The sequence below is a fragment of the Odocoileus virginianus genome, chromosome 3 (assembly GCF_023699985.2).
Source record: "Odocoileus virginianus isolate 20LAN1187 ecotype Illinois chromosome 3, Ovbor_1.2, whole genome shotgun sequence".
Taxonomy (NCBI): Eukaryota; Metazoa; Chordata; class Mammalia; order Artiodactyla; family Cervidae; genus Odocoileus; species Odocoileus virginianus.
In genome coordinates this window covers 23,476,501-23,764,858 of record NC_069676.1, presented here as the reverse complement: position 1 = coordinate 23,764,858, position 288,358 = coordinate 23,476,501, and the positions used below count along the sequence as shown (strand labels likewise).

Genomic DNA, 288,358 nt, shown 5'->3' with positions numbered 1-288,358 from the left:
CCAATTTGCAGTTGGACTTTAACCTGCTTGCTTTTTAATAATGCTTGACTATAGATCCTTATTTATAGGCTTGGTATAAATATTATTAAATCTTTCCAACTATTCCCTTGAGCTTTGAATGTTCACTGACCTGTGAAGATAGACAAGTGGATAAATAAGCTTATACTTAGACCTGGCAAATCAGAGGGCTATTAGAGCTCATCTTGATTTTTTTTTAACTTTACATTACATGATACATTGATTGTTTTAAACTAAGAAGACATTTAACAAAGACACACTTAAACTGACTTCCAACTCTCTTTTAGTGAATTGAAAGTGGTAGTCATTAGTGCATATCCCAGCCTGTTTTCACATCCTCCATTTCACATTTGCTAGTAGTCATGTAAGTTACACTTGGCTTTAGTCTTGGAAGACTAAAGAGAGCCTCTGAAGGCAGAAGTTAGCAAAGGAGAGGGGCTCTAAGAGCTGTCATGCCCATTCTTGCCACATCCATCTTACTCTGTGTATTCTCTTCCCCATTCCTTCCTTGAAAAGAGTGGTCAGCTATGTTCAATGTCGTCACAAAGAATAAGAAAGATTAATGCTAAAGAGTTTTTTTTTTTTGGTTCAGGCAATTAAAAGCTACAAATGACCTTGTGAAATCAGGTCCTGTAAGAACATAATTCAGATGCCTGCTGGGTGAGTAGCGAAGGGAAGGGGAGCAGGTGGGGAATAGTGGAGGTGGGCTTATCTGTCAAGAAGCTTAGCAACCATGGCTGGAAGGTAAGCTCCTAGGGTTCTTACTAGGAAGCATCCTAGAGTTGTGCAGTGTACAATCTGAATAAACTCAAGCAGGGAATGTAGTACCTATAGTTTTTATTCTGAGCACACTTAACACAGAACATATCTGATTTGCAATGAGTGAACTTAATAATGTTTCTTGAATAGCGTCAAAGAAAAATTTACCTAAAAGAAGGAAAGGTTTTTTTAACCAGTAATCTAGTGATGAAAATGAAAAGAAAATCATGTTTCTATTTTGAAAATTATACCAAGGTTCAATTCAATTTGATTTTGAGAATTAGGTAGAGTCAGAAGGAAACAATGATAATTAATAATAGTACAGCCTTGTGTTGACATAAAGCTTGGCAGCTCATGAACTTTTCGTCATATTCATTGTCTACTTCTTTATGGAAAAGTGCAGTATAAGAAATTTAGGAAAGAACTGTAACCTAAAGAACATTAAAAGTGAGATGAAATTAGAAGGTAGGAAAAGTTCTTAAAATAGATTTCTAACAATACTAACTCAGGGTATCATGTGGTAAAAAGACTGAATTGACATTCAGGAATAACCCTGGGATCAGAGAAGCTAGAATATAAAACCTATGGAACCTATTTCACCAAATTTCATGTTAGTCTGAAATGTGAAACATCTCTGTGTAGACTTATATGTTCCTGTTTAAAGCAGGACTAGAAAGCAGAAATTTGGGGAGGAAATCAAACAACTATAAAGATTATCAAAGACAAAAGGACTGGAACCTACTAGGAAATGTTCAAAGAGAGAAACTTTTTGTAAGTCCTTCTTCACTGATGACTGTCATAATGGAACTGCAGGGGAGAAGGGCTGACACAGATCATTCCAATGATAATTATCTCATAAAAGAAATATCCAAACTTGGCCTGAAGATCTTTGTAGCCGCAGATCTTCATCAAATGTTCTTTGGCTTACCTAGTTCAGCTTCCTTTGTGGAAGAGCATTCTAACAGAAGCTTGCAGTGGTTAATGACCACAGAGGGGATAGAAGAAAAAAATGCGCTGACTCACTGAGATGAAGCAAGCAATGGAGGAGTTAGTTTAAACAGAGGTTGTCAGAGGGGGTTTTGGAATCTACTTCTCTGGAGAGTTTTAAAAATAGGCCAGGCACTCATCTCCCTGGGATGGGTTCAGGCTGCATAGTAGCTAGAGGACAACCAGAGCCCTCTCGTGTTCCCTGCCACCTCTACTGTCTGTAGATGACAACAATATCTGAGGGGCCTCTGGGCAGGGGACTGGTGGTCACCTGGCCCGTTTCTAACTAGAGTCCTTTTTTACCCCCATGGAATGATAAGTATATAAGTGAGGGCGGGGTCAGATTGTTCCCTGAACCACACTCTGTTAGCATTACCGAGCAGGGTGCTCCGTCCGCCAGCACCGTCGGCTGAAAAGCATGGATACCAGTTAGTATTGAATGACAGTGCTCTCTTGGATTTCATTTGTCCCATTGTTTTGTGTGCCTGTGTGTCTTTGTGTGTGTGTGAGAGAGAAAATATAGTAAGTTACACTAACTGGAAAGGAAATTTGGTTAAAAAGTCTGGAAAACATCTGGGGAAAATACCTTCCTGTTCTTGCGAAGCATTTGATTCTGATGTTAGCATTTGAATTTAGCATTTGAATTTCCTTGGATCTGAGGCTTATCCAGGATTGTTGTCTCTTGCTAGCAGGTGGGGGTTTTCCTCTTAGAGAATGAGCTTCATTCTAGTCCCCTAGAGCTACTGGGTCAAGGCCAGCTTCTCAGGCAAGCCGAAGAGACAGCAGAACTGACAGGCACAGGGAGAGTTAGCTTTGAATACCTTGCACCCCATTATTTGGTGGGTGGGTGTTGTTGCTAATTGTTCTTCCATTTCAACAAAGAAAGTGGTGAGTTGCCAAAAATCAAGGATGTTCCGTCTTAAGGATTAGGCTGAATGCTTTCAAGAGAAACACTTTTTTTTTTTTTTAAGATGAATTTTATCCTATATTTTCCCAATTTATTTAGGTACTCTGTCCAAGGAAAATAGTAAAAGTGTTATGCCATGTAACCAGAATCTTTAGAATTAGTACAACTTTCTCTCAGTGAAGGTCTATCTTTATTTAACAAGTGGGCTCAGATGGCCTCTGTGGGGTGGGGTAGCTGCCAAAGTCACAATTATGCACCCTGCCCAGAGGAGAGCGGACCTGGCAACCCACCCCCTAGTAAATTTACAAACAGGTGGTGAAAATAGGATTTTCTTCTTTTTTACTGGTTCCTTCCTCAATGCCTCCCATAATCGTTGCTTTTCTGAAAGGTCAACTTTGTTTTTTTTTTTTTTTTTTTTTTAGGAAAAGGAGTCTTTCCTTCATCTCCTAAATGCTAAGATGATACCCTTCCCTAGAAGTCTTTCCATTAATTAAGCTGGCCTGAAGGTCATAAACCATGATCGATATGGAGACTGGTTGCTGCAAGGTGCTAATTGACATCCCCAAAAAGGAATAGTGTCAACAATCAATAGAGAAGAACAGGACACTGGTAGATTTATGGCTTTGATTTTTGAAAAGGTATGGGAATGTCCTGTGATGTTTTCCCCCCGTACTCCTTTTGAATGTTAATGCTTTCTTGAAGATGATTTCAGACACACTGCTAGGATACTGCCTCTACTCACTGAAGCAGAATTCTCCGAAGAGTTGCTGAGGCAGAACCGAAATCATGGCTCGCCTCAGAGAAGCAGCTGTATTGGCCGCTAATGATGCCTCACACAGAAAGACGATGCTCCTTTAACTCGGGGTTTTAATGGGAAGTTTCTAAGCCTGAAACAACAGCTTTAGCTCTGGGGTGTGCCATCAGCTGCTTGCAGCTACCACTGCCTACTGCTTTCTCACAGCCTGGTCGGGAAGAATGGAAACTAAGAAGGCTTGTAACTACCTGTAACTGTTCCACCAGGAAATGGATCAAGTGTTTGTTCAGCCAGATCCAGGTATTTGACCAAAATCTGTGTCTATGGTGGGCTAATTAAATGCTTTCCTCTAACTTTAAATATATGCATGAGCCATGATCGCATGGATGCCTTTTGGATCCAAGTTCTGAATTTAGATCTAGCTGTCAGATAAAGTCTAATTAAATAGCTGCTAGGTAAAATTAATGCACAGGGGTGAAATGTAATGATGCCTGTATTTTTAAAGCATGCTTAAGTTTATAATGCTACAGATACTGGATAGGAGAATAGTAAAACAGGATTTTTTCTTTGCTAAGCTGCAGTAAATTATTCTTGAAAGCTCTTTGCCCATTACATTTTTTTTTTCTATTCGCCTAAAACATCCAACCTTCTAAAATGTAACAGGGATGTTCTAATTTGGTTACAAAGGATCATGACCCAAACAACTCATAATGATAGTGCTGACTGTCCCTGTTGTCCCTGGGCAATGTGCAGCCCTAGCCTTTTGAGGTATCAGCAAGCACTCTCTTTCACTAGGAAACACACAAGGCAAGAGAAGGAAAACAGAGTTGAATAGTAAGGTTATTGTTTGGACTTTAAAGTTCCAGTTTGCTCGTGGTGGCTTTTGATACCCCCCTTTACTGACCGGGCACTCACAGGCTATTTTTCTGATGTTCTCAGCAAGGCTGCAGTCTTGCCCTGCAGTCCCTTTAAAAGTCGTAAAGCAGATGTTAGGAGGAAGATGAAAATAGGGAGGAAGTAAAGCTGAGGTCAGGGCTCAGGCTGAAGATAAAGGTCCCCTGCTGACCAGCATGGTGAACCGGCTACAACAGGGTTCGCTCCCCAAACCAAGCAGCAGATGTGTCTGCAGGCTGACTTTGCAGAGATGGGCAGAGGAAGCCGACCTCTTGTGCAGCAGTCAGGGCTAGCAACAGTTCTGAAACTGCCTGTTGACATTTGTAGCTGACCACATTCGCTCGTCTTTAAAATTGTTGTCTATGGGCTTTCTACTAGCCTTGGGTCTAGTTTTCAAGTGTATAAAGTAATATTTACTCCTAACCATCCTGTGAATTTGCAATCATCAGGGCTATTGTATCAGAATAGGAGCGGTGTTGAAAAAGAGGAACATGGAAGTGGCCGTGTATTTATGTGAGCCAGAAAAATGGGGAGGGGGCGGTTAAAATGCCTGAAGTACTTAGAGTCAGGAAATCTCTACCTCAAGGTCTTGGCTGGCCACCAAAAGGGCCATGTAGTCTGTGAATTTATAGGAAACATTTTGCATCTTTGCGTGTATATCCTGCAATGCAAGTTGCTCCTCACTGGATTCATACACAGAATTTCTACAAGAAATGAGGTGGCTTTGGTGGTGGGCTCACAGTTGTGGGGGGAGATGTGTAAAAGGGTTGACTGGGATGTTTACATGTCGGGGGTGAGTGGAATGGACGATATACCTCCAAACACTCCAGCTATACAGACAGCAATGCAGTTGAGGCTTCCTTTAGCTCAAAAAAGTAGAGTGATTCTATTCTGCCTCAGTTTCAGGATATATTATTTCTCCCATCTTTACAAGACATGTTCACATTTCAACAGCCAAGCTTCAGAACTATTGCAGGATAATGCAGCACTTTGAGGAAGTTTGACCCTGTCAGTTGTAGAAAATTCAGTCCTGCCTACCCAGCCAACTCCCTCCCTACTTCATAGACTACGGATTGGTCTCACTAGGCTGCTAGATAAATATAAACAAGGTACACAGGATGTCTTTGTGGGACAAGGTGTCCTGTCCATCACATGTGAGTGTAAACTGGACAAGCCTGTGAGTGTTCTTACTCAATGGATGAAATGTTTTTATATCTGCTTTTGAAAACACATCAAGTCACATAACTGGGTTTGTGGCCTACAAGGTTTAAAAATTAGGTACAGCAATTATATGGTTTCGGAGTACTTAAAATACAGAGTGCGTTTTTTCACAGCACCCTGCAGGGCATTAGCAGTTGAAGGATGATGACTTTCTACTCATTCCCCTTTGAAGGGGGCTACTCTTTTGAGTTTTTTGATTTGGGGCGGTTTATTTAACAATCTCCATTCCTGCGTGAGAAATGAGCAATAAATCTCATTTTGCACAACAATGAGATAAAAAGAAAACACTCATTCCTCATCACCTATTTTTTGAACAGCTCACAATGTGCAAGGCAGGACTATACACACTGCATCTACTGCAGCTGTTAATGCTACCCATTGCAAGAGGGATGACCACAAAAGTGAGATGGTGAAATCGAATGCCTGTGTGTGGTTTCCCAGGACAAGGGGCCAAATGCAATGAATGAATTCTGTTGCTGTCACTTGAAAAATAAGAAATATATCATTACTTTAAGATAGTTCTCTCCAGACAAAATATTTTTTCTTACTGTGAAATTTTATAATGAGATGAACAGTCCAAAGGCTCCAAGCTTGAGAAGGATATGTGTTGACATTGATAGTTCCCATGTAAGACAATAGGATTCAGGATATTTTAAATGGCTACCCTTCCCCATCAAAAAGCAATCTAGGTAAGAAAGGATTGACCCTTTAAACAGAATGGAGAGTGCTTAATTCCAGCTGATTTCTATATTTCAGACCCTACCCATCAGCAGGGAGGCCAAAGAAAATTAAAAAACAAACAAACAAATAACTGCTTCTTAAATCATGAGCTCTGTGACTATTAAAATGTCATTGTGACTCAGACTATTTGTGCTTCTTTGAAAACAAGATCTATTTCAACCACAATGGTCTGACATCCCAGTTAGGGTGGATGACATGTGCTTTTTTTCACCCCTTCTCTGTACCACCCAGCACCTCCAAGCTGGAATTCAGTTCCCTGAACTCTAAGGGGCCAGAGGTTTGTTTCAACCTCTATTTAGAGAGGTAACGATCCCAGAGCAGCAAGGAATTCCTCAAGGAGCCTGTTGTTTAAAAAGGGGACAGCGATGAGCACAGTGGAGATACATCCTGTGATAGGTGCTGCTGCAGAGTGGAGGTGAAGTGTCTCCGGGGACCGAGCAGGAGGCGTCGGTGCCTTGGGTGAAGGGAGGACCGAGGCCCTGCTGAGGAGGAGGACTTTGGCGTGGACCCGAGGGCGGGAGAGAAAGCCGCAGGTGGGAAGAGGGCGAGGAGGCGAGCATCTGGCGGGCAGCATCATGACTCAAAGCTCAGAGGTGGGAAACCTGGAGGTGTTCAAGCAATACCAGGTGTGAGGTGGAGCTGCTGAACGGCCAGAGTTGGGACGCTTTCCTTAGGTGACTGCAGATCAATTACATGTAAGTTTCTTCTTGTCCACTGGTCATTTTGCTCAAAACCAAATGTGACTTGATCTTTGTTCCTTTCTGAACTTACTTTAAAAATATAGTAAGACCTCAGAAAAATTCCACTGACAGATTGCCATCTAATTTGTGGTCCAGAGAACAGGTGTATCAGGTCCACAAGAGGATTAAGAGGTTGATGAGGGTCTTGGATATTGGAGTACAAGGGTTTTCTGAGGGGAGGAATGTTAAATTTGAGCTTAGAAAGATGAATCATGACGCAGTATAGAGGAAGTATGGGGTAAGAAAGAGAGGGTTTCTCTGCAAACGAACTAGAGTGAGTGGCTGACAGTAAGAATGACTATGGGTGAGATGGACTCCTCACACGGGGCGTAGTGACTAATTCAGGGTGTTTGCACCTTGTGAACTTAGAGTCCAAGGAGCTTAGTTTGAGAAAAGGGATGTATTACATGACTTTTGAAAATGGCAGCTTTCAATTAAGGTTTCCTTGGTCCATGTTAAAATTAGATTTTATTTCCCGAGCACATACAAATGGACCCAGCAAAGGGAAGACAGGTGTGCTATGTGATAGGGAAAGCCAGTCAGGATTAAAATACTGCTGTGAGTAACTCTGGTCCTTCTTAAAATAACTGCCTTTTGTTGTTATTAATGCTGATAACGGTTGCGTCAAAATCTTTCAAAATAATTTACTTGCCCACATTCCACTATTCATCTGAAAGGAACCTTTTATTGTTTAGGCAAAAGCAATTGTGACCATTCCCTAAGAATTATTTCTACCAAAAAAGGGACACTTTACTCTCAGGCACTTACAAAATTTGGATGTTTTTGAATATTCTTGTACTGTGGTGGCCAAGTGATTACATTTTTTTCTATTTCTGCATCTTACACTGATGATTTCTGCATCTTACACTTTAGCTTAAACATGCTGTTGAGCTTTCCAAATTTGTAAATTATTGATTAGTTGATTGCAGGTTTAAAATCAAGCAGGCTTGTCTAGGGATTTCAAATAGTTCCAGGCAAAACTGGGAAATAGTTGGCATTTCTTTCTGAATCTCTGGATCTCCATCTCCCTTCATAACCATTTCCTCTTCTCATTTCTACCCACTGTCCCTCATCCTTCCCCAGGACTCTCCCTCTGGACCATCAGCTCAGAGCCCCCAAGTCTGGTTCCTGCAAGTCCCTCTAGCAGCCCCTTGCTCCCAGCAGGATCTTCCTTCAATTTCCTTCCTATCTACCTCTTTTCTCCCTCCTCCAAACAGGAACAGTACTCAAAGACAAATCCCTGCCAGAGTGTTAATGTGTCATTTTCCCTGGTAAAATACTGCACTTTAATAGAGACCTGTGATGATTTGACCAAATGAAGTTATTTTAATAGGAACTTGGGCATCATAGTATGCTGGGAGGGCAGAGGCTTACAGTCTGTAAAGATCTTTAGAGTTCTCAAAATGCTTTCATCTCTGTTGTCTCCTCAGTTTGGTATATCTAAAAGGGGTTGGTGGTGAAACGTTCAGAGAACAAAAATATATATATTTATATTTTAGCAGGCTTCTCAAAACACCTGATCAGGTTGCAAAGAGGGTTAACTAAATCCTTAGATCTGCCTTTTAATCAGCATAGCATGGTAAAATTGCAAATTAAAACTGTGTTAAGACATTCTAATAGTTGGCTTTCCTGTGAAGAAGCAAGGCCCCAGACTCATGTATACAGAGATATCACTGATGATCTGAATTGAAATGAATTGATCTGAATTGTTTACTGGGGCTTCTTGGAATGGTTGCCCATCACTGCATCCCCCAAATGAATGGTGTACCCATTCTAAAACCTGAGTTATGGGATAAGCCTAGGAATTATAGGATGCTTAGCTAAGAGAAAAGGACTTGATACTTTGCCTTGTACAAAGGACAAGCAAGGCTGGAGAAGACTGGTCCAGGGTGTCATGATGGTGCTCATCATGATAGCAAAGTGAAGACCAGGGGTGAGAAACAAGGGACTGAAAAGGTATTGCTATATTAGTCAGACAGCTCAGGGCTAGGGTGTCATTAATATAGCCTCAAAAGGTTCTATATCCACTTCTCCACTGTTTTCATTGAACTTCGCAGATCTAGCAAACTTTGTGTTGTAAATTTACACAGTTAATGGTCCTCTTTTTTCTTCTATTTCCCTTTTGTATTATACAGTGTTTTCATAAACAAAATTTTCCTAAAAAATGCAAATCTGTCTTGGCTGTGTTAAAGAACAGACAAAGAAAATGGCTCTGGCTTCACTTGGGCCAGAGGGAAAATGGATATAGTAAAATGGATTTTAGTAAGCCAGTGGGAAGGCCAGGGATCAGTCAGACATGAAAAGACAAGAGGCAACATGGTGTGTCTCAGTGGTAAAGAACGCGCCTGCCAATGCAGGAGGTGCAAGAGGTGAGGGTTCAATCCCTGGATTGGGAAAATACTCTGGAGTAGGAAATGGCAACCCACGACAGTATTCTTGCCTGAAAAATCCCATGAAGAGAGGAGCCTGGCAAGCTACAGTCTGGGGTTGCAAGAGTTAGACACAGCTGAGCTTAGCACAGCTTAGGAGAAGGCTTTCTTTTGACCCAGGTTTTGGAGAATTTTTTGTTTGGTATGATTAAGTCCAGTTTGGGTGTTTGGTGTGGGTATGGATGCCCTTCGGAGAAGGCAATGGCAACCCACTCCAGTCCTCTTGCCTGGAAAATCCCATGGGCGGAGCAGCCTGGTAGGATGCAGTTCATGGGGTCACTAAGAGTTGGACACGACTGAGCGGCTTCACTTTCACTTTTCACTTTCATGCATTGGAGAAGGAAATGGCAGCCCACTCCAGTATTCTTGCCTGGAGAATCCCAGGGATGGCGGGGCCTGGTTAGCTGCCTTCTAAGGGGTGGCACAGAGTCATACACGACTGAAGCGACTCAGCAGCAGCAGCAGCATGGATGTCCTTGGTTGGAAGCACCAGGGAGAGCTGCCTTGGCTAACTTTCCTGTCCGCTCTTCAGTTCCTCTTAAGAATTAGCACCCAAGACTGGTGGGGTGCTTAAAAACAAGCAAACCAAGCCCGATCCATGAATATCCTCTATACTCCTAAAGAGATGTTTTTAAAAAACAAATTTTATTCCAATTGTATTTTAAAATAAAAATGAATCATAAATGAATCTCCTGCAACTATTTCAACCTTTAAAAAATTCAGAGTCAAGGAGCTGCAGAATATTATTTCCCCTAAACTGGTAACGCCTTCCTCCCAGATACCAGTTGTAATTCCCTTTATAAACTGTTTTTAAACTGTGATTTTATAAACTTTGAAGTATCAACATATATACAAACTGCTGTCATGCTCACTAGTTCTATACCTCAAGACAATGATTATAAATTAACTGAAGAAATACTATGTAAATCCTTTAGGCCATAATTCTATTTTTATTTGGTTGCTTATTTTCATTGAGCATAATTTTTTTTTGAATTCATGGTAATTTCCATAGATGACTATGTAATTTTTTTACAGACAGATTCATAAATATGTCCTATGATTTACCTATATAGTAATATCTAATGTAAGTGCTTTTCTTCATCAAATTTGATTTAAATAGATTTAGTTCAATATATGAAGCTTTCACTGGCCTTGGTGTCTACTTCAATATGCCTTTAAAGGCAAACAGTAATATCCATACACCTTAGTTTCTCTACTAGCAAAATAGAAATAGTGATAATCTTTCTTTCTCTTCCTCTCACCAAATGATCTTAAACAAACAGTAGGAAGCTGCTGTAAGGCTTTTAAAAAATGCAATCAATTTCTTTTCCCGAGCTCGGTTCTCTAGGTCCTTTCCAGGATCAAGTATTGAACCAGGTTTTTGTTTTTTGATGAAAAGAGAAAAAGCAGCAGGAGTTTAATGGTTTGGGAGTCTGAGACCCCTCCCTTCTCCCTTGGCCCAGGCCAGAGAGAGCAAAGGAGAGCATGGTAGCTTCCTTAGTCCTGTCTTCAGTGAAGCGACACTTTGTTTCCCTTGCTTTTCATCTTCCTATGCTTTTCAAAGGTTTCCCCTGACATTCATCTTCATGGTAGCACCGTAAGATAGCACGCATCCATTTCTACTTCTCATCTTTCCAGCTTAGTGCCCTCTTCAAGGCCCCGCACACAGTAACAGGGAGGCTAGAGACTGGAGACCCGAACCCAATGCTCCTTGAGAGAGTTTTTATATTGAGCACCTTTTCCAGCCCGGCTCAGACAATAAAGAATCTGCCTGCAATGCAGGACACCCAGGTTTGATCCCTAGGTCGGGAAGATCCCCTGGAGAAGGAAATGGAAACCCACTCCCATATTCTTTCCTGGAGAATCCCATGGACAGAGGAGCCTGGTGGGCTGCAGTCCATGGAGCCGCAAAGAACTGGACACGACTGAGTGACTAACACTTTTCCAGCCTCAGTTTCCTCATACTCAGAGATCCCTGCTTTCATGGAGGCTCTGGTAGAGTGGCTATCTTCAGGCCTGGCACACAGCTGGTGTCCAGTCAATGGTCTCATTATAAGAATGATGTGAGAGTATTATTACTGGAGGGAATCTGGAAGAGACTTGGCAGGGAGGCTGGGTTTGGATGTCAAGTTGGCAACACACCTGAGGTCCACATTACCTTGTACATTTCTCACCTTCTGTACTCTGGTTACCCTTCCTGCCCATCCCTCCTGGCCCCAGGTGGCTGCCCTGAGAACAGTCTGGTAATTTCATGCAAGAGTAACATATTCTTCCCCATAGTTATATGGAATTAAGCATCCCTGTTGAAAAAGCTTAGCGATTGCATCTTCTCTCTGAAAAATAGAATGGTAAGCCTAGAAATAAAGTTGCCCTTTGATGTTTACGCCCTCTCCTTCCCTTCCTTTCTCTCTGAAGCCTCTCCAAGGTGCAGCCACCATGATCTCGGCAGGCTGATGATGGAAGAGAAAGAAGCCGGGAGACCCCGTGCTCCAGCATCCCTGGACGATGGATGGAGGACAGCCAGTCCCTTCTCCCCTGGTGCCCCTTGGGAACATGTCATCAGATTCTAGCATGTCTCTGGAGCAGAAAACCACATTTGTTTTTGTGATTTTGTTGTTTATTTTCTTGGGCATCCTCATTGTCAGGTGCTTCCGGATTCTTTTGGACCCGTATCGGAGCATGCCAACCTCGACCTGGGCTGACGGACTTGAAGGCCTGGAGAAAGGGCAGTTTGACCATGCCCTTGCTTAGCAGGACAGAACCAGGAGTCCATCCTGAGGAAGAAGAGTGCTTCGTGTCTCAGTGAGAGGTTTTCTTTAGTCACCGTTCTCAGCAACTCAAAGTCTTCACCCTATCTGGTTCTAGAACCACAATCCGTTTATTCAGTAAACATTTGAGGACATTGGAAATGGAGGTTTCTGTTACCAACCCAAAATAGGAAAGTTTCAATTTTGATATTTACTCAATGAATGAATATTGTTGAATGTGTGTGATGACGAAGCCAAGAGTACCAATAGTGACTTTGCCTAAAATGAAGCCCTACTGGACCCGGGGGACCTGACTAGGTCACCAGGAAAAAAGACCTGATTTGAATCTGAAGGCAGGGCCAGAACAGACTTCCTTGCTCTAATTTTGTTCCCCAGCTTGTTTTATTTTCATGGGAATCTGGGTCCTAGGCAGAGAATGAGGAAGACGCTGCTGAGTGGACCCAAAGCAGCTACTTGTTTCCTCCTAAAGCTAAGAGCAATGGGAGGCAATGGGGAATGCTTAGAAGAAGTGATTAATCCCTGGGAAATACGAGTGAGGATGATGTTATTTTACTTTTCAAATAAAACGAATTCAAAGGCTTGTGGAGGTTTGCAAACTATTTACCAGGCCAAGTGCATTCTATGTATTCATATTAATAACATGAGTAGAGGTAGCAATACATAATCTGAATTTACTTTCTTTGCACAATTGATTGAAATAATAGGTGGCTATTTCAAATTGTGCTTTTTTTTCCAATAAAAAGTTAACTGTTTGGAGGAGAAGACTTTTATAGTCTTAAGAAGAATGTATGCTTATGACTGAATAAACCAAATAAAACTTTTCAAGAAACAGAAGTGTCTCCTCTCTCTTATTTCAGCGCTCTGGAGGCAGTGTGTTATATCAAATGCTGAGGACTAATTGTTCTGAGAAAGAGAAAAAGACCAAAGACCATGAAAGGTCATCTAATTCATCCCTCTCCCATTTCAGGAAGGGCTTCCACGGATTGACACATGGGACCTATTCTAAGCACCATTTAATCTCCCAAAAAGAGAAATATGAAAACCTCTTATTCCAACTCCATACGGATAGGAAAAACTTTCATCTAAACTAAACTCCTTAAGGCTGCATTTAAAGTCTATGTCTTTTAATTTTCTCCTCAATTAGCCTTCATTTAAAAAAAAAGTTTAAAAAAGGAACTATGCCTAAAAAGGCAGCCCTTAGTAAGACGTCTCCCTTGTCTTATTCTTTCTTTTGTAACATTTTGGAGATTCTTCTGCTCAGCTTTCCCTTGTCCCCCATGTTCCCTTTTGATTTATCTTCATTTAAAAAATAATAGCTCTATTAAAATGTAATTTACATACCACAAAATTTAGACTTCTAAAGTAAACAATTCACTAGTCTTTAATATATTCACAAAATTATGTGACCATCATCCCTATCTAATTCTAGAATTCTATACCCACCACCAATCATGTCCCACCCCTCTTTCTTTCAGATCTAGTAATTTCTAATCCAACTTCAGTCTCTATGGATTTGCCAATTCTGGACATTTCATACTAATGGAGTCAAAGAACACATGGCCTTTTGTGTCTGGCTTCTTTCACATAGCATGTGTTTAAGACAGATTCATCTGTGTTGTAGCATGATCTGTATTTTATATCTTTGTATGGTCAAATAATATCCTGTTGTTTGGCTAGACTGTGTTGTGTTAGTCACTCAGTCATGTCCAACTCTTTTCAACCCCATGGACTGCAGCCCGCCAGGCCCCTCTATCCATTGAATTCTCCAGGCAAGAATACTGGAATGGGTTGCCATTCCCTTCTCCAGGGGATCTTCTTGACCCATGGGTCGAACCCGGGTCTCCCACAATGAAGGCAGATTCTTTACCATCTGAGCCGTTATTCATCTATCATGGTTATTCATTGGCCAGTCTTAAAAAATGCTGCTATGAACACATTTGTACAAGATTTTGTGTGGATATGTGTTTTCAATTCCCTTTAGTAAATTCCTGTGAGTGGATTTGCTAGCCCATATGCTAATTCTATGTTTAACTTTTTGAAGAACTGTGAGACTGTTTCCCAAAGAAGCTGTATTAGTTTGCGTTTCCACCAGCAAAGTATGTAAGTTTTGATTCTTAACTCTTCCCAACTACTCAGATTTCTTTAGCTATAGAATTCATAACTGTGTTCACTTATAAGAATGAGCCAGATTAAAACGAAACCTCTTGGTTTTGTCAAGCTACAAGTTAACTGATGCCTTCAAAGATCCTACATTTCTAGTTCCAAAAACACGACACTGATGCTGATCTGTGGTCATCCTGTGGTCTGTTAAGTCACCTAAGTATATACTTTTTTTTGTCTTACTATTGCATCTTTCTTTAACCTACTAATTGTAAAGTTTTCTTTTTTCTTCAAATGTACCATGTCATGTGTATCCTTATTTAATTTCTCTCCTATTTTATTGGGAGTCTATTCAAACCCATTTGAGTATTTATTGAGCACCTGCTTTGAGCCTGGCATTTCTAGCATTGGAGAGATAGGAAAAACATGAAACTAGTTCTTGCTCTTCAGTAGCTGCCGACCTCACTGAAGAGCTGAGAAATGAAAGAAGGCATGTGTCCACGTCATTGTTCAAACAACTGTGGGAACCTATGGTTCCTACACCATCAGAATTCTCTCAGAGCTTAACAAATATATATGCACCCCCACTAATTTTTATTACAAAAGGTGTATATGACCATGGTTAAAATGTAGAAACAATATGGAAAGATATAAAATAAACAGCCAAAGTTAAAATTCTGCCTCCTTAGTTCATTCCAGCTCCTCAGTTCCTCTGGGGGAGCTTGTTGAAAATGTAGATTCCGACAGCCTTCCCTCCCTACAGAGAAATTCTGTAAAGGTGGGTCAGCAAACAGATGCTCCAGGAGATAGAATATGGGAGAGATGGATGAGGGCCAAGATAGTCAAGGAAACGTCCCAGGAAACAGTGAGTCAGTTGAGGACAGTGCATGTTTAAGTGCATGGTATAAAACTTTATGCAATCTAAGTTGCTATTCTGAAATGAATTATGTCTTGGCCTAAGATGATAGATGTGTTTTAGATATGTTCATTGGAAGAGAAGAGGGAAAGTTGTAGAAGAGGAAAGGGAATGAGGGTGTGGGGCTTAGAGGAAGGGGAGCAGCCTGCCTGGACAATATAGTTGGAGGGAGAGTTGGAATTCGCATGGGAAGGATAAGAGTGGAGCTGAACATCCGAAAGTCAGAAAAGGCAAAATGAAGGGTGAGAGTCACTGCAGGTTCTTGAGGAAGAAAATGACATGGGGAGTGGTGGTCAAGGCCCGTGTGTGCACCCTCCCTTGGGGCCACGCTAGGATCTGCTACTAAAACAGGACAGACGCAAATAGCCATCTGCCCTCCACGAGGCCTTGGAACACGGGGTTGCCAGTAAGTGCCACAGCGCCTGCTCTTCTTTCTCTCCTCACTTTATCCCCCACTCTATTTTTGTTTTTCCTTCTCAGATTACTGCTCCTTCTTTAACCCACCCCCTCACCGGTTGGGCCAGTTTGATCCCACCCTGAATATGGGTCTCCCACGCTCCACCCTCCCTTGTCCAGAGCCAGAGACCAGAACAAGTGATGAAACGCTTTGGGGTGTTCAGAGTAAATTGATCCCTCCAGTGAGAAGTGCTAACCCTCTGTTTTAATTACTCAGGACTCCTTGGGGTGAACAGACTATTCTTGAAAGGTCACAAAAGCCCTCTCTCTCCTGGCTTTCTGGCTACCGGAGTTATAGTGCAGCATTTTGCCTACCTTACAAGATATTTATAATGAGTGCAGCTGCCCTCTATCATGTATATCTGTATCCCAGGATGACAAAAATTACTTTCCCAAGGTCACGCTAGCAGAGAGCTGACTTTTGATTCAGTAAAATGTGGCAGACTCATTCTCAGTCTGAGCTCTGTTTGTGCTCCCAAGAGACTCCAAGTTCTAGATCAACACTGCTTCTTCTAAAAGACCTCTTTTTTAAAACATCTTAAACCCTGTAAAGTAAGTCTAATATGGGTTTGAAGGAGATTAACTTGACTCCTGCTGTTAAACTAATGAACATTCCAAGTAAGATTGTTCTTTTACTATTTTTAAGGGTTAAAGCTGAAACAAAATAAAGCAACAGTTTTAGGAGGCAGGAATTAGAGTGGATGTTTTCAGGGGGAAAAAGTACCCATTCAAGTCCCATTGTTTTATTGAAACACTGAAACTTTATATTACATTGATAAATTTGGTGTGATGACAAATTTTACTTGATGACAAATTTTACCTGACTAAATCATCGAAAGCCATCTCATAGTTTCAAGAAGATGTCAACTTTCAGAACTGACATATAAACCATATGGAAACATAATTATTTTTGAAAAAAATATTTTAAGCTCCAAAGCATTGAATAAATTCTGAGATGTGATTTGTGAGATCTGAGATATATGTCTTCTGAGGCAAAGTATACAAAGAGGCGTGCTTCAATTATTGATTCACCACAAAGTTGTAGAGAGCTGTGATCTCCAGAAAATGTGTTCAGTTCCCTAAATGTGCATAGTCAGGGTGGGATCAAACTGGCCTAAGCCAGAAGAGTTTAGTTATTTGCTTGTTTGAGATGCAAAAGAAGGACAACCATTTAAGCTTTGTCTCTCCTGTTACTTAAAAGAATAAATGAATTATTTCCAGAGAGGTGTCTACCTCTTTAGAAGCAAGTCCTCCCTACCCTTACAGCTGGCTCCAGCCTGATGAGTCAGCACCCAACACTTCAGCCAGTCTGGGGCTCTTACCAAGGTCAACTTTTTAGAATAGGATTCCCTGCTGAATTTAGAAGACAGTTGAAGTTTTGCTTCCAGTTTCCTGCCATAAAGTGCACTCACATCTTATCACAAAACACCACAAGATATCCCTATATAATTCCATCCCACAGACTTCCCCAATATCCTGATTGATGTGTCTATGCTTTAGCCTAAGAGAGATTCCCTTAAACCATTTTTCAAAGGGGATTTCCATTTTCTTTTCCCTTCTAAGCTTCCCATTATTTTCTTTTAAGCCCTATTATATTCTTAGAGCTCCGAATATTAGGCAGCTTTTAAGAAGGCAGCTCTTCCTGGATTCTCTGGAGTTTGCAAAGCTGTAAAGAAACACTGCTATCACCTATTTCAACCCCCTCACTTTTCATGGAAAGAAATAGGAAGACAAAGAGATCAAATGGCATGCCCATAGTCACATCTCCACCCACTAGTTATAGTTGTGTCATCTTACATATGTGGTGTGTGTGCACATGAATTCAAACAGAATGAACAGTTAATAAATCTGCGAAGTGAAATATGTCCTTTTGCTAACTGTCATGAGAGTTACTCTTAAATAATCTCCTTTTTTTGGCAGGGGTGGGTGGTGGGGGGAAGACGTGTTGTATTTCTTAAAAACAACCCTATGGACAGTATCTTTTCCTCTGGGGTATTCCCAAGCTTCAGTTTAGGTGTCTGGACAACAAGAGGTATTTCCAGGTAAATTATAAAGGATCCCTTAGCAAAGATTCTGGTTCTCTAGACGCAGGATAATCAATCTAGGATAAGGCTTCAGAGTTTATTTCCAAGTAGATCTTTGAGCTGTTTTTCTTAGCTGAAGAGGCCCGCCAAGGGAGATTACAACATAAAGTTCAGAAAGGTTTTGGATACAGCCCTAACTCTGGCTTATCAAAGAGATGTCTGGGTCCTCTTAGGACAGAACTAGAGCTTCAGAAGTTATACAACAAAGTATTCCAAGTTTGAAAGGACCCTTTATCCTTTTCTGTCATGCATTTTTTCCTAGTTACCTCACTTATTTCTTATCCTCTATTTTCTGATAAGTGGAGTGCTGGAAGAAGCTGAAAACAACATTAAATTCAGTTCTGCTCTGGTGTATAAATATTTCTTCAACAGTCACAACAAATGGCTGCCTGAGTTCCGCCTGAACATGTCTAACTTCTCAAGGAGTCCATTCCATCTTGAGCTCGTTCTGTTTTATGGAAAATAATTTTAACCTACTGTAAACTTGTATTTTTGGCCATTTTCTCCAAGGGGACACCATTGTTTTCTTCTGAAGTGGCAGATTTCTGATATTCTTTAATAGGACCACCCTCGAGATGTAACTGTTGTTGAAAGACACTTCTTCATGGACCCCTCCGCCTTTTTGCATGTCCTTCTAGCTGAGGCACGGACAGAGTGTAATTCCTTTGGAAGTTCTTTGTTTAGAGATAGTATCTCTCTTGCCCTAGGTAGATGGTTGGGCAGATTTGCTTGCTGTTGTTCAGTTGCCCAGTCCTGTCCAACTCTGTGACCCCATGGACTGCAGCACACCAGGCCTCTCTGTCCCTCACCATCTCCTGAAATTTTCCCAAGTTCATGTCCACTGCAGGTAGCCTATTATAAAAGATTGGGGTTTCCTGAGCTCGGGATTCCTCTCTTATAATGCCACCTATTGTGTGTACAAGCATCATCTCCTCCCATTGGCATTGCCCTGTGCAAATTGGGATAAGGAGCTGACACAGGGAAATGCTGATACTCTGGGTCCTCTGATTGTTGTGAGTAATGAACTGTTCTCTGACTCTGAGTCTTATATTTTCTACCAGCATCCATGAAACTGTGTCAGGCTAACAGATAAGCTTGCAAGTGTGGTAAAATCTCAGCTTCTTCAGATTTCTTGACAGTTATTATTATTCCCCCAGGATAAAAATACTCCAGTTCCTTCCACCACCCTTTATAATGTCATACATTTTGAATCATCTCTTGTTCTTATCAAACATTCTGGATGCTCTTCAGTTTAGCCATGTCCCTGTTGCAGAGAAAGGAAAATAATAACCCTTATGTGGCTGACTAAAACGAGTGGAACCAAATTCTGATTTATTTTGTTCTGAGAAGCACATGTTACAAGATGCAGTCCAAGAGGAAATCATCTTTTTTGTGCAGCCACATTACTGTTCATAGTAAGCCATTCAAAAGTCATCACAGGCAGCTGAAACTCTTGGGTATTTTTATGTATGCCAAGGTAGAAATTTACCTATGCCATGTGATGCCAAATGTTATGTCAAACATAAAATCCCATCCTCTTCTGGTACAGTTTTAAAATATTGCACCCCAGTCTAAGAATTTAAATTTCTCTTTTTTATTTCATTGTATTCCATTGAGTTAATCAGTCTAGGCTTTTTATAACTGGATTCCCTCATTATCATATTCATTGTGCTCACCATCTTTGTGTCAGCAAGCCTTCCATATTTTTTTTCACATTAATGGCAAAACTTCAAACATATCAGAGCCAAGTAGAGAGCCCTGGGTCATGCCACAGAGATCTCAATGCATTTAAGGAATCTGTTGGCAGACATAATTGTAAGCAAATGCTCCCCACAGGAAACTTCATGCAGATAGACGCTCCATGGAGACGTTTAACCAAGAGGAAACCTAGGAAGCATGATGACTCATGCAAGTCTGCAGCAAAGTTCCAGAAGACAGGGAAACCACCAAAGTGATATTCTCACAACTTTCCAAACTCAGCTGAAATGTTATGGATCCAAATTGGCAAATGGAAGTCACACAAACGGCAAAAAGAGCCTCTATCCACTTTTGCTAGAGCTTCAAACTCATAGGTAGTGAAGACTGTTAGCTCTACCTAGCTCTGTGCCCAGCATTGTAACTCTGGTTACACATGAAAACAACCTCACACTATCTGCTGGAGAAAACTCCTACTAGTGGCAGAGATCATCAAGCATATACTAACCCACTTGAGATAGTAGATATTACATAATAGCATGGATCAGTTTTTCCAGTGGTCATGTATGGATGTGAGAGTTGGACTGTGAAGAAAGCTGAGTGCCGAAAAATTGATGCTTTTGAACTGTGGTGTTGGAGAAGACTCTTAAGAGTCCCTTGGACTGCAAGGAGATCCAACCAGTCCATCCTAAAGGAGATCAGTCCTGGGTGTTCATTGGAAGGACTGATGCTGAAGCTGAAACTCCAATACTTTGGCCACCTCATGTGAAGAGTTGACTCATTGGAAAAGACCCTGATGCTGGGAGGGATTGGGGGCAGGAGAAGGGGACGAGAGAGGATGAGATGGCTGGTTGGCATCACCGACTCACGGACATAAGTTTGAGTAAAATCCGGGAGTTGGTGATGGACAGGGAGGCCTGGCGTGCTGCGATTCATGGGGTCGCAAAGAGTCGGACACGGCTGAGCGACTGAACTGAACTGAACTGAAGGATCAGTGAAGGAGCACACACCGGGCACTCAGGCAGCTTGAATCTTTACTGGTCCTACCAGGAACCAGCTGAAAGGTTTTGTAGAAGTCCCTTAATTCCCCAGGGCCTCATTTTCTTTTCTTGTAAACTGAGATATATGGACTAGTTAATCTCTAAGTACCTCCTTTTCACTTCCTAAAAAAGCATTTATAGCTAGAAATTTGGGAACCATTTACTGAACACCAACATGAAAGAGATCTGAAAAACTTAGACAGTGTGTCTCAGATCACATGGCCAGTGTGAGGTTACATGAGAATTTGAATATAGGTGGCACAGTGGGTAAAGAGTCTGCCTGCAACGCAGGAGATCCAGGTTAGATCCCTGGGCTGGGAAGATCCCCTGGAGGAGGGCATGGAAATCCACTCCAGTACTCTTGCCTGGAGAATCCCATGGACAGAAGAGCTTGGCAAGCTACAGTCCATAGGGTCACAAACAGTCAACTCTATGATGGCCATCTCAGCACAGCATGCACCATCTACCAAATAGCACTAGGAATGGAACCAACAGCAAAAACTCTGAAAAGAAGAAAAACTCTAGAAATAGAAATAGTTTTCTAGAAATACTAAATTGAATCAACATTCTGCTGACACATTTGTTGTTGTTATTTTTAAGAAACTACCTGGAAAAGAGATTTTATGGGCTAACAAGTAGTCTTTCACAGGGCTGTGAGGTTGACTTAACATACTTAGTTTTGTTTTGTTATGGTATTCAGCTTGTTTACATTCAGGTCCAATCCTCATTCATTTTGTGACCTGGGGAAAATGACTTAACTGTTATACCTCATTTCTTAACTGAGGAATGGGCATGCTATTAATAGCATTTTCCCCACATGCCTTTTTTCAAGAACTAAATGAAACTAATATCTGACCAACAAGCTTTTGACAAACACTGACTTGATAACTATTACAATGAAGGAGGGATATTTTACATATGCGCCTCACTGAGACACCAAATTATTTAAATATGTACCCCAAACATGACTCTACTTTTAAAAATTAGGCTATTAAGGGCAAATTTTGTAAAATTGTACTTTGTGATTAGTTCGTGTTTCTAAATTCAGGATATAATGAAGAAAATATCCAGTTTTAAAGTAACGATTGATTTGAGCTCAGTACTTAAAAGCTTTATCTTTGGAACTAGTTCAGACCTCTAGGCACTGAGAGACAAGGTTTCTCTTTTTCATTCCCAGAAGTACTCTTTCATCATACAGATTTTTTTCTTTACATGAGCCAACTTTCAAAATATTTGGAAACAGAAAGGATTCACTCTTAGGTTTCTTATCATTGCTTTGCTGGTGACCTTGATAAAGTCAACTAAGTTCCTTCACGTTCTCCAGAAAATGGAAGTAATAAATGGGACTATGAGGCAAATAAATCAATGATCTTTTAAGTGTGTAAAATCTTGCCAAACTATTAAATATCAAAATATGAATATTTGAAAATAATGAATTTTTGTGTCCCCCAAAAGAAATAGATTAAGCGTAGAATTTATTGATAAAACAAGATAAATGGCAAATGTTACAAATGCTACTTCATAGCCCCCAAGTAATGTATTTAATCCTGAAATATTGGGGAATTTATTGTGGATGTTCTCTAGCAGTATAATCCCTGCCCTTTGCTAGTCTGCCACCCCCTCTAAGATAAGTAGAGACTTTTGCAGCTATTTTTAGTTTTAAATTAGTTTTAAATAAGGAAAACATTAATCTTGTGATTACCCTCCTCAAAGAGTTCCAAGACTGAGCTTTCATGGAGGTCACTCTGTTCCTCTGAGGGGTCTATAACCGAAGTTTCAAAGAATACCCAGCTAGCTAGTCCAGGAATGAAACTATGTGTTTATTTAAATATCTCACCAAGGAGGGCAAAACATGAGAATGATACGTCCTCAAACTTTTGCAAAGAAATTCTTGGCAATAAATCTCGTTGACTCTTTGGAATTGGATAGGTCTGCTTAGTACATTGGACCGTTTTCCAAAATATCAGGTTATTGGCCACAGCTTTTGGTGGTGAGGTTTCTATGGGGCAAACACCTCTGGGGAGAAATCTGTAATTGGTGCATCCTAGAGGATGCCATTGGGGGATTGAATAGAATAGCCCCTGTGGTCAGCTATGAGCCTCCCCCAGAGACTTTTCTCAAAATGTAACTTCCCCCTTGTGCCCTGGGAAGCCCCTACCTGCTTTCTTGGATTGTTCTACATTGATGAATCATTCTCTACCTTTGCTTACCCTTCTGGGTAATTTAAATCTAAGGAGTGAAAGTTTCCAAATGCTGTGAGATCACATTTTGCATTAATCAATTAATTCATTCATCCATGTACATTACTGAGTACCTAATGGCTATCAGGCACTGTACTGGGCCCTCATTAGGTTTACAGAAATATATACATATACCTACTCTTGAGGAGTAGACATGCTAGTTGGGAAGCATAGCATAAAAAAGGTTAAACTCCTATCTATTACTTAACTTTTGAAGAAGCAAACATTCTGATAAAATTTTGCCCAAGACACCCCTTAAGTTTGATTTGTTTCCATTTACCTTCTAGAAAGTCTTACTTCCCATTAGTTTTTAAATGAATGTTTTAAAATTTTTCAGAGAAATCAGTAAAATATGATAAATGAGTAAATGTTATTGAAATGTATAAATGTCTTAAATGATGTCTTCAGATCCTAGGACTACCCAATGTTTTCTTTTTGGAAATGTCTTTAAGATAGATTTAAAGAAAACATTTGGATTTAGGCCAAATGATGAACCCTAAGTTCTGGGAAACCAAATTAAATCAGTTAAATGGTGAATTGAAAGAGTTCTCCAGGTAATTAAGATCTTTTCTCCCCTACGAACCAGTGCTAAAGTCTGTAAATGAGGAGAGGGTTGATACTCTGATCAACTGACCGAAAAATAGTATCCACAGAGCCTGAAAACTCTGGTTAATCAGATGATAGTGATTATTTGTAATCATCTTTATTTCCTGCATATTTCCTAGTCAGCACGCTGCTTTAGATATAACAAATACTTAATAATTATTTGTCACATAGAAGCGAATTTAACTGAGATTAAGTGCCTGAATATCTACTTATCCTGTGGCCACTGAATACTGCCTGAGATAAACTTCCATACTCAGACTCTTAATGTCTATAACTCTAATTCTTAAGATCAAAAACATGAGAGGCCAGTTACTGTCTTTTCCTTTTTTCCCCCATTAAAAAAATTACTAGTAGGTCCTCTGTGAGGGAGTCGTGTGTGTGTGTGTGTGTGTGTGTGTGTGTGTATGTAGGAATTTTCCTTAGGACTGACTCTCATTTGGGGGATAAGTTTTACTTTCTAACCATCCTTTGAGCCCCATGTAAAGAACATACTTAAAAGTAGAAATATTTTGGTGATTTTGTCTCTTTTAAGCTAAACCCATATTATATGAAATTCCTGCTTTTTAAAAGTTACCCTGTAACCACAGTTTGAAACAGAATTTAGCATGATAAACATTTACTTAAGAGACATACCAGGATAGAAGAATTGGGTGATGGATTATCATACATTTAAATAGCCACTGGCAAAAACTAACCAACTCTTTTTCAATCTAACTTGACTGGATCTTTTTGGTTGGCAGACTTTCTGTACTCAGCTGAACTGGCACTCTTCATATTTTAAAGAGACACATGGATTTTCAAGCTTAATCTTTAAATCCCTAATAGCTTGGTTTCTGCTATAACTCACTAATTCCCTTCTGCTTGTTCTAATGAAAGGAAAGGTTAAACAAGGAGGGATAAAATTATTGTTGTTATTGTTTTTTTAAATCAATAACAAGCTTTGAAATGAATGTGGAGCCTTTTGTTAAAGGAGACCAAAAGGCATTGCATTATGGCTTATCCTTTTTTTTTTTTTTTTTAACATTTTCATGCATCCATTTTTCTTTTTATAGATTTAATAGTCAAGGTTTCAAGTTACTGTCATTTTCCTTTGCTCAATCATCTGTTTGACAAGAATACATGAAGAGTTTCCTACGTGGATGGCATTCTACTGGATATACACTGAATCAGATAGCATCATTGGCTTTGAAATATTTAAAATCCAATAAAGAAGCTAAGGGTTACAAACATACATCAGATTTCAGACTGCGTGTGGGCACAGAAGGATGTCTCTGCTGGTTGGTCATAATGAAGGAGGTGACATTTATCTTAGGTCTTAAAGAATAGATGGAATTTCTATATGCAAAATCAGGAGAATAAGAAGGATGAATGAGGGGGTGTAAAAGGTAAAAGATTGGAAAGTGGAGGATTTGGGTTCTGGAAACATCCAGAAATTCACTTCAGGTGCTCTAGGACATCAGGGTCTTCATTTGTAAAATGAACTATGTCAGGTGATTTCCACCTTCCTTTCCAGATCTATCATTCTATTGGCATGGAAAAGCATGAAATTAGCATGAACAGTCTGAAATGACCAGTAATTAAGATAAGCTGGTGCTCAGGGGTTCGCGTTGAAAGAAATAGTAGTAGGCTTTGGTCTTCAATATCAAACTGGGGAGACTACCTTCAGTATTATTAATAATAATAACAGGATCTAATGTTCAATAATACTATATTTAATGTGGAAGAACAACAATTTTTAAGTCTGCTCCACCCATCAGTTGACATTCAGAAAATGATCTTGAATGACCTGATATTTGCATGAGGTTTTGTCACTCATCCTTTGGTGCTTCCAGTTATGTCAATTAATTGCTTCAGAAAAGTTTGATTGTTTCTTCTCTTCTCAGAGACAAATCAGGCCCACTGATGGGTAAAATTTAGGTATTTGGGATCTTAAAGACACACCTAGTGTTGGCATCTCAAAGGAGGAGCCAAGCCCCTGCAGTGGCATCTGGAACTCCTCCTTCTATCTTGTTTCTATACAAATTGTTGGGTTTGGTTAATAGATTGCTTGCTTTGGGGACTCATGAAAGAAGATGTATTATTTTGGCTTGTAAAATGCTTGCAAGGGTAACTTTTTCTGAGCCAGGCTTGTTCAAGTTAGTAAACAGCCCCTACAGAAATACCACATGATCCCTCCCCCAGCCCCTCCTCAACAAACAGAGTGAGATTCTTCCAGCTAAACAGAGCTCCATCTTTTTATGCTATCATTGCTGTTCCAAGGCATCACAGCTAAAATGCAAAGAAGTAAAAAGCTGGGGGATGGGCAGCTATAACAGTTTAGACTTCATCTGATGAACAGAGAGAAGGATTTTTTTTTTTTTTTTGAGTAGAAAATGGTTTGATCTGAATCATTTGCTACGAAGAATGATTTGGAGACAGAAGACAACATGGATAAGGAACACTGGAGGAGGGAGACTGTACAGGCAGAGAAACCTGGCATGATACATTGTAAGAAGCTGGAACTAAATGGTAATATTAAGACTGAAATGGAAGAGATTCAAGAAATATTAAGGAGGAATATGAGAATGATCTAGAAAAATGCTGTCCAATAGAAATATAAAGTAATTCACATATTTAAATTTTCTGGTGGCCACATCAAAATAAAAATAGGAGAAATTAATTTCAATGATAGCATTTCATTTTGCACAATATATCCAAAATAGTGTCATTTCAACATGTAATCAATGTAAAAAAAGTATTAATGAAATATTTTACACTTCTGTTTACTGTACTAAGTGTTCAAAATATAATGTGCACTTTGCACTTAAATTTCATCTCAGTTCAAACTAGTCATATGTGATTAGTGGCTACCATATTGTTCAGTGCAGCTCCAAATGACAAATCATACGTGAATTGGCTCATGGAAGAAGAAAGGAGAGAGAAGCTTAGGATATGAATCTAATGGAAGATGAAGCGTGGTTCTTTTATTAAACCTGGAAATGTTAGAAGATGCATGTGGTTGGGAAAAGAAATGGATAAAGAGGATGAACAACTAGTGAGCTTATCACTGTGACTTAAAGGTTTCAATAAACAACTACAGGAAAATACAGAGTGGGCAATTGGAAAGGCAGGGTTAAAATTCAGCATGAAAGACGGAACTCAGAAATGAGATACAGACTCAGGAACTGGTTCTAAGAGGGAGACAAATGGGATGGTGATATTCAACGTGGTTATCAAGGGCAGGGAGAGGAAAGAGCCTTGAGAAATGCTGCAATTGAAGGGTACGAGAGTGAAGGCAATTTGGTCCATGAAAAAGGGTCACAGCCAGAAGCCTGGGAGGAGATCAGGTCTGGGAAAGCCAGAGAGAGGGGCGCACACACTGCAGTCTGTTAGGATTCAGCAGACACACTGGCCTGGAGGGAAATGGAAGCACAATGAGAAAGTTGTGGTGAGAAATGTGTGTTTTAAGTTTGCGATTCATTCTTCTTTTCACTGACCTTAGAAAAACTGTCTTTCTGAGTTTCCATTGTTTAACTGTAATAATAAAATAATAGCAAAAAGTGAAAGCCGCTCAGTTGTGTCCGACTCTTTGCGACCCCATGGACTCTACAGTCCATGGAATTCTCCAGGCCAGAATACTGGAGTGGGTAGCCTTTCCTTTCTGCAGGAGGTCTTCCCATCCCAGGGATCGAACCCAGGTCTCCTGCATTGCAGGTGGATTCTTTATCAGCTGAGCCACCCGGAAGCCCAAAATAATAGAAGGTAACACATATTACTTGTTTCCTCTTCCGCACCAAATACTGTGCTAAGAGCTTTACAAACATTACCTTATTTAGTTTTCACAAAAGACTTATGATATCAATTTTAGGGATTATGCTGTGCTAAGAGTATTATTAGATGATGATATGGCTAAGGAATTCATTTATCACTTATTCTAGACACCCATCTTTTTAATGAAGTTTCAAGAGGTAGACAGATGTATATGGGACATGGAAAATAGCAGATTCATAAGTTTATTTCATGTACATACATATACTTTTTATCCTTCCCCCAAGAAACACTGCTTATGTCAGTTTAAAAATAAATTTTCTTTGGCTATTTGTCGCATTGCCCCCCAAACACCAAGTTATATGAGGATTGATCCTGAAGTCAATTTGCTGTACTAATTTGGTCTAAAGTCTCTTTAAAGAATCTGCTGCCAATTCAGGAGACATAAGAGATGCAAGTTGGATCCCTGGGTTGGGAAGATTGCCTGGAGGAAGAAGTGGCACTCTTTTCCAGTCTTGTTACCGGGAGAATCCAATGGACAGAGGAAGATGGCAAGCTGCAGTCCATGGGTTCACAAAGAGTTGGATATGACTGAGTGTGTATGCACACACACACACTCTTTGGTCAGAGATCTAAAATGTATCTAAGACAGGAGAAAGACATTACATTTTAGACTTCTGGTACAGGTTAACCTTGATTATTCTTGCCTTGTGTTTGGCATAAACCTGTGATTTAATTCAAGATCCTGCCTTCCCTTATCTTCTTAAATAGATTATTGATCTTCAAAAAACTGGGCCTAAAAATGGTATTGGTTTTTTTTTTTTTCAAATGAATAATAGCCAAATTTTTGTGCAAGTTGCTAATTTGAAAATATAAGAAATTATTTTTATCCAGCCATAGCAAAGTAGTCAGCATATATAGAGTGCTATCTATGTACCAGGTATTCTATATGATGACTCTGAATTAATTCATGTGATTATCCCAAGACTCTGTGAGATAGATGCTGTTATCTCTATTTTATAGAGTAAGGCTAGGCAGAGGACATTTATGTTACTTGCTCAAGATCACACAATAAATAAATTGGAGAGCAGGATTCAAAGACAGTGTGGCTTTAACCCCTATTATATTTCAAATGGAGGAAATGGATATCTGGAATTCATAGAAACATTCTAAAAATTTAGGCTGCAATTTAAGAACCAATTACAATTTCTTAATCAAAATCACAAGCTAATTGGAGATTCTGTCTTTTCATTATATCAATGCTCATTTACTTAGTATCTATGATACAGCATAGCAATGGAAGACATGGTCATGCATAATTATAATAAAGAGTTCTTGCCCTTGAATTAGCTATAATCTAGTTGGGAAGACAAAACTGATGCACAGAACATTCAGAGAGCACTAAAAGGATGTAGTTGAATATTAAATCAAATGGTGTATAAAATTGTACACTAGATAGGCAAGAAGAGGGGGAATTCAGAGGACTGGTGGGCTAGGAAGGAGTCACAAAGGATCTTAAATGATAGGAAGAAGCTGGATGAGGAGCTAGAAGGCTATACTTGTCAAGAAGATCAAGGTGAAAATAAATGGAAGCTATTTAGCACTTGAAATAATATTCCACTATCTGGATGTACCACCGTTTATTTATCCACTTACCAACTATAGAACATCTTGGTTGTTTCAAGTTTTAGCATTTGCTCAGTTTTTCTGTGTACCTAAAACTGCTCTAAAAAAAATAAAATCTGTTTTAAAAAAAGATAAGTGGAAGCTCGGGAAGAGGAATAAACATTGTGCAATGGTTTCTTCTCCTCATTCCTCTCTCTCCATCTTCTTCATCTTCTCCCTCCACTCCCTCTCTCTATTACACATTCACATTCATACATCATATATCCATGCTTGTGGCACTATGCATGTGTATGTAGGTAAATATACATAGGTTTACTTCTAAGCAATATTTGTCTTCCACCAGTCTTAAAATGTGTCTGATAAACTCAGAAGCATGATAGGTTGCTGGGAGATGACAATCTGTAATTTTTAAATCTGCATTTTACACCTAACCCATAAAATCAGAGGGTATGAGAAAGAAATGAGGTATTGGCTGCCCCTGACTAAATCCGACAAAAATATCCTCTTTTCAGAAATCAGGGGCAGGTCAACACCTACATCAGGGAGATATTCTTATTAAAAGAGAACTCTTTATTCAGCAAAATTGACTGTTTTTTGATTGACACCATACTTTAGTCTTACCTGTACACATTTTTGGTTTATCATTGCTATGGGCAATAGAGAGAAAATTGCTCTGTAATATTATACCTCTGAGTTCAACAGTAAAATCTAAAGAAAAATAAAATAGTCCTCCAGTACAGTGAGTTAGGTGACAGAGATGAAAATTCAGTTTTATGGGTTGAAGTAAAGTTATGAATCATGGGTGTTATTACCAAAACAACTAGTTTTATAAGACCAGGATAAGGAATTCTTATATAAAATTCACAATATCCTCTGTTACCTTGATTGTATAAAACAAAGGGACCGACATTTCTGTCTTAATTTTGAGACATAGTAAATTGGATTGGACTGGTCACAGGAATTTTACAACTGGTAAAAATATACTACTTTGTTTTTAACTGAAAACTTCTGTGATTCACAGACTAGGACTTAAAAGCTATCTTTTCCAACATCAACTGAGTATGATATTCTTGTTGTAGTATTGTATTTTTAACAACCTCCACGAGCAGTTTCTGGAACAGTAGCCATATCTGTATTCTGCAGATGTACTCAACTGGGTCACTGCTATTTAGACACTATCATATCTGTAAGTTCACTGACACAGTATAACCAGGGGCAAAATTGATCCTCTCCTCTTTTCTTTTATAAAACCCATCATGAACTCATAGATGTGATAAAAGGCATCAGCAGTAGCATTATTTGTGATTCCATCAATAAGAGGTCTATCTGTATGTGAGATTTTGTACCCATGTATGTAACCAAGACAACAGCTTCTTGGAGTAATCAGATATATTCTAGAATTCTGGAGTCACTTTTAATATTTAAGTAAAAAGTTCACTGATTCCTCTTTTCATATATTGTTGCAAACCTAGAATATTTTTCAGTAACTACATTGATTTGATTTTTTTGTTGTTGTCGGGGTTTTGTTGGTAAGGGATATTGCTTTACATCTTCCCTGATGACTTCTGCTTTCTAGTTCTTGTTCTATTGAATTCTCAATCTCTTCTCAGCCTTTCACTGTTAGGCCACTTTCTGCACTGCTTCCTACCATCTGAATCTCTCTACTAGCATAATTCCTTTGAATATAGGCTATGTGTCTAGCAGATTTCCCTGAAAGACTTGGAGTGCTAAAGAAGAGTTATATAAAATATGCAGCATATCTGACAGGCTAACTTTCAGTGATAGTCTTGTTCTTAAACTCAATTATTCTTTTTGAGTTAATTTTTACTGGTCAACTTGACTTTGGCTGCAGTCTACTATCATATTATTGGGTTCCTCTCTCTTCTTCAACTATTTCTCTTTCTCTTCAGCTTGCTAATCCTTAATCATCAAATTCCTGTTCACTTCTTCTCTAGAATAGTTTATCTATATCATCAACTTAAAGAAGAATATTTCCAAGTATGTTTACACTAGCCTCTGCTCTGAAGCCCTAATCTTCATCATCAAAACGCTCCTTGATATTATTTCTGTGGTTAATTTGTACACTTAAAATGTTTTCCTAAAGAGCTATATATGCTGAAAATATTACAGAAGAAATGATGCATCTTGGGGTCGTTTCAAAATAATCCGGAGGAGAGGCATAGGCAGAGGTAGATATGAAACAATGGTGACTATAGGTTGTTATGTCAGTATTGCTGTGTTTTGTCAGTAATGATCATGACTGTTGAAGTTGGGTGATGGATACATGAGCTCCATTATGCTTTTCACTCTACTTTTGCATATATTTAAAATATCCTATAATAACAAGCTGATGCTTTTCTACCTGATATAGGTATATATATGTATAAGCATATATAAATATATAACATATAATTTATATATTAGTTAATATGTAGTATAATAAAGTATAGTATACACTATATGATTAATAATTTTACTATATATAAAGATATATACAATATCTATAATTAGTGTAAACAATTTAAGTGATTAGTAGACTAAAAGCTGGAGGACAAAAGCAAATATTGGATGAGAGACAAAGTTAAAGGCACACTTAGAGATTTTTTAAGAAGAAATACAATGATAGAAAATATATTAATTTGTGCTACTAAACAACCAATGAATCACTGAATAAATCAAAGAGTAAATCAAAAAATACTTCAAGACAAATTAAAACAAAAAATATGATAATCCAAAACCTATGGGACACAGCAAAAGCAGTTCTAAGAAAGAAGTTTATAGCAATACAATCTTACCTCAAGAAACAACAAAAATCTCAAATGAACAAACTAATGTTACATATAAAGCAACTAGAGAAAGAACAAGCAAAACCCACAGTTAGTAGAAGGAAAGAAATCATAAAGATGAGAGAAGAAATAAATGAAAAATAGAAAAGGCCAGTGAAACTAAGATTTGGATCTTTGAAAAATTAGGAAAATTGATAAAACTTTACCCAGACCCATTAAGAGGGAGCTCAAATAATTAAAATTAGAAATGAAAAGGAAGTTATAATTGACACCACAGAAATACAAAGAATCATAAGAGCCTATTACAATCAAGTCTATGCCAATAAAATGGATCAACTGGAAGAAATGGACAAATTCATAGAAAGGTACAGCCTTCTAAGACTGAACCAGGAAGAAAGAGCAAATATGAATGACAATCACAAGTATTGACATTGAAGTTGTGATTTTAAAACTTCCAATGGAGTAGCATTGACATGTAAACGCTACCATGTGTAAATTAGATAGCTAGTGGGAAGTTGCTTTATAACACAGGGAGCTCAGCTCAGTGCTGATGATGACCTAGAGGTATGGGGTGGGGTGGGGTGGGAGGGAGGATCCAGAGGGAAGGGATCTCTGTATACACTGACTTTGTTGTACAGAAGAAATCAACACAACATTGTAAAGCAATTATACTCCAATAATAAAAGTTAATAAATAAATAATTCCAACAAACAAAAGTCCAGACTAGATGGCTCCCCAGGTGAATTCTATGAAATATTTAGAAAAGAGGTAACATCTATCATTCTGAAACTACTTTTTTAAATTACAGAGGAAGGATCATTCCCAAACTCTCTCTGTGAGGCCACCATCACCCTGATACCAAAACCAAAGAAAAATATCACAAAAAAAGAAAATTGCAAACCAATATTATTAATGAATATAGATTCAAAAATAGTCAACAAAATACTAGCAAAATAAATTTAACAGTACATTAAAAATGGTTATACACCCAATCAAGTGGGATTTATTGAACAGATGGGAGAGTTCTTTCATATTCACAAGTTAATTGGTATGATAGACCACGTTAACAAATTAAAGATTTAAACCATGTGACTCTCTTAATAGATGTAGAAAAAGCTTTTGACACAATTCAACATCCACTTATGACAAAGTTCTTCAGAAAGTGGGCACGGAGAGAACGTATCTCAACCTAATAAACGTCTTGTATGATAAGCCCACAGTTAATATTCTCAAGGGTAAATAGCTGAAAGCATTTCCTCTAACACCAGCAATGAGAGATGGGTGCCCACTCTGATCACTTTTATTCAACATAATTTTAGAAGTCCTAGAAATGGTGACCAGAGGGAAAAAAAGAAATAAAAGGAATCCAAAGTGGAAAACAAGAAGTAGAACTGTTTGCAGATGACATGATATTATACAGAGAAAATCTTAAAGGTGCTACCAGAAAACCACTAGAGCTCATCAGTGAATTCAGCAAAGTTAAAGGATACAAAGTTAATACATCAAAGTCTGTTGCATTTCTATACACTAACAATGAAAAATCAAAAAGAGAAGTTAAGGAAACGATGCCATTTACCATCACATGAAAAAGAATAAAATACCCAGAAATAAATCTAACTAAGGAGGCAAAAGATCTGTACTTAGAAAACTATAAGATGTTGATGACAGAAATTGAAGATGACACAAACAGATGGAAAAATATAACATGTTCTTGGACTGGAAGAATCAACATTTTCAAAATGACTATTGAATCTGACAATCTACAGATTCAATGCAATCCCTATCAAATTACCAATGGCATTTTTCATATAATTAGAACACAAAAATCTTAAAATTTATATTGAAATACAAAAGACCTTAAATAGCCAAAGCAATCTTGACAAAGAAAAATAAGAGCTGGAATAATCAGGCTCCCTGACTTCAGACTATATTATAAAGCTACAGAAATCAAAACAGTATGATACTAGCACAAGAACAGAAATACAGACAAATGGAACAGGACAGAAAGCCCAGAAATAAAGCCACACACCTATGGTCAATTAATACATGAAAAAGGAGGCAAGAATATACAATGTAGAAAAGACAGTCTCTTTATCAGCTGGGAAAACTGGACACCTACACATAAAAGAATGAAATTAGAATACAACACCATACACAAAAATAAACTCAAAATGGATTAAAGACCTAAATCTAAGGCCATATAAAACTCTTAGAGGCACAACACTCCTTGACCTAAAGCACAGCACATCTTCCTGGATCTGTATCCTGAGAGTAATGAAAATAAAAACAAGAATTAAAAATGAGACCTAATTAAACTTAAAAGCTTTTGCATAGCAATGGAAACCATATTCGAAAGAAGACAACCCACAGAATAGGAGAAAATATTTGCAAATGGTGTGACTTATAAGGGCTTAATCTACAAAACATACAAACAGCTCATACAGCTGAACAGAAAAAAAATTTAAAAATGAGCAGAAGATCTAAATAGATGTTTCTCAGATGGCCACAAAGCACATGAAAAGGTGCTCAACATCACTAATTGAGAAGTGCAACTCAGAACTACAGTGAGTATCACTTCACACTGGTCAGGATGACCATCATCAAAAAGTCTTCAAACAATAAATGCTGGAGAGGGTATGGAAAAGAGAACCCTTCTGTTTTGTTGGTGGAAATGTAAATTGGTGCATGCACTGTGAAGAACAGTATGGAGGTTCCTTAAAAAATGGAAAATAGGACTACCATATGATCCAGCAATCCCTCTCCTGGGCATATATCTGAAGAAAGCCATAATTTGAAAAGATACATGTACCTCAATGTTCACAGCAACATTATATACAATAGCCAAGACATGGAGTCAACCTAAATGCCCATTGACAGAGGAATGGATAAAGAAGATGTGGTACATATATACTATGAAATATTATTCAGCCATAAAGAAGGATGAAATAATGCCATTTGCAACAACATGAATGGACATAGAGGTCATCATACTAAGTAAGTCAGACAAAGAAAAACAGATATAATATCATTTATATGTGAAATCTAAAGAAAAAAGTGATACAAATATACTTATTTACAAAACAGGAACAGACCTACAGATTTAGAAAACAAATTTATGGTTACCAGAGAGGAAAGGTGGGAAGGAGGGATAAGTTAGGAGGCTGAGATTAAAATATACACACTACTGTATATAAAATAAATAATCAACAAAGACAGTACAAATACAAGAACTCTACTCAATATTCTGCAATAACTTAGATGGGAAAAGAATCTGAAAAGAATCTGAAAAAAATAGATGCATATATACCTGGATCACTGAAACTAACACAATATTGTAAATCAATTATAAATATAAATATAAATAAATATATATATATAATTTTAAAAAATTAAAAAGGCACACTAGAGAGGTTCCCTGGTGGCTCAGTGGTAAAGAATCCAGCTGCCAATGCCAAAGACAGGGGTTCAGTCCCTGATTCGGGAAGATCCCACATGTGGTGGAACAACTAAGTCTGGGCACTGCAACTATCGAGCTTGTGCTCCACAACAAGGGAGCGAGAGAAGCCACCGCCACCTCAATCAGACAGTAGCCCTTGCTCTCCACAGCTAAAGAGAAGCCTGCACAGCAGTGGAGATCCAGCACAGCCAAAAATAAGGAAATACAATGTAAAAGGCACATGAGAAATATTTTAAGAAGAGATGTATTGATAACAACTGTATTAGTTATCTTTCAGAGCGCAAGAAATTATGACAAATTTAGTGGATGACAACAACAAATATTCATTATCCCAAAGTCCTGTGGGTCAGGAATCTGACCATGGCTTAGATGGATGTCTTTGGATCAAGGTCTCACGCAGCTGCAAGCAAGTTGATGATCAGAACTTAAGTCATTCCAAGGCTTGACTAGGTAAGTATCTGTTTCCAAGCTCATTTATGTTGCCCCAGGCAGGTCTCAGATCCTCACTGATCATTGGCCAGAGACATTAGTTCCTTGCCCATGTGTGTCTCTCCACTGGGTAGCTCCACAACACAGCACTGGTTTCTTTAGAGAGTGATTGTGTGAGTGTGTGTGTGCATGTGTGTGTGTGTGTGCGTGTGTACTCAATCATGTCTGACACTTTGTGACCCCATGGACTGTAACCTGCCAGGCTCCTCTGCCCATGGAATACTCCAGGCAAGAATACTGGAATGGGTTTGCCATTTCAGGGCATCTTCCCAACCCAAGGATCAAACCTGAATTTCTTGCATCTCCTGCATTGGCAGGCAGATTTTCTACCACTAGCGCCACCTAGGAAGTCCCGAGAGTGATAAGAGACAAATTTAAACTAGAAGCCACAGTCTTTCATCTCCTAATTTCAGATGACATGCCTTTGCTTCTGCTATATTCTGTTTGTTAGAGGCATGTCAGTAAATCTAGCCCAAAAGGGAGAGGATTACATAATGTTAGAATACCAAGAGGTGAGGATCTTTGGGGGACATGAAGGAGGCTGTCTACTACACAGTCTTTAGGCCCCAGTGATTCACATTCAAAATACACATCCCCCCCTTCTTAGGTCCTCAGGGTCCCATTCCTTTACAGTATCAGCTCAAAGTCCAGAGTTTTATCATCTAAATTAGGTCCAGATACGGATGATATTTCTCAGGTATAGTTTCTTAAATATAACTTTTTGTGCACAATTTTCCTTAGCATACAGATCTGTGATCAGCATACAGATCCAGGTGATCTGCTCCTCACACACTCTATATATAATGGTGAAATAGGCCTATAGGATAGCCATTATAAACATTCCTAATCAGAAAAAGCAAAAAATGGGAGCCACAAAGGAGAATCTGGTGAATAGGAATTCTTAAATCTAACTGGGAAAATGTTGGCAATCCCTTGATTAGTCCCAGCAATCATTCTTCATGGCTTTTGGCGATGCCCTCTGGCCTTAAATTGGTTGACTTGGTCTGCATAGCAACACCACAGGCTGGGTGGCTTAAACAACTGAAATTTATTTTCTCACAATTCTGGGGGCCAGAAGTCCCCTGTCAACAGGCCAGCACTGTTGATGTCTGGTGACATCTCTCCAGACAGCAGACAGCCACCTTCTTTCCATGTCCTCACATGGCCTTTCCGCTGCACATGTGTGATGAGAGAGAGAGAGATCTGAGGTCTCTTCCCTCAAAAAGATGTTGGTCCTGTCCAATCAGGGATCTACTCTCATGACCTCCCTTAAGCCTCAAGGCCTCCTTGAAGGCTCTATATCCAAGTATAGTCTCATTGAGGGTTAGGGTTTCAATATACAAATTTTGAGAGATTCAATTCCGTTCATAACAGGTTCTTAATTCAGCCTCCTGCCTCATCCTTCCTATTTCATGAAAGATATCACATTTGCCCATGAGTAGTTTTCCCAGCCTACTTTCTGATATCTTGGGGGATCCATTTGCCTCTTTGTACTTTTATACTGCCTCTGTCCTTTTCAACCCAAGGTGGCATGGTACATCTTTAATCTCAAAGAGCCTTTTTTATGACTGAATCATTCTCTGAGGCCCTACCTTTCATCTTGCTGAAGTCTTAATAAAAGATTTTGCTATCATACCCTCAGCTTTATCTCTAGGCCAACAGCATAATAATATGTCTTTGGTATTTTTGCCAAAAATGCACAACTGAATTTAATCATGAGGAAACATCAGACAAACCCAAACTGAGAGGCATTCTACAAAATAACTAACTGATATTCTGTAAAAGAGACAAGGTCATGAAAGATGAAGAAAGCCTAAGGAACCATCTCAGATTAAAGGAGACCAAAGGTATATGATTAAAAGAGATGAAAGGGTGTGACAACTAAATAGAGCATGGGGTCCTAGATTGGATTCCAGTCCAGAAAATGGACATTAGGGGAAACTTGGCAAAATCTGAACAAAATATGTAGATTACTCAATAGTACAGTAATTTAAGGAAGCTAGATGAAAGTGTACTGGCATAGTACAATATTATTTTAGAAACATTTTTTTGTAACTGTGATATTCAAAATAATAAGCTTTCTTAAAGCTTTAAATAATTTACCAGGGAGCAGTTATACAGAAAAGATGTGAATTTTAAGAGTGTAGGCTAGGAAGTAGTAGCAGAGGAATTGTCAGAAAAATGAGCCAACAGGCAAAACACATTACTTAGGCATTTCCAACTATTTCAGGTTTGAGGCCTCCATATTAAACTGATTATGGCCAGGAAAATTTGGTCTGTGTTGAACATTGAATATATATGTTGATTTTGCTCATTTTATTTATGTTTTATAGATAGATATGTAAAGATACAAAATAGAAATCTTTTCCATTCCATCATTTAATGTCAATTCAATAAATTACTCATTTGTAGATCATTTAACTTCATAGCTATTAAATGACAAACCAATAAGTATATAATAGTACATACTCAAATAAGCAATGATGGCATAGCAGAAAAAGTCTTATCCCTATAGGTTTGCATGCTGGAACACTGTTACGTTAGTGGAATGTTAGTATCATGGTCTTACAAGAAATAAGAGAAAGTAAAACAAAGAACGTCCATTATCTGGAGCCAGGGCCACAAATCTAAGCTTAGGACTGGTTATTCCAGGGGCCCTAGAAATGAAAATTTGTGTATCATGTGGGTGGAGACACTAAGGCATAGTTTAAGTTTGCCTCAAGAATGACACTGAGGCATAGTTTCAGTTTGTGCTGACATGCAGGGTTATATTCAGCTCCAATCTGGCAAGTTTGCAAAACCAAAGCCCTCGTTAGACAGTCCTGATTCAAAACTGAAGTCATATCATATGGGTTAGAGAAATATAGACTTGTATCCAGTTTAGCCAAGCAGGAAAGAAATGCTATATGATTAAGATAATTCCAAGAGAATAATAGTCAGTGAAAAAGGGTAGACATGGATAGTGGAGTATAGAGTGGTAATTAGCACATTTTTTTATCATCATAGTTTCTGTTGCTGCCCTTTCTCAGTGACATGAGGTTTGGAATGATAATCAGTTCTGATCTTTGGTTTCAGCATAGCACACCCTACCTCATAGGTGTTACTGTGCACATTAATTAAAGAAATGCATATGTCAAGAACATGACACAGTAAGTATTTGATCAACGGCAGCCTTCATTTATGTCCTGATGATGTTAAGCCACATCTAAGCAGACTAATGGAGAAGGCAATAGCACCCGACTCCAGTACTCTTGCCTGGAAAATCCCATGGACGGAGGAGCCTGGTAGGCTACAGTCCATGGGGTTGCTAAGAGTCGGACATGACTGAGCAAATTCACTTTCATTTTTCACTTTCATGCATTGGAGAAGGAAATGGCAGCCCACTCCAGTGTTCTTGCCTGGAGAATCCCAGGGACGGGGGAGCCTGGTGGGCTGCCATCTATGGGGTCACACAGAGTCGGACACGACTGAAGTGACTTAGCAGCAGCAGCAAGCAGGCTAATGTTTTGGGGAGAAGTGTCCAACAAAGACACTGGATAACAAAGCAGATACAAGGAAAAAAATTGAAAGAACTTTCATGACCATTTTTTCATATTCCATGAGTTAAGGCAAAAATGATAGCTAAATAAGCCTTGGAAGTTTCAGAGTTCCACTCAGATACTACGGATCTGTGACTTAATCCAGAAAGACTATTTTTGGCCTCTCTGCCCATAGGTGGAAGTGGAACTAGTGTGTTCATTTTATTGCACAGGAAATGAAGATAATTCAGATATAGCAGCATGTCTTTTTTTTTTTTTAGCAGCATGTCTTAAAGAGGCATTAATAATATCTTGGATAAGATAATTCTGAACCTGGTCCCCTGAAGAGTGGGTAGGTGGGGAGAATTCAGTAACTGGAAACTAAGGGATCCTGAAGATGAATTTATCAAGCTTACATTTCATGCACATGAACTGAAGTTCAAAAATAGAATGCTATTTTCTACAATTAAAATATATCTTCTGATTTTGAGCCTTCATTTGGGTTCATGCACACAAACATAATTTATTTTAGGTAAACTCAATGAAAATATGGTAATTTCTCAGACAATCTTAGTTTATAATGCAGAAACATTCTGGATAGAGCTTGCTTTTTGGCTTTTATCCCTGGATTTGAGTCTAAGAATGAGTGGGTTGATACAGAAATTTTGCTCCAAATCCATGCAATATTGTTGGGAAAGAAGTCATTTGCTTCTTAGTCCTGTTGTGTTCTGACCCTATGCAGATGTCCTTTGACAGGTAACTTACCTGCTTTGATTTTCAGGCACATCTCATGGCTTACCACCTGCCAAAATGCATAATTTTACAGTTAATGTTTGATTGTTAGACTCTGCCCAAGGTTTGTCTGTTTAAAAGTTTGTGATGCTGCCACAGTCTCTGGTTACCACACTGCATCTTCCCAGGCCCAAGCTCCAGTATTCTCTTGGTTTCCCTTTCCATGTCCTAATTTTTCTCCCCATCTTGAGATTCAGAGGTCAGGCATGCTCAGAGGCTCTCACTCCATTCCTGACACTGTCTCTGACTCATCTCTGCTCTGTTATCTGCAAACTCCGTTCTCATTAAGGACATTGGCTTGGTGTCTGATCCTGGAGTTCAGACTGCACCAGTGAAGTATTCTTTTCTATTGTAATGGTACCAGGAACTTTACTAGCCAGTGAGCCTCACTCAGAATGCAAGAGACGTGTCCTTTTTTGTTATCAGAAATCAAAATTTAAGGGACAATTCCACTGTTTTTTTCCTCCATCTTCAGGTGTCGGGTGAGAGATGGGGAGGGGCAGGACACAGAAATAGACAAAAGTCTTTAGTCTTGTTTCTTTTGTTTGTTTGGGTTCTTGCTTCTCTTCCAAATTTTCTCTTTTTAGCACAGTTCAAATGTTTTCTGGTCTTGGGGCAGGGGTACAAGCACGGGTGAGCTTTACCAAATTGCTTTTACTTTCAAGACTTTTTGGTCATACATTAAAGAAAGTGAAGTCGCTCAGTCGTGTCCAACTCTTTGCAACCCCATGGACTGTAGCCTACCAGGCTGCTCCCTCCATGGGATTCTCCACGCAAGAGTACTGGAGTGGGTTGCCATTTCCTTCTCCAGGGGATCTTCCCAACTCAGGGATCGAACCAGGGTCTCCCACATTCCAGGCAGATGCTTTAACCTCTGAGCCACCAGGGAAGCCCGATCCCACATTAATGCTTTTGAACCTAGGAGCCAAGAATCTAGAGTTTTTGCTCCCCAGCCCTATCAGAGAAGAGATTCTAGGTGGATGGCAGCCCCATATCTCAAGACCTATCATGGAATGAGCACAGGAGGAAAAGATGAATTGGTATCAAATGATAACCCTGACAAGTAAATAGTGTTCAGGTCTAATGTGGCTTCTCATAGAATTCCTTCTGTTAACACCTCTGCTAATAGTAGCTTGTAGAGCACACTAATAAGGCATTCTAGCATCTCATACACTCCTCTGAGAGTGCACCACCAATTCTCCTTGGAGGGGTATTCCCCTCTCTGTTATCAGGTTCCCTGTGGTCTCACAGGCTCACCCAACTTTCCCTTCATTTTCCTGGTTCTTATCCCTCAGACATAAGGTAAATTTCAATTGTCTCAAGACATCTTTCCCAAGCATATATCTTCTTTGATGAGCTAAAACTTAATTCCTTCAGTTTTCATTCATTTAGGATTTATTTCATGATTGCTACATTTTTTTCTTCTACAAGAATATGTCACTTGAATGTAATGATCATGTCACATACTCTATTTACATGCTATGAATTGTTTATCATGTTATTCGTACATGGTGGATGCTAAATACTGATTCATTGTTCTACATTGGTTTAAAAAGAAACATGAAAGTTTAAGCAATATTATAAATTGTTTTCTAAGTTTCGACAACGGTTTGGTTTGTGTTTCCTGGACACATAAAATGTTTCTGAAAAAGCAAAACTGAATAAACCTAATTTCCTAAATTTTTACCAAATGATTTACAATTAAATATTGATCATAGATATGAAAGGCTTTTAAATTTTCTGAGGAAACAGTCTGGTTTGCTTCTGTATATTTATCATTACTTTTTTTCCATCATGTTATGCTGTTTTCTGAGGCAGCTGTCCTTGCCATTTTAAAGGTCTCTTTACAAGGGATGGATAAAAAAATATGCTAATAAAGCAAAGAAAGACCAGTACACCATGAATATAAAGATTAGAGGAATGATTATATTATTAATATCATCTATAATAATAATTCTTAGAATGTCTTATAGATAAAAATAAATTAACTAAAAATTCCAATGAATAGATCAGAACTATGTTCATTTATAAAGTTAGCTTATATAATTGTATATTATTCTATTATTATTATTTTTGTCTTACTAATAAGATTTGATTTTGTCAGTATTCCATCCATCTGTTCATTCATTCAACAAATGATTATTAAGCACTACTCGCTAGGCATTGAGGTTACAGTAGTCTTCACTATCAAAATAATTTAAAATTGTAGTTTCTAATTCTATTCACTAATGTAATTTTCTATGTCAGAAAGAACTATAATTGCAATTATATTTTTTTCAAGGGGATTTACATGGTGGTCTAGTGGCTAAAACACCATGTTCCCAATGCTGGGGGCCCAGTTCAATTCCTGGTCAGGGAACGAGATCCCACATGCCACCAACAAGGAGTTTGCATGCCTCAACTAAAGGTCCTTTGCACAGCCAAATATATAAATAATAATTTTCTTAAAAAGAGGGTTTCCTTGGTGCCTTAGTGGTAAAGGATCTGCCTACCAGTGCAGGACACACATGTTCAATCCCTCGTCTAGGAAGATCCTGCATGCAGCAAAGCAATTAAGCCCATGTGCCACAACTACTGAGCCTGTGTGCTAGAGCCCAGGAGCTGCAACTACTGAGGCTCGAATGCTCTAGAGCCTGTGATTTGCAGCAAAGGAAGCCACTGCTATGGGAAGCCTGTGCACCACAACTAGAAGCACCCCAGCTCATTGCAACTGGAGGAAAGCCTGCCCAGCAACAAAGACCCAGCACAGCCAAAGACTGAGAGCAAATAAATACAAAGAAGTTTTTTCAAGCATCTTATAAACTCCCTAACCAGCATTATTTTGTAAAATACTTCATGAATATGTTTAAAAGTTAAAAGAGCAATAGAATTTTCTAAATACATGACTATTCTAAATTTTGACTTAAAATATGCATTTGCTTTTTAACTTCTGGCCAAGAAAATGTTTGTGATTTGTATTGAAAGAGGCAGCACAATGACTTATACTTTTCAAAGGTAATTGCCTTTATGGGAGATTCTATGCGAGAAGAACTTCCTTTGTGGCTTGGATGGTAAAGAATCTGCCTACAATACAGGAGACCCAGGTTCGATCCCTGGGCCAGGAAGATCCCTTGGAGAAGGGAATGGTAACCCACTCCAGTATTCTTGCCTGGAGAATTCCATGGACAGAGGAACCTGGCAGGCTGCAATCCATAGGGTTGCAAAGGGTCGGACATGACTAAGCAACTAACGTTTTCTTTAAGAGAAAAATGATGCTCAGAAAGTCAGGCTCATATTGCCTGAATTAAGAAGTTTGTTTTGTATTAGCACTTGGAAGATAAACACTAGCAGCAACCAAAGGAGGTGGCATTCACTGGATGTCATCTGACCTTGAGTGGGTGGACAGAAAGAAACAAAACTGCTGAGAAGCAGAGGCAAGTAAACCTTTGTGCCTGAAATACACACGTTTCCCATCATAACATCATCCCCACTTTTCTGCTTTGGTAGATAAATAGACATTCTATTGATTCTTCCCAGGAATATGACATTTGTAGGATATTATTTTCCTTTAGATAGTTTTCAGTAGGATGTGAGAGAGGGTCTCTGTACAGACAAACATACCAGGTATCTAATAACTCTTTGGATAATTTAATATAGCCCCACCCAACATTCGTCATGGCCAGAGACTGTCATTTGACAAAGCTACAATATTATCAGCATCTCTGTTCTTGTCACTATGCTGTATTCTGCTAATGTCTGTGGTACTTTGCTGGCCTGGGAGAGTATGCTAAATATTAGGAATAACTCAATGCTCCATATTCATTTTGACAAATGAAATACAGTCCTGGAGGGAACAATGGACCATTTTCTGTTCCATCTTCTGGGCCATTATTGAAAGCATGGTGCACAGAATCCCAATTACATTTCTTTTTCCTTTGCTAGAAATGGCATAAATTGCCAATCTCCCTTCTAAAATTCAAAACTAATCCAACAATTAAAATGTATCTCTGTTTAGAAAATATTAGAGCCTAGTTGCTCAGCTTTTTTTACTTCAAAGCTGAAACAATTTTCAAACAGCATTCTCTTTAGAGGAGATTTTTGTAAGCTTGCTTTGATTCTTTGCCTTTGATTCTTTGAAAGCTCAGTTGGTTCCTGGTAGGGTTATTTTAGTTTGTTTAGTAAAGCTCACATTAGGATTTTTTCAGTGTAGGTTAAAAAGTTCTAGTTAATTAAATCACATCAATCAATTGCATCCATCTCAATTACTTTTTGAGATGTGATATACTAATAACTGTTCCTTTTAAAAACTATATTAAATGGGTCATGAGTGAAGGCTAAACCACTTGAAACATGACCAAGTGAGGAAAATTTACCTCTGGAAGGGGTCTAAAGGATAGAGAGATTTTTCTTCATAAATACTGGTTAGGTTCTTTGGTAGAGAGTATTAAAATATAAAGTTACAGAAGCCTAATTCACATGTGGTGGGGGTGTTCTGAATTTTTCATCTGATTTGAATGGGAACACAGGTAATTTTTATCACCCAGGTCTTCACTTTTGCCAAAAGTGAAAGAAAAACCACTTTCTCACATGGGAGAAAACCACAGTGTAAGTCAGGAAAAAGAAAAAAGTAGCTGAATAATCAATTTCCATTGTGTAAGTTGTAATGAGATTCTCTGTTTTTATAATAGACACCACATAACATAAAATGAATGGAAGAGAAATTGCCAAGGATCTCAGAAAATATAAAATGAAAAAAAGCCACTTGAAAACTTGCCTAATGTATCTCCCAGGACTGAAGCAACGATAACTATTTTAGGTCTGCCCTTCTGATTCCACTTTCCTTCTAGTGAGTAAATAGAATTCAATAATCAAATGCTTCAAAGGATGGCAAAAGGTCTGATATAATTCACAAGGAAATGATTGGAGTTACTGCTAGGGGAAGGCAGAAACTTTGGGGACATCTTTATTGAGTCTAGATTTGATTCAAAACCAGAGGAAAGTCATAAAAGCATCAGGCAAAGAAGACAATTGAATGTTTGTCCTTCCTATAGAGACAGTTCAGTTCAGTTACTCAGTGGAGTCCAACTCTTTGTGACCCCATGGACCACAGCCCGCCAGGCTTCCCTGTCCATCGCCAACTCCAAAAACTTGCTCAAACTCATGTCCATTGAGTCGGTGATGCTATCCAACCATCTCATCCTCTGTTGTCCCCTTTTCCTCCTGCCTTCAATCCTTCCCAGAATCAGGATTTTCTCAAATAAGCCAGTTCTTCACATCAGGTGGCCAAAATACTGGAGTTTCAGCTTCAGCATCAGTCCTTCCAATGCAGATTCAGGACTGATTTCCTTTAGGATGGACTGGTTGGATCTCCTTGCAGTCCAAGGGACTCTCAAGAGTCTTCTCCAACACCACAGTTCAAAAGCATCAATTCTCTAGTGCTCAGCTTTCTGACCACTGGAAAAACCACAGCTTTGACTAGATGGACCTTTGTTGGCAGAGTAATATCTCTGCTTTTTAATATACCGTTTAGGTTTGTCATAACTTTTCTTCCAAGGAGCAAGCGTCTTTTAATTTCATGACTGCAATCACCATCTGCAGTGATTTTGGGGATCAAAAAAAATAAAGTCTGTCACTGTTTCCCTATGTATTTGCCATGAAGTGATGGGACCAGATGCTGTGATCTTAGTTTTCTGAATGTTGAGTTTTAAGTCAACTTCTTCCCTCTCCTCTTTCACTGTCATTAAGAGGCTCTTTAGTTCTTCTTCACTTTCTGCCATAAGATAGTGTCATCTGCATATCTGAGGTTATTGATATTTCTACTGGCAATCCTGATTCCAGCTTGTGTTTTATCCAGCCCAGCATTTTGCATGATGTTCTCTGCATATAAGTTAAATAAGCAGGGTGACAGTGTACAGCCTTGATGTACTCCTTTCCCAATTTGGAACCAGTCTGTTGCTCCAAGTCCAGTTCTAACTGTTGCTTCCTGACCTGCATACAGATTTCTCAAGAGGCAGGTAAGGTAGCCTGGTATTCCCATCTCTTTAAGAATTTTCCACAGTTTGTTGTGATACACAGTCAAAGGCTTTGCCATAGTCAATAAAGCAGAAAGATGCTTTTCTAGAACTCTCTTGCTTTTTCAATGATCAAACGGATGTTGGCAATTTTATTGCTGGTTCCTCTGCCTTTTCTTAATCCAGCTTGAACATCTGGAAGTTCATATTTCATGTACTATTGAAGCCTGGCTTAGAGAATTTTGAGCATTACTTTGTTAGTGTGTGAGATGAGTGCAATTGTGAGGTAGTTTGAATACTCTTTGGCATTGCCTTTCTTTGGGATTGGAATGAAAACTGACCTTTTTCAGTCCTGTGGCCACTGCTGAGTTTTTCAAACTCATCTGGCATATTGAGTGCAGCACTTTCACAGCATCCCCTTTTAGGATTTGAAATAGCTCAACTGGAATTCTATCACCTCCACTAGATTTGTCCATAGTGATGCTTCCTAATGCCCACTTAACTTCACATTACAGGATGTCTAGCTCAGGGTGAGTGACCACACCACCATGATTACATGGGTCAGGAAGATCTTTTTTGTATAGTTCTTCTTTGTGTATTCTTGCCACATCTTCTTAATATCTTCTGCTTCTGTTAGGTCCATACCATTTCTGCCCTTTATTGTGCCCATCTTTGCATGAAATGTTGGTATCTCTAATTTTGGTATCTCTAATTTTCTCAAAGAGATCTCTAGTCTTTCCCATTCTGTTATTTTCCTCTATTTCTTTGCATTGATCACTGAGAAAGGTTTTCTTATAACTCTGCTATCCTTTGTAGTTCTGCATTCATATGGGTATATCTTTCCTCTGCTCCTTTGCCTTCAGTTTCTCTTCTTTTCTCAGCTATTTGTAAGGCCTCCTCAGACAACAATTTTCCCTATAGAGACAACGGTAGTTCTATTAGGCTTCCACAAGTTCTCAAAGCAAGTTTCTGGATTTTATCTACCATAAATTCCCTTCCTGAGACTCCTAGAGCAACCCACATTCAAGGACAAGGTGCTGTATAAAAAGATTTAATTAGGGACCCAGGAGGTGGCAAAGATTTAGCATTATGCAATCAAATTAAATATTCTTCTGAAGCTTTCTGTTTTCTCAACAACTTAGCAAAGTTACTCAGAATATAATAAATCCAATGGAGAATAAAACCAAGTGATTAATCAATAGTGGCAAACTCTATGACCTTTTCAGAGGGTACCTGGTTTTCCATTTTTGCTTGAATCCATTCCAAGAAGAACTAACTTCAGAAATAATGTGGAAAATCATTTGATCTGGAGTCAAACATTCAGGATTTGGTTAGAAAGGATAAAATTGTGCCTTTATGTCTGAGGATTTAGGGAGTACTATTGCAGTGAGTTCTTTACCTTTAAAAGTTTTAAGTGTCCACTGTGGACTAGCTTCCCAGCTGGCTCAGTGATAAGGAATCTGCGTACCAAGCAGGAGACCTGGTTTCAATCCTTGGTTTGGAAAGATCCCCTGGAGTAGGAAATGGCAACTCACTCCAGTATTCTTGCCTGGGAAACCCCATGTACAGAGTAGCCTGGTGGGCTACAATTCCCAGGGTTGCAAAAGAGTCAGATATGACTTAGTAACTAAATATCAGACATAGTGGACTAACTGGGAAAGCACTGAGATCTCTGGTTCTAGCTTCATTCATTAATTTGTTTATTCATTCATTTACTCACTTCCATCACTCATTCTTTCCACAAATTCATGTTAGAAATTACTATGTGCTAGGCACTATGCTAGGCACTGGTGATACTCTATCAATCAAACTCAGCCTTTGTCCTTCAAAGCAAGGAGGAAACATGTTACCAAATGATGACTGTACTATAAACTTCTTTACAGGAACTTGATATTATGATGGGAGACCTCAACTATTCTGGGTACCAGTGGAAAGCCTCCTTGAGGAAACAAGGTGTAAGCCGAGATCTGAAGGATGGGTAAGATTTCACTATGTGAAGAAGAGGGAAGAGCATTCCAGGTGGAGGGGCTAACATACACAAAAGCCTTGGGCAGGAAAAAGCGTGATGCTCTGGGCAAGTTAAAGAAAGCCTAATGTGATTGCAAGCAACAACAGCCCTAAGAGTTTGATTCTTGGTTTCCAAAGACTATGTTTCAGTAACCAAAACCAGGACTCCCTGGAAAAATGGCCAGTTCCAGGATTGGAGAGGGGAAAGTACAAGATGAGCCACAAATACCTTGCTGTCAGAAAGTAGCAAAGTGCTAAAAGAATAGAGAGGACTTGTCAAAATAACACTGAAGCAAAGCCTGCTTTAAGAAGCTTAAGTACTGAAATAAATAATGACAGTAGTATGTTATAAAACAGTGAATTAAAATAGAAAATTATGAACCCATATTGATATATTTACTATACACAATAATTTAAAGTTTGGTAAGAAATGAGATATTTACATAGTCTCAAATTACCTTCCTACAAAATATTTGTTAGTTACAAAGGGAAAAAGAATACTTCACAATGGAGGATCTTGGCAGACACTATGGTCAAAATTAACTGAAGGTAGGGGGAGAAGGGGACGACAGAGAACGGGATGGCTGGATGGCATCACTGACCCAATAGACATGGATTTGAGCAAGCTCTGGGACATGGTGAAGGACAGGGAAGCCTAACGTGCCTAACGTCCTTGGGGTCACAAAGAGTCGGACACGAGTGAGTGACTTCGCTTTCACTTTTCTGTTTTTATGATTACTGTTGTTCAGTCACTCAGCCGTGTCCGACTCTTTGTGACCCCAAGGACTATAGAGTCCATGGAATTCTCTAGGCCAGAATACTGAATTGGGCAGCCTTTCCCTTCTCCAGGGGATCTTTCCAACCAGGGACTGAACCCAGGTCTCCCGCATTGCGGGCAGATTCTTTACCAGCTGAGCCACAAGGGAAGCCATAAAAGTAGAAATTGTATGTTATTTTATAGCAATCAAAAGTATCATTTCTCTGATATGCACAACCATCATGAAGAAAATCCAGACCAACCCGAATTCAATGATATTTTACAAAATAATTGGCCTGTTATCTTCAAGTTTCAAGAAGATAAAGGCAAGGCAAGGATGAAAAAATGTTCCAGGTTTAAGGAGATTAAAGAGAAGTGACAGCTAAACACAATGTGTAACTCCAAATTGGATATTTGACCCTAAAGGATATTATTTGGATACTTCATAAAAATTGAATAGGATTTGAGAGATGAATTTCATATGAAGATTTTGATGGTTGTATTGTAAGTATGTAGGTGAATGCTCTGCTTTGAAAGAGTGCATGTGATTAGGTTAGACCACCCAGATAACTTCTCTACCTTAAGATCAACCGATTAGTAACCTTAACTGTATCTGCAAAATCCCTTTTGTATAAAACCACACAATCATGGGGCGTAACGCCAGGAGCCAAACATTGTGGGGGTCATTTTAGAATTCTGCCTGTCCCAAGATGGAAGAGAGAAATGTACAATAATTGAGTCTTCTGCCAAACAATATACATAAAGAACTGAAGGAGGTGAAAATCTGCTTCTCAGATTCATGAATTGGGGGTTGGGAAATTCTGGATTATGATCTTTGATACATCTTCAGCAGTAAAATTCTTTGATTTGTCTTTATTAGGCAATCAGAGCAGCCACAGCATGTTTCTGATTTACTTAGCTTAAGGCCTGGCATACAGTAGATGCTCAGTAATGTTGAGGATATGAAGAATAAATGCCGAGTGAAGGATCAGCTATGGCAACCAAAGATTTATTTCCTCATCTGACTAATCAAAATCTTCAGTGCCGATCTCTCAGTGAGTTATTCTTCCAGAGTAATCAGGTTAAGGGGAAGTGTGATAGTTAATTTCCGGTTCCCTTTTGATTGATGATATTTGTATGTATATAGAATTCCAGAGGTGTTTTTCTTCGAAAATACAATTTGCCAAGAAGACTTAGAACATATTCATTTAGCAATAGAAGTAGCTAATATATTCAGACTGAAAGAATCTTACGATGCTATGCTGTTACAATTAACATGTGTTATGATGAAAGTTTAAAACATTATTATATAAGGATATATGAGGAAATTGTATTCACGATTATTTTGGAAATAATTTTACTACTTTTTGTCATTATACAATGTAAATATGCTCAAAGCAAAAAAAGAAAAAAGAAGAATAAAAATACAGAAGAGTATGAAAAATAAAGATTACCTGTAATCCCACAATTCAAACATAACCACTACTAATATTTTGATGATATCTTTTCAGATTTCTTTCCTCTGCAACTATGCATAAAACATATCAGCATATATAATATATATATATACACACACACACATAGTTCTATATATGGAGTTATTTTTAATAGCTGCAATATATTTTATCATGTGGTTCTAGTAACATATTTTATTTATCCAATCCTTTATGATGGCTATTTAAACCATCTATAATTTTTCTAGAATTGCACATACCACCAAAATAAATATCCTGGTGTATAAATCCTTATACTTTGGTTTAACCGTTTCTGTATAGTAAGTATCTAGAACTACTATTGATAATTTGATATGCAAATCTTGTTATTATCAGACTTCCAACAGAAATGTTTAATCCCATAAACAGATTATAAAGTACCCGCTTATCCTTACCCAAGTGAAGTGAGGTGAAGTCGCTCAGTCGTGTCTGACTCTTTGCGACCCCACAGACCGTAGCCTACCAGGATCCTCAGTCCATGGGATTTTCCAGGCAAAAGTACTGGAGTGGGTTGCCATTTCCTTCTCCAGGGGATCTTCCCGACCCAGGGATCGAACCCGGGTCTCCCTCATTGTAGGCAGACGCTTTACCGTCTGAGCTACCAGGGAAGCCTATTTTTACCCAAAATGGGTATTATTAAATATTTAATATTTTCAAATTTGGCACATGAAAAATAATATATTGTTCTAATTTGCTTTTTTTTGTTTAGCTGTATTATATTTTTTCTTCTGAGTTTTAAAAAGTATTTTAAGATGAGGTTGTTCGAATGGCTCTTAGGTGTTATTTCCTCTTACTTTTTTGTCCAGAAGTATATTTTTTACCCCTTATAAATACTGAAATCCTTATTTAAATAATTTCCAGAAGGCTGTGTTAGTATGACAGGCAGCCTCTAGGATGGCCTCCAATGGTCCCAGCCACCTGGTATTCATAATGCCCTGAAATCCCCTCGCTCATTGAGCGTGCACTGTCCCTGTGAGTCCCCTTTTTGTATTTCCAGGAGAATATAGTACAGGAGATGGGATGTCATTTCCAAGATCAGGTTATAAAACTCTGTGACTTCTACTTGTGAGCAGATTCTCCTATTGCTGTCTCAGCTGCATACTTTGAAGAAATAAGCAGCCACGCTGGAGTGCCCACCTGACAAGAAACCTTGAGAAGACTCTGGCCAAGATCCAGCAAGGAACTGACCCTCAGTCTATAAGCCCGTGAGGAGTGCATCTTTCCCCAGCTGCATCTTCAGATGAGACCCTAGGCCTGCCTGCCATCCTGATCACAGCCTTGGTTGTGGCCATTTTATTGTACTGCACTGTCTTGCAATGAGATGCCCTCTGTGGCATATTGTATCTCCAAAGTTTACAACAGAGCCTTTCAAATATACTGAATTGTGTCTTTAACATACTGTATTTTATAGTGCAGAGATCCAATGTTTATTTCGAGATTCCAGTATAAATGGGTTATCATATACTATATGGCAGTAAGCAGATTTTAAAACAGCCAAAAGGAAATTTGACCTCAGGATTATTTACATTTGACACAGAAAGTTGACAACAGCTCTAGTATTTGTGCTTGTTATTTTTGTTCAAGATCTTACTGGCTACTTACTCAACATCTTACTTTTCAATTAGCAGTAGCAGTCTTAAGAACACTCCTCTGCTTCGACTTCCCAGTAAAGATTGGAAATTCTATGCCAATTTACTTACATGTATTTATATAGATTTGAGCACCTGCTTATGTATGTCCTGACTTGTCTAGATTCTGTGAAAGATAGGTAAAATAAATATCTTATTCGTTGACCCTGGGATGCGTTTTTCCTTAGAAAATGTTTAGTGTGGAGAGCTCGGTCTTGTACAAAGGCACATTCATTCTGCTTATGGAGATCGGAGGACACCTCTGTCGCCTCCTTTAGAATAATGCTTGCCACTTAGCATTTTTGTGTTAATGTGAGTGAAAGTGTTCAAAAACTTAAGAACATTTTGCTAATGTAAGTCGCTTGTCTAAGAGTGTCTCACTTGGCTCCCTGCTTGTGAGGCATGGCCAGGGATCCACAAATCGTCATTTAGGGAATAGGGAAGGCTTCTCTTCCCTTTCCACCTTGCCTCTGCCTCCTTGCCTCCTTGACATTGCCTTTATCACCTTAAATCCCACCTCAGGAGAGTCCTCTGATAGAGACGAGGGTAACATGACTTAATTCTACTCATTGGAATGTTTATTATTAGGACAATTAGAGGGAAAATTTAATAATTCCTTATAGAGATTCTATTTATACATTCATTAAGTGAAAGATTTTCACAGAATGAGGAATTCAGCAATGTACAAAGTATGTCTATGTTCTTTTCTACCAAGTCTTTTTTTCTCACACAAACAAAGGTGACAATATCAGAGTTAGATGTAGACAAAATAGGCTGGAGAGCAAGGCCAGAACAGAGGAATGAAAGAAGGGGAAGTCTATCATCTCTCTTGTAATTTTACCCTGGTCGAGTCAGCTTTGAGTGACTACTACACATTCTGTTTTAAACAAAACTGAGTAGCTGTTTCCCCTTCTGCCCAAAGTCAGAGTTTGTTTTCTTATTATCAGCTTTTACCATCTGAATTTGATCAGTTAAGAGAAGTCAAGAAATCTATGTTAAAAGTTCAGAGAGTTCCCAACCTTGGCAGCTCACAAGAAATAAAATTCATGCCTCCCATCAAAGAATTGAGAGGCTGTTTTACTTCCAGACTTCAGTTTACAAGCACAAAGGGAAAGACTGTTGTCAATGGGAAGTTCATATACATCTCAGTAGGAGGATGAGAACTGATTCACTAGGAACAGCTCTAGTACTATTCACAGAGCACTTAAATAATAAGGCATTAATTCAATAGAGGACCTCCCAGGCGGCTCAGTTGTAAAGAATCTGCCTGCCAAGCAGGAGAGGCAGGTTCAATCCCTAGGTTAGGAAGATCCCCTGGAGAAGGAAATGGCAACCTACTCCAGTATTCTTGTCTGGTAAATCCCATGGTCAGAGGAGCTTGGCAAGCTATAGTCCATGGGGTTGCAAAAGAGTCAGACACAATTTAGGAACTAAAATGAAATTCAACCTACGAGAAACACCTTACGGCATTTTCCCCAAGGAGTGATTAGTATCTCAGGACGACACCTCCTCAGGGTTCCACCTCTACCTTCTCCATTTGGTGACTTTCAGAATGACCGAATAAGCCATACAGTGCGACAGAGAGACAGGACAGGATTTGCAATCAGAAGATTTGGAGTCCACTCAGTACTTCCAGCTATGTGAGAAATGCATCACATTTCTTTAAACCTCAGTTTCCTCATCAGCAACAATTTCATCAAGTTGTTCAGAAGTTCACTGAAATAAAAAGTGTGACATATGTTGTTCTACACATTACACTCGTGATTTTTATTGTGATAGGTGTGTATAAATTCCAGAACATTCCAAGAGAAGCAGCATGACTTATTCAAACACAGATGTTATGACAGTAACATAATTGCCACTCATAAGCAGCATGAAAGGTTCAAGTTTTCATTCTAGTCTGTTAGGATACATCCAAAGACATGCCTGGAACAAAGGACCCCTGGGAAGTTCTCTCAGTAGACATAAAAAGATACTTTTGAGGTTCATTATGTATATTTTAAAAATGAAAATAATTCAACTGAAATGATTTCTTCTGAAAGTATATATATTTTAAATTCTACCACACACATACAAAGTAAGTCTAGCCAGCCATTTATATAGATAACAACCTTTTCTGATGACAAGACTGAGAAACCAATCCTTAAATTACGTTGCCATGCCTTTTGCATTCAACAGAAAGTGGATGCAAAAAAAAAGTGAATTTGGAGATTATGCTAACTAATTTTTATTCTTGAAAAGATGTGAGGCACTGCGATGACAGGGACGGAAACTTTTTCAGTTTTCCAGTTTCCAGAAGTACCTGTAGTTGCTAGGCCTTTGATAAAATATTTAGTGGATGAATTTGAGTACTCTACTCATGACTTAAAAATATCCATGGTAACATTTTTGATCAACCTAGACAGCATATTAAAAAGCAGAGATATTACTTTGCCAGCAAAGGTCCATCTAGTCAAAGCTATGGTTTTTCCAGTAGTCACGCATGGATGTGAGAATTGGACCATATAGAAAGTTGACCACCAAAGAATTGATGCTTTTGAACTGTGGTGTTGGAGAAGACTCTTGAGAGTCCCTTGGACTGCAAGGAGATCCAACCAGTCCATTGTAGGAAATCAGTCCTGAATATTCATTGTAAGGACTGATGCTGAAGCTGAAACTCCAATACTTTGGCCACCTGATGCGAAGAACTGACTCAATTGAAAAGACCCTGATGCTGGGAAAGATTGAAGGCGGGAGGAGAAGGGGATGACAGAGGATGAGATGGTTGGATGGTATCACTGACTCGATGGACATGAGTTTGAGCAAGCTCCAGGAGTTGGTAACAGACAGGCAGGCCTGGTGTGCTGCAGTCCATGGGGTTGCAAAGAGTCAGACATGACTGAGCAACTGAACTGAACTAAAATGAACATTTTGAGTGGTGGTGGGCTGTAGAAAATACATATAAGACAGTGGTGAAAAGTATGGATTTTAGTAACCAAAGGACATATATATGAATTTCAGACTCTCTAATCCCTGGCCATGGGATCTTGGGTAAATTATTTAACTTTTCCAAGTCTTGATTTCTTTATATGGGAAACAGCAATAACAACGATCACCACCACAGTGTTAAAATGAATAATGTGAATAGAATATATGCTTAAAGATAAGTTTTAAAAGATACAAAAAGTCTTGAGGATGTATACTGTAGCTACTAGTTAACCTTTAAAATTTCATTTCTGAAGTTGTCAATTAACTGGAGACATATGTTATTTTAAGGAGAGATTGTCAGCCTAAGATAACCTGTAGTATCATCTCATTTGTGGTTTTGATTTCCTTTGCATCTGCAGCTTCAACTAAGGGAGTCTGATTGTTTATTTTTATTTCATAAGCAAAATTCATGAAACCTCAATGTGAGATTTATGTTTGCTTTTTAAAAAATCGTCATTAGGTAAATCGAGAGACAAATGAAAGTAGTTCCTGTGGTTGTAACTGAGCAATCACCTCCACTGGCAGGAGTTTTGTTTAGCTGTTGCTCTGCTCTATCTGCCATGTGTGAAACGACAGGAGGATCATTCAGGAAATTCAATCTACCCACAGAAAGCAGCCAAACATGACAGCTTATTTTGGGAACCATTCTATCATGAGGATACATTTGTTCTTGTAGCAGCCTCAGAAAGCCTCCCTTTTAGTAAACCGTGTCTTGATTAAAGGAACAGCTAACGTCTACTACCTCGAGAATGGTTTTCTCTTGACAAAGTTGCCTTATCATCAACACATATTTTATTGTTAAATATTTGTTTATTGCCTGTTTCCAGCAGCACAGATTGAAAGATGGCTCCTGGAAGGCTGAGCACAGTCATCTCAGTAATTACAAAGAGAAAATTCTTATAATAGTGCATACGACATTTTAATCTTATAAAATGTATAAAACAACATACTTCTGAAAAAGAGGACATGGGAATGGAACTGCTAGTTTTTTACTCATTTTATTTTTAAGTTTCAGACGTGGTATAGTTCACCAAAATTTGTTTAATAATTAAAATTTAGAAGCCAATTTAGAAGTTACTCTGTTTTTACCAGAGTCTTTAGGTGAAAGCAAATAATTATTTATTAACTGTAGCTAAAATTAAGAGTGACATTTGTTAAGGCACTTAATTGTGCTTTTTATTCTCTTGAATTATTTTCTTAATCTATAGTCTCTACCTATAATATAATAAACTAACTATAATCTCTACCCAATCTTGGGATTTGCAGTTCATTTAACTTCTTTTACTAATGCAACTCCACATGGCCAAAACAATCCTTTGAATGACGAATAATAAGTGTGATACCTTGAAAGTGGGAAGGTAGCTCCATTTTACCAGTTTCTAGGACTTCATACTCTTGTTTAATTTATTTCAGATTCAGTAAGCATCTCACAAACTTTTTCATAAAATAATAATAAAGGCTTATCAGGACAAATAATAATTCACTGGTTGAGGAGTGTCTGGTAGATTGTGAGCAGTTTTTCTCCCTGTGGTACAGGTCGAGTGTTCTTAAAATTTAGAACACTGACAAAATTGCTTGCCTTTTTAAGTTACTCTATTTAAACTTTTTCTCTTATTTTTGACCTGCCACACATAAACCACTTGGATCAAATTTCTTTTCTTTTCCTCGGATTGCAGTTAATAATTAACTTCTTCCCTAAAATTAAAACAATAAATAAAACATTCTCAGTGCTTTTTAGTTGTTTCAGAGTAACTGATTTTTGAATAATTTCTGTACGTTTTCTGTGAAACACAAATACTGTCCTGTGCTGAAAAAAGCAGATTCTAGGAGGAATTGTTTCTCTACCACACTGATAGCTTATGATGATGAACGCTTCTAGAATGGCAAAACAGCCCCTGCTTTGAACGAGTACAGATGGTGTCAACTGTCTTTCCTATTTATCATTTACTTTCAACTCACATTCACATCAAGTTCCAAAGTGTTGTCTTCTTGGTAAAGGATGATGATGAAGATGTGACTTCCAGGTTAAAGAGGTGACTTGTCAGTCATATTCAGATTCTCATAGTTGGGGCTGAGACTACTTTCCGGCTTCTCAGGGGCCTGTTAGACTTTCTGTAAGGGAAATGTGTGTCCTTCTCTCGTATTCTTGTTATATCCTGTCTTTATCCCAGCTCTGAATCTTCTGATCTCTCCTTCAGTGTTCCAGGCACTTCAGGGAGAGAACAGAAGCCTCTCAAATCCTTATCCATCATACAAGTTACACACACACACACACACACACACACACACACACACACACTTTCAGTGCCTGGTAGTGCCTGGTACAGACTGAGTATTCAATCCAGTGAATACATTCAATGGATGGTAGAAAAAGTGAAGGAATAAGAAGACATGAACGATGAAGGAAGACTGAAGGAAATATGAAGGAAGATGTTATGAATTTTTGACATAATCAAGATGTTTTGTTCTGTTGCTGTTTCTATGGGAGTAAAGATGAAGTTTTATCATTCTTGGAATAGAGAGATTAAAATGGATGTCTTTCTTAAGTTAAATAAACATATCATTAGACAAAAACATTTCAAAATAATTTCTAATATATAACTACAAAATGGCTGGTAGTTTTATGGATATAATAGGGTTTAGTGAGTACAGTATATTTTAAATAGAAATATTGTATTCTGAGGATAAATGATATATAAACTACTATAGGGCTACTGTTTATAGTTTTATCTAAAATAGTGATTCTCAAATTATATTTCAGATAAAAATATTAAGTGTTCTTATCCTTTAATTTTTTGTTTCTCTTGCTGGTATACACCTCAATGAGGAAGAATAAAAACACAAAAATTGAGAAATAATGACCTTAAGGATTGTGATAGTAAATTAATCTTATTGAATATTTTCTTTTCTAGATAACATGAAAAAAATATGTAAATCACTTATATGGCAACATCCTATGTTAATAAGATATCATTGTTATTTCTATCATAAAACAACCAAATAAGAAATGCATATGCAAATTATATAAAGATTATGTGCAAATATATGCCTGCCTGGATGGTTAAAGCCTCCTAAATATATTTTATCCTTCCTCATTATGTAGTAGCCATGGGATTTGAATGGCATTGATACCCCACCCTTAGTCCTAAAGGGTGGGTTCTCCCAGATCCTTTCCTGTTGCCACAATAGTTGGTTTGATGGTGGACACATATTTCAGATTTAAGTTAATCACATTTTCCAAGTCAATGTGACTCAGCTACTTAGGATCACTCAGTTAGAACAAAACATATGACTTTTGTCTAAGATTAGGGAAAACAACCCTCTTTCTCTATCTCTAGCCATGAACAAAGTCACCTGGAATCACATTTACTACTGGCAGCTATCCTATGCCCACGAGGAAAGTAAGTCATCAGAGGAAGCCAATGCTGGTGATAGAAGAAGGGCAAGATGGAAAGATACTGTGTTCTGATACCGTCTCTGGTTAACCTGGAAGTACTTTTAATCTCTGAACCTTCTACTCGCATGAGCCAGCCAACTCCCTTATCAGTTAACTGCTATAAGTTGCCTTTCCTGTAACTACTAACTGAAAGTATCCTTTACAATACAATGTCCATCAAAACATGTTCATTTATTTGGCCATGAGCCATGAAAAAAAATCCTAGCAGAGAAGATGATCTTCCTGAGAAACAACTTCTTAAGATTCTCTACTGTTACCTAGTTTGGTTTTACTTATTTGAGTCTAGAGTCTTTATTGGAAGTATAAAAAAATCATTAAAGAGATGAAATTATAACATTCAAATAAATTATATTTAATTTTACAGCTAACCTACAAGAAATTTTAACAGAGATACAACTAGAGACTCTACATAGATTCAACAGAAACTAGTGTAGCAAAGTATTTGGAAAAACAGGAAAAACATTTTTAAATATATTAACCCCAAAGAGGAACTAAAAAGCCTCTTGATGAAAGTGAAAGAAGAGAGTGAAAAAGTTGGCTTAAAGCTCAACATTCAGAAAACGAAGATCATGGCATCTGCTCCCATCACTTCATGGGAAATAGATGGGGAAACAGTGTCAGACTTTATTTTTGGGGGCTCCAAAATCACTGCAGATGGTGACTGAAGCCATGAAATTAAAAGATGCTTGCTCCTTAGAAGGAAAGTTATGACCAACCTAGATAGCATATTAAAAAGCATAGACATTACTTTGCCAACAAAGGTCTGTCTAGTCAAGGGTATGGTTTTTCCAGTGGTCATGTATGGATATGAGAGTTGGACTGTGAAGAAAGCTGAGCGCCGAAGAATTGATGCTTTTAAACTGTGGTGTTGGAGAAGACTCTTGAGAGTTCCTTGGACTGCAAGGAGATCCAACCAGTCCATCCTAAAGGAAATCAGTCCTGAATCTTCATTGGAAGGACTGATGTTGCAGCTGAAACTCCAATACTTTGGCCACTTCATGCGAAAAGTTGACTCATTGGAAAAGACCCTGATGCTGGGAGGGATGGGGAGCAGGAGGAGAAGGGGATGACAGGGGATGAGATGGCTGGATGACATCATCAACTCAATGGACATGAGTCTGAGTAAACTCCAGGGGTTGGTGATGGACAGGGAGGCCTGGCATGCTGCAATTCATGGGGTCACAAAGAGTCAGACACAACTGAGTGACTGAACTGAATTGAACCAAACCCAAAAGGGAAATTTCTTGGAACCATTACTGTTTTTACCTATGTCTAACTCCAATATCTTATACTGTGATAGGAACATAACATGATAACAAATGTTTTTAAAGGAATTAGTGATTTACTTTCAAGAAATAAATAACTATAAAAGAACAGCTTGTCAATCATAGAAGGAACACAAATACGTCCTCAACAAGACAGTATAACAGTTAAAAGAAAGCAATGAATATAAGCAAAATCATGAACGAGGACTGGGTTGTAGGTTGAACAATTGGGTTTCCCAAATAAAAATCAACAGGAATATGAAAAATAGAAGTGCATGAATTAGAGTTGGGTTCGAAGCAACAGAAACCAATCTGGGCTAAGAAAAGAGAAATGGAACTAACTGGCAGTCTCTCGGGACTCATGAAATCAGCAGAGTTTGCAGTTAGAGTTGGTTAGAATGGACAACCACCAAGGCCATTCCAGAGACTAAGAGGCAGGACTGATAACAGGCAAAGTTTAGGTCAGGATGCAGCTATGTAAGGGAGATGACAAAGTGAAGGCTGTTTGTGGCCTTAATGAAAGCCATCCCAGTGGATACTATGAATAGTTGGAGAAGACTGAAGAGAGATGGAAAAATAAACAACTTTTTGGATGAATTTTTCTGTGAAGGGGAGCACAGAAAGACATGAGGTCAGACAGGTTTTAATGCTGCTACTTAGCATGTTTCTATGACAGTGGGATAGGACTGAACCACTGGCTGGAACACCCTTCCTTTCAAAGGATGCTCCTTTCCCATCCGCTGTGTTTCAGTTCTATGCTGTCTCCTGTTCCTAGTTGTACATTCTTGTTTTATTCTTTCTATAGCACTTTTTTCTATCTGAAATTATCTTTGGTAATTTTTTTATTGACTCCTCCAACTAAAGTATGAAATTTATGAGGGTAGCAACTTTGTTTTACTTTTTATCACTGTATCACCAGCATCTAGAAAAATCCCTGTCATGTAGCAGAGCCTCAATAAGTATTTGTGGGAAAAAATAAATGAGCATATGGATAACTAGAACTTCAATTGCTTATTTTATTCTTATATCACTTGTTTGAGATTCTAAGTCCCAGGATCCAGTTGCTGAATAGCCAAGTTCAGATGCTATGAGGTCCTTTGGATAGTATTTGTCCCTCCTTGGGTTATACCGTGAGTGCTGAGTACATAAATTTATTGTCTCTCTAAAACTGAACACAAGGGACAGAGACAATTCTTACAGGGGCATTAAGAGACTATTTGGGATTCCTAATAGGACAAATGTTCACGTAATATAGAATTGTGAGGAAGAAAAAAAAATATTAACTTTCTTCCATTAAAAAAAGCCATAGATGAAAAGCTGACATTGCTGCTCATCAGCTAACAGCTTTTAATTTTATTCCTGTCTTCTGAGGAAAAGACTTTAGGACCAAGGGGTAGGCAAGCCTCTCTGCTCACCCAGGTAAACAACCCTCTTCATTAAAGCATGCTGGAAGTCTGGAGATAATTAGACCCACTGTGTCAAGCAATCAGCAACACAGGGAAGAGGTCACAAAAAACAATGACAAGAGAGCTGGCTAATTCTTGAGAGAAACACAAGGAAAGTTGCTGCAATCAACTGAAAGATGTTTGGGTTGTGAACAGTCCATGTACTTGTTTGTGAGATGTCACCGTGGTTTCTCTCCGCTTCACCCCCTCTTCTGTCCTCCCCTAGGTCAGACACACCCTGACTCCCAGCCACGGGCATTGTCACCGTGTCCATAACAATGAAAATAAAGTGAACCTCCCTGGGTTAACTCTGTGATTAGTGGTCATTAGTCTCCACAGAATTGTACCTCCACAGGAGGAATATCTATGAGGTACTTCTGCTTGTTTTTATTCATTTATTCTTTCTTTTGGTGCTTGGCATTTGTTAAGCTAGGACACACTTTGGACCATCCAACACTTTCTTCATTTACTCTTTTTCTAATAGAACATGCATGGCTATTAGAATGACAGCCTTGATAAAATGATCAGTTCCAAGGGAATGGGGACCAGTATTGATTTTATTTATGCTTCACACCATGCCTAGTGCATAATGGGTCTTCAATGTTTGGTGAATTAGTGAATTGAAAGTGAGTGGAGAGATAAAAGCCAGGGGGCTCTTTCCCTGGAAGAAACTCTCAAAACCTCCACTGCAGCTTTTGCCTTCTTTCTGCAGCCATTCTAATTCATTGTCATCTACTATCTGTTCTGTTTTGCTCTCTGCTCATTGTATGTTTCTTCTACCTTCCTTTCTGATCTTATTTCTTATCTTATTTCTTCTCTGACCTAAGTTTAACAAGAAATCTTGATAAGTATTAGGATGAGAGCACATAAATTATGTATAATCCTTAGGATTCTTCTTTGTTATATATACATATATGATTTCTGATTCTAAAATAAGATGTACTCCTGACAGACAAGTAAGTTTACAGATTATGCAGAGTGATCTTTAAGAGCCCTGATGAGCTTATGATTTTTTTTAAAATTTAAAATGCTGTTAATGGAGGAAGTGCCGATGATTTATATTTATTTCTAGAAATTTTAAAAATCCCCCCATTTCCTTTAGTCTAGAGGGAAATTTTGTAGTTTTTCCTTAAGATTTAGTCTATCTTTAAAAAATAAGTTCATTTCAATGACTTTCATTAATAAGGTTTTTCCTTCAACTTAACCACAAAAGGATAGAATCATTTATTTCATTATTTAGCCTGTTCAGTCGAAAATTCTGTAGACTAATATGTTTTCAATAAACCTGCTAGTTTCTTCACCACTTCCTTCTGAAATCCTTCCCTGTAGCATTCGTTTAAGAAGTCATAGTGGAAAGGTCACTTTGTTTTTCAAGGACTTTTTGAAAGTCTGTTTTTGTACCAGCCATAACTCCTCACCTCTTTTTGATCATGAGATGTAAGATAAGATTAATAAGCATTATAAATAATTAGTGCTTACACTGACTTTCACCAGCCATTACTAAGATGACCTTCCTTTCAAAAATTGGTATGAACCAACCACACAGTGAATATCTGCACATTCCTCTAAAAGGCAGTAAAGTATAATCCATTCTGTGGGTTTTTTAATAAGATGGGCTAAGGAAACAGAACAGAATGTTAAATCTGGAATGGTGACAGAAACAACTCAAGTTGAGTCTTTTATATTAAAAAAAAAGTCATGAAGAGGTAAGATGATTTTCTGAATTTCACACAGACCGCTAACTAGAGGCAAGGCCAATACCCCAGTTTTTATCTTTCCACATCCACCTAATTAGTGTTGATTTTTCCTCTTAGAACACCAACCGCTCATTGGTTCATAACTTCACTTGTATCTTTTACTTGTTTTTTACCAGGGATCTGGGTGACAAAGTTCTGTTGGAGAAGTAAATGCACATTATACTCTTTAGTTGATAAGCTACCACTGATTTTACATTACTTTGCCAACAAAGGTTCATCTCAAAGCTATGGTTTTTCCAGTAGTCATGTATGGATGTGAGAGTTGGACTATAAAGAAAGCTGAGCACCAAAGAATTGATGTTTTTGAACTGTGGTGTTGGAGAAGGCTCTTGAGAGTCCCTTGGACTGTAAGGAGATCCAAACAGTCCATCCTAAAGGAAATCAGTCCTGAATATTCATTGGAAGGACTGATGCTGAAGGTGAAATTCCAATACTTTGGCCACCTCATGTGAAGAGTTGACTCATTGGAAAAGACCCTGATGCTGGGAAAGATTGAAGGCGGGAGGAGAAGGGGATGACAGAGGATGAGATGGTTGGATGGCATCACCAACTCGATGGGCATGAGTTTGAGCAAGCTCCGGGAGTTGGTGAAGGACAGGGATGCCTGGCATGCTGCAGTCCATGGGGTTGCAAAGAGTCAGACATGACTGAGCGACTGAACTGAACTGAACTGATTTCACTATTCTTGCAGTTATCTGGTCTACATGCTCCATCCCTAGAAATAAACTCTGTGATTAGAAGAATTTCTCTCCTGCCAATCTATTTTGGATGCACTCTGTGATTAGGTTTGTGTGAGCCCAGGACATAAGAGTTCAAAGCCCAGGAGTGATTCTGTCTGTAGACTGCAAAGATCCTATATGTACTTCCTGCCAGAGCAGGAAGTGGAGTGAATATTAGATGTCCTGGGTCCACAAATGCATCCAGGGAAGGATGTAGCAACTGGATGGGAGAAAGTGGCTGTGTTTTTCGGACAAACAACAAGGAAAAAGGAGCAGTGGCTACAGATGATTTGTGACAGTGAGCAGATCACCAGCTAATCAGCACAATTTATCACTTCTGCAATCCTAAGTCTGGATAGAAGCCTTAATTAGGATGTGGCCACGTGCAGTTTTCTCCCTGGGCCTATGGGATTATCACAAGGGGAGGTAGTCTGTGGCAAAAACTGCTGGCAGCCTGTAAACCAATCCATTTCTGTGACTACACACACTCAGACAAACAGTGTGATTGTTTCCTTAGCACTGGCTCTGAATGTAAACATGTCATGGTTTGAGCACAAAAACCATTACTTGTGGCCCAATTTGAGTGCATTTTCCAGAAATGATGAATCCATAGCGATTTTCATCTACACTCATGCCTGGATCTGATTTGTGAGATGTTTTTAGAGGTTATTGTGGCTTTGGAATTGAAACTTTTTCTTTGGGAAGCTAACGGTCCTTTCCTCAGCCATTGTTGTTGCCTAGTAACGGGGACAGCAGAGTAGTAACAGGGATTCTAAATGTCTAAGGAATGGGGATAGTCAATGTCTGTCCCACGGACAGGGCATCTCAGGGGGCCCGATTTGAGATGGGAGAATGTTACAGCAGGACATCTGTGGTCCCAGGGTGTGACACCCCAGGGAGGAGCAGGTGAGTTCCTAACTACTCCTGTTCCAAAAGAATTCATGGGAATTTATAGATAAAGTAGCCTTCACTTGGTGCTTCAAAGAAAACCTTTCCTTCATGTCTGGGGAAAAACATCAGACAGACCTTTTCTCCTTTCCTGGAGAATGATCCCTCTCTTTGAACATGGATGCCTTCTCAGATGAAAGGGCAGGGTCTGATATGCAGAAGGTGTTCAGTAAATATTTGTTGAATGAATAAAACGTTCCTCACTCATTCTTCTCAAAAATCACATACTCTACTGGTGTGAGAAGGGGAAGTTGAGGCAGCCCTTTTTAGAACTACTGGAATGAAATGTCATCCTCACTGCTCCCTTGCCAAGAGATATACACAAAAGAAGTTAGGCCATTCCAACCATACTCAAACAGAAATCCAAACCAACTCTGGCCATAAATATGGAAGTACGGTACCTTGCTACAATCAATCTATAGTTAATCACTAGGAAATCTGCACGTTGACACAATGTTCCTTTCCCCTTAAAATGTAGATGTACCTTCCACTTAGATTTTTCTTTTAAACCTTGTATGAGAGATAACCAGAACTTTTCTGTAGAAAGAGCTATATCCTCAAAAATGATGTCCTTGTGATATGCACACATGTAACTCTAGTCCTGATTTATTAAGATTTAAAAATGTATTTTCATTACATGAAATGTGTGCTCACTTGCTCAGTTGTGTCTGAGTCTTTGCAATCCCTTGGACTGTAGCCCTCCAGTCTCATTTGCCTGTGGGTATTTTCAGGCAAGAATACTGGAGTGGGTTGCCATTTCTTTGTCCAACATGAAATATGTGAGCCTTGTTTTTATTTACTTTTAACCTATGTCTATGGTCCATAAATGAAATGAGAAATTCACAAATTCTCCTGCTTGTGAGAAACATTTCTATGTGCAGAGGATCTGTGACTCGCAAAAGATTGACAATCTTTTGGGGGAAGGAAGTTTTTTGAAGGTAGTTTCTGTTAAAGAAAATAAAAATCTAGCAAACACTTGTTTTCATTTCTTTGAACACGGCACTTTTAGAGATGACATGTCAATGTGCTGACAGTTGGAGAGCTGAATGCTATGTTACCAAATGGAGGAAAAATGGCCTGTGATAAAAACAACAGCTTTGAAAGGAACAGCCCAGGGTGCCATCAGCAGGGAAGTCAAGTGGAGAGCGGGGCTTTGCCCTCACTGTGAATCATCAGTGGGGGGTCTGTTCTCTTGGTATATGGAGCAGTCGTCTGTGCAAGCATGGAGCAGGGCTCTGATGAAGGAGACAGTGGATGACCATGAAACTCCACTTCACCTTTAGAATGGTGCAATTTAGCTCTTTCACTTCTAAGCAGGAACAAACTGGCCCCATGTATCTGCCTGCCTTAATTTCTCTCCCCTCCTCTTTCCAGGCCCTTGAGACAGACCTACTCCATAGTATGTGTAGTTTAAACCAAATGGGAACTTGCACAGTGTTGTCTAAGTCAGGGATGGTTAGGCGCTGGATGCAATTAACCCAGGGGATGAAACAAAAAGCTCTTTATCCTCTCCTAAAAGAGACGAGGTGCTCAATAGGTGTATTTCCAAATGAATTTTATTAAAATATTCATCCACTTGGACCAATTGGTGAAAAAAAGGAGGCAAAAGTTGGGAGAACAGATATAAAGATTTTTTTTTTCACTGAAAGGAATGAAATATTTATGTCCTTATTAAATACTGGAAAAAACAACTATAAGGCCTATATGTCATATTATTACTTCCTGCCAAAAGAAATTTGAAGATGTTTTTTCAGATCTTCTATGAACCCTGAAGGAAGAAATCACTGCAATAAAAACAAGCTTCATAAATATATTTGGTAATTCTAATTTGTTTTCTCTCAAGGCTAATAGGCTTTCTAAAGCTTTTGTTCCCTTAATTATGCTACAATATGACTTGTCCTGTGTATGCTGAGTTACTATGGTTACCCTGAGGCCATGACTCATGACCTTTAAATATTATTGTCAGGCAGCCAAAGCTGCCTTTTAAACCCATAGTTTTGTTTCAGGCATTACTAAAAGAAATTAGCTTCAAACAGTACTTTTTCTTGTATATCTGTGTCACATCTGAATATGCACATGTATTAGACTCATTTTTTTTTTTGGTTTGGTTTCATTCAGCGACTGAATATTCATTTCTTGATTAAACACAGTCCTTGTCTTCTGAGAGGTGTCATTGAGAAATGCAAAAATAAAGGTAGACAAATAGCTGTAAAACATCATGAAATGAAATAAAAACCATAAAAGACAGACATCCAAAATCTGCTTGTGGACACAGAGGCAAGAAATGGTTCTGATCAGTAGAACTGAAGAGGCTTGTGGGAGCACCATTTGAGTTGTGGTGTGAGGAATGGGAATGGCAACCCACTCCAGTATTCTTGCCTGGAGAATCCCCATCGACAGAGGAGCCTGGTGGGCTACAATCCATGGGGTCGCAAAGAGTCGGACACGACTGAGCGACTAACACTTTCACTTTTCATTGTCACGAAGAATGTGTAAGATGTTAACAAACAGAGATGAGAGTATGAGCAAACAATCTAAGAAAAAGACAAACACATGCCCTGGAACTACAGGGTAGTAAAAATCAAATTTGGCGAAAATATCAGTTTTTGTGAGATAGATTGATAGAAAGTAAAATTAATTAAAAGGCAAGAAGGGCCAGCTTATTAAGGTCCTTCAAATGGTTTGCTGTTTTTTCCAGCAACTGTGATGATCAAAAGCGTGTTTTCCATTTCATGATAAAGAGGTACTGTCAAGTAGAAAGCTGATTTAGGTATGATGCAAGAAAAACAATTATATCTCTCAGAACCCCAGTGTGTCCTTCACTAAGTGGGAATTTAATTAATTTTGTTCAACAGTCACTGATTACTCTGTGAACATTTTAAACGGTTTTGACTTTTTTAAAGTAAGAGACATGCACAGAAATATAGGAATAAAGTAACATACTCATTAGGGAGATAGTAGGATAGAAAATAATAAAAGTGCTCCAGTATTGTAAAATAAGGCTTGCTGGTTGGTAACAATAGAATGACTTATTAAGACTGGAGGTTTATTAACTCAAATATTCATTCATTTATTTGTTCAACAAATATTTATTGACCATCCTAGCCCTCCTGAAGATGTTAGGGATAGAGTAAGAAAATAACAGCATAAAAAAATTCCCTATCTTTAAGGAATTTATATGTTCAGTTGAGAGGAAACACAATGGATATAATAAACATGCAAGTACATAAAGTGTTAGAAGGTGGTAAACACTGCAGAGAAAAATCAAGGTAATTTGGATGGACAGAGGAGTGAGGAGCTTAATTCTAAATGACGTGCATGTGGTAGGCTTGTCTGAGAAAGGGATATTTGAGCAAAGCAAAGAAGGAAGTAGTAAAAAGTCTGGTGGACAAGTATAGATGAAAACTTCCTGGCATAAGTGATGGAAGAACAACAAGAAAGTCAGTGAGACTCAAAAGCGAGGAGTTGAGAAGAAGAATATGAGATGAATTCAGACAAATAAAAGGAGTGTTGTGTTTGGGAGGGGAGGAAGGGAATGGAATGGCATCCTACAGTAGATGGAAAGGCTGAATGGTAAAGACGTCTTTAGGAGCTTGTAGGTTGTTATATGGCCTTTGGCTTTTATTCTATGTGAAATGGAATCCTTTACTGGAGATTTTTGTTTGTTCTTAGCAGAGGAGTGAAATAATATTTTTACAGTTGATGTGTGTTGAAAACTGAAGGTAGGGGGCAAAAGTGAAAACCAGAGAGACACATTTAGGAGATGAATGCAACAGTCCAGGTAAGATCTGATGTAGCTTGAGGTTTCAACCAGGTTGTTAGCAATGAAGATGGTGAAAACTGGCCAGGTACTGGATACATTATGATGGTAGATCCCCAAATTTCCTGTTGGGTTGGATTTGGTTTCCATGACAAAAAGAAAAGTCAAGGTTTTGGCCTGAGCAACTGGAAAGATAATGCCATTGTCAACTGAGATGGAGAAGACTGCAAGTAGAGCAGATTTGGGAGTAGGAATAAGGAGTTAGGTTTTAGAAATGTTGAAATTGAGATGTCTACTAGGCATCCTGGTGGAGATGTCGAGAAGGCAATTGAATAAATGCATCTGGATTTCAAGGGAGAAGTCTGCACTGGAAATATGTATTGGGGAGTGATCAGCATATTGTGATAGTTGCTCAGTCATGTCCATGGGTTGTAGTCTGCTAGGCTTCTCTGTCCATGGAATTCTCCAGGCAAGAATACTGGAGTGGGTTGCCATTCCCTTCTCCAGGGGATCTTCCCAACCCAGGGGTTGAATCCAGGTCTCCTGCATTGCAAGCAGATTCTTTTACTGTCTGATCCACCAGGGAAGCCCCAGCATACTAATAATATTTAAATCCCTGAAGCTGGAGCAGCTCACTGAGGGAGAGAATTGAGTAGAGAAGAGAACAGGCCAATGTCGAGAGTTGAGAGAAAGAAGAAACAACCATCAAAGGAGACTGAAAAGGAGCAGGAGATGGAATGGGAAGAAAGTCTGGGACCTTAGGATGTCTTGGGAGCCAAGTGAAGAATGCATTTCAAGGAGGGAGTCTTGAATCATGTCAAAAGTTGTTAAGATGAACTGTGACACATGACCACTGGTTACAGTAATGTGGACTCACTAGTGAATTCAGTAAGTGCAATTTCTGTGGAATGATAGTTGTGAGAGTCTGAATGGAATGGCTTTAACATAAAATAGGAAGAAAGGAATTAGAGACAGTGACAATATAGTTTTGCTCTAATGGGGATCAGAGTAATCAAGCAGAAACTAAAGGGTTAACAGGGCTCAAGATGCAATAAGTAAGAGCATATTTGTAAACTATTGGAAATAATCCAGCAGACAAAGAGAAATTGATTGAGAAGCAGTGTAGGAGACAAAGAATTCTCAAAGTCTGCTGTTTCATAGGATATGTTTTTCTAGTTGAAATAAGATATTTTGCAGGTTTTCAGAACAGATTGTACTGTTCGGACTGCTTATTCTCAAGAGGACCTTTAAAGGCTATTTTATCTTCTTCAAGTAAAGTTTACATTCCCTAGTTTTGACTTCCTTTAAAAATGTTCAGAAAATGACATTGGGAGGAAATACTTTAGAAGATACATCTTCAATGTTACAGCATAAAGATCTATTAGATGCAGGGTGTGTATGTGTGTGTATGAGTGTGTGCATGTCTGAGAGAAAATTTTGGAATTCTGAATTCTTCCTTTATTTCAGCACCACGTCTGGAAATTCAGCATCAAATACACAACAAAGAAACAAAATACCGGTAAGAAAAGAGGTTTTCATGAGTTTCTCTTTTAAAAGCATTACAGTTAATGAAACTGTAACTTCTTTAATTGATGTAGAGATTTTTCTAACATAGTTTCTCTCTTTCGTATTTTACTAGTAAACATTAAAAAAAAAAATAAAACATGTACTTTAGCAAGTAGAATGTGTTAAAGTGGGCAGGATACCAATGAGGGGATGCTGCTGGGCAGGAGGGAAGTTGGTATGGGGTGGCTGTGATCACACTTTTCCTTAGGATCTCACACTGCTCTCTGGGGTCTTGCAGAAGCATAGACATCCTGGGTTACTTCAAAGTATTTGCTTGTAAATGAGGAAACTCTGGAATTTAGACATGAAACAGATTGGGTAACTCATCTTACTTGGTTTGTTTGGGCTTGGGTTTAAATCACAGTCTCTTCCCGATATTCTCAGTTCATTCCCTTCCAAGTCATTTTGGAGCAGCTGGGTCCTTTCTACCTAAGCCTCAACCAGTTCCCCTAGAGGCCTCAGGTGACATTTGGGTAGGTTGGTGTTATAGCTGTGATGAGTTCATGGAGACTCATTACACTAGCTTTCTATTTTTACGCAAGTTTGAGGATTTCCTTTAAAAAAGAAAAAGAATGAGCTATCTGTACACCCTTGACTCAGATTCAGTAAGGATCCCCTAGACTCCACCCACAAACATTTCTGGAACAACCTTTCCAGCTCTAATGTAGAGCAGTGTGCTAGAGAAGAAAGATTGCAGGACTGGGAATTAGGCTGTAATGATACCCCAAGACACTTAAGTTCTCCAAGTCTTGTTTTTCATCTGTAGAATGAGGATGATGAGACTTTAAGAGTCTATATGATATAAGATGTTTGGGATATGAAAATGGTTGGGAAGCTATCTACAAGTGTACAGCGGTATAGCTATTAGCAATAGATTCATTTCAAACAGACACTCTGTGGACCATGGGACCTTGCCCTTTGGTTTCGCTATTTCTTTCTGGATTCAGCATTCTGCTTTTCTACTCATGACCCACTCCGGCATCATCAGCTAAGAACATTTGATCTAGTGAGGTACATATTCAGAACCTTACTTCCACTTCCACACAATTATTTTTATTCAGTGTTAACATCTCTTTTCTAAGAATTCACTTATTCTGGCCCCAGACAGACTGGACATATGTCTCAAACCCACAGAAATTTTCAGGAGGTGGGTTTTTGTTGAAGAAATAGAAGTCAATGGGAAACTCACTTAGATTAGTAGAATATGATTTTAATGAAGAATTTTTCTACCTCTAGTTATCATTGAATATCCTATTACTATTTTTCAGTGAGTTTTTATCTTATGTAGTAGAGCTATTTACGGTTTTGTTGTCCAAAGGAAGAGTGTCCCTCACTGGCACTACATGAAAACATTTTTTCTCTGGTTAGTTGTAACCCTTGCGCTAGTAGTTAAATTGGAGATTTGGAAATGGGAGACTTCAGCCTACCAATCTCTGTTGACGGCCTTTTCTCTAACAATGCTAATCAGTTAACACCCTAGAGGTAACCCTCTCACTGGTTGCCTAAAACACTGAAAAGGACAAGGCGCCAATGACTACATTTAGGATTCTGCCTAGGGCTCCCAATTAGCTTCCTGGAGTTCAGAATCTATCTTCTCTCAATTTACATTTCACACAGTTGAGAGCCCTGGGGCTTGAAGTAACTGCTTTTGCCTTAGTTACTGAATTTTTACATTTCTAAAAGAATACATTTAGCTTGAGGTAGAGGTTAGGACTAGAGACTTGAAGGCCATAGGACGGTTACATTTATTGCTGCCTCCTCAATGCACAACCCCCTTCAAATCTTGGAACTCAAAGGATGATTATTTAGCAGACCAGATTCTGCTCTGTACCACAAGGAACCAAACTGTAGGTGGATCTCAGATGCCTCTTTTGAATAGTTGTGGTTAGCTTTAGTAGAGAACACACGGATGAAGGATAAAAATGTCTTTAATTCTCTGAAGGTATCTTGAGCACCAAAGCAGAATGAAACACACTCTACCTTTGCGGCACCTGGCCTCTGAACAGTACTTTAACATCTTGACTTTACTGGTAAATTGTGCATTCTTAGTCTTTATTCATCTCTGCCGCTAAGTGGCTTCAGTTGTATCTGACTCTGTGCAACCCTATGGACCATAACCCACCATCTCCTCTGTCCGAGGGATTCTCCAGGCAAGAATACTGGAGTGCGTTGCCATGCCCTCCTTCAGCCAACCAAGGGATCGAACCCTTGTCTCTTATGTTTCCTGCGGTTTCTTTACCACTAGCGCCACCTGGGAAGACCCATTCATCTCTATGTCCCTGAAAGAAAGTTTGTGATACCAAAACGGCATTCACTCAATACCATCTGAAACAGAATGACTGGACTGAGTTCCAGGCAAAGCACTAGGTAACTGACAGATGCTGTCCCTCTGAATTGTTACAGCGGCACATGGGGGTGGTTTTTTTAGAATCATCACTATTGTACTTTTCTCCTCCTCCTCCTCCTGCTCCATGAATATTATTATTACCACCTTAGGAATTAAGGAATTTAGAGTTAAGGAGGTTGAGGTAGAGTCCAGTTGTGGAGGGATGGACGAGTCATATGTTAACTGGAGAGCAAGAACATTATGGTATCATCCAGTGAGAATTTACGTAGATCCACTTGTCAGGTGCCAGGTTACCCCTGTTTATCTGGACCATATTAGAATGTTATTTAACTGTTGCCTTTGCTCCCTTTTAACATCCTCTGACAAACAACATCTAGTGCTTATAAGTCATCTCATTGGAAACTCTTTAGGAAAATAAAAGTTCTGTTGCGAGGAGGTGTGACCTGAACCACATACCTGACTCAGGGCTTCTCCCTGTGAACTATCCCTGAAAACTGTGATACACAGAAACGAACAATGTAAAAACATCACGTGACCTTTGGTTAAGTGGAGTGGCACATCCAAAAATGAGAGTGTGGCTACGAATTCAATAATGCTAGAATATGCATGAACTATTTCACTCATTTTACAAAACTAGGCTTATTATGAAACCTCATAAGCCATTTAGGGTTCAAATTGTAATTCAGTGATCACTTCATTAAAGAATTATCAAGAGCCTAAAATATTAAAGCACTTTAAAATTTTGTAATTCATAAGGTCAAGTTCATAGCACACTATGTAGGAAGTCAACTTTATAAAACAAGCTTAAATTAGCTTTTAAAATACTACATTTGACAAACTGGGAAAGACAAGAATGCCTTAAATTGTGTCAAATTGCATAAATTCTATTCTTCTAGTACTAGGTACATAGCATTAGTTTTGCAGGAAGCATATATTTGGTCACATTTCTGATATTTTTAAATTTTAGCATTCTGAAATAGCTTTCAAAAGATTCTTCCCTTTGATAAGCAAACTTTCAAATCACTAATGAATTACAGTTGTTAAATATTGCTTGTATTTTAAATGAACATTTCAAATTATTTAAAGAAGACATTCTTACTTATCTTGCAGTGAGATCAATATAGAATTGCATTTCTATGTATATTTAAATATAAAGATTTGTTGCTGTTACAAGAAATAGGTTATTTTACCACTCCAATATGTAACAAATGATATCTCAGAACAGTTTTAGATTTTGTTTCCTTTCTTTTCCTTTTATTTTTTCCTTTCTTTCTTCTTTACTCCTTTCTATTTTTTCCTTAAGCATACTTGACAAATGTAATGTGTACAAGTTGATGAGTTTTAACATATGTATACACACGTGAAACCACCATCCCAGTCAAGATAATGATCTTTCCATCACTCCCAGAACTTTCTCATGCTCTTTTGTAGTCCCTCTTACTCATTCCTTCCCACCTAATTTCCAAGGAAGCATGTTTCATGTCCTTATGTATTGTTTTGCATTTCCTTGAGCTTTATATAAATAAAGTCATACAATATGCAACTTTTTACTGACTTCTTTCACTCAGCAAAATTATCTTGAACTTCATCCACACTTTAGTGTGCATTAATAATTAATTTTTATTGCTAAATAGTATTCCACTGCTCTGAATGCACCAGTTTGCTTATGCCTTCACCCACTGACTGACATTTAGGTTATTTCCAGCTTTTGACCTTTTGCAAATAAAGCTGCTATAAATGTTCATGTACAAATCTTTGTATGGACATATGCTTTCTTTCCTCTTGGGTAAATCTCTAAGAGTGAAATGGTTGAATCACATGGTAAGCTGTATTTTTAACTTTCTTAACAACTCTCAAACTATTTTCCAAATTTGTAGCATCATGTAACATTCCCACTAGCAGTGTATGAAAGTTTTAGTTTTATTAACATTCTCTCTGATTCTGGTAAGGTCAGCCTTTTAAGTTTAGCCATTCTAATAGGTGAGGTGGTATCTCATTGTGGTTTTAATGTTCATTTCCTCAATAACTAATGGTGTTTGAGCACCTTTTCATCTATTTGCCATCCTTCTATCTCATTTGGTGACATATCTATTGAAATGTTTTGTCCAACACAAATTTTTAAGTTGTGTTGTTTGTTTCTTATCACTGGGTTTTGAAAGTTCTTTATATATTCTAGATACATGTAATTTTTCAGATGTGTGTTTTGCAGGTATTTTCTTCAGTCTATGGTTAGTGTTTTAATTCTCTTAGAAGTGTCTTTAGAAGAGCAGAAGTTATTAATTTTGATGAAGTCTAATCTATCAATTTGTACTGTCATGGATCATGCTTTTGCTATCTGATTTAAAAAATCTTTGCCCAAGGTCACAAATATTTTCTTTTTTCTACCAGAAGGTTTATAGTTTTAGGTTTCACATTTAGATCTATGATTTACTTTGAGTTAATTTTGCCTGAGATGACCAGCAGCTGAGTCTATCATCAGGAATTTTACTTGGATGAAGGCACTCCATTGCTCCAAAGTCATCCCCTTTCATGGGGCAACCGGCATCCAGTGATTGGTTGATGCAGGGCTGCAAGACCTGGGTCCCTTTTTTGGAGGGCAATCCTGAAGGGGGCCGGGCCAACTCGCTAATGGAATCAGCTCAGGCCGCTGTTGCATTTCTGCTTCTTTTCTTTGTTATAGGTGTTGCTTATAAGAGCCACCTCCAAAAAGCCCTCTGTAGCCAAATCTCTGAGTGTCTGTAACCCTGGAACTCTAGCCCCATAGAATAACACAACCAGAATAAGTCTAACTGAATGAATGAGGTTTTGTGAATGGAAATTCACAAGAAATGCAAAGCAGTCATTGTGCTGTAACTGAGGGCAAGACAAAAGACATGAATAGAAACTGTCTCTGTAACTTTGATAGTCCTTCAGACAAATCTTTCTTGATGTGAGAGATTTAATGAAAATCTGCAGACTTTAAGGAAGTAAAGCATTTTCATCTAATAAAGCATGGTAGAGCATCTCTGGTGGCTTAATGGTGAAGGATCCACCTGTCAATGCAGGACACATGGGTTTGATACCTAATCAGGGAAGCGCTCGCATGGCTCGGAGCAACTAAAGCTGGTGCGCCACAACTACTGAGCCTGTGCTCTAGAGCCCAGGAGCCTCAACTACTGAGCCCAAGTGCCCTAGAGTCTGTACTCCACAAGAAAAGCCACTGCAGTGAGAAGCCTGTGCACTGCAGCTAGAGAGCAGCCCCCCATTGCCGCAACTGGAAAAGAGCCTGCACAGCAACAAAGACCCAACCACAGGCAAAAGTAAATAAACTTTTAAAAGCATAGTCATTTTCATGGTTTCAAACTAACAACTGGCTCTTTTCCCCCATAAAAGAACATGAATAGTATAGAAATAAAAACTTTATTTCTAGGGATATATGTTAGTTTATCTAGATAGTATCTAATATTACCAACATTACTATATCTTGACGGGTAATGTTAGCTCCCCCGATGCTGGAACATGAGATGTTAGTCTGAATTTCTACACACTGTTCAACCTCTCATATAATGACTTTTATATCGATATCCTGCAAGAAATGAGGCACTGATACAGGTCAGGCTTTCTTGCTCCTATCCCACTGTTGTCCCTATATAATCATCTCAAAGTTCAGTTAGTTTAATAACCTAAATTCTACAGGCAACAACTTCAACAGAGAGTTCAGGTCAAGCAGTACATAGAGAGGTGGTAGTGATGGCATCATTGGTGAGAAATATATATATATATATATATATATTTTTTCCCCTTTGACTACTATCAAGAAATATCAAAACTTCATTAACGTTTTGGAAGGATATTAGCTGCAATTGGCTAATGGCTTATCCTAATATTATATTTATCTGAATGATTCACTTCTGCTTCACAATACCCGTCCACACTGGGAGGCAGAGGGACACTTAATCGTTGTTACTAAGGGACCTCTGGATGGGAGCCCTGCCTGGAGTGCCCTGCTGCGATCCAGGCAGGCAGCAGTGGGAGGAGGGTGTGCAGAGTGCTCAGCCCGGAAGTGACGCGCACCATGGCTCCTCCGGCTTCATTACCCAGAGAAGTCACATGGCCAGAAACAACTTCAAGGACTGGGCAAGGGAAATCATATTGTGTGCTAGAAGAATTCTCTGAAATATTCTGGTGGGCAAAAATTACAGCAATACTGGGGACTTCCCTGGTGGTCCAGTGGTTAAGAATCCGTCTTCCAATGCAGGAGTCACGAGTTCAGTCCCAGGTAGGGGAACTAAGATCTCACGTGCTGAGGGGCACGTAAACCCAGGAGCCACAACTACTGAACCCTCATACCTAGAGAAGCCTGTGCACCGAAAAGAAGAGCCCGCATGCCATCACTAAGAACCGATGCAGTCAAAAACAGACAAAAAATATTACGGCAATATAAAGCTAGACATAAATAAGAAAATAGTTAAACCTAAGAAAGGAAATGCTATAGTTAGATACAAAATAAAACGTTACCTCCAGAACTTTTCATTTTAATAATAAGTTCTATCCAGCTTAAGAGTTTAAAGAGAGTAGTTTAAAATAAGATTGGTCGAAGAACTAGAAGTGTCCTTTACAAAACGCTCCTTCATAAGCCGTTAGGCAAGACGACCTGTTTTGTTTTTAATTTTTCTAACAGAGTAAATGTATAAGAAACAAAAGGTCCTGTTTTCACATGCAAATATGTTCCTTTTAAAAAATGTCAACAGGCAAAGAAATTTAGAAAACACGTGGCACTGAAACAGATTGTTTACAGATAGACTGTTTTCCAGAATGTCCCCAAGAAGCATCAGTGGTGCAAAGGACCTCTGTAAACTGAAGTATTTGAGTGTCTGCAAATTTGTTTCATCAGATGCCCATAACATTTTTTTCTCTATTTGGCTTCTTCAAATGGCAAAAAGTTCCAAACAAGAGGCATTATTTTGGGAGAAAGCATGGTAATTTGTGCTGGCATTTTTTTTTTTTCCCTGTGAGAGTGGAAATGTTAAGAAGTATGTGTATACACACAAAAGGAAGGAAGTTTTGAAACGTAAAAAGGGGACAGAAGTTAAATATATATATATATATATATATATGACTATATAAAGGTTAAATATATTAATTGAATTTAAGGGTTACTCTGAATAAATATTCTGGATAAACTCAAGTTTCATGTATGTGGCTCAATCATGTCTGACTGTGACCCCATGGACTGTAGCCCGCCAGGCTCCTCAGTCAATGGAATTTTCCAGGCAAGAATACTGGAGTGGTTTGCAATTTCTTCCTCTAGGGGATCTTCCCCTCCCAGGGAAAGAACCCATGTCTCTTGTGTCTCCTGCAGGCAGATTCTTTACCACTGTGCCACCTAGAAAACCCAAGTTTCATGTATAATTTGCTCATTTTCTGAAACCTGAACGTTTAGATCAGAGGAAGACAGGGCAAGGGAAAAATGTACTTTGGGGACCATGGAATCAATTGGTCTGACTATGAGAGCACACTTCAACTGCTGTCATCCGAAGAAAAATACTTCCCCAAACATCTAGATTTCCTTGAGAGAGACTATCCCCTGAAGGGTTCAGGTCAGTTATTCAATCTAGGAGTCAGTCTCCCTTTGGGAAGCTGTCTTTGGGTGCCTGGAGAGAAGTTGGCAGAGAGTGGGGTGACCTGGGGATGAGAAGCACAAGGATGCAGGCTCTCAGGGATAAAGTCTGGCCTCTGGCTGCCCTCAGTCTCATCAGGCAGGTTGGATAACATCAGCTTAATTTGTTTTGATGGTTTTGTTAAACTGAAATTTGCTGCTGGGAATAATAGCTCCGGGTCATCATGTCAATAGCTGAGCTGTTTAATTTAGGTAAGGTATCAGAGTGAATCAGTTATTTCAAAATATGTCTAATAATTTGAGTCAAAGTGATGTATTATCTGTACTTAATGAGGTTCAGAGAAATGGAATGTTTCTCCAAGTTTTGATTAGATTTTGCTTCTGCAAAAACTTCACTCTTCCCTCAAAGTTATGCACTAATGCACAAAGATGAAAAGATAATTGAGTCTCCAGAAATTCTGTATCTCATAAGAAAGTGCACCACTATTCTAACCCATATAAGAAGTATTTATAAATATTCAAAATAAGTATTAGTATATATTTGTAGCATCTATTACAGTACAATATCCTTCATATATTAAGGTCTCATATAAATCAATGAGGAAAAGATTAGCCTTTAAATTGAAAATGGACAAAGGACAAAATTTCTAATTTATAAAGAAGACATACAAATACCCAATAAGAGATCCAAATAGAGGCAAAGAACTAAAAAATTCTGAACTTAGATATCATGTTTACCTGTAAGTTTGACAGACATAGAAAGTATTGAAAATATCATTATTGTCAAGGGTGTAAGAAAAGTCTGATTCTCATGTCATGGGTGGGAGGATGAAGTTGGAGGATGTAATCTTAAATATGTATAAAGTATATAATCTTTAAAATCCAGTAACCACTTTTTCCATTTATGCTATTAGAAAAACAAGATCACAAAGATGCACATATATGCTTATTACAGGTTTGACCAATAGTGGGAAAAACTGCCTGTGCACATAGTAAAATTTATTGTGACCATTGAAAGTTATGGTAGCTTTTAAAGTTAAAATTTGTGAGAAATGACATTATTATTCAAATATAGATACCTATGAAATTCTATTAACTGAAAATGATCATAATTTAACCACATACAACCATGTATAGTATGAATGTTTTATGTTATTCATCTTCAGGTACACACACACACAAGCCTAGAAGATTATATACCAAATGCGGTGTCTAAGTCTGTTCAGGCTGCCATAACGAGATACCGCAGACTGGGTGGCTTAAAACACAGACACTGATTTCTCACAATCCTAGAGGCTGGAAAGTCAGAGATGAGGGTGCTATAGCATGACTGGGTACTAGCTTGCAAACAGTTGCCTTGTTGCTATATCCTCACATGGGTGAAAGGGGGAAGGAAGGGAGAGAAGGTAACAGAGAGAGAGAGTTCTCTGATTTTGTCTTACAGGGACACTAATCCCATCATAAGGACACCACACTGATGACTTCATTGAAATCTAATGACCTCCCAGAGGCCCCATGTCCTAATACTATTAAATTGGGTGTTAGAGCTTCAAAATATGAATTTGAGGGGGCGTGAAACACAGACCTTCAGTCCATAATAACATGGGCAACCTCTGGGTGGTAAAATTCTAATGATTCTCACTTTTTTATATCTTTCATATTATCTAAATTTGGAGGACATAGTATATTGAAAATTCATGGCCCAGTGATGTTGCTCAATACATGTCTTTTTCCTTTCTCCTTTCTCATCCCTGTAATATTGGAGTTCACTTATCTGAGTATCTGTCCTCCTTTTCTCAATTTTTTTTCACATTATGAGCTCCTGGAGGGTAGAAAATTTGATGAATTCAGCTTTATCTCCAGGCTTTAGCTCTGGACCTTACCTATCAGTGGCAGTCAGTCAATACATGAATGCTTCTCATGTGTTTGTTATTGAATAGCTGGTCACATTTTTCAGTTAGGGAAGAAAATGTTCTTGAATCATATATTTAATGCAAAGGAAAATTAAATTGTAAGACATTTTAAAATTAGATGTAGTTCAGAAACATTCTTTGGGAAAAGTAAGCCCTGTTTTGCCTGCCTCAAATGCCTAAGGAAAATACTATAAATTCTAGAACAGTCTGCTTTCCCTAGGGGCTATTTCTACTTGGAATCTTTCTTAAAATAGAAATATCTATGTCCGTGGTGGTAACTATATTCTGAATCTTATTAATTTTTCTCCTTCTGAGTAAAGCTGCATTTGGCCTTTTGCCTTCAAATGTGTTCTTACATTCTTTTCTGACAATTATGTTCTGAAAATCTATAAAAAGTCTCCCATCATAACTTTGTGACTGTTTAACATGTAATGCTGAGATCTGAATGGTCCAATTTCAGAACTGCTTTGTGGTAAAAAAACAAGCAAGCAAACAGTCTAGTACCCATAAGGTAACTTTCAAATTACTCAAGTTCTTAACCCTCAGTATACTAGGAAAATAATCATCATTACTGACCATCTGGATTAAATAAACTCATCTAAATTTTTTTCATTTTTAAAATTATTTTCAAATACTTGACAGAAGAATCAAGGCATAGGTTTCAAATTTAAACATAGCAAATCTAGCTATTACCAAGTAAAACTTTTGGCACATCACTTTGATAAAATACGGCAGGATACTGTCACACATTTCCTTAACAAAGTAGGAAAGTTCAAGTTCTGTGGCAAAATTCTGTGTGATATAGCCTGTCCTGTATGAGGGTCTCCTTTTTGTCTTTAGAGGTATGTGTTTCATTTACTGATTCATGACCGAGGACATTCACCTAAGTCTCTCAGAAGTCTTGACCTAAAAAATTTAAAAGTCAAATATCTAATTTAAAATTTTCTAGTAGCCACATTAAAGGTTTTAAATAAAAAGGTAAATAAACTGTAATACTATATGTTCTCTAGGGCTTCCCCAGTGGCGTAATAGTAAAGAATCTGCCTATAAGGCAGATGTGGGAGATGAAGTTTCAATCTCTGGGTCGGGAAGATCCCTGGAGAAGGAAATGGCAATGGAATGGGTTGAAGTGGGTTGAAATGAAATGGAAATGGCAACCCACAACCCGGGTCTCCTGCATTGCAGGCAGTCTCCTGTGTTGTAGGCAGATTCTTTACTGGCTGAGCCACCAGGGAAGATGCAGCTACATGATGTCAATGCCAGATACTAAGATACTAAGAGTTACTAACAGATACGAACAGTTTCTGATCCTTATGGTCAAGAGCTCAGGCTCCTTCCTTAGCTGTAAGTTCCCAGGAGCTATACCACAGAAACATAAAATCTAGAGCTTAAAAAAGATGATTAAAAAATAAATAAGTAAGTTCCCAGGAGCTATACAACAGAAACATAAAATCTAGAGCTTAAAAAGATGATTAAAAAATAAATAAGTAAAACAAAGCAACTTCCCTCTCTGGGTCAAGCATTATGCTAAGCATTGTTCCACATGGCCATGTTGAATCACCACGGCAGCCCCCGGTGAGTTAGCATTTCCTCCATTTTTTAGAGAGGAGGAAGTGGAGCCTCAGGATAATTAAATTACTTACTTAAAGTCAAACAAACAAGTAACAATCAGTCAGATTCACATTTGAAACCAACAGAACCCATTCCAGTTAGTATTCAGGAGAAAACGGATTTCAGAGGATGCCTAGGAGAGTCAGAGAATCGGTCTCGGAGACTACACCCAACTTCCCTGTCAGATTCTGGTAGAGAACCTACTACTGCCGCCATGGGGCAAAGGCCCCACAGCCCCTCCTACTTCCTTTAAGATGTTACTTCTTTTTTTTAAGATTTTTTTTTTTTTTTCAGATGTGCACCATTTTTTAAATATCTTTATTGAACTTGTTACAATATTGTTTCTGTTTTGTTTTGGCTTTTTGGCTGTGAGGCAAGTGGGATGTTAGCTCCCCTACCTGGAATCCAATCTGCACTTCTGGAATTGGAAAGTGAAGTTCTTAACCACTGGACTGCTAGGGAAGTCCCGGAGATGTTACTGCATCTGTCTCCTGTCACTGCAGCCTCTGAAAACAGAACGACCCTGCTCACCCAGCCAGACTCCATTCTGTTTGGCACCTTTCACATCACTCTCATTTATGCTGAATCCTCAGGCTGCTGTGTCAGACGTGGGGAGCCTAAGTCACGTGCCTGCAATGGGGCATGGAGGGGCAAAGGAGGCTGGAGAGGGAGCTCCTGCCTTATTCTTTGGGGAGATGGGTTCATGACACGGGAAATACTCCAAACAGGGAAAGACAAGGCATGACAAATGGCCAGTGCAGAGTGCAAGATGAATTAGATGGAATGATCTCGTCATTTCATAAGCAGCGGGGTCCCACTGAGCAAGCTCCGCCATCTTCTCCGATATGTGGCCATGCCTCTTAGTAATATTTTGACTGGGAGACCTTAAAAGAAGTGGAAATTTACAGCAAAAGAGAGCTCTCTCATCTGTCCTCTGCTTACCTTATCACAATGGAATGTACTATGGAAATTGTGGCTACACTTTTATCTGATCCAAAAGGATGCATCACATTTCTCCTTCAGATCTTGGTAAAGAGGGGAGTTTGAGCAAATGCCAGGCTGGGTTGAAGGAGGGGGAGGCTGATCATGGAAAAGGTTTCTCATGGAACATCAAGTTCAACTAAGGATTTCCTTGCTAGGTTTTGGAAAGAGCATCATTAGAGTCTTCAAGTTTTTAACCACTGCAAGTTAACATTTTAAAATTTTTTCTAAAAGTTTACTTATGTGGAATCTAAAATTCACTAGTAGACAAAAAATTACCTTCACTTTGAACAACGTCAATCATAAGTCATTTGTTGCTGATTACATACAGAATAGCAAAAATTTATTCACAAAACTAAATTTGAAAAAATTCCATTTGGGCAATAAAATTCTATCACCTTACACATAAGCTGAGCTGAAAATCCTTCTTACAGGCATATACATTTACTGAACCACTGGGATACACTGGGAGGATGAAAACATTGTTGGTCAACATACCTAAATATTCAAAATCCAGTTGGAAATGATGTCTGAGAAAATAAATAATCCTGTCACTAAAAACTCAGTTTTATAAAGCATTATCCTTACAAACAGGGGAAGTATTTACATTATTAAATGTCCCACTAAATCAAAATTTAAAACAAATAATATTTAGTAAATGTTTTAAACTAAAGGAATCAAAATCTTTTCCTTCATGAGAGTATTTTACTATGCTTTTTCCTTTTCTTAAATTTCACAGTTTTTATTTTGTGCAACCTTTTTTACAGTTCTTTTTCACAATAATATTAATCACAATTCATACTAATTCCTTCATGCCATAACTTATCTGCTCTATACATTTGTTTTATAAGTTATTTAAAATTTTATCTGTGATAAGTATATATATAACATAAAATTGACCATTTTAAGCATTATTAATTTACAGTTCAGTAGTGTAAGGCATGTTCATGTTTTTGTGCAACTGATACGCGTAACTTTTAATTTTGCAAATCCAAAACTCTATACCTATCTATTAAATAGCAATTCCTCATTTCATCCTCTCCTTTATTTAAAACAAAATTAAAATCATTTTTTGGGAACATAATCAAACTTTTTCACAGCAAAGGAAAACACAAACAAAATGAAAAGACAACCCACAGGATGGGAGAAAATATTTATAAATGAAGCAATCAACGAGGGACTAATCTCCAAAATATACAAATAGCTTATGCAGCTTAATATCAAAATTCAATCACAAAATGGGCAGAAGATCTAAATAGACATGCCTCCAAAGAAGACATGCAGGTAGCCAAAAAGCACATGAAAAGATGCTCAACATCACTAATTACTAGAGAAATGCAAATCAAAACTATAATGAGGTTATCACCTCACATCAGTCAGAATGGCCATTATCAAAAACACAAATTACAAATGCTGGCTATGGTGTAGAGAAAAGGGAAATCTCCTTGGTGGGAATGTAAATTGGTACAGCCACTATAGAGAATAATATGGAGGTTCCTTAAAGAAGCTAAAAGAAGAGCTACTATATGATCCAGCCACCCCACTCCCGGGCATATATCCAGAGAAAACCATAATTAGAAAAGATAACGTATATCCCGATGTTCATTGCAACACTACTTACAGTAACCAGGACACGGAAGCAAACTTCAAGTCCATTAACAGAGGAATGGATAAAGAAGATGTGCTACATATATACAATGGAATATTCCTTAGCCATAAAAAAGAAAAAAAAATACCCATTTGCAACAACATGATAGACTTCGAGACTGTCATATTGAGTAATGAGAGTCAGAGAAAGAAAAATATCATATCACTTCTACGTGGAATCTGTAAAAGGGTATAAGTGAACTTATCTGCAAAGCAGAAACGGACTCACAGACTTAGAAAACAAACTTATGGTTACCAAGAAGGGAAGTTAGGGGTGGGATGAACTGGGAGACTGGTACTAACGTATATACACTACTATATATAAAATAGACAACTAATAAGGATCTACTATATAGCACAGGGAACTCTTCGCAATACTCTGTACTGACCTATATGGGAAAAGAACTTAAAAAAGAGTGGATGTATGTAAAACTAATTCATTTTACCATACACCCAAAACTTACACAATATTGTGAATAAACTATAGTAAAAGTTAATTCGTAAAAAAAGATAGTAGCAAATGTTATAAACATTGAAGCAATTTGAAAAATGGGTCAGGGTATCCACAGACAGAGGGGGAAATTATGTTTTAAAGTCTCTGAAAACATTCTACTAATGTTTTGGTAGATGACTATAGCATGGATAAAACTCAAGACCAATTGTTCATAAAACTACACAATACATAATATTTTAGTACCTACAAACATCAGAAATGCATTCAATCCTTCTCATTTGCAAGTGTTAATCAATGAGGAATAATCAAAGGTTACAGTCCTCAAGATATTTCCTATGCACCTTGACTATAAACCAAGAATCACAGAAAATACCCAGTGCTGCTTGTTTTTCTTTCAGCAACATCTAACACTAATTCAGAATTACTCTCCCTGCTCCCAGTCTTTTCAGAACAAACCCAGTCTAAATTGATTTATTGGGGAAGATCAATCGGCAGATGTTTGGCAAGCAGAAGGTTCAATGTGCACTGGCCCACCTTGCTTGTGCAGAAAAGACAAAATAAGAGAATGTACACAAAGCTGTTGACTTTAGCCCTAGGGTTTCAAAGATACCATCTCATCTGAAGACACGAACTCATTACTAATGCTTAACAGCCGGTTTCATCTCTGATGTTGAAAAAATGCTTTTTCTCTCTGACAGTAGAAGAACTGGAAAGAAAAGCCATTATAAATATAAGATAAATCACATGAAAGCTCTATAAAAACTTACTCATCCCAGAGTAAAGAAATTCACATCGATGGCAAAAAAACTGAAAACGTTCATCAGTTATGCGTGCTGTTCGTGACAGACCCTATTAGCTGCCTACCCAACCTCTCGTCACCTCTTCCTTGCTGATAAAATATTTATTTGGTTGTTTATGATGAACTTGAGTCCAATAAATAATCATGATTTATACAGAAAAAAACAAAAATCAGTTTTAACAGCAAATCACCTTGCTACATCCTTTCTCTTTTTCTATTATGAAAGAAATATTTTCTCATTATTAAAATCTTTACTTCACCATCAGCATGACAGGTTTACTAGTGTGGCTCAGTTACAAGAACCAGGCTTCCCCAGTATGTTTCTTGCTCTAGTGTCCAAAGAGAAGAGCCATTCTGATTCTTTTGAGTCTGGGACATCTCTAGGAAGAGCAAATTACTTGCTTGTTCATCTGCATGATTTACAAAAGAGGCAACAATAACCTATTCATACCCTCGTTCATTAATATTTGGTATTTTGTTTTAGAATATAAAGCAAAGGTGCTGGAATACACTATTCCCTCTAAACAAGGAATATATAAATTGGGTTACACAAATAGCATTGAGAAAAACACTTAAGCAACTTGAAAGTAAATGTGAAACTGTGTGCTTATTGCGCGCGCGCGCGTGTGTGTGTGCAAGCATGTACAAAGGCTTTTTTTTTTTCTTGTAGGAGAATTGATAGATATCATTAGTTAATCAAAGAGGTGTGTGACACCCAAAGTGTTAAGAAATCCACCCATAAAATCAAAATGCCAGAGGGCTGTCTTAAGTCACAGAACACATTCTGTAATATAACATGAACCCACATTCAGGTCTCCTGTAACCCAGAACCTGTTTTACTGCTAACTTTTATTTAAATGATGAAAGATACCAACTGTTTACTAGGTCCCTTTCTCCTCTAATACCATCCATTCACAGTCTGTGAGAACTTATCTAGGACTATTGTTTGAGATAGACCTGGGGTATCTGAAAGCAGGTTAGAACTTCTCTTACCTCCTTCTAACATCTATTAGAATCCTCATCAAGGAGAAAAGAACAGGCCCCAAAGCACAGAGTAATATATTATGAGTGAGCATAAAAATGTTCAACTAACCAAATTCTTGACATTCATTTTCACATAAAACTAAATCCAGGACTTTTGTATTGGAGAGAAATTCTAAACTGAGTATCTGGTGAGGGTATTAATCCTGAATGTCTGGTTCCAACCTATTTCCCCATTGCTTAGCACAGTACCTGGCAAATGGTGAGCCCTCAGTAAATAATTTTTGAACTTAAATGAATTGAATCATGTTCAATTGAACTAAAATTAGTTGGCCTGTTAAGAGTTTTAGGTGAGCCATTATTTAAAGTTATATTTATGAAGCTATTATATGTTATACGGCCATTTCTCTTTAACTCTCACGCCAACAATCTTTTTACACATTAAAACCTGAATCACCAATTCCTTTCATATACCTTTTTCTTTTGCACTATTGTTGATGCTCTGGAAATGGAAAAAGAGTTAACCTTTCACAGGTTGTAAAGGTCGACCTTTTATAAGGTCGACCTTTACAAATGTGGGGTTTTGTCCAGAATAACAGTATCTTGGAACTGTGCTAAAGTGACTTGATATTGAATTCAAGTCCATCTTGGACCTGGTCCAGGGGAATTCAGGGAACATAGTTCTGGAATAGCCACCTGACAAAACATTCAATGTATAATTTATCAGAGGTCACTTAGATAGAAGGCCTCTACGCTTTTAGATTTTATAAACCAGTAAGAATTTCCATCAAAAAATAATTGGTTAGTTCTTGTAGGACTGCCAATTTTTCAATTTTTTCCAAGACAAAAAGAAAACAGCAAAACACAGTAATTCCCAAGTACTATCACTGCCATTTGTTAAAAATACATCTTCTTAACACAAACATATGTAGAACGATCATAATCTCAGAATAAAGGACAGTCCTCTAAATAGAATAAACCTGGCTTCATGAAAAATTCACAAGGTCCTTTTCAGAAGTTTGCTTTCATCCTTTTCTTGCTGACTGGTGAAAATGTTATCACAAATCAACACTGATCTATGGGCTGGCATTTGGGAACCACTAACAGAATTAGACCCTTTCAGCCTGAGATTTCTTTGTTACTCTCTCCATATCCACTCTCCACCCTTCTCCCACTTGCTCTTTCCAGGGAGTTGGTCTCTCTGGACTTGCTGTTGAGGTTCTCTTGCCCTCTGGTTTCTCATTGGGTTCAGCCCAAGGAACATCTAGACAGAAGTACAACAGGGGAGAGGAGAGGAGGGTCAGGCTACTTATTCCACTGGTCCACCCACCACCACTGCCTGGACACAGGTTGGCAGCAGCTGTATTTTTCTGCCCAAGACCTCAGTTTATTGGATGGCCCTCCCTGCAAGCTCCCTTTCTAGATCCTGCGACAACACTCCCACCTTACCTCTCCCCCTACTGTTCAGGTCAAGATAAGACAAAGTATCTTCGCATCTGGGTGCGGGAAGTGGGAGGTGGAGGGGCTGTCTCTCCATCCTTGGCTGACACCCTTATCCATACTCTCGCCATTCCTTTCATCAAACTGCCCTCGATCTCTTTAACTATGTTTCCTTCTGAAACCTGACACAATGCACTTTAAGATGAAAGGAATAAAGCCTCAAGAATGGGCTTCCCTGGTGGAGACGCAGGAGTTGCATTTTCAATCCCTGAGCTGGGAAGATGCCCTGGAGAAGGAAATGGCAACCCACTCCAGTATTCGTGCCTGGAAATCCCATGGACAGAGGAGCCTGGTGGACTATAATCCATGGCATCGCAAAGAGTTGGACGTGATTTAGCAACTAAAGAAGCGAAGCTCCAGAGTCATATAGCCTGAGTCACACTGTCAGTGAGTCAGGTTAGGTCTACAACTCCAGTGTGGTCTTCCACATTCCAAGCAGAGTTCTCCTTAGTCAGTGCTCATCCGTCGTCCTCCCATGACCATTTCCTTTGAGGTCATAGAGATGAGCACTTTCTAGAAACTCTTTCCACCAGGCTTGGAGAATAGATGTAGTTGGTTCATGTTTCAAACTTAAATATTTTATTTAGTGATTAATGACACAACCTCAGCCACAGAGAAATACTGTTTTCACTATAACAGGTTGGAATCAGCAAAACTGAATTGTTAAATGGTTGCCTAAAGAGAAACAGGCAATTTAGCCTAAGAAGCTATTGCAAAAGCTAAGCCCAGAGGGCATGAGAGGGATTAGCTTTCCACTGTAAACTGAATTCTGATGACTAGAGATTGAGGGAGGAGTGGAAAAAAAATCTGCCTGGAGGTAAGAGGCTGAGTTGGGGCTCTGAGGGAAGACTTTAATCTACGTGAGACATATAAGCAGGTCCTAGAAGGGTAAGACAGTTTAGGGCATTTGTTGCTTGTCAAGCTGGGGGAAAGAGGAGTAGGGCCACAGTAATAAATAGACAAGACATCAAGCAGGAAGCTTGACTGTTGCAGGATGTGTTGAAAGCGTGTTTTATCTGGCAGGAAGCTACTGGACCACTAGGCAGGGGCTGCTACTGGAGCCCTGGACGTTAGTTGCTCCAGATTGGTAAAAACATTTAATTGTCTTAAATTGACTTACTGCAAAACGCTCTTCTGTAAAGGCAGAAGGCCATAACCACATCTTTACTTAGCAACCTTGCTTTTAAAGAAATGCACCCACATATTTAATATATTAACTTTGTTCTAATTGCCTACTTGATTGAATTTCCCACTGCCATGGTTTAATCATTTGCTGTTACAGAAGTGTCTTAATGGGAACTTTCTTTTCCTAGGGTTTAAAAATTAGTTAGCAGGTTTTTAACATCAAATGATTCTCTCTAGAGGAATTAGAATATGATCTGTAAAAAAGAATATTAATTGAGTACTTCATCTGTCCAACCAGTTACCTGATTTATGTCATTTAATCCTCACATCAACCCTGCCATCATCACCCAACCCACACCCACCGCCTCGCCCTCGGCTGTGCCGTCTGGCCCCTGACCTTGGCACGCAGACTTGATCTGGGGCTCTCAACCCAGTCAGTGTTCTAAGCTGGATACTTGGAAAGGATTGCTCAAAGGAGGCACTGTTACAGCCTCTCAGCATGAAGAACTGCTCCATCTGGTGCGGTCACCTTCTCTGACTGCGGAGCCTCCAGCCAACCAACAACTCTTTATTGAGCTCCTAGTAAATGCGCAGGGCAGTGTTGTCTGGCTGCTGCAGGCGGGTGTCTTTCTAAATGCTGCACGTGGATTCAGAGGCAGGTGAAAGATTTCAGTGAATCAGAGATCTTGAACCAGTCCTGAAGGGTGAAAGGGATCTCTATGCCTGAGGAAGAGCAAGGTCATTGCAAGACAGAAACATAATGACTCAGAAATAGGGAAGGGAACAATGAAAAGGTGCTGAGTTGGCTTAGAGATATCAAGAAAAATTAAATTAGAACAAAGAGTAGGTTTTCCTCCAAATTCTCAAATGAGGAACCTTTGTAGCTAAAAAGGAAATCTACTCTTACAGTGTTGCAGAAGGTTCGTCATCTAGTACGCTGTCCACTTTAAAACAAGAGCGTAATAATCAAGTGTCTTGACTGTAACCAAAAGTTCATGGAATTTTTAATATGCTGTAATAGTCTTTTACTTTGACCATCCTGATTATCTTAGGTACATGCATTTATATTACTGATAGATATTTAGGTAGAAATTTTTAGGACAAAGAGTGGAATTTAAAGGCTGGAATACACATTGAAGTACTGGAGTTTACCATTTGAAAATCCACAGACATAGACTCAATCCCCAATCAACTATATATATCATACATTTTTACTTTTGATTAAAGTAGTTGATGAGGGAATCATATTAATCACAATACAGTTTTGTGTTCATAAGAAACATAAATTGCTTTATATACACTGTGTCCACATGTACCTGAGGAGAATGAACTTAATGATGTAAGTCCCACCTTTCTGCTCTTATATCATTGCATCCTGCAAAACAGGGACAGTGACCAGCTACACCTAACTGTTTACACTCCCTGAAAATAGACACCTACCTCCAAAACTTCCAACAGCAGGTATTTACTTATTTCTTAGATTCCCTGTGTGCATGTTCAGTTCTGTCCAACTCTTTGTAATTTCATGGACTATAGCCCGCCAGGCTCCTCTGTCCATGGGATTCTCCAGGCAAGAATATTGGAGTGGGTTGCCATGCCCTCTTCCATGGAATCTTCCTGACCCAAGGATCAAACCCATGTCTCCTGCTTTGGTAGGTGGATTCTTTACCACTGAGCCACCTGGAAAGCCCTGTTTCTGAGATTACTCTTGGTTTAATCTGTAGTCTTTTGTTTGGTTAATGGAGGTTGTTTCCTATTAAAAAGTGCTTGACTTTGTGTAAGCCATTTTTACTCCAAAGTAGATACATTCATGGCTCTTCCCCTTAAAGGAGAGGGGGTAAGAAGGCAAGTCAGGGAATGGGGAGTGACAACCGGGATAAATGTGCAGAAGACATGCTTTGCACTCCTCACAGTCTGCTCAGAACGCTCCCTGTTCTATAGCACACGATGCTGTCTTAAATCTACCTGAACACAAAGCCCTATGCTATTTAATAACAGTCTCCAGTCAAGCCTGTTTCATTTGGCTTTGACTTGTAATGCTTTTGTTTTACTGGAAATGGTTGTCCTTTCTGGCAAGGAAAATTAGGGATGTTTGGAGAAAAAGACCTAGAGAATTAGATTAGATGATCTTGCTGGGGCTACTCACAAGGATTTTTCAAACTTCCTCTTGATGTCAAACACTAGACAAGAAGATTCTCTTGGAAATAGTGATCTAGATCAGGGACCCTTAGTTGTTTTTTGTTTTTTAATAGTTTTGACTCTCAACAATTTCCCCTTTAGGCATAAAATGTTTGGCTAGATAAACTACCTAAAAGTATAAATAGACAACAATTTTGTTTTGCGGCTCATGTTTTGAGATGTTTTAGACTGACTCTTGAAATTATTAGAATCATGTATGGGAGAGTGAAAATTATTGGTTCATCCCTGAATAGATAATCACTGTTCATCTATTAGAATATCACTGTTCTAACCAGAATTTTTACCCACCAAAGGCTGACCTGGGGGAAAGTATACAGTCTTGTGAGACTTAGGAGCCATGCTCTTTTTGAGACAGAACTTTTTTTTGCCCCTCATCCCATGGAGTTTCAGTTTTATCAGAGGTCCATGGCAAGGCTTTAAGGTTCGGAGGATGGTATGAACAATTATAGGAACTGAATGAATGCCTTATTTTTATGGCTGGTTTCATTTACCACCAGATGGCTCTATTGTATCATCAGGAAATGCACATATGTGTAAAATCGGTGGGCTCCTAGACCAAAGGGAAAATAAAGCAGCAGTTTTGTGGGGTTTTTTTAATATGTAGGAACACAGTTCTTTCTTTCCTCTGTAGTTAATTGGAAGCAGCTGCAGCAGCCTGAACATTCACAAGAAAACAGGACATACCCAAGGATATAGGAACATCAGAATCCTAACACCAATGGAGTTTTCCTTTGACATTTCCACATTGCTGTGTACCTAATTAATTGTCTCAATGGCCAAAGAGTAGTCAGGAGTGCCCTAGCATTAGTAGTGCTAGTAAGTGATAATTCCATACCAATTTTGCATATTCTTTGCTTGTACATGAGAAACAGCAACTTCAGAACAATTTTGAGAGGCAAGGACTACACATCTGGTGATTTGAGTCATATTAGCCATGTTGGAGATCCAACCAGTCCTTCCTAAAGGAGATCAGTCCTGGGTGTTTATTGGAAGGACTGATGCTGAAGCTGAAACTCCAATACTTTGGCCACCTCATGCAAAGAGTTGACTCGTTGGAAAAGATCCTGATGCTGGGAGGGATTGGGGGCAGGAGGAGAAGGGGACAACAGAGGATGAGATGGCTGGGTGGCATCACCAACTCGATGGACATGAGTTTGAGTAAACTCCAGGAGTTTGTGATGGACAGGGAGGCCTGGCATGATGCGATTCATGGGGTCGCAAAGAGTCGGACACGACTGAGCGACTGAACTGAACTGAACTGAGCCATGTTCTGGGGATGTATAATCTGATTCTAAACCATGTGGTTTCTTTGCTTTAATGGAACTTGTGACAAGAAGGTGACAATCAAAGGAAATGAAAGTTTCCCTGAGTTGAAATGACTAAGATAGGTGAATGTTAAAAAAAAAAAAAAAATGCAGGCAACACTAGGTGACCTCTCTTACTGGGAATGTGAAAATTTGGTTCTAACTCTTGAAAAATATTTATATCAGAAATAAAAGTTGCACATTAACCAAATTTCAACATGGATATTTTATTCTACCTTTGTAAAGTTGTTCATTGTTCATTAATATGCACGTTTTAACTCTGTCTTTAGACTCTAAACAGTTAAAATAACACTATTGTCTTTGTAACATTTCACTGTTTTATTGCTATGTTAAAGAAGAAAAGGAGATGATGTATGTAAGTTTATTAAGTCTATCCTTAGTCCAGAGTTGTCTGAGATGTGCTCAGGAAACTACCCATGTCAAAAAGTAATACTTGGTTATTGTTTTAAAGAAAGATTCCCTGGAAACTGAACAGATGGCGTTTACTTTGGCACAACTTGAGACCTTGGAGACTTGCCTGAAGGAAGCAGAAGAAAAGGCTAAAGTCTTATCCGAACAGGTAATACCTGTCACTGGGACTGGAAATATATGTTCCTCGGTGTGCAATAGAGTGAGGAAAATCTAAATACGTGTTTCAACCTCTGTACCTACTGATACACACACACACACACACAGCATTTCATTCAGTTCAGTTATTATAATGATCACTGTAATCTGTATGGACCTTTTGAGCCTTTAAAACTTCTCTTACATTTTTGTATTTTGTTTTCATTCACCAAAGCCCATGAGCTAGGAAAGCCACCTTTAAGCAAGTAAACTTCTGAAATAAGGTAAACATATAAGTGAAACATATTTGTATTATAAACAGAAAAAACCTATAGGAAACCCACAGGAGCAACTTTCTCCAATTATGGGGAGAAAGAGTTTTTTTCAAATACTGGCATCCCTCTTGGGTTTTGAAACTCACAGAGGCAAAACAGATAACAGGAGAAGCATAGCTTCGTCTGAGCAGTCAGGTTGCTTTCTAGGTCATCTGCACACACACCAGGTCTCCTATTTCAGAGCCACTGAGCGTGACTATCAGTAAAGCTCAGACCATTTCCCGACACCGTTACGCTTTGCAAACCGTATAGTGTATGTGGCACAAATCCTACTGTTACTGTGGCCCTTCCCCCGGGGGAGAGGGCACTTGGCCAAGAGTCTGGGTCCTCCTACAGGGCACCGGTGCTCATTGTTGGTGGCGGTCAGTGGAATAAAAAGGACAGAGACCTTGAAATGTTACATTGATTGATTTATCATGGATTGAGCCGTTTTGCTAGTAAATTTTTAGAAATTTTCAAAAAACAATTTTGAGTTTTTAATAACAAGGGTCTATATAGCAAAAGTTGAGTACCATAGAATTTTACAAGAATTTTTGCAGAGACTAGGGGAGAAATGTGCTAAATACAATTAACATGTAATGTAGAAAGTGAAGTGAAATATTAGTGGCTAAGTCATGTCCAACTCTTTTATGATTCCATGAACTGCAGCCTGCCAGGCTCCTCTGTCCATGGGATTTTCTAGGCAAGAATATTGGAGTGTGTAGTCATTCTCTTCTGCAGGGGATCTTCCACCCAGGGGCCAAACCTGGGTCTCTTGCATTGCAGGCAGATTCTTTACCTTCTGAGCTACTAGGGAACCCAGGTAATATAGGGATATGTACATAAATGGCCTCCATTTTTTTCTACATACAAAAAATGTACTCTCTTACTTTGGAATGTGTTTACTGATGGCTTCCTAAATGTGATATATGCAATGGGTTACAGGACCCACCCATCAATTAATGAAACAGTGGTGCCCCTAGGCCCAGTCCCACTGGGGAGATTCCATCTCACTCACATGCCTTAACCTGGCTTACCAACTGGTCTTCTTTTTTAAACCACCCATAAGAAGCAATGGAGAATGAAACAGCAACCCACTTCAGTATTCTTGCCTGGAGAATCCCTTGGACTGAGGAGCCTGGCAGGCTACCATCCAAGGATTCAGAAGAGTCGGACACAACTTAGCTACTAAACCATAAAAAGCAAGCTTCAAATTGTGGCAAAATTTGAATTACAAAGAATTTTTTAAAATGCTAAACATGAGGTACCATTGCAAAGTATAAAAACCAAGGATTTCAGAGCATGCAAACCTGGAAGAAACTGGTAATGGTGAACTGAGGGCACCCTTGCTGGTATTAGGTTTCACTAAGATGTATGTTTACTTTGTAATTGAATGTCTTTTAGTGCTTTTAATAATGTAAATCAGTAAAATTCAACTCACCCATGAAAGTCCTCATCCCTTTTGTTCTTTATAAAATACCTTTATCCAATGCAACTAGTCCCTAATATTTAAGATTCTTAACTAGATGATCCCTTTATGTAACATCAAACACTCAGATACTTCTTTTCAGGGTTTAGCAGATTCATTGCACAAAATGGAAACTAGATTTCACCATTTCTTTGTAACTATCATGAGTAAGATACTAGTTAGCTGTTTGGGGAAAGAAAGACATGCAAAGCTTTTCTACCCAAGTAGCTCACAATCAAAAGAATCACAGTAAGGGCTGGAGAGTGAAAATAGGTGTTTATCTGGCTCCCACATAGACTGCAAAATAGCATTAATATGCAGGATCTGTATGTGTTATTTTCCTGAAGTATTGCCCCTGGAGTTGCCAAATTTGTATACAACCAAGGGAATTTAATTGGAAGTTGGCAATGCTGTGAGGCAAAGGAGAACATTACATGTGGGGAAAAAAGCCCATTACAGGCATTTTTAATATTACATTTTTAATTAAGTTGAGTATTTTATTAGATTTGGCTGTCTCCACTGTTACTGTTGAAACAGGTTAATCAAATGCAGACACTAGTCTCAGAGGATTTACTCCTGAAACTTTTGATTTCTTCAGTGTTTCACTCTACTCATTCTTGATGAGTTAAAACTGTAACAACATTTGCTTCCCCCCTATTTTTAAATTCAGTAGATGTCTTAAAAATATGATGACAGAGGATAGGGAAAGGTAAGAGCACCTTTCTTAAAACAGAGAGGAGGATATTTTTGAATGGGACACCTGTCTCAAACAATCAAACATTTGTCCACTGGGTGCCACTGTCTTCCTTACCAGGCTAGGCCACTTGGTGGTTGCAAAAAGAGAAATTGTCTTTAGTGGTCTAGACAGTAGTATGTGTGTTTGTGTGTGTGTGTGTGTGTGTGTGTGTGTGTGTGTGTGTGTGTGTGGAGTATATTTTTCCTGTTTACGTGTATACATGCTAAGTCTTCTTTTAAATACCATTAATTTAGGATTTGTCACAAGGAAGGTGGGAATGCTAGCTAGCTTTCATTGGTAATCCAGATCATTTTGCCAGCCCTATGGTTGGACACTGGCCAGATGGGCTGGCCTGGTGGGCTAGAAACAAGCGGGGAGAGGAGAGGAAATGTTGAGGACAAAAATTTGTGCTGAAACTAAGGAGTGGAAGCTTGTGGGACTGTCAACCACTGGGTCCTGCCTCTGAGAAAAGGGTAAATGTTGATGTTATTATGGTTGAATGCTCTTAGCGATGCACATAGAACCAACCCAGACAGATGCCTCAGAACTCATCTGCACTAAGCATTTGTAGGTCCTGGGTCTCAGGTTACTTAAACTGAAGCTTCCTAGGGTCCCTTCCAGCAAGACCTCTGCTGGTTCACGATGCAAAAGAAGAAACTTAGTAATAGTAAGGAAGAAAGGAGTTTGTGGCACTTCCTGTGTGAGGTCATACAGTAAAGAGACTTCTTTGTTGGTTTCCCTTAGCTAACAATTATTCTTTATTTCTCTTTAGTCATGTCACTAGTGTCAAAAGAAATATGAGATCAGGATAACTTGCAATTAGACTTTTAATCTGGGCTGTTCACAGCTCTCAGAAATAAGTGTGCAGCAAGTCAGCGGGCCAGAGGGAGAAAGGGACATAAGAATCCATCTCTTGTCCTGGGTAATAACGGTAATTCAAAACATTGCTAAGTTTTGCTAAAGAAAACACTTAAATTTCCTGTAGGTTATGATCAGAGGGAGGAAAGGTCTGGAAATTAGGTAGTAGATAAAAGACTAGAAGGAGGAATGGGAATAAAGGAAAAGAGTTAAGGAGGAGAAAAGAAGAGTAAGAAGTTTTCAGGAAAAACTCATCAAAGAGCAGGTTTTGCTGTCTAGCGGTTTCAATCAGCTGTGCACATTGGAGGAGGGACAAAAGAAAGGGCTCAGGGGCTTCTGTTTACAACCACAGAGGAGCAAAGAAAGCCCACAGCTTCTATGCTAAGAAAGTGTCAGGAGAAGCCAGTCTCACAGTGGAGCACAGATCCAGAGATCCCAGAGCACAGAGGGACGCCACCGGCCAGCTCCTAAGCTGCTTCCTCTGGCAACAGCGCTGGGCCCGTGTCTCCCATTCATCATCAATCTCTGGTTCCAGGCTCCCAGCAGCAGACCCAGGGGAGTTCGGGGTTTGCTTCTGCTCCACTACGTGCTAGCTTTATACCCTTGGGCAGTTCTCTTAGTCTCTCTGAGTCATAGCTATCTTCTATAGAAGAGGGTAAGCACACTGGTTTCATAGGGCTGTTGTGAGCTTTGAGTAACTGTACCTGGTTCTTAGTAGGTTCTCAATAAATGTTAATTATCTCTACTCCTCATAGTGGTCATAACAGAACTGTGTGAACCTCTGAGTCATGGGTCAGGGGCTAATGTGTGTGTATGTAAGTTTGCTTTTTTACTGGTGTCTCTCAAAGTGCTTGAAAGACACACAAATCACAACACAGTGATTGCTTAAGAATATCAGAGTCTTTCAACCAGGAAAGACCCCATCCCCACCCCAGCTCCTTTTCCTACTTGGCTTTTTCACTGCCTCGCTTTCCTTTTTCCTCTTCCTCAGCTCCTCATTTGGTAAAGGAACTTCTTTATTACTTTAACCTTCATTATTTCTGCTTCATTCTGTCCATTCTCTATATGATTTATATATGATTTTCTTCTATTTAATATGTTTTTGCCCAGATGGGGAGCTGAATGGACAGTGCTGGCACCTGGACTTCCTGGGGTTTCAGGGACAGAAAACTCAGGAGTGGAGAAAATTTGTGATCATTTTCTTACCAAGGAGGTGAATCCAGTAACAATTACGTAGTCAAAATTAGCTTTAGGCATCTTTTGGACACCATGCTTAGCAAAATATTAGTTACATGTGGTGTGTGGCATAAAAACCAACTGGGAAAGAAATATCATACTTTGAAGCAAGAGCTTGGAGGTGGGAGGCTTGATGGAGAACTTGACCTTTTTTCCTATTGTTTTTCCCAGGTAGGAAAAGGATATACACAAGACACAGAAAGGGGCCTTTGATGGATCTTTTGGAGCATAAAAATAATTTTGCCCCTTTTGTTTTCATAAAGAGAGATTTATTGGTAATACTCAAAATGCAGAGAAATTTCAAAGGAGAAGAATATGGTAGTTTTATTTCTCAACTTTTGAAGTAAAGCACATGGGAGCCTGCCTTTTTTGTACTTAGTAATAGCTAACATGCCAGCTAATTTTTCCCTTACCCAATGAGAGAGACATTCATGAAAGCTCAAAATAAAATTAATAACAGCAACTTCCTATGTTCTCACTCTTTACTTGGCCAATTATGTTATATTCAATCTTCACTTTTTTCACCTTGGATCTCCCTGTCTGAGGTTATACTTGATCTTAAAGAACATCAGAAGCAACAATGGAGGCAAAGCATGAACGTGGGCACAGTTTGGGGGTGACGTCTAAGTTCACATCCTACAGGGATGCAGGCCTGGTTGGTATCAGACCTTTGCCAGGTATTACCAGTGGTAGGCAGAGAGTGGAGAAACTAACATTTACTAAGCACCTATAGTGTTTCAAGTACTGTGCTTAGATCCAGAAACAGGCTCAGTAGCTCCGCAGCCCTCAGAGGCCTGAGCTTGGCCGCCATGCATTCAGACATAGCTTCCATCCTCAGGGTCCAAGAGGCACCTGCAGACATTCAGAGTCGAGCAGCAAGAAGATGGAAAGACCAAGTGCAAAACCGAGATGGACAACTGAGCAGCCTCTTTGAAGAGCTTTTCCCTAATACTTCCCTAATGAATTCTTACTTATGCTTGACCACAGTTATTACCATGGGGACTAGGAAATATGGATTTTTAGCCAGGTACATTGTCACCCCAAGAGTATGAAGACAGTTTTACTAAGAAGGGGAGAACGGATATTAGGCTGCCAAATATGTCCTTTGCTCATCCAACCCCTGGACAATTCTGTTGCACATGGTGCTTTGTCCTGATAAGTTCAATGTTCTCTTGCATGTGAAGATCTGGTTTCCCAACTTGTTGAAGAGACAATGTTTCCCCACTGAATGGTCTCGTCAGCCTTGTCAAAAATCAGCCATTCATAAATGCATGACTCTGTGACCCTCAATTCAATTCCAATGCTCTGCAACAGTGTGACTTTCCGCAGGTACTTCTGGTTGTAAATCCCAGGTAAATTTTTGAGCTGGAATTAGATTCAGTCTTCTTGGTCCTTTACCAATACTCTTTTAGTGTAAGGACTATTGTGAACCCCTCTGACTTATGTGGTAGTTTCTGGGGATTGAATGAGACATCTAACTGACCTTTTTACCTCTAACACTGAGCAAAGTAAGCAAACCAATAGAAAGACAAAGACTCTAATAACTAAAATCTATTCATCACTGTGTATCTCAGGCTCTAAAATAAACTCCATTGTTTGCCTCTTAATGTTCAATCTGTTTACTTTACATTTAGCAATAGAAAGAACATAGATCTCCAGCAAATTTTTAGATGCCGATTATGTGTATGAGTAGCTAAAAGTGATTTGATGCATACTGAGATTGTCTCAAAAATGTTCTGGTTCTTTTTTCATTGTTTAAATGCAACAGTGGATCCCTTGATGTCAAGTTTATTTGAAATAAGTAATGTGCCCTTGGTAGGAGTATTCATTTCTGCAAATGCTCAGAAATTATGCCTGATATGCCAAGCCGAAATCATGAGTTTTTGTGAATGAGTTTTTGTTTTCCAGTCTGTTTGGAAGTCTACTTTAATGCCACAAAATCACAAACAGCTTGTTTAACTTGGAAAGTCTTTCCTTATCACTATGAAACCTAGTAATTGAGAATTTTGTTAAACGATTTCGGTCTAGTTTATTTTACTATGGAAGATTTCCCCCTTCACACACACAAACACACACACCCCCCCTTGTATCCAAGCAATCGTTAATTTTAACCCCCTTACTGAATTGTTGCGTATTGACTGGGAACCTCAGGGAATGTAAGAAAAGACTACAAGCTGGTGAAGAGATGTGTTGTTTCGAGTAGAATCAAGCATAATGACAAATGGGCTTCTGTTGTCATTGTTATAGGAGGGACGAATGGATTTCTGGCCTATTACATAACTAAAGACTTCCTTTTGCTTGTAAATGTCAAGATCAAACTGAGGTCAGTTTTAAATAGCTGACCGAGTACTAATAAATGTGACTTTCTTGTCTAAGAAAAAGCAAAATCCTCTGTCTCTTATAAGTCTTGGCTCTGTTGATAAGTGCAGGTGTCTTTTTGCATGGGCATAACCTTCATTTTCTTCTTAAGACTGTTTCAGGGATGGCAAGCTAACTTTCACTTTGCTTAATCTCTACAAGGAAATTAGTAAATTAGGTGTATACTTTTGTTTAATTATTCATTTATTCATTCACTAATATATTTGTTGAACTCTTAACTGTGAACTAAGCACTCTGCAAGGTACTCCTATATATGTTAGCCTTCTGTATTTTTCTCCCACTGGCCCTGGAAATGTGTATTCCCATTTTGGAAATGATGAGAACCCTTTTGTGGGATTGCAGCCCACTTGTATGCTTTTTCTAGACATTCTTCTTTGATGACTTGCCTTCAGAGCACACAACCTATCAAAAAGAACCAAGTCTTCCTCCTGATCCCATGTGTGAACTTCCAACTGCCTACTGATAGGTCCACCAAGGCTCAAAGAGGCAACTCAAGCTCTACCTGTCCATTAGCTTCCTGTCCCAAATCTGTTCCTGCTCTCACATCCCCTAAGCCAAGGATAGCTGCCAACAGTTCTCTTGTGGCTATATCAGAAATCCATGCTGCTTTGATTCTCTCCTCTGCTCACCCCCCACATCCAAATGCTAAGTACTATGAATGATGCATCTCAAAGAGTTCTTTGATCCATCTTCTTTTCTCTATCACCACTGCCCTTGCCCAGGCCACCGACTCTAGAAACTTCTCCCACTTTATTTTCATTATGGTGCTTATTAATGGCTCCTCAACACTACAGCCAGAGGGAAGATTCTGCAACTCAGACCTCATATTTTTCCTTACTTAGATCCTAAATTAGCCCCAATTTACTCTCAGGATCAAACATATACTTCTTAACAAATTTTACAATCCTTTGTGGCCTAATCCCCTATTTGTTTCTCCAGTTTGATGTTACACCACTCCCAGTATATTACTATTACACCACATTCAATTTCTTAAAAGTAATATATTCTCTATTACCTGTCTCATCTATTTAAAAAAAGGGCTTTGTTCCTTGTGCACAGTCGTGTGTTCCTCTTTTGTGACCCCATGAACTGTAGTTTACCTGGCTCCTCTGTCTATGGGATTCTCCAGGCAACAATACTGGGGTGGATAACCATTTCCTACTCCAGGGGATTTTCCCAACCTAGAGATTGAACCCGTCTCCTGTACTGACAGGCAGATTCTTTACCACTAGTGTCCCCTGGGAAGCCCCTTGTTCCTTATAGTCAAGTTTTAATTAATTCATCCTTTTCCCTCTGCTTCTGCAGAGAATTGCTCTCCTCTCATTCCTTTTCTGTTATTCAACAAATTTCTCCTTTTGGATTTTCAATTAGATGGCCATTTACTCCAACCTGTTTTTCTTCCTCTTTCAAGTTTGGGTTAGATGTCCTTACCAAGTGCTCTCATAATCCTTCTCCCATTTTACCACCACCATCTCTGTCCATTGTAACTATTTGTTACCATGTAACTGTCTTCCACCACACCCCATGGAACAGAAGCACAAACACTGACTTCCCTGAGGTCTCAGATCAAGTTAGGATCTATCCATTTGTCTCTCTGATGTCAAAGCTCATGCTCTTTCCATCAAAACATTCAGAGTTGGCCTACAGGCAAAGGGGAGACATTAAAGTGTTTGAAGTGTATTCAAATTTGCCCTCAGAGAGAAAACTTAGAGAAAACTGAGAAGAGAGTAATTATTAGAAGACCAGAGTCAGGTATATCAGTGTATAGACTCTTGCAAAAATCCACTTTAGAAATGATAAGTGCCTATTAGTAGTGAAGAGAAGAAATAGACAAGAAATATTTATGAGATGGCTTTGTGATTAATTAAATGGAAAAATAGTATTCAAGATTGATCCCAATCATTGCATCAATAAAAAACCCTAAGGAGGCAATAGACCTGTACTCTGAAAACTATAAGACACTGATGGGAAAAAAAGACAACACAAACAGATGGAAAGATTTAACATATTGGATTAGAAGAACCAATATTATTAAAATGATACTATCCAAGACAATCTACAGATTCAGTGTTCAGTCAGTTCAGTTGCTCAGTCATGTCTGACTCTTCGTGACCCCATGGACTGCAGCACACCAGGCCTCCCTGTCCACCACCAACTCCCAGAGTTTGCTCAAACTCATGTCCATTGAGTCGGTGATGCCATCTAACCATCTCATCCTCTGTCATCCCCTTCTCCTCCCACCTTCAATCTTTCCCAGCATCAGGGTCTTTTCAAATGAGTCAGCTCTTCGCATCAGGTGGCCAAAGTATTGGAGTTTCAGCTTCAACATCACTCCTTCCAATGAACACCCAGGACTAATCTCCTTTAGGATGGACTGGTTGGATCTCCTTGCAGTCCAAGGGACTCTCAAGAGTCTTCTCCAACACCACAGTTCAAAAGCATCAATTCTTCAGCATTCAGCTTTCTTTATAGTCCAACTCTCACATCCATACATTTCTGGAAAAACCATAGCTTTGACTAGACTGATTCAATGCAATCCCTATCAAATTACCCATGGCATTTATCACAGAACTAGAAAAAAATGTTAATTTGTATGGAAACACAAAAGGGCCCCAGTGGGCAGAACAATCTTAAGAAAGAACGGAGCTAGCGGATTCCTGCTTCCCTCACTTCAGACTGTACTTGAAAGCTATAGTGATCAAAACACAAAAACAGACATAACCCATCAGTGGAATAGGACAGAAAGCTTAGAAATAAGCCCATGCACTTATGGTCAAATAATCTATAACAAAGGAAGCAAGACTATACAATGGAGAAAAGACAGTCTCCTCAAGTAGTGGTGCTGGGAAAACTGGACAGCTACATGTAAAAGATTAAAATCAAAGCATTCCCTAACACCATATACAAAATTAAATGCAAAATAGACTAAAGATCTAAATGTAAGACCAGATTAAATTCCAAAATATACAAAAGGTCATAAAGCTCAATATTAACAAAATAAACAACCCAATTAAAAAAAAATGATTGAAAGACCTAAAAAGACATTTCTCCAAGGAAGATATACAGATGGGAAACAGGCACATGAAAAGATGCTCAACACTGTTAATGGTTAGAGAGATACAAGTCAAAATTACAATGAAGTATCACACCAATCATAATGGGCATTATCCAAAAGTCTGCAACTAATAAATGCTGGAGAGGAAAGGATGTAGAGAAAAGAGAACCCTCTCAGACTGTTGGTGGGAATGCAAACTGGTACAACTGCTATGGAGAGCAGAATGAAGGTTCCTTAACAAACTACAAAGTTGCCATATGACTCAGTAATCTTACTCCTGGGCATGTATCTGGGAAAAACAAAAACTTTAGTTTGAAAATTTACACACACCCCCATGTTCTTGGCAGCAATGTTTCCAACAGCCAGTACATGAAAGCAACCTAAATGCCCATGGACAGATGAATGGATAAAGAAGATGTGATACACACACATGCACAGAACATTACTCAGCCATAGAACAGAATGAAATAATGCCATTTGCAGCAACATGAATGGACCTAGAGATTGTCCTATTAAATTAAATAAATTGGGCAGAGAAAAAATATCATGTGATATCACTTATACATGGAATCTAAAAAAAAATGATGCAAATAAACTTATTTAAAAAACAGAAATAAACTTCTAGACATTGAAAAATTATATAGTCATATGACCCAGAGGACGTATTTGGAGATTAAATGGATCTTAGGAGTCTCTTTGCCTGGATCCCTAACATTATATTTTAACTATCAATTGACTTTTTGGTGAGTATTTGTATTTTCATTCAGAGTTTAAATAAATATTTCTTCACTCCTCAGAGTTCCCTGCTTTGCCCTACCCCAACTTGGGGGTATTATGGTTAAATTTGGTCCCTTCCAATTTCAAATGTTGAAGGTCTAACTCCTAGTATCTCAGAACACAACTTTATTTGGCAATATGGTTTTTGCAGATGTAATTAGTTAAAATGAGGACATGTTGGAGTAGGATAGGCTCCTAATCCAATAAGGCTGCATCCTTAGAAAAGTGGAAATTTGGACACAAACATACAGAGAGAAGTTATGCAAAGATGAAGCTGTAGAGACCAAAGTCATGCTTCTAGAAGCCAAGGAACACCAAAGATTGCCAGAAGCCAGAAAAGAGACATAGAAGGGATGCCCTATCACAGCCTTTAGAAGGAACTAACCCTACTGACACTTGATTTTGAACTTCTGGCCTCCAAGGCAGTGAGATAATAAATGTATATTTAAGCCAGTCAGTTTGTGGTACTCTAACAGTAGCCCCAGCAAACTAAAACAGGAGGTAACCATGCTTCTAAATTAAAGATGTGGGAAGTCTATATTAAGAGGTGCATACACCTAGGAATGGCTAGAAATAACTTGTTAAAAGCAGAAATGTTAATAAATGTAAAAGTCTGTTTTGTCTAGGATGAGGGTAGGATGAGGAATTTGTTGTTTGCTTTTAGCTGTAAAACTGGAAAGAGACCAAACCAGTTCTGTGACCTGAAAGTATCTTCAGACACAGGGGTTCTTGCCCACTCCACAGGTAGGATAGGTAATTTTTACAGTGCTTGCCTCAGTTATTTATTGCCAGGGAATTTAGTCGCTTGTAGTACTAGTCCAACTCAGCTTGCAAAACTTTAAGCACAAGGGAAGCTTTGTTTTTAAATAGTCACTCCTCTCTGTAGCATGAGTTCTGCAAGGGTTGCCGAGACTCAATTTGTTTTTGAGTGGTTTTTGAGCGACACTGGAAACCTCTTCTACAATATTACTTGCTGTGTATGTGGGTGTGGATTGTGGAGGAGATGATCGAAGAGAAACAACAAGAGGAGATAAACATAACAATTCACATTACTTAATGAGGTGGTTTTAATAATTGTCCTCTATGAAGGATTGGGTAGACGGTGAAAGAAAGAGAAGTTTTAAATATACTTGTGGCTTAAACATATGGATGACTGGTTCCATTTATTAAGAAGAGGGAAGTCCTGGGAAGCTATAGAATATGAGGAGTTAATTTTGAATATATTCATCCTTCCTTAGAATTTATTTTATTGCAGTACAGTTGATCTACAATGTTGTGTTTATTTCTGCTATACAATATAATTCAGATATATATGTATATTCTTTCCATATTCCTTTCCACTACAGTATTCCAGGATATTGAACATAGTACCCTATGCAATACAGAAGGACCTTATTGTCTGTCCATTCTGTATGTAATACTTTGCATCTGCTAACCCCAAACTCCCAATCCACGCCTCCCTCACCCCTTCTCCCCTTTGGCAGCCACAGGTCTGTCTCTGTGTCTGTGAGTCTGTCTCTGTCTTGTAGATAAGTGCACTTGTGTCATATTTTAGATTCCACATATAAATGATGTTACATGGTATCTGTCTTTCTCTTTCTAACTTAGTATAATAATCTCTAGATGCATCCATGTTGTTGCAAATGGCATTATTTCATTCTTTTTTAATGAAGGCATTAATTGTTGGTTGCCTAGTAAGTATTCGAGTGACAATAGTAAGTAGGTTGTTGGATATATAAGCTAAATGGTATGTGTAGCAAAATTGGGAGCCATAAACAGGTGTATGACTAGTGTTTCAACCATGGCACCTAATGAGATCTGCTAGGACTTTCAGATTTTTATATTTAGAGATGTGGAAAACAATGAAAATCTAGCCAAGGGAGCTAAGAATCAGGAAGAAATCCGGAGACTCGTGTTCTGGAAGCAGTAAGAAGACAGTGTTTCATGAGGCATGGCATCCTCAAACATGTAATATTTTACTGGGCTATTGAAAAAGATGGCCCCAAATGGGTACATTGCATTTGGAAAAATGAGACTCACAGGCAACCTAGGCACAATCAGTTTTAGTAGAGTAGTGGGGGCGGGGGGCAGAGGTGAAGAACAGAGATTAGGAGAGGGAAATAATCCAGGGTAGCCCTCTTCACAGTCACAGGGAATTTTCCTCTGTAGCATAAAAGGGAGAGAGGTTAGGAGAGAGAGAGGGAGGAAGGAAGGGAATTCTGAGAATCTAATTTAAGACTCAGAATTTAGGGGTGCCTCTACTTTTCATTTAAATGAACCAATTAATTATCTTCTTAATGGAAACCAATTTGCATTAGTTTTCTGTAATGTAACTGAAATGGTCTTGACAAATAGAGGAATTAGTGATACACCCAAAACTAAAACATAGTACACCCCCTACCAAAGGCATGCCTTCTAGCTTTCTTCTTGACTGTGACCATGGAAGAAAAGGACAAAGAAGGCTCCCAGAGGTTAGAAACAGAATCAAACAGACCAGAAACTTCCACCTCCACACTCATTGCATCACCAGGATAGGCCTTATTATTGCTAACTGAGAGAATGTGATGCTTTCAATGGCCTATGACAACTGTAAATTGTTTCCTTTCCCCCCTCCTTTAAAGGAGAATAATACCGTGATTATCCTGTTTTCTCTGTATTTTAGGCATATGAGGGAGGGTTTTAAAAATTGTCTCATGTCTGTATCATGATGAGGTTCATCTGGATTTGATTCAGAGAGATACACACAAAATGTGAAGCCAGATGTAGGAACTTGATATGACTTTAGGTTGTCTCCTTTTGAGAGGGAAAGTACATTTTGGATTAATGTAGAATAGACACACGATCTTAGGCAGGAACATTTGGGGGGAAGCACATCCTTATGAGCATGACGATGTAATTGTGCTGAACACAGAGGGTGAATTTTAATTGGCTTCTGTTTTATGTTTACCTTTTCTGGAGAATAGTTCCTTGGGGCTCCAATCTTCTAATAATCCTGGGACCGTCAACCACAATATTTCTTACTAGAAGGAATGGTATAGAAGCACATGACCTAGGTCCAATCAATTATGATATCCCATTTTCCTGACCATAAAGATCAACCCAGGAGTGGCCATATGAACACAGGTGGGGCAAATACAGTTCTTCTCCAACTTGTTTTTGGAGGACACACTGTTTTACTATTGAGGACCTGAACCTGGAAGGTGACAGGTAGCATCTTCCCCAATGTGTGAAGAAGGCTTGTCTGCACTGGGAAATCATGAAGCCAACACATAGGAGCAGCACCAAGATGCAGAGGTAAAAGGAGAATACTACAATTTCTTTGGTGTCTGTGGAATCTAGCTGCGAGTGAAACAGAAATCTACTTCTGATTGCCCAGTTATATAAGCCAATAATATTTGTTTCCTTCAGAAAATAAAAAAGAGTGAGAAGACGATAAGAAAGTGACAACAGTGTGGGTTGACAATCATTTTAAGAAGTTTGAGTGGGAAAAGAAGCATACAAATGGGATGATGATTAGAGGAGGAGGTGGGGGAGAGTTCAACAGACAGCTTTTGTTTATTGCAATTACTATGACATGTTTATATGCTGAGCAGAATCATCCAGAAAGAGTAAGAGAGAGAAAGAGAATGCAGAAATGGAAGGGGACTGGGGGGCTATGGAAATTACAGGAGCAAAGGCTTTCGGCAGATTAGAGAAGATGAGATTCAAAGACAAGTGAAAGGGCTTGGCCTTTGATAGAAGAAAGCCTCTCCATTTGTTAAGTAAGGGTGCTTTTTCCTTCAACAGAAACACAATTAAAGTAATATGTTAAGGCCAGCTATCATCGCACATAAGAGTAAGTCCAGAGATGGAGCAGTTCCAGAATTTGCTCATTCAACAGCTCAAGAATGTCAACAAGAACACAGGTGTTACCCATCCTTTGCTCTCCCATCCGCAGTGTTGACTGTATTGCTTACACAGTAACTGCAACAATTCCAAGCATTATATGCAGTCAGAACATCCTGCAAAAAAGATATGTTCTTCCTCCTGTATATGTTTTTAAAACTCTGGTAAAGAGCCTTTTCTAAATGCTCCAGGGGCCTCTATTGGATTGCAGGCTCATGCCTAAAATAATCTTTTATACCTGGGAATGGAGCCCAACAGGGCTGGCTGAGCAACAGTGATTCATTTGCTGGAAATGGACAAGACCAAGCTTCCCTAAACACATGGCTGCTGGCTAATCCAAATTGGGTGTCTGGTAGAAAGGGATAAATGGGGAAACAGTCATTGGGAAAGAGATTAGTACAGTCTGCTGCAGGAAGGTTTATATATGGGCTGATGAGAAAGTGAGGGAATAGCTATCTGGCAGCCTCTATTTTTTTCAATGAATTATTGATGAGGTGATCATTTGGGATGAAGGTGGAATTTTGATGAGAAAAAAAGTATGAAATGATATTTGAGGAAAGAGTGGAGAATAATAAATAGTTTTCTCAGAGAGGAAGAATACATATTTTCCAATAGGAAATTATAGTATTTTGATGTCAGAGGAGTATTGAGTACCTATGTGAACTTTGAGTTCATTCATCTAAAATTATACCAACCCAATTTTTTTTTCCCTAATAACATTCAGTGAAATGGACATAATGATGACAATTTTCTTAACCATTCAGAGCTAACCAGAAATTAATTTTCTTTTAAAGGAGGTGAAATTCACATAAATACAATTAACCATTTTTAAATGGATACAGTTCAGTGGCATTTAGTGTGTTCATAATGTTGTATAACCACAACCTGTCTTGAGTTTCAACATTTTTCTCCATCCCAGAAGAAGCATTATTTACTACCCATTAAGTAATGATTCCCCATAATCCCTTCTACCCATCCCCTGACAACCAACCACTAATCTGCTTCTGGCTTATCTATTCTGGGCATTTCCTACAAAAGGAATCATACAACATGTGATCTTTTGTGTCTGGTTTCCTCCTGTTGGCAAAATCTTTTCAATATTCGTTCAAGTTGTAGGAAGTATCAATAATGCATTCCTTTTTATGATTGAATAATATTTTTCATTGTATGTATACAACACAATTTGTTTATTCATTTGTTAACAGATATTTAGTTTCTACCTTTTAGCTTTTGAAAATAATGCTGCTATGAACATTTGTATACAAGTTTCTGTGTGGATATATGCTTTCATTTCTCTTTGGTACATACCCTAGGAGTGAAATTATTGGACCATACAATCTGTATAATAGTAATTCTATTTTTAGCTCTTTGATGAATCACAAAACTGTTTCTAACAACATCTACACCATCATACATTCCCTCTAGCAACATACAAGCATTCTTATTTCTCTACATCTTTACCAGTACTTCCTATTTTTTAAATCACAGACCTATATGCATGCTATATTTCAAACAGATAAGCAATAAGGACCTTCTATACAGAGAACTCTGCCCAATATCCTGTAATAACCTAAATGGGAAAAGAATTTGAAAAAGAATAGAATGAATCACTTTGCCGTACACCCGCAACTAACATTATTGATCAAATACTCCAATATAAAATTAAAAAAAAAATAGCCATCATAGTGGCTGTGAAGTGACATCTCATTGTGGTTTTTAATCTGCATTTCCTTAATTAATGACTGCTTATGTTGAGTTTTTTTAAATTAGGAAGTGCCCAGTTTTATTCATGCAATCATTAATCGCAACTGCAAAAGCAGATTTATAGTGCCACATATCAATAACAAAATGGAAAGGAAATGAAATATTAGAGACATCTTGTAAAACTGCAAAGAAATACACACTAGGCTAAACATCTTCAGTTAAACCATGGTTTCACAACAGGTTGTTTCATTTTTTCATTTTCGCAATAAGTTATTCCTTATAATTATTTTTTCTCTTTTCGAACTAATTCAGATATGGCTTTGTGTACAAGAATTTTTTTCTTGGTCTTTGGTTTAATTCTGTGGAAAACGACCTCGCTCTGGTGAATAGCCATAGGGTCATTTGCCTTCTCACACTGCATCTGATCAAGGTAGATGACCTATTTCTTTTTCCCGCACACCTGGACTACGTTGGTGATTTGCTGACCTTTGTGGTGTCCTCACACCAACTGGACATCCTTGTCCTTGTGGATGGGCATGAGCTGATGTCCTCAGATACAATTCCTTGGAGAGATGCCATGATTTTCTTGTGCACATGCTAACATCTACCTGGTACTAGGCATACTTTCAAACATCTTTCCTTGTGTCTATTGACCATTTGTGTATCATCTTTGGAGAAATGTCTGTTGAAGTCCTTTGCCCATTTTTAATTGGGTCATTTGTATTTTTGTTGTTGGGTTGTAAGAGTTCTTTATATTGTACATTCTTCATACTAAATCTGTATCAGACATATGATTTGTAAATATTTTTTCTCATGCTATAGGTTATCTTGTCACTTTCTTGATAATGTTCTTTCCTGCACAAAAATGTTTAATTCTGATGAAGTCCAATTTAACTATTTTGTATTTTGTTGCTCCTGCTTTCAGTATCAAATAATCCATTTTCAAATCCAAGATCTTGAAGATTTTCTCCTGATTTCTTCTGAAAGTTTTATAGTTTTCCTCTTATATTTAGATCCATGTTTAGTCAATTTTTGTTTATGGAGTGAGGAAGGGGTGGAGTTTCATCTTTTTTGTGTGTGTCTCCATTTGTGAAGAAACTCTTCTTTACCTATGATATGGTCTTTGCACTCCTGTTGAAAACCAACTGGCTGTAGATGTTTGGGTTTATTTCTGAATTCTCAGTTCTATTCCATTGTTCTATTTATGTATCTTTATACCAACATTGACACTGTTTTTAATTACTATAGCTTTGTAATACATTTTGAAATTGGGAAGTGTGAGTCCTCCAATTTGTTTCTTTTTTATTATTAATCGATTGTTTTGGCTATTCTGGGTCCTTGAGATTCCATATGAATTTGAGGACTGGCTTTTCCATTTTTACAAAGAAAGCTATTAAATTTTAGTAGGGATTGCATTGAATCTGTAGTTAGTTTTGGGGAGTTTTAACAATATTGGATTTTGCAACATGCAAACATAAGATATTTTCATTTAGGTTTTCTTTCATTTCTTTCAGCAATGTTGTGTAATTTTCAGTGTATCACTCTTTCACCTTGATAAAAATTTATTTATTGGTAGCTTATTCTTTTGGATACCACTGTGAATGGAACTGTTGTATTTCTTTTTTGGATTACTCATTGCTGCTTGTATTAATCATGCCTTTAAAAAAAATTCAGATGACTTGATATCCAGGGCCTTGCTGACCCTGGAGGGACTGCCCCTACCCTCACAATGGTTGCCAATCAATTCCTAGAAATAGTGAAAGACTTCTCTGTAAATGTGCCTTTCATATACAACTGACCAACCCAAACACAGGGCCACTATTCCTCTGCTCTAAACACCCCAGGTACAGGTATCAAGTAGGGACAACCTCAGTGTTCCAGAGCCCACTGAAATTATCCAAACTAGCTAATCCTAACCCTGATTATCTTTACTCATGTGTTCCTTCCCATGGAAACTACAATAAATGTTCTTGTCTACATTTTCCTCCTGCTTCCTCTACTCCTGACTGACCCTTTAATTTATAAATGTCCCCTCCATATCGTTACCCTCCTCATGATGTGTCATGCCCCTCCTCCTGGGGACTGTAACAAACTATCTTTCCAATGGTGATCAACGCCAGATCTGTTAACCTTGCCACACCTGAATAATAATTAGTCTACATTTTAAAACACAGGTGTATAACAACCCAAATTAATTTGTATATGTTTATCTTATACCCTGAAACTCTACTAGATTCATTTATTAGCTCTAGTAGTTTTTTTTGAGGATTGTTTGAAATTTTCTGTATACAGAATCATATCATCTTCATATGGAAATAGTTTTATTTCTAATTTCCAGTTTAGATATTTTTTTCTTTTTCTACCTTATTTGGTTTGAGTAGAACTCTCAATACAAAGTTGAATAAGCAGTGGAGAAAGCAGGCATTCTTGTCTTGTTCTTGATCTTAAGGGGAAAGCTTTCCATTTTTCAACACTGAATATGATGTTAGTTGTGGGTTTTTTCATAAATACTCTTTATCACATTGAGAAGGCTTTCTTCTATTCCTAGTTTGCTGGTTGTTTCTATCATATCATGAATTCTGTCAAATAATTTTCCGCCATCTGTTGAGATGAACATATTGTATTTTTCCTTTATTCTATTAATGTATTATGTTATAGTAATTGTGGGTTTTTTAATGTTGGTCTGCCCTAGCATCCTTGTGATAAATTCTACTTATTCATGATGCATACTGTTTGTAATGAATGTCCTTTTGGGCCCAGTTTGCTACTATTTTGCTGAGGAGTTTTGCATCTATATTCTTAGGTAATATGGGTTTATACTTTTTTTCAACAGTATCTTTGTGTGACTTTGATATTTGGGCAATATGTTAGGAAGTAGTCTCCTTTTCTGTTTTTTAAATGAGTTTGTGTGAAATTAGTGTTTACTGTTCTTAAAATGTTTGATGAATTCACAGTGAAGCCATGAAGTCCACAGTGAAGTGGACTTAGTTGAAAGATGTTGATTAAAGAGTCAATCTCTTTACTTGCTACAGGTCTGTCGAGATTTTCAAATTTTCTTGAATCAGTTTTGGCAACTTACGTCTTCCTAGGAATTTGTTCATTTTATCTAGATAATACAGTTGGTTTGCATCCAATTATTCATAGTATTCACTCATAATCTTTTAAATTTCTTTAAGGTTAGTAGTAATATCCCTAGTTTTACTTGTTTTTAGTTATTTTTTTCTTTTATTTTTTTGTTAATATAATTAAAGATTTGTCAACTTTGTTGATCCCTTCCAAGAACCAACTTTTTGGTTTCATTGATTTTTCTATTGTTTTTCTATTCTGTTTTATCTCTGACTTAATGTTTATTATTTCCTCCTACTGACTCTGGGTTTAGTTTTCTCTTTTTCTTTAAGTTCTAACTTCAAGGTATGAAGTTAGGTTGCTAATTTGACATAGTTCTCCTTTTTTAATGTACATGTTTCATCTCTAGGTTTCCCTCTGGCACTGTCTTCACTGCATCCTCTAAGTCTCAGTATGTTGTTCTTGCATTTTTCTTTTTATCTCCAGATATTTAATTTCCCTTGTGATTTTTTCTTTGACCCATTGATTCTGTAAGAATGTGCTATTTCCACTTATTTTCAAATCTCTCAGTTTTCCTTTTGTCATTAATTTCTAGATTTATTCCATTGTGATTGGCGAAGCTACTTTGTATAATTTCAATCCTTTTAAACTTATTTAGAATTATTTTGTGGCCTAATATATATGATCTATCCTGGAGAATGTGCCCTGAGCACTTGAGAAGACTGTGTATTCTATTGTTGGATGGATTATCCTGAATATGTCTGTTAGATCTAGCTTGTTTGTAGTGTTGATCAATTCTAATTGCTCTTGATCTTCTGTGTACACTTTCTATCCATTATTAAAAGTAGGATATTGAAGTCTCTACCCTATGACTATTACTATTTATTTCTCCCTTAAATTCTGTTAATGGTTGTTTCATATATGGGGGGGTCTGTTTGATGCACGTATATTTATAATTTTGATAAATTAACCCTTTTATCAATATTAATATCCCTGTATTCTGTAAAAATTTGACTTGGCATCTATTTGATGTTCTCTGATATTAGTATAGCCATGCCAGCTGTCTTTGGGCTACTATGTGAATGGAATATCTTTTTTATCCTTTCACTATTTGTTTCTTAGAGGTGGAAGTTACTCTAGTATAAGTGTATGTGTATACTTAGATCACATTTCTTAATTCATTGTTCTAGTCACTGTCTTTTTTTTGCTGGGTCTAATCCATCTACTTTTAAAATACTACTGATAATCGAGGACATGATTCTGCCATTCTGCTATTTGCTTTCTCTGTAGTTTGCATCTATTTGTTACTCAATTCCTTCAAGCTGCTTTCTTTTGTGCTTGATTTTTGTGCACCATTTAAATTCCCTTTTCCTTTTCTGCATCTTCTTTAGTTATCTGCTCCTATAATGTACGTTGGTATACTTGGTAGCTTTCCATAGTGTCCATAAATCTCTGAGGCTCTGTTCACTTCTCTGTATTCCTTTTTCTTCCTCCTCCTTACATCAGGTAATTTCAGTTGTCCTGTCTTCAAGTTTTCTTGATTCTGTCATCATCCAGCTTATATCTGCTATTGAACCATTTCAGTCATTTTTTTTTTCATTTCAACTATTTTGTTTCCTAACTTCAGAATTTCTACTTAGTTTCTTTTTATAATTTTTATCCCTTCATATATTTTCTACCTGTACGTGTATCATTCTTCTTATTTCCTTTACTTCTTTGTTCATGGTTTCTTTCAGCTCTTTGAGGATATTTAAGACACTTATTTTAAAGTATTCATTCATTAAGTCCAAAAGTTCAATGCCTAGGCTTCTTCATGGATAGTTTTTATTGATTAATTTTTTTCCAATAAATGAGCCATACTTTACTTTGTGATCTCTGTACTTGTTTGTTGAGGACTAGACATTTTGAATATTATAATACAGTAACTCTGGAAATCAGATTCTTTCTCCCTCCCCAAGACTGTATACAATTCTTCCCTCCTCTACAGTTTGTATGTTTGTTTAGTTACTTTTCCAAACTAATTTTGCAGAGCCCATAATTTTTGTCTTGTGTGGTTACTAAAGTCTCCTATTTCACTGCCTCTGCAGTTAGCCAATGACCTGACAAGATTTCCTTGAATGCCAGCACCTTTGTTCATCAGGCACTTTCCTGGATACTGAAAGTATTCTACTAGAATCCAGAGCTAATAAATGTTGGTTCTGACAGTTCTTGCCAGCTCAAAAATTATTTAAGTGGGAGAACCAATTCCTAGAGCTTCTTATTCTGCCATCATTTTGAAGTGCAAGTCATTTTGTTTTGACTTTCATCTTGAATATTAATATGAAATGCATCAATACACTTTCTTGACTGCATCAATAAGCTGTGAAATGAATACAGTTTATCTTCCTTTGACTTTTAATGATATTGCATTACCTTTATGGTGATCTTCTATTGAATACCGAGGTATATATTAAAGTTGAGTATTTTAGTGTATTTATATAGCCTCAAATGTATAATATGAAAGTTACTCCTTTGTCTTACATAATTCTTATGTCAAATGTTGTTCATGCTTTTAAAATCATCTCCTCCCCCTAAATTTGTTAGAATCAGGCAGAAGGGAAGGGGCCAACTCTTCAAAAATCAAAGGAAGAATATTAGTCTCCCAACATCATGTGAACCATATGTTCCAGCACAGATAGCTGGTTAGAAAATATAGAAATTGATTATTTAGAGAATAATGCATTCCTACTCTCTTTTTATAAGCAGATATCTGGTACTAAGTTGGACTGAGCTTTTATCTTTATTCTCTTTCAAACAAATAACTATAAAACTAAGCAGTGCCTATGAAAAAAGAAAAAGAAAAAAGAAAAAACAAAAGCAATAAAAAGGAAGTAGTGCCCAAGGCCCCTAGAGTTTTTAAATTCAACTGGGATATCTTGCAGCTACTAACTTAGGTTTCCTCTTACTTTCTTTGATACCTTGTTTTCCATCCTATCATTTGAATTTGAAGTCAAGCAGCATTCCTAAGAGCTTCCTGAATTGAAAATTAAATTTTGAAAAGTTCTACAACTCCAATCAAAACAACGGAGTGAATTCAAAATGGTAGCTATTATCTTGCAACTCAGCAATAGAGTATATTCAATTATCTTATTTCATTTTATTTTCTTTCATTTTTTCTGTTCTTTCCTTTTAGATTATCAGTCTTATCTGGTAGGTCATTTTCAAAAGGGCTGGGGAATATCAGTAGTCTTATGCTAATAAACAGTTTCATCATTATATAATGCAATCCAACATTAGTTCTTGCCTCAATGTATCCACATGAGGCAGAGATAATAAGATCCCTTTATCCTGCTTTTGTGAGATTATGAAACATATGAGAATGAAAACATCATTTAAAAAGTTAATAAATGGAATGTTCTTAGCAAATATTATTTCTGGCCAATTTGACTGAATTTTGTTATAAATTTTGACAGAATTCTCCCCATTCATCCTTCTGGGAAATTTATAACCTAGTTAGAATACATATGACTGGAGAACTACCCTGTAAAAACACAGCAAAGTGCCATAGTAAAATTTTATTATAGGCTCATAGGCCATAACATCAGAGGGTTGTGGGGTCAGGCCTAAAATATAGATATTGTGATTCCATGTCAAGATTTCTTAGAGATAAGCTGAATCTGAGCTAAATGAGCCAAAGGGATATTCAGACAGAAATCTAAGAGGAGAGCAAAGAGATGAGGTTGGTGTGTGTATATAAAAAGGGGCTGAGATGGCAGGACAGAGTTTTCTCAAGTCTTAGGAAAAAGGAAAATAAATTTCCTTCAGGTAAATAAGTGAACACACAGAGAAAAAGTGCTGAAAGCCACTTGACTGGGGGAAAATTATAGATCTCATCTTTGTAGGCAGTCTCCGAGTTAGAATTTGGATATACTATAGAACCCAGAGTGGGAAACAGACCAACGTAGATCCCAATCCAACCTGTTCTTATTAGCTCTGGGAAAGCCCCTGAAAGCACCTAACTTCCAATCTTTAAAATAGTCACAACAACAACAAAAAATAAACAAAATGTGTGGTATGCTGTAGCTACCAAACAAATGTTAGTTGCTATTTTTCCATAGACCTTACTCACTTATGGCTATGATTATACAATTTTGGAATCAGACAATTTATCAGCAGAATGCTTATGGTAGCAAATAAGAGAAAACTCAATGTCTAATCAAAAAGGAAACTTATAAACTCACTAAGGGTAAGTCCAAAAGTCAGAGATGCTTCAAAATTAGTTGAAAAAACATTTCAGTAGTGTCAACCTGACCCAGGTTTGTTCTGTTGTCCACACTTCCATTCAGAGAGTGGCTTTGTTATATAACTGGTTTCCTGGATGTTTGTAGGATGGCTATGGTAGCATTCATGTCTGTGGATAAGAGAAAGTGCTTCTCCAACTCATCAAAGTTCCTCCTGGCCCAGCGTGGGTGGTGCAAACTAGGTCATATTTCCTACACATTAACTGTTGCCAGAGAAGAGCCAGGATCTGACTGGTTTAGGCCTTGATTCCTAAACCAATGGGAGGAAAATGGATGGAAGGAAAGAGAATGGGATTGTCATGATTATCAGGCCCCAATTTTGGGGTCAGACTTGGGCTTAGGGAGTCACACCTAATGTCCACTACTGAACACTTGGGTTCCAATATTTACTATCTATGTCCTTAGACAAGTTATACAACCTTATTGAATTTCCTTAGCTGTAAAATGAGTATGAAGCTGAACTGAAGTAAATATGAAAACAAAAGGTTCTCAGAATATCTGATATGTACTAAGTACCCAGTAAGTATTAAGGAGTACTAATATTATTATTCATCTATATACGTTCACATTATGGAATAGCTTTTAAATTGTCTGCTTTTCTGAGTAAATTGTGAAAATACAAACAATATCACCTTTATTTTTTACTTCCAAAGCTTACATATAATAAAGATCCAACATATTTTTTTAGCAATGAGTGACTACATGACTATCTGTTGAGCAAATGAATAAAGACTTAAAAACAATAGGAGATACATTTAAAAGAAAGATAAGCCAATGGTGACTGGATCAATTATTCAGGATATGGGAACAAAATGGGACAGACTGAGAAAGAATATATTTGAGATTAAAAAAAATACATCAGATTTAGAGAGGACTTCTCCCTGAAGACCAGAGTGGTTACAGGAAGTGAGCAAACCAAACATAAATTGAGTTTAGGGTAACCAGTTCATACAGGCTGTGACATCTTCAGACACTTTATTTTATAATTTGATAAATAATGAATATTTGGATAAAACATATGTGAATGCTTACTGCAGTTGAGAGGATGTAGAAGAAATAATAATAGGAACTACTGAGTGTTTGATCTGTTCTAGGCATTGTTCTAAGTGTTTCTCTTGTGTAAACTCATGTATAAACCTCAAAACAAATGCATGAGATAAGTACTATTCTTTGTATTCTCATTCCTATTTATAGGTGGGAAAGTCAAGCCCAGAGAGTCTGAGCAACTTGTCCAAATCACAAAGATAGCAAGTAGCAAACAGACTTTTACCCAAAGTCTCAGAGTCTGTGTCCTCAACCATTACACTCTACAATGATAAAATGGAAGGGTGCTCAGAGAAATCAGATTACATTTCCAAACCATCATGCACCCAAGAGTTAGATGTGTTAGTATTCATGCAGAGTGCCTCAGGCCTCCCAGGTCACTGAGAGCTGAAAGGCAAAGACAACAGTTCCCGGCATATGTGCTCCCTCTGACCCTCCCTTTAGGGCTTCCCTTGTGTCTCAGCTGGTAACGAATCTGCCTGCAATGTGGGAGACCTGGGTTTGATCCCTGGGTTGGGAAGATCCCCTGGAGAAGGGAAAGGCTACCCACTCCAGGATTCTGGCCTGGAGAATTCCATGGACTGTACAGTCCGTGGGGTCGCAAAGAGTCGGACACGACTGAGCCACTTTGACTTTCTGACTCCCCTGTTGTGCTTTCATTAATCCCTGCATATAACACAATGGCTGCATAGAGAGTCAACTAGACAAATACTTGTTGAGTGAAGGGTTGTGTGCATGGATGGATGGATGGATACCAGCATACGTGATGTACCCAACTTATTTCCATGGCAGACTAACCTCTCAATGCCTCTCCATTTGGTAAATGTCTCGAAATATTTGTTGCCCTTTTCAAGATGAGATGGTATGCTTAGCAATAATTCTTGGAATAATATGAAAGAGATACTTAAGAGATAAGCCATGCCTCAGAGCCCGAGATTTGGAATGAATACAAGGTTATATGTCCCTTTCCAGGGACTCTCCCTGGAATTGTTGCTGAGCTAGAGAGAAAAATCACAAGGGACTCTTCAGGGAAGATAAGGGACTAGGGATTATCCAAGGACCACGCTCCTCAGGAGAAATCTACAAAGAGTAAAACACTCATCTTGAGACATTTTTTGGTTATGGTTAGCATAGGTCTCTCCTGGAGAAGGAAATGCAACCCATTCCAAGATTCCTGCCTAGGAAATCCTATGGATAGAGCAGCCTGGCGGGCTACAGTCCATAGGGTCACAAAGACTGGGACAGGATTTAGTGACTAAATGACAATAAGAAATGCCCTTGATCATCTGACTTTAACTAGAAATTCCTGCTTTTCCCTTCAGCTTCTTCTATACTGCTGCTGCTGCTAAGTTGCTTCAGTTGTGTCCAACTGTTCGTGATCCCATGGACTATAGCTTACCAGGCTCCTGTGTCCATGGGATTCTTCAGACAAGAATACTGGAGTGGGTTGCCAGGCCCTCCTCCAGGAGACCTTCCCAACCCAGGGATCGAACCTGCGTCTCCTACTGCTCCTGCAGTGCAGGCAGATTCTTTACAACTGCACAAAAAATTCAAGGGGGGGACTCAGAATTCCTCCTCTTCCTAAAGAGCTGTGGCCTCCTGTGGGGTCACAAAGAGTTGAACATGACTGAGTGAGCATTCATGCATAACTAGCTAGTATTTTGGGGGTTTCCCAGGCGCAGAGGTAAAGAATCCACCTGCCAATGCAGGAGATGTGGGTTCTATTCCTGGATCAGGAAGATCCCCTGGAGTAGGCAATGGAAACCCACTTCAGTATTCTTACCTGGAAAATCCCATGGAGCCTGGTGGGAAGGCCACAGTCCATGGGGTCACAAAGCGTCAGACATGACTGAGTGACAAAGCAGGTAGTCTCCAAAGAGTTAAGTTTCAAGAACCCTATCTAAACCACAATACAGATTTCAGATTCAGCTGTACAAATAAAATACCATGTTGAAACATAACAAAGATGAGTGTTGAGACTCTTGTACTAGACATCTCTCTGCCTGCTGTAACTGTGTGGTCTCATCTCTTGCCCAGAAAGATCTTTATTATTAAAAATAAATAAAACCAAAATTATTTCCTTATCTTTCTTTTCTGATCATTTGTCATCTATGAGAATGTTTCAAAAGCCATTTTCATATTTAATAGATATTGATGGAAGGCAATTCATTTGTAAATTGGACTTTAATAAAAGAAGCTGTAAAAAAGTCATGGTACTTCCATACCCTTACAAGCACATTTCTTCAGCTTGCAGTCTCGGAAGGAACAAAATCAAAGCTGCTTGAGCATGTTTCCTGGCTGGAGAAAAAGCTAGAAGCTCTGGACTGTAGGGAAGACAGAGGAGAACCATACAAAAAAATGGTTCTTGCAAAAGACCAGGTATGTCATAGAAGAAGAATAATCTTTATTTTAAAAGTTACCTAAACATATGAGCTGACAATCCTGTAGTTATTTCTGGCTGGGCTGGAAGTTCATATTTAAGTTCAAGATGGTAAATCACAGTTTTTGTATTTGCTCAATGTAACTGTATTTTCTGATAGAATATTCACATACAAAAATAAACTTTCTTGGTGATATTTTTAAGTTTGATATGTATTCTTTTGAATCATATTAAGTGAATATTCTATTTATTTTATAAGTGATATTGACTATACAAATGTTTCTTAGTTTTCAATTGAACTTAATCAAGCAATAGCTTCTTTCTGGGTAGTGAAAGAAGTTGATCAAAACATTTTTCATAGACTTTTAATAGATTACTTTATAAGAAGTTACCAATCTCTGAATCTCAGGACATTTATATATGTGTCATTATGTAAATGTATCTCTTGTTCACCCCATGTTGTTTTGTATCTGCTTTTGTGATAGAGGGATGGATAGACGGGTAATCTGTATCTATATATAGCTATATATATCTTCACATTAAAACATATCCATATATTCCAAAGGCAGAGACCAATTCATTGGGTTCCACATGTATGTATACATGATGTGATATAAGGTAGGTTAACATTATCTGCAGTACATCAAGCAAACATTATTTTTCCCGATCATGACCTAGTCTTTACTGTATTCATATACTTTGTTGATGGGTCCTTCCATGGAGTGGAAGAGAGAAAGAGATGGGAGCGATGATCCATTTAATGAGGATATTCAAAACATCTAGCTGAGATAATGCTGCCATTTGTAAAATATGAGAACCAGTACATATTTACATCTGGAACATTTTGAATATGTAAAAGGAAGAGTTACACACTTTGTTTCTAAACTCTACCCCTTTTCAGTGCATTGAGAAATTACAGGCTGAAGTAAAAGCTTCCCAGGAGCAACTTACAGCCCATGTAAGTGTCTTCTGCCTTTTTTCATCCTTTATTTTATATCATTGTTATTTTGCGAATGAACAGAAATGTTTCAAAAGTTGTAGCTATAGTCTCTCCACTGCAAACCAATCACAGGGCTAAGAACCAGCATTTTTACTGCCTCTTATAGAGTTGTTTTCCAAAAACAGAATTCTGATTTACACTGATGATAAAAATTGCAAGACTGAGTTCTTATATGTAATCGGATGACCTAGTCAGATATGATCAGGATAAGAGAACTGGAAACTAAGGGTAGAAAAACAAGCAAGCTGGGCTAGTTGTGAGTGAATGGAAGTGGAAACTTTACACACCTCTCCTATAGGTCTAGGGCAGTTCTTAAACTTTCGTATATGGAGAAGCATCTGGAAAACTTTTCGGAACAAACAGTTTTCTGTACGCCTAGGATAGGACCTGAGAATATGTCATTCTAGGGAATGCTGGATTCAGATGCTGCTGCTGCCCATCTTTATACCTTATTTTGAGTAGCATTATTGTATATATATTTATTTTGCCCTAGTCTTCTGGTTTTTAGGCTAATGTTCTCATATGAACAAATCAGATAATGAACTGCCCATTCTCTGCTACAAGTCTTCCCTGAGAGAGAGAAGGAGAGACCCTCTGAAGTTCCAGGGGAAATTTCATTTATACTTTACCCTGTCTTCACTTAGAGAACAGCTTAATGAGCATCTCCTGCCACAACAGCCCTGTGGATCCATGTGCATAAACCAGTGGTTGTGGCCCTGCCACTGCCGCTTCTCAAGGATCTGAACAGCCCTAATGCTGGGAGTGTTTCCTCAAAGAGTCACTCGCCATCCTCTTACTTATCTCCTCCATCCACATCGCGCGTACTATGGAATGACTTATTGATTAAGAAGAGTGGCCAGTCACCTTCCATGGCCAGTCTGAACAACAACAAACTCAGACCAATCTGAGATCTGAGAGGCTGCAGCCCAGAAGTCCTAGAGAAAAGACCGCAGAATAATATATTCTGGTCACCAGCCCTTTGAGGTTTGCAGTGATCTGATCTGGATAAAAACCACAAGAGTTGCCCCATTTTTTTGTCCTGGGGTAGAGAGAAGCTAATCTGCCATGGCGGTTAGCAGAGTTTTAGACTAAATTTAGATTCTTTACTGGCCTTTGTGCTCAATTGACCAAGACTGAACGTGACTAAGGCCTGCACTCAGGACACGGTGACTGATTCAGACAGAAACATCGCTCATTAGCCGAGCATGTTCTCCCCGCCGCCTCTCCCCTGGCCTGCCTCTCAGGATACTGGATAATGACTATTGTCAGAGGATGGCACCTCATGCCAGGTGGATCCCTACAGCCATTCACCCTGGGAGTTTTTAGCTCAGAATGTTTTAAGAAGAGAGATTTGCTAAGGTTCAGTTATTAGCTTCCAGCATCTCTTCATGAAAAACTGATGAAAACTCAAGGTCAGGGGAGCCTTAGGGAAATTCCTGCAGTGTCCTCTTCCACTGTTGAGCTTCCGCAGAGTCGATTCCTGTTCCATGCTGCTCCTGTCCCAGGCGTGTCTGAACTGGGAGTGCTCCTTTGTCTTAGGGTGTTGATACCAACCAACGAGATTCCTCCTGTGTAATTGTCAATGCTCAGCTTATAATATAGCAGATTCATCAGTAAAGTTTTGCTTACTCATCAAGAATATGTAAATGAAAATAATGTTAATAATAATGTTTACTGAAGTGGACTATGTGTTTCCTAAGTGATAGGTACTTTATGTATTACCTATTTTACTTCTCAATACAACTCAAAAAAGTGAGCATTATTTTTCAGATAAGAAAACAGAGTCTTAGAAATTAGATCATTTGTCACACACATATTGATAGTGAAATCCATGCTTTTGCTCTCACAACTTGCTATCTCTCTCTCTAAATTATATTTCCCACACACCAATGGAAGTGTCAAACATGTTGATAAAGCTCCTATCTCTAGTCTCCTTTCTCTATCTACTCTGAGTAGTTAATCAGTTCATAATTCTTCAACTCTCCCTTCCATGCAAATAAGCATACCCTCCTTCTCTACCAAGTTCTTTCTATCTTAATAATCTTCTGATCACAGCTCCTCAGTGCTGTAATGAGCATTTCTTAAAACACTGTTCCTGGAAAAAAATTTTAATTATGTTAATAGGTATTCTGAAAAAAAAAATGAGAGGGGCATTGGAAATAAAGTTAAATATGTTCACTTACTGCAGGATTTATCAGTGTATAATCAATCTCCGAAAAAGGGCCAGAGTATGTAATTTCCCAGTGGTGTTTGTCCTTGAATGACATTTTAAGCATACAACGTTGGAGACTGCTGGTACACTGCATTGAATTAAAACTCTAGGTTTGCTAAATATGACCTGAATATCTCATGGATATCCTAGGTTCAGCACATACGAAGTCAAATTTATCATTGTGTATTCTTATCTCTCCAGTGTGTTCATCTGTGTTCCCCAGGCATGGTGAATAATATCACAGTGTTATTACATATACTGTAGATCCAAACCTAAAACAGTATTAAAATCCCACCAGTTTCTGCTTGTATCTCATATTTGGCTAATTGCTGTCTCTGAATATACTTCTACAAGTTATCTCACCTCCATGTCTTTGATTCCATTGTCCTGCCAATCCCTAGCTCTTTTTGACCATCATAGATCTCAATTATTGCTACTAGCCCCAAATTATCAACATATTCAAATTCAGAGCCCCCACTACCCCTGCCCACCACCTCACCCAATCACAATGTAGCCCACTTGCTCTCACACCATCAAGCCCTGTTTGCAGAAGAGAGAAAGGATAAAAAAACTGTGTGTAAGATCTGGTGTGGGGGCAGAAAATCAAACAGAGCTGAAGGTTAACACTCATGGGAGAATGAAATGTCCTGGAGGAGCAGAGAAGAGAAGGGGGATGAATGGCCCGAGGTGTGGGAGTGGAGCCCTGAGGATGCGGTGAGGAGACAGGAGATCAGAGGCTCCTGGGAGTCCTGGAACGTTCACGGTCAGGCAGTAACTGAGAGTATTAATGAGTTTTTCGAGCAGTTTGTACTTACACCACCTACAGCACGTGAGAGTCACGTGCAGAGTCTAGCACTCCTGCCTGACTGTGCCTCTCCAGTGCAACCCCGCTGCAGGATGTGACCACCGCCAGGCTCTCCTGGCTTCCCGGCCACTCTGGAAAGTTTTGCACAGGACTGTCCCATCCCTAGCCTTCATTTCCCTGTTCTCACTCACCCCTCTCTCCCCTCAGTCCAGCAGGCTAGTAAATTAGAGCTGTCATCTTTCCCTACACAGTCAGAGTCTGCCGGTGCCCTGTGACTCTGCTCTCTGTGATCCCACAGTCCAGGCTGTCCTCTCTGCTTTTCCAAATAAATGTTACTCTGTCTGTAAGACTTGTATCGAGGACCAACCTCTCCCTTAGCCCCCAGAGTACCTTCTCTGGGCTCCCTAGCCTCTTGTTTTAGCTTGAAACTCTGCATTTTATCTATTTATTTTTATTTGGGTATAGTCGCTCTGTGGCTTCCCTCATAGCTCAGTTGGTAAAGAATCCACCTGCAATGCAGAAGACCATAGTTCAATTCCTGGGTCGGGAAGATCCGCTGGAGAAGGGACAGGCTACCCATCTTCTTGGACTTCCTTTGTGGCTCAGCTGGTGAAGAATCTGTCCGCAAAGCAGGAGACCTGGGTTCAATCCTTGGGTTGGGAAGATCCCCTGGAGAAGGGAAAGGCTACCCACTCCAGTATTCTGGCCTGGAGAATTCCATGGACTACAGTCCAAGGGGCCACAAAGAGTCTGAGACGATTGAGTGACTTCCACTTTCACAGTTGCTCTGTAATGTTGTTACTTTCTGCTCACATTTTACTGATGCTCTGTTTACACCTCTGTCCACCACTGGACATGAAGATCAACACCAAAAATGTGTGGGCTCACTGCAAACCACTCAGTATATTTTGCTTAACTGAATTTTACCCTGAGCATGTCATTTCCCCTGTTCCAATGCCAGGAGATATCTCAGTTGCCCATTTTCCCAGAATAAAGTCCAACCTCCTGACTACGGCTTTTATCACACTGAAAATCAGGGGCCAATCCCTTCTCCTGTGTCCTCTCCATCACACATCTGTGGTCCCTGAGTATGGCCATGAATTCCTGCCCCTTTGCTCATTTATGACTGGAATATGCCCCATCATTGTGCTCCCCAGATTTTCCCCACGCTTTATTAAGCTTGTTCCTCCCAGAAAGTTTTGTCTGACCATCAAACTGGAAGTGGTCTCTCATTCCTTGGTACTTTCACAGCCCTCCTCTGCACGTGTCTTCTGTCATTTGTCACACTATGACCCACAACAGAATTATCTGATGGGCCCAGTGCTTCCCCAAGACTCTGAGATAGAGAGCACGTGTGTTTTTCTTTATGCCTTTCACAGTGTCTGGTTCAATGCTTTGTACAGATTTCATTGAAATGAATTGCTAAAATGGATAAATTTAAAATAAGGTTATTTTGGAATTTATAATAGCCCACTTTAAATCTCCGGGAAAGTTATTTTATGAAATGCTATTCCTTAGAAATGCCAGTTACATAAGGTATTACTTTAATCTGAAATTGATACTTTCAAGGTATAACATGGAAGGGACAAAAAGGTAATGATTCCTTAGAGTGAAACTAAAAGGAAAAAATAGCAGAGAAAGAATAAGTTGTAAGAAACCTCAATTTCAGAAGAAGTAAGAAGAGCAGCTGAAGGACACTATGGTCTTAACATGAAAATTAACAACCCAAGGTCTTAGTTTCTTTTTATTCAGGATTCACTCTTCTAGAAACCAACAGTCAAATTATATTATTATATAATTAAATTGATAGCTATGAAATGTGGAAAAGGTACAAGCCTCAACATTTCAGAGTAAAACTGTCACTGCTAATATTTTGAAGATTAAAATCTCATCCCATGAACTTTGGGATTCCTTGTCACAGCTAACACTTTTGAAAGATTACCAAGAAACTGCCCCTCTCAGCACACATGTGGACACCTACTTGAGCCACCCACAGGACTAACTTGCCCTGGGCATTTTCATTACTCCCATCTTCATGATTTTATCTACTTAAGAGACCTATATGGAATTAAACAAATATTTCAACTGAGTGTTTATAATAACTTAAATATTATTGCCCATATTAGGGTAATTTGAATCAGGACTACGAGTCTTAAAGAAGAAGAAGAAAAAAAAACCTTTTAAAATGAATGCCTTCCAAATTGTTGAATCCATTGCTTGCCTACTTGTAGTATTTGGGAAATATAATTACTTATCCTTGTTCATTCACTGTCATCGACAATGTGATTATCTGCAATAGTCCAGAGGTTTGCCTCCCCTCATCTCCATCCCAATGGCTAGTTCATCTCTTGATCTAGCTACCACCAAAATTTGACCAAAGCCCAAAGGTCTATAATATTCCATAGGATTATTCCAAAAGAGAAGTCTAGACAACTGGATGATAGATGCTTGAGTGTTATGCTGTTCTTTATTTTGTCCTGTATGCTTGAAATAATTCATAATAAACAGTTACAAATATCTGGAAGAAGAAAACCTTCCAATGAATTATACAGGGTGCTTCAAGCTATAGTTTAGATACTTGTGCCTTTGAAATCAGAAGCTCCTGACCTTTCTAAAGTTTCTAAATACATACTTATGGAGAGGGAAGTGGGAGGGGGGACTGGGATGGGGAATACATGTAAATCCATGGCTAATTCATTTCAATGTATGACAAAAACTACTGTAATGATGTAAAGTAATTAGCCTCCAACTAATAAAAATAAATGGAAAAAAAAAAAATAAATACATACTTAGAGCTGGAAGCAATAGTCTTGATACTCAGAGTCAGGAGCAGAGGGCATGGAAGGATCACCATGAGTACCATGGCAGAATTTTCCCAAAGAATTGGTTTAATTGCTTCCTTTCCTTCTCTAAAGAAGCTATCAATTCCCATTTTACTTTCCAAAGTAAGGATCCACAATAGTCACCAATTTAGATCCAGTGTAGACTCCTCTCCCCTAGAATTCCAGGCCCTCTACTAATTAGTCTTTTCCTACTATGATAGAGAACATGGGCTATTTTTGTTGTTGCTGTTTTTTGGCTGCCTGAGCGTTCGTTAACCATCCTTCCTCAGCAGTACCTTGATATCCTTTCCAAATATGTCTGTCTCATTGTGCAGTCTTGGAAGGCCTATAATTCAAAGTACCCTGTCCGCTAGTAGCTGGGAACAGGCATGTGCCCAACTGGACTCTGAATATTCATTCAGGTGAAGCAAGAGAGGAAAAACTCATGGAACTGATATACCCTGGCAGTGTCACACAGGCATCACGGTGCAGGAGTTTGTGTTGCTGGGCCAGGACTGCTCTAGCTCTTGTTTCTGAATCTGACTCCTGTCCATTTTAGGAACCACCAAATAACCCTAATTAGCTTGAAGAAAATTCCCTTTTTCTGTATACTCATCAGAATCAGATTTGATTGTGTGTTTACAGCTGAGATGCTATAATTCTTATACTATCCAGAGTGTTCTCAAAGTGTGGCCCTGGGATCAGAAGCAAGAGAGGCCCCTGGGACTTGAAATGCAAGTTTTGAGGTCTCATCACACACCTTCTGAATCAGAAGCCCTGGGAGTGGGATCCAGCAATATGTTTTTCAAGTCCTCCAGTGATTCTCATGATGGCTCGTGTCTGAGACGCACTGCACAGTCCAGCACAATCCGCATCTCTTTCAGCCTAGACTCTCCGTTTTCCCCAGTACCATAGTCCCTGACCAGCATCTCGCTGTCACCCTCATAACTCCTGCCTCTGGGAAGCATCTCCAGGCCTCGTTCTTTGTGTAGCAAGCCAGGATCATGGCACATGGGACACATTTGTCCAACTGACGAACCAAAGGAGAATGGTCTTCCCGCTCCTTCCCCTCTAAAGCTCACACTTAAGTGTAACTCTAGAAGTATTACCTTGTTCCTGCAGCTTGTCATGACGAATTTTAGGATAATGTGACAGTAATTAATACCTTAGAGTCATACACCAACCTACACTTTTCTAAATGCTCCCGCCCACATGATGTCATCTGTTTTTCACAACAGTCCTGTGAGGCAGGTAGTACTCCACCTTCATCAGATGAGGAAAGTGAGTCAAAGAAGCCTGTTCACAGAAAACAGCTTACATGGAACAAAGCAAAGACCTGAGTGTAGCTATTCTGACTCTGGGGTCCCTGTTTCATAAGTGTGATTTCACTTTCATTTGAAAATTTTTGCTAAATATATGTGCCAACGCACATGCTGGTTGTATCAATAAATTAATTTTCAGATCTTTTAACTTTATTATCATCTACAGATCTCATGTCAGAGTGAATCAGCCTGAGAGACTTTGTTAATGGAATCTGAGAGAGCCCTACCTGGAGCCAATGAGGAATGGGGAAATTCCTCTCCTGTGGGCCTTTCTTTTTGAGCCAGACACATTAATCCAAATGGAAAATTCCTCAGTGATTGTTTATGAACAGAACCCATTGGTACGAAATGGCCGCATGTGGGATAAATCTCAGAAATATTTTGATTGCATTAGTTGATTAACCCTCTCTACATCCTGCCTTCATTGGTTAGGCTATCTGGGCTTAATGAATATTTTGAACCTTCATTTTATAGGGTTAAAATAACCACTTAACCCTCTATGTGTTTATCCCATGGCTCATCTCCTATGTGCTTGCACTGGAGAGGTGACAAGGATTTTCCAATCCCACTGGTGGGTTTTTCTGCCAAATGTCTCAGTGAGCTTGGAAGGAGAGGGTCTGAGCTCTCACTTCACATCAGCAGGTCGCTCATAATCTCTGAAGTCAGTACCCTCTGAATTATGAGCCATTACATGGCTCCTGCCCAGCAAGAAGTGGTTGAATAGCTAACAGCATATGGATGAGGCAATATTAAGTATAAAATTTTGGAGTTCCACCAGGACCTTATTTAATTAAAATTACCTTTTTCTCTCTCTTTTTTTTTTTTTTTTGGCCTCAGAAAGCCAAGGCACAATACATTGCTGTGGGAGCCACTAATATTAGCTGTAGGATCCTCTACTTGTGAAGGCAGATTGAGAATGCAGGGACCTGAGACCTGAGACCTGAGTTTGGTCACTCAAAACAAGCAAGCCTGGATTCTCATTTTCCCAGGAGGCTCATTTTTCCCTTCTCTAACTGGATATGGGGCCTGTTTGCTCACCTTCCATAGATGGTGAATAAGTTCAAGATGAACAAGCCCCCAAGGACAATCCTTGTCCCTTCAGCGACTTTAGAATCATCGCATGTGTCTGATCTTTGTTAGCCACCTACTTGGACCTGTAATCTAATCCACTTACTCTGTGAATACCTGTTAGCTGACTATGCATTTCTTCAAACTTATATTTCATTTACTTGATAAGCTTGGACTTACACCAACATCTTCTCAAAAGAATATACAGAGTTTAGAGGCCCAAACATTTCAATATATTCATAGATTTTTGGTATACTGTCTAATTGCCTGTCAAAAAATCAGGTGGGAATAACACAAGATTGTTCCCAGCACTTTCCTCTTTGCTCCTGAGCTGGATTAATCTTTATAAACCACCAGCCATGAACAGTCACACAGAATTCACTCTATACTATTATTATCAGCATCGACTAGAAATCATGTTTTATTTGTCCTCAATAACTGAAAGCACTTGAAGATGAGTGAGAGTCATACCTTTCCATTATGAAGAATAGAGAGATAAGCTATAGACATGAGTCACGAGGGTTTTGTAAAGGCCGCTGGTCCCGGTGTCAGGGCTTCCCTGGTGGTTCAGTCGGTATAGAGTCTCCCCACAGCGCAGGAGACCCAGGTTCAATCACTGGGCTGGGAAGCTCCCTGGAGAAGGAAATGGCAACCTACTCCAATATTGTTGCCTGGGAAATCCTAATTCCTGCCGGTATAAGAGCAATAATGGAGAGCTAGTTGCTGGGTTAGTGACTTAGCCCTGCTACTCCGGCTGCATGACTGACAAGGGTTGCTAAAGTTCTTCTCTTCCCATTTGTGCAAAGAAGCTAATAGCATTCTTTAGCCTCATAGGGTACCATGGAAGATACAGAAACTGGCAAACTGAGGTAATGCCTATGAAGTAGTTGGCAGAGTGCCTGACACACACGAAGGTTCAAAAAAGTTAGTAACAGTTATTCCAAAAGGGACTGTTTCGGTATAGTTCCACAGTTTTATGGGGTTGTCACAAATAAGCTGTCCAAATGAAGTACTTCGTTTTAACTGCCAGTTTGTTTATAGACAGTGCTAGGAAGCTGATTAATCAGAGACTCAAAGTTAATTTCTGAGGAGAATCCTGCATCCTTGAACTTCCTCAGCTCATTTTTCCCCCTGGAGAATGTCTTCTGAAGCCTTTTGTAGAACTGTCTCCTTTTGATTTAATTGTGTGTCTGTCTTTACCTCTGATTAGATTGTAAGTTTCTGATTCTGGTGTCTGCCAAGTAGTAGGTTCTCAATAAATATTTGTTAAAAACAAAAATGAATGAATCAGTTTATCAGTGAGTGACTGAGTGAAGGAAGGTGAGAAGTCTTTTAATTTAAAAGAGTTATTTCAGGCTTCACAATTTCTAAAACCAGATGTTAGTTCTAGCCCCAACCCAGCTGACCATTTCTACCAGAGAGTTCTGTGCTTAACTGCACTCCAAGAGTGATATTTGAGCTCAATATTTAGCTTTAAAAAGCTGGGATGAAAGGAAGCATATCACAGAAGAGTACCTGAAATAAGGTCCACTTCTCCCTTTCAGACAGATACCCTAAAATCCTTCCTGAATTAAGTGGGATTAGCAAAAAGTCACATTTCTAGACTGCATCAAGTTGTCCTCGGATTGCTTTTATCAAATGAGAGGGAGGTAGGATGGCATGATGCTAATGACTTAGTTTGGGAAGATTTTATTAAAAAATTGTCCTGTGGAGTTTTTCAGTATATTCACTGTCAGATTATTGTTAAAGACATTTATTATTTTACTAGAGAACATGTCTTTCTGTAATTTCTGTATCAGGAATATTGGCACTTCCACTGAGCATTGGACTTGCTTTTACTCCTTGGATTCTGTGCTTCTATTAATAGTTATTTTGACTATCAAAAGGCTGGAGCCAAGTCCTCTGTACCTTGGCTCTAGAAAGTGATAATGTAGGATGTCAGGGAATGAGCTGTGTGAACCAACCTTCACACCTGCTTCCCTACCCTTAACTCCTCAACGTATCTTTCAAGGTCTTATTTTAGTGACTTCTAGTTCAATTTATTTACCTTTTCAACCTACCCTAAATTCTTTCTGAAATGCATCAATACCAAATTAAGTAACAAATCATAAGAAAAGTATTAATAATAAAACTGATTCTATAAAAGTGCCCTGGGCAGTTCTCTCAGAATTGGTTCCACTGACTAGAGATATACCATGTTCTTGGATTGGAAGAATCAATATTGTCAAAATTACTATACTACCCAAAGAAATTTATAGATGGATGCAATGCCTATCAAATTACCAATGGCATTTTTCATAGAATTAGAACTAACAATTTAACAATTTGTATGGAAACACAAAAGCCCCCAAAATAGCCAAAGCAGTATTAAAAATGCAGCTAGAGGAATCAGGCTTCCAGCTCTCCTACAAAGCTACAGGGATCAAAACAGTTTGGTACTGGCACAGTAACAAATACAGGTCAATGTAACAGGACATAAAGTCCAGATAAACCCATGCACCTATGGTCAACTACATGACAAAGGAGGCAAGAATATACAGTGGAGAAAAGACAGTCTCTTCAGTAAGTGGTGCTAGGAAAACTGGACAGCTACATGTAAACAAATGAAATTAGAACATTTTCCAACACCATACACAAAAATAAACTCAATATGAATTAAAGTTTTAAATGTAAGGCTGAAAACTATAAAATGCTTAGAGGAAAATATAGGCAGAATACTCTCTGATATAAATCACAGGAATATCTTTTACAATCCACTTATAGTAATGAAAACAGAAACAAAAACAAACAAATGGGACCTAATTAAATTTAAAAGCTTTTGCACAGCAAAGAAAACCATAAACAAACCAAAAGACAACCCATGGAAGGGGAGAAAATATTTGCAAAGAAAGTGACTGACAAGAGATTGTTCTCCAGAATCTACAAACAGCTCATGCAGTTCTACATCCAAAAAAAAAAAAAAGGAAAACAAAAACAAAAACAAAATCAAATCCAAAAGTGGGCAGAAGATCTAAATGACATGACATTTCTCCATAGAAGACATACAAATGGCCAAAAAGCACATGAAAAGATGCTCAACAACACTGATTATGAGAGAAATGCAGATCAAAACCACAATGACTTATCACCTCACACTGGTCAGAATGATCATCATAAAAAAATCAACAAATGGATGCTGAAGAGGATGGGAGAAAAAGGGACTCTCCTACACGGTTGGTAAGAATGTAGATTGGTGCAGCCGCTCTGGAGAACAGTATGGAGGTTCCTTAAAAAAGTTAATATAGAACACCATATGACCCAGCAATCCCATTCTGGGGCATACATCTCAACATGCAATCTCAATGTGCATTGCAGCACTATTTACAACACCTGAGACATAGAAGTAATGTAAATACCCATCAAAAGCAGAATGGATAAAGAAGATGTGGTACATATATACAATAGAATATTACTCAGCCACACAAGAACAAAATAATGCCATTTGCAACAACAAGGATGGAGCTAGAGTGAAGTCAGTGAGACAGACAAATATGGTATAATATGGCTTATATGTAGAATCTGAAAAATATACAGTATAAATGAACTTATTTACAAAACAAATACAGCCACAGATGTAGAAAACAAGCTCTTGGTTACCAAGGGGGAAAGCAGGGAGGGGTAACTTGGGAGACTTAGATTGACATTTACACACTACTGTCTATAAAATGGTAACTAATCAGAACCTACGGTACAGTCCAGGGACTCTACTCCCTACACTTAATGACCAATATGGGGAAAGAATCTTTTAAAAAAAGTGGTTATGTGAATATGTATAACTGATTGATGCTGATGTACAGCAGAAATTAACACAATATTGTAAATCAACTATACTCCAAGAAAAGTTTTAAAAAGAAGCCTTAAGAGAATTAAGAAGATTGATTCCATAAAAACATCCTGGGCAGTGTTTCCAGAACTGGTTCCACGGACTACAGAATCAGTTACATGAGTCTTACTTAAAACTCTCAGAGGCTGTTCATCAACTACAACAGAGTAAATAACTATCATGCAAGTAAGGACCTCAGCCAGGTCCCTACAATTTTCCCTTTGCCAGCTTCATCTCCTGACCTATTCCTTCATCCCCTGCTGCCAGTTGACACTCAAAGATAGTGCTGATTTGAGGGTTTGGAATTCAGTGGGTTTATCTGCAGGTTCAGGCTTCCATCTCCTCACAGATTAGGCCCTTGCCCCTACTTCAACCTCTTCTGGCCTTTCAACAAATTCACACATGTCCCCTGGGTGAGAACCTCTCCTGACTCCTCAGACAGAAACTCACCTTCCCTCTAGTCTACATTCGACGGATATCTCTTTTAGCCTTTATTCTACTCCATTAGTTGAGTCCTCAAGTTCTAGAACTTGACTTTATTCACACATAGTTCTTGACACAAATAGCTGTTCAAGAGATGCCTTGTGGAGTGATTGGACGAGTAAATGAGAGAACATATCTTTCTGTATATGATGGCTGTTTTTTAATGTTAATTTTTAAAAATGAAACAACAAATCATGTCCCTCTAGTTTACAGCAAATCTTCTAGAAATAACAAGAGATTCTTCATAAATTTATCCTATTTTCTAAAGGGAAAAGCAATAATCAAATAAAAATTTATATCTTAAATGAATATAGCCTGGCATTTTATGAATATTCAACTTTATCTCTTCTCTTGATATAATTTATACTGTTATTAAACATTAATTATAATGTTTAATTTAACCATACTTATTTATTTATACTCTAATTTCACAAAGAATTTGAGATGGCCTATAAAAATGCAAGGATGAAATAGTTGAATTTTTAAAAGCATATAAATAACCATAATTGAGAAAAATATATTGAAATAAAATAGCAATAAAAGAAGAAAAAATAGAGTATTCTTGTTTAAGTTATGAATTTCCTTATAGTATAGTTGAAACAGAAATATAGCTTTGGTCTCCTGAATGGCCAAAGGCAAAATAGGGAAAATAACCAAATAGTTCTTATAATATTAGGGGGAGGAGAGGTTATTACTTATTTTCTAATGAGTTAATTCTGAAATGAGTTTTTGTTGGATTTCACATAGGGAATATTCAGAGATATAGTGAAAGGGAAAAACCCACCAAAAATACCAGATCAGCAAGTACAATAATAGATTTTATATGACTGTTTATATAATTTCCATTAAAAGAAGCCAAGGGCATAACATACAAATAGTTCATCTTTACTCATTGTAACTGTTGCTGGTTGGATTGCATATTTTTTTAATCCCCAGCTATTTATAATAACACAAAAAGCAAATTCAACTGCATTCAAAGGCCAAGTACGTAATGCAAGAGAGGGAAGATGGCCAGGACAAGTCATATGAATCTGGAAAGTGCATGCTTTACACAAAAGAGAGAATAAAGCCCAAGTTGGTCAAATATCCAATTTTTCAGAAGATGAAAATCCAAATTTTTAGTGAAATTTTTTTCATAAATTTAGGCAATTATTTCAAATAGAATGCTCTGTATAGCAAACAAAGCACATTTATAGGCATCCTAAATAAGCATTTGATAGTGAATTTTAAATTTAGACAGCTATTTCATTACATCTATTCTATAATTTTGAAGTGTTTATTACAGAGGACATGACTGTGTGATTACACATGAGGGGAGTTAGCTTATTTTTATGGTTGCTGTTTCAGTTACTTTGATTTTATTAGTTAAGATACAACTAGTATTGTAACAGAGACCCCAGAATTTTGGTGACTTAACACAACAGAAGTTTATTTCCTGCTCATTCTAGTAATAGTCTACTTTGAAAGTTCTTGTTGGTGGGCAGGTTCTGTTCATTCATCATAACTCAGTGTCATTCAGGACTGAAGGTACCTCTGTCATCTTTGACATGTAGATTTCCAGTTACTTTGGGATCCTCTCTATACCCATTGACAGAGAAGAGATTGTGGATGTGTTGGCTTGGAAGGTTTATAACAGGCCATATCTAGAAGTGGAGAACCTAACCTCTGCTTGTATTGCATTGTCTAGAACTCAGTCATGAGGCCTTGCAGTCATGCAAGGAATTCTGGGAAAGGTAGTTTAACTGTGCGTGCAAGAAGAAGAGAGGAGAGTGGATTCTGATGAGTGGATATTAGATTCTGCTGCACTAGTAATTTAAGTCATCCATCTCATCTTATATCTATAGGTATCCAGAACATGATCCCAGAGTGAGTGACATTAGAAATTGGTTTATAAAAATTATAATGATGATGATGATTATTAAACCAAGTAAAACTTGAGATTAAAATTTATGCAATAAATTCCAGAGAATCAAAAGGTATGAAAGAGAACATAATTATCCCTCCACATCTAGTCCATGACATTCAGTGGACAAAAAAATATCAAATTGCTTAAAAAAAAAAAAATATATATATATATACACACACACACACACACACACACACACACACACACACATATATCTGCCAAGGCCTCCTTTTGTCATTGTTAGCAGGAAATTTGGTGTCAGGCATTCGGCAGGAAGACTGGTCTTGTCTCCTGCTCAGAGTCTGCATAGGAACCCCAGGGGTTTTCCCATCCCAAGGTTGGGGGGCACAATTTTCTAGTTAAATGTGGCGCCTGTTGCCTCTTCTCTACACCCATGACTATTGGCCCTTCAGGGACCAGTGGCCCTTTTTGTTCAGTGCGAAGCCTTACCATAAGATTTGTGGGAGTTTCTGGTCTATATAGAGAAATCAGAATTCGGCCTCTTTTAACATACGCTCCTATTTGAGGTCTTACTAACCAAAGAATTTGGGTAGAAATGGAGTATGGTCCCTGCCTTCTGAAGAACCCCCAGTACCCAATCCTCTTTATTTTGAATGAGCCAGCTTCCTCCTCTTGAGTTTGTTTACATTCTTTTCTTTTTCAAGACAATGCACACTACCACCCCCCCCCCTACTTATTTTTAGGTTCTTACATTAGTGAAGCCAGGACTCTCAACCACAGGCAGGCTTTCCAGATGCTCAACACTCCATCAGCAAATGTTAATTTCCTCTCCTTGCATGAGAGCACAAGTGGGTGGTGTCAGTGTTGAAGTGAAGCAATTGCCCTTCATGATGGTGAAGTTTCCAGCTTGGATTTGTTTGAAATTTTAGGGATTATCTAACAAGTTAGGTAGAAATGTGTGCTTTGATAGTTGAGGGAAAATAGGATATATTTCGCAGTTTATTTTGTTGTTAAACATGAAGTACTGAAATTATTGAGTAAAATAAAACCTAAGCTGTCAACTTCAGCTGAATTAGCATTGAAATTGATTTTGACCAGTCATATGTTAGAGAGCTTCTAATCCCCGATGATCAGTCTATCATCACTGCCAGTTTACTAGGCAGTAACATTCATAAGAGGAAATGTGAGCTCTATGCCAGTGATCGTAAGGTATGAAAGCCATCGTCAAAGTCTGAAAAGAAGAAAAGAGAAGGGGGAAAAGACCTCTCTCCCTGCCTCAATCTCTCCTTCACAATACCCACACATCCACCCCTGCCCCAGCAAACTGGGCAAGTTGACTAAATGTTCAAGAAATGCTTGAACATCACCTGCTTGTATGAGACATTTTTTCCTCTGAACATTCTAGACAGACAGTGGGGTGAGAGGCCTGCTCTCCTGGCTCATGGGCTGGGTGACCTTGAGCAGATTGTTTGATTTTCTGAGGCTCAAGTTCCACAACTTCAAAATGATGATAGCGTGTATCTAGCTCACACGGTTGTCATGGGGATTAAATGAGTTAACACTTATCAAGTTCCTAGATCAGTACATGTACACAGTACATTTACCTAAGTGCTAGCTATCTAATACAACAAAACAACAATAACAAACCCAGCAAACATCCCTACAACTTTGTTCACTGCTAACTTTAATAGCATCCTTGGAAAGAGAATGCTCTGAGAATTCTGCATCATGGTCATCTGTGAAATAGGATAACCCTAGAACCTACCTCAGTAGGGCTATTGTGAGGACCAGTAGAGATGGCACAGGTAAAGAAGACAGTGCTTGGGACAAAGCCAACCCTCATTAATCTTGCCATTGATTTCACTGTTGCTACCTTATCCTGATCATCATTTGCAATAAATGCTTGGACATTTTTCTAACAGTGTGAAAGCATCTAGTTTTCAGTATCAGATTGCCCTTTATTGAGTTTGACTCTTAATTATTCCCTGTCTTCACAATAAATATATGTCCCTGTTGAACCTAAAAAAGTGCTTATTGTTATAAGTACTTATTCTTCTTGTACATGAGGAGAGTATGATGAACACTGTCTATACCTGCCAAAGGAGGCACGGAGGAATAACATGGGCGTTTTTGCTCCGAGTCACCTGAGTAAGAATACATGATTGCATTAGGCAGCTGTCAATGCCACGGGGAATGGAAAACTACTGCTGAGGAACTTTGTAACTGGAAAAGATGGTCTTTGATGCTAAGAGGCAATTCTGACCACATTCCTGTCCCTCAAAGTTTGCCTTCCTAACCTTTATCTCCTTGACCCCCTTGGAGAGAGTTATCCTCCCTGATTCGGATTCTTGCCTGACCCTGTAAACAAACATCCCAACTGGGAGGTCTGATGATGCATATTCCCCCTGTGTAGTGCTAAATGAAATGCAGCTGACTTAGCCAACGTTTCTTTGAAATTCTTTTTTGGATGCACATTTCTGGAAACATCAGTATGCCTGTGGTTAGGGAGCCACTGCAGGGTCAGCTGCATACACCTTTCCACATCCCTATTTTGTTCTTCTGACCTCCTGCTTCAGCCTCTACATTCTCAAATACCATCAGGAATTCCTCTAGAATAGATGCACCCACCCTCAACTGAATCCACCAGGGAACCTCAGAATGGTTAAGAATTTACTTTTTAAGCAAATATATTTTCATATCTTTTCCTAGAAATCATTGAAGATGTCAATCTCCTCTTTTGCAAAATGGAAAAGGGAAGTTGTTTCTAATTTTAAATGTTAATTTCAGTAACTGCTTAAGTGCAGATATTTATCATTTGTAGTGTTTCAAACATAAATCATCTTATTTTTTACCCAATCTCTTCCTCTTAAGTCCTATTTATTGAGAACTGACATAAACTTTACTGGAAGACTTTAGGGAGACAGAAGGGTTAGGGGGAGTTCTCTTGAGCCTTAATAACTGAAAAGGCACTCATAGCCTCAGAACCTATAATAATAATCAGCAACCATACAACGTAAATGGTTTAAACAGACTTGTTTAGACGGGTGTGATTTCTCAAAGGAGGGTAACCAGTCAGAGAGTCGACAGATGCTTTAGATATGAGTCACCTCAAAAATGAAGAAAACCTAAAATAATAACTCCACACCTTTTTAACTTTTTTCATTAAAAATGTATGGCAATATCGTATGGCCAGGACTAAGCAGAACTTGAGCTTTTCACAGAAAGGATAGAAATCATTCACAAGATTCCAGGAAGCGGTTAAGGAATAGAAAACGAAAAGATATCCTTATTAATTGTTCATTCTTCAAGTATTTGTGCTGATCCTAACAAGTCAGGCTCTCATCCTCCAGGCTTTTTGGGTGCGGGGAGATTTGATTGTGAATTGTTATTGTCTGTCTTCACAGAAGAACTGGTTAGGAGGAAGTGTTAAGAGGAGGAACAGGAGGAGGAAGCTTGGTGATCAAACAGAGAGGCTGCTGCCGGAGGAGCGGAGAATGCCTGGTGCACCAGGGTGGGGGTGGGAGCAAAAACAATGCAAACAGTCAGCCTGCAAGTTCAGAAGAGGGACTAGGCGGAAATGAGAATAAGAGGCATTATGCTGCTTTATGGAACTGCTAATGAGAATACTGCCAGATATTTAAATTAAGCCTTAAAAACAAGTTATGTCCAGCTTGAGCTCCTGGGAATGTTCCCCCCTGAACACTCTTTCACGCCTGAAACATACCCATCCCCAGAGACAGAGCTCATGAGGGACCAAAAGTAATTAAGGAGCTATATCACAGTAACCCTTCAAAGGCTGCAATGTTTAGCTAGTCATTGCTGTAATGGAAAGTTACACTGGATAGAAACCTAGGATTGAGGTGGAGTTCAGCCTAACCACGAGCATGTTCAATGCTCATAAATGTGCAAATTTTTAGTACATTGGAATAGTTCAAGTTTAGTCAGAGAAAGACTCAGTTAAGAATAGTTTCATGACTTCAAAAGGGTGTTGCCTGGGGTGTTTACTTTGCCTTTCGGCCATGGATCTCAGGATATGAATTTAAATTTCAAGATGACTTCCTAGCAAATGGGTCTTTTGCTGGTCAGTTGCAAGTATGATTCCTCTAGGAATTCACACCAATAAAATTTTATACCTCGAGGCTCACTGCTCCCCCATTCAGCTCTTGTGTATCTGCATTGTCTTAAACATTGAGACGTTGAGAATAAACATTTAGAATAAACGATTGTATTCAGTAATCTTCTTTAAATATACCAAATTCATTTTCTTAGGGTACTCTGTGATTAGTTTTCATGTATGGGTTTTTATTTTTATTTTCAAGATCATATGTTCTGGGAAAATTTTCTATCCTAAAATACAATTCTATACAGTCCTCGTGGACAAACTTTATCTTAGCAAGATCCCTCTTTTTTTCAATGACTGTGTGTTGCCTTAAAAATGCACAGTAGTAAGACTCCAGGCTGGTGCTTCTCAATCTGAAATTGTAGGTTCACAGATATATTCATAGGCCTATACGGTGTATGCATATACTGTGTGCCTTGGGAGCTCTTGTAGACATCAACTTCAGTACATTTTAGAAAGTATCAATTGATATTTGTGATATTTTCTGTGTATGCCCACATGCTAGAGCAAACCAAACATAAAGTAGATAAAATGTCAAAACATCAACTGAAGCACTGCTTCTAGATTTCATTTCAGAGTGATTTAAGAAACTCAAAACCTGGTCTCTTCATTATGTGCAGTAACCTACTGAGGATGAAGGGTGTTAGGGAAAGAATTAGATTTAACATAAATGATACATTTAAGAATATTCACAGGTTATTGCATAGAATTTATCTTCAATATCACAGAAATCATCCTCTCATAGGCCTCTCAGATGGCCCACTAGCATCTAAGGAGTTTATTTATATCAAAAAGTATAAGAAGGAATTTGTTGAAAGCAATGGTTGACTATGTTCTTCATTAGGCGTTATTAAGTATACAACATGTACAAAGTTTAAAAATCAAATTCATATTTTTCCTTAAAACTTTCCATTCATCCTTGATGATTAGATAAAGCTATTAGACATTGAACTTTAAAGCTGTTGTTGTACATTAATATGTGTCAAAGAAAGTAGTAGGGCAGGGAGGTTGATTAATAAGACCACCTAAACCATTAGACTGATGGACTTGGCAAAAAGATAATGATTCCGAGGTAGTGTTCTACAGAGAGTACCTTAGAAATCAGCATAGTAAATAAATATTTTAAAATTAGTGTCAAATATCACAAAGGGTTCATATTCCATCAGTGAAACTTCTTACACTCTGAGTGGTAGAGAGGATTTGCCCAACTGAAGCTAAAAAGGAGGGCTTTTCTGAAAAAGAGATTTGCCAGGGCTCTAAAGCTCACAAGTGAATTTGGGGCAAGCTTCTACTGACAGTTCAGCATTAGTGGGGCCTCTAAGGTAGAGTCCTGTGTTAGCAATTGTATTCTTATTTAACAGAAATACATCCCAACAAATTTAAGCAGAATAGGAATTAAATGAAGATTCATGAGTGACTTCCAAACTCTCTAGGAAGGTCAGAGGGCCACACTTGGAAACAAGCTGGGAATGATGCTCAAATTACTCAGAACTGCCCCGGTAGAACCATCTGCCACCACTGCTATTTGCCCCAATTAGTACCTCTGACTCTAGTCCTGAAGATTCCTCTAGAACCTCTGCCTCTGTGCAAGGTGTTTCTGCTCTGAATGGAGTGCACCCCAAAACTGTTTTGATCTGAATTCTGGCATAGATGATTTTGACTGGTAGAGAGCAGGGCTCTAGCGTGCCCTTGAGGATGCAAGGGAGGTAGAAGTGAATTTTAGGTGCCTACCTTGAGAAAGTAATGACTTGTAGGTAGGGAAACCTCCAAGTTTAGGAAAAGTGCTCAAAATTCTTGGAAGGCAAAAAGAATGGTGTATTTCCACTATACCCATCAAACTCAGAATCTGGTTCACAGGGCAAGCCTCATCAGGTAACCTCCTGGTTTTCAGACAAAAATAAATCAAGGCAAATTCAACTGTAGCCCAGGAGAGTACTAGAGTTCATAATGATTGACTTACTCCTAGCTATTTGTTTCTTTACATTTTATTCTTTACTATATCTGGATTTGATTTGTCAAACAAAGGCAATAATGTGATATTGTTGTTCAGTCATGTCTGACTCTTTGTGACCCTATGGACTGCAGTATGCTAGGCTTCCCTGTCCTTCACCATCTCCCGGCTTTATTAGTTATTTATACTAATTTAGTAGTTATCTTTTTATTTATGAATGATCACATATTGTGTGATTCCACTGATATGAAATGTTCAGAGTAGGCAAAATCACAGAGACATAAAGTAGATTCAGTTCAGTCACTCAGTCATGTCTGACTTTGCAACCGCATGGACTGCAGCAAGCCAGGCCTACTTGTCCATCACCAACTCCCAGAGCTTGCCCAAACTCATGTCCATCGAGTTGGTGATGCCATACAACCATCTCATCCTCTATCATCTCCTTCTCCTCCTGCCTTCCACCTTTCCCAGCATCAGGGTCTTTTCCAATGAGTCAGTTCTTCACATCAGGTGGCCAAAATATTGGAATTTCAGCTTCAGCATCAGTCCTTCCAAAGAACAGTCAGGACTGATTTCCTTTAGGATATACTGGTTGGATCTCCTTGCAGTCCCAGGGACTCTCAAAAATCTTCTCCAACACCACAATTCAAAATCATCAATTCTTCAGTGCTCAGTTTTCTTTATAGTCCAACTCTCACATTCATACATGACTACTGGAAAAGCCATAGCTTCGACTAGATGGACCTTTGTTGGCAAAGTAATGTCTCTATCTTTTAATATGCTGTCTAGGTTAGTCATAGCATTTCTTCCAAGGAGTAAGCATCTTTTAATTTTATGGCTGCAGTCACCATCTGCAGTGATTTTGGATCCCAAGAAAGTAGATTACTGGTTGCTATTGGCCTGAGAGAGTGGTAGGTGGTGGATGGAGAATGGGTACTAGTGGGAAGAGGCTTCTTTTTGTGTTGGTGAACATTTTCTGTAATTAGATAGCAGTAGAGTTGTATAGTCTTTGAATATACGAAAAACCACTAATTGAACATTTTTAAAGGGTTAATATTATAGTATAGGAACTACATTTCAATGAAGAGAGGAAAGATGCAAGGATATTTCTCAGTTTTTTGCCAGATGATCTAAATGTAGGTCTGGAATGGAGTCTGGAAACATTTTAATTTGGAGGCAGCTGGCCTATGACCCACACTTCAAGAAACTTTATACCTGAGCATATGTTACATGCATAACTCCTAAACTATACCACTGCAGGAGTATTCATAAAATTCACAATTCTTCCAATTATACTCCCCATGGACAACACCATCATGCTTAGCTGGGCTCGCCAGCTGAGGGGCCAGGGTTGGAGGTGGGAGCTGACCCTGGGCACCTAGATCCCAACTCTGGTCTCTTAGCCCCAGGGGTCAGACCTTCAGTTTTTATTATGCTAACAATGTTTGTTTGTTTGTTTTTAGATTTTTTTAATTGGAGTATAATTGATTTACAATGAAAATGTAAAAGAGTATAGAATACTATCAAAAGAGTATACAAAATACTACACAAAAAAAACAGCAATAGTTTTCTCCTAAGTAATTGCCGTAAAACCAATGGACGTAATGATTTTTAATAAATAATATATTTGTATTTTTTTTTTTACTCTTAACCCTCTTGCATTCCAGAAAAAAATAAATTCCTACCTCTTATTACCGAGTATTACTTGGTGAAAGTCTAAAATATCCTAAATATTCTAAATTCGGGGCTTCCCAGGTGACACACATGGTAAAATATTCTAATCTGTATTAATACATTTAATAAAATTTTGTCATCAGATAGTCCTGTGCACTGGTTTGATGTGCAAAAGAGCCAGCCCACCCTCTAGGACTTTGCCATCTAATGCAGTGGTTCTCAACCTTGGCCACATTGAAATCAAAGGGAGAGCTTTAAAAAACTCTGAATATTGGTTTCTTCTGTCCTAGAAACCCTGATTTCTAGGGGTTTGGAGTTCTAGAAACTCCAAACTCAGTCTGGGGGTACAGACAGGGCAACAAGAAAATCTCCTTGGATCTAGTGTGCAACCAAAATTTAGAACCACTACTATAAGAAAAAGATGAACCATGCATAGGTCATATCACACATGGCAGTAATCAAAACTTACTGTGAGAACTCAGAGGAAACATCTTTAACCCAGGCTAGAGATGAGGATTGCTCAGTAAAGCCTCCATGTATGAGAAGAGTATTAAATTCTGAGGAGAAATTGGCGGTGAGCATGAGAGAGATCCAGGCAGAAGAAACTGACTGTGCAGAGTCAGGAGAGGTGAAGGAGCCTGAGCATTATCTTGAGGAAAAGACTGTGAAGCAAAAGTGCAACGTACATGTCGTATTTTGTAGCTGTCTACAGCCTTACACATTTCCTCAGAAACCAACGTAGGCAGGTGATGCTGGGACTTTTTTGTCCTGGCACCTTCCTTCCTTGCATTTGAGGACAGGCAGCAATTTCCTAGTACCCTGTATCAGCGACTCACAGGAGAATTCAGCTGTGCTGGGCTTTTCTGGCATAGTTATTAGCTGCTTAAGTGGATCCTTGAGTTGTTAGTTTTGTAAAGGGTTTATACATGTCTACTCACATCAGCTGCAGAGTGACTTTTCCAGGAGTGCTAAAGCCCAGGTCCCAGATAAAGATCCTCTGTCACCCCTCGATTAAGTAGTCACTGAACATCAGGGAGGACACACACCAGACGACTGCTAGGAAACAAACTAAAAAGGAATTTTCTGATGGAGCAAGAGGTGCCTGTTTCTCTCTTAACCTTAATAGAACTCTGGGCGTTGGATAGTTACCACCTGCTTATGTCAACAGACCCTGCTTTAGGCTCCCAGCCCTGTTCTGTTATTATCTTTAAAGTCTGATTACCAGACAAATACAGGTGGCTCTCTGGTAAACAGTCCGTGTGTTATTTCCAGTGGAATATTTAAGGCTATAGGGTGATTGTCTTTATCTGATGTGGTGGAGTCAGTGATATGATAATATATGTTATCTTCTATTGAGGCTGAACGATCACATCTATAATGATCTGAAAAGAGCTTCCATCTCAGCAAAGGTTTAATACCCCCGTGGATGTTAGCAAAGGAGCCAGGCCTTCTGATGGTTTTTCTTTTTACATATCTCTACTGCCAAGTTGTGTACACTGTACCATAGCTTCTGAGATCCTCTCACAAAGAAGTTTACTTTCTCCTTAGGAGATTTAAAGGGAGATTCAAGAACTGGTTCAAGGCTAGAGTTGCTGTGTCTTACTTGGAACAGGTGGAAAGACACTTAGGCTTCAGTTCCTCAGCACAAATGAATAGTCCTTGTCTGCATGGTGACTGTATTTGTCCAGTCTTGCTCTCCATTTTTCGGGATGGCTTTATCCTTTTTTATTTTAAAAAGTATTTAAAGCACACACAAGCATACACTCACCCTCTGTGGTATCTTTCATTTAACCTCAACATTTCATGTATACTAACTGATTTGTATTATTTTAAATTTTTCCTATTTTGAGTATCTAATACTGCAGATGTTGTGTGTGGAACTGAATGAAAATTATTTACCTCAAAAATTTTCATGTGCATTTATGACATTTCATTCATATTACATTTTTTCATATACTTTTATTAGTTGGAAGCTAATTACTTTACAATATTGCAGTGGTTTTTGCCATACATTGACATGAATCAGCCATGGATTTACATGTGTTCCCCATCCTGAACCCCCCTCCCACCTCCCTCTCCATCCCATCCCTCTGGGTCTTCCCAGTGCACCAGGCCCGAGCACTTGTCTCATGCATCCAACTTGGACTGGTGATCTGTTTCACACTTGATAATATACATGTTTTGATGCTATTCTCTCAGATCATCCCACCCTTGCCTTCTCCCATAGAGTCCAAAAGTCTGTTCTGTACATCTGTGTCTCTTTTTCTGTCTTGCATATAGGGTTATTATTACCATCTTTCTAATATTATTACCATCTTTCTAAATTCCATATATATGTGTTAGTATACTGTATTGGTGTTAATCTTTCTGGCTCACTTCACTCTGTATAATGGGCTCCAGTTTCATCCATCTCATTAGAACTGATTCAAATGTATTCATTTTAATGGCTGAGTAATATTCCATTGTGTATATGTACTACAGTTTTCTTATCCATTCGTCTGCTAATGGGCATCTAGGTTGCTTCCATGTCCTGGCTATTATAAACAGTGCTGCGATGAATATTGGGGTGCACATGTCTCTTTCAGATCTGGTTTCCTCGGTGTGTATGCCCAGGAGTGGGATTGCTGGGTCATATGGCAGTTCTAGTTCCAGTTTTTTAAGGAATCTCCACGCTGTTCTCCATAGTGGCTGTGCTAGTTTGCACTCCCACCCACAGTGTAAGAGGGTTCCCTTTTCTCCACACCCTCTCCAGCATTTATTTCTTGCATATTACATTTTTAAATAAGCCATTCTTTCCAAGTCATTTTGCTTGGTCCTTGCTCGGTAACTCCAAAATGTAATCAACAAATACTTGGTCAAAGGTCAATAATACAAAGGTATATGAATTTTAAAATTTCCTTCTTTTTTTTTCCTACCTTTTTACTATTTATGTTAATAGCACTTCATTACTATAGCCCATAACACAGAAAAACACACATGTACACTGTTTAGAGTTGGGATGATTTTGTTTTTTACAAAAATATGATCTTTTATATGTATCACTTTCCATTTATATGTACCACCTTTCTCCCCTTATCAATAAATCATAGGCATCTTTATAATTCTTTTTAATGACATACTCTTAAACTAGTGAATTTTTCAACAAGAATTATTTTAATCTAAATATATTTTTAACATTAAAATGTCTCATTAGCTTTCATATCATACTTCTCATGCCCTCTGTTCACCATATGGCTGACATTTTTTCAAACATCCTTTTATCCTCTCATCCCTGTAATACACGTACATTACATATGTCTACACACACACGAAGTCCAAGCAGGCAAAGTGCTCACAGTAACATTAAATGATGACTAAAGGCTAGTGGTGTACTGGTGAATGTTTAACTAACAGCTCTTGGGAGAGGGGGAGAATACCAATTTATAGTGTTTGCCTATTTCAGTGTTTTAAATAAGTACTCCCACCCACACTGGCCCTTTTATGCTGAAATTTAACAACTTGCTCTCGCAAGCCTGTATGAGCTGGCTCCAGAATGCCACTGACGAGGCCACGGTGCTAATAGTAGAAGGTGCTGGAATTTCTGTAGGGCAACCTGAGGCTAGTAGAGAGACTCCTCTAAGGACCAGCCTCTTAAGAAATCCAAAAATCTTCTTAGCCCCTTGTCTTGATCTAATTCTACGGGAGGTTAGAGAACTCATCTTTCTAAGGCTTCCATGCATCTCTTCTAAACTCCATAAGGATCTTTAATGTGGGATTGGACAACCAGGTTTTCATGGACTTTATGGGTTTATCTCCATTTTACCAATGTTGAAGCTAAGATTTTATCCATGTATCTTGTAGGAAGTCATAAAGCCTACCTCAGAACCTACTATACCTGGCATCTGTAATTCAGAGTGATAGACACGAAGGGAACTAGAACAATTAGGTACCTCTTACATAGTCCTTAGGCCCTCTGGTGTTTAAAGAAGCTTTCCTAATGGCTATTTCCTCCATGGCAGCATGAGTATAGCTGCCATAAGAGATTTTATATGCAAGATGGTACCCAGAAACCACGGAACAGGTGGGCTAGCACAAAATCCAGTCAATTATGAATCATACTGTAAGACTTAATTTTGAAACAACGATACATATTTCCTAAGCTCTACTGGCTACCTTGGTTTCAAAAATGTAAATCAAGGGATGGTTAAGGGAAGATTTAAATAAATTGAAATCTAGAGACAAGTCAATCCCTATTGGACTCCGGCATTTTCTAAACCACATTTGAATCACTTGTCCTGATGCTTTTCCCCTAGGGATAAGAAAATTGCCAGTTCCACTCCAAGGACAATACTGAAAGCATGGCAGGACCCCTTGCTTATCACCTAATATCACCTAATTAAGAAACACTGCAAGCTGCTTGTTTCCTTCTCAGAGTGAAAAGTCTTTCATTTTGTTCCGTGGGTACACTGTTTAACTTTTATACCCTGGCCCCATTCAGGTTACATCACCTACGATGAAAAACAAAAAAACAAAAAAAAGCTTTTCCCTTCTGTCATTCCCTTGATGCCCAAGCTGCCCATGAGACTGAGGAAACACAGAAATCAGAGTTAAAAGTTCTGCTTAAGACCTCACTCATTTATTTCCCAAGTATTCAAAAGGATGCTTATTTACACAGTCAACAAAACAGACTAAATCCCTTCTTGGAACTTATATTGTAATGGAGTGATAAATGCAAAAAAAAAAAAAAAACCACAAAAAACAAAAACTAGTGAATGTTTAAAGTGTCATATGGTACAAAATGGCTTAAGACAAAAGTGGAGTAAGGGGATTGGGTGGATCCTAGGAGAGGAGGTTATTTTATACAGAGTGATCGGAAAAGGTCTCACTGTAAAATAATATCAAAGCAGAAATGAGAGGGAGCAAGGGAATGACCTCGGGGAAGGACATTCCAACAGAGCTCTGGGAAAAGCAAAGCCTGCATGCCTGGTTTCAGAGCACAGATTTCTGCAGACGAAGAGTTCTGAAACATGACCAGCAAGACGGCCCTCAAACATGAGGGGCTGCTACAGGGATAGATGCTATACCAGATGCCCAGGGCCCTGAGGCACAGTGAGTGACACCTGGCTTCAGGGTTAGACTACGTCTGTGTTGCGGCCTAGATACCATCCTTGGTGCCAGGCCTCAGGGCAAGATGTCCAGAGAGAAAAGGAACCAGTATCCCTCAAGGCTCTCCACGAAGTGCCCAAGCCCAGAGAAGTATCTTGCTTATCGGCTCTGCAAAATTCCAAGCAAACCTGCCGCTCCCCTAACCGTGCCTCTGAGGACATTTGGTTGCTTTTGTACTTATGCTCTGAATCGTCACTACAGCGCTGGTGCAGATGGTAATCCCACCACCCAGGTGGTTCTCCCACACTTTGTATGAGGAAAGTCTGTCTTTTCACATCTGCAGGTACAGTTGATATTGACAAAGCCTGGGGCCGTTTGCAACCACACCCCTTTCCCCTGCCATCTGCCAGGTCTACCTCTGTCAGAAAGAGGCCCTCGCTTTTTATCACTGAGTGCAGCTTTGACCCATACGCCCTTGGAAGAATCCAGAAGCCTCCATAAGCCTCCTTGTTAGAATTCACATTTTAATATGTTCTTAAACATTAAATATGTTCTGCTCCTCTCTCTACTTATTTTCCCAGTTCAGTTCCCCACCCTGAAGCTTATTTTACTAGTGAACCAGCCTCCCTCCATCATATGGGTTAAAGACCACAAAGCTACACTGGGCCAACTTTTCACCATGTTGGCCAATAAATTCTATTCTCAAGTCTTGTTGAGGTCTCTGCCTTACAGCAGCCAGTGAGAACACGATGCTCTCTTTGGAAAGAGCCATCCCCAAAGGGCCATTTGTCTCTGACCTCTAGGGTCACCCTGTGAGTCCTTCTTATATGTTCCAAAGAGGTCATAGGATTTTCCCCAATCATGTTTCAGAGTTTTTATTAAAATTGATGAAAGGCTTTCTGTTCCATCTATGCCCACACAAAAGAAGCATTATTGATCTGACCTCTAATTGCCAACTAGTCAATATTTTCTATGCTGATGGAAATCACGGGCATTTCCAAAATGCTCAGTCCTCATGCCACCCGGCACGCCAGACCAACAAGGTGGTCACATCAGCACGTGCTTCCAGCCAACAGCAACATTCCTAACCATGAACACATTCAGGAGAGGAATGAGAGCAAAGCAATGGAAGAATTGAGACGTCCAATACCACCTCTTGCTCTTTGAGAAATAGTAACACCTAGAAGAGGCTATCTTCAGGGCCGTGACCAAGGTGGAAAGCTGTGCTTCACTTAAGAAAAAAACTTAGCAGCTGTAGGTTTCTTTGAAACATTAACAATAATATCAACAACTTCTTTCCTAGCCACTCAAAAGGGAAGGACAGAACAAATAATATAACCTTTAGTTTTGATTGAGAAAAGGGCTGGAATTGCTCAATGTCCCATGAAATTTATTTCAATGGATCCTGTTTAACTGTGCCAGCTGGAGAAAATATTATTTATAAAAGCAAACAAGAAACTTTCAGAAAGGAAGCAGGACCTGTGAAATAATGTGGAAAATTTTTCTTTCGAAACCCCTGTTCTTAATGTTTTCCTCACTGGGGGTTCATATAAATTCAACAGGTTTTGTTTGAGCATTTCCAGAACTCTCCACATCTTTCACTGAATGAAGTTCTTTCTGAACACTTTTCTCATGGAATTTCACAGACGCAAGGACAAAGATACAGTTGCCTAGATTTTAGAGAGCATTAATGTCAACACTGTCTAAGATCGATCAAAATGAAATCTGTGTTAAAAAAAATCAATTGTGATTCATGGAGACGGGAGCCCGGAGTGCTCTATAGAAAGCAGGGTCACCGCATAACTCACCCACCTTCTCTTCTCCTGCCCCGCGGGAGATGTCGTCCTCCAGTTAGGGTCACTCTCTCTTGGAAAAGAGAACGTTCAGGAAGTCATGCAGCTTCTTACAAAGTAGCTATTTTTTCACCACCTATGTTAAAATAAAGGAGGCTGCATTGGTGCCAGATTTTTGAACTCAAACATACTTGTTTCAAGGCAAACAATGCAAGTTTTCATTAAAAGGCTTTAAACAGGAGAGGACAACCTTGGTAGTTTTCAAGTCCATGAGCTGACCTTTAAGAGAATCTGGGTATTCAGACAGGAATACCATAATAGAACGGTCCTGCTCTTTCACCAAATTTTGATACTCTTATAAAAGTAAAGATGCATTAAGTGTTTGCCTGAAGAGCCATGTGAAGGACTAAGAATGTGTGGTCACTTAGAAAGGGATTGCTAATAGTACTGCCTGTGTTTTATCTGTTAAGACTCATTCCCAATTTACAACAAGTATAAAAACAAGTTATCCACAATAGCATCAGAGGAACAGTTCTGAGACATAGCCCGGAAGCCAGCAGGTCGTATGTGTGGTATCTCTCCAGAACATGAAAAGCACTATCTTTGAAATAAACTGTATAGCAAATAAAGCTCTGAGCAGAAACATGTGGTCATCTCACTGCCATAAATAGTGACTCCCAATGTCAGCAGGACCCTTGGAGGCCATCTGGTTCAAATCCCGTAAGCAGCTGAAATGTCTCAGCAGCACCCCGGTCCTTGAAGGACGGCCAGATATACCCCATCAGGCATACTTCTGGCTCTGAGTGGTTCACCAGCCCTTCAACTCGCAGCCCAGGAGGCCACAGCTCTTCTAGGTTTGTTATACCTAGGTTTCCAAAGGAATAGCCCACCGTCCCTGGTTCTTTTGAAGGCCTCCTGAAGGCCTTCAACCAATCCAAAAATACAAGTCCTTTCTTCTATTTATTGCCAAACATGTACAATTTCACACGCACTTTCACTTCTATGAAAAACTAAAGATTTTTCTTATAGTTAAATAGAAGATAAATTAGTACGCATTACTGACATGTGAGGTTCATAAATGAAACTCGGCACCGGTTCGAATCTCAGGAAGAAGGTATTTTGTAAGCAGTCAGTCTGTGACAATGTCTGCAATGCTGGAGAGCTACTGGAATGCATGTAAACAACCAAGGTGCTGTGTGCTCAGGGTTTCATCAACCTTGTAACTTATCTTTGCCTTGAAATTATAAATTAAAGTCAGTTTATCTTCATAATTTTCCATTTAATTTATTTAGGATTTTCTGGATACTGAGGATCATTTGGTTAAAGCTTACCTGGTTATTGTTAGTGAATATCTGCATTATTAGCTTATATCTCTCAGTGAACTACTTATTAGAATATGCACATATTGAAGTTTAAATAGGAATCACCCAAGTCACTAATTCCAGAGAAAATGTATACAACCCACACATCACCATCTCAATCCACCTCCATGAAATGGCTAATTACATGCACCCTGTTGGTAGGTGTGCTAAATGAATTTGTACAGACTAAGTGAGTTACAACACACTATTAAGATAAGTGTGATAAAAATACATGTATTATTTTTTGGTTTAGAGGGCACTGTTTATAGCACATGTGTATAAGCTCAGACTACAAATTGTTTCTTTTTTCCTTCTTTGTTATCACTGAGTTCTTTTTAATTGAAAAGGAAAAATAAATAAGTAGATGGACTAGAAATTTTGACTTTCTCCATCCCCGTTCACTGAAATGGTTTATGATTTAAAAAAATAAATGTAAGAACCAGTGCTTTAAATCACAACGTACTCTGAAATGTATTAAAGTCAGAGTGGTATAAACATGAGTCTTTCATTTTTTACTGGGGATACAGCTGACTCGCCAAAGAAACAATTTTAGCATAGATGAAACTAAACAAGTGACAAATTCTTATCTCCTTTTGGCTGTCCCATGTCCAATCTGTGTGTTTCTGAACCACAGATAAAATGGACTGTCTGTTTATCTTTTAAGAGTACTTTAAGACTTTAGTGAAAATTTGGCTTCAAGAAAATCTGGAATTTGTGTCTTCAAAAGACAACTGTCTCCAATTCTTCTGTGGTTTAAACCTAGTCATTCTTCTCCTTGCTGAGTTTTGACCCATAATGATCTTGAAATAAATTTTGTAATGCACTTAGAACTGAGTATGTTTTACTAGAAAACAAGAATAAAGACCACCTCTCAGGTTTTTCTACCTCCAAGTGTCCTGATGACATCGTGGTGATAATTTTAATAATTTTTTAAAAGAATCACGTTTTTTTTATCGGTATACCTTTCTACAGATAATTTGAAGTCAACTATTAAAACATTTATACTTATTTTTAAAATACGATAGATCAAAAGAAAACAGAAATGCTGGATAACACATTAGTGAAGTAGATGAATTAGCCGCTTAAGTTGGCTCTCCAAGGCCTGTGTTCCAAGGTGTTGGCAGTGGAAGAAGCAAAATATGAGGAGGACTGGGCAGGCTTTACAAATTAATCCATGAAAATTCCCAAAATGCAGAGCTCTTTTTAGAAAACTTGAATTGTGTCTTCATTCCTTCTAGGAAGAGTAAAAGGAGTACAGGTTTTTCTGCAGGCACCAAATACCCATTTGGTCTGTCAAGACTCTGAATCTTGGTAGTAAACTTCAAAGGCAGTTTTGAGCACTTTCTTCTAACACCTACTTTTCTTTTGTGGGGGGTGGGGTGGGATATGATATCCACTGTGTCCTTTGGGAATAAATTCTAAAAGAAGAAGAAGAATGTTGCCCTGAAGTCTCCCCCACTTTAGATATTCTTGATGGCAACATAGAAAAACTCAGTTTCAATTTAGAAATTTTTTATCATTCTCATGGTGAATGATTAGCCCGAAGTCTTGGAGCTGTCTGACATTTTGAAACTTTGATTTACATTGGCATGGTTTATTGTCTTTAAATACGGAACCTTTTGGTTCTTAAATATTTAATCAGTATAAAAGTATTAGGCACGGTCAGCAGAAGAACTCTTTGTGCTGCTGTCATTAACGCTGGCGAGCCTCTCCTGCACCGGACACAGCTGTGCAATGTACAAGGACTTTATTGAAGTGCTGGACCAACATATAAATGTCAAAACAATAAAGGAACTCTGTCCTCCAACTTGATCTAATCCTTCAGATAGTAACTTCCTACTCCTTTGGAGTAGTCCTAACAGTTCCTGGAAAAGAAAAACAAGAAGCTTACATATACCTGGACTCTCCCTGTGTAAAATCTTTGACCAAGCTCCAGGATTTCCCACCTATTATTTGCTAACAATTTGCAGGTCTGATTCATTACTTTAAAAATCTCTATCCAATGTTTTAAAGAAATTTATTCTTCACTTTTGATGCATGTACTCTGGGAAAAAAGGCTAGACTTCTCTTGAATAATTAGAAACCATTGGGAAGAATACATTACACTTGAGAAGAACAGTGAGTCATGGCGCTTACTTGTTTATTCTATTATTAAGTAACAGGAATGGACAAAGAGTCAATGTTGTGATCCATTTGGAATCAGAACCATTTAACTTTCTTCCCTGTCATCACACTGTCCTTGAGACTTGTATGAGGAATAAGGAATAAGACTCCTTACGGGATTACCTTAATCCTCATACGGTAATAAGATAAATGTTCCTTTGCTTCTCTGCTGGCTCAAATGATAAAGAATCTATCTATCTGCCTGCAATGTGGGAGACCAGGGTTCAATCCCTAGGTTGGGAAGACCCCCTGAAAAAGGGAATGGCAGTCCACTCCAGTATTCCTGCCTGGAGAATTCCTTGGACAGAGGAGCCTGGCAAGCCCCAGTCCATGGAGTCACAAAGAGTTGGACAGAACTGAGCGATTAACACTTTCACTTCGCAGAAGGTAACCTCTGGATTTTTCAAGCACATTTGAGTAATCTGTTACACTTCTAACAAACAAAAAGATAAAACAAGGGTCCATCAGAAATAGTGTGAATTTTGTTTTCTAATTACTTTTTATCTGTTCATTTAATAAATACTTATTCATCATCAGTTATGTGCTAGGTTCTGTGTCCACAGAACAGTGAACAGCATAAAGTTTGCCTCTGTCCTCTGGCATCTCAGACTGGTGGATGACTGAAGCAATTAAAAGGCATTTGCAAAGCAGTGTGAGGAGTGCTGAGGTGGGCGTAAATACACCCCTTCGTGACAACACCCGGCAAGACTCCTTAACTGAGGCTGGAGAAGGTGAGGGCTTTTCCTAGAAGAAATTACATATAAATTGAGACCCAAAATATGCATAAGAGTACAGGTGAGCGAGACTATGAAGCAAAGGGAAATCATGATCATTTCTTCAAAAATGAGCATAGGCATATTTTGGAATAGAAAGATGTTCCGAAATAAGTCTAACGAGGTAAGTATGGCTAAGAGCAGATGGTAGCTACTGAATGGTTGTAGATATAATCAGATTGGTATTTTAGAAATGTCAAACTGAGAGCAATGTAGAAAATGAACTGGAGAGGAGGGACCCAGGATATGTACTGCAGGGATCTGGGTCAAAGGTGATGGCTTTCTGTGGATGGAGACTACAGGGAATAAGGAATAATGAGGGTCGAATAAGGAATAACGAGGGTCGACTCCGAGAAGTGGAGAAAAGCTGAGGGAACGGGGAGAACCCCGTCAGACACAAAAGCTTGAGGATGGAGCGGAGGGTGAGTGACATTCACAGAGGGAGGAAGCTATTGAAGAACAGGTTGGGGAAAGAGAATTTCATTTTGAACACACTGCCTTTGATAAGCCTATGGGACATAATTACACTTGGTTAGAAGTAAGTTGAAACTGCAGATCTGAAGTGAAAAGTGAGAGAAGGGTGGGTTGGAAAAGTTTCAAGTACAAATCAAGCGAATAAAATGGGAAATTTAGATTCTCCTGCACATTTTTTTTTCCAGAATTGTTTTATGGTAGCTAACTTAACATTTTCTGGAGTCTGCAAAGAAGAAAACACAAACTACCTCCCACCTTTGTCCTTCAGATATGTGTGAGAGCACTACAATTTCTAAAGGGTTTGTTTATTTTTAACATCATTGCTGGATTGCTGGAAACCAAAAAGAAGAGATAGGAAGGAACAAAAGAAATTGCTGTAGGAGGAGCTAGGTGAAGAATAGCAAACACCATGAAATGTATTTTTAAAATTATCAAAGTAAAAATTGTCCAATTTCTTAAAATATCTGCAATAAAAATTAGATTAATGAAGAAATACAATGTTTTACCGGGTTTTTATTTTCAGTTTCTTTAAAGGTAATTTTACTTCTCAGACAAATAATTTCCAGAATCAGGGCTTTGTGCCTTTGTTGAGTTCTATGTTGTCAGTGTTCAATTACTAAGTCATGTCTGACTCTTCGCAACCTCAAGGACTGGGGCCTGCCAGGCTCCACTGATCTCTATGGTGAAGTCGCTCAGTTGTGTCCGACTCTTTGTGACCCCGTGGACTGTAGCCCGCCAGGCTCCTCTGTCCATGGGATTCTCCAGGCAAGAGTACTGGAGTGGGTTGCCATTTCCTTCTCCATGGGATCTTCCCAACCCAGGGATCGAACCCGGGCCTCCCGCATTGCGGGCAGACACTTTATCCTCTGAGCCACCAGGGAAGCCTGCTCTCCATAGAGGCATTAAATACTCTTGAATATAGTTGCAGTATGGTTTACCCAGCTGTAACCCCTGCAACTGATGGCAAAATAGACATAGACAAGGATCTCTGACAAGTTAGAAAACATACTGGTGGTTTTACCAGTCAGGAAGGGAAAAAAGTGTACATTTTTGCAACAAATTATCCATTTCCCTGGAAAAAAAACCTAAAGTGGAACAACAAAAAAAATGTGAATTCCTGTTTCTTACCTACCTTTTATTCTTTCCAAATTTATCTCTCAGACCGTTTTTTTTATCCTATATAGCAAAGAAATAAAAATAGCAAAATGTTCACATCCAAGAGATATTCATTTGCCTTTTCAGCCTCTAGAAAACAAAGGTTTGCTCTAGTGTGCTGCTGTGTTTTGTCTTGTTAATTTTTTGTCAATGGATACATTCTTGTCCCTCCCAGGCCTCAAGGACTAGAAATGAAACTGAACTCCCGCAGAGATTTCCATTAATTACTGTGGAGACTGGAGAAAAGGAATTATTACTCTGATATTAGTTTGCTAAGGTTGCCATAACAAAATACTTCAGACTGGGTGGCTTAGATAACAGAAATGTGTTTTCTCATACTTCTGGAGGCTTTACGTCCAAAATCAAGGTGTGGGCAGGGTTGCTTTCTCTTGAGATCTTTCTTCCTGGCTCAAAGACAGCTACCTTTTGCTGTGTCTTCGTGGTCCCTCTTTTTACGAGTGCATGTTGTTCTAAGGACATCAGTCAGACTGAGTTAGGGGCCACACCAAAGATCTCATTTTACCTTCATTAACCTCTTTAAAGACCTTATCTCCAAATACAAAAAGGTTACATACTGAGGGTTAAGACATCAATACATGAACTTCTGGAGGGAAGAGACAATTCAGCCCATAGCACGATGCTCAAATTCATAGTCAGAGGGTTTGGCAGGCAGAGGAAATGGACACTGTTTCCTCCTACTCCTATGACTTTATAATCCACAAACGAACTCAAAAAAAATTCTTCTTTACGCAAAAGTAAAAAATGTAAGTTATCTAAATATAGAATGCTAAATGATAGTTTAAGAACATAGTTTGGCAACCCATGTAAATCGTAATTGAGTATGTGTTAATCCACTGTTTTCAGTAAACTCACCTAGCAAGCCTAGCTCAGAGGCAAAACCTCCAGGGCTGCTAACTCAGCAGTTAATTCTGAGGGATGCCACGGCTAAATTTGTACAAGCTGATGGGCGTGCTTTTTTTTTTTCTTTGTAAAAGTGCTAGAGGTTTTCTAAATCTAACTTGACAGTTTGGAAAATAAATCCTAATATCAAAATAAATGTTCTCCCCCTACAACCTCAATTATTTCTTCTGTCTCAAAGTTTTTGTATTTATGCTGTCAAAAATTAGTACTGTATTTTTTAAAGTTCATAAGCATTTAGCACTAACTGTAGTTAAAAAAAAAAAGAAATGAATTTAAAATCAAATCTGTAATTATAAGAATGAATCATGCTTTAGAATATTGTATATGTATATATTCACACATATATGCCTGTGTATACATATATTAATACAACTCCAATTATAGAATTAGCAAACATTGCATATGACATAGTTTTATAGGGTCTGAGTTTCCTCACATAACTTTACTACCATCACAATCAACACTCATATTGTATGCATGGGTTTTTTCAGATACTTATTATTAGGAAATCAGACAATGCCAAAAAGGAAGTGATTTCTGGAGGTTTTAATCACTGAATGTAACATGCTGATTTTTAGGAGTCTTAGAAATAAAATAGTAACTATATAAAAGTAATTCCTAATGGTAGAATTTCAAATATTATGACATAGTGGTAGAAACTATATCCTTGATATTCTTTCTTAGACAGTAACACTGTCAAACTTCAAGTTTGTTTTTTTTTTTTTTTTTTGAATATTTATCTTCATTAAAAAAAAAAATTGAAGTAGTAACAGTGGGCATTATCAAATAAGAAGAAACTTTTTCCACCTTAGAATTAACTCCTTTAGCAGACTTTTGGGTAAAGAAGTAACCGGAAGTGAAAATAAATGACAATGACCCAGGACTTTGCACCGTTAAAGACGACACATCAGATGCAGGAGATCTCCCAAGCTGCAGTGAAGAAGTTGAAATGTTGGGTTACAACAATCCCCCCATCCCATTTTAAAAAACCTTGAATATACAGTTTAAATTGGAACTAAAAAAAAAAAAAGGAAATTTTCAGATGTTAGGTGTGCAGTATAACTCAAAGTGAAAGTGCTGAGTTGAAGTTGATCCCAATAAGTTCAATAGAAATTAGGAACAAGTTATCAATTAATGGCTGAGGACGGGATTACTTGCAGAAGATAAAATAGACCATGGGATTTTGGGAGCAAAGAGCTAGAATTGAGTTTTCATGTGTAAAGCTAGGGGCCAGGAAAGTCTGTTTCACAAATGAAATGGAAACAAATTTCTGGAATAACTAGGAGGAAGTTTCTATCCACAGTTGTAGGTTGAAATATAATCGGCCACAAGAAATTGAAAACCTAAGCTTGCTCTGTTCATGGATAGAGGTCTGACTATGTGTGATACACAAAGTCCTATTTCCTCAAGCTGGGAAATTAACATTAAAAATCCATCAAAGACTAGTGCAAATGGGGCTACACAGAGATAAACTGCAAGAAAGAAGAGATTACAATATAACATGACAACCACGCTGAATAAAGTAACCACCATAAAAGTGAGTTGGCAAACAAATGCAGGATTTGCACAGCATACTGGGAATGGAGATAATGAAGTAATTTCAAAAGGACTTCAAATTATTTACAATGTTCAAAAAAGAAAGGAAGGAAAACATAAAACAAAGGCAAGGTGGTATGAAAAAGAATAAGATCTGAAAAATTATCTAACAGAAGTTCTAGAAACAAAAAAAATATAGTAATTAAAATTTTTAAAAGCTTAAAAGAACAAATTTAACATTAGACCAAAAGAGAGAGAATAAGTGAATTAGAAGAGAGAAGATTCTCTTGGGTCACACAGCATCCAGCACAGAGGGATAAATAAATGAAAAAATATGAAAGAGAATTTAAGACATATGGAAAAAAAGAATGAGAAGGTCTCAGAATACCTACAGAGAATAGAGGAGAAGAAATATTTAAATAATGAATGTGAATATTCTTGTATATAAGAAACATAGCTCCAAATTGAAGAATTTCATCAAGTTTCCAGTAGAAAAAAAATGTAAGTAAATTCACATATAGGTACATTGTAGTAAAATGTCAAAAAGTAATAATGCAACAAAATTCTGTAAAGCAATTATCCTTCAATTAAAAAATAAATAAATTTTTTAAAAAAGTAATAATGTGACCTTTTGACAATCAATGCCAAAAAAAGAGAAAATCTTAAAAATCCACCAGGGAGAAAAGATATATGCCTGTAAAGAAACAAACAGATAACAGACTTCTCATCAACAATGAGTATTGACAAGAGACAATGGAAAAGAATCTTCCTAGGGCTGAGACAATAATATTCATCCCCAAATTGCATACACAACTAAACTATCACTCAGATCAAAGTGGAATAAACTAATTAGATAAATGGAGCCAGAAAGATTATACTATCTTCTCATGGAAAGAATTTCTAGTATTCGTCATCAAGCAGGAAATTGAACTAATATAGCATAGTAGCTGGATGCAAAAATAAGTGGCAAGCAAAAAAATAAGTAACAGATTTCAGCAAATATAGTTTAGTGTTGACTATTCTGAAATGTTTTTAAATAGATTCATTTAGAGAGCTTTAAAGGTGAGGTAAGATCCCACTCTGCCCTCCCTAGAATGCCTAAAATGGAAGCAATTAATAATATTATGTATTGACAAGGATGAGGAGCAACTGTAACAATCACTTGTATGGGCAAGAAAGTTAACACAATAACTCTGAAAACTGAACTTGGGCATATTATGTCACCTAGCTATTCTATTCTGTTGGAACATTTCCAACATAAATGAAAATTTAACCAGAAGAAATATACTAGAATATTCACACAATCTCTATTTATAATACATCCAATGTAAACTACCCCCAAATCCATAAGAGAATGGATAAAATCACTTATATGTTCATACAACAAAATATTAATAGCAAAAGTAATGGGCAAAATTAAGCCACCATACAATGATACACATGAGCCTCACAAATATAATCTTGAGTGAAGTAAGCCAGTCATGAAAAGGTACATCCTGTGTGATTAGGTATAGTTACAGTATAAAATAAGAGAAAAAATCAATTTATGATGTCAGAAATTCAAATAGTAATTACCTACGAAGAGCCAGAAAGAAGGTATGAGGTGAGTTTCCAGAGTGCATATGATATCATATATCTCAAGCTAGAGGCTGATTATTTACATGGATGTATGCAGTTTGTGAAACTTCACTGAGCAACACACGAATGATATGTATGCTTTTCTGCACATAGTATGCTGCAAAAACCAGAAAAAACAAAAACTAAAGGACAGGTGCCCCTACAGATTACTTATTAATTAGAAATGGGGAAAACTGAGATTTACAATGGTGCTATCTGGAAAACACCACCCTGGTCAAGTGATCCAGCCTAGCATTATTAGGACATTAACAGGACAACATGTTATTATATGCCTCCTGATAAGAGGTATAAAACATAATCTATATAGTCTTCTGGTCCAAACGGTTTAACCTAATTATGTGAAAAAAAATAGTTGAATGAATCCAGGTTGTCAGACATTTTACAAGACAACTTATGCTGAACTCTTCAAAAATATGATTATGAAACAGGCAGGGACTTATCCAGATTAAAGTAAAGAAACATGATAACAAAAAGCAGTGGGCATACAATCCTTGGAATGATGTGAACTTAAAAAGAAAAATATACAAAGGCTATTTTCAGAACCATTGAAGAAATTGAAATGCAGACTGGCTATTAGGTAATATTCTTGTATGAATATGAATTCTAGGGGTGTACAAAAGGTATTGTGGTCATAAAGAAGAATGATGTTTTCTTAGAAGATGCTTGTTGATCTACAGGCCTACCTCACGGATATTGTGAATCTGGTTCCAGACCATAGCAATAAATCAAATATCAAAATAAAGTGAGTCACATGTACTTTTTGATTTCTTGTTGCAGACAAAAGTTATATACTGTAGTCTATTAAAAAACAATGTATACACCTTAATTTTAAAAATGCTTTATTGCTAAAAAAAATACTAACCATCATCTAAGCGTAGTGAGCAAGTCCATCTTTTTTACTGGTAGAGATTCTTGCCTCCATTTTGATGGCTGCTGCTTGATCAGAGTGGTCATTATTGAAGGATGGGGAAAATGTGGCAAATTCTTAAAATAAGACAAAATGAAGCTTGCTATATCAGTTGGCTCTTCTTTTTACAAACAAGTTCTCCATAGTCTCCAGTGCTGTTTGATAGCATTTTACCCGTTGTAGAACTTCTCTCAAAATTGGAATCAGCCTTCTCTAACCATGCTGATGCTTTATCAACTAAGTTTAGGCAATATTTTAAATCCTTTGTTGTCATTTCAACAACAACATTCACAATATCTTCACCAGCAGTAGATTCCATCTCAAGATAGCACCTTCTTTGCTCATCCATAAGAAGCAACTCCTCACCTGTTACAAGTTTAAGAGATTGCAGCAATTCAGTCACATATTCAGGCTCTGATTCCAGTTCTCATGCTATTTTTACTACACTTGCAGTTACTTCCTCCACTGCAGTCTTAAACCCCTCAAAGTCATTGATGAGGATTGGAATTAACTTCTTCCAAATTCCTGCTAATGTTGATATGTGGACCTCTTTCCATGAACCATGAATGTTCTTGTTGTTGTTCAGTTACTAAGTTGTGTCCAGCTCCTTACAATCCCATGGACCGCAATGTACCAGGCTTCCCTGTACTTTACTGTCTACCAGTGTGCTCAGACTCATGTCCATTGAGTCAGTGATGCTATCCAACCACATCATCCTCTGTTGCCCTCTTCTCCTCCCGCCCTCAATCTTTTCTAGCATCAGCATCTTTTCCATTTAGTTGGCTCTTCACCTCAGGTGGTCAAAGTACTGGAGCTTCAGCTTCAACCTCAGTCCTTCCAATGAATATTCAGGGTTGACTTCTTTTAGGCTTGACTGGTTTGATCTCCTTGCAGTCCACGGGACTCTCAAGAGTCTTCTCCAGCATCACAATTCAAAAGCATCAATTCTTTGGCGCTCAGCCTTCTTCATGGTCCAACTCTCATATCTGTACATGACTACTGGAAAAACTATAACTTTGATTATATGGACCTTTGCCAGCAAACTGATGTCTCTGATTTTTAATATGCTGTCTAGGTTTGTCATATCTTTCCTTCTAAGGAGCAAGCATCTTTTAATTTCATGGCTGCAATCACCATTCACAGTGATTTTGGAGCCCCCCAAAAATCTGTCACTGTTTCCACTTTTTCCTCATCTATTTTCCATGAAGTGAAGGGAACAGATGCCACGATTTTAGTTCACTGAATGTTGAGGGGTTTTTTTGTTTTTTTTTTTTTTTTTTGAATGTTGAGTTTTAAGGAAACTTTTTCACTCTCCTCTCTTACCCTCATCAAGAGGCTCTTTAGTTCCTCTTCAGTTTCTGCCATTAGAGTGATATCATCTGCTTATCTAAATGTTCTTAGTGACATCTAGAATGGTGAATCCTTTCTGGAAGGTTTTCAATTGACTTTGTCTGGATTCATAAGAGGAATCACTATATATGGAATCTATAAATTTATGAAATTTATTTCTTAAATAATAAGACTTGAAAGTCAAAATGACCCCTTGATCCATGGACTACAGAATGCATAGTGTTAACAGACATGAAAACACCTGAGATTCATGTTTATCTCCATCAGAGCTCTTAGGTGACCATGTACATGGTCAAGGAGTAGTAATATTTTGAAGGGAATTTTTTTTTTTTTGAGCAGTAGGTCCCAACAGTAGGCTCAAAATATTCCATAAACAATGATGTAAACAGATGTTTAGACATCCAGGCTTTGTTGTTCCATTTCTAAAGTACAAATAGGATAGAGTTAGCATAATTCTTAAGGACCCTAGGATTTTCAGAATGGTAAATGAGCACTGGCTTCAATTTCAGGTCACCATCTGCATTAGCCTTTAATATGAGTGTCAGCCTGTCCTTTGAAGCCAGGCAGTGACTTTTCCTCTTTAGCTATGAAAGGCCTAGGTGACATCTTCCAACAGAAAGCTGTTTTGTTTACCCCCCAAATCAGCTGTGTAATGTAGCCACCTTCATTCATTAACTTAGCTAGATCTTCTGGATAACTTGCTGCAGCTTCAACATCAGCACTTGCTGCTTCATCATGCACTTTGATGTTATGGAGACAACTTCTTTCCTTTTTCTTAAACCTCACGAACCAAGCTCCACTAGCCTCAGAGTTTGATGTTATGGAGACAACTTCTTTCCTTTTTCTTAAACCTCACGAACCAAGCTCTACTAGCCTCAGAGTTTTCTTCTGCATCTTCCTCACCTCTCTGAGCCTTTATAGAATTGAAGAGAGTTAGGATCTTGCTCTGGTTAGGCTTTAGCTTAAAGGAATATTATGGCTGGTTTGTTCTTCTATGCACATCACGAAAATTTCACTACTATCCGTAATAAGGCTGTTTCACTTTCTTATCATTAGTGTGTTCACTGGAGTAGTACTTTTAATTTCCTTCAAGAATGTTTCCTTTGCATTCATAACTTGGCTAAGAGTTTGGCACAAGAGGTCTACCTTTTTGTCTATCTCAGTTTTCCACGTAGTTTCCTCACTAAACTTAATCACTGACAGCTTTTGATTTAAGATGAGAGCTATGTGACTCTTCCCTTCCACTTGAAGGCCTTTCCTTTAGAGGATATTGTAGAGTTATTCATTGGTCTAATTTCAATATTGTTGTGTTTCATAGTATAGGGAGGCCCAAGAAGAGTGAGAGAGATGGGAGAATGACCAGTCAGAGTGGCATTAAGAACACATACAACATATATCAAGTTTACTGTCTTATATGGGTATATGGGCACAGTTAGTGGAATCTCAAAACAATGACAAGAATAACATCAAGATCACTGATCACAGATCACTGTAACAAATATAGTAATAAAAGAGTTTGAAATAGTTTGAAAATTACCAAAATGTGACACAGAGATGTGAAATGAGTAAATGCTTTGGGGAAAATGGCACTGATAGATTTGCTTGACACAAGATTGTCAAAATCTTTCAGTTTAAAAAAATGCATAAAACATTATGAATTAACTATATTGCAATACAAATTAATCTAAAAATTTGCACATCTGTGATGTGCAATAAAGCAAAACACAATAAAAGAGGCCTGTATGTAGGAGTACTATGCCATGATATTAGCAACATAATTAAGAGAGAGATAAAGCAAAAGTAGCAAAAAGTTAACAATTTCTGAATCTAAATGACGGGTGTATGGTCCTTATTGTACTCATCTTTCAACTTTTTTTAGGGTTGATGCTTGTCAAAATAAAAATATGGATGATGGAGTAAACTTAGGTGCAATTATCATTTTATACAACCTGAACGTGAAAGGCTGTAGACACTGGGGGGAGATCTGAGTTTAAAAAACATTTTAATGTTCAATCTTCGACAAAAGAGGCAAGAACATACAATGGGAAAAAGTCTCTTCACCAAGTGGTGTGGAGAACGTTGGACAGTCACATGTAAATCAATGAAGTTAGAACAGCCCCTCTCACTGAACATGAACACAAAATGGCTTAAAGACAAGCATAAGACATGACACTATAAAACTCCTAGAAGAGAATATAGTCAAAACATTCTCTGACATCAATTGTATTCATGTTTTCTTAGGTCATCTCCCAAGGCAATAGAAACAAAAACAAAAATAAACAAACGGTACCTAATAAAACTTACAAGCTTTTGCACAGCAAAAGAAACCATAAACAAAATGAGAAGACAACCTATAAAACGGGCAAAAAATATTTGCAAGCGATGTGAAGGACAAAGGCTTAATTTTCAAAATACACAAACAGCTATACAACTCAACAGCAAAAAACCAAACAACCCAATTGAAAAATGGACAGAAAACCTAAACAGACATTTCTCCAAAGAAGAAATACAGATGGCCAGTAGGCACATGAAAAGATGCTGTCAGCAATTATTAGAGAAATGCAAGTCGAAACAACAAGGTAACACCTCGCAGCAGTCAGCACAGACATCATTAAAAAGTCTACAACTAACAGATGTTGTTTTATGTATTTGTTTATAAAAGGAAAAACAGCATGGTAGAGCCTCAGAAAACTAAAAGTAGAATTAACATATGATCCAGAAATCCCACTCTTGGGCGTATATCTGGACAAAACTATAATTAAAATACAATCTAATATAATTTAATACAAATTAAAGTGATACTCAAAAGGAAAATCATAACCTTAACTGTATTCATTTCTCAAAAGTTGAAAACAAACTTAACTGCTAATTTTAAATGCCAAATAAAGAATCAAAGATTAAATTCAAATAAATAGTAGTGAAATAAATGGAAAAATATGAACTTTTATATGTCATTTTTTTAAAACCAAAAGACAAAATCAGCAAGATATGAAAAATAAAAGTATGAAAAAGTAGAACTCATGAAAGAAACAAATGTCCAATAAATATATGAAAATATCTTTAATCTTACTGCTAATCAGAAAAATAGAAAGTAATACAAGGATACAATGCCATACTTATTTGATTGGAAAAAATCAAAAAAAGCATCAAATATTGGAGAAGATGTGAGAAACGGAAGGTTTTACAAAATGCTGGCAAGCGTTGTTCATTAGCATATTAACTCTAGAGCCATCAGGAAATACCTTATACAGCTGAAAATGCACTGTCCTATATCCCTATAATCCATTTTTCAGTATTTTCCCTGAAGAAACTACTGCACCAGGATAATCACTGAAGACTATTACAGATATAGACATAGACATGCTATTATATATATTATCTATATGTTATTATATAAATATATTTCTATGGAAGAAAAGCCATGACAAACCTAGACAGCATATTAAAAAGCAGAGATATTATTTTGCCAACAAAGGTCCATATAGTCAAAGCTATAGTTTTTCCAGTAGTCATGTATGGATGTGAAAATTGGACCCTAAAGAAGGCTGAGCCCCAAAGAATTGATGCTTTTGAATCATGGTACTGGAGAAGACTCTTGAGAGTACTTTGGACAGCAAGGAGATCCAACCAGCCAAGCCTGAAGGAAATCCACTCTGAATATTCATTGGAAGGACTGAGGCTGAAGCTGAAGCTCCAACACTTTGACCACCTGATGTCAAGAACTGACTCACTGGAAAAGACCCTGATGCTGGGAAAGACTGAGGGCAGGAGAAGAAGGGGGAAACAGAGGATGAGGTTGTTGGATAGCATCACTGACTCAAGGGACACGAGTTTGAGTTCACTGTAAGGACAGAGAAACCTGTGTACTGAAGTTCATGGGGTTGCAAAGAGTCAGACATGACTTAGTGACTAAACAACAACAAAATGCTACTATAGATGGTATGACAGCATTAATGTAAAATTTTAAAAATACATACGGAACAATGAAGGCATAAAAAATGTCTATAGCAAAAATACATGTAAGAGAACCTATAGAATAAAATAGACTAATAAAAAAATTTAACCTGAAAGAATCACTCAAGAATTCAAATTAGTAGTTGCTTGTAGGGAGAAAAGAAATTTGGGAAACAGAATTGGGGGTTGGAACAAAGTGATTTTCAAATATATTAGTAATTTGAAATTGGATTACTAATTCAATGGGATAGTAATTTATACTGCCTCTGAACCAAATCACTCAAAACCAAACTACGTATTTATATCCTGTTCTTTTCTAGATAAAACCAAATGAAATGAGAGTACCTCAAAGCCTGAGAATCTGTGAATTATCTTGGTGCACACATGTGGCATCTTAATTGTGCCAGCAGGTCCTGTCCAAGCCCCAAGGTACTGTGGACTCTCGTGGGGCCTGAACCTCCTGATAGTTGAAATGGTAGCCAAAATAGCCAATCTTTTCAAGCAATTATTCTCAGCTTAGCCAAAGAAAGGGGTGATTCTGCAAGCTGATAGAACAAAAGGGAAACTTTTAATTATGGCCACATTAGAAAGGCTTGGCCCTCTTTTTAAGAGCAAATCTTATTATTTGGTTGTCCCCTATATAGTTCTTACTCAGAAAATACTCGTGGGGTAAAATCCAAGTGTTAACATTCTCAGGTGGCCCCGTCCTTTTCTCTCATTTCACAGTCCTGCCTTGTTCATGTTCACTGATGGGTTGACAGCAGATAATCAGTTAATTAATTCTCTGATAGCACACAATTTATACCTCTATTCTAGCAGTTTCATTATCTGAATTATTATATTAAAATTGTATTGTGTTAAAATTATTTTAAGTGAGCATCACTTTCAAAATTATTTAAGTTTCTAGTTCACTGTTCTAGTTTCCAATTCGCACACAGTCAGTGCTCAATAAATATATAATGATTTGAATTTTATTTCTTCCAGTCTCTGTTTATACTACATCATAAAGATAAAATAGTAACTTCTTGAGAGCAGGAGTATTATCTTCTCTGTACTCTGCTTATACATTTTACTATTCCTTACTTATTTATCTATAGGAATTGCTTTGTATTGCTCAAATGATCAAGAAGAAGAATATTTTAAAAGTATTTTTCCTTACCAAAGCAAAACTCTCTATGAACCTTCAGAGACTTCCAGTGCTTGAAACTAGTATTCTTTTTGTAGATAAACTATTGCTTGTGTTCCTAGAATACACCTTTGTAATAAAAAAGCAAATATTCTAGCTAAGCAAGATTATATTACTGTAGTTGGGCACAGTAGTGTTCGAATAAGCTGTATAAAAACAATTATATTGAGTTCTTTGTCTCTTGAGAACTTTCTTCATATTTCCAACCAACAGAGACCATGAAAATTTCTCTTTGATCACACACCGAAAAACTTACACATATTTTACTATCCACCCAAAAGAAGCAATTTGAGATCAAGTGAAGAGAAGGAAATTCACAATAACGAAATGTTAATATGGCTTTACTATAGTGCTTAAATGAATTTTATGAATCATACAGATTTGTTTTATATTGTAACATGTAATCATAGCATCTTTTCAGGCAAAGATTTCAAACTGAAAAGCAATCTAAAATCATCATGAGGAGAATTTTTTTTAAAGGGAGCAACTGTTTTCTTCAAACAACTAGCTCTCCTGGGTAGAGTCAAGCAATCCTGTCCCTCAGGGCTGCCTACTAATTGCTTAAGCCTGCAGTGAAGGTAATATAGCTGCAAGTGTCTTGAACCAATAAAAACATTATAATCTAATGAGTGAAGAAAATGTGATTGCACAATAGCAAAATGAGGGTTAATGTGTTGTTCAGTGCTCCAGTAGCCTACAAGGGCCAGTGTATATTTTTCTTTCACAAAACAGAGAAAAACAGAGTTCAAATTATTGAAAAATTTTATAAAAACTAAAAACTACATAGTTCCAAAAATTTTGCCTTCTTGTCAGCCAATTCTACCAACTGTCTCAGAAAGTACATGCAACCTGAGAGGAAAGACTAAAAATAATGGTCGTGTCTTGTAATTAAGCTAAGAGGTATGATTTTAAAGACAAGCTTAGTTCTTTCTATTTGTTCTGTGGTATATACTGGATACACATGCATCCGTGCTTGTGGGCTAAGTCACTTCAGTCATGTCTGACTCTTTTTGAAGTCATGGACCAAACACTGCCAGGTTCCTCTGTCCATAGGATTGTCCAGGTGAGAATACTGGAGTGGATTGCCATGCCCTGGGATGTATGTGTACCCAGCACACCTACATGTCTACTGGGCACATATACATCCCATCTCATTTAATAAGAAATTCAGAGGGATTCTCATCTAGGTGGCATATTTACTTAAACTGAAAAATTATGAGAAAATTAATCTCATATACTAGAAAGTAGCTCATGTTTTTCTGCTGTCAACCTCAAATCTACAAAGTCTCCCAAATTCACTCTAAGAGTTTCCCTTTGGAACCTCTTCTCATAAAGTTCCTCTTGCCCAGTTTCTATGGCTAACTTCCTAATCAACTTTAGTCAAGTCCCCAGTGAACCCTTCACCAAACAGTTTTCTCTTCCTTTGAATGCTGGATTTTCTCATGACCCTCCTCAGGTAATGCCCCAGCTTATGGTGATTCTAGAGAAATATTTTTCTCCCTTATTTGAAGGTAAATGCTCTGTGCGCAGGGATTATGCTTTAGCTCTGTCTTGAGTCCCCCTGAAAAATGACGCCCATTAGTACCAAAACAAATACTCGTGATTTAATACTGAATAAGAATTAGCCCAGAATTCATACTGAATTTCTGAAAGCGAACTCTAGAAAAGCATTATGCAAATATGTTATCTACTTGAGTCACCCCCCGCCCCCCGCTTCACTCTTCTGTTTCATCTCCCTGACACCTAACAGACTGCCAAACTTTGCCTCAGTTGATAGCACAGAGAAAGCAGTATTTGCACTTGGTTGTCCCTAGAACACTTTACAGATTGTCACACACATAGTTGGCAGGTAGCAGGTATTGACGAGCACAGAACAGTCAGACAGTAGGGTGCTTTACTTTCACTTAGAAAAAATTATGATTAGAGAGTTCTGTGTGCTTAGTCACTCAGTTGTGTCTGACTCTTTGTGACCCAGTGGACTGTAGCCCACCAGGCTCCTCTGTCCATGGAATTTTTCAGGCAAGAATCATGGAATGGGTTGCCATTTCCTTTTCCAGGGGATCTTCCCAACCCTGGGATCACACCTGTGTCTCCTGTTGTCTGCAGAATTGCAGGCAGATTCTTTACCTGCTGAGCCTTTGAAATGATTACTTAAAGGGTTCTAGATTGTTTAATTGAAAATCAAAAGATGTTACTGAAGACTTTGAGGATACTGAGAAAATATCCCTCAGCCATCAAAAGACATTAATTTTCAAGAAACATTCTAATCACAATAGTAAACATAAACATATCCAGGAAATAATATCCAGTTGACAGTAGTTCTTTTTTGAAAGTGGGAATACATACAAAGTTGCTTTCTGGGGATTAGTGGATGAGCTCTCAGGAATCTGAAGTCTTCCCAAGGGCTCTCTTAAAACTTCCCTTCTATGGTCCTCTGTGAGTTTTTTAAAGACTAAGCTCTGCTGTATTGATTACTTGCTGGTTTTCCCTTTCTCTTGTCAGTAGTGAGAAGAAGTAAAAAGAAAATGAGGCTAAGAAAAGGAGCCCTAAAAGTGTTAAGACTAGATTTCCTAGTTTCCAGTTCCTATAACCACTGTTTCTTTTTGCCCCAAAGCCTACATCCCCACACTATGAAAGCAATGTTCATTTTGTAGCCTCCACCTCAATGATGTGACCAGAATCTGTATAGCACAAATATCTTATTGCTATGGTAACTCAACTTCAAACACTCTGACCATCTGGGCCTTTGCTGCTGCTGCTAAGTTGCTTCAGTCACGTCTGACTCTTAGCAATCCTATGGACTATAGTTTGCCAGGCTCCTCTGTCCATGGGATTTTCCAGGCAAGAATACTGGAGTAGGTTGCCTTGCCCTCTCCTCCAGGGGATCTTCCCGACCCAGGGATCAAACCCATGTGTCCTGAGGCTACTGAATTGCAGGCATTTCTTTACTGCTAAGCCACCAGGGAAACCCCCTGAGCCTTTTCTAGCAAGGATAAAATCCTCTCCCAAAGAGACTAAATAATGCCAAGTAGCAGCTCCAGAGGAAGCCACTGGTGTTCTCTTTAGGGAAATGTCTCCTACTTGAGCTCTGGATTTTTCAGCTACTTCATGCTCACAGCTCTTCTTCTGTGTGGGAGGCACATACTCTTTTAACTCTATTGATAAGCTAAGGAAACCATTATAACTCAAAAAGAAGTATAAATAGATCTTGGAATTTTTAGACAGTAATAATGTTGCCCATCACATGTACTTGTAGTGGAAGTGTTAGTCGCTCAGTCGTGTCCGATTCTTTCTCACCCCATGGACTGTAGCCTATCAGGCTCCTCTGTCTATGGAATTCTCCAGGCAAGAATACTGGAGTGGGTAGCCATTTCCCTTCTCCAGGGAACCTTCCAGACCCAGGAATTGATCCTAGGTCTCCTGCATTGCAGGCAGATTCTTTACCATCTGAGCCAAACTTGGCAAAAACATAAGTGTTCAATTATAGTAAAACATGACAACAAAAGTTAGACAACTGTTGAAAGTCTTGTGCTTATAAAACACGTAAAACCATGGGGAAGGGGGCTTCCCAGGTGGTGCTAGTGGTTAAGAACCCACCTACCAATGCAGGAGACACAGGAGACTCAGGTTTGATCCCTGGTTTGGGAAGATTCCCTGGAGGAGGGCATGGCAACCCATTCCAGTATTCTCGCCTGGAGAACCCCATGTACAGAGGAACCTGGCAGGCTACAGTCCATAGGATCACAAAGAGTTGGATGCAACTGGAGGAACTTAGCATGAATGCATGTACAATGGGGAAATGCTCACTGCATAGTGCTAAAACAGAGGGATGCAAAACTACATCATTGGTATGTGACCAATGCTATACATATGTAGTTGGTCCTTGAACAACATGGGTTTGAACTGTGCTGGGCCACTTCTACACAGGTATTTTTCAATAATAAGTACAATAGTAATAGTAGTGATTGGCTGAACCCTGATGAAGAACCAGAGATACAAAGGAACTGGGAATACTGAGGACCAACTATAAATTATATGCAGATTTTTGACTGCACAGAAGGTCAGCACCACTAACCTCCAGGCTGATTAAGGGTCAAACTGTATGTGAATGTGCATAAGGAGCCAAAAACCAGGAAGAAATATACCAACATGTTGGCAATATGACTATCTTTTAATATTCATGGCGATGTCTGTTCTGTCCTTAAATTTCATGTTCTTTAAAGTTTTACAATGAATATGTGTTCGCTTTTAAATCACAAAATGAAAATAGCCATTGGTTTTTTAAAACTATCCATTTAAATCTGACTATGAAAAGGAAACGATGAAGAAAAGAAAATATCAAAGATCACTGCCCTGAGATGCAGAGTAGTAGTTAAAAGATTGGGCTTTGGAATAACACTGCATGGATTCATGGTCTTAAATAAACTTCTCTAAGCTTGTGTTTTTGTGTAGTTGGATGGGGATACTATATTTCATCAAATCTAAGATTCCACAGATTGTAAAATATACACACCTTCATTTTATGTGCCAATAAGATTCTTCAAGTGCTGCCAATACTTGATTTTAAGACACAGTCTATTTCAGAAAGTGAAATAAACATGTCAGAGAATTGATGAATTATGGTAATAATTGTACCTACCTTCATTAGCTTTTGTGAGGACTGAAGAAAATAGTCTATGTCAAGTTCTTGGAAAAGTCCATAATCCTTAATAAGTACTTAACAAATGTAAGCCATTATGCCAGATTCACTTGAGATGGCAGACAAACCCTGAGGGTGAAGGTGGAGATTTCAATGTGAGAGGCCCGAGGAGGGTATGTCAATGGACATTTAGAACAAGAGTGAAGGTGGGGAAGAGTGACTAGTCATGGAGACCTGAGGCCATCCTGTTGTTTCTCAACTAAGTATGAGAGCCTCAGGTAGAAAAAGCCTACAAAAAGCAAACATTCGTGAAAATATAGACCAAAGGAACCCTCATACTCTGCTGGTATGATATAAATTGCTGCAGCCACTATGGGAAACAGTATGGAGTTTCCTTAAAACACTGGTCTGTTAACTTAAGACCATATGATCCAACAATTTCACTTCTGGGGAAAAAAAATCCAGAGAAGATGAAAACACTAATTTGGAAAGATATATGCACTCCAATCTTCATTTCTGTCGATGAGCAATTGAATTAAGGAAATGTGAGACACACACACAATGGACTAGTACTCAGCCATAAAAAAGAATGAAATACTGCCATTTGCAGGAATGTAGATGAACCTAGAGTATATTATGTTTAGTGTAATAAGTCAGACAAAGACAAATACTATATAAGGAATCTAAAACACAATACAGATAAATGTATCTGTGAAACAGACTTACACATATTGAAAACAAGCTTGCAATTACCAAAGGAAAGATGGAAGAAGGGGACGGACAAACTAGGGGTTTGGGATTAACAATTGCTATATATAAAATAGCTAAGCAACAAGGATATATACTGCATAGCACAGGTACTATACCCATTATCTTGTAATAACCTATCATGGAGCAGAATCTGAAGAAAAAAAAATTCAATCACTATGTTATATACCAGAAACTAACACAATATTGTAAATCAACTATACTTCAGCAAGTAAATAAATCAATAAAAAAGAAAATAGAGCCACTGTTTTAGAAATCAATATTACATAGGGTCCTAAACTGTGACATCCTCAAGTAACTGGGTAAGAAGTTAAATATTGAGGGCTGAGGAGAGAAAAAGAGGAAGAGGAAGAAAGTTTGAGGTTGAGTGGCTTCAGTATGATGGTAATCAAATGATCTCATTTATCTCTAGTGTCTACTGATTAACCACAGGACACAAAGAGCCCTAGGGTTACATGGGGGTAGTGGAGATGGAGTCACAAGGAAAAGTCACATTTGCAGTCTCTTTTAAAGACTTTTCAAACAAATGAACAAAATAAAGACACACATGCAGCAGTATTTGCCATTTGCATGCCTATAACAGTATATATAAATTATAGTAGAACTGAATAAAGATAAATGCAAAAATGGGCATGCTAATACAAAGTATCATTAAATCATTTCACATTTCCTGAACTGGAACAAGGTTCGAGGAAATTAATGTTTTTCTTCAAGTGCTTTTTATAAAAGACCTATTGTGACTGAACATAAAGCATGCATATTTATCTTTGCTTAAGAGCAACAATAATAAAAGAGAGTTATTAAAAGCATTAAAAAAAGCAATATATTTTATCATATTGGTCATTAAAGAATAAATCTCTTATGTTTTTATTTATTCATGTATAAAGTACTCACCAAATATTTACTACATGGGTGCTTAAATTAGATGAATGCAAAAGTACTGGCAAAGGCTATGGCTAGGAAATGAAGTAAAGAATGTTGACCAAGAGGGGAAATCTAGTAGAATGAGTCAACCAGAACCTGACCAATGAACCTTTTCAGGTTTAGTATAGAACAAATCTTGAGTAGAAACAGACTTGGCTTGGAAATGGTCCTGAAAAATAAAATACTCTATGGTGCCCAGAATTGTATGGAGGTCAAACAAAGGGAAAAGGAGCTGTTGACAGATTTTCCTTTAGATTTTATGCAGTCTCAGCAGGCAAATCAGTTTTAGAGTACAGAACAGTACTGTTGTGGGGTCTGTAATAAACTTCAAGCTTATAAATTCTCAAGCTCAAGAGAACAAAGCACATCATTATGAAATATATTAGTATTCAGGAAGAGCAAAGCTTGTTAGATTTATCCTCCAAAGAGCATGATTGATTCTTTTCAGAAGAAAGATTCATCAAAGTACATCAGGTGGGGTCAAATGGAGTGACTGATAGCTAACACTTTGCATAGGCATTAATTTTAAAAGTGATTTTTTAAAAGTAGCACTTGTGGTTGTCATTTTCTGTTTTAGCTTTTAGAATAAAATCTTTTTGGTTTTCAAAAAATGAAAGACTTCTTGACTTCTAGAGTGGAAGGGGCTTCATCCATCTTCCTGTCTTGAGCTGGCCCTTGTAATCTTCTGGAAGAGGCGAGGCAGGTTGAGGTCACGCCAAGCTACTTCTTGACATATGCTTAGCATCCTCCTTTAACTGTACTGTCTTAGAACAAAAAATGCTGTCCAACCTGTGTGTGGGTGACTTCTGCTTTCAATGAGCATTAAGAAGAGCCTTGCACTGGGTCAGAGTCCCCAGCGGGGAACAGTAAGCATGTCTTTCTATGGGCAGTTATATCCTTTGGACCAGAGGGCACAGACTTGTACTTTAACGGGGGCCAATCAAGTGGTATATGTGGTTTAGGGAAGTCAGGGTGAAAGAAAAACACCAACTGAGCAAGTGCAGGGACGAATGTTGACTGACACTTGAGTTCATTGTAGGAGCTAAAGGGAACGAAGGAGACTGTGAAGACTGAGCAGGCAGGCTCCATTTTAAAGGGGTAGCCAGCATTTGGCTGCTGTCTGAGGAACACGGGCCCGGGTGCCAGCGCCTCTGGATTTTCATGGGCTGCTGGTTTCTTGGGCACGCTAGCTGTGGAGGCACGTCAGGTCTGCACCCAGACGGGCCCACACTTGCTCTCATGCTCCGTGGTCACTGCCATAAGATTCTTAATCGTTTTTGAACAAGGGTGGCTGCGTTTTCATTTTGTATTAGACTCCCCAGATGATATAGCCAGTCCTGTTTTCAAAAGATACTGTGCATCTACACTTTTCTGTGATCCATTCCCATTTTTAAACATAGTCAATGAGTTCAAATTTTAAAACGTAGTGCTGCTGCTGCTGCTGGTAAGTCGCTTCAGTCGTGTCCGACTCTGTGCGACTCCATAGACGGCAGCCCACCAGGCTCCCCCGTCCCTGGGATTCTCCAGGCAAGAACACTGGAGTGGGTTGCCATTTCCTTCTCCAATGCATCAAAGTGGAAAGTCAAAGCGAAGCCGCTCAGTCGTGTCCGACTCTTAGCGACCCCATGGACTGCAGCCTACCAGGCTCCTCCATCCATGGGATTCTCCAGGCAAGAGTACTGGAGTGGGCTGCCATTGCCTTCTCCAAAAATGTAGTGAATGGTACACAATTGCAAGCTAACTGGCCTAAGAACAGGCAACACATTTCAACCCTATGGATCATCTCAGTGAATTTCTTAAATCTTAAAACTTGGAGCTGTGAGCTCTTTGCTGCAACTTGGCCAATCCCCTTATCCTCTGAATGAGAGAAGAGTCACAAGAAATAAAAACAGGAACACTGGCTTTCATATACAGCACCTGCCACACTGGGCCTGTGGGGAGCAGCTGTTCCTACACATACTCCCCAAACAAGGAATCTGAGTTTTATGGCATCTGTGACAGTGTGTACTTTCTGCCTCATCATTTTAATTTTGTGGCTAATGATCTGCCAAGAGAGTTTCTTTCATCTTTTGGTGAGTTATATTTATTTTCCCCAGTGATTATAAACCACTGTTGATTTTTACTACAATTTACACAGTAATTATCTGAGTACTATCTCTTGAATGAGGTGGTTGGATGGCATCACTGACTCGAAGGACTTGAGTTTGAGCAAACTTGGGGAGACAGTGAAGGACAGGGAAGCCTGGTGACTTCAGTTCATGGGGTTGTAAAGAGTGGGACATGACTCATGTATCACTCACAGCTTAGCAACTGAACAACAAAAACCAACTATCTCTTGACCTAGTCAGCGATCTGTACATTTCTATGGCCCAGTCAACTGCAGGAACTATATTATCAGATCCCACCCAATCTTTTATGTGAACCATTTCTTTCTTTCCTCCTTTTTTCCAAGATGCCACCTTTAGTAACATGTTATATGATGTAAGAAGGGAAAAAATAGTGTGTACAAATGTGTAGTCCTATTTTAGCATGAGTGTTTTAATCTCCTTAATCATTAGTATATTAGAAAGCATGCATTCTTGGGTTATAAGACATTGTAAGGACTGGCTATTTTTAAGGTATTTAATTTTGTGTTGGGGTTATCTAGTGGCTCCTATAGTAAAGAGTCTCCCTGCAATGTGGGAGACCTGGGTTTGATCCCTGGGTGGGGAAGATCCCCTGGAGAAGGAAACAGCATCCCGCTTCAGTATTCTTCCTTGAAAAATCCCAGGGATGAAAGAGCCTGGCGTGCTGCAGTCCATGGGGCTGCAAAGGGCTGGACACGACTGAGCGACTAAGCATACAATTTTGTGCTGTGCCTGCCTCAATTTTTTAAAGAATGTGAAATAAAAAATACAGTCCCTTCAAGAGTCCCGGTTCATATTTGTTTGCCTTTCTGCCTGCATTTCTGTTCTCTGCCCTGTTCTTTGGCAACCTGTGGCCTCAGAGAACTCTGGTAGTCTATCAATAACTGAAAATGTGCTTTCACAGATCCTGGAGCCGGCCACGATATTCCATTTCTAATAGTGAAAGTTTATACCTGAAGCTCTTGTATAATCATTTCATTCCTCTGCGCCTCAAAGTCTCATTTTCAAAGTCAATTAAACTTTTTAATGGAGTAGTGGGATTTAGAGACAACTTAATCGAAAGATATTGTGATGACAAGACAGGTGTTAGCAGGAGTGGATTTGACAGAAAACAAGAAAATGTCAAAAGCAAATAACCTGTGCCTTGGAAATAATGGAGCCTTAGTCCCATCTAGATTAAGGGTTTGTTTTAATTTAAGCAGGTTTTTTTGGGGGAGGGGGAATGCTCACCCTGCCCTCCGAGGGTGTCTGTCCTTCCCCAGATCACTCCAAGTGGTTAGTTGATCTTTCACACCCAGGGCAAGACTGGACTGGATTTCACTCTTGCAGAGACAAAGGTTAGAGAGGGAAGGACGCGTGGCAGACAACTGTGATGTTTTGGGGACACAGTAGGATGTGGATGGCGTGTCTGCTTGCCATGCCTTCATGGTTGCAGCCTGCTGGGCTGCTGGGCCAACAGTGCCCTGGGTTTGGTCCTTTATTGTTTCATACCCTTTGGTGCCAGCAATGCTCTGGCAGCTGATACCATTGACAGGTGCCCCTGAAATACCCAGTAGCTCTGGGAAGACAGGAGGAAGTAACGTTTGTGGCCACAGAGGGCCTCGTGCCACCAGTTCACAGGGCATTGGCTTTTGTTACTTGTTTATTATTTTTAAACCAAAGGGTGCCACCCTCTCTCTGTGGTTCTTTGAAGACAGCCAGATGCCATTGCTTTTCTCTGCTCTTAAGAAGGATCATGTGTGAAAGATAAATAACCCCGAGATAATAGGAGGGAGCTGGACTGACTTGAAACAGCCACAGTTGTACTAAAACCAGAGAAGGCGCAGTCCAAGCGAAGCAGGGAAGATGGGGTTTTCATCTGAAAACAGAGCGGCTATCATCCAAAGAAATTATGTGACACGTGTAGGATATGTTGGTGTATCCAGTGTGTTGTTCTTCATTGATGCATGGTGTTCACAGGCATTCAGCAAGAAAGACTGCACTCAGGATCTGGCTCCAATAAGCAGACCTAAGTCATTGTGTACATGACCAGCCAACTCTTCCTATTTTCCTACCTGTTTCAGCCTTGTTCCTTTAGGGGAAAATACTGTAGCCCCAAGTAAGAGTACCCTGCGGGCATAGCTATGACAGGCAGGGACTTCTCAGGAGGTAATAGCTCTAAGACAGCAGTTTCAATCATGCACAGTTCAACTCCATCTCCAAATTAACTTTAAAATATTGGGTCTGTGGAAGAGTCATTTTCCAGTCAGAACCTGGTGTATCCAAGAATGGCATTTCCTTTGTTCCTCTTGACTTCACTGAAATGATCAGTTCTGAGAGAGGAATCAAAAGAATATCAAGTGTTCAGAATGACTGAAATGATCAGTTTTGAGAGAAGAATCAAAAGAATATCAAGTGTTCAGAATGACTTACCCAATGTAAATCATTCCCCCCAAAGCATGGTGTTTTATATACTTCACATTGAAAACCTTCTTAATGTACATTCTTACCAATCTGAGAGTGCCCTGGGATATTTAGTTTCATTCCATCCATCAGTCTAACATATTTTTATTTACTGAACACCTTTGGATCAGACAATCAGACTGGAGCTACTCTGGAGAGAGCTGAGGAGTGAGCGGGAGATGACACCAGAGAATAGTGACAGTGGGCAACTCCTTCGAGAAGTCTGGTTGTGATACCAGCAGCTCATGCATCTCAATATTCCAAAAACAGCACAATCAAAAAAATAAGCAGTTCAGTTCAGTTGCTCAGTCATGTCCAACTCTTTGCGACCCCATGGACTACAGCACACAAGGCTTCCCTGTCCATCACCAACTCCCGGAGTTTACTCAATTCATGCCCATTGAGTCAGTGATGCCATCCAACCATCTCATCCTCAGTCATCCCCTTCTCTTCCCTGCCTTAATGTTTCCCAGCATCAGGGTCTTTTCAAATGAGTCAGTTCTTTGTATCAGGTGGCCAAAGTATTGGAGTTTCAGCTTCAGCATCAGTCCTGTAATAGACATTTCTCCAAACAAGACGTACAGATGGCCAACAGGCACACAAAAAGATGCTTGTCATTGGTAATTATTAGAGAAATGCAAACCAAAGCTACAATGAAGTCTATCACCACACACAGGTCAGAACGGCCATTAAAAAGTCTATAAGTAATAAATGCTACAGAAGGTGTAGAGAAAAGAAAGCCCTTCTATACTGTTGGTAGGAATGTAAACTGGTGTGGCCATGGCAGAGAACAGTCTGGAAGTTACTTAAAAAACTAAAAATAGAGCTATCATATGATCCAGTGATCTCACTCCTGTGCATATACCCAGAAAAGATGGAAACTCTAATTCAAAAAGATACATGCATCCCTGTGTTCATTGCAGCACTGTTTACAATAGCCAAGACATAGAAGCAACCTAAATACCCAGTGATAGATGAATGGATAAAGAAGATGTGGGGTGTACATATATATATGTGTGTGTGTGTATATATATATACACACACACACACATATACAATATTACACAGCTGCAAAAAAAGAATGAAATAATGCCATTTGCAGCAACATGGATGAACCTAGAGATTATCATACTAAGTGAAATAAATCAAACAGAGAAAGGCGAATATCATATGATATCACTTATATGTGGAATGTAAAAAATATGATTCAAATGAACTTATTTACAAAACTGAGATAGATTCACAGACTTGAAGAGCAGATTTGTGGTTGCCAGAGGATCGGAGCGGGAAGGATAGATTGGGAGTTTGGAACTGACAGATATACTCTACTTGTATAAAATGGATGGAAAATAGAGACCTATTATATAATGTATAGAATAGGGAACTGGATCATCTTGTAACAATCTATAATGGACAGAATCTGAAAAAAGAATCTATCAATCTAAGTCATTTGCTGTATACCTGGAACTGGCACAACATTGTGGATCAACTATATGCAAATTTTTTTAAAAAAAGATATGATTGTGAATGTAAGTTGAGGGTGATAGCTGGAGGGGGATGGGGGATGAATAAGGTGGTTCCTCTGTCAATCTGTTTTTAAGAAAGGCTTACGCTTATCTGTATCTGTTAAGAATGAGCCTCAGGGGGTCAGTACGAAGATGTGGAAGATCAGATGATACGATCAGCAGGGAAAAGTCCCTGGAAAGGTGGGAGAAAACAAAACCCAGACCATAGAAGGGCAAAAGGGAGGGGTGAGCCACGGGCAGAAGGAGGGCACTTCTTCCATTGGGACGGCAAGGGATGGAGACCAGGGTAGCAGCCAAAACAAGTGACTCTGTGCACTTCAGGGTGTGAGTCTGAGGAGTTCCTGTCTCAGTTGTCTACCTGTGTGAGTTCTGTTATTTGGGTCTGACAGGCCACTGCCAGGAAGGAGAGGAAACTGTAACAGAAGCTCAGAAGAATTGCTAGGCCCTTTGAAAACTCAGTTGAGACCGCGATACAAGACAAAACACTGCCATGAAAAGCGAGATTGTGAGGGTTTTCTCCCACAGAGTCCAGTCCCATCAGTGTTGGTTCCAGAGGGACAAGGACCAAGGGAAGCCTGGTGCAGAAGGTGGCAAGGGTGACGAAGGGACGCTGGGAAGGATGCTGAGAAGACAGGTGAGGTGACAGGACAAAAAAGTCCCAGCGGACAGACTTAACTGGGCTCGTGGAACTGGCATCTGAGATCATTCATACCACCTCACATAGCTAATAAGTAAGGAAACTGAGGCTCAGGGAGGTTTTGCTTAACCACTGATTTCTCTTAAGATGATGTCAACAAATAAATCATCATTATGTATTTCCCAGTTACCCATATGAACTTTGTAATAAATGAGGATTTCATTGTGGGGCAAAACCTTGGCTTCAAATGGATAAACAGACACAACAGTATGTAATAAGAGAAAATAAAGCTATAAATGTTTATATTTTAATATACCAAAGTTATGCTGAGTCAGTGGGAACATATATGTGTTATGCATATTAACTTTACAAAAGGCTTTCATATAACTCAAGTGTACCCAAGGAGTAAAATTTAATTCTTATGCATCATAAATTTGTCCTGACATTAATGTTCTAGCTACTTTCCCTAGAATATAACCTCTGTAAGAATCAGAATTTTGTCTTTCTTACAACGGTATCCCAACAACCAGAACAGTACCTGAATGAGTAGGTATTCAATAATATTTGTTGAAAAAATGAATACATTGTGTGGGGCTGAATCTTCCCCTTGACCTATTTACAACACCTTTAAGTCAAAATTGGATTCATTTTGTGCCCATTCTCACCCCACATGCTCCCATCTCCACAAAAGAATCTGATCTTCCTTTGTATTGCCTACTTCAGTTAAAGATGTTTTCATCTACCTAGACAATAAAGTGAAAAACCAGGTAATCAGCTATGATTCCTCCCGCATCTCCATTTCTAAGACTAGTTGGCCCCCATATCCTGCCACTTCTGTCTTGGAAAAAGTTTGATCAGTGTTTTCCCCTCTCATCATCTCTGCAGTCCCGCACTGTGCAAGTCTTTGTCATTTCTCAACTAAGTTATTGTGTTGGTTCTCTATTTAGGTTCCCTGACCCAAATTTCCCCCACAGCGGTCCAATGTTATTTCTAAATGTCCATCCACTGGCTAAAAATATGACCCATTATTTTCTTCTGAATAAATTTCCTTTGCATGGCCTTTAAGAGTTTCACAATCTAATCCCTTGCTAGACTTGGTGTCTTGTCTCTTTCTACTTTGCACATTTACCACTCAGGATGGGCCCAATACTTTTTATTTTTTAAAAATCTTTCCTCATATAGATGTCCCCAAATTCTCCTACCACAGAGCTTACGGGCTACTCTAACTTTCCCCTTTTAAACTCGGGTAGAGTAGACCCTCCTGCCTTTCCCCAGACTAAAGTTTAGGTTCAACTCTCCAACCCATGCTTTTAATTTTATGCCTTTTCTCATGCTTCTGCTTAGAAACTCTTGCTTCCTAGCCCATCTCATAAAATCATAATTATCCTTCACATTTTCTTCTATTATTAACTCATCTTCCAATGGGCTTCTTCACTTGAAATTAACATGGTGACTAAGTAACATCTTTGCTAATAGTATTTCTCAAGGAAAAAAACCCTCCAATTTAAAAAAGATATGGAACAATATTAGTGATATGGGTTTCATAGAAACTAGCAAAATTAATATTTAAACATTATATAATAATAGACATAAAATATAAAAAATAAAATCTTTTACTGCCCTTGAAATTAAAGTAAGTCTAAATAACTATGAGATTTTTATGCACCCTTGTAATTAGATTAAAGTAACTATATGAGATTTTATGTACCTTTCTGGTTGACAAAATATAAAAGCTTGATTTTAAAAAACAGGATAGGCTGGACAATAAGCACTCAAATACTTTCTGAGACTGTGAGTTGGTACACCTTTTGTGATAACATCTTTCAACATCGCTCATTATTAGAGAAATACAAATCAAAACTACAATGAGATATCAGCTCATACGAGTCAGAATGGCCATCATCAAAAAAATCTACAAACAATACATGGTGGAGAGGGTGTGGAGCAAAGGAACCCTCTTGCACTGTTGGTGGGAATGTAAATTGATAGCCCCACTATGGAAGACTATGGAGATTCCTTTAAAAACTAGGAATAAAGGTATCATATGACCCAGCAATCCCACTATTAGGCATATACCCTGAGGAAACCAAAATCGAAAAAGATGCATGTATCCTAATGTTCTTTGCAGCACTATTTATGATAGCTAAGACATGGAAGCAACCTAGATGTTCATCAACATGTGAATGGATAAAGAAGATGTAGTACATATGTGCAATGGAATATTACTCAGCCATAAAAAGGAATGCATTTGAGTCAGTTCTAATGAGGTGAATGAACCTAGAACCTATTATGTAGAGTGAATAAGTCAGAAAGAGGAAAACAAATATCAAATAGTAATGCGTATATATGAAAGATGGCACTGATGAACCTGTTTGCAGGGCAGACATAGAGAACAGATTTATGGACACAGGGGTGGGGAAGGAAGGAGAAGGTGGGACAGTGGAGAGAGTAACTGGGAAACATATATACTATCATGTGTAAAATAGATAGCTAATGGGAATTTGCCGTATGACTCAGGGAACTCAAACAGGGGCTCTTTCACTTTTTTAAAGACAGGTATCAGTTGGCATTGACAAGACTGTTTCTTTTGTGGGTCTCTTTGTTTCTAACTCTTCAGTTGTCCCCATTTTAATTTTCCCATTAGAAATTCAGATTCAAATGGTAGTAGGATCCTAATAGGAATGGATATATACTTAAATACATAAATCTTGTTCACTTTGGTTGTGTGCCATCAATTTGTTTCTTCTGGACAATGTGTTTTGTGTTTCCAGAAAAAATGAAAGAAAAAAACCTTATTAAGGGTTCAAGTGAATAAGCTGTCTACAGCCAGAGGATTTGGAACGGCTGGTCAGGAAATGTGAAACAGTATTTGTCTTTGGGCAACATGCGTTTATACGTATGTTCTGAACTTACTAGAGAAGATTTGAAGAAAGTGGTTGCGAGGCTAGAAACATTTCTTTTGCAGTCTGCTTATCAGTGAAGGGTACCCTTCAAGCAAAGAGTAGCTTGAAGAGAAAAGTTCCCTCACCCCACCAAGCCACCCAGATAAAAATATGAGTTAACAGTGTGTTTACCATGTAAACACAGGTCTAAACCAGTGCCCTGGCCCCAGCCTGCCAGCTGGATTACTTGCCCCAAAGTCTCTTGTCTAGAAATCCTGAACCCACTACTGTGGCTAATTAAGACCTGAGTTTTACATCTCTAACATCACGGGAGGATCAATCATAGGAAGTAATAAGAAGTGAGTGAGAGAGGTCTGGCCTTTTGAGTTGTGCTTTATTTTTAACTTGAAGAGGACAACATACACCTGTAATTGGTTTTCAATAACCCCACTACACAACAAATCTATTCTTTTTCATTTTAAATTGATTTTCCTTTTCCATATATTGGATGGTCAAACTGTTGAGTGATAGCTGTTTTCTTGCTTCTAAGAAAGACATTGGTTCTTTCTCATGGTTACAAGTCCAGCAAGCATTTCTGCATCCTCCTTGAATTGGTCTGTAGTAAACCCTCAACAAATAGATGGGGAAACAGTGGAAATAGTGTCAGACGTTATTTTTTTGAGCTCCAAAATCACTGCAGATGGTGACTGCAGCCATGAAATTAAAAGACGCTTACTCCTTGGAAGTAAAGTTATGATCAACCTAGATAGCATACTAAAAAGCAGAGACATTACTTTGCCAACAAAGGTCCATTTAGTCAAGGCTATGATGTTTCCACTGGTCATGTATGGATGTGAGAGTTGGACTGTGAAGGAAGCTGAGTGCCAAAGAATTGATGCTTTTGAACTGTGGTGTTGGAGAAGACTCTTGAGAGTCCCTTGGACTGCAAGGAGATCCAGCCAGTCCATCCTAAATGAGATCAGTCCTGGGTGTTCACTGGAAGGACTGATGCTGAAGCTGAAACTCCAATACTTTGGCCACCTTATGTGAAGAGTTGACTCATTGGAAAAGACCCTGATGCTGGGAGGGATTGGGGGCAGGAGGAGAAGGGGACGACAGAGGAGGAGATGGCTGGATGGCATCACTGACTTGATGGACATGAGTTTGAGTAAACTCCGGGAGTTGGTGAAGGACAGGGAGGCCTGGCATGCTGCGATTCATGGGGTCTCAAAGAGTCAGACACTACTGAGCAACTGAACTGAATTGAACTGAACTGAAACCCTCAACATAGCCATATACTCTCTGTTCTTTTTTTCTGAGGGTCATGAAAGAACTTCACAACAGATGGAATACAGAGGAGTTCAGCCTTTGTCCAACTTGGTTTTCTGGGTGCCTGATGTTCTCTGCTAGTGATCAGAAGTTGTTTTGTGGAGTTTGCTCAGCGTTCAAATGTTCTTTCGATGAATTTGTAGGGGAGAAAGAGGTCTCCCCATCCTATTCCTCTGCCATCTTAGCTCCTCCCCTCCTTTGTCCAACTTGGGAGTGAAATCTGAATTCCCTGGTTCTCTGAGTCTGTTTCCATATCCATACTTTTCCTTTCTCAATATATGTTTACCTCCCATCCTTTGGCTATTCACATCTGACCCTGCTTCCTCTGGCCTTCATCCTTTCTCCCTGGATAGTCTGGGTTACTTTCCTTTCCGGAGCCATGGTGGCAGAGAAGTTAAGAGCCCAAACCTAGAGCCAGCCTCTGGGATTCAAAATCTATCTCCACCACTTAGTAGGTATGCCTTCTTCCCTAAACTCTGCCATTCACCTTGGCCAATCTTCTGTTTCCTCCACTGCAAAATAAGGATGTTAACAGGAGTCCCTACCATGTAGAATTCTTACAAGATTCTCAGAAGATAATATGTGTAAAGCTTAGAATAGTGCCTCACCTAGAGAAAACACCAAATAAGAATGAACTCTCATCATGACTTCAGAGACAGTTCATTCTGGGAAGAAAGGCAGTGTCCATTGTGGAAACTAGGAAAACTTTAGTTACATAAATTTCACATGGAAGCTGGAACCTACAGTAGAGCAATTCACAGCCTACTCTGAGATAAGAGCTTCTAAGTAAACATTAAAAATACTTATTTATCTCTTACCTTGAATTTATTTGGAAGTAGTAGGTACAGATGGCTTTATTGTGCCTAGAGTTTGAGCTGGAATTTCTACCTACAATTTCACCTTCATGGCACTCCCAGTCTGGCCACAGCCCGCAGTCCAACCACAGGGGCTGGGTGCTGACTGCATTTGGCTTATGACTAGGGGCCCACTCCGGAGAAGGCAATGGCACCCCACTCCAGTACTCTTGCCTGGAAAATCCCATGGACGGAGGAGCCTGGTAGGCTGCAGTACATGGGGTCACAAAGAGTCGGACGTGACTGAAGTGACTTAGCAGCAGTAGCAGGGGCCCACTCTGACCTAGGCAGTCACAGCCCTGGCTCACCTCTGTTCTGGAGACTTTGTGGAAGACAGTCAGCCTCAGGAATATGACAATACAGAAAGAACTGGTTTTCCTGGGAAGTTGTGATTTCACTAGCCCTGAGAAAACCTTTTTCTTCAGCTGAGCAGTACCCAGTTTCCATCATTAAAGACTCATCCTCTTGGCCTTAAGTTTCTTCAGCTTGTAAAAATCAAAATGCCACCAAGTGATTCATGTATGACTTGGGTTAGAGAAACGCAAGACCCAGGGGAGGTGGGAGACAGCGAAGGTGGAGGGAGAGGAAACGCATCTTCATCTCCTCAGTAACTCATGTTCCTGAAGTCAGTCCTATTCCCTACCCTGAATCAAGGCCGACAGCTAAGGATTTTCTCAGACAAGAACATTTTCTTGTGAAGAAGAATGTCTCAAGACAGGATTCAGAAAACCCAAATAAGACCCTTTGAATCTTGAGTCAAATTATCACCTGAACTTTTTATAGTTGGCCAGACATCTGCACTTACTCAGAAAACAGCAACAACTGGGGAGGAAAAAAAAAGGGGGGGCAATTTTATCCACCTTTTCTGATGACATTGGCCAACTGACTGTGAAGTGAAAGTTTATAACTTTCAGGCTGGTTGTAAAATAAAAGCCTTGCGGATTATACAGTGTAGGATCAATAATGCTGCACAAGTCTGCCTCTTCTGTGATGTAGTTTCATGATGGCATTTAATCCCCTTATCTGCAGCACGTGTACAGCCATCAGGAATATTTCATGTAGTTGAGCAGGTTATTCTGTGAACAAGGACACCCAGCTGAGGGGAAGTGTGGACTAGTATCCAGATACATCCTGCTCACCTAGCTGAGCACCTTGACTCAGGAAAGGGTACTTTAAAAATAATCTCAAAAGAATACTCTCATGGCTAACATAAAGATGCCACTATCTCTGTGGAGCACCTTTTACTAATTTCCACACAGGTGCTCCATGGGATGCAGCAGCAATCTTGGCGGACATTTCTGAGCTGCCCAGAGCTCTAATCCCTTTACTGAAGCTGAGGGAGTTCTCCATTATGTAGGAAGGTCTTCAAGAAAAGCAGGGGACTTCCCTGGTGGTGCAGTGGTTAAGAATCTGCCTTACAAACCACCTTGCAGGTTTGACCCTGGTTAGGGAACTAAGATCCCACTTGTCAAGGGGCAGCTAAGCCAACGCACTGCAACTAAAAGCCCATACGCTCTGGAGCCTGTTCACAGCAATGAATGACTCCACATGACCCAGTGACGATCTCCAGGGCTGCAACTAAGACCTGACACAGCCAAATAAATAAATGAATGAATAAGTAAAAAATTTTTTATAAAAAGAAATGAAAGGAAAGAAAAGCAGAGCCATTGGGCCAAGCAGGCCAGATAACTTTCCAGGCTCATGTGCAGCCAGAGGGAAGGAATATGACCAACCAGATTCATTCTCTGCACTGTCAGTTGGGAGGAGGAGATGCAGCTCCCAGAGATCAGGGCTGGCTCCTAGAGGTAGGAGCAAATTCAGATTTCCAAAGCAGCAGAGGCAGAACAGCAGAAGCTGTATGGAGCATCCATCATTCAGTGCCGCAGTGAAGGGCTGCCCACGGCTCTGAGCTACTTCTGTAAAGTATTTGGTTGTTGTTCTGGCTGCTGCAAAGTCTCTCTTGTGTGCAGTCTGTTCCCCAGTTTGATTCTCCAAGTTTCTTGACAGGAAATTCTTTTTGTATTTAAATTGGTCTTAGTGGTTTGCAAATAAAACCTATACATAGGGATTAGCACTAGGGAGTGCTTTGATTCTTGTATCTCACATCTTTTAGAGTTAAAAATTATTCTAGAAAGGTTATCAGACTCCTCACCTTCCTACCACCACACATATAGGTGTACCTATTTCTGGGTTAAACACCCATCTGGTTTGGATCCAATTCTCTCTCAGCATCTCAGAATATCAACTACTCACTTTTCTTATATATTTAAACTTGCCCTCTCACTAAATCCTTCCTGTCAACATTTCAATATGATCACATAGCTCCCAGTTATATAAAATGGCTTGCCCTGAGCCCACATGCCTGTGTAGCTATCACTATATCTCACAGTTTACCAACCAGAAGGCCAGAGAAATCTGTGTCCCAAGAACAGGTTCTAGGTTTGTCATGAGATTCTGAAGGTTGTAAATAGTATCAACAATAAGCATTTGGTGAATTAGAACCTCTAGGAATAGGATCCAAGATGCCCATTTTAAACTTTTCATACCAGAACTCAAAGTAATTAAGTCTAAAACATTACATCTTAATTTCTGGAAAATTTTCCACCGTTTTTACCTCAGGTACTGCTTCTCCTTCATTCTCTCTTCTTTCTTTCTGGAAAACATGTTAGACTTACATTCGAGAAGAAATGATGAGACCCACGGGTTTCCAGAAGAGGCAAACTTGGAACCGAATGTCTGGAGCTCTCATGGAAGCCATGCCCATTGAAGATAAACTCATAGACCAAAATCACAAAGCACAGATCCCTATGTCTCTTAAGCTTTCTTCTATATTTCCCATCCCTTCATTCCTATAAGTTCTCAAGAAACCCCAGATTGTCTATCAATGTACCAAGTCTCTTATCTGCTATATCTGTTCTATAGTTATACACATTTTTCAATGATCATAGTTTTTATTTTCAAATTTTTGCTTGGTTCTCTGGCGTACTTTTTTCTTTTTCTCTATAACGACTTATTCTTGTCATAAGATTTTCAAACTTACTTTTGAACATTAAAAACCCTTTGATTCCTCTGTTATCAATAATTCCTGGGTATGAGTTCTATTTGTTGTGTACACTGACATCCTGTCTTTTATTGCACTAAGTCAATTTTTGTGCTTTGTGATTTCACCTGTGAGCATCCCAGCTTCAGTGGGAATGACTTCCATGGGAGCTCCAAACACTCAGTTTCAAGTTTGCCTCTTGGAACTCATTTTTTATGAACCATTTACAAAATATTTTTGGCTAACAGCTTCTGCATGAGTAGATAAGTATGAATCAGAATCACACAGCATACATGGATGCTGGATTTGAGGTTCATATTTCTCCAGACTCTCTCTTTGCCACCCATTTCCTACATTCTTGCATGGTCCCTGAGTTGGTAGGTGTGTAGTTTTAGCCATTTTTCCCAACTGAAAAGCCCCTTCTAGCTTAAGGGAACATATAGGGAAGAAGAGCCCCATTCCAGCTCCTTACTGTGCACAAGAGTTACAAGGTTTGACTCCTATTTCTAACTGACTGTGACAACTCCCACCACTAAAGTTTATGTTTTGTTTTATTTCCACTCCTGTGGAATGGAGTGGATTAGTTGCTTTGAGTTCCCATTGCATTTTTCGGACCAAGATATTTCACTTTTCTGATTTGGAACTTTCTATATATGTTTTTATATCTGTAATGTATTTTTCTGTGTTACCATATGACTTGAGTGGCAAGAATGTGTCCCCAATTCAATCTGTCATCTTGATCCAGTCTGGATTGCTATTTTAACAAGCTCACTAGGTAATTCTTACTCACACTGAAGTTTGGGAATCAGACATCACGTTTGAAAGTCACTGCACTATGGAATTTGATACTTCCTTTTCCACCAATGCCCCCACCCCAAACTACCCCACAAACACAGAGCCAATCACTTGAAGTATTACTTCCTAAACACTTTTGTCTTCCTATTACTCCTCAATTCATTTGGGCCACTGAAATGCTTTCCTAACTGAAATCCCTGTACCTACACATTCTCCCTTAAAATTCTACTCACCGCAGGCCATGAGGGTGATCTATAGCTTGCATTTGTCCAAGCCTAAAATTCTTCCATTCTTTGGAAGTTTATAAAGCCCAAACAGATTATCCATAATCCACTCTAACCTTCATGCTTTGAACTTGATGTCTTGAGCTTGACTTCATGAGGATTTCTACATAGACAATGTTTATGAACCTCAGTCTTGTAAATAATGGAATGACCTTGTCTATGTACCCCTTACTTACTAACTTATCTCATTACTATTCATGTTTTAAGGTTCAGTTAAGGCAGTATATTTTCTAGGCAACTTTCTTTGACCCTCCAGGCAGGGTTCAGGGTCCCTCCTCTGTGCACCAGAGGATTCTATACATACTCTGCCACAAACATTAAATTGAAACTTTGTTGTAAATGTTTCTCTCATAAGACAAGAGCTTCTGAAGACAGGAGATGATGTTTCATCTTTGCAGTATAGCATCTGGTTTAGAGACTGGTACTTAGTAGATAATGTTTGCTGAACTAAATTATTATTGATGATCTCAGAAAGCCAGATCTTTCTAATGAGCTTCATTCTTTCTTAAACTTTTATCTACTTTGGAACATTTAACCTGGTCAGAAAAATATGTTCTCAAAAGTCTTACACCAAAAAGTTTTCCAGGAGCTTATGCACTTGGAAAATTGGGATCAGTCCAGGAGAAACATTCAACCCTTGTTGATAGGCACTTTGGCTCTCCCAGGTTGATAGAAATGCCACATCTTGTATAATTTCTTATCTAATTTACTGTTTTTCCCCTAGTTTACTCTATCACAGAAGATAGTAATTACAATCACATTGGAAAATAAAGAGATTGAGAAAAGAATACAGAAACAACTAGTTATCTTTTCTCTCCTTAAAATTATGCACAGTGTGACTCCAGTTTCAGACAGAAAAAAATAAACAGAAGCAACACAAATGATCAAAGATTATCTAGTAACTATACCACACATTAAGCCTTTTTTTAGATAGCTTAAGATTCCTCCTTTTCATATATTGGAATTCACTGAAGTACTTTGAGGTCATAGAAGGTATTTCCCCCCATAATGCACAAAAATTAGGCTAGCCAGCAAAGATTTTTGATGCATTTTGTGCCCAAAAAAATGATGTTTCTTTTCCTTTTTTGCCATGTGCGTGCGTACATGCATGTGTGTGTGTGTTAGGTGCACACTGGGATTATCAAGGGATTTAAAACATTTAAGAAGCACGGGTTTCTTTTCTTAAAAAAAAATCTTGAATGATTTTTAAAAAAGAAAAAGAAATTATAACTTTTAAACTGAAAAAAGGACATTTTCATGAAGTGTCCTTTTCATTGCATGTGTTCCCCACCTCACCGCGAACATATGAGGCTCAAAGCATTTAATCAGGATGAGTTAATTCATGCACATGTAAACCCTGAGGTGATTTTTAAAATTCCATTTGTCATTAGAGAGTGAGTATCAAGGCACTTGCCTCAGATTACTGTGTTGTTGACAGACTTAGGAACAGAACTTAGAATTTTCCTGTTAGATTTCTTTGAAGCTTATGAAAGTTGATGAAATAACTTTGAACAATGCAATGAGTGTGAAAGCTGGTACAGGAATTTTCCTTAGCTTTTATAACTTGCGAAGAGTTTCAAGGGAGCTCAGAAACCCGAAGAAATGGGGTGTTCTTTTCCAAGTCTGGCAGGAGGGAGTACTAGAGCTCTGAATAGCTTGGTGTCGTTGGTACTTTCCTGTCTCTTCACATTTACCCTAAGAAAGGAAGCCAGTGCACTTCATAAATTCCCTAAGTGAAGTGCCATAGGGTAGTATGATTTCCAAAACCATACATTCCTTTGTTCCAATTGGTTGGAACTAGTCCCTTCCTTTCTACACCTGAAATTGGTCAAGTAAAGAAAAAATAGCAGATGTTACGTGGACTGAACCTCATGGAAACCTTCCCATCATCAGCTTACAGTAGTTGCTGCTGTCCCAATTCCCCAGCTCACATTACTGCCTGGCCTCAGGAATATGAGCACAAAAATGTCCATAGGACACTCATATTGCCATTGTGGTCAGCATCTGACTCCTGTCTATAGATTCTCCTTTGGTCAGTCCACACAGATGTTACCATCAGAAGCAACCAAAAAGCTTAAAAACCAGATTACCAGCCTCACACCCACACTCTCTCCCATTCTGATTGAGTGGAAGAGGAGAGAGCTTTGAGCTGATGTACTTTTCTGAAAGCTCCTCAGCTAGATATGATGTGTAAATGTCAACCTATAGAGCAGCAGGGGAAGCCCTAACAGCCCATTTTCAAAAGGGCAGATGAAACAGAGAGATTCATCACTAAATTAGCTTGTCTGATAAGCATCTGCTCCTCTGAACCTCTTTACTAACAATCAATATCAAAATTTACCTATTTCTTAGGTTACTGCATTCTTGAGTTATATCTGCTTGGTGATCCCAGGCCTCTTGGTCTGTCAGTGGGGTTTTGCATTTTCTAACAGTTGTAAGTCATACTGGCAGTACTATCGATCTTAATATAAAAAAAAGATGAAGGCCCTATGTCTGACATAAAAGAAATGCCTAATTTAGAAATCTGTGACAGAAATTGTCTTACCAAAATCATTTAAGAATATATACAATATTATAAAGTAAATAAAAGCACAAATAAACAAACAGAACCTCATGAAACTTAAAAGCTTTTGCACAACAAAGGAAACTATAAGCAAGGTGAAAAGACAGCCCTCAGATTGGGAGAAAATAATAGCAAACAAAGCAACAGACAAAGGATTAATCTCAAAAATATACAAGCAATTCCTGCAGCTCAATTCCAGAAAAATAAATGACCCAATCAAAAAATGGGCCAAAGAACTAAACAGACATTTCTCCAAAGGCGGCCTTGTTCATTCTTTCAGATCGTCAAGAAGTATTTATTTGTTGTGTATCTCCTCAACTTAAATTTCACAAAACCTTGACTGATATTCATTCTTAACTGGGAGCTGGGGGGGAATCAGATTCAGTCCAGGGTGTCCCAAGAATGCATTTCTGGGGCCATGACATTTCCAGATCTGGTGATCTTCAGTGAAGCCAATGTTGTCCCCACTATTACTAAGGATGACCCGGAAGTTCAAGTCTAAAGGACCACTGATCAAATATGGCTCCTGTGGGTCTTTCTGGGTCAGGACCGGAATAGAAAACTCACCATTTGTCTAACTGGAGAAATCTTCAACCTGTTCCTGATGAACAACTCATCTGGTTATCCCTAAATCTTACAATCAATCTCAGACTCTGGAAAGTGTGACACCACAAGTTTCTACAAAAAGATGAGGCAAGTAGCTTTAAGCCCAGTTCACCCATTCCCCTCCCTATTCATTATCCTTACCTATCTCACAGACAAGGGTGTGTTGATGGGAACAGGCTTAGAGGTCTACCAGATAGGACTCCAAGACTAAGACTACTTAAAGACTCCTCTTTGGAAGTTTAGATTCATGTGCTATCTTTTCACTGCTACCTTTCTTGATGGAATTAGAGAAAGTACACTGCTAGAGAGTAAAATGAGAGAGACAAACTCTTGAGTCCAACAAAACCAAGAAACAGTCCATATCTGATGACTTGTCTTATAGCAGAGACATTTGTCTAAACTTGTTAAAGTATGCAATCTGAAACTTGCAAATATCTACATAGCAAAGGTTCCCATCACTGCCACACCTTCCCCTGGAACCCCTCCTTGAGTCTTTGCATAATTATTCACAATGCCTCTTTCAGTGGGTTACATCATGTTGCACGCATGAAAGTCAATTCACATACATCAGATTCTGAAATTAAACTTTTTTAAGGACTATTGAAAGTAACTATACTCAAATCCAAATAGCCTATCTCACCATCTGTGACATGTGGCTTCATGACATGAATGAGATAGCTTTTCTAAATAACAGAGGACAAGACCAAAAAAGTTTAACTAAAATTATAGCTAGAATATAAGAAGTGAAACTAAATTTAGGTTACAAATATTGCCTAATGTTTCTCCAAATGCTCAGTCACCTTCACAGAGCAGGACTGACACCTTTTTAGTATGGAAGTTTTCTGGTGTGGCAAACCACTGCTATTTCTTGGGGGTCTTCTTTAAAGGTTTATGAGATAGGTTGTTCTTGAACCTGGTGGTCAAGAAGAGAAACTGCACAAAAACCCTAAGGGAGAAACTAAGCTGATGATCTCAGATTGAAAAACTTTAGCTAAAGAAAGCAAAGAAAACTTCTGTTGCAGTATTGGAAGCATGGGTTTTCTTGTCATCAAATACACAGACTACAATGTCACCAACACTAGATAAAAGGTCATCTATCACACATGCATCATCAGTACACATTCACAAGATATCAAGAATATGAACAGAACTGAGGCGGGGACTGTAAAATGTCTTTGCAAAGATACCCCCAAAGTGACCTTGCATTGCAGCTCTTGGACAAATGAACTCTAAAGCACTTCAGTTTTGATCATTGGGTTATATCTACAGTTATCAAGATAGTATGTTTGAAATTTATTTGAATATCAACTGTTTAGGGACTTCCCTGGTGGTCCAGTAGATAAGACTCCATACTTCCAGTGCTGGGGACACAGGTTCAATCCCTGGTCAGGTAACTAAGATTCCACAAGTCACACAGTGTGGCCAAAAAAAAAAAAAAAAAAAAAACTTATCCCAACATTCCTATATTAAACTGGCTCAAAATACCCAACTCCTCAAATGGTCTTCAAACCAGTCTTTACCATATTATTGCTCTTCCCCATGGCTCAGCAGGTAAAGAATCTGCCTGCAATACAGGAGACACAGGAGACATGGGTTCAATCCCTGAGTCAAAAAGATCTTCTGGAGAAGGAAATGGCAAGCCACTTCAGTATTCTTGCCTGGGAAAACCCATAGACAGAGGAGCCTGGTGGGCTATAGTCCAAAGGGTCACAAAGAGTCAGACATGACTGAGCAACTATGTTTGCTGTGTACTCATATCCTCTTGAGGAAATCGATTTTTCTAACTGAAGGCTAGGACTGGTATCCTAGGCAAACTGAAGGCTCCTTGTATCCTCTTTGAGTCTGTTTTACATGTGACTTCCTCTTTATTATCGTGGATAGCTAAGAAGAAAATGAGAATAGGAAAATCAAGAAAAGAGAATGCTCAGGGAGCAATAATTACTGAACTGTTAGACACTGCCTGAGGTTTTAGATGAAAGTTATTGGTCTCAGCAAATGTGAGCGAAGATCATTGATTCTGTTGTCACTTCCTAACAATTGCTTCATTAATTTATTCTCTCCACTTGAATTTTTATTGTCTGACCAATTTAACGTTCAAGAGAATCTTCCATTTCAAGTGAAAGAGTTAAAAAGACAAACCACATCTTGTGCTAGGAGTCAAGCTCGATGCTTTAATTCCTGGTGATTTCTCCATATGCATTTACATGCCCATAGTCAAATTAACTGTCAAACATGGCTTGCAATAAACCTCACTGGAAATTTTAGATTTTCTTCAGGAGAAACTTGACTTCAGATTCTGTTTCTGAAATTATTTTTGTTTCCAGACATATACCAGATTAAAGCGATTTAAAAATTAAAGACTAGACAAATTGCTTATTTAATTGCACCCATAGAATATTCAACCAATAGATATCACTGTAAAGCCCTTTGCTTGATAGTTCATCAACAAGAACCACGATCTCAGAGGTTCTACTTATAAGAATGAAGATCCTAAAATAATCATAGCACTGTCAATACAATGCCACTCTAGAATTTATAAACATTCACCCAGACACTTACTTTTTAACATTACAAATATTAATGCATTTTTATATGAGGTCAGATCCACTTCACCTTAAATTTCTGCTGTAAAGCTGTTTCAATTTTGCATTAAGAAAGCAACAGTTTTTAAAAACATTGTGTTTCATGGGGAGAAAATACACATCACACAAAACTTCCTACTGTGGTGCGTCCTCTAATTTCTCTTAAACATTGTACAAAGTTATTTTATGTTATATAAGAATCATTTCTCCTCTTATGATAATTTCATTTTCTCTACTTAGATTTCCTTATGATGTATTAAGTTGTCCTCACAGAGCCTATATTCCCTATAATTTCACCATTCTTAGAGAAGAGTGGAGTTTCTGAAGGAAATGGATATTTCTTAGGAAGGTTTACTTAATTAGGTTCTTTACCACACAGAAAAACCCTTCAAGGTGATATAAGCAATTTGGTGCTTCAGGATCTTAATTTTCTAGTTCACAAACACAGGCCTTTGCATTATGATTCAAGATAAGTCACAGATGGCCAATAGCTACCAATTTTTTCCCAGAAGGCAGCCTTAGTCAATTCAAAAGGAGTGCTGAGCACAAGAAAACAGAACAAGTATCTGCCCAATTACCAAGTCACTGCAGAGAAAAAGCTCTTCTTTATTTTTATAATCATGTTGGAGGAGATTAGCAGCACTGTCATTAGGCAGATATAGGAATTCTTTTTCACCACCTGTATTTTCTGTCCTCTGGCTTCTGTGCTCTTCCATTATGCCTCTTTGCCAATGTTACCAACACTTGTAGAGGTGGGGCTGACAAGCTGAAATTGCTTCATATACAGCTTTGGCCCCTTGGGCTTTCTCTGTCGCCAGAGAGGGTTGGACTGAAAAACAGCTTCCTAGCAGGCTCTGTTAGGTGTGACGGGGCACTTTTTCCTCTTTTCTCAGGGTGTGATTTGAGATGGTAAGCCCAAAGAGTAGATTTGGCTTGAGCAAGTGTTGGCTACTTTTTCTTTTCATGATATCTACTGAACACTCAATTTTGTTCTGTGCTGTGCTCAGCTAATGAAAACTTATTTATTGCACCATAGGTTCTTCCTCAAAAATCTCAGTTGTCAGCCTGATTAATGTTCACTGGGTAAGAATGTCAGGGCACGGTTAGGCTCACATAAAGAAAGAACATACAAGGAGTACTCGTTAATCTCAGAAGTGGATTTGTTTGACTGAGTATAGATAGCCTGATGCTATATGAAAGCAAGTTGATTTGTCTAGCTTATTTCTTTGAAGTTAGCAGGATCTCAAGTACCTAAAAATTCTTCCTATCAAATGTAACTCTCATATGATATACAATGACCCTCATATATCATGTAGAATGGCATGATTCCAGTACTTCATGTTTTGGTATAAAGAGGGTTTGAAGGGAATGTTGTCTATATAATGACTGTTATTTTTGACAGTGGGACCTCAGAACTTGGGGATCTTGGTTACTGTTCCAGGTTCCAATCATACACCAATTCCCTGGCCCTTCAGCTCTTACAGCCAAAAAAAAAAAAAAAAAAAAAAAGATAGAGTAGGAAAAAACAGTGAGATGGAAAGTGAGAAAACCTAGCCTGGAGTCTTGATTTTTTCTATTTTATTAGCTGTGACTTTGGGCAAATTATGTCCTTTTTCTCTGCTTCTACTTATGTAATTCTAAAATGCTAGAAATGGGCCATTTGTTTTCAACTATTGCACCCAAATCTGTGTCATCTAAGTTTCAGTGATTCTACCTGATTTCCTTAATTGTACTGAAGGTGAGCCAATGGCTCAAATCTTCATGATCAGAAGTTAGACTCTTCCCGCTTTAAGAAATTCTAAGTGGTTAGAATGGGCATCCTTGTCTTGTTCCTGATTTTAGAGGAAAGCCTTTTTCAGCTTTTCACCACTGAGTATGATGTCATCTATGAGTTTGTCATAAATGGCCTTTATTATGTTGAGATATATTCGTTCCATCTGTACCCACTTGGATGAAAGCTTTTATCGTGAATGAATGTTATATTTTGTCAAATAGTTTTTCTGTGTCTATTGAGATGATCTTGTGATTTTTATCCTTCCTTTTGTTAATGTGGTGTATTACATTGATTGACTTGCAAATTTGGAACAACCCTTGCATCTCTGGAATAAATCCCACTTGATCATGGTGTCATATTATAGGTGATCAGTTAAGTGTCAGCTTTTCTCTGGCACATTCCCAACAATGACCCTTCAACCATATGAAGGATAGCTTACTATCTTTTAGGGAAACAAATCCCAACTTTTGGGTAATTTTATTGTTAGAAATTTCTACCTTATCATTGGAATTTATGCCAAGATAAAGCTTTTCTCTATTTGGTATTTATTTTTACCTTCTCTTACATAAACACTTATTCCAGCATCTCTGGAAACTAGGACATCTACTGGCAAATTCCATCTCTGTCTCTAATAATTTTTTAGAGGGAAAGAAATGAGGCTTGGCTAAAACTATAGGTAAACTCTTCCCGAGTAGTGAGTCAAGATTTTTGTCTAATTACTGGGGTTTTGTTTTCTTTTTATTTGAAATTCCTAACCCTCTGGGTATGGGAAACAAAATTAAAATGTATTCCTAAGCATGTTGTAACATAAAATAAGCTACTTAGAAAGGAGGGATACTGCAAAGAACTGAAAAGTGTTAGCTATGATTTCTGAAGTCTGACTCTCTTGACTTTTTATAAAGGTGGTCACGTGGGGCCTGGCTCTTGGTCAAGGTTGTAATGAGGCCTAAGGGTTTGTGCAGGAGCTAGTTCCCCTGCAACAGTACTAAATGAAATAAGACTAAATTACATTTTTTCATTTGTGATTTGTCTTTCATTAAAAGTGTTTTGTAAGAAAGATTCATCTGATTCACTCTTTGTCACTTCAGATGAATCAACAGAACATAATGATCACAATCTTCGGGGTCAATTCAGGATACTCTGATGAGAATCACTAGGAGGGCTAAGAACATCTGGCACAGATAGTCCTAAGTAGGGTTCATCAAATCTTTCCTTTATTTCCCAAGGTTCTCAAAAGATATCCTGACAACCCATGCTATAAAGGCCTTGCCATCACACTTCAATGTTACTGTTTTATTACTGAGTCTGTTATACTGCCTTCTTCTACTCACTGTGACTATCTAAGGTCACCTTTACAAACCTAGCAAATTAATGGTGCTCTCCATTAGTGAAGCCTCACATTAGCATTGAAAAGGAAAATCAGTATCTGGAATCAAAAGACCTTGGTTCTAGTCAATTTAGCTACTTCCTTACTAAGAGAGCATGATTAGCTCTACTCAAGCTCTCTGGGACCTCAGCTTTCTCACCTACAAATCAGAGACACTAATACAGATGACAATTAGGTTTCAACAATGAGCAGAGCTGTTGGAAGTGCAGGTTAATGATTAAGAAGCCATATATGCAACCCAGTGTGAAAGAATCCCCAAGTCAAAGGCTTGCCATAAAGTAGGAAGAAACATACATGGCACATATTTATCACTCCTGAACTTTTAAAATACTCACCTGAGGAAGTGTAAATACAAAACAAGAGATGTGAAATTGATTTTTAAACTGAGTTATATCCAAATGCTACTATCACTTTTAATAGTTGCATTATTAATGATGGGTTATTAGAAGAGAAATGAAAAGAGAAACCTACCTATACCTTTTGCATTCAGATCATTCTCTTATATGTTCTTGGTAGCATTTTTATTAGTGGCCACCTGAAGATAAAACCCATCTGTTACATCTGCTCTCTAAGTGAATGAAGGTGGGTTGGATGGGGTAGATTTCAAAGTGGAAAGAAGCTATGCTCTGGCAGGCCCAAGTCAGAGATTCCATGGGAAGAAAGAGGTCAGGCTTTAGAGTATCCTCATATCGTTTCAGGAAGGCAGCCACCTACTATGCCTAGGCATCAGGCCAGCTTTGGCAGGAGATTGGATCAAGGCTATTTGCATGTCTGTTTCAGGACATTAAGTTTTGTCTACCCATACAAGGTGAGGAAGAGATCAATGCAATCATGCAGAAAACTTAATTTAGAGGAAGAAAAAGAGAAGAAAGAAAAGACACAAGTCTTGCTTTCACTGAAGTATATTTTTTGTTAAGTGTGACAGAGTCATCTTTAGAGAAGATCCTTAGTGTTTTAGTGGCCAGTTTAGAGTATCCTTGGTATGTTTCAAGGAATAATGACAAAAACCAGACAGACATTCCACTTCATTACAAGCATAGCATTGGGTACTGTCATCTATGTGTTATGTCATTTAATCCCCACCAACTCTGCGAAATGGAATCTAAGGTCTGGCGATGTCATGTCTGGCCTAATTTCTCATGGCCAAGAATTGACAAGGTCCAGCTTTAGAATTCGAGGCCATGATTTGAAGTGTGTGGAAAGACTAAGAAATTTTAAACCGTGCTGGCAACTCTGTGTTGTAACTCTTCTATAAATAGTTCCCTGATTATTCCTAAATCCCATTGACTTGGTATAATGTAAGCTATTCAGCAATGTGATATGGATAAATATTTCCTTTTCAAAACACTGCACAAATACATGATTTCCTCCCTCTGTCCACCCTGTAGGAGAAGTAGGAAAAGAGCAAGGTAATAGGAATTTACCTCTAAGCTATAAAGCCTTCCTTTCCTTTCAGTAATCAGTGAGGGGAGCTCCTAGTTTCTAGGGAGACCATAACAGTGCAGTGGATTCAAGTACAACACTGGAGTTGCCTGGCTAGAGAATGCCAAAAAAGCAAAGGAAAATATTATTGTTACTGAAATCATTTGATGTCTATGACTAATAAAAAAACATGTTGGCAAACTGAATTTTCAGAAATGCCCAAAGGGCTTAGTTAAAGCCACGAATTAATAGCATACAGTAGTTCTGTCTGGATAAAAGAAAAAAAGACAACAACGCCAAACCATTTTAAAATTTATCTGAATAACCAAAAGATTCCAATAGAAATCTTAAGCAACCAATCAAGGTCCTTTAATTCAACTTTTAATTGAAATTCCTTCTTCCCTTTCTTTTACAGCTAAATAAGAGTGTTACATGTTTTGAGTCACATAATTCTTGAATTCTGGGGGACCCACCAGCCTTCTTAACCAACATCTCACAAATCCCAGAATTATCTCTAACGTGTCCCTGACGGCTGTCTTCACCTTAGAGACTTAGGAAGGCTGAGCTGTCCATTCACGCAAGTGCTGTGCCCCGGGAAGACGGGTGGCAGCTAGGGGTAGATGGAGCTGGGGCTGAGTCAGACCTCCAATTACCTCTTGACCCAGGCCCCAGAGGTTACCATGGGCCTGCCTGAAGATGTTCATCTGGATTCTGCTTGATTGTGCCCAGAGCAGGAGGCCTTTGCTAGAACATATCCTATCTTGCTATGGATATAAGCTCTGACTGTTGGAGGGCGCTTTCTCATGCTGTGCCAAAATCTGCCTGCTCATGTTTTCTATCCCTGGTTCCGCACACTATCTCTGGAACAATACTGTTTGACTCAACTTCCTCTCGTCTTGAATAGCCCTTTAGATAACTGAAGCCAACCATCAAAATTCCCTGACATACGGTCTTCTCCAAACTAAATATCCTCCATCTCTTTCTCAGATCATAAGGCAAAAATATATAGACATTATAGCAATAATAAGAGACAGAAAATATATAATCATCATAAGAGAAAGACAAAAAGGTGGTCTGGAAATGAATTTTTTTCTAAAGAGTTGTCTTTCTAACTGGAAAACTGAAAATTTTAAGTGATTTTGAGAACTGTCTCTTTTCACTGAGTTCCTGCATACTCGCCATCAAGCCATCCCTTCAGAATGGAACTGTGGCTTGCCAAGGATTTTTCTTGTTGACACCATACCAGCTCCTAGTGATCAGCCATCAGTTCTTACTAACTTGCATTTATTTTTGCTTTGTTTATTTAGGGTCAATGCCCACTTTGAGAAAAGTTTCTGGAAGTATACTTATCTGCTATGAATAGCTGTGACATAATTTCAGAATTTGAATACCATCTATTAAGAATTAAGGGAGGGACAATGTAAGGAAACTGAATCCTTAGTTATTTCTCCTCCCCAAGTTTTACTATGCAAAATTCCAAGCATACAGAACAGTTGATGTAATTTTACAGTAAACACCCATATTCTTCATAGCTAGGCACTACAATTGACACTTTGTTATCTTCAATTCATCACTTATCTATCAGTTTCTTGATCCATCCATCAACCTGTCTTACTTTCTTACACATTTAAGTGTAAACAGTGCTCATCAGTACACTGAATTCCTGACACTTGAGCATGTATATTATTCAGTTCTTTTTTGAAGCTTTTCATTAGCACTCTTTTCTGAATTCCTCTTACCATTCTTCTCCTCATTCTCTCCACTTTCTTTTCTTATAGAGAAGAAAACTTCCTTTCTACACCCTTCCTCCCACTTGCCATCCCCCAAAGTCTTAAATGGTAAAAGGAAATGTGAAAAATCTGAGCATGCAACTGGTCTTGAAGCAAAAGGTCCCTCATAGGTGTGAGCTCCATAGGCCTGGGAGAGACGAGGTCCTCATGAACAAGCTGATGCAAACCAACTTACAAGAGAGGGAGGTTTAGAGCAACAAGGCCACAGAATTTACTGTGAGAAACACAGCTATCAAATACTTAGGCGTTTTGTACAATACTACCTTGCTTCATCAGCTTGACTTCTCCCTGAACTAAGCTGCATAATGCACAAATTATGAAGGGTTTGGATGAACAGACTCACAGAAAGACAGTAAGGTCTTAGTGACATGGAGCAGAGATCTTATCAGCACTTTTTAACAGCTGGCCAGCACAGTGTCCGATACCAAAAGGATGCTTCATAATTAGTGCATGCATGCGTGTGAAGTCGCTTCAGTCATGTCCGACTCTGTGTGACCCTATGAACTGTAGCCCGCCAGGCTCCTCTGACCATGGGATTCTCCAGGCAAGAATACTGGAGTGGATTGCCATGCCCTCCTCCAGGGGATCTTTCTGACCCAGGGATCAAACCCATGTCTCTTACATCTCCTGCATTGGCAGGCAGGTTCTTTACCACTAGCGCCATGGAGAAGAGATCTTATCAGCACTTTTTAACAGCTGGCGAGCACAGTGTCCAACACCAAAAGGATGCTTCATAATTAGTACATTATGAAATGAGCACATGAACGCTAACTACCCCTCTAGTAGAATGGCTGTGGCTCAGGGCGCCTCTCCCCTGGACAGGCTGAGTGAACGTTGCCCACGTCCGCTCTTCTAGCGCTCTTCAATGAAGTTCCAAGACCACCATTCTTCTTTGAATGATGCATTTTCTTTTATCAGTGCATATGCCATTCATTAAGCTTTCAGGAAGTCCTAATCTTGAGGTCTATGACTATCTAATCCTGTCTTTGATAAACTGATTTTATTGGCTTTACTCTCAAAACAAAGAGTGATCTCCTGCTGCTTGAGTCTACTCTTTTTAAAGATCCGGGAACACTGTCTTCCCTGATGAGCAAAAACCATTCCTCTCACTATCTCAAGATTTATATCTGATAAGAAATGTTAGCCATTTATTTTCTGGGCTTCCTAATTACCAGCCCACAAAGACTTGGCAAGGTGAACTTTTCACTGGAAGGGCAGCACCACAAAAATGCCAGCACAGCACTTTTCACAACAGATTCTCTGTAGTTGCAGAGAAATCCAATTTTGACAAATCAAATCTGTTTTGAGAACCCTAAGTGGAGTTTTCTAGTCATACAGTCTCAACAGGAATCCTTTGGCTATATAACAACTTAATGTAGTTCCTTCAAAGGTTTCAATGTCACAAATCAGATTATTTTATAGCAAGGAATTCCTGCCCTTGCTATTTCAATTTCTTGAAAAATATTCTTTCCCCTGACCACTTTCTCTATGTAGATACCATAGTAAATATCTATAAACATCAACATTTCATGGAAATGCTTTAGAGTTTATTTGGATGCAAACTTTAAGGTGAAAATGACAAGAGAATCAGGGCTATGACTATTTTCTGTGAGGTTACTTACAGGCCAGGAAAAAAAAAAAAAAGATCCTTTTTGGTGTTGGCACTTCAATGGTAAAATGACTGAGAAAAAAAAAAAATCAAATGCTTTTCAGTGTTGGCACTTCAATGGTAAAATACAGACGGCCAGCTAGAGTTCTTTTCTAAGTGCCTCTCTATAGAAGCAGCCAACACACAAGGTTCAAATCCAGATAAAAACCCTTCAGTAGGGTGAAAGATACTATGATGCAGATAGCAAACTTTTACTGTTGGTGGTTTCAATGCTCTGACAGGAGAGCATGGACCTCAAACAGGACTTGGTCTAGGGGAACACGGAGCTCTTTCTTTTAGCTGGCCTTTAAAGGCTACGTTTGTTCAGACATCATTAGTTCTTTTTCTTCCTTTGATGCATCTGTCTCTAGTGATGGAAACTCTTTTTTTTTTTTTTTTTAAGAAACTAAAGCACAAAAGGAAACTGAAAAAGCTGCAAACTGATCTGGCAACAACTAAGCAAGAGGCTGCCATCACAGTCCTGGAACTCAATGAGAAGATCAAGACTCTATGTGAAGGAAAGCCAGCCCCTAGAGGTCAGTATTACCACGTGACAGTTACACACTGGCCCCAGGCCCTGGGTGATGCATATAGCTTCACTGGCAACAAAGCGGAAAGCAAGGCCACAGTGCCAGGCAGCACACCGGGCCAGCTGCATGCTGGCCGGGCCTGATCTCCATTCTGCTTGATTAGAGGCATACAGAAACTGCGAGCTCCAGGCGGGGTGTGCTTCCGCTGTGAGAAAAGCAGGGAATGAATAAGCAGTTCCTTCAAGGAAAGTCTCTGGGGCTGAAAAATAGAGTGAAACATCTGATCAGTGTCTTGCTGGGTGGCAGTGAGGAAAATCCAGAGCCCAGAGAGGAAGACCCGAGGCTCCCAGGGGTGGGTCTCTGAAGTGGGGCAAGGAGAGAGGCTTGTCTGAAAGTGTAGACAGGCTGATAGACCAAGACAGTCATGGGAAAGGAAAGAAATCTGTTTTAACAACAGGCTAACCAGCCAGAAATAAGCGGGGGACGGGCTGAGGGTGAAATCTGGGTGGTTCCGAAAATGTTAATAGCCACTCTGGTATGGATGTTTTAAAAAGTCTTCTCTCAGAGATGATAAACACACTTGGAGGGGGCGGGGACCCTCAGATTGTCATCATCAGCAATAATAAGAATTAACATTTGATACGACACACCAGGCATTTTGTTAAGCATTTCATGTGTGTTTAATTCTCAGAATAACCTCTGAAGCAGGTATTAGCACATTTACGGGTTCCACCAGAATAAATGCAAGCTACCTGGCCCCAGGTTAGATGTGTGGCCACGCCCGGGGAAGTCACCCCAGGGTGCCTATGCAGCTTCGGGGCAGAGAGGCAATTTCTCTGCAGCAAGAGCAGATCTTGCTCTGCCTGGTGGATCTCCTGCAAAACTATGGTTCCCTGGGACAAATGTCTTCCTTTGATGTGCGGCACTCTTGCAAAGCCAGGAACATGCAATTGTTCTTACTCTCACTTCCTCTATTACTCATAAATAATTATGGAAAAAGAGGAGGAATGTGGAAATAGTGGAGGAGGAGGAAGTAGGTGATGTGGTGGCTGTAGAAAGTGAGACACTCCCAGCGTCCTGACCATATGGGAAAGCGTTTAATATGAGTTTGGTTTTAATTTTCAGTTTTGAATAGCACTTTCCCTAGCTGGAAATGGCAATGTGACACCATCACCTTGAAACACATCGTTTTCTCTTTCCACGGAACAATATAGCTTAATTTGCTTTTACCACCATGAAACCTAAATGAATAAAACCCATTAGAGAATATTATCCATTTAAAAGTCTTTATTCTAAGGCATCATAGCCAGATTTCAAATCAGTTGCATGATAGAAAGCTGACAATGATTGCACAGAATGCTGGAGAAAATTTTCCTGCTCATCTGAGAGAAGTTCTTAATATCTCAACTGTACTTTGAATCTAGTGGAAAAAAGATTTTATTGCAAGTTATCTGATTCTTGTTACTCTCATTTTGACAAAAATAATGTCCTTTGCTGTCTAAGGATGATTTTGTTCCTTTGATATTTTGATAAGTCAAAATTAGGATACTACTGGGTTACCAGGACTGTAACAACTGTGGGGGATGTTAGAAAACATTAAATTCTACCTTTGATTCTTTGTCCACTTTTATCTCTGTATTTCTCTGTCTGAAGCAGGGGAAAATTACCTGTGCAGAAGAAAACCAAAAAAAACCTAAAGTATTATGAACAGATATAAATTTAAATAAAGCCAAATATTCCAAGGTTAATTACGGATGAAAGTACTGACTCCCTATAGAACCTATGTATTGCTTCTCTTATTTGTTGGAGAAACTGGGTCAGTAGACGGACATACAGCCTGAAGCCCTTAAAACGAATATTTGCAGTCTTACTCTCCTATGGGTTCCAAACAGCCTAATCCTGTGTTCAACAGCCCAGGAAATTATTATCAAGGCTCTTGTGGCCCCAGAGTAACATGAGCTCTTACTCTCAGAGACTGTGGTCACCTTGCCCTACCTCGAAATTGGTTTGAAAGTAAAGTCTGAAAAGATGTAGGTAACTTAACACACAATGGCTCCCATTTAACCAGGAACAATTAGGGTTGACCCACCTCCCACACACATTCCTTGACCAGAACACCACTCCTTCCCTCCTTTGTCTTATGCCCTTTGATAAAATGTTTGTTTTTGGTTTTCAGACCTCTGTTTGCAAATGACAGATACCCTCAGTCATAATAGCTTATGATTGGGTGATTATGAGAAAGGGTGATTTATTGGCACAAGCGCAAACAAACTAAGAAAGGGCATGCTCAGCCTTAGAGTCTCATAGATTCAGGGACTCAAATCCCATCAGGGCACTCTATGTCTCTCTACTTCTCTCTGCAGTGAGACTTTGATTTCCTCAAGAGGGAAGTCTGGAGACACTGAAAACATGGCCACAAGCAACCAAGGGCTGCCCTACTTATTTCTTCTCCAGAGAAGCAAAAAAAAAAAAAAAAAAAAGTATTTTCCCACCAGCTTTAGTTAGGAAAAATATGAGAACGTACCTCATCCTGGCTTGGACTGGGTACTTATTTGAGCCCATGAGTCTATCTTTGTAGCTGGAGGTGGGGAAGTATGGTTGGACAAGCTTGGTTATGCACCAACCATTGGATGAAGGGGCAGAAGGAGCTAAGGATGGGACAGGAGGATATTGTGACTGCTGGATCCCAGAAGTCCAGGGCTGGACTGGGAGAAGACACTGGAACACTGTCTTACACGAAGGGCTAGCCTGTTGCAGGAAAGAAACATGTCCAACCTACTCTCAGTGTGATCAAGCTAAAACATAATAAAATGCTTTAAAAATCACCCATCCATGAGTATTTGCACTTTTTAAGTGGATTCTTCTTGATGAACAAAAGACCTTCATGATCCAAAGAAATTAATGTCCAGTGGTAAAACTTCAGATTCCATAACAGAGTGAACCACTTTGGGAAAGGAGACCCTTGCAGCCTCCATCATGTGACACCGTAGTTGCCAACTCTGAAGTTGAGTTTTATGGTAACAAGTGAAATTGCAAGAGGGGAGAAAGGGTTGATTCTAAATTACATGTTATCTGGATTAACACAAAGCTACTTCTTTGCTGTAGTTACAAGCCGGTGCCTACAGTTATAATGAGCAGATTAATGAGACAGATTCAAATAAATTAGAATCTCTTTCTATGCAAATGTGCACAATTTTTCAGTTTGGTTCATTTTCTAAGTAAGACTATATAAAAGGTTGCCATTCAACTCTTCCGATCAGAGGAATGCCCTAGAATACTAGGGATACTTTTAAGCATGTTCAAATTGATGGAGCAGTGAGCTACCAAACATTTTTTTTTTCAACACATAAACACATAAAATGATTTCACTGGCTTCATACTTAAATAACCTCCAAGGAAATAAATGATTTAAGTCAATGGAAAGTTCAACTGAAAAGAAAAACACCTTTATTACAAAACTGGCACAGCAGGAAACTTACTTACAGTTTGAGTGTTGTTTGTTGATTTTTACTTTGTGCAAATAATCACAGCCCAGGGCTGATTCCTTGCCTCTTTTCCACAGCTGGCACCTGAAGTGCTTGTAGTTTAATTTACTCACAGAATTTAGTGAAACGCCTATTGTACCCATTCAAAGCTTGAGTCCATCTTTTGGTAAACATTAGTATGCAGGAATCTAAGGCTAGATTTCAAAACAATCTGCTTCCTTTGGTTTTGGAGCAGAAAATTGCTTTGTAAAGGACCTGGGTGAGTTGAGTCCTGGCACGTAAGTATCAAGTCACCTGCTATGATGAAAGCTTGAATCCTTGACCAGAACATTCAGGACCTGATTTGTAGATTTCAAGCTAGCACACTAAAGGGAATGCACTCCTCTGGGTTTTTTTCCCTTTTAATTCTTTTCTCTTAATATGCACAGCTGGTATATCAAATAATGTATGTCTCATTCCCACAGGCAAGTTCCCAATGTCCCACTGAAAGCCGTGTCAACTTTAAGTCATTTCTTGGTTTTACTCTCATTAAGAAGACACTGCCCCAAACCAAACATCATATATTAATGCATATATGTGGAATCTAGAAAATTGGTATAGGTGATCTTATTTGCAAAACAGAAATAGAGACACAGACGTGGAGAACAAATGTACGGACACCAAAAAGGAAGTGTGAGGGTGGTAGGATGAATTGGGATATTTGGGTTGACATATATACACTATGTATAATTTGGACTGACATATATACACTATGTATAAAACTATGTATAAAACTGAGAACCTGCTCTATAGCTCAGGGAACTCTCCTCACTGCTCTGTGGTGTCCTAATGGGAAATAAATGCAAAAAGAGAGGGGATATATGTATACGTATAGCTGATTCACTTTGCTGTACTGTAGAAATTAACACAACATTGTAAGACAACTATACTGCAATACAAATGAATTAATAAGAAAAGAACAAGTCAAATAAGAAGACGATGACACTCCCAGGTAGTGCAGTACATCCCAGGGCAAGCTTATTGAGGACTTAGCGTCTAAACAGAGCCAGACACTTTTGAGGGAGCCTGGTCACAGGATTGACTTTTCGGTGACATAAAATTACTTTTAAACACTATCTCATTAATTTCAAGAATAGGGCTCGCTGTCCTATACCACTGTCAAAGTCAGGAGATACATCTCTTTGACAAAACCCCAGAGCCAACTCTAACCAGCATTCTAAAGAATAACTTTTATCTTGATGTCCATCCCCAGGCACACAACCCAAACCCCCTCTCCTTTTTATTACTCCTTTTCCAAACCTTCTTGGGAGAAAAACTCCTATTGCAACTAGATTTTAAGAAAAATGGGATTTGAGGGTGATAAAAATGTTCTGGAATAAGGTAATGACAATGCTTGCACAACATTGTCAATATAGGAGGACCATAGAATTGTACACTTTAAAATGGTTGGCATGGTGAACTTTATGTTATGAGAATTTTATCTCAGTTAGAAAAAAACATAGCGATTAAAACAATCCTTGCAAAGATGTAACACCCTGTCAAGTGTAAGTATGTTTTAATGAGAATGCTTTGGGCCTAAATAAAATCTTGCCTTGGTAGGATTCCAAGCTTTTAGAGAGCCAGTCATGTTAATATTTATTGGAGTAAGACGAGTCTTGAATAGTTGTCCATTTGTGTTTAGTTTTTTAAACAATACCATCCTTCTCCTCTTCTACTGTCTCTCAACTCTCTGAAAGGCTGGTGTTCCTCAGACTAGGAATCAATTACTTGGCCAACAGTTCTGCACACACTTCTTTCACCACTGAACACAGATTTTTATTTACAGGTCTACCTAGAATTTTCTAATATGGTAACAAGGAGGACTCTGGGTTCTCACAGTTCCAACTATTGGGACTTTGTTATAAACTCTGCTCACCACCCATGGCATCAGACTGCATGAAGCCTTGGTTTGATATTTGGTCAAAACACAAACAGGCATCCTGCACTTCCCTACTGGTGCCAAGGGTGTTACTGCCTTGATGGAAAGGGACAAGGACTCAGGGAAACAGAAGGTGGAGATTTCCCCACCCACATAATTATCCCTACATTTGCAGAAAGAAGCTTTCTTTTAAGCACTCCTACCGAATCCTTAAAGAAGCTATTCCATGGTGGGGTATTTTACATCTAGACCAATAAACACCAGAAATTAACAATAGGGAGCATGAGAGAACATAGGAATAATAACTTCAAGCTGTGCTTTCTAAGTGTAACAAGTTCCTTAGGATTTTTTTGTATTTGTCTCATGGAAATAGCTTATATTTATCTTTATAATCCCTTGACTCATTTAGAGATTACCTGTCAGGTTTGCCTCTTCCTTTGTCTACTGAATTCTTCCTGAAATGGAGCCACTTCCTGGAATAGAGCCCCAAAGCCAAAGCCTTCACATTGATTTCAAGGATAAACAACTTCTTAGGAGTCCCTGAAAAGCTTAGAGATCTTCTGGCACAAAGATCCCTAAAAATCTTTCTTATTCCATATGTACAAATCTGGAGTGGTTCTAATTTTCAAAAGGACATTGTAGAGACTCATAGGCCTAAAAATAACTTGTGAAAACTAGGCGTCACTCAGGACTTTGTTGGTTGCAAGTGACAGAAACCAAAATGAAACTAGTTTAACACAAAAGAAATTTTACGAGCTGCTAAGGCTGGCAGTGAGGCTGAGTGCAGAGTTTCTGAACTCTTCTTTGACCCCATGTGACCTCTTGCAGGCACAGATCAGGAAAGATCCCCTGGCTGTCTTGACTTGTCAATCTTTAGTGAACATCAGTTTCTGCCTGCTCAGAACAACATCCCTTTCTTTTAGTAACGGAAACATGGTTTTCCTTTGGAGAACTATGCCTCTCCTGTGGTCTGTTGGGACTGTCAATCACACTGTCGCCTTCCTACATGATCCAGGAAAAGGCCTGTGACAAGCTGAGCCAATCACACTCACTTTTTTTTTCAGGAATGTGAACCTTGAGCTGAGTTGAATGAAGAAGGGCAGAAAAAAGCTAGAGCTAATTCATCCTGTAGGTCTGGCCCTGCCCCCTGAAGAAATTGTCTCTGAACTTCTGATATCTGATCAACTTCACAAGGTTGGGTTGTTAAGCATTCCTTCAATGCTTGAGAGCTTTCTCATATCCTTCCTATAAACTTATTTTTTCCTTAAAGTAGTCTGCATTGGCTTATAATACTTGCAACCAAAGAACCTAAATTTGTACCAAACTAAAGGGAACAGAGGTCTTCCTCACTCAGTGGTAAAGAACTCAGCTGCCAACACAAGAGACGTGGGTTCAATCCCTGGATTAGGAAGATCCCCTGTGAGGGAATGGCCACCCATTCCAGCATTCTTGCCTGGGAAATCCCAAGGACAGAGGAGCCTGGCGTGTGACAATCCATGAGGTTGTAGAGTCGGACACGACTAAGCAACAAACTGATGACAAAGGGAATACAACTTATTTCTCACAGATTTGATACAGAAATCTCAAGGAAGTCATGTGATTGACTGTAGTTGTACCATATTCTTATCCATGCATCACCTGCTGTGCCTAAGACAACAGGATTTTATCAGAGGCCACATCTGGGTCATGTGCCAAAGGTCAAGGGCTAGAGGATATTACCAGAAAGAAGATGCAAAAAGTTTTCTGGACAGAAGACCAAAACAAAACAACAAACCTCTCTCTATCCCCTTTAATCTATTTTAGGTAAAGTTCATAAACTTGGCGAAGATAGCCATGAGCTGAAGATCAGTTTTATCTTGTGAGGAAAGTATAAAATTTCTATTCTTTCTCTCCCTATCATTTTCAAACTGCGTATTCAAGCCCTTCCCTGCAAAAAGTCTGGAAATTTATTTATTTTATAATTAACAAAGGGTAAGAAGATCCATTCTGAAATTTTTGGGTGAGGGCCAGTATTTGCTAGCTATACCAGCTGTGGGAATTCAATGATGTCAAGGCCCCCTCCCTCCTTTGTTTCTGAGACTAATTTTGGAATTATACTATTATCAGGAAATGGTGCTCCCTTCCTTCTGTCCATCCCTTAGGAATAGCTTTATTATTATTATTATTATTTTTAAGTCTCCTGGCTCCTGTATCCAGAGAGTTTGGATGAAAGGGCAAGCACCAGCTAAATGTCAGACAAGGCACATGGGAATTAGAGCTTGATCAATTTCAAAGGTTTCCCAGTTAACCTTGGAAACTGTTATGATCACCAGAAGAGAATGTGCTGTTTTGGAAATACTGCTTAAAAAAGAAAGAAAGAAAGAAAGCCCAGACCAGAGCAGAGAAGTAAAATACTTCCTTCCAAGAAATGAGAAATGTACAGAGAAATTTTGAGCACTCCTCTGTCAAACAAAGCAGATGGAGATTTGTCAACAGAAGATGAATTGGAGAGCTTGAGGTTGCAAACAATTGTCAGTCAGCTATAGATACTGGTGCAGCTGTTCCTGCTACAAAAAACTCTTGTTGCCAAAGTAGAAAAAGTGAAAAATGTTCTCTCCTGTACTCCCCAGAAACCACAATGCTGTTTTATTTAATGACTCAGTGTTTCCTGATAGGAGGGTAAAGTTACAGGCCGGCTATATCAGTCATATGCATAAATTTGGAGGAATGAGGGGTATGAGGGGAGTTTGAACTCATTGAATCAAATTTAGAAAGGATGCATAGGACCAGACTATACCAGACAGGTGGGAAACTTCTGTTTGAAGACATGGGATTTCTTTCTGGTCAGTGGGACTGTGTTAGGTTTATCCTCTTATGCATACATTAGATACCTATGTACAATGTAGTAGTCTGGAAGAATATTTGTTTTTAAAGATATACTGCCTTGGAACAGATTATTACCCTATTACACCTTTAATTTTTTTCCGATCAAATAAAGCCACAATTTGATACTGGACAAAGAACATAGAACTAAGAGGAAACAAAGAGGTAAAGAAAGAGGAACATTATTCCTGATTTGTTTAATATGGATTGGATCCAGGAGAAGAGTGCTCATCATGCTGGCATACTAATCAGTGTCTACAAGATCTGAAAACATCACTGCTCTTCTGCAGATGCTTTCCTTAATCCCAGAAATGATCAGAGAATGCCACTGTGATTTTCCAGTACGACCTGAAGTCCTGCCGTGACAAGCTGTCATTTCAACCCAGGCACACTGTTAGAACATCTGCCCCACAAAGAGGACAGCCTCAACATTTTACAAAGGCCCCTTTTTTTTTTCTGAGCAATTTCTCGTGAATAAAGAAGGAGGCTTCTTCCCATTTCAGGGAATTCTGAATAGAACTTGTCACACAGAAAACAGAAATGCTCTCAGCCACAAGCAGAATTTGTACCTTCATGAAGTGATCAATTATAACCCTGAGGTGAATTTCTGAGGTCAAGAAAATAAAAGGATGCAGGAGAGATGGTGGAGAGATACATGTATGCTTCATGCATGGATGAAAATAAGGATTCTTAGGAGTCCTCAAAGGCAGAACAAGCATTACAAGACTCAGGTCAATCGGATAAAACTTATTTCATTCTATAGAAACCTAGTATGATCTTAAATCTTAAAAGATCCTAAATTTATAAGGTTGTTGTTCAGTCACCCAGTCATGTCCAACTCTTTGAGACCCCATGGACTGAAGCGTCCAAGCCTCCCTGTCCCTTACCATCTCCCAAAGTTTGCCAAAGTTCATGCCCATCGCATCAGTGAGGCTATCCAGCCATCTCATCCTCTGATGCCCTCTTCTCCTTCTGCCCTCAATCTTTCCCAGCATCAGGGACTTTTCCAATGAGTCGGCTATTCGCATCAGATGACCAAAATACTGGAGCTTCAGCTTCCATCTTCAGGGTTAATTTCCCTTAAGACTGACTGGTTTATAGGGTTATTGTTACCATCTTTCTAAATTCCATATATATGTTTTAGTATACTGTAATGGTCTTTATCTTTCTGGCTTACTTCACTCTGTATAATGGGCTCCAGTTTCATCCATCTCATTAGAACTGATTCAAATGAATTCTTTTTAATGGCTGAGTAATATATGCAAAACAGAAAAAGAGACTCAGATGTATAGAACAGACTTGTGGAATCTGTGGGAGAAGGCGAGGGTGGGATGTTTCAAGAGAACAGCATTGAAACATGTATATTATCTAGGGTGAAACAGATCACCAGCCCAGGTTGGGTGCATGAGACAAGTGCTCGGGCCTGGTGCACTGGGAAGACCCAGAGGGATCGGGTAGAGAGGGAGGTGGGAGGGGGGACCAGGATGGGGAATACATGTAAATCCATGGCTAATTCATTTCAATGTATGACAAAAACCACTGCAATGTTGTAAAGTAATTAGCCTCCAACTAATAAAAATAAATGGAAAAACAAAACAAAACAAAAACACACACACACACACACACACAAAAGACTGACTGGTTTGATCTTTCAATCCCAGGGACTTTCAGGAACCTTCTCCAGCAACACAGTTTGAAGAAATCAATTCTTTGGCACTCTGCCTTCTTTATGGTCCAGCTCTCACAATAGTACGTGACCACTGGGAAGACCATAGCCTTGACTATGTGGACCTTTGTCAGCAGATAGATGTCTCTGCTTTTCAACACATTGTCTAGGTTTGTCATAGCTTTCCTGCCAAGAAGCAATCGTCTTCTGATTCCATGGCTGCAATCACCATCTGCCATGATTTTAGGGCCGAAGAGGAGGAAATCTGTCACTGCTTCCTCCTTTTTCCCTTCTACTTGCCATGAGGTGATGGGGCCAGATGCCATGATCTTATTTATTTTTAATATTTATTAGGTTATTGGATGGCAAAATTTTTTTATCACACTGAACTGTCTATAACAGGATTCAGACTTCAGCTATTTAACATAGTCCCTTTCAAGCCAGAGTAACACTTTTGATAGCTCTTTAGGGTGAGTAGGTTTTTCTAACCTAAGATGAGTGCTAAGGCCTCTCATTTCACACTATGTAGCTAACTAAATTTCTGATGAAAGATAGTTAATTTCAATAAGCTTTTACTTTTTGTAATGCATGCCACAACCAGACACTATTCATTTTTATTTGTAGTTATACATAATGCTAATTAATTCATATATGACCTTTTTAAAAGATTACCTGGAGTTTTAAAAGCAGAATGCTTCTCATTTCAAAGTTTTAATGTCTTATATTTATAGCGATTGTATTATCAGAACTAAAAATCAAAACATTTATTAAAATAAAAATTTACATTCATATCCCAAGATGTTTGAAACCAAGACTTTACTACAGAATCCTAAGTGTATTTTCAGAATACTTACAGTTCAAATAAGTTTGCTTGAGAGAGTGGAAATGGCATATTTACCTAATGTTATTTGTGGATCTTAACAGATAAGAGTCTTGGAATCTTAGAAATGAAGGTTAGTGGAATATAATTAATACCACAAATCCAAGAGAAATGTTGGGAGACCATGAGGGAAATATAGAGCTGACTACTCTGAAAGAATCAGTGCTTATCTTTAAAAATTGTATCATCAGAAGAAAAAATATTAGAAGCAGACCTTGCATAATTCATCTAAATGCTGTACACATTCTCAGATGCAAGTGGCTGATCTTTTCTTTTTCACAACCATAATTTTTCCGTGTAAGTCCCAAGAGTCAGTAATTGAATTTGAGAAAAGCTGTCCTTTTGAGGTTGTTTCTGATCTAAAGCCAAAGGGAAGTAATGTAGTTAGCAGAAATTGTGGGTTCTAAACAAAGATGTATATATGGGAATATTGGCAAACAAAATAAAGTACCTTAATTTCTTTGTCAATAAAGCAGCATCAAGAAGCTAAAAATTCACTTCAGAATAAATTCTTAGGGAAATTTCTAAGGCATTTCTAAGGAAATCTCTAAGGAAATGGAAACTGCTTGAAGTTTTCTTTTTTCCTTCATCATCAGCATATGCTGATGATCATTCTAATTAATATTACATAAAAAGTCTTTGGTCCTGCTTTAAAAACACTCCCAAAGAAAAATGAAAGACTAACTAGTCTTTTACTGCCTCACTTACATCAACTTTCTTCTTGCTTAATTTAAGGCAATAAATTAATATTCTTCTCCTTTTTAAATGACTGATTTCACACACATGTTTCTATTTTAGTGAAATTTTATGTATTACTTCTGAATTTATTATATGCATCCTTTATATTAAACACATTGCTTATGAACATTAAGCAAGAGTAAAAACAAAATACTGATTGAACTTCAAAATCAAGGGAGGATTACAAGCATAACATATAAAGATTATAGTAGAGAAAAAAAGTCCACATGAAACAAATGAGGTCCAAACCTAACTGAAATGTTATAGCCGTGTGAAACTACTAGAAATTTCCCCCAAAGTGCCAATCTACTCGTTTCATGAAGGCTTTGCACTATCTATTTCCTCTTTTTAAGATACTTTAACCCTTTACCCCCCTCCCGACTCTGTCCCCTTCTTGTCTTTTGATCCTTCTTCAGAAAGTGTTTTGGGACCACTTCCATCACCACTACCATCTCCCTACCCACTCACTAGCCTTTCTATGAATTATGCACCCATAAACTTTGTGCACACCATATCATAACATCTATTATATAAATTTCTCTTTATCTTTCTTTACTAATAGGCCCAGAGGCTCCCTGAAGAGAAACAGAATACATTTTGTTTTTTCTTTGTATCTACAGCCCACACAGTGTCTGATACTTGATGGTCATAAAACGTTGGATGGATGGACACTGAATAAAACTTAATGGAATTCTGTCCTATGCTTTGTTGCTTAATATGGTTATGAACTGCTAGGCATTGGAAAAAGTTTGCTTATAAAATTAAAAATTTAAAACCAACCTGAGTGGCAGATTTACCAGGAAACAGATTGTACTTTCAGATTGCCAGTAATATCTGTAGGACCACTAGCACAGCTCCTGCTCCCTGGTAGAAGGAGATTATCACATCCCAGGACTGATTTCAAGTATTACCAGGGAACTTCCCTGGTGGCCCAGTGGTTAAGACTCCACACTTCCACTGTAGGGAGCATGGATTCAATCCATGGTTGTGGAACTAAGATCCCACATGTCATAAATAAAAAAATATTTTTTAATAAAAAGAATTGTTCTTTTAAAAAATACCTCTGATTGCCCTATACCATATTTTAGCAAGATGATATTATTTCCAACTATGTTATTTTATGACTTTTTACCTTTTTAACATACACTGATGGTAAACACATATATTTAGATACCATAAAGTCTAGCACTCAGGGTTCATATTCAAACATTATCATTAAAATGGCCCATCCTGTAAAACTGAACTGAACATTAGTTCCAAAGTTCTTTCTGATCTATGCTCTAAACTGACTGGCTTCCCTGTCCTCCTTAGCACTTTAGGCCACCACCCAGCATCCTTGTGTTGGCCAGTCTATGCCTTGAGGCACTCGAACACCACCCATCATGCATACTACTTCCTGAACACTTCCTAACCTCCTCTGGCCCTATCAATGACCAAAAGCTTTATGATTATTTATTTGGTTCCAATATGCAAGGTGACTCTTGGGTTCTCACTCATTCTGTGCTTAATCAATATGTCCCTTGATGTACAGCTGTTGCCAAGTACTTTAAGTAATATCCTGCCTCATCCCAGTTCAGCTTGGAGGAGTCCCTCCCCTGTAGCCTGATATTCCCAATCCAGTTGGTTTGGTTCCCAAAGACACCAAGATCTCTTAAGAATTTAACCTTCAGTGGTCTGGTTCAAGTCAACTGTTGCTTACTTTCATTTAGATCTTGATTATCTAATCCTGATCCTTCACAAGTGATCATATTGAGTTGTTTTTTGTTGCTGATGTTAACCATCTCAGTGTTTTAACGCTTCACATTAAACGAAGGTTAGTTACATAGGAGTATAATTTAGGTAATGTCACTTTCATAGTGAGAAATAGTTCAATGGCTTCTCAGTGTCTATAAAATAAAGGTCATTATTTCTTAACCCGATATTCAGAGTCCTCCATGAACTGGCCTCAGGATATCTTCCTAGATTTATTTCTTAAACCTCTTTTTATCTATTCATATTCCCTCTCTTCATCACCTGACAAAATATCTGGTAGAAGTCCTCTATCTCTGTTCTTCACATCTGCTGACAAAATAACAAAGCCTGCCTGATTGTGGTTCACTCTGGATGATTACAGACCTCAGAGGAGCATTTAACTTTTCCCAGCAGAACAGCTATGATCTTTTCTCAGTAGGCAGCTTTCTCCCTCTCCAAGACAAGTGCTCTGTCCCTTCCTGTCTCTTCTCAAACTTCCTTCCCTCCTCCACACTTTCACCCAGCTGATGACCTCACCTGTAACTCACTGAGTATACACAGGTCATCAGGTGGAGATGCTCACCTTTCCACTACCAACCAAATCTAAATTCTTGCTTCAGATTGTCGCCTGTGTTCTCCTGGTTGCCTTCTGTTAGCAGTGGAGAAAGTGTTGCTCCTCTCATTCAAGGTGCTATCCTCCTACGAGCGCTCCAGACCCCGTGGTTCTCACCTTCCTAGGGACCTCACTTATTTACCCTATCACGCTTGCATCATACACTCCTCTTTACCAACTCATTCCTATCTGCATAGGGACATGTTGGTATCTCACATCTCTGCAAAAGCTTCCTTCGATTCCTCATCGCTTGGTGCCATTTTCTCACTCTTATTCCAAAGTAAACAACTGCGGTGCCTTCACTTCCTCACCTCCCTCCCACTCTTGGCTTATGTCCAGTCACAGAGTCCTGGTTTTTCCTCTTCCTCATCGGTTACTTCTCTAACTTGTTGAATTCTACTCTATGGAACCTTTGAAGACCTTCTAAGCCTGCTCCAAAGGCCCTTCTTTCTATGAATCTTTATTTTTCCCCTAGATTATCTCATTTACTCTCATGGCCTTAAATATCACCTATAGTATAGTAATTTCTAAATTTGTATCTCCAAGTCTCTCCCTTTAATGCCAGATTCATTTGTTTGCCAGTTAATTTTATATTTTCTCTTCCAACCTAACCATGCTGCAAAAATGGCCTTGCCCTATGTTCTCTCATCTTAGGCAGTGGCACCACCGTCTTCCCTGTTACTCAAGCTAAATAAATAAAAAGTTACAAATCAGAATAAGTGCAGCAAAGAATTTAAATGGAATGGTATGACATAAAAATAAATTTTGGAGTAGTGAAAATTCTGATGAGGTAGATCAGCAAAATCCTTCTAAGGAGGAGATGATATTTCAACTGAAATGTAATTATGAGTAGCAGTCAGGCATATAGAGAGGAAGAGGATGAGCACACTCCGAAAGAAAATAGCACGTATAGGGATGTATTAGGGAAAGAGTTTGATGTATTTTCATAATAGTAACAGATCTAATATCCCTGAAGTAGAGTAAGTAAATGAAGAAGAAAGTAGAAGGGGGCGAGTGTGTAAAGATACACAGGGACTAGATCAAATGTAATATTTCAATAGTCCAGGTGAGAGGAATTGGTAGTGTGGACCATGAAGATAGAACTGGAGAAAATGGAGTTAATTTACAATAGCTCTTGTAGGGACTTCCTTAGTAGTCCAGTGGTTAAGACTCTGCACTCCCAATGCAGGGGGCAGGGATTCGATCCCTGGCTGGGGACTAAGATCCTGCACATTGCACAGGGCGGCTGAAAAAAATTAAAATTGTAGTATAATACACATAAATGGGCTATTTATCATGCTAACCATTTGTAGGTATATAGTTCAGTGGCATTTAACACATTCACAATGTTGTATAGTTATCAGCACTATAGATAACTAAAACTTTTTCACCATCCTCAACAAAAATTTTGTACCCATTAAATAATAACTCTCCCTTTCTTTCAGTCCCTGGTAATCTATGTACTACTTTCTGTTTTCATGAATCTATCCATTATAGGTCCTTCTTATAAGTTTTATTTTTCTGTTTCTGGCTTATTTCACCAAATATAATGTTTTTAAGCTTCGCACGTGTTGCAACATACATTAAAATTCCATTCCTTTTTATAGTTGAACAGTATTTCATTGTCAGTTCTATTTTCATGGTTCACACTACTGATTCCTCTCACCTGGACTATTGAAATATTACTTTTGATCTAGTCCCTGTGTATCTTTATACACCTACCCCCTGCTACTTTCCTCTTCACTTACTTACTCCACTTCAGGGATATTAGATTTGTTACTATTATGTCATATGTATATGCATATATCTTTTCTTATTCTAAAATAGATTTAATCATTATTTGGGAAGAAGAATTAGACATGGAGATGAACTGGATTTGGGGGGTGAAGGAAGGAGATGAAGGTAACATAGATGAGTCCTAGGATTCTAACTTGTGAAAATAAGTGGCAGGAGATTAATTCAATAAAATGAGGAAGACTTGAGAAGGACTTGAGAAGATTTTATCATAATCAAACTGAATTAGAATTCTTAACCTACTGGATAGAGGAGGAATCTTGATGGATGAGGCCCCTGTTCGGTCTTAAATGATAAATGTGAGTTAACCATGGTGAGAGATATGCATGAGAGGGGGTGGATGCAGAAGTAAATTTAAAAAGAATGGACCAAATGACAAAAGTCATGAAGATCTTGGTTTTGTTTTTTTTATTGGAACACGCTCCCATAATTCCTAATGTTCTTTTTCAAAATGTTTCCTGATCTTCAAATCCAAGGTGAAAGGCCCAGCTCTTCAGATTTCTCTTAAGCACTTATTTATGCTCTTTTAATGGTATTTATCATCTTTCAGCTTATCTAACAATTTTGGTCCATTTCTTCCCTACTATACCATAAGCTCTTTGAGAGCATTTGTTACATCTTTAGCATATTTGTGTCTTCCCACAGTATCTAGTGCTGTTGTCATGCATAAAGAAAGCTCAACAAATGTTGGTTTTCAACAGACCATCATCATCAGGAATGAGAATAAAAGATATTGTGTAAGTTACTAAGGCTGAAACAGACCATAAAGAGTGTTTGTTACAATAATTATTATTTGAAGATTTTTAATTTCTTTTTTTCAAAATTCAGTTGTACAATTATCTGATGTCATTACATTTTCAGAGAAAATGGAGAAAGCCTCTAAGTTACAGAATAAGTCTTAGAGTCTTACTATCTCAAAAGAAAAGCTAAACAGTCCTGAGATAATCAAGGAGCTATTTTTTGTTGTCATTGTTCTGTTTTGTTACTATGAAAGCCTAATCACTAGATAGATTAATTGCAGGGTAGAAGTAGCAAGGACAGTTCTATCTATACATTTCTAGCTTTCATCTAAGAAGCAGACTTTAGTTGAGATACAGCTTAGAATTCCAAATACTTTAATCTATGTCAGCTCAAAAAGTATCCCTATAAAATCAGAAGTACTGATACTTGCAAGTATGTATATCTATTTCAGATTCATAGGTAATATGGAGAGAATTAATTAATTAATTTATTTATTTATTTTTTTGCAGATATCTCTTCTGGATATTGATTTTATTTACTTTAGATAAATACTCAGAAGTGGAACTTCTGGGTCATTTGATAGTTCTAATTTCAGTTTTTTTTTTTTTCCATTTATTTTTATTAGTTGGAGGCTAATTACTTTACATCATTACAGTAGTTTTTGTCATACATTGAAATGAATTAGCCATGGATTTACATGTATTCCCCATCCCGGTCCCCCCCTCCCACCTCCCTCTCCACCCGATCCCTCTGGGTCTTCCCAGTGCACCAGGCCCGAGCACTTGTCTCATGCACCCAACCTGGGCTGGTGATCTGTTTCACCCTAGATAATATACATGTTTCAATGCTGTTCTCTTGAAACATCCCACCCTTGCCTTCTCCCAGAGTCCACAAGTCTATTCTATACATCTGAGTCTCTTTTTCTGTTTTGCATATAGGGTTATCGTTACCATCTTTCTAAAGTCCATATATATGTGTTAGTATACTGTAATGGTCTTTATCTTTCTGGCTTACTTCGCTCTGTATAATCGGGCTCCAGTTTCATCCATCTCATTAGAACTGATTCAAATGAATTCTTTTTAATGGCTGAGTAATATTCCATGGTGTATATGTACCACAGCTTCCTCATCCATTCGTCTGCTGATGGGCATCTGGGTTGCTTCCATGTCCTGGCTATTATAAACAGTGCTGCGATGAACATTGGGGTGCACGTGTCTCTTTCAGATCTGGTTTCCTTGGTGTGTATGTCCGGAAGTGGGATTGCTGGGTCATATGGCAGATCTATTTCCAGCTTTTTAAGAAATCTTATGGAGAGAATTTAAATTTTATCTTCCCTAACTCTACTAGTTCACTTGGCAACTAGCAATGTGATCCTCTGATATCACCTTATCATTTATGTCCAATTTTAGAAATATGTGACATCGTTTTACATGATGTTTTAAAGAAAACCTAGATTATTGTGGATTTTAAAAAGGGCTTGGAAATCTGTATTATAGCAAATGAGCAAATAAAGATTTTTTTTTTTTTTAAGTCAAAGGTCTGGTTAAATATAAAACCACGGCTCAGGACTAGGAAGAGAAACAGTATAGAGCAGGCTTATGCAAAACAGAAGAACAGAGAAAATAATGCTCTCCATTGTTTTGAGTGACAAAGAATTGGCAGGAATCCAAATACCACAGGAGACAAGATTAATATTAAGTATATCTGTCAACATCCTGTTTGAAAATCTCCGCCAGGATCTGAGGTATCTGAAAACATCCAAAGGGGGTTTCGCCTAAGAATGAGTCATACTCTCTGTAACAGAAAGCCCTGAAATATCAGCCTATGATGTTAAAAGTGAAACAGACCTCAGTAATTACATTGTCCAACTCCCGTGTTTTACAGATGAGAAAACTGGGGCCCAGAAAAGCCTCTCTCCACTCTGCAATACCGGGAGGCACCAGGAAGTAATGCACAGGATATGAACATCGGAGCCATACAGAATTAGGTTCAGATCCCAGTTTGATCACTCAGACAAGTCCTTACTACCTCTGAGCCTCAATCTCCTCACTTGTAATACAGAAATAGCTATTATGCAAATAGTTGTGAGGTTATGATTAATGTTCAAAAAGCATCTGGCTCAGAGAGAATCAACAAATGCCAGGTCAGATCCTAGGGTTCGTGGCAGAACAAGGATGCCAATCTCAATCCAAGTGTGTCTTCAATGTACCTTGAAAGCTTCCCCCAGTCAGTAAAGCTCTTCTCAAAAAAAGAAAATGAGCGAATGAGCAGAGAGGGTGGTTAACTCTTCTATAAATATTCAAGCCTTTAATAATCTGGAAATATCAAATGAGTCAGTTAGTATTAAGTACAGTGCCAAATGGAACTTCTAAAATTTTCCAGGACTTCAGTATAGCAAATGGATAGTTCAACACAAGGAGTAAAAATTTAATAACTTTGGGAAAGCACCACTAAATACAACTGAAGGAATTTTTCTGAACTTAATCTTTATATTTAAATATGTGTGGGAATGGGATGGCAATATTTGCAGATATGTATGCTAAAGTAGGTTTTGGAAATTACACAATGGACTTTTAAAAATTTAACTATCATTGATTTATAATGTTGTGTTAGTGTCAGCTGTATAGCTTCATATTCTTTTCCCTTATAGATTATCACAAGGTATTGAATATAGTTTCCTGTGCTATACAATAAATCCTTGCTGTTTATCTATTTTATATGATAGTGGTATGTGTCTGTTAATCCCATACTGCTAATTTATCCCTCCCTTCCTCTTTGATAACTGTGTTTGTTTTCTATGTCTGTGACTCTGTTTCTGTTTTGTAAGTAAGTTTATTAATATTACTTTTTTTAGTGTCCACATGTAAGTGATATCATGTGGTATTTGCCTGACTTACTTCAGTTAGTAGGACAATGTCCACATCTGTCCATGTTGCTGCAAATGACATTATTTCATTCTTTTTCTGGCTAAGTATATATGTATATATGTACCACTGTGTGTGTGTGTGTGTGTGTGTGTGTGTGTGTGTGTATGAGGTACCATGTCTTCTTTATCCATTCATCTGTTGATGGACATATAGGTAGGTGGCTTCCATAGATATAGTCATTAGCCACGATATGTTAAACGAGGATGGACAATTTAAGTTTCTACAACCAGGCATCTGCTTTGCTAAATACCTTGTGAGCATCACCCCTTTGAAACGAATATAAATGTCCTACTCTGAAGCAGAATTCAGTCTATAAATAAACACCCTGCAACCAGCTTCTCTTAGTTACTACTTAGGTTATCTCTAGGTGCCTAGAGTTGGCAATATGATAATATATTGGGTTGGTCACAGAATTGTTTGGGCTTTTCCTAAGAAGGTACGGAAAAATCCAAATGAACTTTCTTATTAACCCAATGGAACAGGAAAGCTGTGAAACAGAAGATATACAGGATTTGGGAACTAGAAAGAATCTTAACAGGGTCATGAATTAGCCTACAGGTTAAATCTAGCCAACCAAAGTGTTTGCATTGTTCTTTAAAGTATTGGCCTGTGCTATATGTTAGATATCTTATATTAGTAGCAACCGTTTAACAATCAGATTTCACCTTACGAGAAAGGATTTCCAACATCTCTTGAAAAGCTGGACACACAGGCAATCCTGAGTGTGAATTCTTTCTTGGCAGCCTGTGGTTAGAGCCGCAGAGTGCCAGCCCCTTTCCAGTAGCCACACCTTCTGTCACTCCTCAAGCATTAGCCAGGCCAGTTCCACCCACTGTCCTTAACTTCACAGCTTCTAATTTAGTCTAAACTGATATTTGACAGAAGAGAAAAACCAAAGCCCAGAGAAGTCAAAATATTGAAGCTAACTCCAGAACTCAGATCTTTGAGTCAACTATGCCTCTCCATCTGAGAAAGTCTTTAATGAGTATTAGTTCATTAGTACTTCCTAAAAGATGAATAAACACAAAAACATAATACTGAGCAAGATTCATGAGAAATGAAACAGGTAAAAAGCAGTGCCAACTCAGACAAAATATTACTGATTATCAGTTGCTACTTAGCTTGATCTTAAGTTACAAGCATATTCTTAGAATAAGGCCTAATCATTCAGGTGTTGTGGGTTTTTTGAAGAAGAATCTCTAAACTGGCTTCATTTGGATTTCAAATATTAGCATACAAAAAATAACCTGGAAAATTAGTGGAATTTAAATTCCTAGGTCCTTTTTAAAGACATTCTGATTTAGTGTGTCTGTCCTGAGATGCAGAAATTTACATTTTTTTATGATAGCACAGGTGATTTATCACAGTGACTCCTTAGACTTTCACTTCTTCCCTTAAGCTCTAGACCTTAATCATGGTATTCTGTTCCCCTTCCATCAGAAACCAGAAAGTTCCTGTGGTCGCTGATTCCTGTCTCTCTTTTTCTCTGTTCTCTGCTTTGTGATTTATGCGAGATAAAAAGAAAAACAAATCAAAACAATCAGACAAACAAATCTAAAGAAGACATCATGACTGATGCCGTACAGTGGCTCTAAATGTAATTACCTAAACACAGTTGCTCAATCTGAATGTTTTTACCACGGTGACTAGGTTACTAATATATAATATCTGCTACCTACTCTACTGCTCTTCTTTCTAAGGAATGGTTGCTTTGAATTGGAAAAAATAAAAAGATTCCATTCAAACTGAAAGTTTTTTTCCTTTCTGAACCAAGTCTAGCAGATGTAATAACTTTAGTTTGAAACTTTAAGTCAACTTCTTTTGTGCTTTTTCCCTAAAACCTGTGTTCTTTCAAGGTTTTATACTTTACCTTCTATACATTTTAGGCAGATGTTTAATATAATCAAACAAACAAAATAAACACTGTTGCACAGTAGTTTCATTACATGTGACCATTATTTGTTTCCAACTAATGGAACTGGAACTCATGTGCTGTATTATATTAGAATCCATTTATCAGATTTAAAGAAATTTCAAAGAGAAAAATTCTATATTCAGTTCAAAAAAGTTAAAAAAAAACAAACAAAAAATTAGTTTCTTCAAGGGAAGAGATTGCCAAAAACGAATATGACATCTGTCCACAATTAATCTACATGGAAGCTCTACAGAAGTAACACCACATTACAGAAAGTAAAGAAGAAAGAATCAAAGCATTGAGCGGAATTCCCAATAGGATAGTTCTGAATGTGTTAAGGCTCTCAGCTGACGAGGAGTTAAAACAGAGCAATTCTTGATATAAAAGCAGGTACATCTCATCAGGCCACTCTTGTGAGAAGAGATAAGGCCTTGGAGGATTTTTAATATTCTCTGTTAACCTTCCCAGGTGGCACTAGTGGTAAAGAACTCTCTTGCCAATGCTGGAGACACCAGAGACAAGGGTTCAATCCCTGGGTTGGGAAGATCCCCTGGAAGAGGGCATGGCAACCTACTCCAGTATTCTTGCCTGGAGAATCCCATGGACAGAGGAGCCTGGCAGGCTACCGTCTGTAGGGTCACAAAGAGTCGACAAAACTAAAGTGACTTAGCACACACGTGTGGAAACTAAACTCCTATATGCGTGGAATAATACAGGTTTAGAAAAAGGCCATATGCAGTGTTTTCTCTTTTCAGTGTTTCTCCTGGGATTAGCCTTTGGAAATTTTTCTCATTCCTTTATTATCTTTTAAAAATTTACATTAGAATGGTATCCTACTGTATGACAGTACTTTTTAAAAAACCATGTGAGGATGTAAAAATATTTAATGTATTTTACTTCAAAAGTAATTTTTTTTTTTACAATAGAACACAAGTTAGTGTGCTTCAGAAGGAATTAATTGATATGAGTCTATCTAGTAATTAAGACCTTCCTATTCACATAACAAAAACAGACTTGCAGACTTCAAAAACAAGCTTATCATTACCAAAGGGGAAACAAAGCACAGAGGGATAAGTCAGGAGCTTGGGATTAACATACACATACTACTACATATAAGACAGATAACCAAACAAAGACCTATGTGTACACAGAACGATATTCAATATTCTGTAACAAACTATAATAGAAAATAGTATGAAAATATATGAGACTATAAATATATATGAATCACTTTGTTGTACACCTGAAATTAACACAACATTGTAAGTCAACTATACTCCAATAAAATAAAATTTTTAAAAAAGACCCTTCTTGATATCAAGGCAGAGCTTAACATACAGGGTAGTATAACAATATAACAGTAATGACTCACAAGAGTTAATGTCAACGTCATCATTAACACAGGAATTTAGGAACTGGATAGCTTTAAAACAAGTTAGAGAATGCTTTAACGGCCTGCAAGAGTTTCTAACATGGTCCAAATATCAGTTAACAGCGGAGAGCTGAGTTACTTACTTGATTCAGAGTTCCCTATATAATAGTTTGCTTATACATACAGTAATTTGAGGGGCAAAAAAACCCTGAAATCATGCCCTACTTTAGGCAGCAGTAAGTAGCCTGCTTTGCAGGAAAGAGGGAGGTGGAGGAAAAGTGGCAACAGGGCAGAGAGAGAGGAAATGGGCTTGAACACAGCCCAGCGAGTGAGACTGTTTGAGTAATGAAACAGCCAGGCTGTGGAAGCACTAGCCTTATTCGGGACCCATTCCCAGCTCTGCACAGAGCACTCCATCCCGATGACACGGTCAGGGAGGGAAAGTGAGAGGATGGAGGTCACCCTGACTGAAGTGGAGCCAGGGTGCCTCTGACAGAGTTATGGTTTTCTAATCCCCACTGTGACTCTAGGGCATGTGGGTCAAATAACGACCCAGTGCAGATAATGAGGACAAATCTGCACTGTGAGCAGGGGGTCCCCGACTCAGTTTTGCTTAATTTGCAGTGCCTTCTGGATTCCAGGGCAGTGATAAAATTCAGGGAGTAGGCTCCTCCGAGTCAACAGGCTTTTTAGGAAGAAAATACAAAGTTTGTGAATGAGGAATGAGTCACAGACATGTTTTGAAATTTGCTTCCAAGAGTAATAGAATGCTGACGGTTTCAAACTCCAGAGTAAAAGTTAGGAATTATGTCTTTGTCTCTTCTGTAGTTGCAGGGCATAGAGAGACTTCTTCCCAATGAAACAAAAGAAATGTTTCATACATAGGTGAATGCTTGCATGCGTGCTAAGTCGTTTCAGTTGTGTCCAACTCTGTGCGACCCTATGGACTATATAGCCCACCAGGCTCCTCTGTCCATGGGATTCTGTAGGTAAGAATACTGGTGTGGGTTGCCATGCCCTCCTCCAGGGGATCTTCTCCGCTCAGGGACTGAACCCTTGTCTCTTGTGTTTCCTGCATTGACAGGAGGGTTCTTTACCACTAGTACCACTGGGAAGCCCACATCGGTGAATAGAGGTCTGCAAAGCAACCTTTCAAAGAGACGTTTGCCCGAGGAGAAGAAGGTGTGCCAGGAGACTGGTGGAAAGGTTAAGGTGTCTTCAGAAGCAGCAAAACAAACCCTGCTCGGAGGCTGCTGACCAGGCCCCATTAGGAAACACGCTGTTCACAGGAAAGGAATCCTTCAGAGCGAGTTTCTGGGATGACAATGGTGCCGGCTCAGTCGCCAAGCTGCAGTGTCAAAAAGGCAAAGGCCTGTTCCAAATCTTAAAGAATATAAACACAGCCTCTCAGCCGGCAGCCATAAATGTAAAAGGCGATCACACCACACACACACACACACACATGCGCACACACAGAATGAGAAAAAGGGTCAATAGAAAATTGGAGCCTTAAACTACTGTCCCTGCAAACCCACCCAGCAAGCGTCTGCCCGCCTTTCACTTGTGAGCTTGGGAGGGGGGCGGGGCTCAGGTTAAAGACTCAGGCCTGATCTTGACCTTGCAGGACCAGACTCCCTATTTGTAGTGTTTTTAAAAACACAGAAAATTCTCAAGACAGTCTGCATGTTTGTCCTTGAATATTTACTGAAACTCCCTAGTTGTGTGGATGCCCCATAGAATGGGAACAGGCATAAAAGGGGCATGAGCTCTGAACTGTGTCTGGGGTGGTAGGTCTCCTTGGTGGTTATCCTCAAGGTCATGTTTCCACAGACACTTAAGTAATGGCTTCTGAGCCCCAGCGAAAACTCCCCAGCAGTTCTAAACAGCACCTGCATCCACAGATGTTTAGTGTAACATGTTGGTGTATCCATTTGTCAGAGACATTTTAACATTTGCCTTGAAGATCCAGTTCTCAGGAGAAAGAGCAGAGAGTGGAAAGAAACGGAAAACTGGTATCCGACTCCCAGCTCTGCTAATCCTATTTGACTGTGCCTTGGTTTCTTCATTGCTCTAAAACTGGAATAGTGTTGTAGGATTTTGTTGGAAAAAAGCATCTGAAAGCTCCTGCGTCATCAGTGTTGCTTTCCTTCTTTTTCTTGAAGGTGCCTGTTCCTTTTAGAAAGGTGACACCCTAAATTCAGATGCACAAGCACAATGGAATTACGTTTATTCTATTACAAAAATCATGATGGCATGAATAATCATCAGTGACGTGGTTATTTTGGATAAACCTAAGTCAAAGAAGGAATGTTTAGGTGGTTATTCCCATGACTGTCTCTCATTTGTATTTTTACTAATGATTAGTAAGAGTTTTTGCTGATGATAAAAATACGTGTATGAGGTCTCCTGGGCATATACCCAGAGAAAAACATGGTCAGAAAGGATACGTTCACCCCAATGTTCATTGAAGCACTGTTACAACAGCCAAGACATGGAAGTGACCGCAATGTCCATTGACAGAGGAATGGATAAAGAAGATGTGGTGTATATATATAGTGGAATATTACTGGGCCATTAAAAAGAATGAAATAATGCCATTTGCAGCCACATGGAAGGACCTAGAGATTGTCATGCTGAGTGAAGTAAGCCGAGAAGAGAAGCAAAAACATTCTGTGACATCCTCTTACGTGTGAAATCTAAAAAGAAATTATACAAATGAACTTATTTACAAAACAGAAACAGAGTCACAGACTTAAAGAATGAACTTATGGTTGTCAGGGAGGAAGGTCAACAACAGTCAAAGAAGTGAGTATGCTACTTTAAATATAGCACACACTGCTGTACTTAAAACATTAAAAGCCCATATATTTAAAATGGATAAACAAGGACCTACTGTATATCACATAGAACTCTGCTCAATGTTATGTGGCAGCCTGGATGGAGGGCAGTTAGGGGAAGAATGGATATACATATGTATATGGCTGAGTCCCTTCACTATCCACCTGAGATTATCACACATTGTTAATTGGCTATACCCAATACAAAATAAACGAAGAAGGCAATGGCACCCCACTCCAGTACTCTTGCCTGGAAAATCCCATGGACGGAGGAGCCTGGTGGGCTGCAGTCCATGGGGTCGCTAAGAGTCGGACACGACTGAGCAACTTCCCTTTCACTTTTCACTTTCATGCATTGGAGAAGGAAATGGCAACCCACTCCAGTGTTCTTGCCTGGAGAATCCCAGGGATGGGGGAGCCTGGTGGGCTGCCGTCTGTGGAGTCACACAGAGTCGGACACAACTGAAGCGACTTAGCAACAGCAATACAAAATAAAAAGGTTTTTAAAAAAGGTAATATATATATATCTATATATGAGGTAATGGGCATCTTTTAAACTATATTCCCTATGAATATGATGATTAGAAAAGTGAATGTAAAAAGTCTGAAAATTAAAAAATAAAATTGAAGAGTCATTTAGTTTAGCTACAAAAAGTAAACACAAGCAAAACCAAAACAAAAATATTTAAATAATGACTGATAGACTGAGAGAAGAAGGTTGTTTTTGTGTCAGCTTCAGAGAAAACTCAGGAGAAGAGCATGATCTCTGAGAATCTTCCTCGGTGCTCCATATCAGTCAGGACTTTGCTGCCTTTATCCATCCCCATTCCATGCATTGCTGATGGTTCATCCCATCCCCACCACCCTGCAGCTGATGCAACATCCCAATCCTATTTTAACTTAGTCCCTTACTGATCTACTGTCGCCCAGATTGTGTGCTTCCTTCCTATGAGGGCCCTTGATTATGTTTATTTTTTAACATTTCATTACTGTCATCTTTGTAAGCTTTGTCAAACCAACTAATAAGTCCACCTTCAGGACCAGCTGGTCAACCACAGAGAGTCAAAGGAGACATGAGTGACTTTGTTTTCTTAACATGAAAAAATGGCGAGTGAAACGAGGTACAAAGGAGACTATCAGGGTGAGCCAAAGATAAAATCGGTGAAATTCCTTCAAGGTATTCTTTTTATAAAGGTCACTGGAGCACGTTCTTGCAGTAAGGCCAAAGTCTCAAGCAATACTAACTAGCACATCCCTAAACTTACTCCAGAAAAACCAAAAAACCCCTTAGTTTTCTCTGACCTCTCTCCTCATGTGCCTTGCCCAGGGATGTTTGAGGCCCACTGCCACAGCACAGGTAGATAATAGGCTTACATGATTTATTTAACCATGTAAGGCAAGGTAGCGAGGGAACTGGCAGATAATTTACTCCTCAACTAGGTGAATACTAGTGTAGGGAAAGAAAAGCTTTGCTCTATACTCTGTTTAGTTAGTGGAGTCTGCAAATTAAATCAACAAAAGACAAATTAAGGAGCTTTATAGGAAAGATTTCATTCCAGTCCCAAACAAGGGCAATGCCAAAGAATGTTCAAACTACCACACAATTGCACTCATTTCACATGCTAGCAAAGTAATGCTCAAAATTCTCTAAGCTAGGCTTCAACAGTACGTAAACCTAGAATTCTTAGATGTTCAAGCTGGATTTAGAAAAGGTAGAGGAACCAGAGATCAAATTGCCAATGTCTGCTGGATTATGGAAAAAGCAAGAGCGTTCCAGAAAAACATCTACTTCTGCTTCATTAACTATGCTAAAGCCTTTGACTGTGTGGGTCACAACAAACTGTGGAAAATTCTTAAAGAGATGGGAATACCAGGCCACCTTACCTGCCTCCTGTGAAACCTGTCTGCAGGTCAAGAAGCAATAATCAGAACCAGACATGGAACAATGGACTGGTTCTAAATTGGGAAAGGAGTATGTCAAGGCTGTATATGGTCACCCTGCTTAATTAACTTCTATGAAGAGTACATTATGCGAAATGCCAGACTGGATGAAGCACAAGCTGGAATCCAGATTGCCAGGAGAATATCAATAACCTCAAATATGCAGATGACACCACACTTGTGGCAGAAACTGAAGAGGAACTAAAGAGTCTCTTGATGAAGGTGAAAAAGGAGAGTGGAAAAGCTAGATTAAAATTCAACTTTCACAAAATTATGAAGATCATGGCATCCAGGCCCATCACTTCATGGCAAACAGAAGGGGAAACAATGGAAATAGTGACAGACTTTATTTTCATGGGCTCCAAAATCACTGCAGATGGTGACTGCAGCCATGAGATTAAAAGACATTTGTTCCTTGGAAGAAAAGCTATGACAAACCTAGACAGTGTACTAAAAAGTAGAGACATTATTTGCTGACAGAAGTCTGTTTAGTTAAAGCTATTATTTTTCCAGCAGTCATGTATGGATGTGAGAGTTGTATATAAAGAAGGCTGAGTGCCAAAGAACTGATGCTTTTGAACTGCAGTGTTGGAGAAGACTTTTTAGAGTCCCTTGGACTGCAAGGAGATCAAACCAGTCAATCCTAAAGGAGATCAACCCTAAATATTCATAGGAAGGACTGATGCTGAAGCTCCAATACTTTGGCTACCTGATCCGAAGAGCCAGCTCATTAGAAAAGACCCTGATGCTGGGACAGACTGAAGGCAGGAGGAGGAGGAGACTACAGAGGATGAGATGGCTGGATGGTATCACGGACTCAATGAACATGAGCTTTAACAAGTTCCGGGAGATGGTGAAGGACAGGGAAGCCTGGTGTGCTGCAGTCCATGGGGTTGCAAAGAGTTGGACATATCTGAGCGACCGAACAACACAGAAAAGAAGAAAAAACCTCAAAGAACTGGCTGGGCCTGAGAGTTTGTACCAATTGAACAAAAGAGATGGGTTTTTTGGAGGTGACAAATTGTGGGAAGGTAAATATATGGGTGAAATTAATGGAAGATAAGGGTCACCTGATAAAATCTGTTGGTACAGATTCATCTCAGCATCATCTCCGTGTCTCCAGTGGTAAGAGCGGTGTGGGGAGGGCACCTATCTCATAGGAAATGCATGCTTTGCTTTTAGACCGAAAGGGGAATGGTAGAGAGCCCTTTCAGCATCTGCCATTTCTCAGTTCCCTTCAGTTCAGAATAGTCAATATGCCAAAGCAGTATATTTTGGAGTGACATTTTCTGATCCCTTTCAGTAGCTACCATTTTCTGCTCATTCACTCACTGTCTTTTAAGAGCATTTTTCAAAGAATGATACTGGGATCTTCGGTGTCAAAATTACTGAGAATTCTGTATACTGAGCCTACCCCCCCAGTCAGATGAAGTGGAGCATCTGGGATGGTCCCAGGGTTCACAGGTTTCACAAGTTTCCAAGCAGTTTTCAGATTTTTGGTTTCCCTGTGCACAGGGCTCCTTTCAAGCAGTGAGAAATGCTTACAGCTGTGTGGCCGCTTCCTCTCCACGGGCTGTGAGCGCCGGAGTTCACGACAATCCTCACTAACCCCCTTCACTCACTCATGTGTACCTGAGTGGCGCAGGTAGGAATTTATGTTTTCAACCCCTGGTTGAAAGCCTTCTGGGTTTTGTGGTGAGGGAGGAGCAGATGCCTCTTAAAAATCAGACTTGCTAACAAACATTTCTTGAAATCTCTTCTGCTTAGTCTACTTTGGTTCAGAAAAAATTCAAGTTAAAAATGTAGCAACTCTAATATGGCAGATGGCTGCTTTCAGTCTCTCGGAACTTGGGGAAAGCGTATGGCCCTTCTAAATACACCAAAGAGCTGTTAGTGAGTGGTCCAAGAGCCGAGTCCCAGAGCCTGGTCCTTGTTTGATGGCTGAACAAAGGCATCAATACAAAATATCTTTATGTCACCTCTTCTACAGCTGCTGATGAGACACGGGGGAATTTAAGAGGCAAAACTAGGACAGTTTCCCAAGACTGTTAGTTCTGATGCTTGGGAGAGAAGTCAGGGGAAAAACGTCACAGGCATAAGGCAGCACTGCTTGAAAATTAACAATAGTCTACCTTAAGTTGATGACCTGCAGAAAAACTGCTACATATGCCACATCATCAGAGAATAGTTTAATAAACATTCTTACATATAAACTATTATCTCTACCAAAAACCTCGTGCCTAACCTTGTATTAATAATATTAACCAAAATTTTAAGCAAGATAAAAATTAGCCATAATCTTCTTGCCTCAACAAAATGTTTTTTCATATTATCTCTCTTTCTACATAAATGAATTTATACACATACATATTTTATGATCAAATTACTATAGTTTTGTGTCCTGCTATTTTAATAAGATTTTTTTCAATTCCATTACTATGGGGATCCAAAAGGATGAATAAATTGTGTATATATAAGAACCATTTGCCCAAGTGGTCACCACCAAAAAAAAAAAAAAAAAGAGAGAGAGAGAATAATTGTTGAGGAATATAAATCTTTAACAATAATAAACAAATAACCTAGAAAGAACATAACAGCAGGAAGCTATAAAACAGTTTTTTCCATTCTTGGATCTGGGTCCTGACATTCACAACACGGTTGTTAAAAAAACTTCCTGCCTTCATTCAAACCGTTTATTAAATACTCTGCAATTTACTTACACAAATGTTCCTTACTAGCTCATCACCCCCAGTTTTCACATACCTCCTATCCATATGTATTCATGAAACATATATCATACTTGGCAGAGAAAATCAAGTGACGTCTGTATTGTTGGACTGGTCTTCAGCTGAGCATTCAACGTTCTGCAAGGATTGCTGCCTGCCATAGCTATAGACGATTCTCTGAGTTTATTTGACATCACAGAGGGAATCATCTACTAGGCCATCAGCAGTGGTATTTTTATAAATGATGACACCAGTTATTCTAGGCAGGCCAAGCCAGTGAAGTACCATAGTGCTTCAGTGATTAATGTGAGTGTGTGTGTCAGAATTCTTACTCACCTGAAGTTGTTCTAGAGCATGTGAGTTTATTACCAGTATTTAAGTTTATGGCCTCTTCAGTTACGACTTATGTGGTAGCAAATGTCAGGAACACAAATTATACTTGTTTTGACAAAAAAGGGAATGTATAGACTTTTGTAATAAACAACTGAGGTATGACTAGTTATAGATTCTTGGATAATGTCAATGGGAACCAGGATTCTGTTTCTTGTCTTCTAACCCCTGGGTTCATGCTTAGGCATGTTCTTTTCCTTGCTAAATTGAGATGGACACTAGCGGTTCCACACTTCCACTGTAAGCAACCCCAGTGGGACAAGGGCTCTTAGAGAAATCTCATCTAAGTTCTGCAGTTTACTCTCTTGGAATTTTGTGAATGAATCATTGTGACTGGGTGATGTCAAGTTGTGGATGGAAATGCTTGATTCATGTGGGCACCAGTGGAGCCTTGAGTAGGGTCAGCTGCACCCAAGTCATATAGCCTGAGAGCAAAAATGCGAGATTACCCAAAGATAATTGGGATGATATTACTAAGAATGGGACTACATGGTAGAAACAGACAAAAATAGCTGTCCACTACAAATAAAAATGCTGAAAACTCTCTATATATTTTAAGGAACTTCTCTAGTAATCCAGCAGTTAAGACTCCACACTCTCAAGGCAAGGGGCATGGGTTTGATCCCTGGTTAGAGAATTAAGATTCTACAAGCTACACAGTGTGGCCAAAGAAAAAAATGCCAAAAACTTGGTCTTATGTTTGGTCTTATGTGACTAAATTGTAAACCAATAGCTTTTAAAAAAACTAAAATCCAAAAACATAGAAACTTCTGTTGAAAACTGTTTTGCAAAGGGGTGTAACATATACTGTAACATATACAGTATAGGGATATGGTCAATAACATTGTAATATTTTTGTATTTTTTTGTATTGGGACAGATGGTTACTAGACTTATCATGGAGATCATTTCATAATACATGAAGTGTCAAATCACTATGCAGTACACCTGAAACTAACATAATATTGTATGTCCACTTTATTTCAATTGAAAAATAGAGTAGCAAAATCCTTGCAAAAAAAGGAGCAAAATATAAAAACATCACCAACAAAAAAGAAACCTGTTTTGTTCTAAGAAGACAGCTAGTCATTAATATGAAACGTAAATGAGTGAATTTTATCACAATAAAAAGTGGCTATGATAGGTAGAATAATAACTCCACCTATAAGTTCTCCAGTGGTCATGTATGGATGTGAGAGGTGGACAGTGAAGAAAGCTGAGCACCAAAAAATTGATGCTTTTGAACTGTGGTGTTGGAGAAGACTCTTGAGAGCCCCTTGGACTGCAAGGAGATCCAACCAGTCCATCCTAAGGGAAATCAGTCCTGGGTGTTCATTGGAAGGACTGATACTGAAGCTGAAACTCCAATACTTTGGCCAGCTTATGCAAAGAGTTGACTTATTGGAAAAGACCCTGATGCTGGGAGGGATTGGGGGCAGGAGGAGAAGGGGACGACAGAGGATGAGATGGCTGGATAGCATCACCGACTCGATGGACATGAGTTTGAGTAAACTCCGGGAGTTGGTGATGGACAGGGAGGCGGGGCATGCTGCGATTCATGGGGTCACAGAGTCAGACACGACTGAGCGACTGAACTGAACTGATAAGTTCTTATCCTAAACCCTAGAACCTGTGAATATTATCTTACATAGAAAAAGAGACTTTGCAGATGTGTTTAATGTTAAGAACCCTGAAATGGGGAGAGTATCTTGAATTACCCAGGTGGACCTAACATGATCACAGGAGTCCTTAACAGTGGAAAACCTTGGGACTTTCCTGGTAGTCCAGTGGTCCTTCCAATTCAGAGGGCCAAGGTTCCATCCCTGGTCAGGGAACTAGATCCCACATGCTGCAACAAAGATCTCGCATGCCATGACTAAGACCTGATACAGCCAAATACATTTAAAAGAAAAACAAAACCAAAAACTGGAGAACCTTGCCTGACTGTGGTCAGATGATGCAATCATGAGAAAGGGACAGAGAAATGCAACGTTGCTGCTTTGAAGATGAAGATAGAGGAAGGGCACTGGGAGCCAAGGAATGTGGGCACCTCTGCAAAATGGAAAAGGCAAGAAATGGGTTCTTTCCTAAAGCATCCGGAAGGCATGCAGACCCACTATCACCTTAACTTTAGCCCAAGGAGACCTGTGTTGGACTTCTGACTACAGAACTGTCAGAGAGTAAATGCATGTCCTTTAAGTTGCCTCTGTGGCAATTCATTAGAGCAAGCAATAGAAAACTATGGCAACAGCTGTTTTGGCACTTTCTCACATCCTAGGGCCCAATTCTCAAGTCATGTTCAGTTCAGACCACTTGGAACACCTCAGACAAGAACCTCATTTTGGCAGCGACATTTAAAGCTCACTGAACACAGATGTGTCACCCATCATCCTAGCCTGTGTGCAGTTAGGGAAGATCAACATAATTTTCTCTAGTCAATGGATTATTAGCTTAAGTAACATATGTAAAATCCCAGGGCAATATCATAAAATGTCCTTGCACGCCTTCTCCCCAACTCTTTTGCCTGTGGAAACTGGAAGGCTCATGTTGAGATGGTGATGCCACAAGATGCAAACATCCTGGATCCCTGAGACTCTGCTGGGGAGGATCTCCCTGCAGAACCACTGGACTTGCAACAGATTTTGTGTGAGTGAAAAATAAATGTTTATGTTTTAAACTGCTGAAGTTTCCAGGCTTGTTTCTATAGCCCAAGTCTATCCTGCCAAGTACACTTGTTTAGAATAAGGCAATCCCAAGAAGCAAAGAGGATGTACCAGGTGGCTCAGTGGTAAAGAATTCACCTGCCAATGCAGGAGATGTGAGTTCAATCCCTGGGCTGGGAAGATCCCTGGAGCAGGAAATGGCAACCCACTCCAGTATTATACCTGGAAAATTCCATGGACAGAGAAGCCTAGCAGGCTACAGTCCATGGGGTCGCAAAGATTTGGACAAGATTGAGCAACACGCATGACAACGAAGAGGCAAGAATCCAACCTATCAAGTTTAACAGAAAGTACTTTCTAACTCTCTCTTATTAACCTATTAAATTATATCCTGTATGCCTCAATTTCCCTGTACATACAATTGAGAGGTAGGCAATTTTATATAGCACCTGAGGAAAGATTGAATATTATATAAATGACTGTGCTGTACTTAGTCACTCAGTCGTGTCCAATTCTTTGTGACCCCATGGCCTGCAGCATGCCAGGCTCCTCTGTCCATAGAATTCTCCAGGCAAGTCTACTGGAGAATTGCCATACCCTCCTCCAGCAGATCTTCCCAACCCAGGGATTGAACCAAGGTCTCCTGCATTGCAGGAAGATTCTTTACCATCTGAGCCACCATGGAAGCCATATAAATGACTACTTTTATTTCTGCTGTTTATATAATACAATAGTGAATTTTAATTTAGAAAATAAAATGCTTCATGTTTTTATTAAGAAATAGTTTTTTTTGGTTTTCTTCCATTAACTGGTAATGATAATGCAAATATTATGCCTTCATGTCAAGATTATATGATGGAAACTTGTAGTCATATGATGAAAATTGCTTTTTTCTATCAATATTTTATATTTAAGACACTTGCCAAGATACAACCTTAGTAAAACAGCATTCTTATAGCCATCCAAAGGTACAAAAGACAAAGAAAAGTAAACTCACAGCCTGTAAAGCTTTCCTAAGAGAACTGGAATGCAAAAAAGTAAACCAAAAACATAATCTGTTTTAAAGAGAGTAAGAGAATATTTTCCATCTAATCATCCAGGGTGATAATAGCAACTTGAAAAGAGCCAGAGATTACCCACTTTCTCTCCTTCATTTGATAGAAGAGAAAATTGAGGATTATAAAAATTAAATAATTTATGTCTCTAGCCAATGGGAGAGAGATGATGGGCCATAATTTCGCTTTCCTATGGAAGAGTCACACACTGAATACCTCAACTTATATACATGTTGACTGTACACATCTCACAGCTTATTCAACTCTCAGACACATGGCTCTTTCCCAGAACGGATGATTATTTTGAGGAGGGAAATACTCAAGACATACTAACAGTCTAAGCCCACTCACTTCCCCTGGTCATGTTACTTAACAGCTCTTTAACTTGGGCAAAACAAGTTTCTCTGTTAAAAACTTAGAGGTCTACAAGTTTTTTTGTTTTTTATTTTTAACCAAGAACTAAATGAAATAAACTTTTAATGAAAGGTTTTTAAAATCTTAATATTTATGGAAGTACTATAGTGCCAGTCATTTAGTCTCATCTTTCACTTTCCCAAAACAGAATACAAAACTTCAACTAAATCAGCTCAGAAATAAATTTTAACATCATTTCTTTCTGATACAATATGGCACATTAATGCACTTATATCCCTTTCTTAAGGTAAACTTAGAACTATAACATCAGGTTCTGATCTCAATTTTTGTAGTAGTAGAAAAATAATGTTTTGAAACACCCTCCGATATAAATTCTAGTCTCAGTAATTTAACTTTATTTTTGTTTCTCCCTTGAATTTCTTTTTGCCATTAAGAGTAAACCCTGAGATTAAGGGTTACTCCTCAGGATACGGCAAAGTAGCAAATATACAACACAAAGAACAATTGTTTAAGTGTAGTATTCAAACTGAGATTTTTAAGTTCCACAGGGAGATAGTAGTTTTGAAAATCAGGCTTTCATAAGAAAGAAGAATTTTGTCAGACTTTCAAAATCATATTTTTATATTGAATATATAAATTTATATTGAATCACATGAAATTCCTAATATTTTACCAGTTTGACCTACAATAATGGAAATTTATTATCATTCCACCTACAATGTGAATCTAAAACTCAAGCTTGAGACTTCCCTGATGGTCTAGTGGTTAAGAATCCAGCTGCCAGCACTATTTACAACAGCCAGCACATGGAAGCAACCTAGATGTCCATTAGCAGATGAACAGATAGAAAAGATGTGCTACATACATACAATGGGATATCATTCAGCCACAAAAAGGAATGGATTTGAGTCAATTATAGTGAGGTGGATGAACCTAGAGCCTACTATATAGAATGAAGCAAGAGCCAGAGGAGTCTGCCCTTTGAGAGAGCCCATCCTTACTGGCCAGAAGTGAGAGCACTTGCCAGGCATCAAACATACATGCCATCAAGGAAATACACAGGTTACTTTGTGTCCTGACCTGGGGTAAGGGGTGAGGTGCAAAAGATCTAAGACCAGAAGAGGTCTAGGGTTGGTATAAGGAGATGGCATTAAGATCTAGAGAAGATGGGCTATGTCAGAGACTAGGGTCTCCAGTGTCCAGTTACAAAGCAACATCTAAAAAGCAGGTGAAACCAGACATAGCTCAACAGACACCCATCAGCAAAAAACATGGGCAAACCACAGCAGGACTACACAAGTATGAGGCGCCTTTCTGTCAATCCCTGGTAGTATAGTGCTTGAACTTCTTAAAGACAACTAAAGAAAATTATATGAGAAGATGGGTGAAAAGACCCCAGAGTTGAGTAACTGAAATTCTTGTTGGGAGAGAAAGAGCCTGTTTTAAACTGCAAGGACATAGTCACCTTGAGTGAGTAAGTTCACCTTTTCCCCCTGCAACCAAGGAAAAGAAGAAACCAATAGAAAGAAGAAATCAATTAAATTTTGAGGTTTGCCACACTAATTGGGATAAACATGTTTTTTGAAGCGGACTGCATTTAGGAAACAGTTTTCTTTTTTCTACTTTTAACCTTTGCAACTTTAAATTCGCTACCTAATTTGCAGTCTTTGTGCCCTTAGTATACAACAGTCTCAATTTCAACAGCTATAAAGTTAAACAATTTGTTGTCACTGGTTAGTTAAGGAAAGAACTAGAAGCAACACTTGTATTTTCTGACACCTGGTCTCTCTTTAATAAAGAAAAGGTTTTTGTTTTCGTGGTAAAATGCTAAGACAACAATGTACTGAAATTTACTGAACTAATTGGTAAATGGCTTTTTGAGAAGTTTTTCTGGTCAAGATAGAGAAATAGAAAAGTTCAGAGCCTGATAGAATAGTTGATATATACTTTTTCACTTCTTAGAGAAGATCAGAATCTCAATTCAACTCTGTTTTTATTGCCTCTCGTACAAAAAAATTATCACTACCAGAATCAAAATTTCAGTGTTTTCTAAATGTGTTCGTTTTAATTTGGCATGGTTTCCTCATTTCCTCTGTGTCTGCCAAGTCAAGTGCCTGTGTGAAAGAGACTTATGTCAAATTTACAACAAGTCAGAGAGAGTGCCCATTAAGATGAAAATGATCAGAATGTGTTACAATGAAAAGTCGATCTTCCTAAGTCTCCAAAACTTCAAAGGCATCTCAGATCTGCATCTTCTGCCTGAGGTTAGGGGCTGGAGAGAACTTCTCTGCCTTATTTGTACATCTGGAAAATGATATATGCCTTTATGGCTTTCCAGGTGATGTATGATGCAATCCTTTATCTGCCTTCAAACTGGATTACTGTATACCCACTCACTCAAAGCCTTTGGCGTGCTCACTAACAGAAAATGCAGAGGCTCAGCAGGCAAGAACGGGTGGCACCACTTTATACAGGCTTCCTAAATAATCACAAAACATTCATGTTTGAATGGAACCAATGCTTTCTCAGATCTGTTGGTTAATGTATCCATCTTTATTAGAGAGCGATTGATGTAGAATGAGGCAATAGAAAAGGAAACTTCCAGCTGCGCTTCTGAATGGTTGGGTGTGTGATTGGGAAATCCAGACAATAATAAACTCCCAGGGTTGAACTAGTAATTGTTTGGAACCGAATAACTATACAGTTTCAATAGTTGTACGTAGCACAGCTCCTCCAACCATTCCCATTGTTTTCCTGTTGCATTACACATGGGGAATTCTTTTCCCAGGCAGGACATATAAGAAAGGGGGTATCTAGTAGTAAACAGTGGACCACTGACTGTCCTGATCACAGTATTTCACATGACCCCATACACAGGCCAATAGCAGTGTTCTGCCAAAGTTTAACCCATAGGGAATAGACCTTTGAGATTGTTTAAAAGTGGCTGGCTGTGAGAGAGAAGCCTATTTCCTTTCCTGGAGCTTAATTTAGCTGGAAAATGAAGATAGGCGGAATGTGAGCTTCCTGAAGCTTCATGCGTTGTATAATTTTATTAGACAGAAACAAACTTGCCATCAATGACTTATGTTAGTCAACTGAAATATTTATTTTTATGTAAAATGTGACTTTCAAGCTGTATATGGCACATCATCCAAATAGAACACAGACTAGCTCCAGACAATTTCCCTTCAGAGTCAGTTCTGTCACCAGATTGAGGAGCAGAGACCACTTTCTCAAATTTCACAAGGCATCCCCTGAGTCGTACAACACTGCTAGGAGTCCCAGCATTTGTAGAGCGCTGCTGCAGGCCATGTAACAGTGCAAGCTCTGGAGGTTAGAAACCAGGTGACCCCCTGTCTCAGTCCCCGAGGAGTTCACACACCAGAGGAGGGGTCAGAGATTTAGAAGTACAAACACCAACAGTAGCCAACATGTGCTGGTGGCTGTTGAAGACCTGTTGCTACTGTATAAATTGGGAAGTGCTCACAATTCTGGACCTGTTATCACTTGTTTGTAATCCAAATGGACCCTAAATCTATGCCGTCTTCTATAAACTGACCAGGGGGAACTAAAGCAGAACATAAAGTATTCCTCTCAGCACTGTAAATTGATGTGCTCCATAATTTATATGTATTTATTAATAGAGACATCTAGAGATTCTTTTTCTTCCAGATCCACAGAGGGGATGATAATGTACAGTAAAATTGAGAAAGACGGGAAGTTAATACCAGTTTCCTATTTTTGCCTTATTCTAAGCTCTTGTTTGGGACTTCCCTGGTGACTCAGCTGGTAAAGAATCTGCCTGCAATGCAAGAGACCTGGGTTCCATCCTTGGGTTGGGAAGACCCCCTGGAGGAGGGCATGGCAAGCCACTCCAGTATTCTTGCCTGGAGAATTCCCATGGACAAAGAAGCCTGGCCAGGCTACAGTCCTTGGGGTTGCAAAGAATCGGACATGACTGAGTGACTAAATACAGCACAGGCATTTATTTTAAGACCTATACCCACTTAGTTACCCCCCACCTCAACCTCTCAACAAAAATGTTTTTGTGAGGAAACAGTATCCAGCAGGAAATGTCACTGACCTGAGACAGCCTTCAGGCTGTTCTTCCAGGAGCCTCCTTTTGAAGTGTAAATCATGCATCCTCCATACCCGCATATAACAATGGTTTATAAAGCTGTTTTCCTGTCATCTCCAGTGCAGATAAGCTCCTAGGTTTAGGGGGGAAAAAATAAGTGGTATTTTACTTTTTTCTTTTTATTGAAGTACAGTTGATTTACAATGTTAATTTCTGCTATATAGCAAAGTGACTCAGTTATACATATGTATACATTCTTCTTAAAATTCTTTCCATCATGGTTTGTTATAGGATATTTAATATAGTTCCCTGAGGTAAACAGTAGGACCTTGTTGTTTCCTTTTCTCTTGTAAGTGTGGTTTAAAGGCGATGCCAAAAAGATTTTGACACATGAGCATCCCAGGGAGCCAAGGGCTTCTTCGTTTATAGACGTCACCGGAGAAAACTAGCTCTTAAGTCATGAAAGCCTTCTTGAAAGGCATGCAGGCAGTCAGTCTCTCATCTTAAAGGTTTCTCCTCTTGTCTTCAGCTCTCAGTGAGCTCTGGATGCTTTCAGTGGGACTTCCTAAGGTTCGCTACATGGTTCCATGTAACCAGATCTACCTCCAACCGTAGAAGAACCACAGCCAGCTCCAGGTTGCCCTTCCTGACACTGTTACTTAGGCCAAGGTAGTGTTTTACATTGAACACTGCAGCCACGCTCTGCTTGTAGCCCTGATCAACACTAGGTTCCACGGTCACAAGTTAAAAGTCCAAATGTTCTCTCATGCTATAAAAACAGCTCGCCGTGGTTGTTGACCAGCAGATGGGGGGTTCTGTTTTGCACATGAACTTTCTAGAGACCACATGATGCAAGGATAAGATCAGTGTTTTGAGCGTCAAAACAGGTATAATCTTGAATCCCAGTTTAGTAAATTTTCTTCCAAGACCTGGGGTAATTCTGCAAAAGCAGATATAATGATACTGCTGGTACTGATCATGAAAATGAAGCCCAAAGAAGCTAACAAGGACACACAGTGAGTAAATAGCCCAGAGAGAATTCAAATGCAGCTGCCACTTTACTGTATTTCCTTCCAAACTCGGTCTTTACCTCACTGGGGCATGAATGGTTCACTTGTTTGGATTAATATCTGTTATAAACCTGCATTTACCTCTTTACTGTTGGCCTCCTTAGCGACTAAGTAGTTCTACATCTTGAGGCCTCTTTGATCACAAAAGGGAAAGAAAACATTGTGAGGGCACTGGAAAAGAGATTTTCTGGTTCACTTCTACCTAGACTGCTTTCCGTTAGTGATGTGAGTGACAGCAGATTTTTTAAGCCCAGCTGTAGTTACTGTGGTTAAATCTGATGTGGAGATTAAGCCTTTTTTGGAGAATTTTAAAGCACATGACTTTAGACTCCCTGGAGAAACAGAGGAAGGACTCTTAGAAGAATTTTCTCTTAGACAACTCTGTAGATCTTAGGAGCTGTTAGCAAGGATAGTAGGCCTTTTAGATTGAGATCTTCTGTCAACTTCCTGAGACAAAACCAGACGAACTGCCTAAAGACTTGACAGAATTATAGGAGACTTATGTGGTTCACCATAACAGCACATGTTCTGGAGGGAAAAATGAAGTTCAGAGGCTTGGTAAGACATGATTGCTGATTGCTTGATTTACTCCAGGTGGAAGAAAATGGAAAAGCCATTAAGAATGGGTTGAGGGGCCACATGCAAAAATCTAAGTTTATTTTGACCTCTATTTGATGGTGTGTTTGCATGAATGTGGATACAGGGATAAGAGTTTAAAATAATTGGAGCAGGGGGTAGAATTATTATATCTTGATAAATGTTCCCAAACCAAAATAACTATTTCCTGGAAATTGTAGCAGATATAGTGAGTGGCAGGGAAGATTGATCTGGTGATAATGAATGTCATGGAGGAAATGAGTTTCACCTGTTTGGGATCTGGAGCGCTGATTGGTTCAGGAGGTTTATAATTGGGGGAACTCACATCTCACTTAATAAATCTTGCCTTAGAGAGCCAGAGGTAGAAATTTCCTCCATACTCTCTCTTGACTAGTGCTGTGCTTAGTCGCTCTGTCGTGTCCGATTCTTTGTGACCCCATGGGCAGTAGCCCGCCAGGCTCCTCTGTCCACGGGGACTCTCCAGGCAAGAGTACTGGAGTGGGTTGCCGTGCTCTCCTCCAGGGGATCTTCCCAACCTAGGGATCGAACCCTAGTCTCCCGCATTACAGGCAGATTCTATACCATCTGAGCCACCAGGGAAGCCCAGCTCTATAATTTATGTAAAACTTGAAGGCCAGATGTATTTAAGAAAGGAGAATTTTTCAAATTTGAAAGATAATTCAAACTGGGTTGGGATAATAATCCACACTCAAAAATATTATTTACATTGAATGGGATGTATAAATACTAAAAATAGCTTCCTATCCGTTCAGATCAGATTTTGCTGCCAAATGAATTCAGATCAGGTCAGATCAGATTTTGTCACCAGAGGAACTATGAAAACTTTCATTTTCCAGAGATTTTAGGATTTTGGAAATAGAGCTATAGGATTATGAAACTATACAAATGAAAACTCCCTGACCCTGCTGCTAAACAGAAACATCAAGTGATTTATAGGAAGATGGTGAATGTTGATTTGAGGAATATGCTTAGAAACAGTAGGTAGACAGTAATAATGATATAATTAGCATTTCTTGCACAGTTCTTATCTGCCAGGCATTATTATAAGACTTTAGCATGAATTAAGCCATGTAAATATCTTATAATTTGATGAGATACTATGTTGACATATTGATATACCTAGTCACAGGTGAAGAAACTGAGGCACAGAAAGTTTTGCCCTGCAGAGCACACAGGGCAATTGATCAGAGGGACCCTAATCTGAACACAGAACACTCCCTTCTTTCAATATTTATACTTCAATTTTGTTCTACACAAAGATAGTTCTTATATATCATATTCATATTCCTCTTACCAATAGGAAACAAAGGGGTGTATTTTTTTATTTAAAGCTTCTATAATATTTCACAAGATGCTTGCCTTCGTTATGAAATGTCTACTACATTCTGGCATTTGTAATTCTTTATCTTGAAACTGAGTCAATTAACAGATTATTGACACAAACAAGTTTAGTGTAAATAATAAAAAAGAATTAAGCATTTACACTTTTCCTTGAAAGTGGAGACTGGTCTCTGGCCACTGTTTTATCTACAAGGCTGCACTTAGAGCAGCTACTTTGTTAGATGAATAAATGAGTTCAAATCTCCAAAATCTCCCACAACAAGCAAGTCCCAGTCAAATCCTAATTTGTATTATTCCATTTATTTGCATTTTTCTCTTTCTTGATGTTAATTTATTAGAATTTGAGATCAAAAATTTATGCTGATTGGTTTTTATGTCCTGGAGTAGGAAATGGATGGGAGGTTAACCACTTTGCATTTGGTCGAATGTATTATTTTAGCTGGGCTCCACTGAGTCCTGGCCATGTTGATATGCATGTGTATTTACAGTGTAAATACATGGAATGTGTGACACATCCTGATAGCATCAGGCTCACCAGCAGCCCTTGGGAAATGATGTTGCCTAACCAGTCTCACCACTCCAAACACTGGATTGCTACAGGCAGGTGCTTCCACCTGATTCCCAGGCCTGTCTGACAGTATCTGAAGAGCTCTTTGACTCAGAACTTTGTCAAGATGAAGGGATTGGGAATGCCAGAAACCATCTTATAAGCCATACTATCTACAGTTTTCTAAATTTACCTTGAGCAGACTGCAGTTTCTCATATTAACTTCCCATCCTATTCATTAAGGAATTTGTGGATGAAAAAACCCCTCCCTCATCCTGTCCATATTTTCACCATTGCCACTCTGCTTTGCACAGTCCTACTTTCAGACTTAAACGGTAGAATCACTCCCATTTTTCAGGGCTTCTACACTCACACAGAGAATTCTGTCTGTCTACCTGCAATCGTTCAAAGTTCTCTCTCAAAGCAAAAAGTATTTTCATTGAGGTTGACAACAGATTCTACTTTGCTATTGTATACAATAGTTCTGGCACTTTAGAGAGTTCCATTATTCCAAATCATCCTCTGCAAAATTGCCCAGCAACTGCTCATTCTCATAGCTTTGCCCCTGCTACACTGCATGCTAAGTCTACCTATCCCCCCTCCTCTTTATTCCTCTGTGCTTCTACCGGTTCTGTTCTGCAAGGGTTGGATGGGCTATATTTGACAGAATGCAGCTTTCAAGGGGGATAAGTCCAGATGAAGGACTCCGCACTGAAAAGTAGTCATTTACCCTACTTTTTCCTATGTCACATTATCTACTTCTTCTCTGGACATTCTTGAGCCACAAAGATATATGCATACACATGCAGAGATACACACTGGCACTCCTATATCACCCCTCTGAGAGATGATAATTCAAGGATTTAATTTGTCCTACTGGCTTTACAAGCATTTATTAAACCAGCCATTAACACAGCATCAATTTTAAGACTTTATTTTTCAATTTTCAAAATTGAAATTCCTGCTTTTCTTACTTTCTCCATATGGGAGATTCATATCCATATACAAATATATAACTTTGTGGTTTATCATCAACAGAATTCATAAATTCTAGGAAGCTTGAAAAAGCTAAAGATGTGTTAACCATGCTATTTCTGCTCACCTTTTGGCTGTTTTTCTATTAACAAAGGATTGACAAGTAGTTTGGGGGGGATATTAATTAATTGAGGAGATACTAAATAAGCCATTCACTCCCATCTGTCAAAGTAGATTGAGTCATAATCACCATCACTTCTTCCAATTTGATACAACAAGATCTGACACTTACTACACACACGCTACTGAGACATACAGTAGAATGGGCTGTTATACTAGGTATGAGAATCTTGTATGTGAGAGTTGGACCACAAAGACTGAGTGCCAAAGAATTGGTGTCTTCATATTGTGGTGCTGGAGGAGACTCTTGAGAGTTCCTTGGGCAGTAAGGAGATCAAACCAATCCATCCTAAAGATAATTAACCCTGAATATTCATTGAAAGGACTGAACCTGAAGCCCCAATCTTTGGCCACCTGATGCAAAGAGCCAACTCATTGGAAAAGGCCTTGATGCTGGGAAAGATTAAAGGCAGGAGGAGAAGGGGATTACAAAGGACAAGATGGTTGGATGGCATCACTGACTCAATGGTCATGAGTTTGAGCAAGCTCTGGGAGAGGGTGAAGAACAGCGAAGCCTGGAGTGTTGCAATGCCTGGGATTTCAAACAGTCAGACACAACTTAGTGACTGAACAACAAGAAGCTTAAATGCTGGCTTGCAAACTAACAACACATTAAGTCCCAAAATAGTTTAGAATACATGCCCAGAATTCCAAAGTCCCTAATATAATCATAGAGTTCTAAAGTCAGGACAATATTTCATTGATTATATACATTGACATTTTCATCTTACAAATGAAGAGGCTGAAAAACAGAGATGTTGATTTGTTCAAGATTTTAGGTAATTACTTCAGTGGCCCCCCATGTAGTGTAGGCCCTGAAACCCTTCCCCCTCTCTTTGCATCTTTTGGTAGCTGCCCTCTTTTTCAATACCGAATCATGTAATTTACTTGTTGGCTCTTATTCATTACTAATGTATCCAAGAGTATATTTTAGAATGTACAACTATGCTTTTTACCTCATGATATATACATTAATAGTAGACATTTTAGAAATGTTGACATTCCTAACATTAAAAATCACTATGGATTTAAAAGTACCTACCACCAAAAACATTTCTTCTTAGATTTTAAAGTCTCTCCAAATGATAAACAAATATCAAAGCCAAATTTGAACCTAAACTAATTCTGCCTGAGTTCTTTAGCCAAAAAATATTTAATTTCCCTAATAGCAAAAAGTCACTATGAATAACTTCTTTATATTTTTCAAAACCAATACTCTGCATCTAAAATAACCAGTTTCTTATTCTGCTAAAATTTTAACACTGGTGTGGATATTACTAGTTGTTTCCTATAAGTTTTATTTTTATGATTTGCTTTATCTTAAGCTGCGGTTCATATGGTAAAGAAACTGCCTGCAATGCAGGAGACTTGGATTCGATCCCTGGGTAGGAAGAACCCCTGAAGAAGGAAAGAGCTACCCACTCCAGTATTCTTGCCTGGAGAATTCCATGGATAGATGAGCCTGCTGGGCTATAGTCCATGGGGTTGCAAAGCAATGGACACAACTGAGCAACCAACACTTCTTACTAAGCTGTCTTCCAGACAGTAATTATTTAATTCATTGACACTCTTACTAGGGAAATAACTGCAATATGAAGTTCATAATAATTGGGAAAGGTCTTTATTTCCTCATTATTCATTCATTCATTTGCTTGTCTGCCTAACTTCCTTTCTCTTCTGTCAGAAAATCACTGTCATAATTGTGTTACTTTAAATGCATTACAATGTTAGAAGCTTAAACATCAGTTGAATAGCCCATCCACTGGTTCAGAGATGAGCTTGTAATCTAATATGAGCCAGTGAGGGATATTTGCTGAGGCTTATGGGAAAGAAAAGCCTCCTACTGTTCTGTGTTATTACAGGTAGACACTCTCTTTGACATTAAATGGAAAGAATGAAGGCTATCCCTGGAAGACAGTAGTAATCATCTGGCTAACAGGCTTGGGAAGAAATTGACATAAAGAAAGGGCTGAGAGGCCAAAGGGCCTCCAGTTGCATTTGGGGGACTATGAGTTCAAATCTTGCCTGAAACCAGTCCTATCTCAATATATTCTTTTTATTTACTTAAGCCAGTTAGAATTGGACTTTCAGGGTGGGTTTTTTTTGCAATAAAAGCAGTACTGAATATCATAATACTATTGGCATTTGTGTGACAGTTTTATTCACTATGGCAGACATTATTAGTCATCTACACAAAAGTCACTATTTTTCCTTCTTAACAGATTCCCAATTTATTAGTATTTTAGGCAGATAATGTGTTTCAAGGGTCTTCCCCATCCATCCTAGAATCTCAATGTTTATTAGTCTTAACCAATCATGGGGATTCTATATCCTTGTCAAGAACTGCTTTAGGAATGTGATATGATCGGATCTGTTATGGGCATCATGGGAGATTTCCTAATGCTTAAAAAGATAAGACTTTCTTTGTCTTCCAACTTTTAGACAACACCCTGTAAGCAGCAGCCACCTTGCATATAGGGAGAAACCAGAGAATTCAGGAGAAGCTGACCTGGCTTCCTTGAGCCACAGAATGAGCTAACCTTGGAATTCCCCCAGATTTAACCTTACATGCAGTAATAAACTCCCCATTGTCTAAGTTGCTGAGAGTCACAGGTTTGTTATTCGGAGCTGAAATAACTCTGACTGATATATTCACAGACAATATTGATTCTTTGAGGCTAATCTCAAGTAAAAATCACCATACATGATTGATTAAATCCAACCTGACTCTTTAAAAAAATGGATACTTTTACAATTTTAGGCATACTTTCTCATTTGAAGGTTCAACTTACAGACTTGAAGTGATCAATTAATACATAATACAGATTAAATAATTTCTATATCTCAAACCAGAGACAAAATGAGAACTTGGCCTGCTGAACACTAATGTATCACTAAGTTTTCGTTTATCCAGGTGGTTAGAACCCAGAGACACTGGGAGGGTCATCTTGGGAGGTTGCCAGAACAAACGCCCATAAGTCTTCATGGCAATCCTGCTGCCAATTCCTAGGATTCCTACCATCTTAACATTTTTCAGATCAGAAGTTAAGAACAGATGAAAACAAAAAAGAGACACCTGGCTTGTTGTTTTATTCTTGTAAAGCCAGGAATATCACATAGGCAATTGAGAAGTACTCAGAAAATGACCCATGGATATGTTGTGATCCCAGATAAGGAGGGTATACTAAAGGGACAAGGCTTGTGTGGACTTACATGAATACCTGATGGCGGAGGTGGGGAGGGGTGATGAAGCTGAAAAGTGGCCCGTGTATTTCTGGTCCAGTATAAGGATTCTAGGGTTTCTCTAGTGGCTCAGACAGTAAAGAATCTGCTCGCAACACAGTAGACCAGGGTTCCATCCCTAGGTCAGGAAGATCCAATGGAGTAGGAAATGGAAACCCACTCCAGTATTCTTGCTTGGAAAATTTCACAGACAGAGAAGCCTGGCAGGCTACAGTCACGAAGAGTTGGACATAACTGAGTGACTAACACACATATAAGGATTCTAGTGGCATCAGTCATAATTATAGAAACAGAACACAAACATTTCCTCTGCTCTGCTGTGACTGCTAAACAAATGCTTAGTAAAATGACATAAAGTAACAGCTCTGTAAATGTTTTTATTCCCCACTTCCTTTTTCACTCCCCTCTTTTCTTCCTTTTCCAAGTATGGAGGAGGGGACTATGAATCATAATTATGGATGTTCTTTGACATCTCTAAAAATTATAAATATTTTTTTCAAAATTTATGCACAATATATCCAAAATATATATAAAACTTCCCAGGATCAGAATGGAAGCATTTTGCTAAGTGTTCCACCAGTCTCTCAGAAAAATTTTTGTGCTTCTCTAAAGTGCCTTGGGTTTAAGTCCAATGTGAAGATAACTCCTTTACCATTAGCTTTGATAATGTTTCCAAGGCATATAATTTACATGACAGCATAGGTTAACTAATGGGAAAACATCTGTGAATTTTCACCAAATATCAGATGATTTCCTAAATAAAGAATAGTTTGTTTGAGTTCCCTCTTGGGGAATTTCTCCATCACTTTTGAATTATCTTTGGTAATTTCAAGATGAAATTACATCTTGAAATTTAAAAAAACAATAAAATCAAGCTGATAAAATTGCAGTGGCATTCCACTGGGAGAAGGAATTGAAAGAATCATGCTCCTGGGCTGTCCTCAGGAACAGGGCATTTTTATGCTGCCAATTTAGTTCAGCAGAGACACCCCTGGCCCCCACCCACCCAAGTCAGTTAACGTTAACAACTCACTATTGTCTTACTACTGTGAAATTTAAACTAACACCAATTGCATAAAATAAAAGTGAAAGAAAGAGTTTATGAAAGTAAAGGTAGCTATGATTACTTGTATAGGAGGTAAGACTAATAAACAGTATTTGTTTCTGTGAGCTATTCCTCTCAACTGTACAAGGGCCTCCCTCCTTTGACATTTTTTCATCCATTTCAACTCTTTATTGCTTCTCATGCACTCAAACCACTTTCAGGTTTCCTTTCCAAAAATATACTCTTTGCTTGGTCTTAATTGAATCCCATAGATTCCAGCTCAGATGTGCCACTATAAAGCCCATTTGTATTCTCTGATAAGCAGTCCCCACCAGCTTCTTAGGTCCTTTCAGGGCATAAAGGACTAAAACTGAGAAACAAGTTGTAGAGCTTGGAAAAGTCCTTGATAAAATAGTATCCCATAGAGATTTTAAAAATAATTTTTGCTTAAGAATAATAAGGCCATGGAGGTGAAGAATGTTGCAGGAGTGTGTTGCCTGACCTCATGGAGACAATTAGACGATCAAGCATCATTTAGAGGTTTGAATCAATAGGACTTTGTGACAAGGTGGATGGAAGAGCATGGGAGTCAAGGAGAAATAGAAGGAACTCTCAGATTTCTGACTTCAGCAGGCAGATGCATGGTGATGCCATTTTACTCAGCTAGAAAATACTGGAAGGAAATCAATTTTGGATGTTAATGAGTTCAAGTTGGGGTATATTTTATCTGAGACATGTATGAGATGTCTCATCGGAGGAGTCTAGGCGCCAGAGTTCAGGTTTGACCTAACGTTGTAAATTTGGGCATCATTCCCACAGATAGTTTACAGCCATGGCCACAAGGAGTAGATGAAATCATCTATAGAAAGAAGAAAGTTTAAGGCCAGGAATGTAAGGATCTCCCTGCAATAACTGTGCTGAGGAGGAGCCCGCAGAATGAGACTAAAGGAGTATTCAGAAAGTTTGGAAGGAAACCAAGCATCATATTATAGAAGTTAAGTGAAGGGGGTTTGAAGAGGGGCTGTCAACAGGGGCAAGTGTTCAGAGGTCATTCAAGATGAACACTGAATCATGTTCACTGAATCTGGTGACATTAGTAACCTCAGCGAAACCAAGTTGAAGAATGTCACTAAATGCAGAAAGTGAGAATGCAGTGGGTTAACAGGAGGAAGGTGTGTGGAAAGGGAAGAGAGGAGAGACAACCTTCAGAGCGAGCCATCTGTGAGGGGTCATACAGTGGGAGCACAACACTGAAGAGGCTTCAAATAGTGAAGAGGTTTTGTTTCCTTTTCAAGGGAATAGCAACTGAGTATATTTAAGTGCTGCTTGCTTGGAGCCAGTAAAATGGTTAATATTTACAAAGAGGAGGCACCAACAAGGGAATAAGATTCCATAGGATGCAGGAGAGTCTGGAATCCAGACCTCTATCCCTTGGGAAACCCTGAGTTTCCCTCAGTTGAGATCAAGTTGACTGGCTAAGCAGCTTCTGGGCCCCTATCATGGATAGATTTTTCTCATTACTCACCAGATATCCCCCTGGGGTGGAGGAGGAGGATATTTGATCAGGAATTGAGACTGATCAGATACCAAGGATGGGAGATTCTTGTTAAAGTAACTTAGCAGGATTCTTGTTGCAATCAGCCTCTTGAGGACAAGGGTCAAGGATCATGCTAGTCAAGAACATGACTCAGAGAAGTCTGACTAAAATTTTGTCAAGGAGAGTGTCTTGGTCACTACAGTATTTTTTTTTTCCTTGCAGTTTCTGACATCTTATGCATGGATTCCTTAACTCCAGCCAAGAAGTACTAAGTCCAGACCTAGCACTGTAATCTAGGGGGCTGGGAAAATTCAGGGGTGTTATCACAGTCATCCCAGGGCTAATCAGTCAAAAGGAAGAAAACAAGGGGCCAGGTGAGAGGGAAGAAGGCTATGTGTTGTGAAACAGATGCTCAAGTCAGTCAAAATTTTACATTGCAAAATGATGGCACCCAAGGGTCCTGTTGTCACAGACATTTAAAAACAGTGTCAAGTCAGCAAAACTAAAATGATTTCTACCCCCTGTCCACAAATCCCATTCCCCTACAAAGTTTAAACAAAGTCCTGGTCAACAAAAATGATGACTCCTTTATCCCACCTTTCTCCAGAGCTCATTTTCACAATCAAAAAATAATCCTGCCAATACTATTATTACTATAGTGTCAATTTATTTCTCAATGCCATACAACACTAGAAACTGTACTATATTTTGTGAAAATTAACACAAAGTAAATTGGTACTCCTCATTTCATAAAAACTGGCTCAGGTAACCTCTCTGTACCCAGGAAGAGAAGTAGAATTTCTCAACTGCTGATCACCCTAGTGCAAGACCGGTCCAAACGATGGAATACCATCTTTACTTACATCCCTCTGTATAGTCAATGGGGTCGCAAAGAGTCGGAGATGACTAAGCGACTTTCACTTTCTTTCTTTACTCCTCTGAGTGACTTTGCGTCCATACGGATTCCACTTCAGATAAGCATAGAAACTATCCTTCATCTATTGTTTCTTCTTGTTCTTCCTTTCTCCCGATCTCCTGGATCTCCCTCTTGAATTTTCTGTTCTCCCACCAGGGTCCATTTTTATCTTTCAGCCTCTGGCCAGGCTGTCAGTCATTGCATTCAACCATTATTCTCTTCCAAGAAGCCAGATCTATGGGAGGCGACTTCCAGTCTTCTTATAGGAAGAGGTAAGAGAGGTTCCCAAAATCTCTCTTCTGCTTAAACTGATTTCCTCTTGGCACAACTCAGGTGCACTGTTATGCAGACAGTGTTCAGGTACCTTGTGAAAGCACCTCTCTGCAGAATAATCTGCTGTAATGTGAGACCCTTACGTGGGTGGGAAGGAACCTTGCCCTGAAAAGGAGTGAAGGGGTAAGTTAACATATGCTGTCCTCCCCTCACCCAAGTAAAACCTCTGCCCTGCTGGTGTGGGTAGGAGACAGCACACAACACTATAGTCTGCCCACCGAGTTTTTCCCCTCCATCACGTCCCAGCTATATGCATCTTGGTGGCACCATCTTCGAGACATCTTCACTTGCTTTCCCATACAGACAACCCTCCTCCCAAGCTAGTGTCACATGTCTTTCTCTGACAATGTTCTTATCCGTTTTCTTGGACACATCACCTGACTTCAGCAAGCTCCAAGAAGAAAACCCTGGCTTCAGATCTGCAGAGGGGATTCTCTTGTTCCCTGTCTGGCCATGATGGCTGTTAAATTCCTATGGAAGCTGGGGAGTCACCAAGCTTCCACCCCAAGGCGTGATCTCTCCCTTCCTTTCCTCTGGCTCATTTCCTCTCCCACTCAGTCCTCATGGGAAGGAAGAGAGAGACTCCTCCCCAGGCCAGCTTGTGAGGAAATGGATTCATCCTTGCCCCTGGGAAATAGAAGCAAAAACAAACTCCCAAACACTCAGCATTTTCTCTGGTATTCGGGAGATAATTTAGCCATGTTAGAACCGGCAAGAGGAGATTTAGGGCAGAATAGAAGCAAGGCTGTAAGGACCATGGATGAATTCGGTCAGCTGGTCACATTGACAGGCAGAGCCCTTCTGGGTAACCAGGGACAGGCACAAAAAGTGACTTGCCAAAGCACTTGAAGTGGGTGGGAAGGAGCCTTGCCCTGAAAAGGAGTGACGGGGTAAGTTAACATATGCTGTCCTCCCCTCACCCAAGTAAGACCCCTGCCCTCCTGGCGTGGGTAGGAGACGGCACCCAACACTACAGTCTGCCCACCAGCCTGTAACAGGCTATAACTGGGACAGACATCACCTCTCCTCCAGCTGTGTGCACTGCAGCCTTGTCGAGAAGAGGCTCGCCTAGGGGATTTCTGACCTGCTCCTGAGGATTTTGCCAAAAACTTGGTTCACCGTGTTTACTGTAGGTCAGCAGAAATTCAAGTGCAAATACCTGGCTGATCATCAGAATCATCCCCAAGAACCTCACAGAAAAATAAATTCCCAGATGTCCTCCTCGATTCGCTTAAGCAGAATGTCAGCAGTGAGGACAGAGATTCTCCATATTGGCAAGGATTGTCAGGGGCCAACTTGGCAAACCATTTTCACAGCTTTGAGAATCTAAGTCAATAAATCTGGAAACGACCTACTTTAACTTTCCCACTTTTCTTTTTTTTTAACTTTCCCACTTTTCTATTAAAAAAAAAAAACACAAATAAATGCAGAGATGTTAAGTACCATGTTGTACAATCGCAACAGTTTATTACCTTTTTAAAATGCAGTAGTGAAAAGCTTTGTTTGGAAAAAAAATATGAAAAAATTTGGGGACCAGCTTAATGATATACCACTTGAAACCTCTTGACTGGTCATGGCCATGGTGATTTTGTATCATTTACTCACTTAACTTTCATTCACTTATTCACTTAACAAATGAGTACCTACTACATGTCAAGACTCTTTTAGAAACAGAGGATATGGTAGTGAAGCTATTCTGCCCTCTTAGAGCTTTTATTCTAGTGGAGGAGAGACACTAGTGACAGAATAAAATATAAAGTAGTCAGATGTAGCAAGTTAGGAAAACCAAAGTAAGCAACAGGGATTTGGTGTGTTCAGCAATGGGGGTTGTGTTGATATTTCAAGGCAGGGTGGTCAGGAAAGCTTCGTTGTGAGAATGTGACCTTGGACGGGAAAGACCTGAAGGAAGTAAGGGAACTAGCCATGTATAAATCAGAGTTATAATTATCAGGCAGAGGAAAGAGAATGCAAAGGCCCTGGGGTGGGAAAACATGGGGCCTGGTAGGAATGGCGAAGAGGTTGGTAGGAATTTAGCAGGGTGAATGAGGAAAGGGGGAATAGGAAGTGTGTCAGTAACACACAAGGGGAAGCGGATCACAGGTCAGTGTAAGCACTTGGGTTTTTAGCCTACATGAAATAAAAAATTACTGGAGGGTTTTGGACAAGAGAGTGTCAATATCCAACCTATGTTTCAATGTAACCTCTCTGGGCAGAATTGAAACCAGATTGAAAGGACAAATAGCAGAGGTAGTGTGGCCAGATGTGAAGTTAGAGCAATGCTTCAGCTATATGTGCTGTGCATTAAGCATTTCCATGAAGGCTAAGCGTGGGTATACACAGCGCATTTGTGCTTTGGAGTATCCACAGGGCGGAGGCTGGGAATCTGCAGTTTCCTCAGCCTGCTTGGCTCCCATGACTCATGGTGAGAGCATCGGACCAGCACAGGAGTGATGCTGGTGCTGTTCATCCTACCTGGTACCCAAACACCGAACACGTTCTCAAAGCCTCCGCATCAGCCGGAGCCCGCACGCTGGCCACGGGGCTGGCACAGGCACAACATCTGCTTGAGGCCCAGTGAGCTTGCAGCAGCAAGAGCCTCCTGTACAGTCTCCAGCACTCCTTGCTTTTCCTAAGTGTTTTCTTTTTCAACGAGTGTTCTATAGGCTTTCCGAGGCACTTTTCCATGTCATCAGGGCCGCAGCCTTTCCATCAAGGTTTCAACTAAATGTATTGTCCTTCCAAAGCACTGATTAAAACGTTCTTAAGCTCTTAGGTATGGAACTGTTGGGATATTGCTGGGTGAAAGTGTGTATTTGCTCCATTCTACAATCGCACCTCAAATTTTTCCTCTGAAATACACAATCCTTTTATAGGACAGGTCATCATTATGATATGGGGAGTTTTGTGATACATATCAAAACCTCCTAGCAAATAACAGACTGTATTTTACATATTTTAGCTGACCAATACTATTTGCCAGCTAAAATCTGTTCTTATGACAGTGCTTGGTTGTTGGTGGTTTTTTTTCCTCCAAATTCACAAATGTCAACTTCAAATGTATTCTGTGCTCAAATAAAAACATTGGAGCAGGAGGATACACAAGTCTGCAGGAAGTAAGACAAATCTGATTTTCAAGAGGTAAAACATTTGTGTTACAAGAATGCAAAATACAAATGAATCATTTCATTGCAGAGAACTATCATTCTCAAACATTCATTGTAAAAGTATAGAGAAGGATGGAAAATTAGGAAGGGTTTTGTTGTCATTTTGGATCTTATCCAAGTAGCAAAAGGGATGTATTTACAAGGATGTGCCAAATTTCAAATTCAAGTATGGCAACACATGAAACCGGACTCCCTTGTGGTTACTGGGAAATATATACAGCTTTCAAGACCAGCATGAAGGTGAGTCAGACTGACAGGCATTTGTACAGAGGAGGAAGCTGACACAGTCTTTTAGGCCAAACAGTAATCCTGGGTGGCTCTGAGGCAGTGAGGTATGTAATCACCTCACTGGTGGGAGTCTTTCTAATTGAGAAAATACTTGGCAGCCTCGGTCATCAGCCTGAAAGTCAGAGAGAAAATAAATGTCCACAAATGAGCACCCAGTGGAGGTGCTTGTTTAAGCTACGTCTTGGATGTCCTAACTCAGTGTTGCCTCTCCTACCCAACTGTGGAGCTATGCATGGAGCCAACACAGGTCTGATTTATGCTCTATGTGCAGGGTCCCAGTTGTTGAACTAACTTCTGAATGAATAAATGAGAGGGCCATGAAAGATGCTTAAGACCTAACTTAAGACCTTCCCCTAATGGGGAACAGGGTGTTTCCCCATTGCTAGAGGTATTGGAATCAGATGCTGGATCAGTAGTTCTCAGCATTTCTCTGTTCAATGAACACTTTTGGGTGGTGACATCAGTAAAGGGATCAAAATGCAAACACTCCTTTATAGAAAAAAATATTTATAAGATTTTTAAAAATTTCTTTCCAGCCATTCACTGGCCACCCTTCACAACACATTTCTTTCCTCTGATTAGTTATAAATTTACCCTGCCCTCCTCCAGTCTGTCCATCAGAGCCTTCCACCTGACCGTTCTAGAACAATAGGCAGCTGCATTCATGGCAAAATGGAAACTTCATTCATTAATTACAACTGGCAGCTGACCCAGAAAGAGGAATACCAGTGTATGCAATTTACTCAGAAAATCATCATTTTAGGGCTGCTGCAGAAATAATTCCTGTACAGGTGAGGTAAAAATGTACATTCCAATTGTCAAGGCTCTAAGCTACTCAAATTACAATTACCTCTGTTGTTGATTATTTTGCCATTTTTAACATAACTCTCATGTGACACTTTGCTAAGAGCATGAAGTTTTCAAGGGTATTGAGAATGGGAAGCTGGCTGGTGGCTCAGTGGTCAAGAATTTGTGCCAATGCAGGAGACGCGGGTTCCATCCTTGATTAGGGAAGATCGCACGTGCCACAGAGCAACTAAACCCATGCACCCAACTACTGAGGCTGTTTTCTAGAGCCCAGGAGCCACAACTACTGAGCCCACATGCCCTAGAGCCTGTGCTCCAGAAACAAAGTCAACACGATGAGAAGCCGGTGCACCGCAGCTAGAGAGTAGCCCCACTACACCACAACTAGAGAAAAGCTGCACAGCAGGGAAGACCCAGCATAGCCAGATGTAAATAAATAAATAACATTTAAAAAGAACCGGGCGCTGGAAATGGCCTAAAGTATTTTGTCTTACAAAGGTGACTTAGAAACTTGAACATAGCCTGGCCCAGCTGGAAGTAGAAGGCTCCTGTTGTCTGCCCTCTAAATCTGCACAATTATCACCACCCTTTCTCCTCCCTTCTCTTTGCCATGATCCTAAACCTCACTTCTACTTCCCAGCTTTTTAAGGCAGAAATATGGTAAATCCTGAAAAATGATATATGCTTGTAAAAACCTGCTACAATAGTAGCAGTTGTGATGACATTGTACCTTGACAGTTGCTAATCAGGTTTGCTCCCTCCAACACAGAAAAGAATCTGTCTTGCCTCTGGGTATGAGGTTAAACTGAGATTATCTGGTCAGTAAACAGAATCCCCCATGCCTCAGGCAGCCATGGCCTTGGCAAGACTGCCTGAGCTTGTAGCAAAGGCCACAGAAGACCACAGGTGTTTGAGATTTGGGGGCAGCTTGAATTGTCAAGACCCTATAGGGACACATCTCTCTTCCTATTACAGATGAGGGAGCCTCAAGTGGGGAAGAGCAGTGTAGACCAGATCGTGGGAAGACTAGTGGTAGAATCTAAAAAAACTCACTGGGGTGAGGTGAAGTGAAGTGAAAGTTGTTCAATTGTGACCATCACTTTTTGACTCCATGGACTGTAGCCCACCAGGTTCCTCTGTCCATGGGCTTTCCCAGGCAAGAATACTGGAGTGGGTTGCCATTTCCTTCTGCAGGGGATCTTCCTGACCCAGGGACTGAACCTGGGCCTCCTGCATTGCAGGCAGACTCTTTACCATCTGAGCCACCAGGGAAGTGGTGGAGTCTGAAAAACTCACTGGGGTGGCCTTGGGCTGTTTCCAATACAAATAGGATGTGAGTCCTGGAGTTCCTCACTTTGCTGAAAAGTTTAAAGCACTTCTGTTACTCATCATGTGTTTAGAAACAGAACAAAAATATTTTTGTTATATGTGTAAAGAAGTCATTTAATAGTAAAAATATACTTGCATGAGAAATCTCTTCTTTGTCTCCCTATCAGCATCCTCATTTAATACATGAAAACATTACAGTAGGAATCAAAGGCCTCCTGCCATCTCTCCTTTTTTTTTTTCCAGCTTCATGTTCTTTCTCTGCTCTTTTTTCCAACTGTCTTCTCCCTGTGTTATGGATGGAATAGTGTCCCCCACCAAATCCATATGCAAAAGCCATAATCCCAATGTAATAGTATTTAGAGACGGTGCCTTGGGGAGGTAATTGATCATTAATAGACAAGGTCATGAGGGCAGGACCCTGTGAATGAGGTTAGTTCGCTTGTAAGAAGAAATATCAGAGAACCTGTGATCTCTTTCTCTACCATGTGCAGACACAGCAAGAAAGCCACTGTCCACAAAGCAGGCAGAGTGCCCTCAACAGAACCTAATCTCACTGGCACCCTGATCCTGGGCTTCTGAACTCTAGATCTACGACAAAATTCATTTAACAAGTATTCCTTAAGTATTTAACAAGTATTCCTTAAGACATGCAGCCTATGGTACTGTGCTTCAGCAGCCTGAGCTACTGAGACACACTGACTCGTTTTCTCGTTGTCTGTCTTCTCCTCTACTACACTCTACCGGGAGGGCAGAGAGCGAGGAAATGACCTAGTGACTGATAGCCTATGCAAGGCCACCTGCTGCATTTTTGCCCCTTTATCATTAGAATTCAGTGAGCAAAGTATCCTACCTATATTGCAATATGTTACAAAAACATTTAAAAAAAAATAGTTTTGACCACTCTGCCTTTGGAAATGGCACTAAACTCCTTTCTTTACTGTGCAATTTGTAGAAAATAACTTCTCCTGAAAAGAGAGGAAAACCTTGGAATAGACTGAAGGAGAGGTCAAAGAGAAAGAAGACGACAGGCACAGACAAGGAGAGATGCTTCTGATGCCCCCTCACCATCCCTGAGCCTCATGATGCCCAGCCCTGTCCATGTCGCCTGCCAATCCTTCCGTCACACCTTCCTGCTGCCACTTTCCATCTATTCTTTCATCTCCTGTTGAAACTCACTTCAGTCCCTAAGAAGCCATTCTCCCAAGCCCAGATTTGCACGCCTCCACCTTCTGGAGTGGCTTCCTGGCCCTGGTGGCTCAGCCAGTAAAGAATCTGCCTGCAGTGCAGAAGGCCCAGCTTCAATCTCTGGGTCAGAAGATCCCCTGGAGAAGAGAATGGCTTCCTACTCCAGTGTTCTTGCCTGGAGAATTCCATGGACAGAAGAGCCTGGCGGGCTCATGGGGTCACAAAGAGTCGGACACAACAGAGCAATGAACACTTTCACCTTCTGGAGTAACAGAAAAATGATCCATGTGCTAATGGTTGAAGACCAGCAAGACTCCTTACTAAATAGCAACTGTACATCTTAACTAGAGTCATCTGCAGGAAACACATCCAACTGCATTTCAAAGAGCACTCAGCCAAAAGCAAACTCCAGCTCAGCGCTATGCAGGAGAAATATGATGGCAGCCACAAACGCAAGCTGCTTATGATACTTTCAATTTTCTAGTAGCCACATCTTTAAAAAGTAAAAACAAAGGAGTAAAATTGATTTTAAAAATGTATTTTAGTGCAACATATACAAAAATCATTTTAATACAGTTTTTAAAATTTAAATGAGACATTTCACATTATTTTCAAGCTGTCTTCCAAATCAAGTGTGTATTTTATGCCTATAGCACATTTCCATTCACACCAGCCACATTCAATTGCCTAATAGCAACATGGGGCAAGAGGCTACTGTATTGGGGTAGCCCAGCTGCAGTCAGAGAAACGGTGAGGCCTGGCAAATCAGCAAATGAGAAAGGCCCCCCTTCCCCAGCCCATGAACACCCTCTTCTGGGCCTGAAAGCACAGACCTATTGAAGAGGGAACGCATTAAATGCTCCTTTGAGATGAGACTTTTTTTCATTGCTTTTTAAGAAAGGCACTCAAACTACCATCTTCTTAAACATTACTGTTAGAATTTCAAGTGTACAGGAAACAAATTTTTCTGTGGTTTCTCGAAGCATAGTATAGCGCTGGTAATAATTTCTATGAGGGCAGAACAGCCTGATCTCTAACTTTTGTAAAGTCAAAGCATCATGTCCACTGTGCAAAGTGGTGTTCAAAGCTTTCACTCCATGATCTTGCAAAAATGATGACTGCAAATTAGTTTTGTTTGCTGAGAGATGGATGATTCCCTGCCTGCATGGACTATCACAATAAAGTTGCCCCATTTTAGAAGGTGTGTAGGCACACAATAATAGCAGTCTTTTGTATCCTGGACTTCACCTTATGTTTCTTTTAGGTACAGCTGTGCGGTGTGTTTTCACTGGGGTTTGAGTAATGGCTGGACCTTCAATTATAGCAATTAACTGTCAACACCATGTGCCAGGTTCATACATATGCTATTGGTTCAATTAATCCAACAAAGACACCCAAGCTCTTGACATGCCTTACTTCTTATAGCTGAAGTCTGCCTTTTATACAACTTAGAGGTTATTTTAATGGTAGAAATATCTGGATTAGAGTGGTTGGGGCAGGGGAGAATACTGCTAAAATCTAGTGGAATGAGGTTTCATTTTAATAGATAAAACTTCTGATGGTCTCCTGATATTTGCTTTTAAGGATTTCCTGTTGCCAGCCACTATTCCTTTATCTCTGTTGAAATCTCTCTCTCTCTCTCCTTCCTTACTCAGGCCTTTGTCTTTATCTAAGGGGTTAGATGATAGAAACTAAAGATAAGTTTTACACTCAGGAGGTATGTGATTTTATTAAGACATACTGAAAAGTCTTCAGACCTAAAGAAATTGATCTGTATACCATGCTATAGAGTTTTCCTGATCACCTCAGATTACATCCTTGCCAACTCTAAAGTTGACTTGGGTTAAGAAACTTGTATTTTCTCGTTATTATTTTCCCCAAAAGGGGCAATGGCAACTTTTTTCCAGTCAAATTAAGATTTACATTGAAGTGTATTTCTACCAGATTGTGAAAAATTCTTAAGGAAAAGGATATTGCTGTTTATTGCATTTTTAAGGACAGTTCATTCCCATGGTTAATTGAAAGATAAATGCGTATAAAAAAGAGTTGGCAAAAACTGATTCTCCTCCCTCTCCAGAGGCTTCTAAGATTTTTTTCACGAGCACCCAGAGTCTTTCCCCACACTCGATTCAGATTCCTTTCTCAGTATATCTGGCCAGATGATGCAACATCTGTGTTCTCTTTTAAGAACATGAGAAATGAAGCTTTTTCATCTTCCCTCTCTTTGAGTTCTGGGAAACCTAATTAAAACTGCTCAGGTTTTCCTTTTCTTATTTGCCTTAGAAGACAGCTGCCTGGAAGAGTCCTGTGGTGGTCTCCCGCCTGTGGAAGGTGACCGAAAAATCAGCCTGATTATGGAGTTGTCGACTCAGGTTTCCCTTCAGACTGAGAAGATCGCTCAGCTGGAAGAAGTTTTAGAGGAAAAGGAAAGGAAGATTCAGCAGCTGGAAGCTGAGCGGGAGGCCCGTTGTTCCCCAGAGGTCAAGGACTCTCCAGAATGTTTACAAGAAACCCCAATTTTCTCTAATAATAATAATGTTTCTCCTGTGGTTTATGAGGAGGATTTGTAAAGATACCCAATAAAAAAACAATAAAAGTTTATTAAGTGTCATCAAGGTAAAATCCAGAGCCCAAGCAATCTCCTCATTGCTGCTGCTGCTAAGTCATTTCAGTCGTGTCTGACTCTGTGCGACCCCAGAGACGGCAGCCCGCCAGGCTCCCCCGTTTCTGGGATTCTCCAGGCAAGACCACTGCAGTGGGGTGAATCTCCTCATTGGTAAACTCAAATTCAAGTTCATGGGTCTGACTATCCTATAAGGTTCATGTTGGAAGAAAGAAAACAAAGGGAGGTCTTCAGATGCAAACACTGAACCCTTTAGACATTTGCCATATAATCCACACAGCTGTATAATACTATGTTTTTAGACATTCCTGATACTAGAGGGAGAGGGAAAAACACAAAACTAGACAGATGGTCAAAGAACTTAGCATCATCCTCTTACCAGAGTTTTGTCACACGGCAAGGGAGGTGTGACACAAATTCCATTTTGTTATGCAGCTCGACTGCGAACAGAAAGCTATCGTGGAGGGTGAGTTTCAAGCTGGGGAATGATGGGGTACTGAAAGAATAATCATTCTTAGCAGAGTAAATAGCCATGACTTCTGTCCTTTTGTAACCTCTAGAATACATTTTTCTATTGCGTGTATTTCATTAGCATTTAGCAAGGGTAGAAATGAAGTAAAACCAAAGCAATCAAAAGAATGGATGAATCAGAGCTTCAGTCCTTTGGGAAAAGTGTCCTGGGACAACATCTCCCTGGGAAAATGGGTTACACTTACTTTTCCCTTACAAGCAACACTAAGACCAAAGCAAAATATCAATGAGCTGTGGGACAGCATAAAAATAATAAATACTAGAGCATAAGCAAGTGAAAGCAACCCTGTGATTAATGGAATAGAAGATGTCATATATATTCCTCTCCCACACATTCCCTTCAGATGAACCACTTCTCATCCAAAGGGAGCAGTTGGTTACCACTGCTTAAGTTGTTTAAGACCCTGGTGCTTAATTCTTACTCTTTTGGTACAGCATGACTCAGGCACATAGCTATAGCTCTTCCATGAGTCTGACTATTGCTACTTCTCAATTTAATTAATCAGTTCAACAAATATTCATCAAAACTCTTCAGGTACAAGAATAGATACTAGCAATATTGCAGCAAACGTGAAAATCACAACTTCACAAATCATTCAGGAGTTCACACAGTTAAGAGTCTCCTTAAAACAAAGTTTCTAAACCTGACTGTTTTTAAAGGAAGTATTGGGTTTGGGCCTCATAGTAGCTTTGCAACGTTGACTCTGGAGGTTCACTACAAAATAAAACCACTGGTTCTTCCAGTAGGTTCTATGTTCATATATAGCAAGAGTCTTCCCATATTTGTTTTATAACCTCAGATTTTCAGCTGAAATGTGAGCAATACACACAGTTGTAGTCCATTATCAGAAATGAAACCAACTTAAAGTTTCATGATCATAAATACACAACTATCCCAGAGGGTGACTCGAAAAGCACTTTTCCACAGCTGCAAGAGAAGCTTTTCCATGAAGTTTACCTAAGTCCTTCAGTTCAGAAATCCCTTCTCTCTGGTACCTCCTCCTTACTTCTTCAAACTTTTTGATCCCCATTGTCTTTTCTGTTTCTTTGGTTCCAAAGAGGGTTCCCTGTTCCAGTTTCGAAGTTCTGCCAGTTGCATCTGACACCATCGTAAGAATGAACATTGCCATGTTTTTCCTGTGTATTCCTGTGAGAAAGCTTTAAATTTTTCAGTTAGTTGAGGGGACCATCTCCAAGAGAAACTATTGTCTCTGCAACTTTGATGTGCTATTTTGATAATCAAGTCTCCATTTCTTTATTTTACTAGATTGTCTTAATCTCATGGGATCCTGAGGCTAAGATGACAAATAGGGAGGGGGGAAAAAAACTATCACATCCCAAAAAGGAGCGTGTTCGCTTCTAGATCAATTTCCCCTTGTCAATGTCATGGCTAGCCCTCAGCATGAAAGTAGCCTGACAGTGGAGATAAAGTAACAGGCAGACCTGGAGCTGCTGTTAATAATTAATGGAGCCTGTCACCTCTACATATCTAAGGACCAGTCACTGAAGAAGAAATCATCAAGAGTCTTAATACCCTGCAAACCCATCTTTACAAGAAACTGATCTTGAGTCAAGTCTAGGTTATCCCCAAATCAGAAGTGGAGAAGAGATTTGGTCCAAAGGTAAAGAGACTAATCTTTGTTAACGACAACTTGGTAATAAGAATTCTTTAAACATTTAAGTTTTATGAGGAGGGGGAAAGATGAGAAGAGGTGTTACTGGTCTCTGGCCCCTGAGACACTTACAAGTACAAAATTTCACAATCCCTGCTGAACATTTACGCCACTGTATGCCCCTCAAAGTTCATTTCCATTTTCTGCCATTCCTCCAGATAGTTGGGTCATAAATTTCAGGTTGTGCCAAATAGCTGGTTCAGAAAAACTAAAAATCAGATAATAGCCCACCCTGTAAGTCAAAGTCTCATTTTCTTAGAAGCCAGCTGGATTGTTGAAATAGTCTACTGATTTTTAAAATATGTGGTGTAAATATCACAAGGTAGATAGTATGCTGATGACTTTGTTCTTAAAGGAAATTTAGGAAACCATCAGGTATCTGGTTCTAACTAATTGGACATCTAAAAAAGTAAACTAATTAACAAGTAACTAAAGCCATTGTCTAACAGTCTAAAAACATTCATAGAAAAATAGAGTTTTAATTCTACTTTTTCACTAGTCATTAACTATTCTCAGAGAGGAAGTTAAGTTGAACATGTGGTATGACTCATCAACTTAAATAAATGCTGTATTTTGTGTGTGTGTGTTTTCTTTTTTTTTTTTTATTAGTTGGAGGCTAATTACTTTACATCATTGCAGTGGTTTTTGTCATACATTGAAATGAATTAGCCATGGATTTACATGTATTCCCCATCCCGGTCCCCCCTCCCAACTCCCTCTCCACCCCATCCCTCTGGGTCTTCCCAGTGCACCAGGCCCGAGCACTTGTCTCATGCACCCAACCTGGGCTGGTGATCTGTTTCACCCTAGATAATATACATGTTTCGATGCTGTTCTCTTGAAACATCCCACCCTCGCCTTCTCCCAGAGTCCACAAGTCTGTTCTATACATCTGAGTCTCTTTTTCTGTTTTGCATATAGGGTTATCGTTACCATCTTTCTAAATTCCATATATATGTGTTAGAATACTGTAATGGTCTTTATCTTTCTGGCTTACTTCGCTCTGTATAATGGGCTGTATTTTTTTTAACAATTTAATTTCATTATTATGTGCTTGGCAAGCTGAAATCATAGTAACAGACTTATTAAAGACTAGCAGGAAAGCAAGTTAACAGAGAAACCAACCCAGAAATGTGAAGGAGATGCCCTAGAATTCAATTAAGTTAATAAAAAAGCAAAGACACTATAGTATTTTTGACAAAAACATTTCTGGGAAAGAACGAATTCAGTGAAGTTTCAGTTATCTCTGATGCTCTCTGCTTACCCCCAAACCCTATTATTTCCTTCTACATTACTCTGAAGTAAAGAATTTTTGCTTTAATAAGTAGAGAAGTGCTGATGAATGCTGCAGGCCTAAGTCAAAATAATATTTATCTGGCAATTATCAAGTATAGGGACTGCAGAGACAAAACTATTTCCAACAGACATAAGAAAACAAACATATTTAAAGGACTTGGAAAATAAAATGCTTGCGATTCAAAAGTTTGACTCTCATAGTTTGAAAAAATAGACAAAAAAAAGAAAAAGTAAATTGTAAAGAATAAATGATTATTATAATTTCAGACCTGCTATTACAACAAAATCTTGTTAGGATTTCCCATACACAAGAAAATGTTTTCGCTCATAGAGGAAAGTCAAGTTCAAGTAGGAAATTAACCTTTTTAAAATAAAAGTACTAGTACACTGGGACAAAGTTCACGGCAAAAGACAGGGTTGGCCATGAGATTTCCCATACCTAATGAAATTAGGACTTTTATAGTAAAACAAAACTAAAAACAGCTTTAATTTCCAGGTTCCCAGAAAAATTAAGTATCTAAATTAGATACTCAGTACATTCCCAATAACATGAACCTGTGGCAAGATGACATTTAATTGTCTAATCATTTCTATCCCAAATGTCTTTAATTTGCTTTTTATTTAAGAAAGAACAACCCTTAGTGCTCAAATCCAATAATAACAAATCCCTTGTTTTTGGATGGAAAAAATTGAATGTATTGTCTAATAATCCTTTAATCCATTTTCTTAAAAACCACAAATAAGCTTAAATATTATTATCTGATTTCACCTTTTCAAAGAATGATATAATCACAGGCAAAGGATGACAGCTGAATGAGAGAGAAAGAGCTAGACTTTCACCATCTCTTTGTCTTATGGGGTTCAAACAATAATAACAGTGAGTTCTAGTTAAAAGAGAAAAGCTAATAATATAATCCTTGGCCCTGTAATAAAAAGGTGTGCCTTATTGCCCAGCTCCTATTTGAATGAAGTTGGTATGGTGATGGTGAAAGAAACAAACAGCTAGAGTGGATGCCATATTATCTTGCTAGGGACCTGCATTTACTAGCCAACAGTTATGTATATAGGAACATAGCTAATATTTACATATCAATTTATGATTATTTAAACATTTTCAAATAGATTACTTTCTTTAATTTTCATAAGGTAGATTTTAGTTAGGTAATTATTCACAAGTTTATAAGTAGGAAATGCCAGAAGCAGGGCCTCTGGCCCCCAGACCAGTATAATTTTCACAACACTCACCACCTCTATGCAGTTATGTAACAAAGACATTTATTGTCTCCACCTCTTTCGCAGGTCAGCCCTCACTTCCATTCATAGGAAAAACAATCTTCCATGGGTACCTACTTTCTCCAGCTTATTCCATAAGAGGAGTCAAAAAACTGTCCAAATTCAACTGATCAACTTATTGGTTGGGTCAAAACTCTGTTTTAGCTGTTGTTTGCCCAGTGTGTTTTGTTTTAAAGTAAATACTTCTAAGAAGAGTGAAGATGCACTGTATAGTTTGCCCTGGGCCCCACTATTTCCTACTGTCTTCAAGCAGGCTGCTTAAGACACTGATCTCAACTGCTCTGTAAATAAATGGTCTGGAATCCCTGCCTGAAATACATTGTGTACACCAGGTCCAATTTTGTAGGCTGTCACCATAAATTTCCACATTTGGGTTTTTGATTTATAGTCTAATATACACTCAAAATGAGAAATTTTTAGACAAAATGAGTACATTACATCTTACCCTCAGTTAGTTTAAACATTTTCAGATAGATTATTTAACTTTTATTTTACATTCAGTGGTAATGCATATTCCCACATGCAGGACAGAGACAGCCCAAAAAAGACCTAAAGGAAGTAACTAAGAGTTCACTGCAGCTTCCTCATCAGCTCAGAACAGTTTCTAATTTTTCTTTTTTGTATGTGTGTGCTGTGCAGAATGAAATTCTGATAGAATAAAGTCATTTGACCCACACGACAAATCTCAGGTAAGTAGGTAAATGATGACTACCAGAACTGGCATTTTTTAAAGGGAGAAAGCCCACCTATAGATGTTCTACTTGTTTCATCTACACAACTCCCCTTTGCAACCAGTGGCATCACTTCTATTTCACACAGAGAGGCACAGATGAACAATTAAGGGACATCTATATTTAGCATTTACAGACAGGAAAACTAAGCTGCAAATATTAGAGCTAGATTCAATTCAGAACAGGGGTCAGCAAACTAAGGCTACAAGCCAAATCCAACTGGCTATTTTTTCATGACAGGTACACATAGGATGGTTAAACAAAAAAAAAAAATTATATTTTTAAATGGTTGAATAAAAAAATCATATTCATGACACAAAAATTATTTGAAATTCAATTTTCACTGTCTATAAGGTAAATCTTATTGGAACACAGCCTTACTAAGCCATGAAGGTGTCCCTGGGCTGGTTTCTTGCCTATGGTGGTAGAGCTGAGTAGCTGTAACAGAGACCTACAGTCAACAAGCCTAAAAATCCAGGCCTTCACCAAAAAAAAATTTACTGACTTCTTGTTTAGAGCACATCAAATGAATTGCTTGAAGTCATACCCCTAGTAAGTTTCAGAATTAGGCTTGACTGTGATGTTCTTACTCCAATTTGACTACTAGTGATCAGAGTACAGACATTTTTACACAGATTTGTTCACAACTCAGCCTCCTAAAGAAACTGTGTTACTCACGGGGTCCCCCAACTCACCAGGCTATGGCTAAAAAATAAATGCACATGCCTTTTATTATCCTGTAACAGAATGATTTTTCAGTGTATTAAGGCATTTTTCTCCCCGTATTTATTTCATTCTTTTTGCACATTAAAAATATAGCTTGCTGTGTGCCCCTTTGTCTAAAACCAGCAGTTCTGTGTAAGAGCAGAGAAGCAGACCATGAGAAACTAACTTTCTAGACTTTCTCATTTCCAAAGCTGAAGTCCTTTGCAGAAAGGTTTGAGAAGATGCCTCTGAGGGGAAGGTGAGGCGATAGGGAGGGATTCCCTCCTCCCCCTGACGCATGTGTGTCTAATCAGCAGCAGGAACCCGTTCCTGCACCCTTCTCCAGAGATTAGAGCGGGCAGGGTCAGCCACAAGGAATACCAGGTGGGTTAGATTCCTTGGCGACTCACAGGGTTAAAGATCTGCCCACAGTTAGGGAGATCTGGGTTCAATCCCTGGGTTGGGAAGATCCCCTGGAGAAGGAAATGGCGAGACTTCCTGAGACCCGACTGGCGGTGCGCGCTGGGGCCACGGAGGGAAAAAGCGCGCCGTACCCGGGGAGAGTGCGCCCAAGCCTCTGGCTGTCTGGGCCGCTCGCCGCGGAGGGAAAAGGCGTGCTGCACCCGGGGTGAGTATGCCCAAGCCTCTGGCTGCCTGGGCCGCTCAGGCCGGGGAAGGCACAAAACGCAGGAGCAACCGAATCTGTGCTTTTGTGGAGTACCCGAAAACTGGAACCGCACTCAACGCAGGGCCAGCTCCACATACAGCAGCCGGGAGCCTGAGCAGTGTAGACGGCGAAAGCACAGACACCCGTGAGCGGGGCAAACCCAGTGTGGCCGGAACACGGTGAGCGCTATCCACACAGAGCGGTATCTGTCTGCAGCGCCCCGCCCTCCCCTTAGCAGGACTGAACTGAACTAGAGAACCTAAATAAGAGATCACCTCCGCCCGCCTGTGTCAGGGCGGAAATTAGACACCGAAGAGACGGCAAACAGAAGCCAAATAAACAAAGGGAACCGCTTCAGAAAGGACCGGTGCAACAGATTAAAATCCCTGAAGGTAACACCGACTACACCGGAAGGGGCCTACAGATACCGAGAAGTGTAAGCTGGAAAGAGGAGCCATCTGAAATTGAACTCAATCTACGCTGACCGCAACAACTCCAGAGAAATTCCTAGATATATATGTATATATTTTTTTTAATTAAAAAAAAATTTTTTTTTCTTTCCTTTTTTTAAATTTTTTATTTTTTCTCTTTTATTTCTTTTATAATTCCCTATTACTCCCCCATTACTCCTCAACTTTCATATATTTTTACGATTTTTTTAATTAGGGAAAAAAATTTTTTTTTCTTTTTCTTGTTTTTCTCTCCTATTTAAAATCCTCTAATACTCCTCTATTATTCCTTAATTTTCATTTTCATTTCACTATAACCTTGCCAAAAAAAAAAGAGAGAGAAACCCTATTTTTAAACTGAACTTCATATACAGTTCTAAATATTTTTTTGTGTTTTTGTTTTTAAATATTGTATTTCAAAGAGTCTAACCTCTACACTAGATTTTTAATCTTTCTTTTTCAGTAGTATGTGATATAAATTTTGGTCATTTAAGAATCCAATATTCAGTTACCATTTCTATTCAGGACTGTGGTGATTACTCTCCCACTTTTGACTCTGTTTTCTACCTCAGAACACCTCTATTTCCTCCTTTCTCCTTCTCTTCCCAATCCAACTCTGTGAATCTTTGTGGGTGTCTGGGCTACGGAGAACACTTTGGGAACAGATAACTGTGTAGATCTGTCTCTCTCCTCTTGAGTCCCCTTTTTCTCCTCCTGCTCACCTCTATCTCCTTCCTCCCTCTCCTATTATTCATGTAACTCTGTGAACCTCTCTGGTTGTCTCTCACAGTGGAAAATCTTTTCACCATTAACCTAGAAGTTTTATTATCAGTGCTGTATAGTTGGAGAAGTCTTGAGACTATTGGAAGAATAAAACTGAAATCCAGAGGCAGGAGACTTAAAGCCCAAATCCTGAGAAAACCAGAAAACTCCTGACTACACAGAACATTAAGGAATAAGAGACCATCCAAAAGCTTCCATACCTACACCAAAACCAACCACCACCCAAGAGCCAATAAGCTCCAGTACAAGACATACCACGCAAATTCTTTAGCAATGCAGGAACATAGACCTGAGTGTCAACATACAGGCTGCCCAAAGTCACACCTAACACACAGACCCATCGCAAAACTCATTACTGGACACTCCATTGCACTCCAGAGAGAAGAAATCCAATTCCATGCACCAGAACACTGACACAAGCTTCCCTAACCAGGAAGCCTTGACAAACCAATCGTCCAACCCCACCCACTGGGTGAAACCTCCACAATAAAAAGGAACCTCAGACCACAAGAATACAGAAAGCCCACTCCAGACACAGCAATCTAAACAAGATGAAAAGGCAGAGAAATACCCAACAGCTAAAGGAACATGAAAAAAGCCCACCAAGTCAAACAAAAGAGGAGGAAATAGGGAATCTACCTGAAAAAGAATTTAGCATAATGATAATAAAAATGATCCAAAATCTTGAAAACAAAATGGAGTTATAGATAAATAGCCTGGAGACAAAGATTGAGAAGATGCAAGAAATGTTTAACAAGGACCTAGAAGAAATAAAAAAAAGTCAATTAAAAATTAATAATGAAATAAATGAGATAAAAAACACTCTGGAGGGAACCATGAGTAGAATAACAGAGACAGAAGATAGGATAAGTGAGGTAGAAGATAAAATGGTGGAAATAAATGAAGCAGAGAGGAAAAAAAAGAATCAAAAGAAATGAGGACAACCTCAGGGACCTCTGGGACAATCTGATACACCCCAACATTCGAATCATAGGAGTCCCATGAGAAGTTACTCGAGGAGATAATAGCTGAAAACTTCCCTAAAATGGGGAAGGAAATAGCCACCCAAGTCCAAGAAACCCAGAGAGTCCCAAACAGGATAAACCCAAGGCGAAACACCCCAAGACACATATTAATCAAATTAACAAAGATCAAACACAAAGAACAAATATTAAAAGCAGCAAGGGAGAAACAACAAATAACACACTAAGGGATTCCCATAAGGATAACAGCTGATCTATCAATAGAAACCCTTCAGGCCAGAAGGGAATGGCAGGACATACTTAAAGTAATGAAAGAGAATAACCTACAACCTAGATTACTGTACCCAGCAAGAATCTCATTCAGATATGAAGGAGAATTCAAAAGCTTTACAGACAAGCAAAAGCTGAGAGAATTCAGCACCACCAAACCAGCTCTTCAACAAATACTAAAGGATATTCTCTAGACAGGAAACACAGAAAGGTGGTATAAACGTGAACCCCAAACAACAAAATAAATAGCAACAGGACCATACCTATCAAAAATTACCTTAAATGTAAATGGGTTGAATGCCCCAACCAAAAGACAAAGGCTGGCTGAATGGATACAAAAGCAAGACCCCTATATATGCTGTCTACAAGAGACCCACCTCAAAGCAAGGGACACATACAGACTAAAAGTGAAGGGCTGGAAAAAAATATTCCACGCAAATGGAGACCAAAAGAAAGCAGGAGTCTCAATACTCATATCAGATAAAATAGACTTTCAAATAAAGGCTGTAAAAAGAGACAAAGATGGACACTACATAAGGATCAAAGGATCAATCCAAGAAGATTTAACAATTATAAATATATATGCACCCAACATAGGAGCACTGCAATATGTAAGGCAAACGCTAACGAGTATGAAAGAGGAAATTAATAGTAACACAATAATAGTAGGAGACTTTAATACCCCACTCACAACTATGGATAGATCAACTAAACAGAAAATGAACAAGGAAACACAAACTTTAACGGACACAATGGACCAGCTAGGCCTAATTGACATCTATAGGACGTTTCACCCCAAAACAATCAACTTCACCTTTTTCTCAAGTGCACACGGAACCTTCTCCAGAATAGATCACATCCTGGGTCATAAATCTAGTCTTGGTAAATTCAAAAAGATTGAAATCATTCCAGTCATCTTTTCTGACCACAATGCAGTAAGATTAGATCTCAATTACAGGAAAAAAATTATTAAAAATTCAAACATATGGAGGCTAAACAACATGCTTCTGAATAACCAACAAATCATAGAAGAAATCAAAATATGCATAGAAATGAATGAAAATGAAAACACAACAACCCAAAACCTATGGGACACTGTAAAAGCAGTGCTAAGGGGAAGATTCATAGCATTACAGGCCTACCTCAAGAAACAAGAAAAAAGTCAAATAAATAACCTAACTCTACACCTAAAGCAACTAGAGGAGGAAGAAATGAAGAACCCCAGGGTTAGTAGAAGGAAAGAAATCTTAAAAATTAGCGCAGAAATAAATGCAAAAGAAACTAAAGAGATCATAGCAAAAATTAACAAAGCTAAAAGCTGGCTTTTTGAAAAAATAAACAAAATTGACAAACCATTAGCAAGACTCATTAAGAAACAAAGGGAGAAGAACCAAATTAACAAAATTAGAAACGAAAATGGAGAGACCACAACAGACAACACTGAAATACAAAGGATCATAAGAGACTATTACCAGCAGCTCTATGCCAATAAAATGGACAACTTGGAAGAAATGGACAAGTTCTTAGAGAAGTATAACTTTCCAAAACTGAACCAGGAAGAAATAGAAGATCTTAACAAACCCATCACAAGCAAGGAAATCTAAACTGTAATCAGAAATCTTCCAGCAAACAAAAGCCCAGGACCAGATGGCTTCACAGCTGAATTCTACCAAAAATTTAGAGAAGAGCTAACACCTATCTTACTCAAACTCTTCCAGAAAATTGCAGAAGAAGGTAAACTTCCAAACTCATTCTATGAGGCCACCATCACCCTAATTCCAAAACCAGACAAAGATGCCACAAAAAAAGAAAACTACAGACCAATATCACTGATGAACATAGATGCAAAAATCCTTAACAAAATTCTAGCAAACAGACTCCAACAACATATTAAAAAAATCATACATCATGACCAAGTGGGCTTTATCCCAGGAATGCAAGGGTTCTTTAATATCTGCAAATCAATCAATGTAATACACCACATTAACAAATTGAAAGATAAAAACCATATGATTATCTCAATAGATGCAGAAAAAGCCTTTGACAAAATTCAACATCCATTTATGATTAAAACTCTCCAGAAAGCAGGAATAGAAGGAACATACCTCAACATAATAAAAGCTATATATGACAAACCCACAGCAAGCATCACCCTCAATGGTGAAAAATTGAAAGCATTTCCCCTGAAATCAGGAACAAGACAAGGGTGCCCACTCTAACCACTACTATTCAACATAGTTTTGGAAGTGTTGGCCACAGCAATCAGGGCAGAAAAAGAAGTAAAAGGAATCCAGATAGGAAAAGAAGAAGTGAAACTCTCTCTGTTTGCAGATGACATGATCCTCTACATAGAAAACCCTAAAGACTCTACCAGAAAATTACTAGAGCTAATCAATGAATACAGTAAAGTTGCAGGATATAAAATTAACACACAGAAATCTCTTGCATTCCTATACACTAACAATGAGAAAACAGAAAGAGAAATTAAGGAAACAATACCATTCACCATTGCAACAAAAAGAATAAAATACTTAGGAGTATATCTACCTAAAGAAACAAAAGACCTATACATAGAAAACTATAAAACACTGATGAAAGAAATCAAAGAGGACACAAACAGATGGAGAAATACACCGTGTTCATGGATTGGAAGAATCAATATTGTCAAATGGCTATACTACCCAAAGCAATCTATAGATTCAATGCAATCCCTATCAAACTACCAGCGGTATTTTTCACAGAACTAGAACAAATAATTTCACAATTTGTATGGAAATACAAAAAACCTCGAATAGCCAAAGTAATCCTGAGAAAGAAGAATGGAACTGGAGGAATCAATCTGCCTGACTTCAGACTATACTACAAAGCCACAGTCATCAAGACAGTATGGTACTGGCACAAAGACAGAAATATAGATCAGTGGAACAGAATAGAAAGCCCAGAGATGAATCCACGAACCTATGGACACCTTATCTTCGACAAAGGAGGCAAGGATATACAATGGAAAAAAGACAACCTCTTTAACAAGTGGTGCTGGGAAAACTGGTCAACCACCTGTAAAAGAATGAAACTAGTACACTTTCTAACACCATACACAAAAATAAACTCAAAATGGATTAAAGATCTAAATGTAAGACCAGAAACTATAAAACTCCTAGAGGACAACATAGGCAAAACACTCTCCGACATAAATCACAGCAGGATCCTCTATGACCCACATCCCAGAATTTCAGAAATAAAAGCAAAAATAAACAAATGGGACCTAATGAAACTTAAAAGCTTTTACACAACAAAGGAAACTATAAGCAAGGTGAAAAGACAGCCCTCAGATTGGGAGAAAATAATAGCAAACGAAGCAACAGACAAAGGATTAATCTCAAAAATATACAAGCAACTCCTCCAGCTCAACTCCAGAAAAATAAATGACCCAATCCAAAAATGGGCCAAAGAACTCAACAGACATTTCTCCAAGGAAGACATACAGATGGCTAACAAACACATGAAAAGATGCTCAACATCACTCATTATCAGAGAAATGCAAATCAAAACCACAATGAGGTACCATTACACGCCAGTCAGGATGGCTGCTATCCAAAAGTCTACAAGCAATAAATGCTGGAGAGGGTGTGGAGAAAAGGGAACCCTCTTACACTGTTGGTGGGAATGCAGATTAGTACAGCCACTATGGAAAACAGTGTGGAGATTTCTTAAAAAGCTGGAAATAGAACTGCCATATGACCCAGCAATCCCACTTCTGGGCATACACACCGAGGAAACCAGGTCTGAAAGAGACACGTGCACCCCAATGTTCATTGCAGCACTGTTTATAATAGCCAAGACATGGAAGCAACCTAGATGCCCATCTGCAGACGAATGGATGAGGAAGCTGTGGTACATATACACCATGGAATATTACTCAGCTATTAAAAAGAATTCATTTGAATCAGTTCTAATGAGATGGATGAAACTGGAGTCCATTATACAGAGCGAAGTAAGCCAGAAAGATAAAGACCATTACAGTATACTAACACATATATATGGAATTTAGAAAGATAGTAACGATAACCCTATATGCAAAACAGAAAGAGAGACTCAGATGTATAGAACAGACTTGTGGACTCTGGGAGAAGGCGAGGGTGGGATGTTTCAAGAGAACAGCATCGAAACATGTATATTATGTAGGGTGTAACAGATCACCAGCCCAGGTTGGGTGCATGAGACAAGTGCTCGGGCCTGGTGCACTGGGAAGACCCAGAGGGATCAGGTGGAGAGGGAGGTGGGAGGGGGGACCGGGATGGGGAATACATGTAAATCCATGGCTAATTCATGTCAATGTATGACAAAACCCACTGCAATGATGTAAAGTAATTAGCCTCCAACTAATAAAAATAAATGGAAAAAAATAATAATAAAATAAAATAAAATATTTACGAACAACAACAAAAAAGATATTGACTATAGGTCCCTGTGCTATAGTAAACCTTTGTTGCTTATTGCATATTTATTTTTTAATTAGAAATCTAGCAGTCTATTCATACTAAGTAAACAAGTGGAATCAAAATGTCATAAACTTTTCAGTTAGGCAAAATTTTGTATTTTCTAAAATATATGTTATACATAGTATTTATACATATGTATACAAAAGCTTTTCTACTATGTTTGATAAAGGCTTGAGAAAGAACATAAAAAAAGAGATGGAGAGATTGGAAAACATAGACTAAATGAATTGGGAGCACTGAATATGAAATAGAAAAAGTGAAACAAGCTAGACAAAAGTAAAAGTTGTGTTCTACTAGAAAAGGCCACAGTTCCTGTTGGGACCCTTTCCCATAACACAGATCTCACTGGATCCAGCAAACACAATAACCCCTTGCTGCCCAGGCCTGGGGTTGCTGGCCCAGGGATGCCTTTGTTGACTGTCCTTTGTTGACTTTCCTTGGCCAGTTAGTCTTTTATACTCTTCATTTTCTGCTAAAATGATGGTGTACATCTGTCCACATTAGTAAACTTGTTTAGAACAGATAGCAAGCAACAACAACAACAAAAAAAAGAAATGGCAACCCACTCCTGTATTCTTGCCTGGAGAATCCCATGGACGTAGAAGCCTGGTTGGCTACAGTCCATGGAGTCACAAAGAGTCAGACACGACTGAGCGACTTCGCTTCAGATTCTGAGGACCAGGACTTCAGGCCCTGCCAAGAGTTTCACATACATGTGTGTCTTCAGTGTGAATAAGCCGCAGACTTCAGGGGACCAAGCTGACTGGGAAGACAGGGTCTTGGCATCATCAAAGGACAGAAAAGTGTCTCCGGACCAAGAATCGTGACCTGAAGTCAGGTTAAGGGAAGGCTCAGAATGACTGGGGCCAAGCTTCTTGCCTCCCTGGTGGGATAGGGGCTCAGAGTCAATATTCAGATAGTTTATAGAAAATAAAGAAATTTGTGCAGACTTGTGTTTGTAGTCTGAGATTCACTGGAGCTGAACTGTTAAAAGTTTCCATTAAAAATGAGAATGACAAAGACTCCACACCTCCATCCAGAACATCTTGCTGGGGCCAACCTTCCACTGAGTTCTGCTCTCCAGGGAACTTATGAAAATCCCCCCTTGCTGTTGACTCCACATGTGGATCTGTGGTTCTCACCTTGAACTACTGCAGCATCAGAGAGGAGCTGTCACATCCAGCCATGCTGTGACTGCCTACCCGCCCCCTCAACACACACACCTCCACTCTGATGGGCTCAGTCACCGTCAGAAACATCTCCCTTAACCTCCTGAAGCATAGCCAAGCCACACAGTGGTATTTAACAAAACTTCATTAAATGTTTGGGAATAATCAAGATACACTGCAAAAAATCATGTATAGGGCTAAACTTAAGATCACAAGTTCTTGTTTGTTCTCGGTAGACTTCCATGTGGCAGACACAATACCCTTGGCATTTCACTATAAACACCCCATTTTCTTCTCCCAAAGAAAGGAGCAGGCCTTAACCTTCCCTCATCCAAAGCTGTTCATTTTGAACCCCAGGATGATTAATGATGACAAAATTCTTCTTCTGGAGAAAATTCTACCCCACCCACAGGGTGTGGTCTCACTTCATGGACTGCAACTACGTATCCCTAAAACCGGGAATATTTCAGCTTAAATAACACCTTTTGTGGCATTCCAAGAGTCCTATACATATCTATACTTAGGAGAAAATGGTCTCAATATATACTTCTGTACAGAAGGTTAAGTATCAACCTGTACTTCTACATTCACATACATGGTAACTTCATTATCAGAAAGTAGGCATTTGCTTCACATTCTTGTAATTAAATGACCATTTTTCTGATTCTTCTAGTATAAGGGAAGACTTCTCCAAAGATAAATGAAAACCATAACTCTACCAATCCAGTTGCTGATAACTTATATGGAATTTCTTGGACAAAATCAAAGTATCTTTCTCTGCTATAGCACCCTCTACCATTCCAAGGACTACACAGGGTGGCAGCACTATAAATCAAAGGAGAAATCTCACCACAATGCCATTTTTGGTCAAGTTACCACTTTTTAATAGATTAATAGCCAGATATATGCTCCCTTGTTCACTCAACAAGTATTTACTGAGCACTTACTATGAGTTTGGACTTATTTTATGCTCTATCAATCATATCAGATGTCTAGGTTTGGCCCAAATGTATAAATGGAATAATAGTTTATCATTGCCTTATATATGTTTACTATACCTTCTAAATTTGTTAAATAGTAAGTTCAAGAAATAACTGGTAGTGGGGGAGGTTTTCAACATCACAATTTCTTTTCATAAATAAATTTGAAATTGGTTAGAGGTATTTTTTTTTTAACCCTTCATGGATTTTCTTGAGTAGATGAATGCTACTTTGCAGGGATGGACAACTTTCAGAGAGCCAGGTCATGTCTAGTCTGCTTCAGACTGGAGGAAGGTCTAGGGATGGAGAAAGGTTGTGGCTCCATTTAAGATGCCAGGAATTTAAACTAAATATCCTCTGGCAATTACTCAATCCTATTATTTTACCATAGACACTTAAACCCATTCCAAAATGTTCTTGAAATTGCATTTTGCTAAAAACTTTGACGAACCGAGATACTGAAGAAAGAAAAATATTTTTACATCTTGGTGTTTGCTCCACAATTTTGAAATAGAGTATCTAACTCCCAAGACATAAAACTGTTTGTGAATCAGGAGTTCAGGCTATGGAATGGTTATCTGTAATGGTGGGAGTTTTTTCAAGCCCTCAGATCATACTGAGGGATTCCTGAGACCTACTTAAATGCTGAAATTGAAAAGTGTAATCTGAGGAAATATATTCCCTTCTGCTATTTTTCAGTAAGAACTGAAGAACTCAATGCATACTGAGAAAACAGAATAAGATTTAAAGAGAGTCACTGTCTATATTGAAATTTCTTTTCTTCAGCAATTAAAATGAGAAAATAAATACTTACAATATGAACCAAAGACATGGAAAATCTCTTCTGGGTGATGAATCCCAAGAAAATCTGCTCTCCTTAATACTAGGGTTAACCCTGAATGAGTCAGAATATCTGTGATATCTTTCACCAAGAAAACTATGGTGAATCCCTAAGAGTTCTAAATTATCAACACATAAGTGTTTCTATTGATTTAATGAACTCTCTAAAGGAGGAATAAATCCATAGAGAAAATGAAAAATGTTAAAAATTACTAAGTGGAAAATAGAGAAAGAAGTTATCATTTATTTTTGGTACTGCTATAATTGGCATCTTATATTTTTTTATTAAATTATGGTTGTTTAATTTTATTAAATTATGTCTTTGGAAGGTACAATTAACTATAACAGTTAAACACTAAAACAAGGAACTTCTAATCTGAACGTCTCATCACTTTCCTAGATTAGGGAAAAGACAGAGTTAAATGTTTTGTGTATTGCCTGTCTGCGTTAGTGACAGTGAGGTTTGTTTAAAATGAGTTTGTGAAACTTTCCCCAAGATTAAGTTGATTAGAATTTTCCCTAAGTGAGATAACTTGATAAATCACATGTCATATATATATATATATATATATATATAAAGTATATATATATATTTGATGCTCATAGATGATTCCTCATTTTTCCTAATGATCTAAGTAGTGTTGGAAGAAGTGAGTGGTATGGCAGCTTTATAAAATAAGTGTCTTAATTTTTCCCCCAGTTTGAGGGCACTTTATGAGATTGTTCATTCTGTTACATTTTTAAAGAATTTTACAGAATTTCAGTCAGTTGGATAATGAAATGACACATACCTTTCTCCTTGAGAGCATCCACATGTGATTAAGAGAGCTTTTATTTCAAATGCATTTGAAAAGTATGCAATTACTTTCCCATCTCCAACAAGAGACTTTAATAAGTAATATGCATATAATATCTAGAATAATCTGTAAAAAAAAAATAAGCCATGCAAAGACAGACAGACAAATCAAACTGGATTTTTAAAAATAACCCAAAGGAAAGCAGGAAAAAGAAAATAAATAAGTAAACAAACAGAAAATTTAAAAACAAAATAGAAGTATTAAATCCTAACATAGTAACAGTTCCATATAAATATGAATAATCTAACTAAAACACAATGGATCAGAGTGGATTTAGAACATAACCCAACTATATGCTGCCTCTGAGAAAACTATTTGAAATATAATATAGGCAGGTTGAAAACTTAAAATGTAAAAAGATATATTATGCAAACACCTGACAGAGGAAAGAAGCAGTGGCTATATTAATATCAGATAAAGTAGACTTCAGAGCTAAGAAATTTACCAGAGTTGAAGGGATACATTATATTGTGATAAAAGAGTCAGTTCACCAAGATACAGTAATGCTATATATACTGGCATATACAACAGAGCTGCAAAATATCTGAAACAAAATATGACAGAACTGAAAGGGAAATAGACAAATTCACAGCTGTATTTGAAGATTTCAAAACTCTTCTCTCCACAGTTGATAAAACAACTAGAAAGGAAATCAGCAATTGTGTAGAAGAACTGAACAACATCATTAACCAACAGCATCTAATCAACACTCACAGAATTTTCCATTCAACAAGAATAAACAGTAGCAAGATAGACCATATCCTATGCCATAAACACATCTCATCAAATTTAAAAGAACTTAAATCTAACAGAGTGTTCCCTTGCCACTAAGAAATAAAACTAGAAATCAATAATGAAATGATAATAGAAAAATCTCCAACTTGGACAATAAACAATAAACTTCTAAATAATCCATGGGATAAAGAAGTCCCAAGAGAAATTTTAAAATACACTGAATTAAATGAAAATGAAAATAAACATATCAACATTTGTGGGACATTGCTAAAGCAGTACTGAGGCAGAAATTTATAACATCAAGAATAAATATTTAAAAAGAGGAAAAGTCCAAAATAAAAAATTAAGCTTCTTATGAAGAACTTAGGGGAAAAAATGAGCAAAATAAACCCAAAGCAAGCAGAAGGAATAAAATAATAAACAGCAGAAATAATTGAAATTGAAAAAAAGAAAACATAGGAGAAAGACAATAAAAACAAAGACATGGTTTTTTAACATACTGACGTAATTGACAATTTCTACAAGTCTGATAAAGATAAAAGAAAGGAGACACAATACAGCAGGAACAGAACAGTTGCTTACCATGTGGACATCAAAGGAAAATAAGAGAATCTGCACACCAAATTCTGACAATGTACAAGAAATGAACCAATTCCTTAAAAAGTTTCAAACCACTACAACTCAAGCTATGTGAAATTATTTGAATAATGCTACAAATATTAAGGAAATTGAATTAATAATTTTAAAACAAAAAATCTCCAGGCCCAATGATTTCACCAGTGAATTCTAAATATTTAAAATAAGTATCAACACCAATTTTATGTAATATCTTTCAGAATTTAGAAACAAGTGCATCAGACAGGGTTCTCTGGAGAAACAGAACCAGTAAGGGGTGTGCGTGTGTATAGATAGCATGATAGATAGACAGATAGTATGTGTGTGTGTGTGTGTGTGTGTGCATGTGCATGCATTCATGGAGACAGAGCAAGAGCAAGAGCATGCAAGAGAGAGATTTATTTTAAGGAACTGGCTCTTGTGAGTATCAGGACTGGCAAGCCCAAAATCTGCAGGAAAAAATCAATGTTGTAGTTTCAGTTCCGAGGCAGCGTGTTGATAAATTTCCCAAGGGAAGTCAACATTTTTCTATTAAGATCTTCAACTGCTTAGATGGGACTCACCCATAATATAGAAGGTAATCTGCTTTATTAACACTGCATATATAAATGTTAATCTCATTTCAAAAAATACTTTCACAGAAATATCTAGAATAATATTTAACCAATTATTTGGGTACCACTGCCTAGCCAAGTTGACACATAAAAACAATTATCACAAGGAAAGAATACTTTCTAACTCATTTTATAAAGTTAGTATTACCCTGATGTCAAAATCAGATAAAGAAAACTAATATCCCTCTTAAATATAAACTCAAAATATTTTAATAAGACTTTAGCAATACAATATTCACCAGAAATGAGAAGTAATTATACATCATGAACTAGAGAGGTTTATTCCAGAGATGCAAGACAGTTCAATATTCAAAACTAAATCAATGGAATCTACCATATTAACTAGCTAAAGAAGAAACATCACTTAACACATCAACAGATGCAGAAAAAGCATTTGACAAAATTCAATACCCTTTCATAATTTTAAAACTCTCAGAGAAATAGTGGTAGAAGAAAACTTATTCAACTTATTCTCTCATAAAGAACTGTTTTGATGAAGAATGTCTACAAAAAACTTACAGGTAGCATTACACTTACTGATAAAAGACTATCATCCCTCTAAGATCGAGAACAAAATGAGGATGTCTAATCTCACTACTCTTGGTCAACACAGTGCTGGAAGTTACAGTTAGCGCAACAAAGTGTGGAAAATAAATAAAAGGCATACAGATTGGAAAGGAAGAAATAAAACTGTCTCAAATTACAGATGTATAGAAAATCCCAAGGATCTAGAAAAAACTTACAGGAATAATAAGTGAGTTCAACAAGATCTCAGGATATAAGATAAAAATACAAAATTGTATTTCTACATAGTAGCAATGAACATGTAATTAAAACATTGTCATAAAAAATGAAATACCATTTACAATCCTTTCATTAATTAAAAAAAAAATTTTCCAGTGTACATCTAGCAAAACATGTATAGGGCTTTTATACTGAAAACTGTAAAATGCTAATAAAAGAAATCAAAGAAGATCTAGATAAATGGAGAAGCATATTGTGTTTACAGATTAGAAGACTCAAGATAGTAAAACACCAGCTGTTCCCAAAATAATATAAAGGTTTAACACAATTCCTATCAAACCTCAGCAATACTTTTTGTCTATATAGAAGAGATTATTCTAAAATTTATATGCAAAGGCAAAGGAACTAGAATAGCTAAACAACTTGAAAATATTTGAAGTAATAATGACAGATCTTTCAAAATTAATGATAGACACCAAATCACCAGATCCAGGAAGCTTAGAATATGTGAAGAAGGTTAAATGCAAAAAATATACACATTTATGCATGTGCATATTCAAACTTCAAAAAAGCAGATGCAGAGAAAATCTTTAATGAAACCAGATGGGCGGAAAAAACACCTTACCTATGTAGGAACAAGGATAAGAATTATATTGGACTTCTTGTCAGAAGCTATGCAAGTACAAAGTTAAATATTTCAAGTGTTGAAAGAAAAAAGCCATCAACCTAGAATTTTGTATCAGTGACATAATTCTTCAAAGATAAAGGAGAAATATTCTCTCAGAAAAGCAAAATTAGAGAAATAGAGAACAGATTAGTGGCTGCCAGATGTTAAGGGTCAGGGAAGAAAGTGCATGTGGTTGTAACAGGACACCGTGAAGATCTTTGTGGTGATGGAAATGTTTTGTACCTTGGCTGAATCCATGTCAATATCCTGGCCGTGATATTACAATGCCATTTTGCAAGGTGTCGCCACTTGGGAGACTGGGTAAAGGAGACATAAGATCTTTGTTATTTCTTACAGCAGCATGTGAATCTATAATGATTTCAAATAAAAAATGTAATGGGGAAAGAACTCAGCTGTTCAGGATTGTTTCTTATCCTAGGGTTGATGCTAACAAGTTCTGAGAAGAGGTGGAGGCGAGCAGATGGCTCCCCTGCAGCAGCGGGCAGCAGGTGTCTGTGCGTCAGGCCCATGCTACCTTCCTGCTCCAGGTGTGACTCAGTCTATCTTATTCTCATGGTGTGTGGAGGAGCTGCACACCTTGACCTGGCTTCCACAGCATCCTGGAGTCCATCTGCTAACACAAGGCCTCATTCCCCTGGTCATGATGGAACCCCTCATTCCTGCCACAGGACCCACAGAGCCTAAAGGCTCCCTCAGCTTCTGTCAGTGATCTGCTCTTGGGGACTTCTGAATGCCTTTGCTCACAACTTCAAGTGCACATAAAACTGAGAAGATGTCTCTGCCCCTCCTGCCTGGATACATTGTGTCACCAGCTCTCATCTATGCCTGCCATCTGTCACATCAGAATGGCATGCAAGGGAGGGGTTGCTTCCCTGAGAATTGCTGACCTCTGGTCCAAATTCTGGTCATAGGTTTCTATCTTCCAAGCTGTACATTTGACAAGGGGTTTCCTCATAGCCACGTCCTCTCAGCCTTTACCACAAGAGAAACTGGTTCTACAAGGACGTCTGTGAATTTTTCCACCTTCCATTTAAATCAACAGTTTTGAAGCTAAGAACCGAGAATATGCCACCTTTGTCATTCAGGTTTCATAACATCTTCCCTTCCCCAAAGCAACGTGCAACTTATGTCTAACTTACTTGGGCTGAAGGGAAATATCTTTGGGCAACCAAGAGAAGAGAAGAGATGTTAAACAGCCTGGCAAAAAAGGACAAACACATCAATGAACACATAGGGGTGAGGGGTTACAGCCATAGTAAGGAATCTCTGCATTGTGTGAAGGACACACCAGCCATGCTCCTGAGTCACCACCTGCCCCCAGCATGCCAGGCCGTGAACACTGAAGACAATTTGTTCCCAAAGATAACACAAACCTGCCATGGACCTTAAGACTCCAGAGGCTCTTTGGAAATACTTCCTATGTGAATGTTAAAGAAAAGGAAGACATACACGGCAGGGAAGAACAAGAAGAAAAAAGTACAGGAAAACCTTGAACACAAAACCTGTGGGAAATGGACCATTTGCAAACCCTTATCCACCTACTTCCTGATAACTTTCACTTCACTGAAGCCCTGTTTTCACACAGACCCCTGTGAGGCCTTCTTGTTGCACACACAAAGATCCTTTACAAAAGCTCAGTGCTGGCACTATACTTGTTTGATACTTAGCGGCTGCTTGTTAAGTCGCTTCACATCCTGTTGCACAGAGCAATATAGATAATTTACCTTGTGAATTCCTTACAAGCATCCAAGCCAATGTCCCCTTGGTCAAAGATTTCAAACACAAGAAAATCTTTTGTGTGAACAGGAAACTGATTTGCGTACTTACTGTTAACTAGACAAACAACTGCGAGTGAATTGCATTTGTTCTCTTGGCAGCTCTGTTTCTACAAAGAGGCTTAACTAGAAGATTAAAACAAATTCTATCTTAAAATATTGAGCTGTAAAATCATACACCTGCTCAGAGTTCAAAGGACCATGGTCTTATTACAGGTTGTATAAGCGTCTGGAAAATTTTACACAGAAAAACGGTTCATAGTAACAAACTTGGACATCTTGGGCAAACCTTCCCAAGTCCAAGGTTTCCTGGGCTGGCAGATTGAAAAGAGAAGGCCAAATTTATCAGCTTCCTCAAGGAAAGCCAGTTGGACTGCTCATGCGGAGAGCTTTGGAAACTTGCACAGTATCATTGCTGCAAGGAAAATGCAAAGTTCTACAAGGACAGGGAAAACATGGAGCTACTTTTGGATTCTATGTCAGAAAGGTTGTGCTAATTCAAGAATAATTATGGTTATTAAGAAAAATACTGTTTCCTGGCCTATATGGTGATTATCCCTTGTTGTTGTTGAGTCACTAAGTCATGTCTGACTCTTTTGTGACCCCATGCACTGTAGCCTGCTAGGCTCCTCTGTCCTTGAGATTTCCCAGACAGGAATTCTGGAGTGGGTTGCCATTTTCTCATCCAAGGAATCTTCCAGATCCAGGGATCAAACCCATATCTCCTGCTTTGGCAGGCGTATTCTTTACTGCTGAACCATCAAGGAAGCCCAATTACCCTTTATTTTCCATCAGAGATAACTGTGGGCTGAGACAATAGAACTAGATGGGGTACATAAGAGAAATTTTTGAAAGGCCGTGGGCTGTTTAAGCTTTCACCAAGATTGAAACTTTCTGGGAGACTGCCCACACACAAGATAAAAATTAATATGATCCAAGGGTGCAGAAGGTGATGCAAGGAGTGGTGTTAAGAAAATGACTGTTTTTATTGCTACCTAAAATTTTCAAAGGAATGACCTAATGCTGCACAGAATGAATAGACCACCTTTTAGAGGAGAGCTGGGTCTATTTTTTTAACCTAAAGCAGGAAGGGCTCCTCCTGGGCTCTGTCCCTGTCCTGAAGCTGCTCTGGGCCCCCTGCCAAGGATTGCTCATTAGGCTCCTACTGCTTTTATGTCCTCATCCAACCCTTCTGCCTTCTGCTCTCACTCCTTTTCTCTATAACATATCTCCTACATGTTCCGTGATAGAAGTGACCTGCATTCCCTGGCTACCTGCTTAGAGTAGGGAAGATCATCTTGGACTGATGTGGAAATCAGTTGTTGGCTTTGTCTTCAAGACACAGACACATATAAAAATCCAAAGACACAGACACACATAAAAACCCAAAGACACAGACACACATAAAAATCCACTAAAAATTGAGACAAGGCTGGGCGTTCCTTGGGCTCTGAAGGATTGTGTTTCTCTTGAAGTGAAGTGAAGTGAAAGTCACTTAGTCATGTCCAACTCTGCAACCCCATAGACTATACAGTCCATGGAATTCTCCAGGCCAGAATACTGGAGTGGGTAGCCTTTCCCTTCTCCAGGGGATCTTCCCAACCCAGGGATCGAACCCAGGTCTCCCAAATTGCAGGTGGATTCTTTACCAGCTGAGCCACAAGGCAAGCCCAAGAATACTGGAGTGGGTAGCCTATCCCTTCTCCAGTGGATCTTCCTGACCCAGGAAGCAAACCAGGGTCTCCTGCATTGCAGGCAGATTCTTTACCAACTGAGCAAGAAACAA

At 38.8% G+C, this 288,358-nt stretch overlaps 2 protein-coding genes across 5 annotated transcripts; both read left to right on the top strand.

The window, feature by feature from the left end:
• Positions 1–2,163: 2,163 nt before the first annotated feature.
• Positions 2,164–13,052, top strand: CTXN3 (cortexin 3). Of its 2 annotated transcripts, XM_070465077.1 has the most exons (3): positions 2,164–2,192; positions 3,094–3,725; positions 11,866–13,052. In XM_070465077.1, exon 3 carries the CDS (start codon positions 11,956–11,958, stop codon positions 12,199–12,201), a length of 246 nt encoding a protein of 81 aa, XP_070321178.1. In that variant the 5' UTR covers positions 2,164–2,192; positions 3,094–3,725; positions 11,866–11,955; the 3' UTR covers positions 12,202–13,052. The 2 variants fall into 2 exon arrangements, with proteins under 2 accessions (XP_070321178.1, XP_070321179.1); XM_070465078.1 differs by lacking the exons at positions 2,164–2,192; positions 3,094–3,725 and adding an exon at positions 6,460–6,976.
• A 50,980-nt stretch (positions 13,053–64,032) lies between these two features.
• Positions 64,033–263,647, top strand: CCDC192 (coiled-coil domain containing 192). Of its 3 annotated transcripts, none has more exons than XM_020893495.2 (7): positions 64,033–64,161; positions 69,431–69,482; positions 92,462–92,569; positions 119,606–119,737; positions 120,640–120,696; positions 203,642–203,774; positions 263,336–263,647. In XM_020893495.2, the coding sequence occupies exons 1-7, from the start codon at positions 64,043–64,045 to the stop codon at positions 263,620–263,622; spliced, it is 888 nt and encodes a 295-aa protein (XP_020749154.2). In that variant the 5' UTR covers positions 64,033–64,042; the 3' UTR covers positions 263,623–263,647. The 3 variants fall into 3 exon arrangements, with proteins under 3 accessions (XP_020749154.2, XP_070314891.1, XP_020749157.2); XM_070458790.1 differs by lacking the exon at positions 263,336–263,647 and adding an exon at positions 206,132–206,601; XM_020893498.2 differs by lacking the exon at positions 120,640–120,696.
• Positions 263,648–288,358: the final 24,711 nt, after the last annotated feature.

What these genes read in the sequence shown, in the direction of transcription:
- CCDC192 (XM_020893495.2), top strand. Translation starts at nt 64,043, where the DNA reads ATGGGGATAGTCAATGTCTGTCCCACGGACAGGGCATCTCAGGGGGCC. An exon ending in AACAAAGAAACAAAATACCG is followed by an intron (nt 69,483 to 92,461) that starts GTAAGAAAAGAG and finishes ATTGTTTTAAAG; the next exon opens with AAAGATTCCCTGGAAACTGA. An exon ending in AGGAAAGCCAGCCCCTAGAG is followed by an intron (nt 203,775 to 263,335) that starts GTCAGTATTACC and finishes TATTTGCCTTAG; the next exon opens with AAGACAGCTGCCTGGAAGAG.
- CTXN3 (XM_070465077.1), top strand. Translation starts at nt 11,956, where the DNA reads ATGGATGGAGGACAGCCAGTCCCTTCTCCCCTGGTGCCCCTTGGGAAC.